The following is a 288,358-nucleotide window of genomic DNA, read 5'->3' as shown; positions in this document are numbered from 1 at the left end:
GGTCGGGAGCGAGGTCCCAGTGGAGGACTTTCTGGGGAAAACAAGGAGACGTTCGTGAGTTGTTTGGTTGGTCGTGGTGCAGAGCAGGGATTGGATGGAGTGGAGGGCATCCGGGAGGACTTCCTGCCAGCGGGAGACTGGGAGATTTCTGGACCGTAGGGCCAGTAGGACGGTCTTCCAGACCGTTCCGTTCTCCCTCTCTACCTGTCCATTACCCCGGGGGTTGTAACTGGTCGTCCTGCTCGAGGCAATGCCCCTGTTGAGCAGGAATTGATGCAGTTCGTCGCTCACAAAGGAGGCCCCCTATCACTATGTATGTAAGCAGGGAGCCCGAACAGTGTAAAGATGCTATGGAGGGCTTTGATGACAGTGGTTGCGGTCATGTCAGGGCAGGGGATGGCGAATGGGAATCGGGAGCACTCGTCAATCATGTTCAGGAAGTACGTGTTGCGGCCGGTGGAGGGGAGGGGACCTTTGAAGTTCATGCTGAGGCGTTCAAAGGGACGGGAAGCCTTTATCAGGTGCGCTTTCTCTGGCCGGTAGAAGTGCGGCTTGCACTCCGCGCAGATTTGCCAATTCCTGGTGGCTGTCCAGACCTCCTCGATGGAGTAGGGCAGGTTGCTGGTCTTGACAAAATGGAAGAAGCGAGTGACCCCCAGGTGGCAGAGGTCCTCGTGGAGGGCTCGGAGGCGATCCACTTGTGCGTTGGCACATGTGCCGTGGGACAGGGCATCAAGCGGCTCATTTAGCTTCCCGGGACGATACAAGATCTCGTAGTTATAGGTGGAGAGTTCGATTCTCCACCGCAAGATCTTAGCCCCGCTGTGCATTATCGAACATGAAGGCGACCGACCGTTGGTCAGTGAGGAGAGTGAATCTCCTGCCAGCCAGGTAATTCTTCCAATGTCACACAGCTTCTACTATGGCCTGGGCCTCCTTTTCGACTGAGGAGTGGCGGATTTCGGAAGCATGGAGTGTACGTGAGAAGAAGGTCATGGGTCTGTCCGCTTGGTGGAGGGTGTCCGCCAGAGCTACGTCGGATGCGCGCTCTCGACTTGGAAGGGGAGGGACTCCTCGATGGCGTGTATCGTGGCCTTTGCAGTATCTGCTTTGATGCGGCTGAAGGCCTGCTGGGCCTCTATCGACAGGGGAAAGACTGTGGATTGGATCAGAGGACGGGTCTTGTCTGCATAGTTGGGGACCCACTGGGCGTAGTAAGAAAAAAAACCTAGGCAGCGCTTCAGGGCCTTGGAGCAGTGAGGGAGGGGGAATTCCATAAGGGGGTGCATGCGTTCAGGGTCGGGGCCTATAACCATTTCGCACTACGCAGCTGCGGATGGCTAGGCGGTCGGTGCTAAACACGCATTTATCCTTGTTATACATAAGGTTAAGGATTTTCACGGTCTGAAGGAATTTTCGGAGGTTGGTGTTATGGTCCTGCTGGTCGTGGCCGCAGATGGTGACATTATCGAGATACGGGAATGTTGCCCGTAAACCGTATCGGTCAACCATTCGGTCCATCTCTCGCTGGAAGACCAAGACCCCGTTAGTGACATTGAAGGGAACCCTTAAAAAGTGGTAGAGCCGCCCATCTGCCTCAAACGCGGTGTACTTGCGATCACCCGTGCGGATGGGGAGCTGGTGGTAGGCGGACTTAAGGTCCATCGTGGAGAAGACCTTGTATTGCGCGATCCTGTTTACCAGGTCGGATATGCGGGGGAGAGGGTACGCGTCCAGCTGCGTAAACCTGTTGATGGTCTGACTGTAATCGATGACCATCCTGTGCTTCTCCCCGGTCTTTACCACCACAACTTGAGCTCTCCAGGGACTGTTGCTAGCTTCAATGACTCCTTCCCTCAGTAGCCCTTGGACCTCTGACCTAATAAAGATCCGGTCCTGGACACTGTACCGTCTAGTCCTGGTGGCGACGGGTTTGCAATCCGGGGTGAGGTTCGCAAACAGGGAAGGCGGATCGACTTTGAGGGATGTGAGGCTGCAGACAGTGAGAGGTGGTATAGGGCCGCCGAATTTGAAAGTTAGACTTTGGAGGTTGCACTGGAAGTCTAACCCTAGGAGTGTGGCTGCGCAGAGGTGGGGAAGGACGTAAAGGCGGTAATTTTTGAATTCCCTTCCCTGGACCGTGAGATTTGCTCCATAGAACCCCTTTATCTCTACTGAGTGGGAACCGGAGGCCAGGGAGATATTTTGATTAACAGGGTGGACGGGGAGAGAACAGCGCCTTACCGTGTCAGGGTGTATGAAGCTCTCCGTGCTCCCAGAGTCGATTAAGCAGGATGTCTCGTGTCCGTTAATTAGCACTGTTGTAGTAGCAGTTGAGAGGGTTCGAGGCCGAGACTGGTCCAGGGTCACCGAGGCTAATCATGGCAGCAGCTGGGTGTTCTCGTCGGGCGGTGTGTGGTCATCTGCACTGAGATCCTGGGAGTCCAACCAAGATGGCAGCGCCCACTGGTCACACATGGCTGTGGGTGCACAAAATGGCGGCACCCATCTATCGCACGCAGCGTCCGCGAAACAAGATGGCGGCGCCCAGAGGCCGCACATGGCCCTGGAGGAGGATGGCAGCGTTCGCTGGTCGCACAGGGCCCGTGGAGAGGGTTGTAGTGGCGGTCCGCATTCGCTTCCGGAGACCGCAGCGACGCCCGGGCCTGGCATACCGCCACAAAATGGCCCTTTTTACCGCACCCTTTACAGGTGAACGAACGGGCTGGGCAGCGCTGTCGGGGGTGTTTGGCCTGCCCGCAAAAATAGCAGCGGATACTCCCGGGGTTGCTGGGCTGTCTTGCGGCACAAGCTTGTGGGGGTATGTGGGGCATTGCCTAGGAGTCGGCTGCAGAGGGATTCCACGCTGCCCAGGGGGCTGCCGCGCAGTCGGGGGCATAGGCGCGGTCGTTTCGGGAGGCCATATCCAGGGAGCCGGCAAGGGCCCGTGCCTCCTTGAGGCCTAGAGTTTCTTTCTCCAGCAAACGCTGGCGGATTTGAGAGGACAGCATACCCGCAACGAAAGCGTCCCGAATCAACAGTTCAGTGTGGTCGTTTGCTGAAACTTGCGAGCAGCTGCAGGTTCTCCCCAACACTAGGAGCGCACGGTAGAATTCTTCCAGTGACTCACCAGGAATTTGTCGCCTCGTTGCTAGTAGATACCAGGCGTAGACCTGATTTACAGGGCGAATGTAATGTCCTTTCAACAACTCCATCGCGGCATCGAAGTCGTCCGCGTCCTCGATGAGGGTGTAGACTTCTGGGCTCACCCTCGAGTGCAGGATATGCAGTTTCTGTTCTCTTGTGGGTGTGTTTACTGCCATTCCGGGGTAGCCGTTGAAGCACGCTAGCCAGTGCTTGAAAGTCGCCGCCGAGTTTACTGCGTGGGGGCTGAGTTGCAGACACTCCGGCTTGATTCAGAGCTCCATTCTTTAAATCTAGCTTATTAAATTGATGCACGATCAATGACTACTAAAGCGAGGTTGTAGTACAACTGAAGGCTTTAATAAGCTAGATGTTTCCCCCAGCAGCTCAGGTACAGAAAGGAAGCTGCTGGGGCGGCATGGGCTCTTATACCCCGCCTTGCAGGGCGGAGCTACCATACAGACTCGACCAATAGAAAACATCCATTATCTACCAATGGTGTTCCAGCATTACTAGGTACCGTAATACCTCTACACAGCCTACCACAGTCCAGAAAACATATGTCAGTGAATCCTGCACCTTCTCAGCCCATTGTCTTCATCTCCAACAAATGTAACACAGGCTGCCATGCCAGGGTGGGGCTCCTGCGCAAAGATAGGGTGATGTTTAACAGTCAACCACGAAGATATAAACCATCATCTCATTACGTGGAAGCTTCATGTTTCAAAGTACCACTTAGGAGGAATGTGAGGTAGTGAGAGGGAGAGGTTCAGGGAGGAAATTCCAGTGCCAAGGTGCTTGGCAGCTGAACACATGGTTGCCGGCAGCGGAGAAATTTAAATTGGGGCCGCTCAAGGGCCAGATTTGGAAAAGCGCAAAGATGGACAGTTGTGGGGCTGGAGGAGAAAGATAGAAGAAAGAGAGTGAGAGAAGAGAGGGAAGAGAGGAGAGTGTGTATTTGGAAACAGGGAAGAGAATTTTAAAATCAAAATGTTGCTTAACTGGGAGCCAGTGAAGATCAGAAGATGAAGGGGTGATGGATGAATGGAAGTTGGTGAGAGGTAGGTGTCATGCCCAATAAATGATGGAGGGAGTGAATGTTTGTTGAAGCTGTACCGATCAAGCAGGTTGCTTTGTCCTGGATAGTGTCAGGCTTCTTGAATGTTGTTGGAGCTGCTCTCATCCAGGCAAATGGACAGTATTCCATAACACTCCTGACTTGTGCATTGTAGATGGAGGACAGACTTTGGGGAGTCAGGTGGTGAATTACAAGACACAGGATTCCTAGCCTCTGACCTGCTTTTAACCCACAATATTAATTTGGCTGGACCAGTTTAGTTTCTGGGCATTGGTAACCCCAGGTTGTTGATATCATATTCCTTTTTGTCTTTAATATCTAGAAATCGATAGGTTTCTGTCTTGAACATACTCAGTGACTGAGCCTCCACAGCCCTCAGATTCAGCACCTTCTGAGTGAAGAAAGTCCTCCTGATCCTAATCATAAATGGCCGCCCATTTATTCTGAGACTGTGTCCCTTGGTTCTGGACCACCCGCCAGGGGAAACATCCTCCCTGCATCTACCCTGGTGAGCCCTGTAAGAATTTAATTTGTTTAATTGAGATCATCTCTCATTATTCAAAACTCCAAAGGTACTGCCTCCTCATAGGACAAGCCTGCCATCCCAGGAGTCAGTCAGGTGAACCTTTGTTGCAATCCCTCTCTGGCAAGTATGTCGTTTCTTGGGTAAGGAGACTGAGATTGTACACTTATACTCCAATTGGGCAGCACAGTGGGTAGCACTGTTGCTTCACAGCTCCAGGGTCCTAGGTTCGATTCCTGGCTTGGGTCACTGTCTGTGTGGAGTCTGCATGTTCTCCCTGTGTCTGCGTGGGTTTCCTCCGCTTTCCTCCCACAAGTCCTGAAAGGTGTGCTATCAGGTGAAGTGGACATTCTGAATTCTCCCTCTGTGTACCCGAACAGGTGCCGGAACGTGGCGACTAGGGGCTTTTCAAGTAACTTCATTGCAGTGTAAATGTAAGCCTACATGTGACAATAAAGATTATTATTATTAAGTGCGGTCCCACCAAGGGTCTACACAATTTCACTAAGACATCTTCACTACAATAATCAAATCCTCTTGCAATAAAAGGCAACATACCATTTGCCTTCCTAATTGCTTGCTCCACCAGCATGTTAGCTTCCAGTGTCTTATGAAGTAGGACACCTGGGTCTATTCCCACTCTCACCAGTTAACAAATACAGTTTTTTCTACCAAAGTGGATAACCTCACATTTGTTCCCCCTTTGGACGACACGGTGGTTAGCACTGCTGCCTCATCACTCCAAGGTCCCAGATTCAATTCCAGCCTCGGGTGAATCATCATAGAATTTACAGTGCAGAAGGAGGCCATTCGGCCCATTGAGTCTGCACTGGCTCTTGAAAACAGCACTACCCAAGCCCACACCTCCACCCTATCCCCATAAGCCAGTAACCCCACCCATCACTAAGGTCAATTTTGGTCACTAAGGGCAATTTAGCATGGCCAATCCACCTAACTTGCACATCTTTGGGCTGTGGGTGGAAACCGGAGCACCTGGAGGAAACTCACGCACACTCGGGGAGAACATGCAGACTCCGCACAGGCAGTGACCCAAGCCGGGACTTGATCCTGGGACTCTGGAGCTGTGAAGCAATTGTGCTAACCACCATGCAGCCCAGAATGCGTGTGTGAAGTTTGCACTTTCTCGCCCGGCACTCCCGCGATTCTCCCACCAGGCGTGGGGGTCGGAGAATCGCGCCCCAAGAGCTGCATTTTCATTTATATTGCATTTCAAGGAATTCGCTGTTGGGGTTGGTTGGGGGGGGGGGGGGGGGGGGGGGGCAGAGAAGTAGAGTTAATAATGTGGGGGGGGGGGGGGGTGGGGGGCTTGGTTACTAAATTATTTTCTTTGTTTAGATTACTGTGGTTGTTTGGATGTTTTGTACTTTTCGGTATAAAATGACAAAAGCTTAATAAAAGTATATTTTTTAAAAAGCAAAGACAGCGACATATGTGCCTTAAAAACACAGACTCAACATCACAAGACCTTCAAGCCTGTTCATTTTCATGACCTCCAGTGCAGAAAACCTACCACTTAGTAATAAGACTACAAGCAAATAACTTGGTGAATGGCTGAAAATCCACCTCCTCGAAAGAACCCTATAACTTTGATTTACAGCATCGGTTACTGAATTCATCTAACTACACTTCAAGAGTGGAAAACAACCTCCAGGTCTGCACTGAGACAAGCCAATCACATGGCTTAAGGAACCATTCCTTCGTCTGTAGCAGTGCACGATGCTCTTTAACTGTATTTTCCTCAAGTTTGTGTGCGTGAGTGTGGTGAATGACATAACATTAAATTATCAGGGTGAACATGAATGAATAGCCCTCTTCAATTAACCCAAGAAGGCTTGACGCAGGTACACAAACTGACCATACGTTTAGCTCTTTTCTCTCCCTACAGATGCTGCCACACGTGCTGAGATTTTCTTTTTCGTTTCAAAATTCCAGCATCCGCAGTAATTTGCTTTTATCTTTAAGTGGAGCTGGGCTGCCACTCTGCGCTGGGGCCAGGAGGGGCCCAGACTGCCGCTCCGCGCTGGGGCCAGGGGGGTGCCCCAGAGTGTCACTCCGCGCTGGGGCCAGGAGAGACCCTGTCTGCCGCTCCGCGCTGGGGCCAGGAGAGACCCTGTCTGCCGCTCCACGCTGGGGCCAGGAGGGGCCCCCAGAGTGCCGCTCCGCGCTAGGGCCAGGAGGAGGCCCCAGAGTGCCGCTCCGCGCTAGGGCCAGGAGGAGGCCCCAGAGTGCCGCTCCGCGCTAGGGCAAGGAGGAGGCCCCAGAGTGCCGCTCCGCGCTGGGGCCAGGAGAGACCCTGTCTGCCGCTCCGCGCTGGGGCCAGGATATCGCTCTATGAATTAAACCTGTTAGAATTCCTCAGCAGCATCTGTGGAGAGAGAAAGATATTTAATGTTTCGATTCCAACATAAATTTACTTCAGAAAAGTCCACGCTCCCTCACAACATGTTACAGGAAGTGAGGCTGGTTGTGCCCCAGCTCTTTGGGTCCGGGGTATTCCGTATCCGGAAGTGTTTGGGGGACTGAGGGTTGTCTTGAACCCCGTTGTCCTGAACGGAGCTCCCGGCCTCTGGTACTTGGCCATGGCAGCTCTCCGTGTGCTCCGTGGCCCTTTGCTGACACTCAGTCGGCGGCAGGCCGAGCTCCGAGCCCTCTGCCCCGGTCACAGGCTCCAGAGCAGCCTACATTCCGTCGATGATGTGATTAACGGGCTGACCGAGGAGCAGAGACAGGTAACCAGCTGCTAACCAGAAAGGTCACCAGAGTCGGGTACCTGGCTGCTAACCAGAAAGGTAACCAGCTGCTAACCAGAAAGGTCACCAGAGTCGGGTACCTGGCTGCTAACCAGAAAGGTAACCAGCTGCTAACCAGAAAGGTCACCAGAGTCGGGTACCTGGCTGCTAACCAGAAAGGTAACCAGCTGCTACTGGAAAGGTAGCCAGAGTCAGGTAACTAGCTGCTAACTGGAAAGGTAGCCAGAGTCAGGTAACTAGCTGCTAACTGGAAAGATAGCCAGAGTCAGGTAACTAGCTGCTAACCGGAAAGGTAGCCAGAGTCAGGTAACTAGCTGCTAACCGGAAAAGGGTGAGCCAGAGTCAGGTATTCAGCTGCTAGAGTCAGATAACCGGGAACTAACTTGAGTTAAATAATCAGCTGCTAACCTGAGGCAGGTTATTGACAGCTGAGCAGAGGCTTGGAAGTAACCAAACTTGGGTAAATGGGTGATACTAGATAACAAAATAGAAAATGTTGGAAGTTGCCAGCAAAACAGACATAATCTCAGGAGGGAGAATGAAGTTAATGCTTCAGTCGATGATCCTTCATCAGGACTAGAGAAAGTTAGAAATATAATACTGTAGGTTTTCAGCAAGTACAGAGGTGGGGGAAGAGAAAAATAACAAAAGGGAAGGAAGGTCTGATAGTTTGGAAGGATGAGCAAGAAAGATGAACTGGCAAAAGGAATTTAAAAACATTTGTTGAAGGAATATGGCATTGCTGGTTAGGCTAACATTTATTACCCATCCAATTGCCCTTGAGAAGGTGGTGGTGAGCCACTTTCTTGAACCACTGCAGTTCATGTTGTGTAGGTATATTCACAGTACTGTTAGGAGACAATGTTAACAGGACAAATAAAGAAATAAATGGATCCAGGAGAGGTGTAAATAGGGAGAACATATCACAGTTCCCACTGAATAAATGGGAGCAGGGGTTATGATCAGAAATAGCTGAACCTGTGTTGAGCCAGAAGGTTGTAAAGTGTCTATAGTAAAGTGAGGTGATGTTCCTTGAGCTTCATTGGAACAATGTAGGAGGTCAAGGACAGAGCGGTCAGAGTGGGAATGGGAGGAAGAATTAATATGATCAGCAATCTCATGGATATGCTTGCGGACTGAATGGAGGTGTTCTGCAAAGGGATCTCAAATCTGTGTATGGTCTCCTATGTACAGGAGACTACATTGTGACCAGCAAACTCAGTACACTAAGTTCAAAGAAGTATTAGCAAATGGTTGTCACAGCTGGAAACATCTTGGCCATGACGCCCATTCAGAGCCAAATTGCTTTTTACCTAGTCTCTTAAGTGATAAATATTTATTTGATTGAGTTACTCCGCAGTGGTGCCTGGAAAGCTGTACTCAGCAAGGAGACCCTACCTTCCCAATGGGGCACCATCGAGCTTTACAGATTTGGTATTTATGTGGTTTTTAACTGGCGCAGGTGCGATGGGCCAAAGGGCCTTTTCTGTGCTGTAGATCTCTATGACACGGGAAAATAGCAAATAGCCAGGAGGAACCAAATGCAGCTCAGGCAGATGGGGCCTGATATTCAGGATATATTTTTTAAAAATGACTTATAATTGAGTGTTGCTAGTAAGGTTTTTGCATGGGAAACACAAGCCTTCCTAGAATACACAGTAACCGTGATCTTGCCAAATCAAGACTTGGGTTATGTGGAGTTCAACCCTCCAACTTACTGTAACACCTTTATGACATTATATATTTTTAAGCAGGATGAAAATTGGGGCAAGGTCAAATAAATACATTAAAAATTGTATAAACATAAGGTGGCACGGTGGTGCAGTGGTCAGCAGGGTTGCCTCATAATAAAATAATAATCTTTATTGTCACCAGTATGCTTACATTAACATTGCAATGAAGTTACTGTGAAAAGCCCCTAGTCGACACATTCTGGCGCCTGTTAGGATACACAGTGGGAGAATTCCAAATATCCAATTGACCTAACGCCATGTCTTTCAGAATTTGTGGGAGGAAACCGGAGCACCCGGAGGAAACCCACGCAGACACAGGGAGAATGTGCAGACTCCACACAGACTGTGACCCAAGCCGGGAATCGAACCTGGGACCATGGTGCCGAGGACCCAGGTTCGATTCCGACCCCGGGCCACTATCCGTGTGGGAGTTTGCACATTCTCCCCGTGTTTGCGTGGGTCTCACTCACACAACCCAAAGATGTGCAGGGTGGGTGGCATGGCCATGGTAATTGCCCCTTAATTGGAACAAAAAGAATTGGGTAGTCTAAATTTATTTTCAAAATAGTATAAAGGGCAGCACGGTGGCACAGCGGTTAGCACTGCAGCCTCACGGCGTCGAGGTCCCAGGTTCGATCCAGGCTCTGGGTCACTGTCCGTGTGGAACAGTACAGCACAGAACAGGCCCTTCGGCCCTCAATGTTGTGCCGAGCTTTGTCCGAAATCAAGCTAACCCACTCCCTGTCATGCGTTTGCACATTCTCCCCGTGTTTGTGTGGGTTTCGCCCCCACAACCCAAAATGTGCAAGGTAGGTGGATTGGGCACGCTAAATTGCCCGTTAATTGGAAAAATGAATTGGGTACTCTAAATTTATTTTTAAAAAATAGTATAAACATAGATGTATCATTTTTGGATTGTGATTTTTAGGTAGTTGATTAGAGAACTGGGTTATGACCTTGACTGAATAGTCAGGAGTGTTGAGGTAAGTGAAGGGTTTTTTTCAAATCATTCTGCAGCCTGCAGAATATTTTCATTGGTTGTAGGGCGGCTCTTGTTTGAAGTTTGTCATTGGCTGCTGTGGCAACTGACCCCTGAACTTTCTTGAATGTCAGAATGCCCTCTATGCTTGGTTTACTAAGGGTTGCTCATAACAGCTCCTTTGAGACCCACTTTTATATATTAATCACTTTGTTGCAGGTTGAAAATTCAAAATGTTTGTTCAGAGGGCCACAATATAAAACTTTAAAAACATTTGTGAAGCCTGTTCTCTATGATTCAATTATTTCCCTCATCCACAGGTTCTGTGATTACCTGCTGGCGCCGCTGCCCCCCACCCGCCTCCACCCCACCACCCACATCCTCTCCCCCCCATACTCGCCTCCTTTCCCCCACCCCGTCTCCTCTCCCCCCCCCCACCCGCCTCCTCCCCACCACCTGCACCCCCCCCCACCCGCCTCCTCCCCACCACCCACATCCTCTCCCCCCCCTTCTCGCCTCCTCCCCCCCGTTCCTCTCCCCCCAGCCCCGTCTCCTCCCCCCCCCGGCCCCTGCCCCACGCCGTCCTCCCCGCACCCGTCTCCTCCCCCGCCCCGTCTCCTCCCCCCCCCGCCCCGTCTCCTCCCCCCCGCCCCGTCTCCTCCCCCCGCCCCGTCTCCTCCCCCCGCCCCTTCTCCTCCCCCCCGCCCCGTACTCCCTCCCCCCCGCCCCGTCTCCCTCCCCCCGCCCCGTCTCCTCCCCCCGCCCCGTCTCCTCCCCCCCCGCCCCGTCTCCTCCCCCCGCCCCGTCTCCTCCCCCCGCCCCGTCTCCTCCCCCGCCCCCGTCTCCTCCCCCCCCCGTCTCCTCCCCCCGCCCCGTCTCCTCCCCCCGCCCCGTCTCCTCCCCCCGCCCCGTCTCCTCCCCCCCCCCTCTCCTCCCCCCGCCCCGTCTCCTCCCCCGCCCCGTCTCCTCCCCCCCGCCCCGTCTCCTCCCCCCGCCCCGTCTCCTCCCCCCCACCCCCTCCTGCCCCCCACCCCGTCTCCTGCCCCCCACCCCGTCTCCTGCCCCCCACCCCGTCTCCTGCCCCCCCCCCGTCTCCTGCCCCCCACCCCCTCTCCTGCCCCCACCCCGTCTCCTGCCCCCCACCCCGTCTCCTGCCCCCCACCCCGTCTCCTGCCCCCCACCCCGTCTCCTGCCCCCCACCCCGCTCCTGCCCCCCACCCCGTCTCCTGCCCCCCCCCCCGTCTCCTCCCCCCACCCCTCTCCTGCCCCCCACCCCGTCTCCTGCCCCCCACCCCGTCTCCTGCCCCCCACCCCGTCTCCTGCCCCCCACCCCGTCTCCTGCCCCCCACCCCGTCTCCTGCCCCCCACCCCGTCTCCTGCCCCCCACCCCGTCTCCTGCCCCCCCCCCGTCTCCCTGCCCCCACCCCGTCTCCTGCCCCCCACCCGTCTCCTGCCCCCCCCCCCGTCTCCTCCCCCTCCCCCCCCCGTCTCCTGCCCCCCACCCCGTCTCCTGCCCCCCCCACCCCCGTCTCCTGCCCCCCACCCCGTCTCCTGCCCCCCACCCCGTCTCCTGCCCCCCACCCGTCCCTGCCCCCACCCCCCGTCTCCTGCCCCCCACCCCGTCTCCTGCCCCCCACCCCGTCTCCTGCCCCCCACCCCGCCCCGTCTCCTGCCCCCCACCCCGTCTCCTGCCCCCACCCCGTCTCCTGCCCCCCCCGTCTCCTGCCCCCCACCCCGTCTCCTGCCCCCCACCCCCCGTCTCCTGCCCCCCCCCCCCCCCCACCCCCGTCCCTGCCCCCCACCCCCGTCTCCTGCCCCCACCCCCGTCTCCTGCCCCCCACCCGTCTCCTGCCCCCCCCCCGTCTCCTGCCCCCCACCGCCCTCTCCTGCCCCCCACCCCGTCTCCTGCCCCCCACCCCGTCTCCTGCCCCCACCCCGTCTCTCCCCCACCCCCGTCTCCTGCCCCCCCCCCGTCTCCTCTCTCCCCCCCCCCCCGTCTCCTCCCCCCGCCCCGTCTCCTCCCCCCCCCGCCTCCTCCCCCTCCCCCCGCCCCGCCCCCTCCTCCTCCCCCGCCCCGCCTCCTCCCCCCGCCCCGCCCCCTCCCCCCGCCCCCTCCCCCCGTCCCGCCCCCTCCCCCCGTCCCGCCCCCTCCCCCCGCCCCGCCTCCTCCCCCCGCCCCCACCAAACCGCCGCCTCCCCACCTTGCCTCCTGCCTCTCCTTGATGCTATCCTGCACCAGTAATGCTCCGAATGGTTACATAGCAGAGGCAGTTCAGCCCATGTGCCTTCACTGTGTTCCATCTTCCTTTTAATTTATAAAACTGGAATATCATGAGTAATCTTTAGGGGGCAGGGATGCTGTAGGTAGAGAGTTCCAGGATGAGTAATTTTAGGGAGATGCTTGATTGAGCGAGATGATTGATAAACCTAGACTTCCATTCAATGCAGTGTGATTTGCCCAGTCGGTTCTTCCCCTCTCACTCCGCATAGACGTTAAAGATAAAACTCTGAGTTTTTTAAACAACCATTAAACTTCAGTATTGGTACTATTGCTTTGCCTTTTCCTTTTTTGCTCATTAGCTTCGTCAAATGGTTGAGAAATTCTGTCAGGAGCACCTTGCTCCAAAAGCCCAGGAGATTGACGAGAAGAATTACTTCCCAAATTTGAAGGTACGTCCACACTGTGTAGCTCATGCCCCGTGTATGAATCATTCCTTACAGCTGAAAGTTTAAAACTAGACATGGTTAAAATCGAATATATCAAAGTTCCCATTGATTAAGAAGAACCAAAGTTACAACTTTTAGTGATTTGTGGACTTACACTTCCAAATCCCTTTGTTCCTCTATCCTATTTGGTTTTCTGTTTTCAAGTAATATATTATTTCTTTTTTTCACATAGCTCTGCAGATTCTCCCTTTTCAGATAATGATGCAATTCCCTCCTGATTGCCTCAATTGACCCTGCCTCCACCACACTCGGGCAGCACCCTCCAGATTCTAGCCGCTCACTGCATGAGTAAATCCTTCTTCATGTTGATGTTGTTTCTCTTGCAAATTCCTTTAAATCTATTCTCTCTGGTTCTCCACCAATGGGTACAGTTTTTGCCTACCTACTCTGTCTAGACCCCTCGTGATTTGAGGAAATTCCAGGATTTTGACCCAGCGACAGTGAAGGATTGATATATTTCTAAGTCAGGATGCTGAGTGATCTGAAAGGGAACATTCAAATGGTGGAGTTCCCAGGTATCTGCTGCTCTTCTCCTTTTAGATGGTAGTGGTCGTAGGGTTGGAAGTTGCTGCTTAAGGAACCCTGGTGAGTTCCTGCAGTGCTTGCAGTAGATGGTAAACACTATTGCCACAGTTCGTTAGTGGAGGAGGGTTTGAATGTATGTGGAAGGGGGAACAATCCAGTGGGCTGCTTTGTCCCAGATGGTGTCGATCTTCTTGAGTGATGTTTGAGCTGCACTCATCCAGGCAAGTGGAGGGTAGTCCATCACACTCCTGTATTTATATGGCTAGTCCAGTTCAGTTTGTGGTCGGGTAACCCTCTAGATGTTGATAGTGAGGATTCAGCAACGGTAATGGTAGGGCAGCACGGTAGCACACATGGCTAGCACTGTGGCCTCTCAGCGCCAGGGTCCCAGGTTCGATTCCCCGCTGGGTCACTGTCTGTGCGGAGTCTGCACGTTCTCCCCGTGTCTGCGTGGGTTTCCTCCGGGTGCTCCGATTTCCTCTCGCAGTCCAAAGACGTGCAGGTTAAGTGGATTGGCCGTGATAAATTTGTGCCCTTCGTGTCCAAAAAGGGTAGGAGGGGTTATTGGGTTATGAGGATAGGGTGGAAATGAGGGCTTAAGTGGGTCGGTGCAGACTCGGGCCGAATGGCCTCCTTCTGCACTGTATGTTCTATGTATCTATGAATGTGAAGGGGTGATATTTAAATCATCTCTTGTTGAAGATGGTCATTGCCTGGCACTGTATGGGACAAATATTACTTGCCACTTGTCAGCCCAAGCCTGGATATTGACCAGGTCTTACTGCATCTGGTCAAGACTGCTTTTTACGGAGTGGCGCTGGACATTGTGTAATCAACAGCGAAAATCCTCACTTCTGACCTTCTGGTGGAAGGAAGATTATTGGTCTAGAGGCTGGTTTTGCTCCGTGGGCTAACCAATTGGCTTGTGATGCAGAACAAGGCCAGCAGCGCGGGTTCAATTCCCGTACTGGCCTCCCCGAGCAGGCGCCGGAATGTGGCGGCTAGGGGCTTTTCACACTAACTTAATCAATGCCTACTTATGACAATAAGCGATTATTATAATGAAGCAGCTGAAAGTGGTAGGGCACTACCCTAAGGAAGTCCTGCAGTGATGTCCTGGCGCCGTGATGATTAACCTCCAAGTCTAAATTCTGACTGCATGACCATATCCCCCTTCCTAACTATGTTATTGGTACCAATGTGGACCACAAATGCTGACTGTTCATTCTCCCACCTCCGGGTGATCTGCAACTGTTCAATGACACCCTTGACCCTGGAAAAGCACATCCTCCTTGATTCACATCTGTGGCCACAGAATCATCGGTTTGTTTCTGCATTGATTCTAGAACTCAAAAACTACTGTTCACTTTCAAATTGTCAATCATTTTAAAACTTCTGGCCCACTCAGTGATTCCTGGTGTGGTTTTGCCCTGGTCTTTACACTTGTAATACTCCTGTTGAACTGTCTCTTGAATACTTTTGTGAATTAGCTGTCATTACCTTTAATAGTTCGAGAACTTTTAACAGCTTTTGTAACAAGCTCTTCTAAACAAGTCACCGTACAGCTTAAGGTCATTGCAATCAAGGTTCCTGTCTATATGCTGTAATTGAAAATTGCTGTAATGAAAAGCTTATCCTCTGACTCTCTTTCCATTAATTAAGTGGTTCTTCAGGGATCTGTGTTCTCCCCCTCTGTTCCTTCCTATCATTAACGGTCTGCTCTCATCTTCCAAATCTATCCACGTTTTTGCTGATGATTGCATTATACATTCAACAGCTTCCTTCAGATTATACAGGCCCTTAGCACTCAAAATCCTCCGTGCTGGCAGTGCATCAACTGAATCTCTGTATCTTGATCTCTTCTATATCCTTCACAGTATCTTTGTATTGTTTCCAAGTGTAATGAACTGCTACCAGTTCTTATCCTTGGCTCAACCCTTTTCCGTATCTTTATACCCTAACCTCACTGTCATCTCTATTCTCAAACCAAACGCACATTTACATTCTTGCTAAAGTGGATTCCCAGGAAACCTGGGGCACGATTTCGGGTTGTCCTAGAGACCAGAATTAGGTGAAGGCAGGTATCTCGGAGGGTTGTGGAGCTGGAGGAAATTACAGAGATAGAGAGGAGACAAGACCACGGAGGGATTAGAAAAACAAAAATGAGAATTTTAAAATTGGGGTTTGCGTGGTCAGAAGCCAATATAGGTCAGTGAGAGCAGGAATGATAAGTGAAGAGGGCTTGGTGCGAATAAGGGCGTAAGCAGCAGAGTTTTGGCCCTCAAGTTGAGATAGGATAGAATGTGGGATGCTGACCAGGACAGTATTGGAATAGCTAGGTCTAGAGGTAACAAGACATGCATGACCATAAGATGAGCTGAGACAGCAGTAGTATGTTAATCTTGTAAACTTTACCTGGCAATGTTCTACAGGCAAGTTCCTACACAAATTTCAACCTTGTGTTTTCCCTTTCAGATATTGGCCTACTTGTGTATTTTAGTCACTTCCTGTTTCATAGAATCCCAGAACAGTGAGGCACAAAAGGAAGCCAATTCTGTGCCAGTTCTCATGAAGAGCAATCCAATTAGTCCCACCCACCCCTACTCTTTCTACATATCCCAGCAGTTTTATCTCCTTCAGGTATTTTGTTATAACCTGCCTGTTTACCACTGGCTGGGGACTAATAGCAATCCCACAATACTTGGGGAATATGAGCTTCCCCAATGAGGGGGGACGGAGAAATCATTAGCAGAGTCCCTCCATAAATAGAACTGGCCAGTATGGAACCAGCTAGAGAGGAGTGAGCAGCAAGGGAGTACTGCTGCTGTTGTATATATATGTTATTGTAAATAAAGTTAATTCTTTCTATTCTACAAACTCATGCTGCATTGAGAAAGTGGGACCAATCAGCTTTTATTTCCAAACTGGATTTACTTATAGTGGAGTCGGACACTTTAGGAACATTCAAATGGTTATTGGATAGGCATATGGAGCACACCAGAATGACAGGGAGTGGGATAGCTTGATCTTTGTTTCGGACAAAGCTCGGCACAACATCGAGGGCCGAAGGGCCTGTTCTGTGCTCTACTGTTCTATGTTCTATGTTCATCCAAATGGGAACAAAGTTCCATAGCGAGTGTGTTCAGCCATGTGTTTCCTGGCACTCGCAGTGCTGAGAAACACATGGCTATTCAGTGCATCTCATGTTGTACAAGGGGCCTCAATGGGGAATGCGCAGCCTCAGCCGTGCATAGCCTCATTTTGTCCAGTGGGAGGTTCTGCTCGCTAGAACTCCCCAGTATAGTGAGAGATTGGAACATCATCTCAGAGGCCCCCGAAACGCTCCCCGACCTCCAAACGCACTACAGGAGAGCCCCCGGCCCCAACACCCACATGGGGCTTCCCCCGGCAGTGCCCATGCCAGCTGGCAATGCCACCTGGGCAGCTTGGATTGCCAAGCTGGCACCCGTGCTGGGGCACCACCCTGCCCAAAGGATATGCAGCTGGGGGCTTCCCATCCCCTGGGAGATCCCCACGAGTACCGTTCCGTCTGGTCTCCATTTGTGGGGGCAGCACGGTAGCACAGTGGTCAGCACAGTTGCTTCACAGCTCCAGAGTCCCAAGTTCGACTCCCGGCTTGGTTCACTGTCTGTGCAGAGTCTGCACGTTCTCCCCTTTTCAGCGTGGGTTTCCTCCAGGTGCTCCGGTTTCCTCCCACAGTCCAAAGATGTGCAGGTTAGGTGGATTGGCCTTGCTAAATTGCTCTTAGTGCCCAAAATGGTTGGGTGGTGTTACTGGGTTACGGGGATAGGGTGGAGGTGTGGGCTTGGGTAGGGTGCTCTTTCCAAGGGTCAGTGCGGACTCAATGGGCCGAATGACCTCCTGCATTGTAAATTCAATGATTCTATGAAGGTCTCTGAGGTGATGGGGATGAATCCCAAAGCCTCGGATATCGCGGGAATCTGAATATAAGAGTGAGACTGTCTCGCTCTAATATGCAGATTTGCCAACAAGTGAACCCACAATGGGCAGGATTTACATTGCAACATCTCGCTAGATTCCGTTGGATCTTGCAAGGTATTGCGAGCTGGGTATTTCCCAGGAGCAGGGTCGATCGTCTTTTATTGGCCATGCTATGCCGCAGTGAGCTGCTTTTCCGGCGCAGAGTGGCTTTTGAATCGTGCCCTTGATTTCCTCCTTTGTGCCAAACATAGGTTTTCCCCTCAAAAGCTCTTAAACCTCGCAAAATGCTCCTATATCTGGTTAGAATTTTCTCTTACTCCTCGACAGGATAGTTGAAAAGATCTCTCATAGAACATAAAACTTACAGTACAGAAGGAGGCCATTTGGCCCATCGAGTCTGCACTGACCCACTTAAGCCCTCACTCCCACCCCATCCCCGGAACCCAATAACCCCTCCTAACCTTTTTAGACACAAAAAGGGCAATTGATCATGGCCAATCCACCTAACCTGCATGTCTTTGGACTGTGGGAGGAAACCCACGCACTCACGAGGAGAATGTGCAGACTCCACACAGACGGTGACCAAGTGGGGGAATCGAAGTTGGGACCCCAGCGCTGTGAAGCCACAGTGCTATCCACTTGTGCTGCTGTGCTGCCCATCTCTCATTGTATAGCCATTCTGATCTCTCTTCTATGATCTTGTCTTTCTCTATTTAACTTGTACATTAGTATGGCCACTGGTCCTGTGAGCTTCCTTCTCATGCCCAACCACATCACCCAATATGTTCTTCCCTCCTATCAGTACCCTCACTGTATTTAAATACATGGATGCAATCTTCACTCCCTCTTGCCTATTTGATGGAGGCACTTCACCCTCTTTCCCTCCTGCGTGCTCTGTTTTTAAAAAATATTTTTATTGACAGATTTTAATTATAAACAAAATAATATAAAACAGTTCATTCAAGTTTCAATGCAAAAATATTACAATCAAGGACCCCAGTTAACTTAACCCTCCAACATTAACTAAACCCCTTAGGAACTGACGGTGAATAACTCTTTAAAAAAGGAAATCGATGGGTGCCATATAGGTAGAACCTTTCGACCAACCCCCTAATGATGTACTTGACCTTCTCCACCCAAGCAGAATGCATCTTTGGGCTATTAATGAGGAGAAGGCAAGGACACCAGCTTCACCCCAATCTGCAGCACTGCGAGTATCATACCCTGAAAATGGCCACCAACGTACACGGCCCCAGATCAACATTAAGTCTCCCTGACATGGTGCTAAAGAAGGAGACCCAGAAACTTACCAACTTGGGGCACGACCAGAACATGTGTGGGTACACCCCCCCCCCCCCCCCCCCCCCCCCCCCCCGGCCTCTGCTCTGTTTGATGGGAGCCGCTTTCATTCCTCAGGCTCCACTTCATTGTGGTAATCTCTTCTCCTCCATCCCTGGTTTTATCAAAGTATTCTTCTCTCATTTGCTCCATGTTTATGGAGACACCAATCTCTTTATCCTGTTTTACAGAGGGAGTGTTGCTCTTGCATCAGTTCAAGGATTTTATTGTTTGCAGTTGCCTCTTTTTCCTGGAAGTGCTTTTCGCTCTTTTCGCATTTATCCCCCTCACCCCACACACACAGCAACAAATAGCTTTTCTCGAACTATCCCGTCTCATTTTTGTTCTCAACTACTTCATTAAACTGCATTCTGTAACTCACTCTGAACCATCTGTTATTCTGAACATACACTATCTGAACCCCTCAGTAAATGCCCATAACTCCTACTGTACAAATATCCTTTACGTCAACTGTTTAATTACTTAATATTAAACTGCAACTTGTTCCTTAATGTTCAACAATGTGTTGAAGAATATTGTGTGCAAATCCCACATGTCTGCATCCCCTACAAGAGTGGTTTATGCATCAGTGTATGGCACAGTTTAGATTTGTTAGCAAACTCTTCTCATAATTTACCACTATGTTGCTTCTTTGGTGTTTAGGAGTTCTGGAAGCAGCTTGGTGAGCTTGGAGTTCTAGGGATCACTGCACCTGGTGAGTTTTGATAGCGTCAGCTTCCGTCAGTTTTGCTTTGCATAGCAGTAATTTTAACTATTCCAGGGGATATGGGGATGGTGTGCGAAGGTGGGGTTGAAGTAGAAGATCGGCCATGATCTTGTTGAGCAGGGTCATAGAGCCAAATGGTCTACTCGCTTTCTAGGTTTGCACATAATGTTATGCCAACTTTGTATTATTTTGTGGGATATGAGCATCGCTGGCAAGGCCAGCGTTTGTTGCCCATCCATAATTAACCTTGAGAAGCCGGCGGTGGGTCTCTGCCTTGAAGCACTGAAGTCCACCTGGTGTAGGTACAGCGCAGTGTGGTTTGGACGAGAGTTCCATGACTTTAATCCAGCTGCAGTGATGGAATGGTGATATGGTTCTCGGTGCCCAGTTACACAATTTTGATTGAGACTTCAGTCCAGCACTTGGGGAGTGCCACATTGTCAAGAGGAGTCCCTTGAACGAGTTGTCACACCAAGGGTCGCTCTCTTCTGACCGTCTCATGGACAGTAAAGATCTATGAATTGCTGTTCTGACCAGATTTAATATCTCCACAGATAAATAATCGTCAGTGGAACAGATTAATTGTAATTTGCCTGGGACAAGGTAATTAACTTGTGCCAAAATGAATCAGTCATGTGAAGTGCTCTTAGAGGTTTTAATATAAGGCACGGTGGTTAGCACTGCTGCCTCACAGCCCTAGGGACCCAGGTTCAATTCCGACCTCGGGTGACTGTCTGTGTGGAGTTTGCATATTCTTCCCGTGTCTGTGTGAGTTTCCTCCGGGTGCTCCGGTTTCCTCCCACCGTCCAAAGATGTGTGGGTTAGGTGGAGTGGCTGTGCTAAATTGCCCCTTGGTGGGGTTACGGGGATAGGTTGGGGGATTGAGGTGCCGGGGTGCTCTTTCAGAGGGTCGGTTCAGACTCGATAGGCCAAATGGCCGCCTTCTGCACTGTAAGCATTCTAGATTCCGTGGGCATCCGCCTGTAATATATTGAACAATTGTCAATTGAACATGCCAAATTAAAATTGTTACCTTTTGCTCTGAAAAAACGTTTAAAAAACTTGGTGCATCCAAATATCTGGATGCAAATGCATTGCCCAGTGTAGTACTCAGTCATAGAGATCAGGGAGAAGACGAAAATAAGTTTTTTATTCAGAAAGTTGTTGTGTTTTGGAATACACTTCCCAAAAAGGGTTGCAAATTCAATAGTAAGTGCTAAAAGAGCACTGGAGATATACGTGAAAAAGAAATAACAAAGCTATGGGTTAAAAGCAGAGGAGTGGGACTAACTGGATATCTCTTTCAGGCAGCCAGCATAGACAGGATGGACTGAGTGGCCGCCTTTTGTGCTGTATCATTCTCTACATATATTTATACTTAGCAGATGATTCAGGCTAAATAGCCACCCAATATTCATTGTCTTTGCATAAAGAAGGACTACTTGAATGAAGTACTGGAAGACAGCCAGCAACTGTGCAACTTTACCCCAACGTTTAAACAAATATTAGTTCTTAGGATGTGAGTGTTGCAGGCAAGGCCGACATTTATTGTCCTTCCCTACTTGCGTGGGATGGTGATATTGAGCCACCTTCTTTAACCACTCGCAGTTTGATACAGTTGAGTGGCTTGTTGGAGTACTTCAGGGGGCAATTAGAAGTCAGCACAGTGGTGTCATATGTATTGAAGACTGGGTAAGGACGTTCGTATTTGTTCCCTAAAGGAAATTCATTCATGAGTTTTTGCCATAATCCTATAACTTCATGTTACAGCTTTAACTCTGGAATTTTTCAAACCAAACTTAAATGCTCCTGCTGCCATTTTGGAATGGCATTATGACTACTAGAGTGCCACGCATGAATTCATATCTTCAAAACAAGGAGAAAAAATATCTTACTGTTAAAATGGGTGACATCACAGTAGTGTGCAGTACAGACTGGGAAAGCAAAGACCTGCCTGTGATGTCCCTCCCAAATCCCCGATCAACCTCTTGGACTATGTTGCAAATCATAGGGTGTGACTGACTTTGTACTACTTGTGGAACTTCATGCAGGAAAATAATGTGGAACTCTAGAATTAGTATGTACATTGGGCTGGTGCGGTGAAGATATTTAGCCAATGTGGTTTTGTGTTTGCTTTTTAGATTAAGACGTTGTAGTGGTGTCTATTTTGCATGTTACTGCTCTTATTTTTAAGAAAATAGAATGAATTTGCAGTGCTATAACATCATGCGGACGTCTGGTGACGTCATGTGAAAGCCTAGTCACCCTGGCTCCTGGCAGGGTCTTTGTTTTTGATCCCTTCACATGTTGTTTCAGTGGATTTTAGCGTCCAAACCCAGTTAGTTGATTCAGAGAATTTTTTTCCTAATGGCAACATGTCGAAAACATCACCAGATGAGCCCAATATGAAGAAAGCCTAGGAGGGTAGCCTGTCGATAAAGCCTGAGGGATTGAAGATGGCTGCTGTTACGTTAGGCCCGCTGGCTGTGGTGATGCGCAGGAGCTGGAAAATGTGGCAGTTCGAGCGGCAGGACAAGGAGATAAAGCCACTGGCGAGGAGGCACTGGGTCCCATTCGCGAGCAGCTAGGAAATAACTCTTAAGGTGCTCCAGGGTAAGACTGTGAAGGGTATGGAGGAGGCCTTGTTGCAGCATGAGGGGCGGTTTGCCTCATTGGAAGTGGAGTTGCTGCTCGTGGCGGAGAGCAAAAAGGGCCTGAGGTTAAAAGTGGAGAATCTTGAGAACAGGTCTAGGCGGTTGTACCTCAGGATGGTGGGGCTGCCAGTGGGAGTGGAGGACTCTAAGTCGACTGAGTACTTCTCGGAAATGTTTTCTCGGCTGGTGGGAGGGGATGAGTTGTTCTCTCTTCTGGAGTTGGATAGTGCTCATCGGCACTCTGACAGAATCCAAGGTCCATGAGCCACTGCGGGCGGTTATTCGCTTTTCAGCTACAAGAGGAAGGAGAGGGTCTTGGAGTGGGTGAAAAATAACTGTAATATTGATTGGGATGGGCACATGGTACAGATATATCAGGACATTGGAACTGAACTGGTGAAGAGGCGTGCGGCCTTCAACAAGGTGAAGGTGGTGTTTTATAGCAAAGGGATGCAATTTGGGATGGTGTACCCGGTGCGATTGCGGGTCACAGTAGATTTGAAAGATTATTTCTTTGACACTCCACAACTGCGGAAGCCTTCATCAGAGAGAAGTTGGGACCGGACTGAGGAGATCTGTTGGGGACTTGTGCAAAAGAGATGTTTGCACAGTATATTTATGCCTCTTTCTGTTACGTTTTTGTTTTCTTGGAAGTTGGGGCTGTCAGAAAGGGGGGGGGGGGGGGGGGGGGGGGGATTGGCATGTTGCTTGGAAGGAAGGGACGCTTGCTAATGACGTTGGAGTTTGGGTACTTTGGTGTGGGGAGTGGGTCAGGAGGGATAGGGTGGTTGTTGTTTTTAGGGGGGTTATTGGGCCCTGGGTGGAGGCCACATCACTAGCGGGAAGGAGAAGGGGTGGCTAGTGATCTGGAGTAGGGGGAGATGCTGCGACCCGTTGGATTGGGTTGACGTTTAGTTTGTTTGTTTGGTGGGGGGATGGGCTTTGTTGAGGTGGCAAGTAGCCTCCGAGCTTGGAGGGGGAGGGAGGAGACAATGGGTAGGGGAGGCGGTGGGGGAAGGGAGAACTAACAATGGCTAGGGAATTCTCTTTGACCCTAGAGGTGGGGCTGGAAGTCATCTTGGGTGGGACTGCGGTATTGCGCCATGGTAGGGATGGCTGACTCGAGGGCTGGGTGAGAGACCCCCCAACAACGTTAGTCACTTGGAATGTGCGGGGCCTGTGGGGGCCTGTGAAGACAGCAAGAGTTTTTTTCCCCACTTATAGGGGTTTGGGGGACAATAGGGACTGGTTTAGCTCACCAGGCTAAATCGCAGGCTTTTAAAGCAGACCAAGCAGGCCAGCAGCACGGTTCGATTCCCGTACCAGCCTCCCCGGACAGGTGCCAGAATGTGGCGACTAGGGGCTTTTCACAGTAACTTCATTGAAGCCTACTCGTGACAATAAGCGATTTTCATTTCATTTTTCATTTCATGTGGTGCTCCTACAAGAAACTCATTTGTGGGTATGGGACCAGACCATGTTGCGGAAGGCCTGGGTGATCCAGGTTTTCCAGTCTTATTTGATAGTGGAGTCCGGGGTGTGGCAATTCTGGCCAGCAAAAGGGTCCGTTTCCAGGCGGGGATGGTTCTGGTTAATCCAATGTCGTTACGTAATGGTTACAGGTACGCTGGAGGGGAGGGCCGTGGTGTCAGTGAACGTGTATGCCCCAAATTGGGATGCTGTCAAGTTTGTGGGACAATTGCTGGCCACAATACAGAAGTTAGACATACACCGATTGATTTTAGTGGGGGGGATTTTAATTGTGTGTTGGATCCGAAACAGGACTGCTACAGGCCAAGATCGCTGGCCCCTTTGGTGATGGCGAGGGTGTTAGCCGCATTCATGGAGGAGACTGGAGGTGGGGTGGAATTACTGGCGGTTTATGCATCTGGGGGGGGGGTCAGGACTTTTCCTTTTTCTGTCCCGGTACACAAGGTGTACTCGAGGATTTACTATTTTGGGTAGGACCCTGCCCTGTGGGGTGCAAAACGTGGAGAAATCGGCGGTGGTTATTTTTGGCCGCAAGCTGCACTTGGTGGACTTGATATTGGAGGCTGGTGGGTGCAGCGCACGGGATGGAGGCTGACTGTTGGACTGTTGTCTGATATTGGGTTTTGTGGGAAGATATCCAGAGTCATAAAGAAGTGCAGGGAATTGAATGAGAATGGGATGGTCTCACCCTCTACTTTCTGGGAGGCATTAAAGGCAGTGATTGGGGGGGGGGGGGGGGGGTCGTCGTGTACAAAAAAAACTCGTCCCCTCATCCCTCCACTCCCTCTAACCCCTTCGCGCCAATGCCAGTGGCTCAATCGCCGGGGCAAAGAACAGCGAAATGAGTGGACACCCCTGCCTTGTCCCCCGGTGTAACTCAAAATAATCCGAACTGACCTTTTTCGTCTGAACACTCGCCTTCGGCGCCTTATACAGCAGCCGAGCCCAATCCATAAACCCCTGCCCAAACCGCCCCAACACCTTGAACAAATAAGCTCATTCGACCCGTCTCCGTGTCCATTGCCACAACCACTTCCACTTCTTGGCCCTCCAAGGGCAACATTATAACATTAAGCAACCTCCATACGTTAGCCGACAACTGCCGTCCCATCACCAAACCTTTCTGGTCCTTGCCTATCACCCCACCCGGCACACAATCCTCTATCCGCGTCACCAGCACCTTTGCCAACAACTTCACATCTACATACAACAGTGAAATTTGGTGGTACAATCCACACTGCTCCGGGTCCTTGTCCTTCTTTAGAATAAGCGATATTGAAGCCTGAGACAGTGTGGGGAGACGTTTTCCCCCTCATTATCGACTCACATCTCCACTACTAGGGGCCCCAGTTCCAACCCAAACTTCTTCTCAAACTTGACTGGGAACCCATCTGGACCTGGGGCCTTCCCTGCCTGCATCTACCCCACGCAATCCGTTACGTCCCTCAGCCCAATCGAGGACCCCTGACCCTGCATGTGCACCTCCTCAACCCTCGGGAACTCCAACCTGTCCAAAAACCGCCTCATCCAAACATCCCCTACCGGAAGCTCTGAATCATACAATATCCAGTAAAATGCCTCAAAAACCTTGTCCACCCCACTCGGTCCTAACCATAGCTTTGACTGATAACTTTTAAATGGTATTTTTATGCTTATAAATACAATGCATTTAGTGTATCTTTGGCTGTGCCTTGTGTGTGCAAATTCATGATTGCGTGTGTTTTACTAGTGTGTATATTGATGCAACAATGTTCTCTTGTCATGTTAGTGTGTTTTTTAGGAGTGTGTGAGTGGGTGTATTCAGCTGGACTGTAGTATGTCGGAGCGACTTTGCACTTTGCAGTTGATTGAATATGTTTACTAAATGGCTGGAATCTCTGTGTTTAATTTGGCGTGTATGATGTGTGCAGAGGAGCATATAGTGTTTTTAGCATGGGCGTTGCAGAAAATTCTTGAATATCTGATGATTACAGGTGTACTTTTCTGGTTACATCGAATTTACAGCACACGAACAGAGCTGACAGTCTAATTGGTCTATGCTGTTTGTGCTCCTCGTGAGCCTCTGCCCACCTTTTCTCACCTTGTCCTATCTATCCTTTCTTGTCCTTTTTCCCTCCTGTACTTAACAAGCTTCCCCTTTATGCTATTTACCTCAACCTCTTCCATGCAGTAGCACGTTTCACATTCTCACCAGTAGTGTGTGTAATTACAGTGTTTGGCTCGTGTGGCTGATGCAAGGTGTTCAGGATTTTGTTCCTGTTGCGGTGAGTGTAATGATCTTGCTCAGCTGCCTTTGTGATGCCTTACAGAGGAATATGGAGGGGCAGGAGGTGGATACCTGGATCATGTCCTTGTTATGGAGGAAATAAGCCGTGCGTCTGCTGCCATCGGCCTCAGTTATGGAGCTCATTCCAACCTGTGCATCAATCAGCTGGTGAGGAATGGGAACGAAAAACAGAAGAAGAAATACTTGCCAAAGGTATAGCACCAAGTAACGCAAAGCTCCGGTCATGCTTAAGTTGAATTAGTGGTTCATGCTTTGTATTTCTTGCTCTCAGATTATCCTTTATTAGATAAAGGACATTTCAGAGAGGTATCCAAGACATAATCTCCAGTGCCTTCTAATCCCAAACTCTGAGTCCAGTTATAGTATAGATACCAAACTCAGGCAAGTACCGATATAAGTCCCTATATAGTGGCAATAGCAGCTAGCAGATCTGAATTTCATTGCCAGATCTACAGTGTGTCCTGTCTAATGATAAAACAGTTCCGCTTGGCTTCAGCATATCATAACACGGCTGGAGGTTTAGGAGCATAAAACTGCCTCCAAACTGTGGGCTCCTGCCTTCATATTGCCTCCATCACCTGACTTGAGCTCCTGCTTATGCATCAGTGTGCACTGTATAATGTGCACTTTTAAAAATCCCATCTTTAAAGTTACAAAGGCAATTGCAGAATGGATGGGGGAAACCCTTAATCAATCTCATTGCTTGCTCCAAAAACCAATTCAAAATCAAATTGAAGCCAATTCGTGGTCTCCAAGAGAGAGAGACAAACCAGATCCAAGATGACAAGAAAAGGCTCAACTTGGGCTTGACTAATGCTTGATCTTAGCCAAAAGGCCAAGAAGCGATGTCCTACTTTTATTTAAAGTTCAACTGATGTCTCACATATCCAGCTCATTGCAATCATTCGACAACTCCTGCATTTATTTCTGGAATAATGTGATTCCCAAGGAATGATGTGTTCTGGGTGTTACATTCCAAGATTTAAATATAATAAATGAAAGCAACAAATGATCAGTCTTATTCGGCTGGTAAAACATGCCTAACCAGACACCAGCCATTATTAACAACACTGCAGAGATGGTGCACATCTGACATTGTAACCAAAGTACCATAAAGGTTGTTTCCCAAAATCCCTAGTTGCTGTAACTTTTCAGAAAGAAAGGTATCAGGGGCAGCCTGGTTCAAAGCAGGAACATGACAAGGTAGCAGGGTTCTAAATAAAAAATGTAAGGATTAAAAGAAAGTGTGTCCTTGCAAGTGGCATCTTCAAACATAACACAATATCGATTGGTGAGCTATTTCGAAACAAGAGACTCGGGGTTTAAAATCTGGAACAGATTGTAAGTGAAGAGAAATCTTTCAACCATCACTTGTGCAACTACATTACAACTAGAAGGGAATCTATTGATTGTGTTATATTCCGGAGTTGGTTCTTGGAGCAGCCTCCGAATGTGCTTGTCACTACACTGCAGTTGGACCATGACGTGAGTTTCCTTCTATTTAATTGGCTTTCTCTCCTTTCAGTTAATCAGTGGTGACCATTTTGGGGCTCTGGCCATGAGTGAAACGAATGCAGGGTCAGATGTTGTCTCGATGAAGTTGAAGGCGGATAAGAAAGGTTTGTGGAATTAATGACACAATGAACATAACACTGGCTTAGGTCTCTGGTTCCCTTTGCGATCTAAACTTGAATCCATCCCAGACCGATGGAATCAAAGTTGCTGCTATTTGGTGGAGAGAGTCCTTTTTGAAACACGTTTGGCGACTTGTCACTGGCTTGCTCGCGAGCCCAAGTTCATGACATGAAATTACCCATATTTTTGCGCGAAATTGCTTAATGTTACAGATTGGATTCTGCTGTAAGTATCTCCTCTGATTCCATCATACCATTATCCCTGTAGGCGACTTGAATGTTTTTATATGGGAGTGTAAGGAACACTTCTGATCTGAACAGGAACTCCACGCACTCGTACGTCTTCAATCTCTCCGAAGGTGGACCAGTTCAACTCTAGACCAGGGAAAACTTTGATTCCATTGCTTTATTCCAGAAAGTATATGTTAACAGGTGTGATCAGAGTTGCCTAGTCCTCTCCCTCCACCTACACACAATCCCCAAAATTATCCCGTTAAGCTTCCTGATAAAGTACTTGGGAACAAAGATGGGGAGAACCTGGGCAGCACCGTTATTTTCACTGTCTGCACACGCCCAGCCACTGATAGCGGCAACCCATCCCACCTCTTGAAAACCACCTTCATTCCCTCTACCAATTGGGCCAAGTTCAATCCACGCCACTTGGATTCCTAAATACCTAAAACCTTCAACGTTACTCCCCCAGCCTCCTCTCCTGCCCTCTAACATTAATCGGGAACACTTCGCTCTTTGCCACGTTCAACTTGTACCCTGAAAAGCAGCCTACTTCCCCCAAACTCCCTCCAATGCTGCCCACTGCCCGGTCCAAGATATATAACATCAGATCATCCACACATAGCAAAACCCTATGCTCGGCAACCCCCTAGCCCCTGCTCAATCCCTTTTCCTTTCCATTACCTTGCCTCCCTAAGCACCATTGCCAACGGCTCTATCACCAAGGCGAAAAGCAACTGGGAGAGCGGGCATCTCGTTCAGCGATGTAACCCAAAGTACCCCAAACCCATCCGGTTCGTCAGGGCATTCACAACCGGCACCCTGTACAATAGCCAAACCCAATTCACAAACCCCTTTTCAAACCCGAACCGCCCAGCACCTCCAGCAAATATGCCCACTCTACCCGATTAAAAGCCTTCTCCGTATCCATTGTCACCACTGCTTCTATCTTCTGCCCCTCTGAGGGCATCAGAATAACATTACGTATACAAATTAGCCTCTGCAAATTTGCTGATAACTACCTTACCTTCACAAATCCAGTCTGGTCCTCACCTTTCACCTCCGGCACAGAGTCCACAATTCCCGATGTTAGCACCTTCGCCAACAACTTTGCCTCAAAGTTCAGCAGCAATATCGGGCACTACGACCCACACTGCTCCGGTTCCTTATCTTTCTTTAAGATCAGGAAAATGGATGCCTGCAAAAAAGAGTGGGGAGCAGCCCCCATTCTCGCCTCATTGTATGGCCCCGGGGCCTGTTCTGCCTGCATCGCACTCATGCCACCTGGCACATCCCTTAACCCAATCGTGGCCCCAGCCCCTGCACCCTCTCTTCCTCCACCTTAGGAAACTCCAACCCATCCAGGAACCACCGCATCCCCATCTCCCGAGATGAGGGCTCCGACTCATGCAGCCTCCTATAGAAGGCCTCAAATACCCTATTCACCATTTCTGGAGCCGGCACTCCCTTATCCATTTCATCCCTCACCCTACCAATCTCTCTCGCCGCTGCCTGCTTCCTCAAATGGCGGGACAGCATCTGGCTTGCCTTTTCCCCGTACTCATACAATGGCCCTCTGACCCTCTGCAACTGTCCCACTGCCTTCCCCGTGGACACTAACCCAAGCTCCATCTGGAGCCTCTGCCTCTCCCTTAACAACCCCTTCTCCGGTGCCACTGAGTACCCCTGCATCACCCTCAGAATCCCTTCCATCAGCCTCATCCTCTCCTCATGCTCCACCCTCTCTCTATGCGCTCGGATCAAAATAAACTCCCCTTGACTGCTGCCTTAAGTGCCTCCCACAGAGTGGCAGCTGTGATCTTCCTCGTGTCGTTCAGCTCCACATAGCCATAAATGGCAGTCCTCACCCACTCATATGCCGCCTCATCCAATAGCCCCACATCTAACCTCCATTGCCGCCGTTGGGCCTTCCGCTGCACCACCTACAAACTCACCCAGAGTGGCGTGTGGTCAGAAACCACAATTGCCAAGTACCTTGAGTTGGCCACCCCCACCAGCAGTGCCTTGTCCATGACAAAATAATGTGATCTGGGAGTACACCCGGTGCACATGGGAAAAGCATGAAAACTCCTTCATCCTTGGCCTCCCAAACCACCACAGTTCACCTGCCCCCCCCACCCCCATGTATGTATCTATGTGCTCTATGAACCCCTCAACTCTCGCGCCACCGCTGACACTCTTGACGACTTAGGACTCCACCGGTCCAAACCCGGATCTAGGATCTTGTTGAAATCGCGCAGATGCGTGTCCAGGTCCCTAACACCCACCTCATTAAGTCCACATCATCCCAATTCGGGGCATAAACATTCACCAGGACCACCAGCATCCACTCCAACTTCCTACAGACCATCACATACCTACCCCTCCTGTTTGGCTACAATCCCTACCTCAAAAGTCACTCTCTTCATTAACCAACATCACCACATCCCTCGTCTTCATTTTCAGCCCCAAGTGGAGCAACTACCCCACCCATCCCTCCCTCAGTCTCATCTGAACCCCCAACTTCAGGTTCGTCTCCTGCAAAAGCACAACGTCCACTTTCAGACTACTCAGACGCGTGAAAACACGCTACCATTTAACTGGCCCATTCAGCCCTCTCACATTCCACGTGACCAGCCTCTTCTGGCTGCTCAGCACCATCCCCATCTCGGTCTCCAGCGAGGTCAACCGATCCTCATGCTTCCCCACCGACTCCTCCACCTTCTGGATCACCAAGCCCTGAGCTTCCTTCCTCTGCTCCACTCGCTCAATTGCCACCTTAAGTGGCTCCATCACCGTGGCCAAATCTTCCAAGGCCTCTTTCCTCTGCCGCTGGAATTTATTTAAAAACTCCACCAGCTGCTCCGTCGACCACTGGTGGGGGCAGCGCTGCCCCCTTGCCCTCCACCATCTTCATCTGTGTCGCACCGCAGAAACTTTCTGCTCCCAACTGCTCTCTCTTTCTCGTGGTTCTTCTCGTCTGCTGATCTATATGCCGATCTCCCCAGAGGAGTATTTCCTTCCCTGGGAACTCGTACACCGTTTGCCCTCAAATAACACACCATTTGGATGGGAAAGGACCGAAAAAACCCACCTTGAACGGGAACCACCAAATGTGTGATCACTCACTCCATGGCCGCCACCGGGAATCCGCAGACACACTTTTCATCTGTTTTCATAGTTTTTCTGGGGATAAGTCATTTATAGCTTGAGGGGTGCCACTCTGCATCAAGCATGGCTGCCCAGGAGTCCCTCCTGCTCTTATACCAGCCATTGGCATGTGTTGGATTTTGCATGTTGTTATGAACACACCTTCCTTCGCTATTGAGTCCTGGGGTGGGATTCGAGCCTGGAGTTCTGGTGTTGGGGCGGTGTCATGTTCCCGGTCCAGACCCGAACATTTGTTAGAGTACCGTACAAGAGCGCCAAACATTTTTTAATTTGTAAAACTGCAAGGAAAGGATACTTTGCTCCAGGAGTGATTCCACTGATAATTAGGGATATGTTATATTAGAACAAAATGATCATTAACACAGGATTAAACACATTAACATCACAGAAAATAGCTTTTCTATTAACAGTCAAACAATTTTAAAATAAAAGGGAACAGTTTAAGTACTAGCTTATCTGTCTCCAATTTAGCAAAACCCATTACAGGTCAAGGTTAACATACGTAGGGATACTTGCTGTCTTCTGTGTAGAGAGTTGCTTTCAGCAAAGGAGATACCCTTTCAGACACAAGCTGCAAGTCCTTCTGTCTTTGGCAGATTAAAAGCTAAAATCCTTGCTACTGATGCTCCTCCCATTAAATACATCATCTCAATCCCACGAACTGTTTTATGACCATCATATTGAGGCTAAACACAGCCCCTCAATAATCTAAACCCCAGGGAATCTTCTTTCTATATACAAAATTCCTTTAGCCATGTTTAGGTAAACAATTAAATGGTTAGAATCAATGATTATCTGACTTTTATGGCATCGTAATTGCACCTTTTTGCAGATAGAGTCTGCATGTATATTAAACCAGGATTTTTAAACAACATTACTGCAACGGAAAAATGTATACCGTAACCCAGGCTTTCAATAACATTACTGCAACTGATATATACAATACAATCTATAAAACAAATTCTTACATTCATTATAGCAGGGAGGCTACCCACTGCGCCAGAAGAACTCCCGCCCCTTGTAGATGCTGACTACTAAATGTGGAAAATATTCCATACTTTGTTCACCCAAACAGAAACATGAAAACTTGAAGCACCATTGTCGAGAAGAAAATTATTCGGTGATTGTCAAAATAGACACAGTGCAGAATCCCAAGATGTAAAGGAGGTGCTTGCTTGATTGTTCTTTTCTGATCAATTGAATACCGAAAAGCAGTGTGCTTTACTGACTGAGACTTGTTTGTATTTTCCATAAGGTGATTACTACATCCTCAATGGCACCAAATTCTGGATTACCAATGGGCCTGATGCTGACGTTCTCATTGTCTACGGCAAAACAGACATTAATGCCAAGCCTGCATCGCGTGGTATTACAACATTCATTGTAGAGAAGGTAATGTATTACTTTGATTCACATCGGGACCTTTTAGCATCTCTTTGGGGAGATTTTTGGGCATCAGGCATTTGTAAATGGCCGTTAGTTTTCTTTTTACGTTGCAATAGTTATGAGCTTGGGCTCAAGAATACATCTTCAGCCTGGTCTGCTTTATATCCCAAATTTTCACCTGAGCTTCAAGAGTAAATTCTGGCCAGTCGCTGTCCCTGTCAGGTGATCAGGCAACAACCTATGGGGCTCAGGTGGGAATGGTGGAGAGCTACTCTTGTAGAGCCCATGACTGAGAAGCGATGATAATCGGTTGCTGTGTGGATCTCACCAGGGCAGTGATCAGGGCCTTCGTGTGGATCTCAACAGGGAGCAGTAATCGGGTCCCCATATGGAGCTCACCAGGGCACAGTGATCAGGGCCTTCGTGTGGATCTCATCAGGGAGCAGTGATCAGGGCCCCCGTGTGGAGCTCAGCAGGGAGCAGCGATCAGGGTCCCCATATGGAGCTCAGCAGGGAGCATCGATCAGGGTCCCAATATGGAGCTCAGCAGGGAGCAGTGACCGGGTCCCCGTGTGGAGCTCAGCAGGGAGCAGCGATCAGGGTCCCCATATGGAGCTCAGCAGGGAACAGTAACCGGGTCCCCTTGTGGAGCTCAGCAGGGAGCAGTGATCAGAATCCCCATATGGAGCTCAGCAGGGAGCAGTGACCGGGTCCCCGTGTGGAGCTCACCAGGGAACAGTGATCGGGTCCCCGTGTGGAGCTCAGCAGGGAGCAGTGACTGGGTCCCCATATGGAGCTCAGCAGGGAACAGTAACCGGGTCCCCTTGTGGAGCTCAGCAGGGAGCAGTGATCAGAATCCCCATATGGAGCTCAGCAGGGAGCAGTGACCGGGTCCCCGTGTGGAGCTCACCAGGGAACAGTGATCGGGTCCGCATGTGGAGCTCAGCAGTGATCAGGGTCCCCGTGTGGAGCTCACCAGGGAACAGTGATCGGGTCCGCATGTGGAGCTCAGCAGGGAGCAGTGACCAGGGCCCTGTGTGGAGCTCAGCAGGGAGCAGTAACCGGGTCCCCATGAGGGGCTCAGCAGGGAGCAGTGATCAGGGCCCCGTGTGGAGCTCAGCAGGGAGCAGTGACCGGGTCCCCTTGAGGAGCTCAGCAGGGAGCAGTGATCAGGGTCCCCGTGTGGAGCTCACCAGGGAACAGTGATCAGGGCCCCATGTGGAGCTCACCAGGGAGCAGTGATCAGGTCCCCATGTGGAGCTCACCAGGGAACAGTGATCAGGGCCCCCGTGTGGAGCTCAGCATGGAGCAGTGATCAGGGCCCCTGTGTGGATCTCACCAGGGACCAGTGATCAGGGCCCCTGTGTGGATCTCACCAGGGACCAGTGATCAGGGCCCCATGTGGAGCTCACCAGGGAGCAGTGATCAGGGCCCCTGTGTGGATCTCACAAGGGAGCAGTGATCAGGGCCCCATGTGGAGCTCACCAGGGAGCAGTGATCAGGGCCCCATGTGGAGCTCACCAGGGAGCAGTGATCAGGGCCCCATGTGGAGCTCACCAGGGAACAGTGATCAGGGCCCCCGTGTGGAGCTCAGCATGGAGCAGTGATCAGGGTCCCTGTGTGGAGCTCAGCATGGAGCAGTGACCGGGTCCCCGTGTGGATCTCACCAGGGAGCAGTGATCAGGGCCCCTGTGTGGATCTCACCAGGGAGCAGTGATCAGGGCGCCGTGTGGAGCTCAGGAGGGAGCAGTGATCGGGCCCACATGTCTGGAGCTCACGGCTGGAGTGGGAAGGATGGTTTTATAAAAAAGATATCACTGGGAATCACGTGATGGAAGTATGGGAATTGCTGTGTTTCTCTATGCACTGGCATTACTCATTCTTTGATCCTCTCCTTTACCACGCTTACACAGCCCATACTTACTAATCCGGCAGTGAATACTCCATATTGTGTCCCTGGAAGGTTTTTGGCTAAATGTTGGTGATAAAAGAAAGCAGTCAGAAGCAACTGGAGTGGAGTCAACTCCTCAACATGGAAACTTAATCCTCGAATTGGTTCTGGATCCGGCACTCTCGAAGACATTACATCTCTTACTGTTAATATTATTAAAGTCATTGTCATACTTGGCTTTTGGTGCAGAATATCAGTGCTCAGGCTATTGAACTTCAGAATGCTAGTAAGAGGCTCGAGGAAGCAGAGGAGAGAATCCTTCATGTTGAAAATGCTACTTTCTTAATTGAGGCCCGCTCGCAATCCTCGGAAAAGCAGGTATATGGTATGTCAGAATTCCTGGATGATCTGGACAACAGAGGCCGGAGGAAAAATGTCTAGATCATCGGTCTGCCAGGAATGGAGGGTGCGCTTCCTATTAAATTCTTTGAGAGCTGGCTGCCATGTTTTCTTAAGCTGAACACAGAAGCTGGGCGTATTATGTTAGAATGGGCACATCGCATCCGGTCTTTGAGGCCAGGGGACAATCAGCTTACCCAGACTGTAATTATGCATTTTCATAATCGCCAAAGAGCATTGGAAGCAACAAGGCATATTGGGCTTTACTCTATGAGGGAGTGAAAGTGTTTTTCTTCCAAGATTTCTCGGCAGCCAAGCAACAGAAGCTTAGAGGCTTCAATGACATTAGAAATCGTCTGAAGGCTATCAGTGTGCATTATGCCCTGCTTTATCCTACTACAGTGAGGGTGACATCTTGCCTCTTTTTTTGAGGGGAACGACTCCTTGGTGTCATGATAGAAAGTTAGTAGGATAGCTCTACGGGTTCGCACATGGTGAGGAACATTCCCTTGGTGTATTTGTTTTTATTTCGGTGTAAAAAAACGTATTTACTGGTTCCTGCAAGGATGCAGGCATGCTCAGAAAAATAATTTATAATGTGTCAATGGTGCTTCTTGTATGATTGGAGAAGGGGAAGGCATATGTGGTGCTTGCCCGAACAGGACATGAAAATCTCTGGCATGTAAGGCATATTCTCTTTGGCTAAATAAACAATGGCGGTCACCACTTTGAAACATTGCTTGTGGAATGTGTGGAGAGTACATCATTCTATTAAGAGAAAAAAGATTCCGTCGGCCCCCATGAATCAGGAAAAACAATTGAGCGGAGAGTGGAGTATGAGGTGAAAATCGTGGCCGGCATCGGGCGCCTGACAGAACGCCATGCTCCATTGCCTCGACAGCAGCGTCAGTGCATTCTACTCCGGACGTAGTGATCTTATTGGATACAGAGAAATCTTTTGAACTTTTGATTGGATGCAATGGAATTATTTATTTTTGATACTGTAGAAGTTCAGGTTGGGAGGAGAATTGTTAAGTGGATAAATGTGGACGGTATCTTAGGTGGCATAGTGGCACAGTGCTGAGTGAGCACTGCTGCCTCTCAGCACCAAGGATCCCTGTTCGATTCCCATCTTGGGTGACTGTGTGGTGTTTGCACGTTCTCCCCGTATTGCGTGGGTTCTGGTTAGATGGATTGGCCATGCGAATTGTCCCTTATTGTCCAAAGATGTGTAGTATAGGTTACGGCCTACAAGAACATAGAACATAGAACGATACAGCGCAGTACAGGCCCTTCGGCCCTCGATGTTGCACCGACATGGAAAAAATCTAAAGGCCATCTAACCTACACTATCCCATTATCATCCATATGCCTATCCAATAAATTTTTAAATGCCCTCAATGTTGGCGTGTTCACTACTGTTGCAGGTAGGGCATTCCACGGCCTCACCACTCTTTGCGTAAAAAACCCACCTCTGACCTCTGTCCTATATCTATTACCCCTCAATTTAAGGCTATGTCCCCTCGTGCTAGCCACCTCCATCCGCGGAAAAGGCTCTCGCTGTCCACCCTATCTAACCCTCTGATCATTTTGTATGCCTCTATTAAGTCACCTCTTAACCTTCTTCTCTCTAACGAAAACAACCTCAAGTCCATCAGCCTTTCCTCATAAGATTTTCCCTCCATACCAGGCAACATCCTGGTAAATCTCCTCTGCACCCGTTCCAAAGCTTCCACGTCCTTCCTATAATGAGGCGACCAGAACTGTAAGCAATACTCCAAATGCGGCCGTACTAGAGTTTTGTACAACTGCAACATGACCTCATGGCTCCGGAACTCAATCCCTCTACCAATAAAGGCCAACACACCATAGGCCTTCTTCACAACCCTATCAACCTGGGTGGCAACTTTCAGGGATCTATGTACATGGACACCGAGATCCCTCTGCTCATCCACACTACCAAGAATTTTACCATTAGCCAAATATTCCGCATTTCTGTTATTCTTTCCAAAGTGAATCACCTCACACTTCTCCACATTAAACTCCATTTGCCACCTCTCAGCCCAGCTCTGCAGCTTATCTATGTCCCTCTGTAACCTGCAACATCCTTCCGCACTGTCTACAACTCCACCGACTTTAGTGTCGTCTGCAAATTTACTCACCCATCCTTCTGCGCCCTCCTCTAGGTCATTTATAAAAATGACAAACAGCAACGGCCCCAGAACAGATCCTTGTGGTACGCCACTCGTAACTGAACTCCATTCTGAACATTTCCCATCAACTACCACTCTCTGTCTTCTTTCAACTAGCCAATTTCTGATCCACATCTCTAAATCACCCTCAATCCCCAGCCTCCGTATTTTCTGCAATAGCCGACCGTGGGGAACCTTATCAAACGCTTTACTGAAATCCATATACACTACATCAACTGCTCCTCCCTCGTCTACCTGTTCAGTCACCTTCTCAAAGAACTCGATAAGGTTTGTGAGGCATGACCTACTCTTCACAAAACCATGCTGACTGTCCCTAATCATATTATTCCTATCTAGATGATTATAAATCGTATCTTTTATAATCCTCTCCAAGACTTTACCCACCACAGACGTTAGGCTCACCGGCCTATAGTTACCGGGGTTATCTCTACTCCCCTTCTTGAACAAAGGGACCACATTTGCTATCCTCCAGTCCTCTGGCACTATTCCTGTAGCCAATGATGACCTAAAAATCAAAGCCAAAGGCTCAGCAATCTCTTCCCTGGCTTCCCAGGGAATCCTAGGATAAATCCCATCCGGCCCCGGGGACTTATCTATTTTCACCTTGTCCAGAATTGCCAACACTTCTTCCCTAAGCACCTCAATGCCATCTATTCTAATAGCCTGGGTCTCAGCATTCTCCTCCACAATATTATCTTTTTCTTGAGTGAATACTGACGAAAAGTATTCATTTAGTATCTCGCTTATCTCCTCAGCCTCCACACACAACTTCCCACCACTGTCCTTGACTGGCCCTACTCTTACCCTAGTCATTTTTTTATTCCTGACATACCTATAGAAAGCTTTTGGGTTTTCCTTGATCCTACCTGCCAAAGACTTCTCATGTCCCCTCCTTGCTCGTCTTAGCTCTCTCTTTAGATCCTTCCTCGCTTCCTTGTAACTATCAAGCACCCCAACTGAAACTTCACGCCTCATCTTCACATAGGCCTCCTTCTTCTTCTTAACAAGAGATTCCACTTCTTTGGTAAACCACGGTTCCCTCGCTCGACCCCTTCCTCCCTGCCTGACTGGTACGTACTTATCAAGAACATGCAATAGCTGTTCCTTGAACACGCTCCACATATCCAGTGTGCCCAACCCTTGCAGCCTACTTCTCCAACCAACACATCCTAAGTCATGTCTAATGGCATCATAATTGCCCTTCCCCCAGCTATAACTCTTGCCCTGCGGGGTATACTTATCCCTTTCCATCACTAACGTAAAGGTCACCGAATTGTGGTCACTGTTTCCAAAGTGCTCACCTACCTCCAGATCTAACACCTGGCCTGGTTCATTACCCAAAACCAAATCCAATGTGGCCTCGCCTCTTGTTGGCCTGTCAACATATTGTGTCAGGAAACCCTCCTGCACACATTGTACAAAGAATGACCCATCTAATGTACTTGAACTATATCTTTTCCAGTCAATATTTGGAAAGTTAAAGTCTCCCATAACAACTACCCTGTTACTTTCGCTCTTTTCTAGAATCATCTTCGCCATCCTTTCCTCTACATCCCTAGAACTATTAGGTGGCCTATAGAAAACTCCCAACAGGGTGACCTCTCCTTTCCTGTTTCTAACCTCAGCCCATACTACCTCAGAAGAAGAGTCCCCATCTAGCATCCTTTCCGCCACCATAATACTGTCCTTGACTAGCAGCGCCACACCTCCCCCTCTTTTGCCCCCTTCTCTGAGCTTACTAAAACACCTAAACCCCGGAACCTGCAACAACCATTCCTGCCCCTGCTCTCTCCATGTCTCTGAAATGGCCACAACATTGAAGTCCCAGGTACCAACCCATGCTGCCAGTTCCCCTACCTTATTTCGTATACTCCTGGCATTTAAGTAGACACACTTCAAACCACCAACCTGAACACTGGCACCCTCCTGCGAAGTCAAATCTGTGCTCCTGACCTCTATACTCTCAATCTCCTGTACCCCAAAACTACAATCCAGGTTCCCATGCCCCTGCTGAATTAGTTTAAACCCCCCCAAAGAGCACTAACAAATCTCCCCCCCAGGATATTGGTGCCCCTCAGGTTCAGATGTAGACCATCCTGTCTATAGAGGTCCCACCTTCCTCAGAAAGAGCCCCAGTTATCCAGAAATCTGACTCCCTCCCGCCTGCACCATCCCTGTAGCCACGTGTTTAATTGCTCTCTCTCCCTATTCCTCATCTCACTATCACGTGGCACGGGCAACAACCCAGAGACAACAACTCTGTTTGTTCTCGCTCTGAGCTTCCATCCTAGCTCCCTAAAGGCCTGCCTGACATCCTTGTCCCCTTTCCTACCTATGTCGTTAGTGCCAATGTGGACTACGACTTGGGGCTGCTCCCCCTCCCCCTTAAGGACCCGGAAAACACGATCCGAGACATCACGTACCCTTGCACCTGGGAGGCAACATACCAAACGTGAGTCTCTCTCGCTCCCACAAAATCTCCTATCTGTGCCCCTGACTATTGAGTCCCCAATTACTAATGTTCTACTCCTTTCCCCCCTTCCCTTCTGAGCAACAGGGACAGACTCCGTGCCAGAGGCCCGTACCCCATGGCTTACCCCTGGTAAGTCGTCCCCCCCACAAGTATCCAAAACGGTATACTTGTTACTCAGGGGAACGACCGCAGGGGGTCCCTGCACTGACTGCTTCTTCCCAGTCCCTCTTACAGTTACCCATCTATCTCCAGTCTTTGGTGTAACTACTTCCCTGAAGCTCCTTTCTATGACCCCCTCTGCCTCCCGAATGATCCGAAGTTCATCCAGCTCAAGCTCCAGGTCCCTAACACGATTTTTGAGGAGCTGGAGTTGGGTGCACTTCCCACAGATGAAATCAGCAGGGACACTGACGGCGTCCCTCACCTCAAACATTCTGCAGGAGGAGCATTGTACTGCCTTCCCTGACATCACCTCTAGATTTAAAAAAAACAAGAAAAAGAAAAAGAAAGGAAGAGCTTACCTGATATTACCTCAAACCCTGCTCCCGCTGAAAGGTAAGCAAATTTAAAGGCACTCACTCACCTTCACGACAGGCCCCTGCTCCCGCTTCCCAACCACCGTGGAGTGGGGGGGTTGGTTAGAGAAGGAGGTAGGGTGGGAAACACTCAAGAAGTGTTTCAGGTTTAAGTGTCACTTGCCAACAGCCTCTCCACAAACCACCTTCAACTTAGGCTGACCGCACTGCACGTATGCAAATTTCCCCAGAACAGCTGATCAGTAGCTCTGCTCTGCTGCCCTCTGCTGGATGATTGCCTTCACTCAAACTCCTTGGGTCTCCTTCGCAGATTCACCTTCAACTTAGGCTGACCGCACTGCACGTATGCAAATTTCCCCAGAACAGCTGATCAGTAGCTCTGCTCTGCTGCCCTCTGCTGGATGATTGCCTTCACTCAAACTCCTCGGGTCTCCTTCGCAGATTCACCTTCAACTTAGGCTGACCGCACTGCACGTATGCAAATTTCCCCAGAACAGCTGATCAGTAGCTCTGCTCTGCTGCCCTCTGCTGGATGATTGCCTTCACTCAAACTCCTCGGGTCTCCTTCGCAGATTCACCTTCACCTTAGGCGACCGCACTGCACGTATGCAAATTTCCCCAGAACAGCTGATCAGTAGCTCTGCTCTGCTGCCCTCTGCTGGATGATTGCCTTCACTCAAACTCCTCGGGTCTCCTTCGCAGATTCACCTTCAACTTAGGCTGACCGCACTGCACGTATGCAAATTTCCCCAGAACAGCTGATCAGTAGCTCTGCTCTGCTGCCCTCTGCTGGATCGCAGAGACGCACCTGAGGGAGAAGGACCGACTTCTGGTAAGGAAGGGCTGGGTGGGACAGACGTACAGACGCTACGGGACGAGGGCTGGGGGAGGGGTAGCAATATTAATTAGCAAATGGACGAGGTTTACGGGAACCAAGCCAGTTACGGACCCAGGGGGAAGGTACGCCATGGCCAGCGGTGTCCTGGAAGGGGCATCTGTCGTACTGGTAAATGTGTACGCCCCAACTGGGACGACTCAGAATTCATAAAGAAGACCATGGCGGAAATTCCCAACCTTGACACACACCGACTGATTATGGGGGGTGACTTTAACTGCGCACAGGACCCATTGACCGACCGATCAAATCCCAGAACAGGGAAAATATCTGGCATGGCTAGGGAGCTAGGGGCCTTCATGGAACAGATGGGGATGGTGGACCCATGGAGGTTCCTGCACCCGGGAGAAAAGGAGTTCTCGTTCTTTTCGCAGGTGCACAAGGTATACATCCATATCGACTTCTTTGCAGTGGGAAAATCGGTGCTTCCAGGGATCACGGGAATGGACTACTCCGGGATCGTTATATCCGACCACACTCCACACTATATGGATGTGAGGTTGGAGACAGGCTTGGCCCAGCGCCCCACATGGAGGCTGGACACGGACCTCCTGGCCGACCAGGTTTTCTGCCAAAAAATATCGCAGGCCATAGGCGAATACTTTAGTAACAACCAAAACGTTTTGGGAGGCACTGAAGGCTGTGATCAGAGAAGAGAGCATAGCCCACAAGGCAAGTAGAGATGGGGGAGAGAGGGTGGCCAGGCAACAGCTAGTGGACTCCATTCTGGAAGTCGATAGAAAGTACTCTGAGGCCCCGACCGTAGAGCTGCTGGCAGAGAGGAAAAAGCTGCAAATGGACTTTAACCTGCTATCCACTAGGGGGACCTTCTCCGAACACGGAGACAAGGCTGGCCGCCTATTGGCTCACCAGCTGAGAAAGCAGGCAGCCACGAGGGAAATAGCACAGGTTAAGGATAGCAAAGGCAGACTGGTAACAGAGTCAAAGGAGGTCAATCGGGCATTTGAGACCTTCTACCGGAGACTGTACACTTCCGAGCCCTCCGACGGGTAGGCGGGAATGAAACAGTTCCTAGACAGACTGGAACTACCAGTGGTGGGGGATGAGAGACAGCGGGAGCTGGAAGCACCAATAGACCAGGGAGAAATCATGGAGAGCATCAGCTCCATGCAGACGGGGAAAGCACCGGGACTCGACGGGTTCCCGGCGGACGTCTACAAAATGTTCGCACCAGTCCTGGCCCCACACCTAAGGGACATGTTCGCAGACTCACTGGCAGGGGGCACCCTGCCCCCCAATGCTAGTGCAGGCCACAATTTCACTGATACCCAAAAAAGATAAAGACCTGAAGGAATGTGAATCATACAGACCCATTTCACTGCTGAACGTGGATGCGAAAATACTTGCAAAGATCCTGGCCAAAAGATTGGAGGGCTGCGTACCAGAGGTGGTTACAGAGGACCAAATGGGCTTTGTCAAGGATGGGCAGCTGACAGCGAACATCAGGCGGCTGCTGAATGTGATAATGACCCCCCCACTGGGTGAGAACGGCAGAGGTGATCGTCTCCCTGGATGCAGAAAAGGCCTTTGACAGAGTCGAATGGAGCTACTTCCTCGAGGTACTGGAACGGTTTGGGCTAGGAGTGGGATTCACTGCCTGGGTGAGGCTCCTGTACAACGCTCTCAAAGCGAGTGTCCGAACGAACACCACCAGCTCTGAATACTTCCTGCTACAGAGAGGCACACGACCGGGCTGCCCCCTGTCCCCACTCTTGTTTGCGTTGGCGATCAAGCCCCTGGCGATATCCCTGCGGGATGCAAAAAGCTGGAAGGGAATCCGGAGTAGAGACAGAGAGCACAGAGTCTCACTCTATGTAGATGACCTGCTCCTCTAAGTCTTGATGACAGGAGGGACTGGAGGCAATACTGCAAATCCTGAAAGAGTTTGGAACCTTCTCGGGCTACAAACTTAACCTGGGCAAAAGTGAGGCATTCCGAATGAACCCAAATGGGGGAGGGGCAGAGCTGAAGGGGCTCCCGTTCAAAACGGTCCAGAACAGATTCCGTTACCTGGGGATCCAAATAGCGAGAGACTGGACACAGATCCACAAGTGGAACCTAACCAGCCTGGTGCAGGAAGTAAGAAAGGACCTTCAATGGTGGGGCTCACTCCCACTCTCCCTGGCGGGAAGAATGCAGGCGATCAAGATGAACGTACTGCCAAGGTTCCTCTTCTTGTTTCGATCCATCCTGATCTTCATCCCCAAGGCCTTTTTCCAAAACATAGACACGCTAATCATGTGTTTGTGTGGGGGGGGGGACAAGAACCCGAGAATTCCCAAACTGACACTGCAAAGAGGGAAAGTCAGAGGAGGCCTGGCTGTACCGAATCTACAATACTACCACTGGGCAGCAACGGCAGAAAAAGTGAGGGGATGGGTACAAGAACCCAACACAGATTGGGTACAAATGGAGGAGGCATCCTGTAAAGAAACAACCCTCCGGGCCCTGGCCACAGCAGCACTCCCATCCTCCTCAACAAGGTACACAAAGAGCCCAGTGGTAGCGGCCATGCTGAGAACATGGACCCAGTTGAGACAACACTTCAGGATAACTAAAATGTCCCTTATGGCCCCCATCTGCGGCAATCACAGATTCCCCCCAGCCATGCTAGATACCACCTTCAAAAATGGAGGCGGGACGGGGCCACACTGATGGTCGGGGACTTCTATGTAGGGCGCAGACTGGCGACACTGGACGAACTGACGAGGAAGTGGAAACTAGAAATAGGATAGGAATTGAGACACCTCCAAATAAAGCACAGTAGGGTACCCCGGGGCTGCAGAAAGCACACTACCAGAGGACCTGATAGGCACAAGCAGCGAGAAGTGGAGCACAGAGCGCACCTGACCAAAACCCGAATGAGCAGGTTCTTCTCTGAGGTGGAGGAACGGTGCCAGAGGGGCCCGACCAACCACACCCACATGTTTTGGTCTTGCCCCAAGCTTGCTGGGTTCTGGACAGCCTTCTCCAAGGCAATGTCCAAAGTTGTGGGGGTGAGAGTGAAGCCATGTCCAATAGTGGCAATCTTCAGGGGTGGGGGGGAATGGGGAAACCACAAGGGAAGAGGAACGGTGTTGAAACCAATGCCGTGGTGGGGGGGGGGGGGGGGGGGGGGGGGGGAGGGGGGATATCATAGACCGATCCAGAGGGCAGCAACATGTACGTACAGTTAGTCAAATGAAGGACAAAACAAACCTCTCTAAAATAAAGCAAATTAGCGCGGGCAAGAAAAATGTAATGTATATCACTAACAACTCTTTATAAATATGAGAAAAGCCAATAAAAAGATTTGCAAAAAAAAAGTATAGGTTACGGGAATAGGATGGATAGTGGACATGGGTGGGGTACTCTTTCGGAGGGTTGGTGTGTCTTGGTGGGCTGAATGGCCGCCTTCTGCACTGGCGCGATTCTAAGTGCTTTAAAAAAAATCCACTGGCGGCAGTTCTTACTAATGGTTATAGATCTGATTTTTATGTCCAATGAGGGACTAGGCACAGCTCCCCGTTATCATTCGCAATAGCTATTGAGTTCCGACTGGAGGCAATTAGGATCCTTCAGTATTTGGGTTACTCAGTGGAGGAAAGCAACATAAGATTATGCTAAACCGGACATTTCTGTTCCCGCTATGACTGATTTTGCCTTTTTCCCAGTTTGTAAAATGAATTTAATGAAGTCTGAGGCTATGCCTTTGGGAGGGTTTTGAGGGAGACTCTCTCTCTCTCCCCCCCCCCCCCCCCCCCCCTTGCTAATTTCCAATTTAGGTGGTCCTCCTCCTGGTTTACTTATTTGGCTCTTTTTGTTCCCTCCTCATTCAGACATTTGTAAGGGGCAACCTCCCCACACCTCCATATCCTTACTTGCGTCTATCAAGTGGAACCTGCACCATTGATCATCCTCACCAATATTGTGACCGTGCAGGATAGCACTGATTAAAATGAATGTGCATCCTTTGCAGAAGCTGCCAATCTTGTTGTCTGCTGAGGTCCTACAGAAAATTAACAGGATGCTCAGTTCTTTTATATGGAACAAAAAGAAACCTTGCGTGAAATTACCCAAACTGCAGCTTCCTGGTTCAAAGGGGGAGTTAGGGTGTTGAATATTAAAATGCATCAGTTAGCTTCTCATCTTGGATTCATATGGGAATGGGGCAGAGAGGACCTTTTCTCCATTTGGCTCGATATTGAAGCTGGCCAGCCTATATAATCCTTACTGGCCCTGTTATTCTTCGAGATTTCAAGGCTGTGCCTGTTAAGTGCAAAAACCCTAAAATGATTAATACCCTGAGAGCATGGAGGATGGTCTGTTAGGAAGGGAAGTCAAAATTAACTTCCGCTCTCCTATTCAGGTCAACTCAGATTTCCCACCAGGCCTTATGGACCATAGATTTGATAGCTGGAGAGATAAAGGTCATTGTAGGCTGAGCGAAATGTTCAGTGGTGCTTCCTTGTTGTCTTTTGAGCAGCCGTTAAAATCCCAAGATGTTCCTTTTTTTTTATACCTGCAACTTGGAGTAGAGACTTTATCCTCAGTAAGATATCTCTGTGTCTTGATGATAATGTCTCCCAGGTGGAAAAAAATCCTGAAATCCAGCAATTAATCAGCAAATTTTATGACATTTTATGTTTAGATTCTGTGTGAATATACTAGAGACTGCGGTCTTGGGAAAAATACTTTGTATACTGGAAAATGGCGATAGAATCTCAGTCTGCAATAGAATGAAGAAGACTCGGTTTAAAATATTATACCATCTGCATATCACGCCAAGCTTAAGACAGGTTTGACCCTACCACATCCTTGTTGTGCCAAAAGTGTAGAGTAGTCGAGGGGACTATAAACATTGTGTTTGGTCCTGTGCCAAAATTAAATCCTACAGGTGTGGTGTATATCGCAGAACTTACGGTGCAGAAGGAAGCCATTCGGCCCATCGAGTCTGCACTGGTCCTTGGAAAGAGCACCCTATTTAAGCCCAGGCCTCCACCCTATCCCCGGAACCCAATAACCCAACCTAACCTTTTTGACACTAAGGGGTAATTTGGCATGGCCAATCCATCTAATCTGCACATTTTTGGTCTGTGGGAGGAAAATGGAGCACCCGGAGGAATCTCGCGCAAACACGGGGAGAAAGTGAAAACTCCACACAGATGGTCACCCGAGGCCGGAATTGAACCCGATTCCCTGGAGCTGTGAGGCAGCAGTGCCCACTGTGCCACCAAGACCTTGAGAAGATGTCAATTACAGCCTTAGAATTTTATCCTTCGTTCTTAATTTTGGGGCTCCCAGACAGAAAGATAATTGATGCTAATGAAAAAAGTCTTTAATATCCTAACATTTGCAGCACAGAGGAACTTCCTCTGCTCCCAGATTAGCGATAAATCAGTTCAGAATTGGCATAAAATTATCAAGGAATATATACCAATGGAATTCCAAACCTGACCAAAATCGGATGCATTCCAAAATGTATGGACCCCATCCCAAATATATAGGTTCCGTAATGTCTGACTTGTTTCTACAAGGGTTTCCATAAGTTATGTACCACCATTTTGGCCGGTTGCATGACTTTATCCTCTCTCTCTCTCTCTCTCTCTCTCTCTCTCTCTCTCTCCCCCCCCCCCCCCCCCCCCACACATCCTCTCACTTGTCCTTTCAATTCTTTTTTTGTAGAAGCCAAAACGGCAGGCACAATGATTAAGCTGAACCAACTGCGTTGGTGTTCTGAAGCAAAAACAGAAAATACTGGACAATCTCAGCATCTGTGAAGAGAGAAGAGAGATAATGCTTCGAGTCTGGGTGACTCTTTGTTGAAGCTAAAGAGAATTGGATATGGGATCAGATTAAACTGTAGTGTGGTGGGGGGGTTGAAGTGGAGGGGCTGAATAGGGGGCCAGCGATAGCTGGAGATAGATAAAGATGTTGAGGACAGAAAGACAAAAGAAATGTAAATGGCAATGATTAAGGCTAAGAGGGGCGCCGACAATGGCACATAAACAGAATATACAGTGCAGAAGGAGGCCATTCGGCCCATAGAGTCTGCACCGACCCACATGAAGCCCTCACTTCTATCCTATCCCCGTAACCCAACAACCTCTCCCAACCTTTTTGGGCACTGAGGGCAATTTATCATGGCCAATCCACCTAACCTGCACGTCTTTGGACTGTGGGAGGAAACCGGAGTACCCGGAGGAAACGCACACAGACACGGAGAGAACGTACAGACTCCGCACAGACACTGACCCAGCGGGGAATCGAACCTGGGACCCTGGTGCTGTGAAGCCACAGTGCTAGCCGCTTGTGCTGCCCGAAAGATATTAGATTGTGTGAATGGCAGAACAAAGGTGAGCAGTGTGTCAAAGGGAAGCTAGGAAAAGATGGCCCAAGTGGAGTTGGGGGAGGAGGGTGGGGAGGAGAAGAGGGAGAACAATGATGAGGGAAAAATAGATCAATGGAAGAAATGAAAATAAAAGTAAATTGATAGAAATAAAAATGGAGTAAGAGTGGAGGAGAGAGTTCACTGTCTGAAGTTGTTGAATTCAAAAGTCCAGAAGGCTGTAATGTGCCAAATTGGAAGATGAGGTGCTTTTCCTCCAGTTTGCGTTGGGCTTCACTGGAAAATTGCAGCAGGCCATGGACAGACCACATGGTGCACAGTGTTAGTACAGTTGTTCACAGCTCCAGGGATCCGGGTTCAATTCCGGCCTCGGGTGACTGTCTGTTCGGAGTCCGTACGTTCTCCCGTGTCTGCGTGGGTTTCCTCCCGCAGTCCAAAGATATGCAGGTTAGGTGAATTGGCCATGATAAATTACTCTTGGTGTCCAAATAGGTTAGGTGGGGTTACTGAGTTATGCGGATAGGGTGGAAGCGTGTGCTGCAATAGGGTACTCTTTCCAAGAGCCGGTGCAGACTCGATGGGCCGAATGGTCTCCTACACTGTAAATCCTATGATCCCGCTTGCAGACCCAAATATTTTTATTAAGGCGTTTTTTTAATATACATCAAACACAACCAAAATTAAACAGAACAAACAGGAAATCTCAGTACAAATAAATAACAATTGATGTTCTCCAATCTCAGGAATTCCACCAGGTCGCTCACCCATACCCCCGGCATCAGCGACACCGGGTCCCTCCACTCCAACAAAATCTGTCTCCTGGCTACCAGGGAGGCAAAGGCCAAAACGTCGGCCACTCTCGCTCCCTGGACTCCAGGGTCTTCCGACACCTTGAATATCACCACTTCCGGACTCGGAACCACCTTCACCTTCAGCATCTCCCAAAACATGTGAACGTGGTTTGCAGCCCCCAGCCCCCCCCCCCCCCCCCCCCCCCCCCGGCGCACCACACACACCTGTCCTCAACCCCCTTAAAGAACCTACTCATCCTGGCCACCGTCATATGCGCCCGATGTACTACTTTGAATTGAATAAGACTAAGCCAAGCACACGAGACGATACATTCACATTCCTCAAAGCCTCCTCCCACAACCCAGCCTCCATTCCCCCCCCCCCCCCCCCCATCCCAACTCCTCCTCCCCCTTTGTTTAACTTCTCCTTTATGTGCTTCCTCCCAGCCCATCAATTCCTTGTAATTCTCAGACACCCTGTGCGCCCTGTCGACCTCCAGGGGCCGGTCGAAGGCCTACTCCCCGATCAGCTGCTCCAGCATTTTGGCTACATAAGATCCAGCATCCTCTCCCTTGATAACCTCTGGCAACCCCACAATTCTTAAATTTGGTCTCCGGGAGTGGTTCTGCAAGACTTCCACTTTCTCCTTGAGCCGCCTCTGAGTCTCCCTCAGCATCCCAATTTCAGCCACCAACGAGCTAAGCCGCTCCTTGTGCTTCCCCCATTGCCTCCTCCACCTTCTGGATTGCCTGTTCTGGGTCTCCAGCCTCAATTCCACCCGGTTGATCTCAGCTGTCAGCGGGTCTACCACCTTTGCCAGGTCCACCTGAGCCTCCCTCCTGTGCTGGCTGAAACGTTTTGTTCAGAAAGTCCACCAGCTGTTCCATCAAAAACTGGGCTGGTAGGGCCAACCCTTTACTCTCCGCCATCTTCCCCTGTGTCAACCAAAGAGTTTCTTGTTCTTGCAGCTCCTTCCTTCTAGACCCACCTCTGGTCCGTGAATCCATCCACCGACACCATCAGTGGCGTATAACTTTCCTCCACCACCTCTACACCTTTTTCCACCGAAACATCTGCTGGCAACCGGGGAAAAGGACGGAAAAAGCTGCCTCCAGCGTGAGCTGTCAAATGTGCTGCCAGTCACTAGATGGCCTCCACCAGATATTAGCAGGGCTGATTATAATCATCTTCGGTGGGGCAGCAAGGTGGTGCAGTGGTTAGCACTGCTGCCTCAAGATGCCAAGGACCAGGGTTCCATCCCAGCCCCGGGTCACCGCCTGTGTGGAATTTGCACATTCTCCCCTGCCTGCATGTGTCTCACCCCCACAACCCAAAGAAGATGTGCAGGGTGGGTGGATTGGCCACGCTAAATTGCCCCTTAATTGGAAAAAATAATTGGGTACTCTAAATTTAAAAAAAAGATTATAATCATCTTCCTGTTTTCTTCATTATATCTTTGCTGCTGTGTGGCTCAGATTATCTATCCACATAGCCAGGTTTCATACCATTTAGATTAAATTTAGATTTATTGTCACGTGTACTGAGGTACAGTGAAAAGTATTGTGCGTACAGTCCAAGCAGACTGCTCCGTTCATGAAAACGTAGGACATACATAAATACACAAATGTAAATACGTAGACATAGTCATTGGGTGAAGCATATGGAATATAGTGCTGCAGCTGTAGAGAAGAAGTGTGAAGAGAGTGGGCAGCATGGTAGCACAGTGGGTAGCGCAATTGCTTCACAGCTCCAGGATCCCAGGTTCGATTTCTGGCTTGGGTCACTGACTGTGTGGAGTCTGCACGTTCTCCCCGTGTGTGCGTGGATTTCCACCGGATGCTCCGGTTTCCTCCCACAGTCCAAAGATGTGCAGGTTAGATGGATTAGCCATTCTAAATTGCCCTTAGTGTCCAAAAAGGTTAGGTGGGGTTACTGGGTTACGGGATGAAGGGGATAGAGTGGAGGCATGGGGCTTAAGTAGGGTGCTCTTTCCAAGGGCCGGTGCAGACTCGATGGGATGAATGGCCTCCTACTGCACTGAAAATTCTACGAGATCAGTTCAGACCATAAGAGGGCCATTCAGGTGCCTGGTAACAGTGGGGAAGAAGCTGTTTTTAATCTATTGGTGCGTGTTCTCAAACGTTTGTATGTTCTGCCCAATGGAAGAGGTTGGAAGAGAGAATAACCTTGGTGGGAGGGGTCTTTGATTATCCTGCCCACTTTCCCAAGGTAGAGAGAGGTGTAGACAGAGTGGGTGGCGGTTTTGGTGATGGACTGGACTGTGTTCACGACTCTCTCTGGTTTCTTATGGTCTTGGGCTGAGCAGTTGCGACACTAGGCTGTGATGTGCAGCCAGATAGGATGCTTTCTATGGTACACCTCTAAAAGTTGGTAAGAGTCAACGTGGACATGCCGAATTTCCTTAATGTCCTGAGGATATAACGGCGCTGTTATGCTTTCTTGGTCGTAGTGTCGATGTGGGTGGACCAAGACAGATTGTTGGTGATGTTTCCATTTAGGAATTTGAAGCTGTCAACCATCTCCACCTCGGCACCATTGATACAGAATGGTGAAACTGAGTGCAACACAGGGGAGCCTGAAGGGCAGGGTAGACGACCAGGAGATCAGCTCGAGAAGGCAAAATATTAAGATAGTGGGCCTGCCAGAGGGGATAGAGGGTAGAAATCCCACAACATTCGTGGCTGCGATGCTGAGCTCCTTAGTGGGGCGGGAAACTTTTCCCACCCCACCGGAAATGGACAGAGCTCATCGGTCACTGCGCCCGAAGCCCAAGGAAGGGGAAAAACCGAGAGCAGTTATAGCCAGACTGCACCGGTACCGGGATAGGGAGACAATCCTGCGCTGGGCCAAGGAGAATAGAGCCTGCAATTGGGACGGGCACGCCATCCGAATCTACGAGGATTTTGGAGCGGACATAGCTAAGAGACGGGCGGAGTTCAACAGAGCGAAAGCAGCTCTCTATAAGAACAAAGTACGTTTTGGTATGCTGTACCCAGCAAAACTCTGGGTCACATACCAACACAAGGAATATTTCTTTACAGCCCCTGCCGAGGCGAATAGATTCGTCGAGGAGCACGGGCTGGAAAAACGCCATGGGAAGTAGGGACGAGGGGCCCATGGCAAGGAGATACGTCATGCCGACGGGGGGGTGGGGAGGGGCGAGGCAAAGCCAGCCCCCTCCCCCCTGGCAGGAACACCCAGAACGGAAAACAACCCAATGCCCAAGGGCCCGCTCCAGGTGGGAGGCCAGGCCCCGGCACGAGGGAACGGGAGTACTGGAGAGGGGAGAGGGGAAGCGGGACAGCAACCTCCGAGAGGGGAGCCACCGTGCTAGCAGGAAAGCTAGCGAAGGGGGCGCGCAACAGAGCAGGGCCGCAGCGCACCCCCAACAGGGGGGAAGGCGCCAGGCAGGGGAGGGGGGGGATCACCCATCAAAGGTGGGAGAGCAAATGGGGACAGGAATGGGGGAGAGAGGGGCAATGGAGGGGTATACAGGGGTATCCCCGAAAGGGATAGAGCGGGGGGGGGGGGGGGGGGGGGCACTCGGGGGGCGAGAGACCAGGGAGGGGAAATGCAGGGACGAAGGGACAAAAGAGGCCAGTAAGGGAATAGGGCCACAAAGTGCCACAGACAAGGGCTCGAAACAGGGAACTGCTGCAAGCACCCACCCAGTACGGTCTGTGGGTGAAGGGGCCCCCCGGAGTGCAGGGGACTACCCGCGTGGCGGACACACAGTGGACGGCCATGGCGGGTGTCCCCGGGACAAGGGGGAACCCCGGAGCGCAGGGACCCGACCGCATGGGGAGAGCAGTGATAGTGGACATCCTGGACGGCCCCCTAACAAAGGGAAACCCCAGAGGGCAGGGGCGCGTCCACCGGACAAATATGGTTAACCCCACAGGAGCAAGGGGGCAGAAGCCCCCCACCAGAATAGTCACCTGGAACGTAAGGGGACTTAACGGCCCAGTAAAGAGATCTAGAGTCCTCACCCACCTTAGAAACATGAGGGCCGACATAGTCTTCCTCCAAGAGACGCACTTGAGGGAGCAGGACCAACTGCGGGTAAGAAAGGGCTGGGTGGGACAAACCTATCATTCCTGTTATGGGGCAAGGGCCAGGGGAGTGGCGATCCTGATTGGCAAGAGGACAATGTTTAGGGCGACAAAGACGGTTACGGACCCAGGGGGACGGTATGTCATGGTCAGCGGGGCCCTGGATGGGGCGCCGGTAGTTCTAGTTAACGTGTACGCGCCCAACTGGGACGACACGAGCTTCATCCAAAAGACCATGGCAGAAATCCCGGACATAGCGACGCACCGACTAATCATGGGGGGGGACTTCAACTGTGTACAGGACCCAACGACGGACAGATCAAACCCCAGAACGGGGAAAACCTCAAACATGGCAAGGGAACTCAGCCACTATATGGAGCAGATGGGAGCAGTAGACCCCTGGAGATTCGCCCACCCGGGGGAGAAAGAATTCTCTTTCTTCTCCCCAGTACACAACGTGTACACCAGAATTGACTTCTTTGTGGTGGGGAAAACGGTGCTTCCAGAGATAGACAAGGTGGAATACTCCGCAATTGTGATATCAGACCACGCTCCACACTACATGGATGTGCGGCTAGAGACGGGAAGGGCCCAGCGCCCCAAATGGAGGTTGGACGGTGCCTTACTAGCTGACAAGGCCTTCAGCGAAAGGATAGCGCAGGCCATAGCGGAGTACACTGAGATCAACCAAAACGGGGAGGTCTCACCCTCCACGTTCTGGGAAGCGCTTAAGGCCGTACTAAGAGGGGAAATCATAGCCTACAAAGCGCAAAGAGATAGGGAGGAAAGGGTGGCTAGGCAGAAGCTGGTCGACTCCATACTGGAGGTAGACCATAAATACTCCGAGGCCCCGACTGTAGAACTCCTGGCGGAGAGAAAAGAATTACAAAGGAACTTTGACCTGCTCTCCACCAGGAAAGCAGTACACCAACTCCGCCAGGCACGCGGGGCCCTATACGAACACGGAGACAAAGCCAGCCGCCTGTTGGCCCACCAGCTGAGAAAGCAGGCAGCCAGCAGAGAAATTGCGCAAATCAGAGATACCAGAGGCACGTTGGAAACAGAACCAGAGAGGATTAACAAAACCTTCAAGGCCTTCTACCAAGAGCTGTACACCTCAGAGCCCCCAACGGGGAAGGCTGGGATGAACCGGTTTCTTGACGGACTGAACATACCAGTTGTGGGAGAGGGCAGAAAACGGGATCTGGAAGCACCACTAGCACTGGGAGAGATCATGGAGAGCATTAGCTCCATGCAGGCGGGGAAGGCGCCGGGACCGGACGGATTCCCGGCGGACTTCTACAAAAAATTTGCGACAGCGCTGGCCCCGCACCTGCGGGAGATGTTCACAGACTCGCTAGCTAGGGGCACGTTGCCACCCACGTTAGCACAGGCCTCAATCTCGCTGATACCTAAGAAAGACAAAGACCCAACGGAATGTGGGTCATACAGACCCATATCTCTGCTGAATGCAGACGCCAAAATACTGGCCAAAATCCTAGCCAAAAGGCTAGAAGACTGTGTACCTGAGGTGGTCACAGAGGACCAGACGGGCTTTGTCAAAGGTAGACAGCTGACCGCGAACATCAGGCGCCTGCTGAACGTGATAATGACCCCCTCCGGGGAGAGAACACAAGAGGTGATCGTCTCCCTGGACGCAGAAAAGGCCTTCGACAGAGTCGAGTGGAAATACCTCATAGAGGTACTGGAGCGGTTCGGGCTTGGAACAGGGTTCACCGCTTGGGTAAAGCTCCTGTACAACGCTCCCATGGCGAGTGTACAGACCAACAATACAAACTCCCAATACTTCCAGCTGCACAGGGGCACCAGACAAGGATGCCCACTGTCCCCGCTGCTGTTCGCACTAGCAATTGAACCGCTAGCAATCGCGCTCAGGGCAGCAAAAAATTGGAGGGGGATCCGAAGGGGAGGTAGAGAGCACAGAGTCTCACTCTATGCGGATGATCTGCTCCTCTATATCTCGGACCCACAAAGCAGCATGGACGGAATCATCGCGCTCCTGAAAGAGTTTGGAGCCTTCTCGGGCTACAAACTCAACATGAGCAAAAGTGAGATCTTCCCATTACACCCGCAAAGGGGGGGGGGGGGGGGGGGGGGGGGGCAGCACTAAAGGGGCTGCCGTTCAAACAAGCCCGACATAAATTCCGCTACCTGGGGATCCAAATAGCCCATGACTGGAAAGGGATCCACAAATGGAACCTCACCAGCCTGACGGAGGAAGTTAAAAAGGACCTGCAAAGATGGAACACACTCCCGCTCTCCCTCGCGGGGAGAGTTCAGACGATCAAAATGAACGTACTGCCCAGGTTCCTCTTCCTGTTTAGATCCATTCCGATCTACATCCCCAAGGCCTTTTTCAAAGCGCTGGACAAACTCATCATGGCGTTCGTATGGGGGGGTAAAAATGCTAGGATCCCAAAGAAGGTCTTACAAAAACAAAAACCAGGGGAGGGTTAGCCCTCCCGAATCTACAATTCTACCACTGGGCAGCAACAGCCGAGCGAGTAAGGGGATGGATCCAGGAGCCAGAAGCTGAGTGGGTGCGTGCGGAGGAGGCCTCCTGCATGGGAACCTCCCTCCGGGCCCTCGCCACGGCAGCACTCCCATCCCCACCCAAAAAACACTCCAGCAGCCCAGTGGTGACAGCCACCCTCCAATCCTGGAACCAACTGCGGCAGCAACTTGGCCTGACCAAAATGTCGAACAGGGCTCCCATCTGCAACAACCATAGGTTCAAACCAGCACTGACCGACGCCACCTTCAAAAGGTGGAGGCAGGACGGGGGGACACTGACAGTCAGGGACCTATACACGGACGACAGGATCGCAACGCTGGACGAACTGACAGAGAAATTTCAGCTAGCTGGGGGGAACGAGCTACGGTACCTGCAGCTCAAAAACTTCCTACGAAAGGAGACAAGGACGTACCCACAACCGCCACGACAGACACTATTGGAAGACCTACTGGACGCAAGTATCCTAGAGAAAGGGAACTGTAGTGACATGTATGACCGACTGGTAGACAGGGACGACACCGTACTGGACGCAACAAGAAGGAAATGGGAGGACGACCTGGGGATGGAGATAGGGTGGGGACTCTGGAGCGAAGCACTGCATAGGGTCAACTCCACCTCCACGTGCGCAAGGCTCAGCCTGACGCAACTAAAAGTGGTACATAGAGCCCACTTAACAAGAACCCGTATGAGTAGGTTCTTCCCGGAGGTGGAAGACAGATGTGAACGGTGCCAAAGAGGCCCGGCCAACCACGCCCACATGTTCTGGTCTTGCCCCAGACTCGTGGAGTACTGGACAGCCTTCTTCGAGGTTATGTCCAAAGTGGTGGGAGTGAGGGTGGAGCCATGCCCGATAGTGGCGGTCTTCGGGGTTTCAGAACAGCCAGATCTATTCCTGGGGAGGAGGGCGGACGCCCTTGCCTTTGCCTCCCTGATCGCCCGCCGTAGAATCCTGTTTGGCTGGTGGTCAGCAGCACCGCCCAGAGCTGCGGACTGGCTGTCCGACCTCTCGGAATCTCTCCAAATGGAGAAAATCAAATTTGCCATCCGAGGGTCGGACGACGGCTTCCACAGAACGTGGGAGCCATTCATGCAACTGTTCCGGGACCTATTTGTGGCCAATGTACAAGAGGAAGAATAGTCGGGGGAAGGTAGCGGGAGGGGGGGGGGCTACAGGTTCGTTACGGGGGTTCGATGGCTAGCTAAGGCCCAAAACCAAACTAAATAAACATGTTGAGGGGGGGGGGGGGGGGGGCGCAGTTACTACTACGAAGATGCTTACCTGTAAATATGTATGTTAATTTTTGCGTGTTTGTTTTTTTTTGTTTCTCTCTCCTAACAATTTGTAATTTGTTCAATATAAAATATGAAAACTGAATAAAAACATTTATAAAAAAAAAAGGATGTTGGGGCCCCTGGTGGGGCAGGAGATTTGTTGGTGCAATTTTGGAAGTACACTCTTGAAGTTGGCCTGGTTGAAGTCACCGGCCACGATGAACAAGGCCTCTGGGTATTCCGTTTCCAGGTTGTTTATAGCCAAGTACTAGGTTTTGGCGTTTTGATATGAGCTTGGCTGGGATTATGGTGTTGGAGGCGGAGCTGTAGTCAATGAACAGGAGCCTGTGATGTACACGGAGTCAATGAACTGGTCCATATTCAAGAACTCAGCGTCCAACCTAGACAAGTAGCCACCACCATCATATAGGTGTACAATTCATCAAGCCCCTTCTTCACTTCTGCCTGGGGTGGGATGTAGACTGCTGTGATGAAGGCAAAATTGAACTCCCGTGTGAGGTAGTATGGGTGGCACTTCACAATCTGGTATTCCAGGTCCAGGGAACATTAATTCGCCAGGATCGCCACACCTGAGCACCAGGAGTTGTTGATGAGGAGGCAAATCGCTCCACCCTTCGCCTTGATCGAGGATGCAGTGAGGTTCATCGAGTGAATTGAGAAGCCCTCAGATTGTATGGCACAATCTGGTGAGGCAGGAGTGAGCCATGTCCCTGTGAAACAAAGAACACAGCAGTCTCTCACTTCCCTCTGACAGGCAAGTCTAGCGTTAAGCGTGTCCAGCTTGTTTTCAATCGTTTGGATGTTTGCCAGGAGTATGCTGGCGAGAGGAGAGGACGAATGAGGTCACGTCTTCCTTTCGCCGTGTTCAGACTGCTGCATGGGATCTTCACTGCTTTGGGGATGGTTAGGTGGTCTCTAGGTTGCTGGCAGGGTCTTCCTGGGTTGGACCTGGCCGGGTCACATGGTCTGATCCAACATCAGCGGTTGGGCGCTCCTAAGATTGGGTCTCGATCTAGGCCAGGTCAGGCCTCCTCGTCGATCTTCTTTTACCCGTTCAGGTGGGTCAGGACGCTGGCCAGGCTTCTCCGGGTCGGATCAAACCCGGTCTCATGGCTGGATGCCTGGGTCGGGTTCTTCGGATGCTGGGTCATGCTTCCGGCCAGTTCGGGCCTCCTCGCAGACCTCTTTTGTTTCCAGATTAAGGCCTGGTCGTCAGTCGAGTCCTGCCGGATCGGGTCGAGCCGGGACATTTGGTTGGTCCTCGGGAGTCGAAGAATCTCCAGACCTGTAAGTAAATGCAAAAGAATGTGTTAGTTATTTTATTAGTGTTGAATTAACATTCAAAAGGTTAGAACGGTTATAAAAGATGTAGGAAGAGGATGTGTGGGGGAGAGCTCGTAGAGAGCCTCCACGCTCTGGCACCATCTTGGAATGGTTGAATGTCCTTTTGTGCAGTTGCTCCTGTGATTTCTTTTTTTTTTGATGTCCCTCTGCATATTTTTGCTTGTTTTTAAGGGTATGCCTGGATTCAGTACTGCTCAAAAACTTAATAAATTGGGAATGAGAGGCTCCAACACATGTGAACTAATTTTTGAAGACTGCAAAGTTCCAGGTATTAAACTGTTCCAAATTTGAATCTAATTATTGTTTTGGTCAGTTAGAACGCACTGCTTGCAATGATGGTGGAAGCGGATTCAGTACTAACTTCTGAAAAAGAATTGATTATATTGTTGTAAAGGAAATATTGCTGTAGTGTGGGTAAGAAGCAGGGACGAATGGGATTAACTGGCTCACTCTTACAATGGTCCTGGGCAGGTATGATGGACTGAAAGGCCTTCTTCTATACTGAATGAGAATATGAATATATGAGTTAGACAGGTGGATCTTTCCAAGGCATTTTAAGGATTTGCTTCATTCATAAGAACATAAGAACTAGGAGCAGGAGTAGGCCATCTGGCCCCTCGAGCCTGCTCCGCCATTCAATGAGATCATGGCTGATCTTTTTTGACTCAGCTCCACTTTCTGGCCCGAACACAATAACCCTTAATCCCTTTATTCTTCAAAAAACTATCTTATCTTTATCTTAAAAACATTTAATAAAGGAGCCTCAACTGCTTCACTGGGCAAGGAATTCCATAGATTCACAACCCTTCGGGTGAAGAAGTTCCTCCTAAACCCAGTCGTAAATCTACTTCCCCTTATTTTGAGGCTATGCCCCCTAGTTCTGCTTTCACCAACCAGTGGAAACAACCTGCCCGCATCTATCCTATCTTTTCCCTTCATAATTTTATACGTTTCTATAAGATCCCCCCGCATCCTTCTAAATTCCAACGAGTACAGTCCCAGTCTACTCAACCTCTCCTCGTAATCCAACCCCTTCAGCTTTGGGATTAACCTCGTGAATCTCCTCTGCACACCCTCCAGTGCCAGTACGTCATTTCTCAGGTAAGGAGACCAAAACTGAACACACTACTCCAGGTGTGCCCTCACTAACACTTTATACAATTGCAGCATCACCTCCCTAGTCTTAAACTCCATCCCTCTAGCAATGAAGGACAAAATTCCATTTGCCGCCTTAATCACCTGTTGCACCTGTAAACCAACTTTTTGCGACTCATGCACGAGCACACCCAGGTCTCTCTGCACAGCGCCATGTTTTAATATTTTGTCATTTAAATAATAATCCCCTTTGCTATTATTCCTCCCAAAATGGATAACCTCACATTTGTCAACATTGTATTCCATCTGCCAGACCCTAGCCCATTCACTTAACCTATCCAAATCCCTCTGCAGACTTCCAGTATCCTCTGCACTTTTTGCTTTACCACTCATCTTAGTGTCGTCTGCAAACTTGGACACAACTCCAAATCATCTATGTAAATTGTGAACAATTGTGGGCCCAACACAGATCCCTGAGGGACACCACTAGCTACTGATTGCCAACCAGAGAAACATCCATTAATCCCCACTCTTTGCTCTCTATTAATTAACCAATCCTCTATTCATGCTACTACTTTACCCTTAATGCTATGCATCTTTATCTAATGCAGCAATCTTTTGTGTCGCACCTTGTCAAAAGCTTTCTGGAAATCCAGATATACCACATCCATTGGCTCCCCGTTATCTACCGCACTGGTAATGCCCTCAAAAAATTCCACTAAATTAATTAGGCACGACCTGCCCTTTATGAATCCATGCTGCGTCTGTCCAATGGGACAATTTCCATCCAGATGCCTTGCTATTTCTTCCTTGATGATAGATTCCAGCATCTTCCCTACTACCGAAGTTAAGCTAACTACCTGTACAATTACCCGCATTCTGTCTACCTCCTTTTTTAAACAGTGGCGTCACGTTTGCTAATTTCCAATCCACCGGGACCACCCCAGAGCCTAGTGAATTTTGGTAAATTATCACTAATGCATTTGCAATTTCTCTAGCCATCTCTTTTAGCACCCTGGGATGCATTCCATCAGGGCCAGGAGACTTGTCTACCTTTAGTCTCATTAGCTTGCCCATCACTACCTCCTTAGTGATAACAATACTCTCAAGGTCCTCACCTGTCATAGCCTCATTTCCATCAGTCACTGGCATGTTATTTGTGTCTTCCACTGTGAAGACTGACCCAAAAAACCTGTTCAGTTCCTCAGCCATTTCCTCATCTCCCATTATTAAATATCCATTCTCACCCTCTAAAGGCCCAATATTTACCTTAGCCACTTTTTTTTGTTTTATATATTTCTAGAAACTTTTTACTGTCTGTTTTTGTATTTTGAGCAAGTTTACTCTCATAATCTATCTTACTCTTCTTTCTTTATAGCTTTTTTAGTAGCTTTCTGTTGCCCCTTAAAGATTTCCCAGTCCTCTAGTCTCCCACTAATCTTTGCCATTTTGTATGCTTTTTCTTTCAATTTGATACTCTTCCTTATTTCCCATATTCGTGTATGTGTTGTGTAATTATGTGAGCATGTAACAAGCCCTGCCCTGCCTTTCCCCCATCTCTTTTCTATTGCAGAAAGGGTTGACCAAAAACTCAGTTATCAATTTAATCAGAATAAACAATGCAGATTTGTGTGAGTTGCTTGGCACAGAATATTTTGAATCCTACAATAGCACTCAGCCCAATCTGCAGGTAAATGCTTGTCATATGAGTACCAGGGCAAATCAACTTGACGGGGGTCCTATGAAATCCAGCACATCTATGCAGAGGAAAGTGGTCAGGTACACGACTCTAACAATGCTTAGATCCAGTGAGCATAAAGATTTGCCAGGAAAGAAAATATCATCAGGGGATGTAATATTTGCAGGGGAAGGTGAAGCTCTGTCTGTTGCTCTGTGGAAAGTACCTGTCACACAGTGTATACAGCTGCAACACCAACTCTTTTATTAAGATTTGATGTTCATATCTACATAATATCTATGATTTAATGGTTTCAGCCAGTAATATCTTGGGAGAAGTGAACAAAGGAGTATATGTGCTGATGAGTGGCCTGGACTTGGAGCGATTGGTGCTGTCTGCTGGTCCTCTCGGGTAAGGATTTATCTTCTGTTCCTTCCTGCGGATCATCGGTTTCAACCTCTTAACAAGGGCTTGATGTTCCGATGTGAAAGGCACTGTTTAAATATAGATAAATACTTTTCATTCAGTAGTGTTTGAGATCTGAATTTTCTACCGTGCCTTCTGCTCCAAAACCCAGTGGGAGCTTCTCATTCTCTGAGTCTCATGATATTGTGTACCCATGTCGCCATTTGAGTTCAGAGAACGTCGGTGCAAAAGCACGGCACAGATTTATAAATAGTGCAAGTCCAGCACCAAGTGGAGCAAGACAATATGAGGTAAGTCAGCAAAGTCTATTCTTCTCCGTGCATTTGGCATTTCTCGTCCCTGAGTCAGACAGTTAGAGCTTCAAGTCCCACAGCAGAGAATTGAGTCTGCTTGGATTATGTGGCTAGATCTCTGTAATAGGAATTTGTTTTGAAACTCGCTGGCACAGAGGCGAGAATGCCAATACTGAACAAAGCCTTTATCTTTATACTTTTGCTTTCTTCCTTCACGGGGTGTGGCTGTCACTGGCGAGGCCAGCATTTGTAGGCTTGAACTGAGTGGCATACTTGACCATTTCAGAGAGCAGTGAGGAGTAAACCACATTGCCGTGGAGTCTGCTAAGGATGGCAGATTTCTTTCCCGAAAGGATATTAGATGGGTTTTGACAACAATCAATGTTAGTTTCACGGTCATTATTACCAAGACTAGCCTTTAACTCCAGATTTATTTGTTGAATTTAAATTCCACCAGCTGTCTTTGGGATTTGAACCCATGTCTGCAGAGCATGAACGTGGACCTCTGGATTACTCGTCCAGTGATAGTACTACTGCACCACCATCTCCTCCAAAAGCCTGACACACCAACGACATGGCCTTGTTGTTAAATCCGTTGGCTTGAAATCATTCAACCTCTTTTTATTGAGGAACTTAGATGAAAGATTGAGGACCATAATGTAGACTGCCTTGAGAATGAGAAGGATAACAAACAGGGGAAATGAAGAATTGGGAGGTAAAGTCTAGTTTGGATTTTAAATGGCAGTGGATTGTTGAAACAAGGAAAGACTTGAGAGGTAGGAGTTCTACCTTACTGAGTTCTGAGAAAGAATGAGGTTCTGTAAGCGACATCTGAACTCAGCTTTCTAGATTTGCCCAATATCTTCACCTTACTGAGAGGAACAAATTTCTTCCCATTTATTTGCAGCATCATGCAGGCTGTCCTGGACAATGCTCTCCCTTACTTGCATGTCCGAGAGGCTTTTGGCCAGAGGATTGGAGAGTTTCAGGTAAGATGCCACAAAGACTCTGACTACAAGGCTGTGAGGTATTCAATTAAAAAAACTTACTCTATTTGGAACTTGCGTTATTCCTGGTTAGAAAGGCAGTCAAATAACATGTTTGGGACCGCTGTTGCTTTGTGAACAAAGCACTTTGAACAATCAACTGCTTTTGAGAGGCCAATTAGTTCCGGTGATGGATTAAGTAACTCCCATCCGGGGAGTGAGGGAGGGGGTTTGATGTTTAAGCATTCAAATCCTGATCAGGGAGTATTTACTCCCAAGTGATAAATCAACGGGCTGCCATTTGAGGGGAATGATGGTACCAGTGATGGAGGATTGGGTTCTTGTTTAAGGAGGGATGGTCGAACTAGGGAGAGACTGTTGGGTTTCTATTCAGAGGGAATGATAACCCGAGGGAAAGAGAATTGGGCGCCCATTAGGAAGGAATGTTGTGTTGGAGATTTGGGATTTCTAAACCTCTCCGTGTCCCCTTAAAGCTTAACTTGTGATCCTGATTTTTGGGCACCTGCTTTGTTGTCTCCTTAGGTTTGGCGTCAACCTTTGTCTTATAACCCTCTTGTGGAGCACCTCAGCATGGAAGAGCATTAACAAAATTCAAGTGGATAGTATCTAGAGATGGTAACGCTAGATATGATTAAATGGGCTCTAAGTTTGGAGATTACAATTACCTTAACATTAGAACCCTAAGCCGCATTTTGGACACGAGAGACCGAGCAGTGGAGTGTTGCTTCCCATTTAGAGATTTGAGTCATACTCTGATATACATGGGCCCACTCTTGGCTGGACTGAAAAGCCTTTTTCCAATGGTGGTTTTTAGTAAACGCTGTATGTGTGCATGTGCTTCGTTCTTCCTCCCAAGTCTGTGATACAGTTAAGTGATCATGACCATGTTCAGGTTTTGTCCTTATTTTATCTTATGCAGATTTGGACTGAGATAGCTAACTGGAGTGTCTTCTTGATGTATTTAATTTTGCTCTATTTCACTCCTCCAGCTTTTACAAGGCAAGATGGCTGACATGTATACCCGTCTGAGTGCGTGTAGACAGTACGTATACAACGTGGCAAGAGCCTGTGACGAGGGCCACATGAGCTCAAAGGTGAGGGTAAAGGGAACTGCAATCCTTATGGACTGCTGTATAAGCAACCTCATTGTCAATAAATGCTTGGTAAATAATCGCTCCAAATGGTTTGCATACATTCTTGACTGTAGCCATGGACTTGTGTTTACAGTGGATGCATGTGTGATCCGAGCTTTAATTCAGCATAGACTCTGTTAGTTGCATGGGTTTGAGTAGTGTCAATTCAGTTTCAGGTGAGTATTCCACAGCACTGATTCCAGTTATATTGGAAATCTCACCCACACGGTGGCGATGTGAGAAAAAGGTAAATTATCATATTTCTGTAATGGCCGAAATTGTCTACGCTTGAAGCTGAGATATGTTATTGGGGAAGGTTTTGGCATGTAACTATGATGCAACATGCTAGAGGATGCTTTAGTATTGACAGGGTGTTGATAATGTACTGACATAACCATTTGAGCATCTTTATTTGCTGTATGTTCAGTGAGTGCTCAGTAGCTTCCTGGAGTGGGAAATCCTCCAAATCAATGTCTGCTCTTTGTTTCAAAAGTTGGGGCCATCATAATTCATTGTTGTTCAATAAACCCACATCAAAAAATATACTGCCTCTTAGCACTGGGACTGCAGCGCTGAGGACCTAGGTTTGAATCTCGGCCCTGGGTCACTGTCCGTGTGGAGTTTGCACATTCTCCCCATGTCTGCATGAGCTTCACCCCCACAATCCAAAGAGGTGCAGGGTAGGTGGATTGGCCATGATAAATTGCCCCTTAATTGGAAACAAATAATAATAATTGGGTACTCTAAATTAAAAATATATATATATATCCTGCCCCATGATTTAAACTCTGCTTCACTGAGGACATGAGGGATGGTGTAGTAAATATAAATATCACAGTAGTGCAGGAGAGATGTGCGATTAAGGCACATTTGGGAACATTTAAGGAAGAGCAGAAACTAAAACGATTCAAAGGTGCATCGAGAAACCTGGGGAAGACTTCCTAGCGGAACACTTGCTTATAATTATCTGCTTGAGGGCTGCTTAGGCAGAAACCTGGCAGCAGGTGGCTTACTTATGCTGTCATAAGAACACAAGTGATAGGAATAGGAGTACATCACACAGCCCATCTAACCTGCTCTGCCATTCAATCCAATCATGGTGATCGCTGCCTTCAACTCCCCATATTCCTTTATTCCCTGAGAGACTAAAATGTTTATCCTGGCCTTAAATCTATTGAACGATGGAGAATCCCCGACCCTCTGGGGTAGAGAATTCCAAAGATTCACAACCCTTTTGAGTGAAGATGTTTCGCCTCACCTCAGTCCTATATGATCGGCCTCTTATCCTAAGACTGTGCTCTGCTCTCCCCCCCAACTCTGTCTCAGGTAAAATATCCCGTAGTGTTATTCAAAGCAGAGAGGGTTTCCACATAGTCCTAGATAATATTTATCCATTAACTAACACCAGTAAAACGGATGATCTGGTCATTATCAATCACATTTCTGTTTTTGGGAGCTTGCTGTTCCTACATTGGCTGCTGTGTTTCCTACATTACAACAGTGACTACGTTTCAAAGGTACGTCATTGGTATAAAGTGCCTCAGACCATCCTGAGGCCATGAAAAGTTGTGTACTGTATATATAAGTATAGATTTGGCCTTTATGTTAGGAAAGTGTAAGACGAGGAAGGGATATTGAGATCCATCAGATTGGTTCATGATATATTGACTAGCTTAGGGTATTAATCGACATTGCATGCTTTGGGTCCTGGTTCCTAACTGCAACTAACTACCCAAAGTATCTCCAGGTTTAGGACCTCATTTACATATCCATTCTTTTCCAGGATTGCGCAGGTGTGATTCTTTATGCTGCAGAGGCAGCTACTAAAGTCGCCTTGGATGGAATTCAGTGTCTGGGTGAGTGTTCACTGCTTTAAATGATAAATCCAGGTAAGTACATAATAAGGGGGTGCAACATTAAAAGTAGAGTGAGACCAACTGTCCGGAATCACTTCCTCACACACACAGGGTAGTGGAAACCTGGAATTTCTTCCCCCAAAAAGTGATCGAGATTCGGCCAATTAATTAATTCAAAGCTGATATTGATAAATTGTTATTATATTAATAATCTTTATTAGTGTCACAAGTAAGCTTACATTTACACTGGAATTAAGTTTCTGTGAAAATCCCTTAGTCGCCACACTCCGGCGCCTGTTTGGGTACACAGGAGAATTCAGAATGTCCAAATTACCTAACGGCACGTCTTTCGGGACTTGTGGGAGGAAACCGGAGCACCCGGAGGAAACCCACGCAGACAGGGGGAGAACGTGCAGACTCCACACAGACAGTGACCCAAGCTGGGAATTGAACCCGGGTCCCTGGTGCTGTGAAGCAACAGTGCTAACCTCTGTGCCACCATGCCGCCCTAGGTAAGCCTATTAAAGGATATTGATCCAAGCTGGGTAAATGGGTTTTTAAATACAGATCCGTCATGATCTAATTGGATGTTGGAACAAGATTGGCCCCATGTACTTGGGAAGCTGGTGAAGAATATAAATACTCAGGCGCACTTGCCAGATTCAAGTAGGCATACATACGATTTGGGAGCAGGAGTAGGCCACGGCCCCAGAAGCCTGATCCACTATTCAATAAGATCATGGCTGATCTGGTTGTAACCTCAAGCCCATGCTCTCCTGATAACCTTTCACCCCCTTGTTAATTGTGAATCTATCTAGCTCAGCCGTAAAAATATTCAAAGACTGCTTCCACTGCCTTTTGATGAGGAGATTCCAGTGACATGACATTTGGAATGAAGAAGTTTTATAGGCTGAATGTGAAATTTGGATCACCTTTAAATGACCAATCTTTCTGTCCCAGAGGAGATGTAAATATGAGCCTCTTGAAATGAAGCAAAATTCATGTCTGGGTTGGACTTGGACATTGCAAAGAGCTAAAGGTGGGGGGGGGGGTCGTAACAAAAATGTTTGTCACAGAATGTTTCTTTTCTGCTTTTATTTTGAGTGACAGAGTAATTGGTCACCCGGTTACTGTGTGGAACTTAATGTCAACTTCATCTGAAGAGCACTAATTTCAGTTTTGGTTATGGATCATTGCGCAACTCTACTTTTGAGACCTCAGCAAAGGTGTTCTTCTGCAAGGAATTCTTGACATTAATCTCACTTTGCAGTTAAATGTGTACAGTCCACTCAACACAACCTGGATCAAGCATAAAATTCCCTGAGATGCAAACATTTCCCATTCCCTCCCATTGCACAAGAATTCAAATGAAGCAACTCCAGTTCTACTGATTCAAGTTTTAAACATTTTTTCCAGATTCTTATTAACTGAATTCAAATTCTGAAACTGTCATGGCAGGATTTAAACCTGTGTTTTGTCGATAATTAGCCGAGCTCTAGATTACCATAAACCACTATAATTAGATATTATAATAGGTCCTTCATGCTACAGAGTTCAAGATCAGTTTTCGGTCCTGTGCTTTCTAACTTGCCTAATTTGGGAAGTGGAATTCTCCAAGAAAAAAAGGCATGGTACTCTCAAAACGTATGTACATGCAATTTTTTGTTTTAATTTAAGAGTACCCAATATTTTTTTTTCCCCATTTAAGGGCAATTTGAAATGAAAATCGCTTATTGTCACGAGTAGGCTTCAATGAAGTTACTGTGAAAAGCCCCTAGTTGCCACATTCCGGCGCCTGTCCGGGGAGACTGGTATGGGAATCGAACCGTGCTGCTGGCCTGCTTGGTCTGCTTTAAAAGCCAGCGATTTAGCCCAGTGAGCTAAACCAGCCCCAATTTAACACGGCCAATCCACTAACCTGCACATCTTTGGGTTGTGGGCTGAGACCCACGCAGACACAGGGACAATGTGCAGACTCCACTCGGTCAGTGACCTGGGGCCGGGGTCGCACCCGGATTCTCGGCACCGTGAGGTAGCAATGTACATGCGATATGGCCTTTGCTAATCGACTCTTGTACTGTGGTGAATCTGTGCAATGTTTATTCTAATGTGTTTGTGATTGCAGGTGGAAATGGCTACATCAATGATTACCCAATGGGCCGCTTCCTGCGGGATGCTAAACTGTATGAAATAGGGGCTGGAACCAGTGAAGTCAGGAGACTCATCATTGGTAGAGCATTTAACGCCATTTACAAATAGCGCATTCCCAAAGGTGTGACCTGGCTCATCTCCTAATTCCACACAACACTGACTGCATTGTATCAATATCTCATTAACTTTTAAAGGTTTGTTTTTACTGTATTTTGAAGTGCCTTGGATCCTATCAGGACATTAATCATTCAAAAAACTATCAGCTGCAAGGTCGGGATCGTGGCAAAAATCATGAATGTTGACTTTCATTGAATATGAAATACTCAGTTAAATGGGAAGGAGAACATGCTGTAGGTTAGCAGAGCAACAGGATACAATCCAATACGGAAATTGACTCTGCATCATCATTCGGGTTTGTTGGTTAATGCGCCATGTGGTGTTTTACTGACTTTCAGAAAAGAAATGAGATGCAAATGGAACAAAACTAGCCCTGCACACTACTTCAGATTTAAATGGCAGGATTATGCAGTGCTGCTGTTACATTTGCACGTAATCTACACATACCCCTTTTCCTCCACTGTTGGATCACATTGTATTTGTCATTGTTGCAAAATCTATAATGGAAGTTTTTGCGGATGGTTGACTTTCTAAAGCAACGACAAAGATGCAAGCTGTCCAAATCGGGCATCCTTTCAATCAAGATAATAAATACAAGCATATCTACCTGGTATTACTCATGATACATCCGAAGTATGCTCTGATATCAGGTTACTGGGTTATGGGGATCGAATAGAAGTGTGGGCTTGGGTAGGGTACTCTTTCCAAGGGCTGGTGCAGACTCGATGTGCCAAATGGCCTCCTGCACTGTAAATTCTATGCTGGGAGACACTTTGTACTACAAATTGAATTATTCTCCTTAGGTGGAGCTTTGTAGACAATGAAGATCAAAAAGTCTTTGCACAAGCTGAGATCACTCTGAGTTTAACCACTTCTCAGTGAGGGAAATGGAAAATCATAGAATTTGCAGTGCAGAAGGAGGCCATTCGTCCCATCGAGTCTGCACCAGCTCTTGGAAAGAGCACCCCGCTTAAGGCCACACCTGCACCCTATCCCCATAACCCAGTAACCCCACCTAACCTTTTTGGGCACAAAGGGCAATTTGGCATGGCCAATCCACCTAACCTGCACATCTTTGGACTGTGGGAAGAAACCGGAGCACCCGGAGGAAACCCACGCAGACACGGGGAGAATGTGCAGACTCTGCACAGACAGTGACCCAACCCGGAAATCGAACCTGGGACTCTGTAGCTTGCAAGTACTTGCAAATTTCTGACTCATTGCAAAGAAAACTGCAAATAGCATATATAATATTTCAACGTGGAATATTCTACTCATGGCTTGTTCTGAAAAGTAGGTAAGCTTGTCAAAAACACGAACCTGCCTCATACAAGAGTGCAGAGCAATGAACAGGAATATAAAGGGGTGAACTGAAAGGAAAGAATAGAGGGAGTTGGAGCAGAGTTGATGGTGATTTCACCAAGTTATAAACTATATGATCTGGATAATGAAAATGAAAACCGCTTATTGTCACGAGTAGGCTTCAATGAAGTTACTGTGAAAAGCCCCTAGTCGCCACATTCCGGCGCCTGTCCGGGGAGGCTGGTACGGGAAATCGAACCGTGCTCCTGGCCTGCTTGGTCTGCTTTAAAAGCCAGCGATTTAGCCGAGTGAGCTAAACCAGCCCCTGTGCACTGTTATTCTAAGTCACCAAGTAGAACAAGGAAGCCATGTATAAATAAGTGAACAATCTGTTGCCCAGCAGGGTGGGCTAAATATTCTTTTTGTTCCAATCTTCTTGTGTAACAGTTGGCAGAAATCCAGTTACAATTTCAGAAAATACTCCTAAATTGCTAAAAACTAGAATCTGCTCGATTACACACTGACCCACTTGTACTGGTGAATCCATTCCTTGTGATACACATGTCCTGAGTATAGAAGAAGGGTCTGTAGTGTAGGGAAGTGTACTCTAGTCAGGTGTGGTTCTAAACGTTGCCCAACACATCTATCCTGATGGGGCTCCTCCCAGACTAACCCTAGTCTGCAACGAATGTTCAGCGATCATATACATTTGATCAAATAGTCTTGAGGATGGGTTGCAAAATTTCTCTACCAGTTAATTATATTGCTACTGTTCACTCATTCTCAAGGTTCTCTGTTTGATGGTGCTTGATTTATTCTGAGTCATAACTACTCCATGGGTATTACAGAACATTTTCCAATAATCTTCCAATAATCTCTGGAAGAATAATCTTCCAAACATTAGCTGTTCCAGGCCCATGATGGAATTATATCAGAAGAAAGGTGAAGAATGGTGAACGGGTGATGTCTTCATATGGTTATGGTATCTGGTAAACTATACATTTAGGTCACAAAAGCCGTAACACATCAGCATTCAAGCTTTTTTTCTCCATCAATTAATACATATGTTCAACAAACATATTGATTTTAGCATCATAAAACGCCCCAAGTCGCTTACAGGAATGTTGTCAAACAAAATGTAATAATTCACATAAGAGGATACGAGGACAAACAATCAAACGTTTGGTCAACAAGGTAGGGTTTGGAGGAATGTCTTAAAGGAGGCAAGGGAAGCTGAGAGCTGTAGGGAAGGAATTCCAGAGCGTGGAGCTTTTTACTTGGCAGAAAGTGACAAATGCATATTCATTGCTCAAATGACTGCAGGTTACCTATTTAAATTGTGTCTGTGCAAATAATATAGCTGCAGCCTTGGATACAGCCTTGTTGCTTGTAGCTGCATTCGCTCCAAATAACTGCAATTTCCTATCAGGGAAGCATACTTTTATTCAATTAATGATTCTGCAGAAAGGGCGGCACGCGGCACAGTGGTTAGCATTGCTGCCTACGGCGCTGAGGACCCGGGTTCGAATCCCGGCCCTGGGTCACTGTCCGTGTGGAGTTTGCACATTCTCCCCGTGTCTGCGTGGGTTTCACCCCCACAACCCAAAGATGTGCAGGTTAGGTGAATTGGCCACACTAAATTGCCCCTTAATTGGAAAAATAATAATTGGGTACTCTAAATTTTAAAAAAAAGAAAAAATGATTCTGCAGAAGATATGTGACTCAACTTTAAATGTGGCTGTGAAGCTGTTTCAATGTATTTTAATAAAATCTTTGCGGAGCGCATGCTGGTGTCCTGTTGTTGATGAACTGTGTGGGAAGAGCAGCTCATAGAGGTATTTGACTGTTTACTGCATCTGTAAAGGAACTTTTCAAGCAGATGGACCAGAAAGGGCAGTGGACATGTTTAAGCTATCCTATGAAGCAAGTAGGATTAGTACTCTGGTTGAAAGGGATCCAATGGGCCCAGGGCCCTGTGGTTGATAGAGCTGCTCTGCTACAGGTCTGCACACCTACATACTCTGAGCTATTATATCTAGTGATGCTTGGCTGCACCACTAACAGAATAATTGAGGAGGAATGCCCTGAGGCAAATAGGATTAAAGAGAAGGTATGCAGCACACTTATGGAATTTAACTTGCAGGAGAACAGGGACAAGTATTGCATGCAGTCGAGGGAGGTAAAAAACAGCCATAAGCAGTTCACCAAGAGATTTCTGGTAAAATAGGTGAGGTGCATTTGTGGCTCTAATTACAAAAGCTTTTTCAGATATGCAAAAGGAAATTAAGGATTGTATACAGTCACTAAAGGATATTGTAGGGTGGATTCACATTGATCCTCAAGTTACAAAAGAGTTTCTAAATTTTGCTCCAGTCCATATTACTGAAGTTAATGCTTCTATTCCAGACTGGTGCTTGCTCTGTATTGAATACCATTGCTGACATTAAAACAGACAGCAATATCCTCCTGGATGCTTCTGTAAATTGACAGGTCTTTAGGTCAGGTAATATCCATCCAAAGGTGACTAAAGAAATGGGACCCATACTCTGAGCTCCTTCCCAATATCTGATAGTGTCAGGGAGCGTTTTCTTGGTCCGAAAGTTACCTCACATGAAAAGGGGTCACATCAAAAGTCAGAGAACTGCAGGTCTAGCAACCTGATACCCCTCGATAGGAAGATTCCGAGACAGGATTGTAAACAATGCTTTTTTTCTTGGCCTTTTTGGTTAAGATCAAGCGTTAGATCAAGCCCAGCAGGAGGTGTTAAATCTACAGGCTTGTTCTTGTCCGCTTGGATCCAGTATGTCCCTTATGTGGGGACAATGAATTGGATTCAATTTGAATTGTTTTTGGAGCAAGCAAGGAGATAGATTAAGGGAGTAGGAATATTTTTTTAAAGGCAATAATCACTGGAAATGGGAGGAGATATTAGAAATATACTACAAAGCTTGTAAAATCAAATTTGAAATGAAGCATTGGGAATTGCCTCCAATCCTGCAGCCAAAAAGTTGGAGTTCACGGCCTGGCGACTAGTGTCCCCAAGATTGGTTCTAGCAATGTTCCCCCTAAGCTATGTTTGTGCAAGTACCATATAGGCCTTGCTCTGTGAAAAATAACATGTATATGGCTATGGGAGAAAATGTAAATGGAGTGCTAACCAATAGATTTTGACTGAAACATTAATTTGAAGTCCACTGCCCTTGATTATTTGGATTGGATTTGTTTATTGTCATGTGTCCCAAGGTACAGTGAAAAATATTTTTCTGCGTGCAGCTCAACAGATCATTAAGTACATGAAAAGAAAAGGAAATAAAGGCAAATACATAATAGGGCAATACAAGGTACACTATGTAACTAGATGACACTGGCATATGGTGAAGCATACAGGGGTGTAGTGTTAATGAGGTCATAGAACATTACAGCACAGTACAGGCCCTTCGGCCCTCGATGTTGCGCCGGCCTGTAAAACCACTCTCAAGCCCATCTACACTATTCCCTTATCGTCCATATGCCTATCCAATGACCATTTGAATGCGTTTAGTGTTGGCGAGTCCACTACTGTTGCAAGCAGGGCATTCCACGCCCTTACTACTTGGAGTAAAGAATCTACCTCTGACATCTGTCCTATATCTATCTCCCCTCAATTTAAAGCTATGTCCCCTCGTGCTGGACCTCACCATCTGAGGAAAAAGGCTCTCAATGTCCACCCTATCTAATCCTCTGATCATCTTGTATGCCTCAATTAAGTCACCTCTTAATCTTCTTCTCTCTAACGAAAACAGCCTCAAGTCCTTCACCCTTTCCTCGTAAGATCTTCCCTCCATACCAGGCAACATCCTTGTAAATCTCCTCTGTACCCTTTCCAATGCTTCCACATCCTTCCTATAATGCGGCAACCAGAAATGCATGCAATACTCCAAATGTGGCCGCACCAGAGTTTTGTACAACTGGAACATGACCTCATGGCTCCGAAACTCAATTCCTCTACCAATAAAAGCTAACACACCGTACGCCTTCTTAACAACCCTCTTAACCTGGGTGGCAACTTTCAGGGATCTATGGACATGGACACCGAGATCTCTCTGCTCGTCCACACTACCAAGAATCTTACCATTAGCCCAGTACTCCCGTCTTCCTGTTATTCCTTCCAAAGTGAATCACCTCGCACTTTTCTGCATTAAACTCCATTTGCCACCTATCAGCCTAGCTCTGCAGCTTATCTATGTCCCTCTGTAACTTGTAACATCCTTCTGCACTGTCCACAACTCCACCGACTTTAGTGTCATCTGCAAATTTATTCACCCATCCTTCTACGCCCTCCTCCATGTAATTTATAAAAATGACAAACAGCATCGGCCCCAAAACAGATCCTTGTGGTAAAAGGTCAGTCCATAAGAGGATAATTTAGGAGTCTCGTAACAGCGGGGTAGAAGCTGCTTTGGAGTCTGTTTGTGCGTGTTCTCAGACTTTTGTATCTCCTGCCCAATGGGAGAAGTTGGAAGAGTGAGTAGGCCGGGTGGGAGGGTCTTTGATTATGCTGCCCGCTTTCCCCAGGCAGCGGGAGGTGTAGATGAAGTCAATGGATGGGAGGCGGGTTTGTGTGATGGACTGGGCTGTGTTCACGACTCTGAAGTTTCTTGTGGTCTTGGGCCGAGCAGTTGCCATACCAGGCTGTGATGCAGCCAGATAGGATGCTTTCTATGGTGCATCTGTAAAAGTTGCTAATAGTTAATGTGGACATGCCCAATTTCCTTAGTTTTCTGAGGAAGCATAGGTGTCGTTGTGCTTTCTTGGTGGTAGCGTCGACGTGGGTGGATCAGGACAGATTTTTGGTGATGTGTACCCCTAGGAATTTGAAACTGCTAATCATCTCCACCTCGGCCCTGTTGATGCTGACAGGGGTGTGTACAATACTTTGCTTTCTTAAGTCAATGACCAGCTCTTTAGTTTTGCTGGTATTGAGGGATAGATTGTTGTCATTGCACCACTCCACTAGGTTCTCTATCTTCCTCATGTATTCTGACTCGTTATTCGAGATCCGGCCCACTATGGTCGTTTCGTCAGCAAACTTGTAGATAGAGTTGGATGCAAATTTTGCCACGCAGTTGTGTGTGTACAGGGAGTAGAGTAGGGGGCTAAGTACGCAGCTTTGCGGGGACCCGGTATTGAGTACTATTGTGGAGGAGGTGTTGTTGTTTATTCTTACTGATTGTGTTCTGTGGGTTAGAAAGTCGAGGATCCAGTTGCAGAATGAGGAGCCAAGTCCTAGGTTTTGGAGCTTTGATATGAGCTTGGCTGGCATTATGGTGTTGAAGGCGGAGCTGTAGTCAATAAATAGGAGTCTGATGTAGGAGTCCTTGTTGTCGAGATGCTCTAGGGATGAGGATAGGGCCAGGGAAATGGCGTCTGATGTGGACTGGTTGCGGCGGTATGTGAATTGTCGTGGATCAAGGCGTTCTGGGAGTATGGAGGTGATGCGCTTCATGACCAACCTCTCAAAGCACTTAATTACGACTGAAGTCAGGGCCACTGGACGATAGTTATTGAGGCACGTTGCCTGGTTTTTATTTGGAACCAGTATGATGGTGGTCTTCTTGAAGCGTGTGGGGACCTCTGAGTGGGGGCAGGTTAAAGATGTCCATGAACGTATCTGCCAGCTGGTCCGCGCAGGCTCTTAGTGTATTTTGATTATTGGCCTGGACAGCAGCGATGTCACCGAGCTGTTATTAAACCCATCTGTTTATTATTGTGTTTTCAAACAAACTGGACCAATGCTCCTGTTTCTTTACTACAACCATGCTATCTTTGTTATTTGATCTCTCCTTCCCTCTACTCTATCCCAGACTTTTCCTTTTGTTCTTCCTCCCCCTTCCCAGCTCCCTTTCAATGGTATTAAACCTTTGAATACTTCTACCCCTCCTGAGTCCTGAAGAAGGATCATATTTGACTCAATAGCTCTTCTGTCCATAAACACTGCCAGACCTGCTGAGTATTTCCAGCACTTTTTGTGTTATCGCAGTGTTGGGGATATGGCCAGTAAGATTGCAGAAGACACCAAGACATGTGCACGGGTTAAGATTTCTAAAAGTTCTCATATTTGTACAACGCAACCGATTTCTCAGAAGCCATGTTGTGTTTTTGTATGGCCTATGTGAAGCCTCAGAACCAAGGAAGAGAAACTAACTAAAGCTAATAATTGGGTGTTTGTATTTTCAGTATAAATCAACAGACATCATTTTGACAGTTCCGGGTGCTGGTAACACCACATATGATCTGCTGTGCTCAATGTTGGGCGATCAGATGGTTGTGTGGTGTGATGATATAATCCCCATTGGAAATGGTGCAAAGAAGAATTACACAAGTGATCCCTGGCTTCAAGAGCTCGGATAGGTTTAAGCGCCTTGGTCGATTACTTTAGAACACCGTAGCCTGAGAGGCAAACTATTAGAGGTCTGTAAAGTAATTAAAGGACTGGATAGCATCCCATTGATGGGCAAACTTAACTGCCTGGTGGTAACACATATATGCAGTATTAAGGGAAGAAAATGACAGTAACTCAAAAGGAAAGAGAGTCTCACCGCTCCATTCCCCGCCTCCAGTTCATCTCACAGAAATCTTGTCAATTGACGATTTGAAATGATCTGTCTGCCTGACAAAGAAGTCAGTCATCCATTCAATGGAGAAGATTCCTCAGTCCTTTCAATGAAGAGGGAACAAGTGTACCATTCTGACAAGAGTCTGGTCTTACAAATAGCACTCTTCCCTCCGAGTCAGAATAGACTCAAGACCCACTCCAGCAATTTGAGGACGGAATTTAAGCTGACATCCCAGTGTAGTACCAAGGAAGTGCTGAACTATTGGTGGTGCCATCTATCAGATAACATGTTAAATTAACACTCTGTCCTCTCAGGTGGATGTAAGAGATTCCTTGGTGCTCATCAAAGTGGGGGGAGTTCTCCATGCGACTCTGTGGAGCTTGTACTTTCTCCCTGTGTCTGCATGGATTTCCTCCAGGTGCTCCAGCTTCCTTCCACAGTTCAAAGATGTGCAGATTTGGTGCTAAATGCCGCTAAATGTACAACGGTTAGGTGAGGTAGGGATAGGGCGGGGGATTTGGCCTATGTAGGTTTCTCTTTCGGAGGGTTAATGCTGACCCGATGGGCCGAATGACCTCCTTTGATCTCATTGTTGCTTTGTGGGAACTTTATGTACCAAATTGGATGCTGCATTTTGTGCCTAACGGCACAATTTCGAAAGGCATGCAAGAACCAAGAGATCTGAAGAATTACATATGCAAATATTTGAAAGTGTCAGGGCAAGTTGAGAAGGCTGTTAATAAATCACTGATCCTTGACTTTGAGTCAAAAAACAAGAAAGATATGCTAAAGATTGCGAAATCTCAGGTTGCAGCTGGTGTTCAATTCTGGGTAACATACTTCAGGAAGGAGATTAAAGAGAGGAGCAGAGGAGATTTACTCGAAGGGACTTCAGTTCTGTGGAGAGACGATAGGAGCTGAGATGGTTCTCTTTTTAGAGCAGAGAAGGTTAATGGGGGATTTATAAGCGGCATTCAAAATTTTGAAACTAAGGAAGATTCTGAAAAGGTAATAAAGAGAAAGTGTGCCCAGGGCAGGAGAGTCAGTAAACAGAAGACATAGATTTAAGGTGATTGGCAAAAGAAGATTTTTAAGCAGCAAGTTAAGGTGATGTGGAATGCGTTGCCTGAAAGTGTGGTTTGAAGAAAATTCTATAGTAGCTTTCAAAAGATAATTGGATATATACGTAAAGGGTAAAAATTTCAAGGCCTATGTGGGATAGCTGAAGAGTGGGACTTAACTCAGATTTCAAAGGACAGGCACAGACAAAAGGGCTGAATGGCCTCTGCTGTTTCATGTAACGATTACAACAGTGACTACACTTCAAAGTACTTCACTGGTTGTAAAGTGTTTTGACACATCCAGTGGTTGTGAAAGGCACTTTATTTCAGTCCCCTCCGAACAGGCAATGCTCACGAAAGTCTGGAGGCAGCAAACATTAGCTGTCTCTCTGCTATTTCAAATGCAGAGGAGTATGTCATTCAGATAAGTGAGCATCCCCTTTCCTGTATGGACAAATATCCCATAATGAGAATGTCTCCCAACTGGTTCCCACGTTGGCCGCACTGATTTAGGTCAGGACCCAAACTGCCTGTCCACCCAAGGTGGGGTTCAGCTTCAAAACTATTTTCGGGGAAATGGCCAGAGGAATTGGACAGCCAACAACCTGGCATGGATTACTGTTGCTCTCCATGAACCCCAAAGAAAAGAGAAACAACATGTACTCACACCACCCAAAATGCTCTCCAGAAGAAACTATTTCCTGCACCAACTGCAACTGATGTCATAATTGATGCTGGAACAAGGTCTATAATTATGTCCATCAGGTCCCATTTACACTCTCCCATTTTCATAACACTCCATCCCTGACATTGATACCTCAACCCTGTGACCTTTTGTGAACACAATTAATCTATTTTTATTTTATTTTTTAAAAATATTTTTATTCTCACCTTTTTCATATTCTCTCCCAAATGTACACCCAACAATAGTCAGTAACGAATGCAATGTCAATCCCCATATCAATAACAACGATCACATCCTCCCACCAAACTCCCAAATATTAGCCCACATGTCAACATAAACAAATGACAAACCATCTGAACCCTTGATTACATTCCAGTCTGTAACTCACTCCCAGGCATCCATTATTCTACAGATAAACCATCTGAACCCCTCGATTAGATTCCAGTCTGTAACTCACTCCCAGGTATCCATTATTCTATATATAAATCATCTGAACACATCGATTAAATTCTAGTCTGTGACTCACTCCCGGGTATCCATTATTCTATATATATAAATCATCTGAACCCCTCGATTAGACTCCACAAGAACTCACTTCTGGGCATCCATTATTCTGTACTTAAACCACCTGAACCCCTCGATCAGATTCCAGTCTGTAACTCACTCCCGGGTATCCATTATACATATAAATCATCTGAACCCATCGATTAAATTCTAGTCTGTGACTCACTCCTGGGTATCCATTATTCTATACATAGACCTTCTGAATCCCTCGATTAGACTCCACAAGTACACCCTCCTGAGATTCAATTATTCTGTATATAACACATCTGAATCTCTCGATTAGATTCCAGTCTGTAACTCTCCCGGGTATCCATTAATCCATAAATAAGCCATCTGATCCCCTCGATTAGTTTCCAGTCTGTAACTCAATCCCAGGTATCCATTATTCTATGTATAAACCATCTGAACACCACAATTAGATTCCAGTCTGTAACTCACTCCCGGGTGTGATTATTCCATATATAAACCTTCTGAACCCCTCGATTCGATTCCAGTCTGTAACATACTCCCGGGTATCAATTATTCAAGTAAGAAACCATCTGAACCCCTCGATTAAATTCCAGACTGTAACATATTCCTGGGTATCCATTATTCTATATATAAACCATCTGAACCCCACAATTAGATTCCAGTCTCTAACTCACTCTCCAAGTGTCCATTATTCTATATATAAACCATCTGAACCGCTCGATTAGACTCCACAAGAATTCCCTCCTGGGCATCCATTATTCGAGATATAAACTATCAGAACCCTTTGATTAGATTCCAGTCTGTACCTCACTCCTGGGTATCCATTATTCCGTATATAAACCATCTGAAGCCCTGGATTAGATTCCTGTCTGTAACTCACTCCTGGGTATCCATTGTTTGATATATTAACCATCTGAACCCCTCGATTAGATTTCAGTCTGTAACTCACTGCCGGGTATCCATTATTCGATATATAAACCATCTGAACCCCTCAATTAGGTTCCAATCTTTAACTCACTCCCGGTATCCATTATTCTATATATAAACCAACTGAATCCCTCGATTAGATTCCAGTCTGTAACTCACTCCCGGGTATCCCTTACTCGATATAAAAACCATCTGAACCCCTCGATTAGACTCCACAAGAACTCCCTCCTAAGCATCAATTATTCTGTATGTAAACCATCTGAATCTCTCGATTAGACTCCACAAGAACTCCCTCCTCGGCATCCATTATTCTCTATATAAACCATCTGAACCCCCTCGATTTCGATTCCAGTCGGTAACTCACTCCCGGTATCCATTATTCTATATATAAACCATCTGAACTCCTCGATTAGATTCCAGTCTGTAACTCACTCCCGGGTGTGATTATTCTATATATGAACCATCTGAACCCCTAGATTAGAGTCTGTAACTCACTCCGGGCTAGCCATTATTCTATATATAAACCATCTGAACCCCTCGATTAGATTCTGGTCTGTAACTCACTCCCGGGTATTCATTATTCTATATATAAACCATCTGAACCTCTCGATTAGATTCCAGTCTGTAACTCACTCCCGGGTATCCATTATTCTATATATAAACCATCTGAACCCCTCGATTAGATTCCAGTCTGTAACGCATTCCTGGATATCCATTATTCTGTACCTAAACCGTCTGAACCCTTCGATTAGACTCCACAAGATCTCCCTCCTGAGCATCAATTATTCTATATGTAAACCATCTGATCCCCTCAATTAGATTCCAGTCTGTAACTCACTCCCGGGTATCCATTGTTCTATATATAAACCATCTGATCCCCTCGATTAGATTCCAGTCTGTAACTCACTCCCGGGTATCCATTATTCTATATATAAACCATCTGAACCCCTCGATTAGATTCCAGTCTGTAACTCACTCCCGGGTATCCATTGATCTGTATATAAACCATCTGAACCCCTCGATTAGATTCCAGTCTGTAACTCACTCCCGGGTATCCATTATTCTATATATAAACCATCTGAACCCCTCGATTACATTCCTGTCTGTAACTCACTCCTGGGTATCCATTGTTTGATATATTAACCGTTTGAACCCCTCGATTAGATTTCAGTCTGTAACTCACTGCCGGGTATCCATTATTCTATATATAAACCAGCTGAACCCCTCAATTACATTCCAGTCTGTAACTCACTCTCCGAGTGTCCATTATTCCATGTATAAACCATCTGAACCCCTCGATTAGATTCCAGTCTGTGACACACTCCCAGATATCCATTATTCAATACATAAACCATCTGAACCCCTCGATTAGCTTCCAGTCTCTGACTCACTCCCAGGTATCCATTATTCTATATAGAAACCATCTGAATCGCTTGATTAGATTCCAGTCTGTAATTCACTCCCGGGTATCCATTATTCTATGTATAAACCATCTGAACCCCTCAATTAGATTCCAGCCTGTAACTCACTCTCCGAGTGTTCATTATTCAATATATAAACCAGATGAACCCCTTGATTAGATTCCAGTCTGTAACTCACTACCGGGTATCGATTATTCTATATATAAACCATCTGAATCTCTCGATTAGATGCCACAAGAACTCTCTCCTGGGCATTCATTATTCTGTCTATAAACCATCTGACCCCCTCGATTAGATTCCGGTCTCTGACTCACTCCCAGGTATCCTTTTTCAATAAAGAAACCATCTGAACCCCTTGATTAGATTCCAGTCTGTAACTCACTCCAGGGTATCCGTTATTCTATATATAAACCATCTCAACCCCTAGATTAGATTCCAGTCTGTAACTCTCTCCCAGGTATCCATTATTCTATATATGAACCACCTCAACCCCTTGATTAGGTTCCAGTCTGTTACTCTGATGCACGATCAATTGCACAAAGACTTAGACCATAAGACATAGGAGCGGAAGTAAGGCCATTCGGCCCATCGAGTCCACTCCACCATTCAATCATGGTTGATTTCTACTCCATTTACCCGCTCTCTCCCCATAGCCCTTAATTCCTCGAGAAATCAAGAATTTATCAATTTGTGTCTTAAAGACACTCAATGTCCCGGCCTCCACCGCCCTCTGTGGCAATGAATTCCACAGACCTACCACTCTCTGGCTGAAGAAATTTCTCCTCATCTCTGTTCTAAAGTGACTCCCTTTTATTCTAAGGCTGTGCCCCCGCGTCCTAGTCTCCCCTGCTAATGGAAACAACTTCCCTACGTCCATCCTATCCAAGCCATTCATTATCTTGTAAGTTTCTACTAGATCTCCCCTCAACCTCCTAAACTCCAATGAATATAATCCCACGATCCTCAGACGTTCATCGTATGTTAGGCTTACCATTCCTGGGATCATCCGTGTGAATCTCCGCTGGACCCGCTCCAGTGCCAGTATGTCCTTCCTGAGGTGTGGGGCCCAAAATTGCTCACAGTATTCTAAATGGGGCCTAACTAGTGCTTTATAAAGCCTCAGAAGTACATCCCTGCTTTTATATTCCAAGCCTCTTGAGATAAATGACAACATTACATTTGCTTTCTTAATTACGGACTCAACCTGCAAGTTTACCTTTAGAGAATCCTGGACTAGGACTCCCAAGTCCCTTTGCACTTTAGCATTATGAATTTTGTCACCGTTTAGAAAATAGTCCATGCCTCTATTCTTTTTTCCAAAGTGCAAGACCTCGCACTTGCCCACGTTGAATTTCATCAGCCACTTCTTGGACCATTCTCCTAAACTGTCTAAATCTTTCTGCAGCCTCCCCACCTCCTCAATACTACCTGCCCCTCCACCTATCTTTGTATCATCGGCAAACTTGGCCAGAATGCCCCCAGTCCCGTCATCTAGATCGTTAATATATAAAGAGAACAGCTGTGGCCCCAACACTGAACCCTGCGGGACACCACTTGTCACCGGTTGCCATTCCGAAAAAGAACCTTTTATCCCAACTCTCTGCCTTCTGTCTGACAGCCAATCGTCAATCCATGTTAGTACCTTGCCTCGAATACCATGGGCCCTTATTTTACTCAGGAGTCTCCCGTGAGGCACCTTGTCAAAGGCCTTTTGGAAGTCAAGATAGATAACATCCATTGGTTCTCCTTGGTCTAACCTATTTGTTATCTCTTCAAAGAACTCTAACAGGTTTGTCAGGCACGACCTCCCCTTACTAAATCCATGCTGACTTGTCCTAATCCGACCCTGCACTTCCAAGAATTTAGAAATCTCATCCTTAACGATGGATTCTAGAATTTTGCCAACAACCGAGGTTAGGCTAATTGGCCTATAATTTTCCATCTTTTTTCTTGTTCCCTTCTTGAACAGGGGGGTTACAACAGCGATTTTCCAATCCTCTGGGACTTTCCCTGATTCCAGTGACTTTTGAAAGATCATAACTAACGCCTCCACTATTTCTTCAGCTATCTCCTTTAGAACTCTAGGATGTAGCCCATCTGGGCCCGGAGATTTATCAATTTTCAGACCTTTTAGTTTCTCTAGCACCTTCTCCTTTGTGATGGCAACCATATTCAACTCTGCCCCCTGACTTTCCTGAATTGTTGGGATATTACTCATGTCTTCTACTGTGAAGACGGACGCAAAGTACTTATTAAGTTCCTCAGCTATTTCCTTGTCTCCCATCACTAGATTACCAGTGTCATTTTGGAGCGGCCCAATGTCTACTTTTGCCTCCCGTTTGTTTTTAATGTATTTAAAGAAACTTTTACTATCATTCCTAATGTTACTGGCTAGCCTACCTTCATATTTGATCCTCTCCTTCCTTATTTCTCTCTTTGTTATCCTCTGTTTGTTTTTGTAGCCTTCCCAATCTTCTGACTTCCCACTACTCTTTGCCACATTATAGGCTCTCTCTTTTGCCTTGATGCATTCCCTGACTTCCTTTGTCAGCCAACTTGTCCAACTTGAGTTGGATACAACTGAGACTTTATTGCTCTAAGATGTATGGCCTCTCACAGCAGCTGGCGAAATGGCTGCAGCATGGAGGACACAAATATTTATACTCCGCCTACTGGGTGGAGCCACGAGACAGGGTCTACCCACGTATCTGTAGTACAGGTCCTACCATACATCCTCTAATAGAGGTGCAACTGTGGTTTACCACATTCACCACCTGTTAAAATTGAGTCCGGCGGAGGTGGTGGAGAACTATATACAACAAATGGTTTTTACATTTACAATATACGATGGAGAGAAAAAAGAAGTGTCTTTTGAAGTGCAGTTTAACCGGTCTGGGGCCTCGATGTGCCGCTGGGAGTGACATAGTGATGGCGGTGATGCCGATGCTGGTCTGATGTCCGGTGACTCTGGGAGTGTGCCGGAATCCTCTTTATCTTTGGGCAGGGGGAGGACGGATGGCCCTGGTGGCATTGCTGCTGGGAGCGCCGGGGTAGGGGAGGGTAGCGCCGGGCCGGGGGGGGGGGGGGGGGGCAGGTGTGTGTGTGGGGAACCTGCTGGTGCCAGGTCCCTGAGGGAGACAGTATCCTGGCGGCCGTCGGGATACGCCACGTAGGCATACTGGGGGTTTGCATGGAGCAATTGCACCCTCCCCACCAACAGGTCCGCCTTGTGGAGTCAGACGTGCCTAGGGAGCAGGATGGGTCCTGGAGCTGCGAGCCAAATCGGGAGCGACACCCCGGATGTGGACTTCCTGGGAAAGGCAAATAGATGTTCATGGGGTGTATTGTTAGTGGCGGTGCACAGTAGTGACCGAATGCAGTGTAGTGCATCAGGGAGGACCTCCTGCCAGCGGGAGGTTCCCAGACCATAGGGCCAGTTGGGCGGCCCTCCATACCGTCCCGTTCTCCCTCTCTACCTGTCCGTTTCCCCGGGGGTTGCAGCTGGTCGTTCTGCTGGAGGCGATACCCCTGCTGAGCAGGAACTGATGCAGCTCATCATTCATGAAGGAGGAACCCCTGTCACTGTGTATGTAGGCGGAGAAAACGGACAGAGCGAAGATCGTGTTGAGGACTTTGAAGACGGTGGCAGACGTCATGTCGGGGCATGGGATGGCGAAGGGGAATCTGGAGTACTCATCGACCACACTGAGAAAATACGTGTTACAGTCGGTGGAGGGGAGGGACCCTTTGAAATCCAGGCTGAGGCGCACAAAGTGGCGGGAGGCCTTCACCAGGCGCGCACGGTCCAGCTGGTAGAAATGCGGCTTGCACTCCGCACAGACCTGGCAGTCCCTGGTGATTGTCTGTATTTCCTCGACGGAGTAGGGCAGATTGCGGGCTTTTATGAAATGGTACAACCGTGTGACACCCGGGTGACAAAGGTTGTCGTGCAGGATCGGGAGTCGGTCTACTTGTGCGCTGGCACATGTACCTCGGGATAGGGCGTCTGGGGCTCATTGAGCTTGCCGGGGCGATACAAAATTTCGTAATTGTAGGTGGAGAGATCGATCCTCCACCTCAAGATCTTATCATTCTTGATCTTGCCCCGCTGTGTGTTATTGAACATGAAGGCTACCGACCATTGGTCAGCGAGGAGAGTGAATCTCCTGCCGGCCAGGTAATGCCTCCAATGCCGCACAGCTTCAACGATAGCTTGGGCCTCTTTTTCGACGGATGAGTGCCGAATTTCTGAGGCATGAAGGGTGCGGGAAAAGAATGCCACGGGTCTGCCTGCCTGATTGAGCATGGCAGCTAGGGCGACATCGGATGCGTCGCTCCCTACTTGAAAGGGCAGTGTCTCGTCTACTGCGTGCATCCCGGCCTTGGCGATATCGGCTCTGATACGGGCGAAGGCCTGTTGTGCCTCGGCCGTTAGGGGAAAAGGGTTGACTGTATGAGTGGGCGGGCCTTATCTGCATAGTTTGGTAGTACGAAAAGAACCCCAGGCAGCGTTTGAGGGTCTTGGGGCAGTGGGGGAGGGGGAGCTCCATGAGGGGGCACATGCGGTCAGGATCGGGCCCCAGAACTCCGTTCTGGACCACATAGCCGAGGATGGCTTAGCGGGCCGTGCTCAACTCGCACTTCTCCTTGTTGTGGGTGAGGTTTAGGAGAGTGGCGGTGTGGAGAAATTTGGCAAGGTTGGCGTCGTGGTCCTGCTGATCATGGCCGCAGATGGTGACGTTGTCTTGGTACGGAAAGGTGGCCCGCAAACCGTACCGGTCGACCATTCGGTCCATCTCCCTTTGGAAGACCGAGACCCCGTTGGTGCCGCTGAAGGGAACCCTGAGGAAGTGATAGAGGCGACCGTCTGCCTCAAAGGCAGTGTAGGGACGGTCCGATTTACGAATTGGGAGCTGGTGGTAGGCAGATTTGAGGTCTACCGTTGAGAAGACCCGGTACTGTGCAATCTGATTGACCATATCAGATATGCGTGGGACGGGGTACGCGGCAAGCTGCGTGTACCAATTGATGGTCTGGCTGTAGTCCACGAACCATTCTGTGTTTCTCCCCAGTTTTAACTATGACCACTTGGGCTCTCCAGGGACTGTTGCTGGCCTCGATAATACCTTCCTAAAGCAGCCGCTGGACCTTGGACCTCATGAAGGTCCTGTCCTGGATGCTGTACCGTCTGCTCCTGGTGGCGATGGGTTTGCTATCTGAGGTTAGATTTGCAAAGAGGGAAGGCGAATCGATCTTCAGGGTCGCGAGACCGCACACAGTGAGGGGTGGTAGGGGCCCGCCAAATTTCAGGGTTAGGCTCTGGAGGTTGTACTGGAAGTCCAGGCCGAGTAGTAGGGCAGCGCAGAGGTTAGGGAGGACGCAGAGGCGGACGCCGCTGAATTCTACGCTCTGGACCGTGAGTGTGACCGTACAATACCCCCGGATCGCCACAGAATGGGATCCGGAGGCAAGGGAGATTTTTTGGTTGGCGGGGTGTACCACGAGGGAGCAGCGCCTTACCGTATTCGGGTGGATGTAGCTTTCGGTGCTCCCGGAGTCCAGCAGGCAAGATGTCAGGTGCCCGTTGATTTTAACGCTGGTCGGTGCGGTGGCCAGGTTGTGCGGACAAGACTGGTCGATGGTCACTGAGGCGAGTCCTGGTCGGTCGTCGATTGTGTCGGATGATGGAGAGCCCGGGGAGCACAGGTCCTGGAACGCTGGCGGTGCTCATGTGCTGTGGGGAAGACAAGATGGCGGCGTCTGAAGATCCTGAGGAGGACAAAACGGCGGTGCCCATGGGCTGCACGTGGCGGGGTTGAACAAGATGGCAGCGCCCATGGGCCGCACGTGCCGTTCGGAGGGGAAGATGGCGGCGCCCGCTGGCCGTGCTTGGTCTGAAGGGGGGAAGATGGTTGCACCCACTGGCCGCGTGGTCTGAGGGGGAGAAGGTGGCAGCGGCCACTGGCCACGCGTGATCCGGGGAGGTGAAGATGGCGGCGCCCATTGTCCATAAACGAGGGGGGTGGGGGCGATAGCGGCCACTGCGCAGGCCTGGCACACCGTGACGAAGTGCCCCTTCTTACCGCAAGCCTTACAAAGGGCAGCGCGGGCCGGGTAGCGTTGGCTGGGGTGTATCTGCTGGCCGCAAAAGTAACATCGGGGGCCCCCAGGGTTCGCTGGCTGGCGCGTGGCGCAGGGGTATTGGCTGGGTAAGGCTCCCGCTGGGGCGGACGATTGTGGGGTCCACAATGCGTAGGAGGGATGGGCCGTGCTGCTGGGGCTGTAGGCCTGAACGTTGCACGAGGCAACCATCATAGAGCGCGCTAGTTTATTTGTCTCTGCTCGGTCGAGTGTGGCCCCTTCTAACAGTCGCTGGCGTATGAGGTCCGACCCAATCCCCGTAACAAACGTGTCCCGCATGAGGAGGTTTGAATATTCAGTGGCCGTAACGGCCTGACAGTCACAGGCCCGGACGAGTGGGATTAGGACCCGCCAGAAGTCTTCTATGGACTCATCAGAGAGTTGAGAGCGAGTGGCGAGTACGTTCCTGGCGAAGAGCGTGTTCGTCTTCTGAGCGTAATTTTCTTTGAGAAGCGTCATGGCTTTGGCGTAGTTCAGCGCGTCCTGGATTAGCGGAAAGACGCTGGAGCTCAACCTTGAGTACAGGATCTGTACCTTCTGAGCCTCCGAGACAGGGTTGGGCGCCGAGTTGATGCATGCCTCAAAACAAGCTAGCCAGTGTTGAAAGTCCTTTTGGCATCGCTTGAATGCGGATCCAGCTGCTGGTGATCCGGTTTGATACGGAGGTCCATCTTTTGAAAATCTTAGAGCAATAAATTGAAACACGATCAATTGCACAAATTCTTGAGATGGATACAACTGAGGCTTTGTTGCTCTAAGATGTGTGACCTCCAACAGCAGCTGGTGAAATAGCTGCAGCATGGAGGACACACATATTTATACTCCGCCTACTGGGCGGAGCCAGCAGGCAGGGACTACCAACGTACCTGTAGTACAGGTCTTACCATACATCCTCTAATAGAGGTGCAACAGTGGTTTACCACAAACTCACTGCCCAGTATCCATTATTCTACATTTAAACCATCTGAACCCCTCGATTAGATTCCAGTCTGTGTCTCACTCCTGGGTATCCATTATTCCAGATATAAACCATCTGAACCCCTCGATTAGATTCCAGTCTGTGACTCACTCCCGGGTATCCATTATTCTATACATAAACCATCTGAACCTCTCGATTAGACTCCACAAGAACTCACTCCTGGGCATTCATTATTCTGTAAATAAACTACCTGAACCCTTCAATTAGATTCCAGTCTGTAACTCACTCCCGGGTATCCATTATTCCATACATAAACCATCTGAACCCTTCGATTAGATTCCAGCCAGTAACTCACTCCCGGGTATCCATTATTCTATATACAAACCATCTGAACCCCTCGATTAGATTCCAGTCTGTAACTCACTCCCGGGTATCCATTATTCTACATGTAAACCATCTGAACCCCTCAATTAGATTCCAGTCTGTAACTCACTCCCGGGTATCCATTATTCTATATGTAAACCATCTGAACCCCTCGATTAGATTCCAGTCTGTAACTCACTCCCGGGTATCCATTATTCTACATATAAACCACCTGAACCCCTCGATTAGATTCCAGTCTGTAACTCACTCCTGGGTATCCATTATTCTAAATATAGACCACCTGAGCCCCTCGATTAGATTCCAGTCTGTAACTCACTCCTGGGTATCCATTATTCTATACATAAACCATCTGAACCTCTCGATTAGACTCCACCAGAACTCACTCCTGGGCATCCATTATTCTGTATATAAACTATCTGAACCCTTCAATTAGATTCCAGTCTGTATCTCACTCCCGGGTATCCACTATTCTGTATATGAACCATCTGAACCCCTCAATTAGATTCCAGTCTGTAACTCACTCCTGGGTATCCATTATTTTATATATAAACCATCTGAACTCTTCGATTAGATTCCAGTCAGTAACTCACTCCCGGGTATCCATTCTTCTATATATAAACCACCTGAACCCCTCAATTAGATTCCAGTCTGTAACTCACTCCCAGGTATCCATTATTCTATATGTAAACCCTCTGAACCCCTCAATTAGATTCCAGTCTGTAACTCACTACCGGGTATCCATTATTCTATATGTAAACCAACTGAACCCCTCGATTAGATTCCAGTCTGTAACGCATTCCCGGGTATCCATTATTCTATATATAAACCATCTGAACCCCTCGATTAGATTCTAGTCTGTAACTCACTCCCGGGTATCCATTATTCTATATATAAACCATATGAACCCCTCGATTAGATTCCAGTCTGTAACTCACTCCCGGGTATCCATTATTCTGTATATAAACCATCTGAACCCCTCGATTAGATTCCAGTCTGTAACTCACTCCCGGGTATCCATTATTCTATATATAAACCATCTGAACCCCTCGATTAGATTCTAGTCTGTAACTCACTCCCGGGTATCCATTATTCTATATATAAACCATCTGAACCCCTCGATTATATTCCAGTCTGTAACTCACTCCCTGATACCCTTTATTCCATTTATAAATGATCTGAACCCCTTGATTAGATTCCACTCTGTAACTCACTCCTGGGTATCCATTATTCTATATATAAACCATCTGAACCCCTCGATTAGATTCCAGTCTGTAACTCACTCCCGGGTAGCCATTATTCTGTATATAAACCATCTGAGCCCCTCGATTAGATTCTAGTCTGTAACTCACTCCCAGGTATCCATTATTCTATATATAAACCATCTGAACCCCTCGATTAGATTCCAGCCTGTAACTCACTCCTGGGTATCCATTATTTATATATAAACCATCTGTACCCCTCAATTTGATTCCAGTCTGTAACTCACACCCGGGTATCGATTATTCAACAGATAAACCATTTTTCTATGTCATAGAATCTACAGTGCAGAAGGAGGTTATTCGGCCCATCGAGTCTGCACTGGCCCCTGGAAAGAGCACCATACCTTTTTTTTTCTTTTAAAAAAAAAAATTTAGATTAGCCAATTAGATTTTCCAATTAAGGGGCAATTTAGCGTGGCCAATCCACCTACTCTGCACATTTTTGGGTTGTGGGGGCGAAACCCACGCAGACACGGCTAGAACGTGCAAACTCCACACGGACAGTGACCCAGAGCTGGGATCGAACCTGGGACCTCAGCGCCGTGAGGCGGTTGTGCTAACCACTAGGCCACCGTGCTGCCCAGAGCACCATACCTAAGGTCAACACCTCCACCCTATCCCTATAACTCAGTAACCCCACCCAACACTGAGGGCAATTTTGAACACGAAGGGCAACTTAGCATGGCCAATCCCCCTTACCCGCACATGCTTGGACTGTGGGAGGAAACCGGAGTACCCGGAGGAACCCGACGCACACACGGGGATGATGTGCAGACTCCGCACAGACAGTGATCGAAGCCAGAATTGAAACTGGGACCCTGGAGCTGTGAAGCAATTGTGCTATCCACAATGCTACCATGCTTTCCTCGACCATAAACCATCTATTAGATTCGATTCTGTATATAAACCATATGAACCCCTCGATTAGATTCCAGTCTGTAACTCACTCCCGGGTAACCATTATTCTAGATATAAACCATCTGAACCCCTCGATTACATTCCAGCCTGTAACTCACTCCCGGGTACCCATTATTCTAGATATAAACCATCTGAACCCCTCGATTAGATTCCAGCCTGTAATTCACTCCCGGGTACCCATTATTCTAGATATAAACCATCTGAACCCCTCGACCAGATTCCAGTCTGTAACTCACTCCCGGGTATCCATTATTCTATATATGAACCATCTGAACCCACGATTAGATTCCAGTCTGTAACTCACTCCCGGGTATCCATTATTCTGTACATAAACCACCTGAACCCCTCAATTAGATTCCAGTCTGTAACTCACTCCCCGGTATCCATTATTCTATATGTAAACCGCCTGAACCCCTCGATTAGATTCCAGTCTGTAACATATTCCTGGGTATCCATTATTCTACATGTAAACCATCTGAACCCCTCAATTAGATTCCAGTCTGTAACTCGCTCCCCGATATCCATTATTCTGTATATAAACCATCTGAACCCCTCGATTAGATTCCAGTCTGTAACTCACTCCCGGGTATCCATTATTCTATATATAAACCATCTGAACCCCTCGATTAGATTCCAGTTTGTAACTCACTCCCGGGTATCCATTATTCTATATATAAACTATCTGAACCCCTCGATTAGATTCCAGTCTGTAACTCACTCCTGGGTATCCATTATTCTGTATATAAACCATCTGAACCCCTCGATTAGATTCCAGTCTGTAACTCACTCCCGGGAATCCATTACTCTATATATAAACCATCTGAACCCCTCGATTAGATTCCAGTCTGTAACATACTCCCGGGTATCCATTATTCTATATATAAACCATCTGAACCCCTCGATTAGATTCCAGTCTGTAACATACTCCCGGGTATCCATTATTCTGTATATAAACCATCTGAACCCCTCGATTAGATTCCAGTCTGTAACTCACTCCCGGGAATCCATTACTCTATATATAAACCATCTGAACCCCTCGATTAGATTCCAGTCTGTAACATACTCCCGGGTATCCATTATTCTATATATAAACCATCTGAACCCCTCGATTAGATTCCAGTCTGTAACATACTCCCGGGTATCCATTATTCTGTATATAAACCATCTGAACCCCTCGATTAGATTCCAGTCTGTAACTCACTCCCGGGAATCCATTACTCTATATATAAACCATCTGAACCCCTCGATTAGATTCCAACTGTAACTCACTCCCGGGTATCCATTATTCTATATATAAACCATCTGAACCCCTCGATCAGATTCCAGTCTGTAACTCACTCCCGGGTATCCATTATTCTATATATAAACCATCTGAATCCCTCGATTAGATTCCAGTCTGTAACTCACTCCCGGGTATCCATTATTCTATATATAAACCATCTGAACCCCTCGATTAGATTCCAGTCTGTAACTCACTCCCGGGTATCCATTATTCTATATATAAACCATCTGAACCCCTCGATTAGATTCCAGTCTGTAACTCACTCCTGGGTATCCATTATTCTGTATATAAACCATCTGAACCCCTCGATTAGATTCCAGTCTGTAACTCACTCCTGGGTATCCATTATTCTATATATAAACCATCTGAATCCCTCGATTAGATTCCAGTCTGTAACTCACTCCCGGGTATCCATTATTCTATATATAAACCATCTGAACCCCTCGATTAGATTCCAGTCTGTAACTCACTCCCGGGTATCCATTATTCTATATATAAACCATCTGAACCCCTCGATTAGATTCCAGTCTGTAACTCACTCCTGGGTATCCATTATTCTGTATATAAACCATCTGAACCCCTCGATTAGATTCCAGTCTGTAACTCACTCCCGGGAATCCATTACTCTATATATAAACCATCTGAACCCCTCGATTAGATTCCAGTCTGTAACATACTCCCGGGTATCCATTATTCTATATATAATCCATCTGAACCACTCGATTAGATTCCAGTCTGTAACTCACTCCCGGGAATCCATTACTCTATATATAAACCATCTGAACCCCTCGATTAGATTCCAACTGTAACTCGCTCCCGGGTATCCATTATTCTATATATAAACCATCTGAACCACTCGATTAGATTCCAGTCTGTAACTCACTCCCGGGTATCCATTATTCTATATATAAACCATCTGAACCCCTCGATCAGATTCCAACTGTAACTCGCTCCCGGGTATCCATTATTCTATATATAAACCATCTGAACCACTCGATTAGATTCCAGTCTGTAACTCACTCCCGGGTATCCATTATTCTATATATAAACCATCTGAACCACTCGATTAGATTCCAGTCTGTAACTCACTCCCGGGTATCCATTATTCTATAAATAAACCATCTGAACCCCTCGATTAGATTCCAGTATGTTACTCACTCCCGGGTATCCATTATTCTATATATAAACCATCTGAACCCCTCGATTAGATTCCAGTATGTTACTCACTCCCGGGTATCCATTATTCTATATATAAACCATCTGAACCCCTCGATTAGATTCCAGTCTGTAACATACTCCCGGTTATCCATTATTCTGTATATAAACCATCTGAACCCCTCGATTAGATTCCAGTCTGTAACTCACTCCCGGGCATCCATTATTCTATATATAAACCATCTGAACCCCTCGATTAGATTCCAGTCTGTAACTCAGTCCCCAGTATCCATTATATCCACTGTCCCAGCCCCTGGATATTGTCAATGGTGTTTGAAAGCGGTGGGGGTGCGGATGATTTCACGGCCTCGCTGAGCCAATGATGGGAGACGGTTTGGATGATGCTAGTGCTGGGCTCGGTGAGAAGATGAATTGATGTGAGGACAGCCCAGGAGCTGGAGGCTCTCAGGCTTCAGGCTGCACTCCGACGACGTGCCGGAGCGGAGCTCTGCTTCTGCCCAAGCTATAAACTCCTCCTCGTTTCCTGACTTGAGATCCAGAGCGAGAACCGATGGGAGGTCCCTGGATGCTCTCCTCCTCCTGCTCAGTTTGTGCTCGCAGCCACAGTGGAGGTGCAGGGTAGGAGCTGTGAGTTGGAGCGGGCTGGGGGTGGCCATGCAGAGCTGTCTGTACCGGGAGAGGGCTCACTCTGCGGTGTAGATTCACAGTCACAATTCACAACTCCACTGTCAGCAGTCACGACATTCCGGCCCCTCCTGAAGCTGGCTCTGTACATCTGGATGATTCCGGAATCGTGTGTGACCATCGCCCTCCTGCTCCGCCTCACCTGGGGTAAGTTGGATCAGAAGGAAGGGAAGGGGAGGAAAACAAAGTTTGGAGAGAGGTGACCAAAGTTTTGCAAACTTTCGGGGGTTATGGCTGGGGGTATTGTTGTTGTTTGTTTGTCATTTGGTGAAAGGAATATTTGAGTTTACTTTCCCAGAATTGTTGCCTGTGAAGCTGTGTGTTTGCCGGGATTGCGAGGCTGTCTGTGGAAGCTGCCCTGCTGCAGTTCCTTAGCAGCGAGGAAAGTTGGCATGGTGCTCTGGGCAGTGCGGGTGAGAGCGGCTGTCCTGGGCCACCCCTTCCCCATATTAAATCAAAGCTCTTCCTGTGCCGGGTGGAGAGGAGCAGGATTCATACAGGGAAAAGGACCGCCTTGAGGATTTTGTAACCTGCTTTAGTAAAAATATGTTTCTGAATGTATTCCATAAAACACGGAGAGTTAGTTACTCTGCACACAATTACATCACACCGCAGTGACATCACACCACACTGTAATGACATCACACCGTGGTGACACCACATTATAATGACATCACACCGCAGTGACATCACACCACACTAATGACAGCACACCGCAGTGGCATCACACCGCAGTGCCATCACACCGCAGTGTCATCACATCACAGTGGCATCACACCGCAGTGACATCATACCGCAGTGTCATCACGCCACACCGTAATGACATCACACTGCAGTGACATCACATCGCAGTGACATCACTGTGGCGACATCATGTCAGCGACATCACACCACAATGACATCACAGCGCATCGCAGTGACATCACAAAACAGTGATATTACACCACACTGTAGTGACATCACACCGCATTGCAGTGACATCACACCGCATTGCAGTGACATCATACCACAATGACATCAACAACAGTCATATCACATCACACCGCAGTGACATCACACCTCACCACAGTCACATCACATTACAGTGACACCACACCACAGGACATCACACCGCAGTGACATCACACTGTAGTGACATCAGTGGGCAGCACGGTAGCACAATGGTTGGCACAGTTGCTTCACAGCTCAAGGATCCCAGGTTCGATTCCTGGCTTGGGTCACTGTCTGTGTGGAGTCTGCACGTTTTCCCCATGTCTGCGTGGGTTTCCTCCGGGTGCTCCAGTTTCCTCCCACAGTCCAAAGATGTGCAGATTAGGAGAATTGGCCACGCTAAATTGCCCTTACCCTTGGTGGCCAAAAATATTGGGTGGCATTACTGGGTTACAGGGATGGTGTGGAGGTGTGGGCTTAAGTGGGGTGCTGTTTCCAGGGGCCGGTGCAGACTCAATGGGCTAAATGGCCTCCTTCTGCACTGTAAATTCTATAATTCTGTAATCACACTGCAGTGACATCACATCTTACTGCAGTGACAACACATTACACTGCAGTGACATCATACTACACCGCAGTGACACCACACTGCAGCTAGTAATATAAAAGAAGATAGCAAGAATTTTTTTCAATATATGAAAGGTAAAAGAGGCAAAAATAGACATTGGAATACTGGAAAATGAGGCTGGAGAAGTAGTAATAGGGAACAAAGAAATGGCAAAGGAACTGAATAGTTACTTTGTATCAGTCTTCACGGTGGAAGACGCCAGTGGGATATCAGAAGTTCAGGAGAGTCAGGGGGAAAGGTGAGTGGAGTGGCCATCACTAAGAGAATGTTCTGGGGAAACTGAAAGGTCTGAAGGGGGATAAATCATCTGGACCGGATGGATTATACCCCAGGGTTCTAAAGGAGATAACTGAGGAGATTGTGGAGGCATTGGTGGTCTTTCAGGAATCGCTGGATGTAGGGAGGGTCCTAGAGGACTGGCAAGTAGCTAATGTAACACCCCTGTTAAGAAGGGAGGAAGGCAGAAGACAGGAAATTATAGGCAGGGCAGCCTTAACTTCGGTCATTGGTAAGATTTTAGAGTCGATAATTAAAGATAAGATTATGGAGTACTTGGAAGTGCATGATAAAATAGGACTGAGTCAACACAGCATCATCAAGGGGAGGTCATGTCTGACAAATCTGTTTGAGTCCTTTGGGAATGTAACAAGGAAGTTAGACAAAGGAGAACCAGTGGACGTGATCTATTTAGATTTCCAGAGGGCCTTTGACAAGATGCCGTATAGGAGCCTGTCAAATAAATTAAGATTCTGTTAAGGCTAAGATACTGGCATGGATAGAGGATTGGCTCACTGGCAGAAAGAAAAGAGTGGGGATAAAGGGGTCTTTTTTGGGACGGCAGCCGGTGACTACTGGTGTGCCTCAGGGACCACATCATTTCACAATGTACATTAATGATCTGGAAGAAGGAACTGAGGGCACTTGCTAAGTTTGCAGATGATACAAAGATATGCAGAGGGACTGGTAGTGAGGAAGCAGGGGGGCTGCAAAAGGACTTGGACAAGCGAGGAGAGTGGGCAAAGAAGTGGCAGATGGAATACAATGTGGAAAAGTGTGATGTTATGCTCTGTGTTAGGAAAAATGGAGGCATTGACTGAAGGGCAATCCTTTAAAACTGAGATGATGAGGAATTTCTTCAGCCAGAGGGTGGTGAATCTGTGGAATCTTTGCCGCAGAAGGCTGTGGAGGCCAAATCATTGTGTGTCTGTAAGACAGAGATAGATAGGTTCTTGATTAATAAGGGAATCCGGGGTTATGGGGAGAAGGTAGGAGAATGGGGATGAGAAACATAAAGCCATGATTGAATGGCAGAGCAGACTTGATGGACCAAATGGGCTGATTCCCCTTCTATGTCTTATTGCGCAATGGACACCACACCAGTGACATCATGCCACACCACAGTTACATCATATTAAAGTGACATCACACTACAGTGACATCATGTCACAGTCACATCACATTACAGTGACATCACATCACAGTCGCATCACATTGTAGTGACATAATATTGCACTACATTGTTATATCCACGAGACTTGAGCCTGAGTTGTGGTACAATCGTACAAAACTTTATTCAGTCTTCAATGTTACATGCTGGTATCACTTCTGTCTCCACATGCTGATATCACTTCTTTCTCTTCAATGCCTCCAACTTTCAAAACTTTTATTACTCCTTTCAGAGACAGGGCTGTGAGAGTGTAAGTTCCTTACGCGTATCGGTTGTAATTGGCTGCAGTGGGACGTTACCCCCACTGATTGGGTTTATCCTCCAGTGATTGGGTTTATCTCTCACTGATTGGGTTTATCTCTCACTGATTGGGTTTATCCCTCACTGATTGGGTTTATCCCCCACTGATTGGGTTTATCTCTCACTGATTGGGTTTATCTCTCACTGATTGGGTTTATCCCCCACTGATTGGGTTTATCTCTCACTGATTGGGTTTATCTCTCACTGATTGGGTTTATCCCCCACTGATTGGGTGATTGGGTTTATCTCTCACTGATTGGGTTTATCTCTCACTGATTGGGTTTATCCACCACTAATTGGGTTTATCTTTTACTGATTGGGTTTATCCCCCACTAATTAAATTTATCTCTCACTAATTGGATTTATCTCTCACTGATTGGGTTTATCCCCCACTGATTGGGTTTATCTCACTGATTGGATTTATCTCTCACTGATTGGGTTTATCCCCCACTGATTGGGTTTATCTCTCACTGATTGGGTTTATCTCTCACTGATTGGGTTTATCTCTCACTGATTGGGTTTATCTCCCACTGATTGGGTTTATCTCCCACTGATTGGGTTTATCTCTCACTGATTGGGTTTATCTTTGACTGATTGGGTTTATCTCTGACTGATTGGGTTTATTTCTCACTGATTGGGTTTATCGCTCCCTGATTGGGTTTACCTCTCACTGATTGGGTTTATCCCCCACTGATTGGGTTTATCCCCCACTGATTGGGTTTATCCCCCACTGATTGGGTTTATCTCTCACTGATTGGGTTTATCTCTCACTGATTGGGTTTATCTCTCACCGATTGGGTTTACTTCCCACTGATTGGGTTTATCCCCCACTGATTGGGTTTATCTCTCACTGATTGGGTTTATCCCCCACTGATTGGGTTTATCTCTCACTGCTTGGGTTTATCCCCCAATGATTGGGTTTATCTCTCACTGATTGGGTTTATCTCTCACTAATTGGGTTTATCTCTCACTGATTGGGTTTATCCTCCACTGATTGGGTTTATCCCCCACTGATTGGGTTTATCTCTCACTGATTGGGTTTATCCTCCACTGACTGGGTTTATCCCCCACTGATTGGGTTTATCTCTCACTGATTGGATTTATCCCCCACTGATTGGGTTTATCTATCACTGATTGGGTTTATCTCTCACTGATTGGGTTTATCCCTCACTGATTGGGTTTATCTCTCACTGATTGGGTAGGGTAGGTAGGCTAGCCAGTAACATTAGGAATGATAGTAAAAGTTTCTTTAAATACATTAAAAACAAACGAGAGGCAAAAGTAGACATTGGGCCGCTCCAAAATGACGCTGGTAATCTAGTGATGGGAGACAAGGAAATAGCTGAGGAACTTAATAAGTACTTTGCGTCAGTCTTCACAGTAGAAGACATGAGTAATATCCCAACAATTCAGGAAAGTCAGGGGGCAGAGTTGAATATGGTTGCCATCACAAAGGAGAAGGTGCTAGAGAAACTAAAAGGTCTGAAAATTGATAAATCTCCGGGCCCAGATGGGCTACATCCTAGAGTTCTAAAGGAGATAGCTGAAGAAATAGTGGAGGCGTTAGTTATAATCTTTCAAAAGTCACTGGAATCAGGGAAAGTCCCAGAGGATTGGAAAATCGCTGTTGTAACCCCCCTGTTCAAGAAGGGAACAAGAAAAAAGATGGAAAATTATAGGCCAATTAGCCTAACCTCGGTTGTTGGCAAAATTCTAGAATCCATCGTTAAGGATGAGATTTCTAAAATCTTGGAAGTGCAGGGTCGGATTAGGACAAGTCAGCATGGATTTAGTAAGGGGAGGTCGTGCCTGACAAACCTGTTAGAGTTCTTTGAAGAGATAACAAATAGGTTAGACCAAGGAGAACCAATGGATGTTATCTATCTTGACTTCCAAAAGGCCTTTGACAAGGTGCCTCACGGGAGACTCCTGAGTAAAATAAGGGCCCATGGTATTCGAGGCAAGGTACTAACATGGATTGACGATTGGCTGTCAGACAGAAGGCAGAGAGTTGGGATAAAAGGTTCTTTTTCGGAATGGCAACCGGTGACAAGTGGTGTCCCGCAGGGTTCAGTGTTGGGGCCACAGCTGTTCTCTTTATATATTAACGATCTAGATGACGGGACTGGGGGCATTCTGGCCAAGTTTGCCGATGATACAAAGATAGGTGGAGGGGCAGGTAGTATTGAGGAGGTGGGGAGGCTGCAGAAAGATTTAGACAGTTTAGGAGAATGGTCCAAGAAGTGGCTGATGAAATTCAACGTGGGCAAGTGCGAGGTCTTGCACTTTGGAAAAAAGAATAGAGGCATGGACTATTTTCTAAACGGTGACAAAATTCATAATGCTAAAGTGCAAAGGGACTTGGGAGTCCTAGTCCAGGATTCTCTAAAGGTAAACTTGCAGGTTGAGTCCGTAATTAAGAAAGCAAATGTAATGTCATTTATCTCAAGAGGCTTGGAATATAAAAGCAGGGATGTACTTCTGAGGCTTTATAAAGCACTAGTTAGGCCCCATTTAGAATACTGTGAGCAATTTTGGGCCCCATACCTCAGGAAGGACATACTGGCACTGGAGCGGGTCCAGCGGAGATTCACACGGATGATCCCAGGAATGGTAGGCCTAACATACGATGAACGTCTGAGGATCGTGGGATTATACTCATTGGAGTTTAGGAGGTTGAGGGGAGATCTAATAGAAACGTACAAGATAATGAATGGCTTGGATAGGATGGACGTAGGGAAATTGTTTCCATTAGCAGGGGAGACTAGGACGCGGGGGCACAGCCTTAGAATAAAAGGGAGTCACTTTAGAACAGAGATGAGGAGAAATGTCTTCAGCCAGAGAGTGGTAGGTCTGTGGAATTCATTGCCACAGAGGGCGGTGGAGGCCGGGACATTGAGTGTCTTTAAGACAGAAATTGATAAATTCTTGATTTCTCGAGGAATTAAGGGCTATGGTGAGAGAGCGGGTAAATGGAGTTGAAATCAACCATGACTCGATGGGCCGAATGGCCTTACTTCCACTCCTATGTCTTATGGTCTTATGGTCTTATCTCTCACTGATTGGGTTTATCCTCCACTGATTGGGTTTAGAACATAGAACATAGAACATAGAACAGTACAGCACAGAACAGGCCCTTCGGCCCTCGATGTTGTGCCGAGCAATGATCACCCTACTCAAACTCACGTATCCACCCTATACCCGTAACCCAACAACTCCCCCTTAACCTTACTTTTTAGGACACTACGGGCAATTTAGCATGGCCAATCCACCTAACCCGCACATCTTTGGACAGTGGGAGGAAACCGGAGCACCCGGAGGAAACCCACGCACACACGGGGAGGACGTGCAGACTCTGCACAGACAGTGACCCATAGAACATAGAACATAGAACGATACAGCGCAGTACAGGCCCTTCGGCCCACGATGTTGCACCGACATGGGAAGTCAAAAACTAAAGGCCATCTAACCTACACTATGCCATTATCATCCATATGCTTATCCAATAAACTTTTAAATGCCCTCAATGTTAGCGAGTTCACTACTGTTGCAGGTAGGGCATTCCACGGCCTCACCACTCTTTGCGTAAAAAACCTACCTCTGATGTCTGTCCTATATCTATGACCCCTCAATTTAAGGCTATGTCCCCTCGTGCTAGCCACCTCCATCCGCGGGAGAAGGCTCTCACTGTCCACCCTATCTAACCCTCTGATCATTTTGTATGCCTCTATTAAGTCACCTCTTAACCTTCTTCTCTCTAACGAAAACAACCTCAAGTCCATCAGCCTTTCCTCATAAGATTTTCCCTCCATACCAGGCAACATCCTGGTAAATCTCCTCTGCACCCGTTCCAAAGCTTCCACGTCCTTCCTATAATGAGGCGACCAGAACTGTACGCAATACTCCAAATTCGGCCGTACCAGAGTTTTGTACAGCTGCAACATGACCTCATGGCTCCGGAACTCAATCCCTCTACCAATAAAGGCCAACACACCATAGGCCTTCTTCACAACCCTATCAACCTGGGTGGCAACTTTCAGGGATCTATGTACATGGACACCGAGATCCCTCTGCTCATCCACTCTGCCAAGAATTTTACCATTAGCCAAATATTACGCATTCCTGTTATTCTTTCCAAAGTGAATCACCTCACACTTCTCTACATTAAACTCCATTTGCCACCTCTCAGCCCAGCTCTGCAGCCCATCTATGTCCCTCTGTAACCTGCAACATCCTTCCACACTGTCTACAACTCCACTAACTTTAGTGTCGTCTGCAAATTTACTCACCCAACCTTCTGTGCTCTCCTCTAGGTCATTTATAAAAATGACAAACAGCAACGGCCCCAGAACAGATCCTTGTGGTACGCCACTCGTAACTGAACTCCATTCTGAACATTTGCCATCAACCACCACCCTCTGTCTTCTTTCAACTAGCCAATTTCTGATCCACATCTCTAAATCACCCTCAATCCCCAGCCTCCGTATTTTCTGCAATAGCCGACCGTGGGGAACCTTATCAAACGCTTTACTGAAATCCATATACACCACATCAACTGCTCTACCCTCGTCTACCTGTTCAGTCACCTTCTCAAAGAACTCAATAAGGTTTGTGAGGCATGACTTACCCTTCACAAAACCATGCTGACTATCCCTAATCATGTTATTCCTATCTAGATGATTATAAATCGTATCTCTTATAATCCTCTCCAAGACTTTACCCACAACAGACGTGAGGCTCACCGGCCTATAGTTACCGGGGTTATCTCTACTCCCCTTCTTGAACAAAGGGACCACATTTGCTATCCTCCAGTCCTCTGGCACTATTCCTGTAGCCAATGATGACATAAAAATCAAAGCCAAAGGCTCAGCAATCTCTTCCCTGGCTTCCCAGAGAATCCTAGGATAAATCCCATCAGGCCCCGGGGACTTATCTATTTTCACCTTGTCCAGAATTGCCAACACTTCTTCCCTACGCACCTCCATGCCATCTATTCTGATAGCCTGTGTCTCAGCATTCTCCTCCACAATATTATCTTTTTCCTGAGTGAATACTGACGAAAAGTATTCATTTAGTATCTCGCTTATCTCCTCAGCCTCCACACACAACTTCCCACCACTGTCCTTGACTGGCCCTACTCTTACCCTAGTCATTCTTTAATTCCTGACATACCTATAGAAAGCTTTTGGGTTTTCCTTGATCCTACCTGCCAAATACTTCTCATGTCCCCTCCTTGCTCGTCTTAGCTCTCTCTTTAGATCCTTCCTCGCTTCCTTGTAACTATCAAGCGCCCCAACTGAAACTTCACGCCTCATCTTCACATAGGCCTCCTTCTTCCTCTTAACAAGAGATTCCACTTCTTTGGTAAACCACGGTTCCCTCGCTCTACCCCTTCCTCCCTGCCTGACTGGTACGTACTTATCAAGAACACGCAATAGCTGTTCCTTGAACAAGCTCCACATATCCAGTGTGCCCAACCCTTGCAGCCTACTTCTCCAACCTACACATCCTAAGTCATGTCTAATGGCATCATAATTGCCCTTCCCCCAGCTATAACTCTTGCCCTGCGGGGTATACTTATCCCTTTCCATCACTAACGTAAAGGTCACCGAATTGTGGTCACTGTTTCCAAAGTGCTCACCTACCTCCAGATCTAACACCTGGCCTGGTTCATTACCCAAAACCAAATCCAATGTGGCCTTGCCTCTTGTTGGCCTGTCAACATATTGTGTCAGGAAACCCTCCTGCACACATTGTACAAAGAACGACCCATCTAATATACTCGAACTATATCTTTTCCAGTCAATATTTGGAAAGTTAAAGTCTCCCATAACAACTACCCTGTTACTTTCGCTCATTTCTAGAATCATCTTCGCCATCCTTTCCTCTACATCCCTAGAACTATTAGGTGGCCTATAGAAAACTCCCAAGAGGGTGACCTCTCCTTTCCTGTTTCTAACCTCAGCCCATACTTCCTCGGAAGAAGAGTCCCCATCTAGCATCCCCCACTGATTGGGTTTATCTCTCACTGATTGGGTTTATCTCTGACTGATTGGGTTTACCTCTCACTGATTGGGTTTATCCTCCACTGATTGGGTTTATCCCCCACTGATTGGGTTTATCTCTCACTAATTGGGTTTATCCCCCGCTGATTGGGTTTATCTCTCACTGATTGGGTTTATCTCTCACTGATTGGGTTTATCCCCCACTGATTGGGTTTATCCTCCACTGATTGGGTTTATCTCTCACTGCTTGGGTTTATCCCCCACTGATTGGGTTTATCCCCCACTGATTGGGTTTATCTCTCACTGCTTGGGTTTATCCCCCACTGATTGGGTTTATCCCCCACAGATTGGGTTTATCTCTCACTGATTGGGTTTATCTCTCACTGATTGGGTTTATCTCTCACTGATTGGGTTTATCTCTCACTGATTGGGTTTATCCTCCACTGATTGGGTTTATCCACCACTGATTGGGTTTATCTCGCACTGATTGGGTTTATCTCGCACTGATTGGGTTTATCGCTCACTGATTGGGTTTATCCCCCACTGATTGGGTATATCCTCCACTGATTGGGTTTATCTCTCACTGATTGGGTTTATCCCCCACTGATTGGGTTTATTTCCCACTGATTGGGTTCATCCCCCACTGATTGGGTATATCCCCCACTGATTGGGTTTATCTCTCACTGATTGGGTTTATCGCTCACTGATTGGGTTTATCCCCCACTGATTGGGTTTATCCCCCACTGATTGGGTATATCTCCCACTGATTGGGTTTATCTCTCACTGATTGGGTTTATCCCCCACTGATTGGGTTTATCTCCCACTGATCGGGTTTATCCCCCACTGATTGGGTTTATCTCTCACTGATTGGGTTTATCCCCCGCTGATTGGGTTTATCCCCCACTGATTGGGTTTATCTCTCACTGATTGGGTTTATCTCTCACTGATTGGGTTTATCTCTCACTGATTGGGTTTATCCCCCGCTGATTGGGTTTATCCCCCACTGATTGGGTTTATCTCTCACTGATTGGGTTTATCTCTCACTGATTGGGTTTATCTCTCACTGATTGGGTTTATCTCTCACTGATTGGGTTTATCCCCCACTGATTGGGTTTATCCCCCACTGATTGGGTATATCCTCCACTGATTGGGTTTATCTCTCACTGATTGGGTTTATCCCCCACTGATTAGGTTTATCTCTCACTGATTGGGTTTATCCCCCACTGATTGGGTTTATCCCCCACTGATTGGGTTTATCCCCCACTGGTTGGGTTTATCCCCCACTGATTGGGTTTATCTCTCACTGATTGGGTTTATCTCTCACTGATTGGGTTTACTTCCCACTGATTGGGTTTATCCCCCACTGATTGGGTTTATCTCTCACTGATTGGGTTTATCTCTCACTGATTGGGTTTACCTCTCACTGATTGGGTTTATTTCCCACTGATTGGGTTCATCCCCCACTGATTGGGTTTATCTCTCACTGATTGGGTTTATCTCTCACTGATTGGGTTTATCTCTCACTGATTGGGTTTATCCCCCACTGATTGGGTTTATCCCCCACTGATTGGGTTTATCTCTCACTGATTGGGTTTATCCCCCACTGATTGGGTTTATCCCCCACTGATTGGGTTTATCTCTCACTGATTGGGTTTATCCCCCACTGATTGGGTATATCCCCCACTGATTGGGTTTATCTCTAACTGATTGGGTTTATCGCTAACTGATTGGGTTTATCCCCCACTGGTTGGGTTTATCCCCCACTGATTGGGTTTATCTCTCACTGATTGGGTTTATCTCTCACTAATTGGGTTTATTTCCCACTTATTGGTTTATCCCCCACTGATTGGGTTTATCTCTCACTGATTGGGTTTATCTCTCACTGATTGGGTTTACTTCCCACTGATTGGGTTTATCCCCCACTGATTGGGTTTATCTCTCACTGATTGGGTTTATCTCTCACTGATTGGGTTTACCTCTCACTGATTGGGTTTATTTCCCACTGATTGGGTTCATCCCCCACTGATTGGGTTTATCTCTCACTGATTGGGTTTATCTCTCACTGATTGGGTTTATCTCTCACTGATTGGGTTTATCCCCCACTGATTGGGTTTATCCCCCACTGATTGGGTTTATCTCTCACTGATTGGGTTTATCCCCCACTGATTGGGTTTATCCCCCACTGATTGGGTTTATCTCTCACTGATTGGGTTTATCCCCCACTGATTGGGTATATCCCCCACTGATTGGGTTTATCTCTAACTGATTGGGTTTATCGCTAACTGATTGGGTTTATCCCCCACTGGTTGGGTTTATCCCCCACTGATTGGGTTTATCTCTCACTGATTGGGTTTATCTCTCACTAATTGGGTTTATTTCCCACTTATTGGTTTATCCCCCACTGATTGGGTTTATCTCTCACTGATTGGGTTTATCTCTCACTGATTGGGTTTATCTCTCACTGATTGGGTTTATCTCTCACTGATTGGGTTTATTTCCCACTTATTGGTTTATCCCCCACTGATTGGGTTTATCTCTCACTGATTGGGTTTATCCCCCACTGATTGGGTTTATCCCCCACTGATTGGGTTTATCTCTCACTGATTGGGTTTATCTCTCACTGATTGGGTTTATCCCCCACTGATTGGGTTTATCTCTCACTGATTGGGTTTATCCCCCACTGATTGGGTATATCCCCCACTGATTGGGTTTATCCCCCACTGATTGGGTTTATCCCCCACTGATTGGGTATATCCCCCACTGATTGGGTTTATCTCTCACTGATTGGGTTTATCCCCCACTGATTGGGTTTATCTCCCACTGATCGGGTTTATCCCCCACTGATTGGGTTTATCTCTTACTGACTGGGTTTATCCCCCGCTGATTGGGTTTATCCCCCACTGATTGGGTTTATCTCTCACTGATTGGGTTTATCTCTCACTGATTGGGTTTATCTCTCACTGATTGGGTTTATCTCTCACTGATTGGGTATATCCTCCACTGATTGGGTTTATCTCTCACTGATTGGGTTTATCCCCCACTGATTGTGTTTATCTCTCACTGATTAGGTTTATCCCCCACTGATTGGGTTTATCCCCCACTGATTGCTTTTATCCCCCACTGGTTGGGTTTATCCCCCACTGATTGGGTTTATCTCTCACTGATTGGGTTTATCTCTCACTGATTGGGTTTACTTCCCACTGATTGGGTTTATCCCCCACTGATTGGGTTTATCTCTCACTGATTGGGTTTATCTCTCACTGATTGGGTTTACCTCTCACTGATTGGGTTTATTTCCCACTGATTGGGTTCATCCCCCACTGATTGGGTTTATCTCTCACTGATTGGGTTTATCTCTCACTGATTGGGTTTATCTCTCACTGATTGGGTTTATCTCTCACTGATTGGGTTTATCCCCCACTGATTGGGTTTATCCCCCACTGATTGGGTTTATCTCTCACTGATTGGGTTTATCCCCCACTGATTGGGTTTATCCCCCACTGATTGGGTTTATCTCTCACTGATTGGGTTTATCCCCCACTGATTGGGTATATCCCCCACTGATTGGGTTTATCTCTAACTGATTGGGTTTATCTCTAACTGATTGGGTTTATCCCCCACTGGTTGGGTTTATCCCCCACTGATTGGGTTTATCTCTCACTAATTGGGTTTATTTCCCACTTATTGGTTTATCCCCCACTGATTGGGTTTATCTCTCACTGATTGGGTTTATCTCTCACTGATTGGGTTTATCTCTCACTGATTGGGTTTATCTCTCACTGATTGGGTTTATTTCCCACTTATTGGTTTATCCCCCACTGATTGGGTTTATCTCTCACTGATTGGGTTTATCCCCCACTGATTGGGTTTATTCCCCACTGATTGGGTTTATCTCTCACTGATTGGGTTTATCTCTCACTGATTGGGTTTATCCCCCACTGATTGGGTTTATCTCTCACTGATTGGGTTTATCCCCCACTGATTGGGTATATCCCCCACTGATTGGGTTTATCCCCCACTGATTGGGTTTATCTCTCACTGATTGGGTTTATCCCCCACTGATTGGGTTTATCTCTCACTGATTGGGTTTATCTCTCACTGATTGGGTTTATGCCCCACTGATTGGGTTTATCTCTCACTGATTGGGTTTATCCCCCACTGATTGGGTATTTCCCCCACTGATTGGGTTTATCTCTCACTGATTGGGTTTATTTCTCACTGATTGGGTTTACTTCCCACTGATTGGGTTTATCCCCCACTGATTGGGTTTATCTCTCACTGATTGGGTTTATCTCTCACTGATTGGGTTTATCTCTCACTGATTGGGTTTATCCCCCACTGATTGGGTTTATCTCTCACTGATTGGGTTTATCCCCCACTGATTGGGTTTATCTCTCACTGATTGGGTTTATCTCTCACTGATTGGGTTTATCTCTCACTGATTGGGTTTATCTCTCACTGATTGGGTTTACTTCCCACTGATTGGGTTTATCCCCCACTGATTGGGTTTATCTCTCACTGATTGGGTTTATCTCTCACTGATTGGGTTTACTTCCCACTGATTGGGTTTATCCTCAACTGATTTTGTTTATCCTCCACTGATTGGGTTTATCTCTCACTGATTGGGTTTATCTCTCACTGATTGGGTTTATCTCTCACTGATTGGGTTTATCCTGCTCTGATTGGGTTTATCCCCCACTGATTGGGTTTATCTCTCACTGATCGGGTTTATCCCCCACTGATTGCGTTTATCTCTCAGTGATTGAGTTTATCCCTCACTGATTGGGTTTCTCTCTCACTGATTGGGTTTATCCCCCACTGACTGGGTTTATCCCCCACTGATTGGGTTTATCCCCCACTGATTGGGTTTATCTCTGACTGATTTGGTTTATCTCTCACCGATTGGATTTATCTCTCACCGATTGGGTTTATCCCCCACTGATTGGGTTTATCCCCCACTGATTGGGTTTATCTCTCACTGATTTGGTTTATCTCTCACCGATTGTGTTTATCCTCCATTAATTGGTTCTATCTCCCACTGATTGGGTTTATGTTGTAATCACCAACAACCTATTGTGTTTTCGGTGAGGTTGATTACTGAGTAACTGAACTTGTGTTGTTGTTCATGTATACTTTAACTTAGTTCCACAACATTGGCTGCTGACCACAGCAATTGTTTATATTAATTCTACAACAGTAACCATCTACTCCTACAATATCATACCACAATGACATCACAAATGACATCACACTACAGCGACATCACAAGTAAGCAATGTCACTCTGCAATGACATCACATTGCAGTGAATCATATTATGTCACACCATGACATCATGCCGCAGTGACGTCGGGGGCGGGATTCTCTGACCCCCCCGGCGGGTCGGAGAACCGCCCCGGGCCGACGTCAATCCCACCCCCACTGTGTCCCGAATTCTCTGCCACCCGAGATTCGGCGGGTGCGGGAATCGCGCCGTGCCGGTCGGCGGCCCCCCGCAGTGATTCTCTGGCCCGTGATGGGCTGAAGTCCCGCCGCTGACAATCCTCTCCCGCCGGCGTTGATTAAACCACATCTCTTACCGGCGGGAGCAGGCGGCATGGGCGGGCGCCGGGGTCCTGGGGGGGTCGCGGGCCGATCTGACCCCGGGGGGTGCCCCCACGGTAGCCTGGCCCGTGATCGGGGCCCACCGATCGGCGGGCGGGCCTGTGCTGTGGGGGCACTCTTTTTCTTCCGCCTTCGCCATGGCCTTCACTTGCACATGTGCCGATATAATGTCAGCAGCCGCTGACACTCCGGCGCATGCGCGGACTTAAGCCATCCGGCGAAGTCCTTTTGGCCCCGGCTGGCATGGCGCCAAAGGCCGTTCACGCCAGCCGGTGGAGTGGGAACCACTCCAGCGCGGGCCTAGCCCCTCAATGTGAGGGCTTGGCCCCTAAAGGTGCGGAGACTTCCGGGGTGACCCAATGCCGGAGGGGTTAACGCCACCCCAACACGCCGGGACCCCCCGCCCCGCCGGGTAGGGGAAAATCCCGGCCCACATTGCATGCAAGTGACAACAAATCGGAATGATGTCACACAAGAGTAACATCACGTTGTAATATTATTTCACATGAGTGACTTTAGCTCACGCTCGAGTGACGTGTGTCACAGTGTTTGTCCCACATGAGTAACATCACACAGCAGTGTCAGCTTAAAGAGAGACAGGCAGGGGGGGTATAGTGAGGATGTTTCTGGGGTTAGGATTCCAGGCATGGGCGTCTATTGTGGGGCAGAGGAAGGGAGGAAGCACAAGATAACTGAGTCACCGGAATTGTTGAAGGTGGTGAAGCAAATTGAGAAATGGTTAAGAGACATATGAGATTTTGGGCTTTATAAATAAAGACGTAGAGCACAAGATTAATTAAGATATGATGAACCTTTATCAAAATATGAGTTCAGCTTCAGCTGGTGTATTGTGTTCAGTTCCAGGCACTGTATTTTATGAAGTTGTGAAGTTGAGAGGGTGTATAAAAGATTTCTGGGAATGGCAGTCAGGATGAGGGATATAAGTAATGTGGATAAGTTGGACAAGTTGGAATAGTACTTGAAGAGAGAATGTTGCACATGGGTTGGCGGAGGGTGCTATCTCTCTCTTTTTTTTTTCTCTTGTGTTTTTCTCTTCTTTCTTTTTCTTTGTTTTTGTTCTTTCCTTTTGTTTGAAGTTGCTCTCGAAGCTGGGGGGGGGGGGTACTGTTCATGGGGTGTTACCGCGGTTGTATGTTAATAGAGTTAAGATGTTTATATTTTGTAATTTGTAAAAATTTCAATAAAAATTATTTTAAAAAAAATAGAATGTTGAGAGGCCATTCGATAGAGACATTCAAATCATGAGGGGAACAGAATGGGTAGATAGAGACAAACTGATTATCTTGGTTAAAATCTCTTAAAGCAGAGAGAACAATTGGATTGGATTGGATTTGTTTTGTCACATGTACCGAGGTACAGTGAAAAGTATTTTTCTTGGATAACATCAAACATTAGTTGGGGGGGGGGATGGGTGGGAGGGTTGGGGGAGGGGTGTTGTGTATATTCAGGGTGGCTCTGGGTAATCCCTGATTCCTTTTTTGTCATTTGTTTATGTAAAAATGCGGGCTGATGTTTGGGGGTTGATGGGAGGATGGCATCGTTGTTATTGTTATGGGGATTGACATTTCTGTTGCTGATTATTGTTTTTTTTGTTGGTGGGTGCAAATTCGGGAGAAAATGTGAAAAAGGAGAAGAATAAAAATATTTAAAAAAAAGAAAAGTATTTTTCTGCGGGCAGCTCAACAGATCATTCAGTACATGGGAAGAAAAGGGAATAAAAGAAAATACATAATAGGGCAACACAAGGTATACAATGTAACACAAGGTATACAATGTAACACAAGGTATACAATATATACCTTTGACAATTTGAGGTAATTGACCAATACAATTTGAGGAAATTGGTCAAAGAACCGACAGGGAAGTGAGCACAACTTTTTTATGCAGAGTGGTTAGGATCTGGAATGCACTTCCCGAGAGTGTGGTGGAGGATGACTCAATCGTGGTTTTTCCAAGAGAATTAGACAACAATCTGAAGTGAAAACGTTTACAGGGATATGGGAAAAGGCGAATAGTGAGATTAGCTGAGTTCTTGCAGAGAGTGAGTGCACACACGTAATGGACGACAAGGCTTCGGTGCAATAATTCAGTCATTCTCGGAGTTTGCTCCCTGCAATAAACCTCCTTCTGCCCTGAAATCCCTCCGTGTCCCTAACCCCCTCCCTGCCCCTAAACCCCTCCCGGCCCCTAACCCCTACCTGGCCCCTAAATCCCTCCCTGTTCCTAACCCCCTCACTGCCCCAACCCCCTCACTGCCCCCTAACCCCCTCCCTGCCCCCTAACCCCCCTCCCTGCCCCTAACCCCCTCCCTGCCCCTAACCCCCCTCCCTGCCCCTAACCCCCTCCCTGCCCCTTAACCCCCTCCCCGCCCCCTAACCCCCTCCCTGCCCCCTAACCTCCCTCCCTGCCTCCTAACCCCCTCCCTGCCCCTAACCCCCCTCACTGCCCCTAACCCCCTACCTGGCCCCTAAATCCCTCCCTGTCCCGAAACCCCTCTGCCCCAAACCCCTGCCTTGCACTGAATGTTGTCACTGCCTTTAACCACTTCACTGCCCCTAACCCCCTATCTTGCGCAAATCCCCTCCCTGCCTCAAACCTCTCCCTGCCCCTAACCCCCTCACTGCCCCAACCCCCCTCCCTGCCCCCAACACACTCCCTGCCCCCTAACCCCCTCCCTGCCCTGAACCCCCTCCCTACCACAAACTCCCTCACTGCCCCTAACCCCTCCCTGCCCCTAACCCCCTCCCTGCCCCTAACCCCCTCCCTGCCCCTAACCCCCACCCTGCCCCTAACCCCCACCCTGCCCCCTAACCCCCTCCCTGCCCCCAACCCCCTCCCTGCCCCTAACCCCCTCCCAGCCCCTAACCCCCTCCCTGCCCCTAAGCCCCCTCCCAGCCCCTAACCCCCTACCTGCCTCTAACCCCCTCCCTGCCCCCTAACCCCCTCCCTGCCCCCTAACCCCCTCCCTGCCCCCTAATCCCCTCCCTGCCCCTAACCCCCTCACTGCCCCTAACCCCCTCCCAGCCCCTAACCCCCTCCCAGCCCCTAACCCCCTCCCTGCCCCTAAACCCCTCCCAGCCCCTAACCCCTTCCCTGCCCCTAACCCCCTCCCTGCCCCCTAACCCCCTCCCTGCCCCTAACCCCCTCCCTGCCCCCTAACCCTCTCCCTGCCCCCTAACCCCCTCCCTGCCCCCTAACCCCCTCCCTGCCCTCTAACCCCCTCCCAGCCCCTAAGTCCCTCCCTTCCCCTAACCCCCCTCCCTGCTCCCTAACCCCCCTCCCAGCCCGTAACCCCCTCCCTGCCCCCTAACCCCCTCCCTGCCCCTAACCCCCTCCTTGCTCCTAACCCCCTCCTTGCCCCTAACCCCCTCCCTGCCCCTAACCCCCCTCCCAGCCCCTAACCCCCTCCCTGCCCCCTAACCCCCTCCCTGCCCCTAACCCCCTCCTTGCCCCTAACCCCCTCCCTGCCCCTAACCCCCTCCCTGCCCCTAACCCCCCTCCCAGCCCCTAACCCCCTCCCTGCCCCCTAACCCCCTCCCTGCCCCCTAACCCACTCCCTGCCTCTAGCCCCCTCCCTGCCCCTAACCCCCTCCCAACCCCCTAACCCCCTCCCTGCCCCCTAACCCCCTTCCTGCCCCAAACACCCTAACTGCCCCTAACCCCCTCCCTTCCCCTAAACCCCTCCCTACCTCTAACCCCCTCACTGCCCCTAACCCCCTCCCTGCCCCTAACCCCCTCCCTGCCCCCTAACCCCCTCACTGCCCCCTAACCCCCTCACTGCCCCCTAACCCCCTTCCTGCCCCCTAACCCCCTCACTGCCCCTTATCGGCGCAGAGGTGAGGGAGGATGAAGAGTTTAAATCGGGTGTATTCAGCGCCTTGAGTTGTGAGCTCAGCGACACAATACCCCGTGATTTGTACCGAGTGGGACCCCGAAGCAAAGGCGATAGTTTGGAAGTCGGGGTGGGTGCGCAGGGAGCAGTGCCTTACCGTGTCTGGATGGATAAAGCTCTCCGTGCTCCCGGAGTCGAATAGGCAGGGAGTGTCGTGGGCGTTGACTTGAACCCGCATCATCGAGTTCTGCAGGTGCTTTGGCCGCGATTGATCGAGCGTGATCGCTCCTAGTTGCGGGCCATCAGAGTCGAACTCACAAAATGGCCGTCCGGAGTCACAAGATGGCCGCCGCCACCGCCGGTCGAACGTGTCGGGTTTTGAAGATGGCCGCCGCCAAGATGGCCGCTCCCATGACTCGCACGAGGTCGATGACGCGTTGGAAGTGGGCGTGCCCGGCCACAGCGCAGCCGCATTGCGGGGTCTATGAGACCGGGAGCTTGATTTCTGGGCCTGGTGAGGGTTTCGTTTGTGGCCTTTGGACCCAGCCAGGCAGACTTTAGCGAAGTGCCCTTTCTTCCTGCAATCGTTGCAGATTGCGGATCGGGCCGGGCAACGCTGATGTGGGTCCTGGCCTTGCCCACAGAAATAGCATGGGGAACCCCCGGAGTGAGCGGATCACCACGCGGCACAGGCCTGTAGCGTGGCCGAGTCTGGAGGGGACCGAGAGGGGTTCGCAGGGTCCGCGATGTACGTACGGCGGTTACGGTGGGCCGTTTCAAGAGAAGAGGCGAGCGTTACCGTGCCCTGGAGATCCTTTGCCCTGTCTTTGAGGAGCCGCTGCCGGATGTACGAGGACCTGATACCGGACACAAGGGTGTCGCGAATGTGCAAGTTCCTGTGGTCTTCTGCCGTCACTGCTTCGTGGTTGCAGTTCCTCGCGAGCGCAGTGAGTCTTTCCACGAACTCGTCCAGCGTTTCCCCGGAATGCTGGCTGCAGGTTGAGAGCAAATGTCTGGCGTGTACCTCGTTAGTAGGTTTTATGAAGCGTTTCTTCAGTATTTCGACCACCGCCTCATAGGTCGTAGCGGGTTCGATCACGGCGGAGAGTCGGTGGCCCACCCGGCCATGTAGTAAACGCAGCTTGCGAGTGCTGTCGACATCAGTTGTTGAGGAGTCCAGATGGTCCTCGAAACACCGGAGCCAATATTTAAACAATTCCGGGGCTTCCGGCGACCTGGCGTCCAGGTTGAGCTTCTCCGGGTTTAGAGCGCTGTCCATCTTGATGTGTCTGTACATTAAATTGAGGCACCCTCAATTACGACGCGAGAGCGAGGTCGGTAATCAAAAGGCTTTAATCTACAGAGAACTGAACAGCATCCGAGAGAAGTGTGCTCACCACATGGAGCCTTATCCTATATACCGTTTCCTGGGGGCGTAGCCAAAGGCGGAGTCCCCCAGGGTTCCAAGCCTCTTAAAGGGGCAAGGTATTAAAGGTCAGGTACCGTTTACGGCAGTTATTAATACCGTTCATCACAGCCTCCCTTCCCCTTCCCCCCTCCCTGCCACGAACCCTCTCCCTAGTCCAACCCCCTCCTTGCCCTGAACATCCTCACTGCCTTTAACCCGTTTCACTGCCCCTAACTCCCTTCCTGCCCCAAACCCGTCTGCCCCAACCCCCCTCCCTGCCCCCTAACTGCCATTCTGCCCCAAGTCCCTCCCTCCCTACTCACCCCACTCCCTCTCAGCTCACCACTCCCCCGCTGCACTGTCTAGAAGCAGCAGCTGATTGTCTATGCAGCGTTAATGCGCCTTTCTGATCATTCTAACACTCCCGGTGGTTTGTACTCTGCTCAGTAGCTGTGATATTGGAGCAGACTGGTTTCCCCTGTCTGTTCAATCTGTCACTCAGTATCCAAGGTAGCTAAACTATTTTTTTTAGTGGAAAGCAAGTCCAGGGGAATGTTATCCGTTGCAGGTATCTTTCTATTTTCACCTTCCCTGATACAATGAGTAAGTTTTCTCGAAGGTTGTAATGAGGCATTTATATCGGATTTGCTTCAGTCTTTGGTCTAAGTCTCCTACGTCTTGGAGGAGAGAATCCAAACAACCCACTGGGTATCCTCACTCCCGTACCGTATCGACTGTCACTCATACGGGTGCTTGGGGGTCAGGTGAGGATAAAAATTAGGCCACGTGTAGTGGAATAACCTACCCAGAGGAGCAAGGGTCGCTCGGAAGTGGTATAAATTTCTCTGAAGAAAGTAGAGAGTAGAAAGGGTGGGCTGGTGGGGGTGGGGGGGGGGGGGGGGGGGTTGTGAAGGATAAGGTGTTTAATAGACTTAAACACATTGTTTTGTCAAAAATATGACAGTCTTCACTGGGATTTTTAAAAAACCAGAAATGCCAAGGCTTATTGAGGTCAGTGGTGTTTTAATCACTGGGAGATCTCTTTCACCTTAACTAGCATTTGTGAAACATGACTCTATTCATTTGTTCCAGGAAGTTAAACATCTAACTTCCGGGGGTACAGTATTTCCATGTTTGATTAGTACTCAGGAGCCGAGCATGTATCTTGTACAATGAACATTTCTCAAGGTGCATTCCCTGCCTGATCTGGCTTTCATTTTATCCTCCCATCCAAACAGGATGAACAAGCTGCGCAAGTGGATGCGTTCCACTCTCTAGCATTGGCAGTTCTCCCCGGGCAGATTGCCAACAGCCTTTTGTCACCACATGGCTGTGTCGCTCATCTTTTGTAAATGTTGGGAGCAGACTGATGCGACCATCAATTCACTCAAGATATGAGTAGAAGTAAACCGTGGCTTTAATCAATTTAGAACAGTGCCTGCCTGCGACTGAACCAATGCGGTTCTTTATACCTCCCTTCAAGGGGAGGAACCATGGGCGGAGCCCATACATGCCCCAACATGTTCCCCTGTGGATAATGCCATACAATGGCCCAGAGGAGAAGCCCACAAGGTCAACAGCATAGCACAGATACAAATACAAGTGCAACAGCACAGATACAAATACAATGGTGGATTATTAGTATAATACGTTCAGCACATTCACCCCCTGTTAAAAAAAATGAAGTCCGGCAGGGGTGACGGGTTCATAGGTTCAGCCGGTCCGGCACACGGATTGTGCGCTGTGATCGCCGAAGGTCTGGCGTTGTTGCTGGCCCGGGTGTCAAACTCGTCCGTGCTGGCATCAGTAGTGAGGGCGCCGGTGGGGGTACAGACGTGGACTCCGGGAGCGTCTCTTCTGGAGCTTCATTCCTGTGGATCGGTGAAGGGGGATGGCGGGCGAGAGGGAGCGCGGGAGCCATATGGGGCGGGGACGCTGGTCGTGGTAGGTTGGGCGGGATATGGTGGAGGGGCGGTGGTGGTGGTGGTGGAACTGGCGGGCGCCAGATCCCGGAGGGAGACCGTATCCTGTCGGCCATCGGGGTGTTCGATATAAGCGTACTGGGGGTTGGAGTGTAGGAGCTGGACCCTCTCTACCAGAGGATCGGACTTATGGCTCCTGCCGTGCTTTCTGAGTAGGACCGGCCCCAGTGTCTTCAGCCAGGACGGAAGCGAGGCCCCTGAGGTGGGAAAACAAATAGACGGTCATGAGGGGTATCATTTGTGGCCATGCAAAGTAGGGACCTAATAGAGTGGAGTGCATCGGGGAGGACCTCCTGCCAGTGGGAAACTGGGAGGTTCCTGGACTGCAGGGTCAGTAGGATGGTCTTCCAGACCATCGCGTTCTCCCTCTCCACCTGCCCGTTTCCCCTGGGGTTATAACTGGTAGTCCTGCTCGAGGCGATGCCCTTACTGAGCAGGTAATGACGCAGTTCGTCGCTCATGAACGAGGAGCACCGGTCACTGTGGACACAATTGGGGAAACCAAACAGGGTGAAGACACTATGTCGGGCTTTAATGACGGTGGACGTGGTCATGTCGGGGCAAGGGATTGCAAAGGGGAAGTGGGAGAACTCATCAATAATATTGAGGAAATATGTATTGAGGTTATTGGAGGGGAGGGGCCCTTTGAAATCGATACTGAGGCATTCAAAGGGCCTTTACTAGATGGGCCTTATCTGATCGATAGAAGTGTGGTTTACACTCCACACAGATCTGGCAGTCCCTGGTCATGGCTCTGACCTCCTCGGTGGAGTAGGGCAGGTTGCGGGCCTTGATATAGTGGATAAGCTGGGTGACCCCCGGGTGGCAGAGGTCATCGTGGATAGCCCGTAGTCGGTCATCTTGCGCGCTGTCGCATGTGCCGCGGGACAGGGCATCTGGGGGCTTGTTGAGCTTCCCAGGACGATATACTATATCATAATTATAGGTGGAGAGTTCGATCCTCCACCTCAAGATCTTATCGTTCTTGATTTTTCCCCGCTGCGTATTGTCGAACATGAAGGCTACCGATCGTTGGTCGGTGACGAGGGTAAACCTACTACCAGCGAGGTAGTGCGTCCAGTGCCGTACGGCTTCCACGATGGCTTGGGCCTCCTTCTCGACTGAGGAGTGCCGAATTTCGGAGGTGTTGAGGGTGGGTGAAAAAAACTGCCTGCTTGATTGAGGGTAGCGGCGAGAGCGACCTCTGATGCGTCGCTCTCCACCTGGAAGGGGACGGACTCGTCCACCGCATACATTGCGGCTTTGGCGATGTCTGCCTTGATGCAGCTGAAGGCCTGGCGGGCCTCAGTTGCCAGTGGAAAGATGGTGGCCTTGATTAGTGGGTGGGCTTTGTCCGCATAGTTGGGGACCCACTGGGCATAATATGAAAAGAACCCAAGGCACCTCTTCAGGGCCTTGGGGTAGTGGGGGAGGGGGAGTTGCAGGAGGGGACGCATACGGTCAGGTCCTAGAACCCCGTTTTCCATGACGTAGCCGAGGATGGCTAGTCTGGTTGTGCGGAAAACGCATTTCTCCTTGTTGTACGTGAGGTTTAGGGTTTGGGCGGTTTGCAGAAATCTGTGGAGTTTGGCATCGTGGTCCTGCTGATCATGGCCGCAGATGGTGGCACTATCCAAGTACGGAAATGTGGCCCGCAGTCCGTACTGGTCTACCATTCAGCCCATTGCTCTTTGGAACACCGAAACCCCATTAGTGACGCCAAAGGGAACCCGAGGAAGTGGAAGAGATGGCCGTCTGCCTCAAAGGCCGTGTAGTGGCGGTCCTCCGGGTGGATTGGGAGCTGGTGGTATGCAGACTTCAGATCCACCGTGGAGAACACCCGGTAGTGTGCGATCTGGTTAACCATGTCCGCTATCCGGGGAAGGGGGGTACGCATCGAGGTGCGTGTACCGGTTAATGGTTTGGCTGTAGTCTCCAACCATCCGGTTCTTTTCCCCGGTCTTGACGACCACTACCTGAGCTCTCCAGGGGCTATTGCTGGCCTCGATAACCCCCTCCCGTAAGAGTCAGTGGGCCTCGGGCCTGATAAAAGTCCTGTCCTGTATGCTATACCGCCTGCTTCTGGTAGCGACTGGCTTGCAGTCAGCGGTGAGGTTTGCGAAGAGTGGGGGAGGGTTGACCTTTAGGGTCGCAAGGCTGCATATGGTGAGTGGGGGTAGGGGCCCCCCTGAACTTCAGGGTTAGGCTCCTGAGGTTGCATTGGCAATCTAGTCCCGATAGGAGAGGAGCGCAGTGGTCTGGGAGCACATATAATTTAAAATTGGCGTACTCAACGCCCTGTATTGCGAGGGTTGCGGTAGTGCACCCTTGGATTTGCAGTCGAAAAGGCAAGGTGACTCATGCCCGTTTACCCGGACGGTCATTATAGAGCTCCGGAGGTGCTTGGGTTGCGACTGGTCCAGGGTGGCCGCGCTGATTTGCGGGTAGTCAGCGTGGTCGGAGGTGCTGGGGGGGCTCCGCGATGGCTGCTCTTGTTGATCATACGCGTCGAGCGGCATAGCAGATGGCGGCCAAGATGGCGGCCCCCATTGGTCGAGCGTGGCGGGCCGCGTGGGGGAGGATGGCCAAGATGGCGGCCCCCGTGAGTCGCACGTGCTGTGAGGGCTGGAATATGGCTGCCCCCATGGACAGCACAAGGCTGATGACCCGTCTGCAGGGGGCGGAGTCGGCAGACACGCTGCCACACTGCGGGGTCTGCAGGCCTGTGAGTCTGAGGATCGGGCCTGTGAGTTAGAGTTCTTGGACCTGGCCAGGCAAACTTTGGCAAATATCCTTTTCTCCCGCAGCTGCTGCAGTTCGCGTTACGGGCCGGACAGTGCTGGCGCGGGTGTTGGGACTGGCCACAGAAATAGCAGGGTAGCCCCCCATGATGGGCGGGCGGCCGCGTGGCACAGGCCTGGGGTAGTTTTTGGTCGGGAGTCCACGGGAGGGTCGCGTGGTCAGCCGGGACCGCGTTAAGGCTCTGGAACGCTACTTCCAGTGAGGAGGCTAACTTTACCGTCTGATCCAAGTCCAGGGCCCTTTTCGAGTAGGTGCTGTCTCACATAGTTGGACCGAACCCCCACTACGTAGATGTCTCGGACGGCATGTTCCATATGTTGAGTGGTCGTAATGGCCTGGTAGTTGCAGTTGCGTGCGTGGACTTTGAGGTCGCGTAGGTAGTCGTCTAGCGATTCCCCGGGACGCTGGCAGCAAGTGGTGAAGATGTGTCGCACGTAGACCTCGTTCACGGGCCGTACATAGAGGCGTTCGAGCATCGCGAGGGCGTCTGCGTAGGAGGAGGCCCCATCGAGTTGAACAGAGAATCGATGGCCCACCTGTGCGTGGAGGAGGCTCAGCTTCTGTTCGTCGGTGACAGAAGGCGTGGAGAAGGCTGCAAGATAGGCCTTGAAGCAGCGGAGCCAATGCAAAAAAATTTATTTAGCCTCCGCGGCCTGCGGATCGAGTTCCAGTCGGTCAGGTTTGAGGGCCGATCCCACAGTTGCGTTTAAGTTAATTAAATTGATGCGACCATCAATTCACTCGAGACATGAGTAGAAGTAAACCGTGGCTTTAATCAACTTAGAACAGTGCCTGCCTGCAACTGAACCAATGCTGAGAACTGCCTACAGGTGGACTGCTCATTATACCTCCCTTCAAGGGGAGGTGCCATGGGCGGAGCCCATACATGCCCCAACATGTTCCCCTATGGATAATGCCATACAATGGCCCATAGGAGAAGCCCACAAGGGCTACAGCATAGCACAGATACAAATACAAGTGCAACAGCACAGGTACAAATACACTGGTGGATTATTAGTATAATACATTCACCACACAGACCCCAGCTCATTGTACAACCTGGCTCTTATAACTTCCTGGATGGAGCAATCAGTATCCCTGTGAGTCTCACTGAGTATGAGGTGCCTTGCTGAGGGGACGGGAAGCCCGAGGACATTTTGATTGTGTTATATATAAAGTCAGCCAGACATGGAACCGACAGAGAAGACCCAGCTGGATTCTGATGTATATTGTAAATATAATTGCTTTGCAATAAACTTAGTTTTCTTTCACCTACTCGAATCGGACTCGCCTGTGGCTTACTAAACTGGCGATGAGGATAAAAAAGGACACCTCTTGACGCTGCTACACCGTAAGCGAACAACCAGCTCCTTTCTACTGCTCGACTAAGGTTAGAGTAAAAAAAAAGTTTTGATCGCAAAAGTGCCTTTGTTCGGAAGGTAGGATGTGTTCAATGAGATTTATAGAGGATTGGACACAGTACGCAGAAGGTATGTGTTACTTTTTCGGGGCGAACACTATCACTGATGTGGATCGACAGGCAGTGATATTACTGACTGCCTGTGGAGCTCATACTTATGGAGTGATTTCATATCCCACAGCTCTGGACACAAAGACTTTTGAAGAATTGGTAATTATAGTAGCACAACAGTTCAAATCTAAATTGCCAATTATGTGCAGAGATACCGTTTTTACATGGCAGAGCGGACCCCAGGATAGTCCGTAATTGGGTTTCCGATGAGGCTATGAAAACTAGCTGAATTTTGTGAATACGGAAATTCTCTTTCTGAAAATGCTGCAAGATCGCTTGGTCTGCGGCGTCAATATAGCTATCCAAAATAAGCTACTAGCCGATCCGGCCCTTGACATCCAGCAAGCCGTGCAAATTTTGCTTTCCTGCAAAAGCACTGAGACAGGAGTGCAAGAAATCCAGGGGATGAAGGTAAACACCCTGGGACGCGTACCCTCCTGGCACGCGACCCCTCCCAAACTGACACCCCGGCCTGGACCAAGGATCGTAGACACCAGGTTCGTTGGTCTAGGACTGAAATGTCCCAACGTGATACCTCCACGGAGATGTGGGCATGTGGACGCAGGAGCCAGAGGGAGCGCAAGAGACAAGTCAGCTAACAATCCCGACGCCCCAGTAGAGGCAGGCGTCAAATGAAGGCTTGCACTTTACACCTGGACCAGCCAGAGGAAGAGGAAGAGGGCATTCAGTTGCATTGCAGTGTGGCGCCTTGAGTCACCCGCATCAAGATAATGGTCATCCATTAGACATAGATGGAACTTGACACGAGAGTTGCGGTTTCGATTATCAGAAAGCAAACCTTCAACGGATAAGGACAGGCTGCAACAGTTGGATCTGCGGGATACTGATGCAAGGTTAGTGATGTACGCCGGTGAACCTTTAGCTGTGTATCTGGAGGATTAGTCACAGGGGCAATTGAATAGGAATATCTAAGTAATTTAGAGTTGGACTTTTGCCAGCAGAGAGAAAAATGCATGTTTGAAGTGAGGGAAGTAGTGTACCTGGCTACCAGTGGACTGTGAGGGGAGAAAGTATGGGCAATTCAACAAGTTCCGACACCTGAAAACATGATGGAGTTGCGGTCTTTTTTGGGATCGGTGAACTAATACGGAAGGTTCATCCCAGGTCCAGCAACCATGTTGGCCCCCGCTAAACCTCCTCTTCAAAAAAGAATCAGGAATGGGCGTGGAAAAAGCAACAGGCAGAAGCATTTGCACAATTGAAAGAATAATTGACTTCCTCAGGATTGTTAACGCAAAACAGCTGATTGTCATGTGTGACGCGTCACTGTTCGGCATTGGCGCCATTTTGTCGCACTGCATGGAAGATGGCATAGAGAGGCCAATCATTTTTGCCTCCCGGACATTGACCGCAATTGAGTGCAATTATGTCAAATTGAGATAAATGGTCTGGCTGTTGTCTTCATCATGAAGAAATTCAACCAACATATGTATGGTCGATGGTTCACGATCATGGACTACAGGCTGGGTCTTTTCAAAGAAGACAAAGCAATTCCGCCCATCGCCTCTGCCAGGACAGCGTTGGTCCCTCCTGCTGGCTGCTTTGAGTACTCACTGGTATTGTCCTGGTACCCAGATTGCGAAAGTGGATGTGTTGAGTCAACTGCCTTTGCTGATGCAACCCCCTTCTCCTCCAGGGACTGATGAGGTTGTGGCCATGCTCAATTTTATGCACTTATTGCCTGTTACAGTGTTCCAAATCCGTGAATGGACACCAACCGACCGGTCCTTTTGAAAGTTTGACATATAGTCTTGTACGGGGGTCAGCGTAGAAGACTGCCCAACAAGTTACGGGCATCCTGGACAAAATTGTACGAGTTTAGCGTGAAAGAAGGCATCCTTTTGTGCGAACGCGTGTCGTTGTCCTGGGTAAGAGCCAAGACCTGATCTTGAGGGACCTGCATTCCGGAGTGTCCAAATTAAGAATGTTCACCCGCAGTTATGTTTGATGGCTGGTCTGGATGCAGATATAGAAAGGGTAACCCAGCAGTGCGTTGTTTGTCAGGATCAACAGAAGCTTCCGCCAGCCGTGCCTCTTCACTCATGGGAATGGCTGGGACGACCGTGAGTGCGCGTTACACACTGACTTTGCTGGTCCCTTTCAAGGTTCAATGTTCCTACTCCTGATAGATGCCACTCTAAATGGTTGGAAGTCCACAGAATGTCGCCCACCACCTCGAAGGCGACCATTCGGAAAGTGCACCTGTATTTCAGCATGCACGGTTTCCCAGAGATGTTGGTGACCATCAATGGAACACCCTTCACCAATGAAAAATCCACAAGGTTCATGAAGGCGAATGGGGTGCGCCACATCCATATCACCCGGCTTCCAACGGGCTGGCGGAAAGGGCGGTATAGACACTCAAACAAGGCCTGAAAAGGCAGACTTTGGAGTCAATTGACACAAGACTGGCGAGATTCTTGTTCTGCTATCAGACCACCCCGCATGCCATGACCGGGGTAGCACCGGCTGAAAGCTTTGAACCCGCCTTAGTCATGCTTTCCATGATATTGGTGGGAAAGTGCACCGCAGCCAGGAGCAGCAAGGGCATTGCCCAGACGGAGGAAAGCCAACCCCACTGTTTGTGCCAGGTGACGCATTCTATGTTCGAAACTTTGTAGACGGCCAGTGGATCTCAGGAACAGTCAGCCACCAGACAGGGCCGGTATCATATCAAGTTCAGGCATTGTGTCATGAAAAAAACACATAGTTCATAGAAGGACCAGGAGACCAGTCTTACGAAAAATTCCTCGGGAAAGAACAATTGCAGTTAAACCAAATCCGATGCCAGTCGAGACTAGAGCGCCACTCTAAGAGGGACAAGACACCAAAATCAGAGAGGTCACGAATATGGATTCTGACATGGAGACCCAGGCATCGGAACTCTCCCGGCAGGGAGAAAGCAGTGCAGCAACCTCAGACAGTACCTCCACCACAGCGTTCCGTATGGAGACGGCATTTGCCGTCCAGATATCCGCCACCTGATCCAATGCTGCTAGTGCAGGACCCACAGTGACAAGTGACGCAAGTCTGGCTCCCTCCCACTCCACAGCCGTCAGAAGTATCTTCGGACTTTGGGAGGGGAGGGATGTTATAACCTGCACGAGACCTACAGGGTTGGAGCAACTAGTCTCCCCATAAGTCTCGTTGATTACAAGTTCCCCCACTAAGTGGGCGGGGAGCCCGAGGAAATTCATGATGTTCTAAATAAAGTCAGCCAGGTATTGAACCACCAGAGCAGACCCGGCTGGGATCTGATGTATATTATAAATATAATTGTTTTGCAATAAACTTAGCTTTTTTTCGCCTACTTGATTCAGATTTGTCTGGTGGCCTACCTAGTTGGCCAAGACACAGGGTAAATCTACCTTGTGGCAACTGTGTCGTGCCTGATAACACTTTCAGGTAGCATTTGCCAACGCTGGTAATCACATGATCCCCGCCTCCGACCACCCCATCCACAATCTCCCACCCGTTGATCAGCTATTGGTCAACCAGCATGTCCAGCCCCATTGTGAAGCCACCAATCAGAAAGCAAGCAGACCCCACTGCCCCAATTGGATCATTCTTCACTGACAATTAAATATCTGAGACTATGAGGGTGCGGTTTCAGAACTGCCTGATGTTCGTGAGTTCCACCATGAACCTACGCTGCATATATAGCCTTGTAGGATAAGTATTAACTAGAACACCGGGGATGGGGGGGCCGGCGGGTGGTAGGACTTTCCTGCTCTTCTTCAGAATAGTGCCACCTGAGAAGACAGTCGACCAAAAGACGGCGCCTGGAATTTTCTGGACATTGAGAGTCTCTTTTCCCGCTGGCATTGTACCCCCATCCGTCGGTTACCCGGTGACGTAGTGCGGCTTCAATGAGAAATTCCGTGGTCAAGTGGCAGGAAGAGAGACCCTGCCGGCAGCAAACGGCATGCCACTGAGAAACACTGGACTGGGCTACCGGAGAATCCTGCCCAGCACCTCTGACAGTGCAGCACTCCCTCAATTTTGTGCCAGAGTGCAGGCCTGGATGTTGTGCTAAGTCTTTGGAGTGCTGCTTTGCCTGTCAGCATTCAAACACAGAGACTTCTACCCAATGAGCAGCACCAATTCGGTAGGAGGACGGAAAATTGTGAAGAGATAGACAGTCAATGGCCTGACAAAGAAACAAGTTTGATGACCACAAAATCTGACTTATTCCCTGCTTCCTTAGCTTACTTGTTGCAGATAAGAGACATGGAGATGGGTGCAGCTCTGATGAGTCATATGGGCACTTGCCTTATAGAGCTCAGAGTGGGCCTATAAAGACGGTGCTGTGCTTAGAGCCACTGAGGGAGTGGGGGAGGAGCGAGCCTCAGGTTTAGAGCATGTCACGCAACTACAGCTAGTCCTTGTTTGTGCCAATACCCCCCATTAAACAAAGTGGCTTTGACTTCCCTGCACTGGGCAGAACTAATTCTTCAGGAGTTAGTCTGACCGACTGGGAGAAACTGGATTCAACGTGGTACAGATGGGGAGGTCAAGGTTCAATGTTATCCCAGCCCTCACTCCACTGAGACCCTCACACCTGAGTCAAAAGCTTGGAGAAACCCCCTTCCTCTCATGAGATAGGATGAAGGTGGCGTGGTGGTAGGTTGGGAAGGATGCCAGCAGGAGTTCAGTTGTCCTAGAACGGACCAATAGCAGTACTTACTATTTAAACCCTAGCTGTATTTCGTGTGTGGAAAGGAGGAACAGGAAGTGGGGGTGGAATGGGGAGTGAAAGGTCAGGGAGTGTGGTCAGTAATCAAATAAAGGCAATTTATATCCTTGCACATGAGATCTCGTGAACCAGAGCAATTTTCAGCTCTGCGTGTGTTTTGCCTCAAGCTCTGATTCTATCTGTTCCATTGTGCACACTGATGAGGAACACCATTAGGCCCATCTGAGCCCATCCATCTAGAACGACAAGAACTCACCCCCACTCTCAAGCATCGCAACATCTAATTGGTTCTTAAATCAAACCTGAATTTTATCTCCACTTCTTTATCTAAGGGTCCATGCCATGGTTTGTCCATCTCGAGCCAATCAACTTGAAATGATTTCCTGAATTTACATATTCTTAACTGTTACATAAAATAATATACAATACAGACACAGAAACAACCCGAAAAGTCTGTGCTGGAGTTTACATTCTACATGAGTCTCTTCCGTTTTATCTACCCACCTCAACCCTTCAGAACATCTTTCACTTCCCTTTTTCTCACATAATCATTTAGTTCTTACAAATCAAAGGGGCAGCACAAAACTAGGGGCAGCACGGTAGCATGGTGGTTAGCATAAATGCTTCACAGCTCCAGGGTCCAAGGTTCAGTTCCCGGCTGGGTCACTGTCTGTGCGGAGTCTGCATGTCCTCCCCATGTGTGCGTGGGTTTCCTCCGGGTACTCCGGTTTCCTCCCACAGTCCAAAGATGTGCGGGTTAGGTGGATTGGCCATGCTAAATTGCCCTTAGTGTCCTAAAAAAATAAGGTTAATTGTGAGGGGGGGGGACGGGGGTGGTTACTGGTATAGGCTGGATACGTTGGCTTGAGTAGGGTGATCATTGCTCGGCACAACATCGAGGGCCGAAGGGCCTGTTCTGTGCTGTACTGTTCTATATCTATATCTAAGCTATTTGCCACAATTACTTCCTGCGGTAGTAAGTTCCTCATTCTAGCCACGCTCATTAGATAAATATATCCTTATTTCCCTTCATAAAAATACATTTAGAGTACCCAATTTGTTTTTTCCAATTAAGGGGCAATTTAGTGTGGCCAATCCACCTACCCTGCACATCTTTTGGGTTGTGGGGGTGAGACTCACCCAGACATGGGGAGACTTTCCCATTGGATTTATTCGTAACTATCTTGTATTTTTGTCTCATGGAATCATAGAATCCCTACAGTGCCGAAGGAGGCAATTCAGCCCACTGAGTCTGCACAGACCCTCTGAAAGAGCACACTACCTATGCCCAATCCCCATCCTATCCCCAAAACCCCATAACCTTTGGTCACTAAGGGGCAATTTAGCATGAACAATTCACCTAATGTGCACATCTTTGGACTGTGGGAGGAAACCTGAGCACCCGGAGGAAATCCACGCAGACACGGGGAAAAAGTGCAAACTCCTCACAGTCGCCCAAGTTCAGAATCGAATCCGGGTCCCTGGCGCTGTGAGGCAGCAATGCTAACCACTGTGTCACCGCGTTACCCCAGTTTTAGATTCTCCCAAAGTGGAAACGTTCTCATCACACCTACCCTGTCCAATCCTTTGATCATTTTAACGACCGAGATCAGGTCAACTCTTAACTCTTCTATTTTCTATAGCAAGCAGACCCAACTTGTTTATTCTTTATCGATAGCAGTAATCTTTTGGTTCTATTACCATCCTTATACCCCTTTGTAAAACTTTCTCCAATGCTTCCAGGTCCTTTTCATGATGTGGAGACCAGGGACGAAATTCTCCCCTACCCGGAAAGGCCTTTGCCGGTTCGCGCATGCGCCGGTGCGTCAGCTGCCGCTGACGTCACCACCGGCACATGCGCGCTGGGGGATTATCTTCCGCCTCCGCCATGGTGGAGGCGGCGGAAGAAAAAGAGTGCCCCAATGGCACTGGCCCGCCCGCCGATCGGTGGGCCCTGATCGCGGGCATGGCCACCGTGGGGGCACCCCCCGGGGTCCGATCGCCCCGCGCCCCTCCAGGGCCCTGGGGGCCCGCTCGCGCCTCCGATCCCGCCGCCACCAGAGGTGGTTCAAACCACGGCGGTGGGAGAGGCCTCCCAGCGGCGGGACTTCGGCCCATCGCGGGCCGGAGAATCGCCACAGGGGTCTCACCGCGGCGCGATTCCCGCCCCCGCCAATTCCCGGGTGGCGAAGAATTTCTGCCAGGGTGGGGGAGGGATTTCCGGTGGCCCCGGGCGATTCTCCGACCCTGCGGGGGGTCGGAGAATTTCGCTCCAGAACTGTGCATGGTCCTCCAAGTGCCGCTCGACAAGGGGCCTTTTCAAGTTTGATAAAGCATCACTACTTCTGAATTTTGCACACCTAGAAATAAATCTCCCTGCCTTGTTAGCATTTCCTGTTGCTTTCTTAGCTTTCAATGATTCATTCAGCTCTATCCCCATCGCCGAGGGGCGGCATGAATCCCGCCCCGGTGCCGACTGCTAGATTTTCCGGGGGCGGGAATTGCGTCGCGCCAGTCGGGGGCCGTTGGCAGTCGCCCCCCCCCCCCCCCCCCCCCCCCCGCCGCCCCCCGGCAATTCTCCGCTCCGTGATAGGCCGAGTGTCCGCACGTTTTCGGCCAGTCCCGCCGGCATAAATCAAACAAGGTCCTTACCGGCGGGACCTGGTTCTGCGGGCAGCCTGCGGAGTCCTTGGGGGGGGGGGGGGGGGGGGGCGCAGGGGGATCTGGCCCCAGGTCTGTCCCGTGATCGGTGCCCACCGATCTGCGGGCAGGCCTGTGCCGTGGGGGCACTCTTTCTCTCCACGCTGGCTGCTGTAAACGTCCGCCATGGCCAGCGCGGAGGAGAAACCCCCTGCGCATGCACTGAGATCACGTCAGACCACGTTGGCGGTCCCGCGCATGCACCAACTTGCGCTGGCCGGGGGAGGCCCTTCGGTGCCAGTTGGCGCGGCGCTGACCCCGCCGGCGCCGGCCTTCTGGGCGGCCCAACGCCGGAGTGGTTCACGCCATTCCTCGGCACTGGTACTGCCCACCCACCGGATACCGGAGAATCCCGGCCCTTGTCTTCAGCCAGCTGCTGTTTCTCTTGTTTTTTCCATTTATCAATGTTAAAGTTCATTTGTTATTGAACTGCCCAATGTGCAAGTTTTCTCATATCCTTTTATGGTACACCTTTCCTCAGTGTTTGCTCCAGTTTGGTGTCATCTTCAAATTTTGTTTTGAGGTCCAAGTTGTTCACATAAATTATGAATAACAGTGAACCCGGTACGGATCCTTGGAGAACAGCACTTTCAGCTTAAATAACTAATCTTTCCCCCTACTCTTAGCTTTCTACTTTTTAGCCAATTCACTACCCATTTGCTTTCCACACCCCAACCCGTGTCCTGAGCTGATTGTGCAGCATATCAAAGGCATTTTGAGAATTGAAGTGCAGGACATCTACCTGTTACCCTTGTCTTCTCTTTCCATTACCCCTTCAAATCATTATTCCAAGTTAATTAAGCATGACTTCAATATTTGGAATCCATGCTGGCTCTTTTTTAAAAAAAAATGATGTTCTCTATCTCCAGATCCTCTGATAGCACTTTTTTTTCCATTATGGATTCCAGCATTTTTCCTGCCGTTTATGCTCAGCTGACGGCCTATAGTTCCCAGGTTTTCGTTTATCTCCCCTTTTGTACATTGGAACAACATTAGCTGTTTACCAGTCCCCTGGCACAACGCAACTTTTATATATTTATAAATGAATAGCCTGCTACACCTTGCCTGGTTTCCATGAGTATATGTGGGCGTTTGCCATCTGGACCTGGGGGGTCTAATCCTATCGTAGCGTTGCTAGTTCTTCAGTTATTTCCTTCCATTAGTCTAAGAGTGCTAATATTTTTAAGCTCATCCTCTATCCTCTATTTGAGTGAAGTGTCTATTTTATTTTTCAAACCTTTTTCGTAAAAACGGAGATGACGTAGTTCTTCAAATACTGATATCATTACTGGTGAGTTTCTCTTGCTCCTTTATTGGCTCCATCTCGATGTCAATCTTTTTTTACTTATGATCGATATTTTAACCTCAGAAATGGACCGGGCTGGGAGACTAGAGCAAACACTCCCTCAGTGTTTGCTCTAGTCTCCCAGTTTGGTGGGATGTTTAAACCAATTTCAAACCTGCCTTTAACCTGTCAAGCTTAACTCTGGCTGGTTGTGACTACCAGACCTCAGGAAGCTCAGCAGCTGAAAGTAGGCGAGGCAAGAGTTTCTGGTGCAGGTAAGTGCTGTTGCCCAGCCCCCCAAACTCTCCATTCATGGCTCCCAATAGAACCTCCCCCGCCCTCTTCCCCTGCCCCCAACCAATCAGCAAATACCCCACCAGGTTTCAGATTGCTGCCTTTCTCCGTCTGCTGCAATCAGGGATCAGTACCTCAGAGGGTCAAGGATCAGATCCTCACCTGGAGCCATCCCTATGATCCCACTAGCAGCTGTAGGCCTCTTACTTGTAGCTGCATCCTGTTCCGGAGTGCTCCTGAGCCTGAGCACAAGTCAGGACTGTTAATCTGCCAGACATCTGGATGGGGAACCTACCAAAACTTCACAGACAAACTTCTCTTTGTCTTCCCAATGGTTTTGAAAAACCTCTCTCTGAAGTTTTTGTTCTTCTCTTTAGTTCTTTTCAATAAGCAGTTGTTATTGTTTTTTTTCTTTATATTCTAGTTCTTTATTCATTTACAGTACCTCCACAATTAAATTTCCTGGTTTTGACTTTTAGTGCTTTGTGTTTCTCTTGATCTCTGTTGACTACCCTTTAAAAGACACCCGCTGTTTTTCTCCCTTTTATGCCACTCTCACTCCTAATTATGAGCTTCACTACGTTGTGAATACTACTACTAAGATGCTCCCCTACTCTTACTTCTAACTATTCGGATTCATTACACACAACAAGTTCCAGCAGTAATTCCTACCTCCTTGGGCTGCTTAGATACTGAGTGAGAAAGGAGGCCTGTATACACTGTAAAAACTCAATTCCCTTTTCTTCTTTCGCTATTTCTGCCTGCCAGTTTAATATAGACTTAATTGAACTCCCTCATGATTATTATTCCTGCAATCCATTGGATTCTGTACCTATCTTATTGCTGGTTATATCAGTTTTCCTACTTCTGTTACATGACCTTTGACGAGTGAATCAGCTTCACCTTTGCCTACTCTCCTATTTGTGTTACATGCTGCAATGTTTTGTTACCAATGCTGATCTTTATCTAGTAAGAAGTCTTACAACACCAGGTTAAAGTCCAACAGGTTTGTTTCAAACACGAGCTTTCAGAGCGCAGCTCCTTCCTCAGGTGATTCACCTGAGGAAGGAGCTGCACTCCGAAAGCTTGTGTTTGAAACAAACCTGTTGGACTTTAACCTGGTGTTGTAAGACTTCTTACTGTGCTCTCCCCAGTCCAATGCCAGCATCTCCACATCATGATCTTTATCTAGACATGTTTTGGTCTTCCTTTCTTATTCCTCTCTCACTGTTTTTAGTTTTTCAAAATCTTTATTCTATATGACTTTTTCTGATTGCTGGCCATTTGTGTTCACCCCTCCCTACATTTTGCCTTTGCTCTCTTTTCCTGATTCTTTTGTTGTTAGATTTCTGTAAATTCAAGCCATTCCCTCCCTACCACATGTTATTATAGTCTTATTTATAGCTCTAGTTATCTTATTCTATCAGGACCTTGGACCCAGCTTGCTCCAGATATCATACAGCCAACATTGCATTAATTGAAAGCCCAGTTTCCCACACCACTCCTTTAACCAAGTGTTAACTCACCTAATCTGCGTGTTCCAGTTACAATTTGTACTTAGCTCAGGTAATGATCCTGAGTTTATTACTTCTGAAGTTTTGCTTCTCATTTTAGCACCTAACTCGTGATGCTGTCAAAACAGGAACTCTTTCCCCTCCTGCCCTACATTGCTGGTTTGAGCACGGACCCCAACAATTTGACCCATCCCTGCTCTTTCCAGATGTTTTGAGATGTCCCTTACCCTGCTAGCCAACATATCCTTCAGGATTCTTGATCCTGGCTGCAAAAAAATGCAGTCAATTCCCCAAATCGTTGAACCCTTTGTAATCACAGCCTTTCTACTCTTCACCTCGTTTACTCAGACAGCTTCCTATCAGACAGCCTCACCCCCCTCTATAAGATTATCTCATAGAGATCACCTTCCAAGGCTGGAAGTCCAAATCGTTCCTTATAACTCAGGCCTCCAAGACTTGACCACGTGGAACACGCACATCTCCTTTGTGTCTCAGTGACCAGAATGGAGTACAGGGCATGGTCTGACCATACAATTGGATTATGCCATCCTTTGACTTGTATTCTATTCAGGCTATACAGTTCAACATTGTGTTGACTAGAACTTAGGCAAAGCATTTATTTTATGGGATTCGGCAAAGTCAGCATTAGTTGCCCATCCTTAACTGATGCTGAGCCCCCTTTTAAACTGCTGCAGTCCATGTGGTATCGGTAGACCAACAGTGCTGTTAGGTAGGGAGTTCCAGGATTTTGACCCAGTAACATTGAAGGAACGGCGATATAGTTCCAATTCAGGATGGTGTGTGGATTGGAGGGGAACTTGCAGGTGGTGGTGTTCCCATGCGTCTGCTGCCTTTGGCCTTCTAGGTGTTAGAAGTTGTATGTTTGAAAGGTCCTGTTGAAGGATTCTTGGTGAATTAATGCAATGCATTTTGTATACAGTACACACTGCTGTCACTGTGCATGAGGGGGAGATGCCGGCGTTGGACTGGGGTGGGCATAGTAAAAGGTCTTACAACACCAGGTTAAAGTCCAACTGGTTTGTTTGGAATCACTAGCTTTTGGAGCGCAGCTCCTTCACCTGAGGAAGGAGCTGCGCTCCGAAAGCTAGTGATTCCAGAACAAACCTGTTGGACTTTAACCTGGTGTTGTAAGACCTCTTGGGCGCGATTCTCCCATCGGGAGACTAAGTCCCGACGCCGGAGTGAAAACCGGAGTGTTTCACTCCGGTGTCAGAAGCCGCTCCTCGCCCCCTATTCTCCCACCCCTGGGGGGCTAGGAGTGGCGCCGTGTCATTTACACGTGGCGGGCCTTGGTGCCGCGTAAATGACGTGGCCAGCGCCGCGTAAATGACGTCACCCGCGCATGCGCAGGCTGGCCGGCGCCAACCCGCGCATGCGCGATTGCCGTCCTCCCCGTGGCCACCCAGCAAGAAGATGTCGGATGGATTTTGCGGGGTGGCGGAGGAAAGGAAGTCCTCCTTCAGAGAGGCCGGCCCGCCGATTGGTGGGCACCGATCGCGGGCCAGACTCCTTTTGAGGCCCCCCCGGTGCAAGAACCCCCCCCCCCCCCCACAGGCTTCCCCCCCAGCGTTCCCGCGCTGTTGCTGCCGGCAGCGACCAGGTGTGGACGTCGCCGGCGGGAACCTGTCGTGTTGGGCAGGCCGCTCAGTCCATCCAGCGAGCGGCGATTCTCCCAGTGGCCAGGCGTGAATCTCGCCGCGCCGGTTTGGGGAGGGCGGTGGGAGAATCGCGTGCGGGTGCCGGGGCGGCGTGGCGGGACTCGCGCGGCTCCCCGGCGATTCTCCCACCCAGCGTGGGGGTGGGGGGGGGGGAGAATTCCGCCCCTTATGTGGCCACTGTGCACTGGTGGAGGTTGGGAATATTTAAATTGGTGGATGTGGTACTGATCAAGTGGGCTGATTTGTCCTGCACGGTGTTCTTGAGTGTCGTTGGAGCTGCACTCATCCAGGCAAATGGAGAATATTACATCACACTTCTGACTTGTGCCTTGTAGATGGTAGACAGGCTTTGGGTGAGAAGGTGAGATCACCGTAGAATTCCATGCCTTTAATCCGCATTTGTAACCAAGGTATTGACATACCTAGGGTGTGCTAGTGTATGAGTCACAGAAGGTTGATTTACAAGTGCAACAGGTGATTAAGAAGGCAAATGGAATTTTGTCCTTCATTGCTAGAGGTATGGAGTTTAAGACTAGGGAGGTTATGTTGCAATTGTATAAGGTGTTAGTGCGGCCACACCTGCAGTATTGTGTTCAGTTTTGGTCTCCTTACTTGAGAAAGGACGTACTGGCGCTGGAGGGTGTGCAGAGGAGATTCACTAGGTTAATCCCAGAGCTGAAGGGGTTGGATTATGAGGAGAGGTTGAGTAGACTGGGACTGTACTCGTTGGAATTTAGAAGGATGAGGGGGTATCTTATAGAAACATTTAAAATTATGAAGGGAATAGATAGGATAGATGCGGGCAGGTTGTTTCCACTGGCGGGTGACAGCAGAACTAGGGGGCATAGCCTCAAAATAAGGGGAAGTAGATTTAGGATTGAGTTTAGGAGGAACTTCTTCACCCAAAGGGTTGTGAATCTATGGAATTCCTTGCCCAGTGAAGCAGTTGAGGCTCCTTCATTACATGCTTTTAAGGTAAAGATAGATAGTTTTTTGAAGAATAAAGGGATTAAGGGTTATGGTGTTCGGGCCGGAAAGTGGAGCTGAGTCCACAAAAGATCAGCCATGATCTAATTGAATGGCGGAGCAGGCTCGAGGGGCCAGATGGCCTACTCCTGCTCCTAGTTCTTATGTTCTTATGTTCTTACACCAGATAAAGTTCAGGTTTTGGTCAATGTTAGCCCCCAGGATGTTGATAGTAGAGGATTAATTAATGATAATGCCATTGAATCCCAAGGGGCAATGGTTAGATTTTTGCTAGTTGAAGATAATCTTGCCTGACACTATTGTGACAAGAATGTTACGTGCCAGTCATCAGTCCAAACCGGAATTTTGTCCAGGTCTTGCTGCATTTGGACATGGACTGTTTTCGTATCTGAGGAGTCACGAATTGTGTTGAACATTGTGTAATAATCTGGAACATCCTCACTTCTGACCTTATGATGGAAGGGAGGTCATTGATGAAGCAGCTGAAGATGGTTGGACCTAGGACACTACCCTGAGGAACTCTGACAGTGATGTCCTGGAGCTGAGATGATTGGTTTCCAACAACCACAATCATCTTCCTTTGTGCCAGGTATGACTCCAACCAGCGGAGAGTTTGCCTTCCTGATACCCATTGACTCCAGTTTTGCAAGGGCTCCTTAATGCCGTACTCGGTCAAATGCTTCCTTGATGTTAAGGGTAGTCACTCTCAGCTCCCCTCCTGAGTTCATATCTTTTGTCCATGTTTGGACCAAGGCTATAATGAGGTCAAGAGATGAGTGGCCCTGCTGGAATCCAAACTGAGCGTCAGTGGGCAGGTTATTGCTGAGTAAGTACCGCTTTGATAGTAGTGTGGACTGCATCTTCCATCACTTTGCTGATGATGGACAGTACACCAAAAGGGTGGCAATTGGCTGGGTTGGGTTTGTCCTGACCTTTGTGGATAGGATGTACCTGGGCAATTTTCCACATCATAGGTCCATTTTGTAGGTGTAATGGAGCAGCCTGGATAGGGGTGCAGCTATTCGGTGGAGTTGTAGACAGTGCGGAAGGATGTTGCAGGTCACAGAGGGACATAGATAAGCTGCAGAGCTGGGCTGAGAGGTGGCAAATGGAGTTTAATGTGGAGAAGTGTGAGGTGATTCACTTTGGAAAGAATAACAGGAATGCGGAATATTTGGCTAATGGTAAAATTCTTGGTAGTGTGGATGAGCAGAGGGATCTCGGTGTCCATGTACATAGATCCCTGAAAGTTGCCACCCAGGTTGATAGGGTTGTGAAGAAGGCCTATGGTGTGTTGGCCTTTATTGGTAAAGGGATTGAGTTCCGGAGCCATGAGGTCATGTTGCAGTTGTACAAAACTCTAGTACGGCCGCATTTGGAGTATTGCGTACAGTTCTGGTCGCCTCATTATAGGAAGGACGTGGAAGCTTTGGAACGGGTGCAGAGGAGATTTACCAGGATGTTGCCTGGTATGGAGGGAAAATCTTATGAGGAAAGGCTGATGGACTTGAGGTTGTTTTCGTTAGAGAGAAGAAGGTTAAGAGGTGACTTAATAGAGGCATACAAAATGATCAGAGAGTTAGATAGGGTGGACAGCGAGAGCCTTCTCCCGCGGATGGAGGTGGCTAGCACGAGGGGACATAGCCTTAAATTGAGTGGTAATAGATATAGGACAGACGTCAGAGGTGGGTTTTTTACGCAAAGAGTGGTGAGGCCGTGGAATGCCCTACCTGCAACAGTAGTGAACTCGCCAACATTGAGGGCATTTAAAAGTTTATTGGATAAGCATATGGATGATAATGGCATAGTGTAGGTTAGATGGCCTTTAGTTTTTTTTTCTATGTCGGTGCAACATCGAGGGCCGAAGGGCCTGTACTGCGCTGTATCGTTCTATGTTCTATATTCTGGAGCACAAGTCTTTCAGTACTATTGCTGGGATCTTGTCAGGGCTCCTTAGCCTTCGCAGTATCCAGGGCCGTCAGCTGGACTGAATCGAATTGACTAAAGACTGGCAATGTGATGCTGGAACCTCTGGAGGAGGCTGCGATGGATCATCCGCCTGAATCTTCTGGCTGAAGATGGTTGCAAATGATTCCACCTTCATTGATATGCTGGCCTACTCCATCATTGTGGATGGGGATATTTGTGGAGCCTCCTCCTCCTGTTAGTTGTTTAATTGTCCATCACCATTCACGGCTGGATGTGGCAGGACTGCAGAGCTTAGATCTGATGCGTTTGTTGTGGAATCGCTTAACTCTGTCTATCACTTGCTGCTTATGTTGTTTGGCATGCAAATCGTCCTGTTGTAGCTTCACCAGGTTGACACCTCATTTTTCGGTCTGCCTGGTGCTTCTCTTGGCATGCTCTCTGCGCTCTTCTGTAAACCATGTTTTTAAAAATAAATTTAGACCAATTCATTTTCTTTTCAATTAAGAGGCAATTTAGCATGGCCAATCCACCTAGCCTGCACATCTTTGGGTTGTGGGGACGAAACCCACGTAAACACGGGGAGAACGTACAAACTCCACATGGATAGTGACTCAGAGCTGGGATCAAGCCTGGGACCTCGGCGCCATGAGTCTGCAGTGCTAACCCACTGCGCCACCGTGCCACCTGCCATTAAATCATGGTTGATCCCCTCGTTTGGGTGGTAATGGTAGAGTAAGAGATATACCGGGCCATGAAGTTCCAGATTATGGTTGAATAAAATTCTGCTGCTGATGGCCCACAGCGTCTCATGGATGCCCGGTTTTGAGCTGTTCTGAATCTATCTCATTTAGCACAGTAGCCATGCCACATAAGACGTTGGAGGGCATTTTCAGTGTGAAGATGGGACCTTGTCTTCACAAGGACTGTACAGTGTTCGCTTATATCCAAACTATCGTGGACAGATGCATCTGCAACAGGTAAATTGGCGAGGGCAAGGATAAATAGGTTTTTCCCTCTTGTTGGTTCCCCCACCACATTCTGTTGGCAAAATCTGGCAGTATGTTTTTTATGACATGGCCAGCTCAGTCGGTAGTAGTGCTACCGAGCCACTCTTGGTGATGGACATTGAAATCACCACCCACAGTATACTCTGTGCCTTTGCTACCCTCAGTGCTTCATCAAAGTGGTGTTCAATAGGGAGGAGTACTGATTCATCAGCTGAGGGAGGAAGCCTTGTTGCCTGTGTTTGACCTTCCTTGCAATGCAGGATACATGGCGAGCACTGGAATCCAATGCACAACTTCAGCATTATGAGAATGACACTCTAAGCTAACTGATTTATAAAATATTTTATTCAAGACATTTTCATATAAACAAACAAAAGCAAAAGAACAACTAAACAACATTATAAACAACTAACATCCACTCCCCCTGCGCTCCCCTAATACCGCACCCTTCTCCCATCCTGCCTTCCCCATTTTAATCCTTTACCCACCCCATTCACCCCCTTCGCTGACCCCTCAAACCTCCTTAAAGAAATCAATAAATGGCTTCCACCTCCGAGTAAATCCATCGACTGGCTCCCCTCAACTTGACCATCTGCAGCCTCAGGAATTCCGCCAGGTCACTCACCCACACCTCCTGCTTTCGGCGGCTCCGAGTCGTCTCCGGGCTATCAGGGAGGCAAAGGCCACGACATCCGTCTCTCTCGCCCCCTGGACTCCCAGGTCTTTTGACACCCCGAATATCGCCACGTCTGGATCCGGGGCCACCTCCACCCCCAGCACCTCAGATATTACGTCCACAAACCCCTGCCAGAACCCCTTTAGCTTCGGACATGCCTAAAACATATGTATGTGTTCCCAGACCTCCCCAGCACTGCCAACACCTGTCCTCCACTCCCTCAAAGAACCTACTCATCCTTGCGACCGTCATATGCACCCTATATATTCTGAGCGAACTGATTTTGTTGATTGTTGTATATTTTAAGATGCAAGTCTACCAATATTCCAAGAAAACTTTCATATATATCCTCAGCTATTTCAAAGCATTCTTGGAGTATGACGGCCATCCATTTTTTCCGACCACATAGTAGTTGCCTTATTATATCTGCCCTGCCATTGTTCTTGCTTATTTTTTCCAACCCATTGTGTAATTTCTGAGCTACCGCGTCCAATTCCGTTCCCCCTACCCCTGCTTTACTACCATCTGCAAATTTATGTAAATCGGAAATGGGATTGGTCCCAGCACCGAGCCCAAGAGCATCCCACTAGGTACTCCCACCCTGTTGTATTTCCTCAAACAAATACCTATTGTTTTCTACCTTTCATTGGACAATAGATTGATAAAGATTGAGAAACAATTGAGTACAAAAGCAAAGAAGTTATGCTCGATCTTTATAAGACAGCATAGGGTTATGGACAGTAAAGGGTTATGGGGAAGTGTTCGATCAGCCATGATCGTATTGGATGGGGGAACCAGGCTTGACGGGCTGAATGGCCTACTCCATTTCCAATGTTCCGAGAATATTATATTGCATTCTGGGTACCGCACATCAGGAAGGATGTCCAGGCATTGAAAGGGTGCCACAGAGATGTACTACAGTGGTACTGGGGATGCAAGATTTTCACGTGAAGAGAATCTGGAACTGTTCTCCTCAGAGCACGGAAGGTTAAGGGGGCATTTGAAGATGTTACTCAAATTCCTGAGGCATTTTGACGGAATAATTAATGAAAACTTGTATCCAGTGGCAGAGAAGTTGGTGACCAGAGGAAGCAGAATTACAGTCACTGGTATAAGAAGCAAAGGGATGTGGGGGGAGGGGGGGGGGGGGGGGGGGGGGGGGAGATAAACATTTAAAGCAACAAGTCATTATGAGCTGGAATGCACTGGCTGAAACGGTTTGGGAATTCATTAATAAAGGGGATTGGAGAAATGCTTGAAAAGAAGGAATTTGGAGATAGTGTGACTAATTGGATGATCCTATCAAAGAGGCGGCAGAGACATGTTGGATGGAAATTTTCACCCCTCCCCCCACGGCATGTTGTGAGGAGGTGGCTTGCCGTTGGCTGGTGTCAGGATCTTCTGGTCCCACCTGAGTAATCGGGTTTTCCCATTGTTCACACCCTCCGGGGTGAACAGCCAGCGGGAACGGCCAGAAAACTTCAGCCAATGAGTCAATGACCCCCTTCTGTCTTTATCCCTAATTCAACATGATATTCTCGGCACATTGGAAATGGAGTAGGCCATTCAGCCCGTCGAGCCTGGTTCCCCCATCCAATACGATCATGGCTGATCGAACACTTCCCCAAAACCCTTTACCTTATTGTTAATCAGAAATCTAACAGTCTGTACCATAAATATACTCAATGACTGAGCTACTACAGACCTCTTGGGCAGAGAATTCCAAAAACTTTGAGCTGAGAACGATATACCGTCTTATAAAGATCGAGCATAACTTTGCTTTTGTACTCAATTGTTTCTCTTTATAAAGCCCTTCTAACAGACTTGCCAACTGGTCCTGCCAGCCTGTGGTCTGCACACTGCCAGGTTTGCCTTTTCTGCACCCCTTTTAAAATAGTACCAATTAGTTTCTACTCTCTCCCCTCAATCTTCCATATGGAATGAATCACTTCACACTTCTTTGCGCTGAATTCCATCTGCTGCAGGTCTGCCAATACTATGTCTTCCTCATGACTTTTATTCTTCCTCTCACTGTCGACTACATTTCTGACTTCCAGTGCAAATTTTGAAATTAGGTCATTTGTGGCCAAGTCCAGGTCATATGTCAAAAAGTGCAGAGACATCAAGCAGTGATCTCACTAAACTGCGTGTATGCATGGTTACACAGCAACCTGGAGATTACAACGCAGGCCTCGTTCCGCGCCCGCTGGGGTCACACTTTAAAAGTACGGAACATGGCAAAAACTGGCTGTCCACAGCAACATTTTACAGGGAACATTGGTTCCAGTAACGATCCCTGGGGACACCATTGTACACTACCTTCCAGTCTGAAAAACATCCCTTCACCACTCTCTGCTTTCTTTTTTTTTTTAAATAATTTTTATTGAAAGAATTTTTTACATGAAAATATTTACCCCAACTAACTATAAAATATTACAAAATATTCCCTCTTAACAAATATCCCCCCCCCGCCCGAACTCGCGCGCGTTGTCCCTCCCCCCTCCCCCCTCCCCCAACAACAAACAAAGCAACAATCAACATCAGACATGAACTGCGAGCAAATTTGCCCGCGTTTCAACCGTAAATAACCCACCACAACTGTTGTTGCCACCCCCCCCCCCCCCCCCCCCCCCCCCCCCCCCCCCGGGTTGCTGCTGCTACGACCTCTGTACCCTATCTCTGAGCCAAAAAATCGAGGAACGGCTGCCACCGCCTGAAGAACCCTTGTACCGACCCTCTCAGGGCGAATTTGACCCTTTCCAACTGAATAAAGCTTGCCATGTCATTAATCCAAGTTTCCACGCTTGGAGGCCTCGCGTCCTTCCACTGTATTAGTATCCTTCTTCGAGCAACTAGGGACGCAAAGGCCAGTACTCCGGCCTCTCTCGCCTCCTGTACCCCCGGCTCCACCCCAACCCCAAAGATCGCAAGTCCCCATCCTGGTTTGACCCTGGATCCCACCACCCTCGACACCGTCCTTGCCACCCCCTTCCAGAACTCCTCCAGTGCCGGACATGCCCAAAACATATGGACATGGTTCGCTGGACTTCCTGAACACCTGACACATCTGTCCTCACCCCCAAAGAACCGACTCATCCTTGTCCCCGTCATATGGGCTCTATGTAGCACCTTGAATTGAATGAGGCTAAGCCTCGCACACGAGGAGGAAGAATTAACCCTCTCCAGGGCATCAGCCCATGTCCCATCCTCTATCTGTTCTCCCAGCTCCCCCTCCCACTTGGCTTTCAGCTCCTCTACTGATGCCTCCTCCGCCTCCTGCATTACTTTGTAGATGTCCGATATCCTCCCCCCTCCGACCCAGACCCCCGAGAGCACCCTATCACTCGCCCCCTACTGGGGAGCAAGGGAAACCCTTCCACCTGGCGTCTAGCAAATGTCTTCACCTGCAAATGTCTAAACATGTTTCCCGGGGGGAGCCCGAATTTCTCCTCCAGCTCTCTCAGGCTCGCAAACCTCCCATCTACAAACAGATCCTTCAGCTGCCTGATGCCCACCCTGTGCCAGCTCTGAAATCCCCCGTCCATGTTCCCCGGGATGAATCTATGGTTCCCTCTTAACGGTGCCTCCATCAGACCTCCCACTTCCCCCCTGTGTCGCCTCCACTGCCCCCAGATCTTGAGGGTGGCCGCCACCACCGGGCTCGTGGTGTACCTCGTGGGAGGGAGCGGCCATGGCGCCGTTACTAGGGCCCCCAGGCATATGTTGCCACAGGACGCCCTCTCCATTCGTTTCCAAGCTGCCCCCTCCCCTTCCATCATCCACTTGCGCACCATCGATACATTTGCCGCCCAGTAATACCCCGAAAGATTGGGTAATGCCAGCCCTCCACTATCCCTACTCCGCTCCAAGAAGACCCTCCTCACCCTTGGGGTGCCATGCGTCCACACGTAGCTCAGGATGCTACTCGTCACCTTTTTGAAGAAGGCCCTAGGGAGGAAAATGGGCAAGCACTGAAATAAAAACAAAAACCTCGGGAGGACCGTCATTTTAACGGACTGCACTCTGCCCGCCAGCGACAGCGGCACCATGTCCCACCTTTTAAATTCCTCCTCCATCTGTTCCACCAGCCTGGAGAAGTTCAGCTTGTGGAGAGTCCCCCAGTTCCTTGCCACCTGCACCCCTAAATATCTAAAACTCTTTCCTGCTCTCTTAAACGGGAGTCTCCCGATTCCCTCTTCCTGGTCCCCTGGGTGTATCACAAATACCTCACTCTTGCCCAAGTTTAGCTTGTACCCCGAAAAGTCCCCAAATTCTGCTAGCAGTTCCATCACCTCCGGCATTCCCCCTTCTGGGTCTGCCACGTATAGCAGCAGGTCGTCCGCGTATAACGATACCCGGTGCTCCTCCCCGCCCCTTGTCAGCCCTCTCCACCCCCCTGAGCCCCTCAGTGCCATCGCCAACGGTTCAATTGCCAGTGCGAAGAGCAGGGGGGACAAGGGGCACCCCTGTCTGGTCCCCCGGTGGAGCCCAAAATATTCCGACTTCCTACCATTCGTCACTACACTTGCCATCGGGGCCGAATAGAGCAGCTTCACCCATTTAATAAACCCCTCCCCAAATCCAAATCGTGCCAGCGTCTCCCACAGGTACTTCCACTCCACCCTATCAAATGCTTTCTCCGCGTCCAATGCCACCACTATCTCCGCCTCACCCTCCACTGCCGGCATCATGATGACGTTTAGCAGTCTCCGCACGTTCGTATTAAGCTGCCGCCCTTTCACAAAACCCGTCTGGTCCTCGTGTATCACCCCTGGCACACAATCCTCTATCCTGGTAGCCAGGATCTTTGCCAGCAACTTGGCGTCCACATTCAGGAGCGAGATAGGCCTATATGACCCACACTGCACGGGGTCCCTGTCCCGCTTCAAGATTAGAGAGATCAGTGCCTGCGACATTGTCGGGGGCAGAGCCCCCCCCTCCCATGCCTCGTTGAAGGCTCGTACCAGCACAGGGCCCACCAAATCCGCATATTTTTTGTAAAATTCCACCGGGAACCCGTCTGGCCCCGGCGCCTTCCCCGTCTGCATATGCCCAATCCCCTTGACTAGCTCCTCTAACCCTATCGGCGCCCCCAGCCCCTCTACCAGCTCCTCTTGGACCTTGGGGAACCTCAATTTGTTCAAGAAGCCCTCCATCCCCCCTCCCCTCGTCGGCGGCTCTGACCGATACAGCTCCTTGTAGAAGTCTCTGAAGACCCCATTTACTTCTGGCCCCTTCTGCACTACGTTCCCACCCCTCTCCCTCACTCCCCCAATTTCCCTAGCCGCCTCCCGCTTGCGGAGCTGATGCGCCAACATCCTACTCGCCTTCTCCCCATACTCATAAATCGCGCCCTGCGCCCTTCTCCACTGTGTCTCTGCCTTTCTGGTGGTCAACAGGTCGAACTTAGCCTGCAAACTGCGCCGTTCCCCCAACAGCCCCTCCTCTGGTGCCTCCGCATATCTCCTATCCACGTCCAAAAGCTCCCCCACCAGCCTCTCCCTCTCCTGTCTCTCCCTCCTTTCCCTATGTGCCCGTATGGAGATCAGCTCCCCCCGGATCACCGCCTTCAGGGCCTCCCAGACCATCCCCACCTGCACCTCCCCCGTGTCATTAGTGGCCAGATATCTTTCAATGCTCTTCCGGACCCTCTTACACACCTCCTCATCCGCCAGCAACCCCACATCCAGGCGCCACAGCGGACGCTGGTCTCGCGCCTCCCCCATTTCCAAATCTACCCAGTGTGGCGCATGGTCTGAGACCGCTATGGCCGAGTACTCCGCTTCCCGTACTTTCGGGATCAGTCCCCTGCTCAATACAAAAAAGTCAATTCTAGAATAGACTCTGTGGACATGGGAGAAAAAGGAATACTCCCTCGCCCTCGGCCTCCCAAACCTCCAGGGATCTACCCCTCCCATCTGCTCCATAAACCCCTTTAACACTACTGCCGCTGCCGGCCTCCTACTCGTCCTTGAACTCGATCTGTCCAGCACGGGGTCCAGCACTGTGTTGAAGTCCCCCCCCATGATCAGGCCCCCTGCCTCCAGGTCCGGAATGAGGCCCAGTAGGCGCCTCATGAAGCCAGCGTCGTCCCAATTCGGGGCATACACATTAACCATCACCACTTTCTCCCCCTGTAGCCTACCCTTCACCATGACATATCTACCCTCTTTATCCGCCACCACCTCCGCCGCCACGAACGACACCCACTTCCCTACCAGGATCGCCACCCCCCGGTTCTTTGCGTCCAGTCCTGAGTGGAACACCTGTCCCACCCACCCCCTCCTCAGGCGGACCTGGTCCGCCACCTTCAAATGGGTCTCTTGTAGCATTGCTACATCCGCCTTCAGTCCCTTCAAATGCGAGATTACTCTCGTTCTCTTGACCGGCCCATTCAGCCCCCTCACATTCCAAGTGATCAGCCGGGTCGAAGGGCAGCCCGCCCCTCTCCCCTGCCGACTAGCCATATCCTGTCACCTGCTCGCCCCGAGTCAGCCCTCCCCTTCTGACCCGCTCCCCATGGCGATGGCGCCCTCCCCCCACCCCTCCGGTCCTCAACTCCTCCTCCCTGGCCTTTTCAGCAGCAACCCGGTAGCCCCCCCCTTCCCCCCCCCCTTCCCCCCCCCCACCCCCCTCCCCCCCCAGGCTAGGACCCTTCCTAGCCGCGATGCACCCTCCATAGTACTTCCGTAAGTCAGCTGGTTTACGCTGACCCGGCTGCCCCTGCCACAATCCGACTCCTCCCGGCATGGGGGACATCCCCCCCCTTACCACCCCTCCTCGACTCCGCTCCAGCGCGGGAAAGGGAGCCATTGCTGACCCCGCCCCTTCCTCCCACCCTCCTCCCTCCTCTGCCCCGCGCGCGGGAAACCAGAGGAAAGCCCGCGCTTTCGCCCTGCCACTCCCCACCCCTCCATCTTCAGTTCCACCCCCGTCCCCGATCCCACCCCGATACAAAGAAAAACCCCACAAGAAACACATACCCCCGGCACTCCCCCCCCACCCCGCCCCCCCAACATAGCATTATAAATAACAGAAAAAAGAAAAAAAAAACCCCTGGTAGAGAGAAAAAAAAAAGGGTCCAAAAATACAGCCAAGTGAAAATCCAACCAAAAGAAAGCCACGTGTCCAGCTTAAAGTACCAGAGCGGCAACGACCGCCAAGTATCCCCTGGTTCTAGTTCGAGTCCAGCTTTTCTTCCTGGACAAAGGCCCACGCCTCCTCCGGGGACTGGTCCTTATAGGTCACCCACAAGCGCGCTGGCTGCAGCATCCCGAATCTAATTCTCTTGGCATGCAGCACCGCCTTCGTCCGGTTGAACCGGGCCCGCCGCTTTGCCACCTCCGCACTCCAGTCCTGGTAGATCCTCACCGTCGAGTTCTCCCATTTGCTGCTCCTCTCTCTCTTGGCCCACCTCAGCACCCTCTCTCGGTCACTGAATCGCTGGAACCGAACCAGCACCGCCCTCGGGGGTTCGTTTGCTCTTGGCTTCCTGGCCATTACTCTGTAGGCCTCCTCCAGTTCCAGGGGCGGAGGGACGGCCCCTGCCCCCATCAGTGAGCCCAGCATTTCTGCCACATACCTCGGGAGGTCCGACTCCTCCAGCCCTTCTGCCAGGCCCAGGATCCTCAGGTTTTTCCGCCTCATGCGGGTATCCATCTCCTCCAGTTGGTTTTGCCATTTCAGGTGGAGTGCCTCGTGCACCTCCACCTTTCCCACGAGGACCGTGGCCTCCTCCTCCCTCACAGCCATCTCCTGCTGCAGCTCCCGAATTGACGCCTCTTGGGTCGCCTGGGCTCCCATCAGCCTGGTGGTCGTCGCGTTCATCGACTCCAGCAGCTCCACTTTCAGCTCCGTGAAGAAGCGCAGGAGAACGGCCTGCTGCTCCTCCGCCCATTTCCTCCAGTCCTCGGGTGCGCCGCCGGCCGCCATTTTGGATTTCTTCCCCCGCTTTTTTCGGGGCGCTGCTGCCGCTTTTTTTTCCTGCCCCACTTCGGGTGATGACCATAAATTTCGCAGGGTTCTCCTCTGGGGACCTTCCCCCACCGGGAATCGTCGTTCCAGCGCCGTTAGGGGCCCTCCAATCGGCCCGAAAACACCTTCCTCGCAGGAGCAGCCAAACGTGCGACTTAGCTGGTCATAGCCGCAACCGGAAGTCCACTCTCTGCTTTCTGTTGCCAATTTTGTATCCACACTGATCCTGCCCCTTCAATCCTCCCCACTTCAATTTTGCTAACAGGTTCACAATGCGGTATTTTATCAAACCATTTTTGAAAATTCACATACACAGCATCAACTACACTCACATCCACTCCATCAAATAAATTAATCAAGTTAGTCAAACACAATTTGTAACAAATCCAAGCAAGGTTTCCTTTATTAACCCATGTTTTTCCAAGTGGCAGTTAACTTTATCCCAGATTAGTACCTCTGAGAGCTTCCCCACCACCAGCAACACTAGGCCATCAGGCCTGTAATTGCCGAGTTTATCCCTTTCTGAGCAGGATTGTAATATTTGCAGCCCTCCAATCCACTGGCACCCACTTTCCCAGTTTAGGCATATTGGAAGTTTGTGTCTGTAAGTTTGACTTTACTTTCCCTCAGTAACAGAGAATCAGCCAATGTGTAACAACTGGTCAGTCAGCAGGGTAGCATGGTGGTTAGCATAAATGCTTCACAGCTCCAGGGTCCCAGGTTCGATTCCCGGCTGGGTCACTGTCTGTGTGGAGTCTGCACGTCCTCCCCCTGTGTGCGTGGGTTTCCTCCGGGTGCTCCGGTTTCCTCCCACAGTCCAAAGATGTGCGGGTTAGGTGGATTGGCCATGCTAAATTGCCCGTAGTGTCCTAATAAAAGTAAGGTTAAGGGGGGGGGTTGTTGGGTTACGGGTATAGGGTGGATACGTGGGTTTGAGTAGGGTGATCATCGCTCGGCACAACATTGAGGGCCGAAGGGCCTGTGCTGTACTGTTCTATGTTCTATGTTCTAAAAACAATTATTCAACAATTTGCCAGAAGTGGCATTGGGCTTAAAGTTATTTTTCAATTGGTGTGAGCTATTAAAATAGACTTTATACTCTATCTCCTTCTCACTCAGCAGTGTATCATCTCTATTGTTCCAAAATTTGAACCCAATTTGTCTTTGAGCTTTCAAGAACATCATTCCTTTCTTGCACTGTGACAGTCGGCAGGGGTTTGGGTTTTGGAGTGGGGACCCTGATGTCAGGGCCCTAACCCCGGAATCCCGTGTTGTGTCTGGAGCAGTCACTCTGGCTGCCAGTGGTTTCCCTTCATTGGCCTGTCAGTGGGCAGAGGGTGTATTTGTCAGGCAATTCGGAGGCCCACCACAGAGAAGGAACTGCACCCTGTGGTGGCAGGTAAGGCAAAGAGAGGGTGGTTCTAACTGGAGGTGTCCTCTGATGAAAACCTAACAAAACTGTATTTAAAAAATGCCTGTGATGCGCAATAAATGGACACGGAAACGAAGGAGTAGTCCGAATCAAAGGCTTTAATCCACAAGAAGTGTGCCCAGCAGTAGGAGTAGAGAAATGACCTGGCTGCTGGGAGACACGGGTTCTTATACCCCGGCAGTGGGCAGGACTGGAAGATCCCGGCAGTGGGCAGGACTGGAAGATCCCGGCAGTGGGCAGGACTGGAAGATCCCGGCAGTGGGCAGGACTGGAAGATCCCGGCAGTGGGCAGGACTGGAAGATCCCGGCAGTGGGTAGGACTGGAAGATCCCGGCAGTGGGCAGGACTGGAAGATCCCGGCAGTGGGCAGGACTGGAAGATCCCGGCAGTGGGTAGGACTGGAAGATCCCGGCAGTGGGCAGGACTGGAAGATCCCGGCAGTGGGCAGGACTGGAAGATCCCGGCAGTGGGTAGGACTGGAAGATCCCGGCAGTGGGTAGGACTGGAAGATCCCGGCAGTGGGCAGGACTGGAAGATCCCGGCAGCGGGCAGGACTGGAAGATCCCGGCAGTGGGTAGGATTGGAAGATCCCGGCAGTGGGCAGGACTGGAAGATCCCGGCAGTGGGCAGGACTGGAAGATCCCGGCAGTGGGCAGGACTGGAAGATCCCGGCAGTGGGTAGGACTGGAAGATCCCGGCAGTGGGCAGGACTGGAAGATCCCGGCAATGGGCAGGACAGAAGATCCCGGCAGTGGGTAGGACTGGAAGATCCCGGCAGTGGGCAGGACTGGAAGATCCCGGCAGTGGGCAGGACTGGAAGATCCCGGCAGTGGGCAGGACTGGAAGATCCCGGCAGTGGGCAGGACTGGAAGATCCCGGCAGTGGGCAGGACTGGAAGATCCTGGCAGTGGGTAGGACTGGAAGATCCCGGCAGTGGGCAGGACTGGAAGATCCCGGCAGTGGGCAGGACTGGAAGATCCCGGCAGTGGGTAGGACTGGAAGATCCCGGCAGTGGGTAGGACTGGAAGATCCCGGCAGTGGGCAGGACTGGAAGATCCCGGCAGTGGGCAGGACTGGAAGATCCCGGCAGTGGGGAGGATTGGAAGATCCCGGCAGTGGGCAGGACTGGAAGATCCCGGCAGTGGGCAGGACTGGAAGATCCCGGCAGTGGGTAGGACTGGAAGATCCCGGCAGTGGGTAGGACTGGAAGATCCCGGCAGTGGGCAGGACTGGAAGATCCTGGCAGTGGGTAGGACTGGAAGATCCCGGCAGTGGGCAGGACTGGAAGATCCCGGCAGTGGGCAGGACAGAAGATCCCGGCAGTGGGTAGGACTGGAAGATCCCAGCAGTGGGCAGGACTGGAAGATCCCGGCAGTGGGCAGGACTGGAAGATCCCGGCAGTGGGCAGGACTGGAAGATCCCGGCAGTGGGCAGGACTGGAAGATCCCGGCAGTCGGCAGGACTGGAAGATCCCGGCAGTGGGCAGGACTGGAAGATCCCGGCAGTGGGCAGGACTGGAAGATCCCGGCAGTGGGTAGGACTGGAAGATCCCGGCAGTGGGTAGGACTGGAAGATCCCGGCAGTGGGCAGGACAGAAGATCCCGGCCAAGTTAACCTGCATTTACAAACATGCACTCTAAACCCATCTTCGACTGCCTCACATTTCCTCCCCACTGATTCCTCCCTAATTGTGACCTACTCTTTATTCTACTGCTATTTGTTGTTTCCAGTTGCTGCAAACCTTGACATTCTCTCTGATGCTTCATCCTAGTGCCCTTCCCCCAAACTCCGCAAACCTCTTAACTGTACCCAAGGCTTTCCCTGAATGCCACATTTGCTGAGTTTGCTTTGTGATTGTCACTCCTCCACAGGGAGGTTTTCGAAGTAAGGAATGATGTGGGGCGGGATTTTCGGAGTTGCCACGAGTGGTTTCTTCCGGCCCCATCGATGGAACCCCCTACAGCGAGTTACAGAATCACAGAAAGTTTATGTTGACGAAAGAGGCCACTCGGCCCATCGTATCTGCGCTGGCTAAATAAAGAGCCAGCCAGTCTAATCCCACTTACCAGATTTTGGTCCTGCAGGTTACGGCACATGAGGTACACACCCGGACACCTTTTGAATGAGTTGAGGGTTTCTGCCTGTATTCCCCTTCCAGGCATGAGTGAGCCATGCAAAACACCGCACACATCGACTGGACCCGAAGATCCCGCTGGAGACCCGCAAGCTCCCCCTGCCACTGGAAAACACTGAGCTAAAATCCTGTCCATGGATTTCTACAATGTCCCTTACACAACTCTGAGCATCCCAAAATAACGTAGAATCCCTACAGTGTAGAGGGAGGCCATTTGTTCCATCGAGTCTGCACCCACTCTGAAAGAGCACCCAACCAACCCCACCTAGCCTGCACATCGATGGACTGTGGGAGGAAACCGGAGCAAACCCATACAGACACAGGGAAAATGTACAAAGTCTATACAGACAGTGACCCAAGGTTGGAATTGAACTTAGATCCCTTGTGCTGTGAGACAGCAGCGCTACCCACTGTGCCACCCATAGTGAATGCAGTGCTTTTTGAGGTGTTACAATGTGGGAAACACATCCAATTGAGAACACAGCCAATTTGTGCACAGCAAGTTCCCACAAACAGCAATATGTTAATGACCAGGTTAGACCGGCGATCTATTTCAGAGGGATAAATATTGGACAAGACACCAAGGACAACACCCCCCTGCTCTTTGACTAGAGCCGCTGAATCTGTCCACTTGAGAGGGCAGGTAGAACTTTAGCTTAATACCCCATTCATTATCACCTTCAACAGTGCGGCACTTCCCTCAGCACGAGACTGGAGTGCCAGGCGGCTAACGTTCAAGAATCCCACAACACCCTGACCCAGAGACGTGAGTGCTACAACTGAGCCAGAGCTGACACTTAGCAGGAAAGAGCATAAAGTAGCATTCGGACCATAGGGCCTAGTAAGAAGACAAGGCCAGAGATCCAATTGAGAACCTCTTAATTCATGCTGTCTTTATCAGTTGATAAATCGCGTGTGGTTATTCTTCATGTGTTATTCTAGACAATTAACTTCAAGGTCTGGGGCAATAAAACACGTCCCTACAAAGCGTTGTTAGGTAAGAGTCAGGAAGGAGAATCCAGGCCAACTCCACTTGCCCCCCACTGCCATGCTCTCCCGAATCTGACACAGCCCAGGGATGCTGAGGCCAATTAAGAGCACCAAGTGGGCCTGTGGTCTGAGATAAGCTAACTCAGTATGGGGATTAAATCTGGCCTTTGGAACATAGGAATATAGGATTAGTAGTGGGCTGTTCAATCCCTCAAGCCTTTTCTATCATTGGACTTGATCATGCCTGATCTTCCGTAGAATCCCTACAGTGCAGAAAGAGGCCATTTGGCCCATCGAGTCCGCACCAACACTTTGAAAGATCACCCTACCTAGGCCCAATACCCTGCCCTGAAACCTCACATTAAGGGACAATTTATCATGGCCAATTCACCTATCAGCACATCTTTGGACTGTGGGAGGAAACCGGAGCTCCCAGAGGAAACCCACGCAGACAGTTACCTAAGGTCGGAATCAAACCCAGGTCCATGGTGCTATGAGGCAGTAGTGCTAACCACTATGCCAGTGTGCCGCCCACATCTTAATCTTATCTTAAGCTTTATCTTAACTCCATCTGTGCCGTACAACTTGAAGGCTTCTCAATTCGCCGGGCGGACCACACCGCGCCATCAGGTAAAGCGAAGGATGGAGGGGTTTGCCTCCTCATCAACTCCTCATGGTGCTTGGATGTGGCGACCCTGGCGACCTCCTGCTCCCTGGACCTGGAATACCTGACCGTGAAATGCCGTCCATACTATCTTCCACGTGAGTTCACTTCAGCCATTATCACAGCAGTCTACATCCCACCCCAGGCAGAAGTGAAGAAGGCGCTGGACGAACTGTACACAGTTATAAACAACTACAAAACAGAACACCCAGAGGCCTTGTTCATCATGGCTGGAGACCTCAACAAGGCCAACCTCAAGAGTGTACTGCCAAAATTACACCAGCACATCTCCTGTACCACTAGGGGCAACAATACTCTTGACCACTACTACTCAAAAATCAAGGGCGCCTACCGATCCATCCCCTGACCACACTTTGGGAAATCAGACCATAAGACTGTGCTCCTTCTCCCGGCATACTAGCAGAAACTCAAGCAGGAGAATCCAGCTAAGAAGGTTGTGCAGTGCTGGTCCGAGGAAACAGAAGAGCTCTTGCATGACTGCTCTGAGACGTGGGCTGGTCCATATTTAAGAACTCAGCGACCACTTTAAATGAGTATGCCACCACCGTCAGACTTCATCAGCAAATGTGTGGACGACTGTGTGCCAAAGAAAGCAGTACGTACGTTCCCCAACTGGAAACCATGGCTCAATCGCGAGATGGACTCCCTACTGAAGGACAGATCTGAGGCATTGAAGTCAGACGACCCTGACCTATACAAGAAATCCAAGTCCGACCTCCGCAAAGCCATCCGAGATGCCAAGAGAGAATACCAAACCGAGCTAGAGTCACAGACAGTCTCGGCGGTTGTGGCAAGGACTAAACAACATAACGGGCTACAAAGCGAAGTCGAGCAGTATCTCCAGCAGCAGCGCACCCCTCCCCGATGAACTTAATGCATTCTATGCTCGGTTCGAGCAGGTAACCAACAATCCTCTGTCGCGTGCCCCAGCAGCCCATAACTCACCCATACCCACCATCACAGCTTCCGAAGTCAGATCGGCCTTCCTGAAAGTGAACCCTTGGAAGGCGACGGGCCCGGACGGGATCCCTGGTCGTGCACTCAGAGCCTGCGTGGACCAGCTGGCAGAGGTGTTCGCGGACATCTTTAACCTGTCTCTACTCCGCTCTGAGGTCCCCACCTGCTTCAAGAAGACCACCATTATACCGGTACCAAATAAGAACCAGGCAACGTGCCTCAATGACTACCGTCCGGTGGCCCTGACTTCAGTCGTAATGAAGTGCTTCGAGAGGTTGGTCATGAAGCGCATCACCTCCATATTCCCAGAACGCCTTGATCCACTTCAATTCGCATACCGTCACAACCGGACACAGATGCCATTTCCCTGGCCCTACACTCATCCCTAGAGCATCTCGACAACACAGATTGTTACATCAGACTCCTATTCATTTGACTACAGCTCCGCCTTCAACACCATAATCCCAGCCAAACTCATCAATGCTCCAAAATTTAGGATTTGGCTCCTCACTCTGCAACTGGATCTCCGACTTTCTGACCCACAGATCACATTCAGTAAGAATAAACAACACCTCCTCCATGATAGTCGTCAATACCGGGGCCCCGCAAGGCTGCGTACTTAGCCCCCTACTCTACTCCCTGTACACACACGACTGCATGGCAAATTTGGTTCCAACTCTATCTACAAGTTTGCTGATGATACAACCATAGTGGGCTGGATCTCGCATAATGACGAGTCAGAATACAGGAGGGACATAGAGAACCTAGTGGAGTGGTGCAGCGACAACAATCTCTCCCTCAGTGCCAGCAAAACTAAAGAGCTGGTCATTAACATCAGAAAGCAAAATACTGTACACACCGCTGTCAGCATCAAAGGGGATGAGGTGGAGATGGTTAGTAGTTTCAAATACCTAGGGGTGCACATCTCAAAAAATCTGTCCTGGTCCACCCACGTCGACGCTATCACCAAGAAAGCACAACAGCGCCTATACTTCCTCAGGAAACTAGGGAAATTGGGCATGTCCACATGAACTCTTACTAACGTTTACAGATGCACCAGAGAAAGCATCCTATCGAGCTGCATCACAGCCTGGTATGGCAACTACTCGGCCCAGGACCGCAAGAACCTTCAGTGAGTCGTGAACACAGCCCAGTCCATCACATTGAATGGATGCCTCCCATCCATTGAATCTATCTACATCTCCCACTGCCTGGGGAAAGCGGGCAGCATAATCAAAGACACCTCCCACCCGGCTTACTCACTCTTCCAACTTCTTCCATCGGGCAGGAGATATAGAAGTCTGAGAACAAGCATGAACAGACTCAAAAACAGCTTCTTCCCCGCTGTTACCAGACTCCTAAATAACTCTCTTATGGACTGACCTCATTAACACTGCACCCCTGTATACTTCATCCGATGCCGGTGCTTATGTAGTTACATTGTATTCCTTGTGTTGCCCTATTATGTATTTGTTTTCATTCCCTTTTCTTCCCATGCACTTAATGATCTGTTGAGTAGCTCGCAGAAAAATAATTTTCACTGTACCTTGGTACACGTGACCAGTGGCGGACTGGGTCTAAAAATATTGGTTGCCAGGAGACAAAGGGGGCCCACCCACAACTACAATGCTATCATTTAATCATAATGAATAAATAAAATTTTCAAAAATTACATATGGAAAAAAGGGTACAATTAAAATTTTTGTGGAAAAAATGTGTATTTCTTAGTAATTACAGTGTACATGTACTGTACATATTACTGGCAGTAGATACCAAATGTAAATACAGTATGTTATAATTGAATTTTTAAATTTATTTTAAGTAATTGGTTGATATTTTTTAATAGTTTACTGCACAATTTACACATTAACAGATAGTTCAAAAGCACAATAGAGCATTGCATGCAGTCCACTATATTAAGAGCAATCGTTTGTGTTCGCTAGATGATTGTGCGAATCTGCCAATAATTGCTTCTGCATCCAATTCATCTAACAATTCCTTTTCAATGGATAGCAACATGTATGATCCAAATTCTCCTCAGACAGTGAATTTCTTAACCTTGTCTTTATGATCTTTAGCTTTGAAAATGTCCTCTCACATTGGACTTGAGTAACTGATAGTGTGCAGATGACTTTATAAAGTTCATAAAGGTTATCATATGCCTTGTCATGAAGTCTGTTGGATGCCAGAATTTCTAGTACTCACGATGGGCAAGTGCTGCAAATTTTACAATTGTTGCAACTGGAATCCATATTCTCACCATCATTAAGCAATAGCTTTAATACATCAAAGTTTGAAGCAAAAGAAAACAATTCCAATATTACTTGATCTTTGCTGATTTGTGGAAACAGCTTAATAATACCTTCCAATGCTTGATCTTCAAGGCCCTTCTCTGCAATAGTTTTAAACTTTGCTGGGTCCAAGCAGGACAAATCTTTATACAACTGTTTGTGTTGTACAAAGCGTGATTCTAGTGACTGGACAATGCGATCCATTATTAGGTTAAACACATTTACTCGAAAATCAGCTAGAGAATCTGAGGAATTTCTTTCATCATCAATAAGCTCATCTGCCATTCTTTTCTTCTTCCTCTGCCTCTTAACTGGCAATGCTGTTTCCAACGCATCAATTTCCAATGTTTGACTTTCATCCATATTCATCTGTGAAATCCTGTCATTACATTTATTTATAAATTCCAAAGCCTTGCTGTGAATGTTATCAAATATTCTTGTCTGTTCCTTCAACTTTGTTGTAGCTGAATTTACCAAACTCCATGCAGTAAACATATCTAAACCACTTGTCTGTAGATAACTTGATAACGGGGTTGTAGTTTCAAATATATACAAGTAAGTAAATGCTGTCAATATGGTTTCAAACTTTAGAAGACATTGAAGTAAAACATTTGCTTCATGTTTTGTTTTTGCATCAAACTTTTCTGAATCTTGTATCATTGATAAGCATGTCAATAGATTTACGAAAGTACTGGCAGCGGCATCATCAAAACGTCCAAATATAGTTGTTGCTGCATTGGATTTTCCTGACCATCTGGTCTCACCAATTAGCTTTAATCGTTTCATTTTTTTCTTGTCCTAGATGTTTTCCAACAACTTCTATCCACACAACCATTCTCTTGTATGATGCTTTCACAAAAGTTGCTATATTCTGGAGCAAATTGAAAAAAGAAACTGCAGGCACACAACATTTTGTTGTTTCAGTTATCACCAAATTTAAGACATGGGCATAGCACCATATATGAACATGTTGATCAGCCACATCAGCAATTTTACTTTGTAAACCATTATACTGGCCATGGTAGCTTGCAGCACCATCTGTGCTATCAGATAAACATTTTGGGGGGTCAATTTTAAGATGCTGTAATGTTTCAATCAATAGATCAAAAAGTCCCTGTCTTGTACAATCATTACTTGGCACAACTGAAAGTAGTCGCTCACAGATAATACCTTCAAGCACACACCGAATAATAATGCTAAACTGATCGATGGATGAATTATCTTGTGTTGAATCAACCTAAATAGAATAATATTTTGCTTGAGAAACTTCATGACTAATTCTTTCTTGTATCATATTCTTCATAATTTTGATTAACATGTTTATAGTTGTTTTACTCAGGTATGTAACAAGTCTACCACGGCCTTTACTTTGAGCCTTTCCTTGTTGCTCTAATCGTTTGATTCTTTGTTTAGACTTGTTTTGCACTGCAGAAACATGAGCTGCCATAATGGGGTCATATTTTGCCATCAACTGCACTGTAGCTAAAAAATTGCCATGATTCAGAACCTCATTATCTAGAGTGTAGGCCGATTCATTTCTGTGACCTCGAAAAGGAAGTGCTTGCTTGCCTAACATCTTTATGATGTCTGAAATCCTCATGACAATACTTCTCTGCTTCAATACTTCTTTCCTTTTAATTAGTGATGCTGCAAAAAATTTATCTAAGGTGCCGTCATTAACCACACTGATATATTGCTGAGCATTTCTGACATGTGTTGTTGTCGATTCATGTAAAGTCAAGCTCTGGCTAATACGCCTGTCGTCACTAAAGCCACGTACAAAGGGTGATGGATTACAAGTGTTGGGAAACTCAAAGGCTAAGCAGTATGAACAATATAAGCATCTATTTTCTTTGTTATATGTTAGCCATTTTCTTGGGACTGAGTCATTCATAATTTTCCTCTCATACAAACGAGCATCAAATGGCAGATCATCAAATGGCTGAAGTGGATGTTCAGCAAAAAACTGTTTTAGCTTTGCTCGTGATGGATATTGGAAGATTCCAGTAATTGATCTTTCATTTTCTTGCGTAGGTTCATTTACAGGATGTGCTTCAGAAACCAAGTCATTTATGCTTGAAGGAATATCTGATTCCCTGTCACTAGTTGAAGCTTTGTGTTCAGATGTTGCAACCACCGGAACAAGGAAGCCAGAATAAATATTGGGCCTGGGTTGATTAGTAATGGATGCACTTGTATTTGTCTCTACATTCAAAGTAGCTCTTCTCTGTTCTTGTAACTCGCATGTCATTGCATCATCGCCATGAGCATTGTTTCTTGCTTCTTGATTATTTGTTGCAGAACTGGATATTGATGTGGATTGTACTTGTGGTATTGTAAACTCTGTAATAGGCCTGCATCACTTGGCTGATTCCTTCCTTTCTGCTTCTTTTTGTTCTTTGCGTTTTAGTAACCCAGATTTATGCTTTTTCTTTTCCATGCTGGTAGGGGTAATATTCCTGAAATAAAAACTTAATTAAAAATAGCCCACATTGGGAAAAATGAATATTGATGATTGCAAGAATAACTTGAAGGAATGCCAGATAAACCCCTACTTGATAAAAAATATAAAATAACTTACTTACACTTCAATAGGCTATGTTCATTAGTCAATACTACTGTGGCCTATGCAGCTTCAGAAGAGGAGACAATCCACTGTCCAGTGTTCACACCAGCAAGCAACTGAGACAACTGTTGAAACTTAGAAGTTTGGTCCGACTATAGTAAGACATTAAGAATGGTCCCACGACCAAAGTTAACATATCCAGTTTGATACCAGTGTAGTGTTACAAGTCGCAACCCTTTGAGTTTACCGATCATGGCTTATCACTTCAATATCTTTGACCTCATGATCCACGGTCAAAGGTACCGCTTCTCCTTTTCGGTGACCTCACGACCCTATGTACTGCTTGATATCCTTTCAAGTTGCCGACCATCTCAAATCACGAACTGTAACTTTATCTTTAAATTCACACACTCTTGCTGAAAACGTGGATTTCCAACTATGTCCGACCCGGGTGAACCAGCACCCCCCCCCCCACTCCTTTACACACCCGGTTAACACTGCTTCATTCCTTCATACACTGAGTGATTATTTGTTTGTTTCTTTATTGCATTTTTATTTGGTATTGCTCTTTTTAAAAACAATTATATTTTATTAAGTTAGAATACAAATCTCAGGAAAGAAGTTGGAGATTTATTTATCTAATTAATTATAATTTTTAAGGGCCCTTCAGAGATTCACGGGCCCCTTCTTGGCTCTCCGGGCCCCGGACCGATGTATCGGCTGAACCAAGACTACTGCTTGATATCCTTTGAAGTTGCCGACCATCTCAAATCACGAATTGTAACTTTATCTTTAAATTCACACACTCTTGCTGAAAACATGGAATTTCCTTAATTATGCCCGACCCGGGCCCCCCTATTCCAAATCCTTCCACTACCTCCCCTGCTTCTTTCCTTTTCATGCACTGCTTATTTGTGTCCTGTTCTCTTTTTTTTCTTATTCCTTTTCATTACTAAAACAGTTGTCTGTGTTTGTTTCTTTATTGGATTTTTATTTGATATAGGGGGCCCACTTCATCAGGGGCCCACTTGCCATCAGGCCTGTCCGCCACTGCACGTGACAATAAACAAATCCAATCCAATCCAATCCATCTGCTTGATGTGATTCAGTATCCTTCAAACTCAACTATCAACCTTCTTTCTGAGATTTTCAACTGATCCTCCCCATTGCCACCCAACTAGCCTCAGCAGCCTTTTTGGGGACAGAGAGGTTTCCATACTCCTCTGTGTGAAGAAGTGCTTCCTGGCATCGCTCCTGAATGAGCTGTCTATATTTTGAAGGCTTTGTCCCCTTCCATAGACTCTGCCACAATAGGAAATAGTTTTTCTCTATCTCCCCTAGAATCTATTCATCTCAATTAGATCATCTGTTAATCTCCCATGTTGAAGGAAGTGTCAGCCATATTGCTCAATTTGTTCAGTGTAAGACTAATGTGCTCTTTTCTCACAAGACAGAAGACAGCCGTGAGGGGTATGGGGGTAAGCCATTGTAGTTGGCTTAAATCAGTTGATGTGCACGTTCAGTAGCATATGTGTCATGAGCAATTTCTTATTCATCTCCTTTTTTTTTGGCAGGGCTGGAGTTTGTGGTCGACCCCACCAATGTTACAGTCTCACTGGGTCTGAATACTCAGATGGGATGTCGATTAAAGGGGTTCTCGGGGATGCCCGCTGTCCACTGGCTGAAGGATGGCCACAGGCTGCAGGATGCAGAGTCCACCAGCCTGCACCTTAGCGAGGACGAATTGCTGAGCAGCATCAGGTAATCCTGCCAACCCCAACAGGAATTCCGTCACCTGAGTGGGTTCAAGTCTCACTCCATAGAGTAGCAGCTGAAGGATGGCGAGCGATCGGCGTTTGCCATGCTGAGTGTTGGCACCCGACGCACAGCCAGCAGCTCTCGAACTGCCACTGCCATTTCACAGCCAACTTTAGCATTAATTGGCTGTGGGTGGGACTTCCGTCCACCCTCGGTAGGAAGTCCCATCTGTGAGAACTGTTGGCCAGGCACACTACTGCAGCGCTCTGCCTGGGACTAAGTCCTGGGGCCTTTGAAAACGTAAGGCCTGGAGGTCCAGAGGGCAGGAAGATATGGGACGCCCAGGGATTTAGGGGCGGTGTTAGGAGTGGGTCCATCGCAACGTTGGGGGATGGGCCCTCCTCCTTCCAGATGCTGGTGGTTGTGGGTTTGGAAGGTGCTGTCTAAGGAGCTTACATCACAGGAGTAATAGGACTGTATTGGCTTTGAAGCACTTTCGGGTGTCTAAATGTTGTGAAAGGTGCTGTACAAATGCAGGTATTTAGTTTACTGTGGTGATCACCAGTCAGCTTTGATTACTTCTTGACTTGTAGCTAGGGTCATGTAAGGTTTTGGGATATTGGGAGATCGTTGTAAGTACTCCAGTCCGCTGGGCCATTCCATTCCCCAACTGAGGCTTACTGAGGTAAATGTTGTGTTGCTATCTCAGCATTGGCTGGGGCAACAGAAACCACGGAGGTAATGACTAAAATGGGCGCTGCACCATCAGAGTATGGCTCTGAATGTATGGCTGGGCCTTTGACTGCACGTTCCCAATCTGTCGGGAAATATGTTCATCCGTGGGTGTTTAAGGAGAGGAATGTTCAGTTTATTTTTTTCCCCGTTTCCCAATGAAGCAATGAGCTGGGATCTAGGGCGCGTTTCTCCGCCCCCCCACGCCAGGTGGGAGAATCGCGGGAGGGCCGGCCAAATCACGCCACGCCGCCCTGACACCCCCTGCGATTCTCCCACCCCCACAAAATGGCGTGTTTTGCGACAGGCCGCTCGGAGAATCGGCGCTCGCCGTTTCTAACGGCGACTGGCGATTCTCCGGGCCGGATGGGCCGGGCGTCCTGCCGAACCCGACCGGTTCACGCTGGTGCCAACCACACCTGGTCGCTGCCGGCGTGAACAGCGCGCGACCGCTGTGTGTGGGGCATGTGGGAGGCGGAGGGAGGATCGAGCACCACGGGCATCCTCAGGAGGTGTCTGGCCCGCGATCGGTGCCCACCGATCGTCGGGCCGGCGTCTCTAAAAGACGCACTCTTTTCCCTCCGCCGCCCCCCAAGATCAAGCCGCCATGTCTTGCGGGGCACGGAGGGGATGATGGCAACGGCGCATGCGCGGGTTGGCGCCGGCCAACCTGCGCATGCGCGGCTGACGTCACTTAGGCGCCGCCGGCCGCGTCATTCCCGGCATGCCGCTTTGACGCAAGCGTCAAGGCCTGGCGCTCGGAATTCACGCGCCGCCGCTCCTAGCCCACTGGGGGGGGGGCTCCAGGTTTCACTCCGGCGTCGGCTGTTTGTCTCCCTTTGGGAGAATTGCACCCCTAGTTCCCGTGGTTCGCCAATATTGTGAGGTGGTGCCAGCAGTGGGCTCCGTGGGCACCACGCTCCTCCCTGGGTCAGAAGGTCGTGGGTTCAATTTCCACTCCAGAGACCTGGGCACAGACATATATGCTGGCATTCCCAAGTGCAGCATGGATGCCTCATGTGCCCTCACGGATGGACGTAATAGATCCCACAGTATTCTTTTGAAGTAGAGTAGAGGAGTTATCCCTCAGCGTCTTGGCCAATTTACATCCTTCAACCAAAATGGTTAACTGGTCATAATCACATTGTGGGGCAGCATGGTGGTGCACTGGTTAGCACTGCTGCCTCATGAAATGAAATGAAATGAAAATCGCTTATTGTCACGAGTAGGCTTCAATGAAGTTACTGTGAAAAGCCCCTAGTCGCCACATTCCGATGCCTGTCCGGGGAGGCTGGTACGCCGAAGTCCCAGGTTCGATCCTGTCCCTGGGTCACTGTCCGTGTGGAGTTTACACATTCTCCCTGTGTTTGCGTGGGTTTCTCCCCCACAACCCAAGATGTGCAGGGTAGGTGGATTGGCCACACTAAATTGCCCCCTAATTGGAATAAAAATGAATTGGGCACTCTAAATTTATTAAAAAAACAGTCGCATTGCTCTTTGTGGGATCTTGCTGTGCCCAAACTGCCTGCCACATTTCCTACATTACAGCAGTGACCACACTTCAGTAGTACTCTGTTACTCTGTGATGCACTTTAGGAAACACTGATGTTGTGAAATGCAAAACCCAAGCAGCCTCCCTTGATGTGTGACCTCAGACATTATGCGGGTTTTTTAATGACCGTGGCAGCGAGTGGGAAACAGGTGAACCTGACACAGGCCTCACCTACTGTCTGCCGGTTGGCACTTTCCAATTGAATGGCCCATCAGAAGCCAGGATCCTCAACTTGGACAGGGGGCTTTATGGTCCAGTTGCAGTTTCGCCGCCACTGCCCTGGTTGAGATCAGGCAACTCGGTCCAGCCTGCAGATTGAATCTTGACCTTTCTTGGCCTTGTATGGCTTAGTTCCACAGCGTGTGACCCACCTCTCTACAGAAGTTACTGGTGAAGGAGGAAAATCACAAATCTGTTTGAATTAAATTAGTGATGTGACTTCAATACTTGAACGAAACTGACTTGTTTGTGCGAAGTTTCTTTTGATAAATCTCAGTTTCCATCTCTTTCTCAGATTGATAAACGTGCAGCAAACAGACATGGGCTGGTATTGGTGTTTGGTGAGTGTGGAAGGCATTCAGTTTAACTCGAAGAAGGCATTTTTAACTGTGGAAGGTAAGGAAGTAAATGTTGGCAAGGGAGAGTCAGCATTGCGCGTGGTTTACTGAAGTAAACATGGCAGTGGGAGATGGGGAAAGCACCTCAGAGTGAATGTCAAGGTTTTACCATGAGACAATTGGAGAGTCAGTATCTAGGTTCAGGGAAATTACAGAGTCAACAATGAGGATAAATCCAACAGGGTATGGAGCAACAGTGATTGGAGGACCTACATCAAGCATAATTGTGTGGAGCTCAGGACATTGGAAATTGCACGGTTTGTGGCTCAGCTAACTGTGTGGGGTTTAGGTTAATGTCATTCATTATCAATGAAGAGGGACAATTGGTAGACAAATGGTCAGTGTGTAGAGTCTAGAAAAATGGTCAGTGTGTAGCGTACAGACAAATGGTCAGTGTGTAGGGTACAGACAAATGGTCAGTGTGTAGGGTACAGACAAATGGTCAGTGTGTAGGGTACAGACAAATGGTCAGTGTGTAGGGTACAGACAAATGGTCAGTGTGTAGGGTTTAGAAAAATGGTCAGTGTGTAGGGTTTAGACAAATGGTCAGTGTGTAGGGTACAGACAAATGGTCAGTGTGTAGAGTACAGACAAATGGTCAGTGTGTAGGATTTAGACAAATGGTCAGTGTGTAGGGTTTAGACAAATGGTCAGTGTGTAGGGTTGGGACAAATGGTCAGTGTGTAGGATTTAGACAAATGGTCAGTGTGTAGGGTTTAGACAAATGGTCAGTGTGTAGGGTACAGACAAATGGTCAGTGTGTAGGGTTTAGACAAATGGTCAGTGTGTAGGGTTGGGACAAATGGTCAGTGTGTAGGGTTTAGACAAATGGTCAGTGTGTAGGGTTTAGACAAATGGTCAGTGTGTAGGGTTTAGACAAATGGTCAGTGTGTAGGGTTGGGACAAATGGTCAGTGTGTAGGGTTTAGACAAATGGTCAGTGTGTAGGGTTTAGACAAATGGTCAGTGTGTAGGGTTTAGACAAATGGTCAGTGTGTAGGGTTTAGACAAATGGTCAGTGTGTAGGGTACAGACAAATGGTCAGTGTGTAGGGTTTAGACAAATGGTCAGTGTGTAGGATACAGACAAATGGTCAGTGTGTAGCGTACAGACAAATGGTCAGTGTGTAGGATACAGACAAATGGTCAGTGTGTAGGGAACAGACAAATGGTCAGTGTGTAGGGTACAGACAAATGGTCAGTGTCTAGGGTTGGGACAAATGGTCAGTGTGTAGGGTACAGACAAATGGTCAGTGTGTAGGGTACAGACAAATGGTCAGTGTGTAGGGTTGGGGCAAATGGTCAGTGTGTAGGGTTGGGACAAATGGTCAGTGTGTAGGGTTTAGACAAATGGTCAGTGTGTAGGGTTTAGACAAATGGTCAGTGTGTAGGGTACAGACAAATGGTCAGTGTGTAGGGTACAGACAAATGGTCAGTGTGTAGGGTTTAGACAAATGGTCAGTGTGTAAGGTTTAGACAAATGGTCAGTGTGTAGGGTACAGACAAATGGTCAGTGTGTAGGGTACAGACAAATGGTCAGTGTGTAGGGTTTAGACAAATGGTCAGTGTGTAGGGTTTAAAGAAATGGTCAGTGTGCAGGGTTTAGACAAATGGTCAGTGTGTAGGGAACAGACAAATGGTCAGTGTGTAGGGTTGAGGCAAATGGTCAGTGTGTAGGGAACAGACAAATGGTCAGTGTGTAGGGTTTAGACAAATGGTCAGTGTGTAGGGTTTAGACAAATGGTCAGTGTGTAGGGTTTAGACAAATGGTCAGTGTGTAGGGTTTAGACAAATGGTCAGTGTGTAGGGTTTAGACAAATGGTCAGTGTGTAGGGTTTAGACAAATGGTCAGTGTGTAGGGTACAGACAAATGGTCAGTGTGTAGGGTTGAGACAAATGGTCAGTGTGTAGGGTTTAGACAAATGGTCAGTGTGTAGGGTTTAGACAAATGGTCAGTATGTAGGGTACAGACAAATGGTCAGTGTGTAGGGTTGAGACAAATGGTCAGTGTGTAGGGTTTAGACAAATGGTCAGTGTGTAGGGTACAGACAAATGGTCAGTGTGTAGGGTTTAGACAAATGGTCAGTGTGTAGGGTACAGACAAATGGTCAGTGTGTAGGGTACAGACAAATGGTCAGTGTGTAGGGTTTAGACAAATGGTCAGTGTGCAGGGTTTAGACAAATGGTCAGTGTGTAGGGTTTAGACAAATGGTCAGTGTGTAGGGTTTAGACAAATGGTCAGTGTGTAGGGTTTAGACAAATGGTCAGTGTGTAGGGTACAGACAAATGGTCAGTGTGTAGGGTTTAGACAAATGGTCAGTGTGTAGGGTTGGGACAAATGGTCAGTGTGTAGGATACAGACAAATGGTCAGTGTGTAGGGTTGGGGCAAATGGTCAGTGTGTAGGGTTGGGACAAATGGTCAGTGTGTAGGGTACAGACAAATGGTCAGTGTGTCGGGTTGGGACAAATGGTCAGTGTGTAGCGTACAGACAAATGGTCAGTGTGTAGGGTACAGACAAATGGTCAGTGTGTAGGGTTGGGACAAATGGTCAGTGTGTAGGATACAGACAAATGGTCAGTGTGTAGGGTACAGACAAATGGTCAGTGTGTAGGGTTGGGACAAATGGTCAGTGTGTAGAGTACAGACAAATGGTCAGTGTGCAGGGTACAGACAAATGGTCAGTGTGTAGGGTTTAGACAAATGGTCAGTGTGTAGGATACAGACAAATGGTCAGTGTGTAGGGTACAGACAAATGGTCAGTGTGTAGGGTACAGACAAATGGTCAGTGTGTAGGGTACAGACAAATGGTCAGTATGTAGGGTACAGACAAATGGTCAGTGTGTAGGGTTTAGACAAATGGTCAGTGTGTAGGCTTTAGACAAATGGTCAGTGTGTAGGGTTTAAAGAAATGGTCAGTGTGTAGGGAACAGACAAATGGTCAGTGTGTAGGGTTTAGACAAATGGTCAGTGTGTAGGGTTTAGACAAATGGTCAGTGTGTAGGGTTTAGACAAATGGTCAGTGTGTAGGGTTTAGACAAATGGTCAGTGTGTAGGGTTTAGACAAATGGTCAGTGTGTAGGGTACAGACAAATGGTCAGTGTGTAGGATACAGACAAATGGTCAGTGTGTAGGATACAGACAAATGGTCAGTGTATAGAGTACAGACAAATGGTCAGTGTGTAGGGTTTAGACAAATGGTCAGTGTGTAGGATACAGACAAATGGTCAGTGTGTAGGGTTTAGACAAATGGTCAGTGTGTAGGATACAGACAAATGGTCAGTGTGTAGGATACAGACAAATGGTCAGTGTGTAGGGTACAGACAAATGGTCAGTGTGTAGGGTTTAGACAAATGGTCAGTGTGTAGGCTTTAGACAAATGGACGACCGGCGTGCATACTTTATGAGCGACGAGCTGCGTCAGTACCTGCTCGACAAGGGCATCGCCTCGAGCAGGACTACCAGTTACAACCCCAGGGGGAACGGACAGGTGGAGAGGGAGAAAGCGTCGGTCTGGAAGACCGTCCTACTGACCCTCAGGTCCAGGAAGCTCCAAGTTTCCCAATGGCAGGAAGTCCTCCCTGACGCGCTCCACGCAATTAGATCCCTCCTGTGTACAGCTACCAACTAAACCCCCCACGAGCGACTCTTCATTTTTTCCAGGGGCACTACCACAGGGATCTCACTTCCGGCGTGGCTGAGGACACCAGGCCCGGTTCTCCTAAGGAAGCATGTCAGGGCGCACAAGACCGACCCCATTGTTGAAAAGGTGCGCCTGCTTCATTCCAACCGACAGTACGCATTTGTTGAGTTCCCGGACGGTCGCCAGGACACAGTATCCCTCCGGGACCTGGCACCCACTGGATCCAGGGCAGCACGGTAGCATTGTGGATAGCACACTGGCTTCACAGCTCCAGAGTCCCAGGTTCGATTCCGGCTTGGGTCACTATCTGTGCAGAGTCTGTACATCCTCCCCGTGTGTGCGTGGGTTTCCTCCGGGTGCTCCGGTTTCCTCCCACAGTCCAAAGACGTGCAGGTTAGGTGGGTTGGCTATGATAAATTGCCCTTAGTGTCCAAAATTGCCCGTAGTGTTGGGTGGGGTTACTGGGTTATTGGGATAGGGGGAGGTGTTGACCTTGGGTAGTGTGCTCTTTCCAAGAGCTGGTGCAGACTTGATGGGCCGAATGGCCTCCTTCTGCACTGTAAATTCTATGATCTACCCCCACTGAGGAACCCCTTTCCCCGTTCCCTATGCGGCCGCCCCCTTGCGCCCCCGATTCTGCGAGCTCATCCCACCAGTCCCGAGTGCCAGCACCACCGCGCCCCCGCGTCCCCAGTCTCCGTTCGACCAGGAGGTGTATGAGGCTCGGACAAGACTCGCCCTGGAGCCGGCAACCGTACCTCAGACCTCGACGCCCGCCCAGCTACCGCAAGAGGCTGCAACCCCGGTGCTCCGCAGATCAAAACGGACAATTCGTCCACCGGACAGACTGACTCTTTGAGCCATCACCCCGCCGGACTTGATTTTTTTAACAGGGGGTGAATGTGGTGAATGTGATTCACACTATATATAATTGCCAATATCACTCCATGTATATATATTCGCTATCTACCCGTTGTAAGATCAATGGTGTATATAGTTGCCAATATAACTCCGTGTATATATGTTCACTATCCACCATTGTAAGTGCAGTTGCACTATCCGACCACCAGGGGGAGTCGCTCTGGCAGTACACAAAAGTTTGTACTGGGCTCCTCCCTTGGCTCCGCCCAGGACTCCTCCCCCTGGGACCGATGTATAAAGATCAGTGCCTTAGAGCCAGCCTGCCAGTTCATCTGAAGTTCAACGACGAATAGGCTGGCTCTGTTGTAAGTGTATTAAAGACTCTGTTCAGATCCAACTACACGTGTTCGCTGAATTGATGGTTCCATCAGTCTGTGTGTAGGGTTTAGACAAAAAGTCATGTGAAGGCTTTAAATAATAGACGTTACAAGGTCAGCATTAATGTCCAGTGGGGATTCATGCGAACAATCTTTTGGGGTGTTGATTCTGTCTATTCTACAGTTGGGTAGTAAATGCAGGGTGGGTAATTGATGTCAAAAGTGTTGAATGGAATGCCAAATATCTGCCAGTATTATTAATAGGAAGGGTTGCTGTATTTAGGTTTCATGTGGTTGATATGTAACAACTTTCCTTATTTCCTGATTAGGTTTGCCATTCATCACAGTGCAGCCAAAGGACATCATTGTATTTAAAGATATACCTTTTAACCTGACCTGTGCTGCTGTTGGAAGGCCCAAACCTACAGTTATTCAATGGAGGATGGGAGGGGTCTTAGTCGAAGGAGCAGGACAAGAATCCCCTTCTGTACTTCCTATTAAAGGTATGGCTGATGTGAGCACCTGGTCGATAAATTCATAAAAAGTAATTAACTAGAGTTAACAAATCCTCAGACCAGGCATCCAAAGGCCTATTGCTGATGATCAAAGCCTGAAAATCAGCAACTGGAGATAGAGGACTTCACCCTGCAGGTAAAACAATGAATCTATCCAGGGATTACTATCAGAAACTCACACTGCGAGTCTGTCACTTTATTGACGCTGAACTCTCTTATTGGGATTCTGTCACTGTATCGGAACTGAACTCTCTCACTGGGAGTCTGTCACTGTATTGATATTGAACTCTCTCACTGGGAGTCTATCACTGCAATATTATTAAATTATCTCACTGGGAGTCTGTCACTGTATGGATATTGAATTCTCTCACTGGAAGTCTATCACTGCAATATTATTAAATTATCTCACTGGGAGTCTGTCACTATTGATATTGAATTCTCTCACTGGGAGTCTGTCACTGTATTGATATTGAACTCTATCACTGGGAGTCTGTCACTATTGATATTGAATTCTCTCACTGGGAGTCTGTCACTGTATTGATATTGAACTCTCTCACTGGGAGTCTATCACTGCATTATTATTAAATTCTCTCACTGGGAGTCTATCACTGCATTATTATTAAATCCCCTCGCTGGGAGTCTGTCACTGTATGGATATTGAATTCTCTCACTGGGAGTCTATCACTGCAATATTATTAAATTATCTCACTGGGAGTCTGTCACTATTGATATTGAACTCTATCACTGGGAGTCTGTCACTGTATTGATATTGAATTCTCTCACTGGGAGTCTGTCACTGTATTCATATTGAACTCTATCACTGGGAGTCTGTCACTGTATTGATATTGAATTCTCTCACTGGGAGTCTGTCACTGTATTGATATTGAATTCTCTCACTGGGAGTCTGTCACTGTATGGATATTGAATTCTCTCACTGGGAGTCTGCCACTGTATTGATATTGAATTCTCTCACTGGGAGTCCGCCACTGTATTGATATTGAACTCTCTCACTGGGAGTCTATCACTGCATTATTATTAAATTCTCTCACTGGGAGTCTATCACTGCATTATTATTAAATCCCCTCGCTGGGAGTCTGTCACTGTATGGATATTGAATTCTCTCACTGGGAGTCTATCACTGCAATATTATTAAATTATCTCACTGGGAGTCTGTCACTATTGATATTGAATTCTCTCACTGGGAGTCTGTCACTGTATTGATATTGAATTCTCTCACTGGGAGTCTGTCACTATTGATATTGAATTCTCTCACTGGGAGTCTGTCACTATTGATATTGAATTCTCTCACTGGGAGTCTATCACTGCATTATTATTAAATTATCTCACTGGGAGTCTGTCACTATTGATATTGAATTCTCTCACTGGGAGTCTGTCACTGTATTGATATTGAATTCTCTCACTGGGAGTCTGTCACTATTGATATTGAATTCTCTCACTGGGAGTCTGTCACTGTATTGATATTGAACTCTATCACTGGGAGTCTGTCACTGTATTGATATTGAACTCTATCACTGGGAGTCTGTCGCTATTGATATTGAATTCTCTCACTGGGAGTCTGCCACTGTATTGATATTAAACTCTCTCACTGGGAGTCTATCACTGCATTATTATTAAATTCTCTCACTGTGAGTCTGTCACTGTATTGATATTGAATTCTCTCACTGGGAGTCTATCACTGCATTATTATTGAATTCTCTCACTGGGAGTCTGTCACTGTATTGATATTGAATTCTCTCACTGGGAGTCTGTCACTGTATTGATATTGAACTCTATCGCTGGGAGTCTGTCACTGTATTGATATTGAATTCTCTCACTGGGAGTCTGTCACTGTTTTGATATTGAACTGTCACTGGGAGTCTCACTGTATTGATATTGAACTGTCACTGGGAGTCTCACTGTATTGATATTGAACTGTCACTGGGAGTCTCACTGTATTTATATTGAACTCTCTCAATGTGTGGCTGTCACTGTAATGATATTGAACTGTCACTGGGAGTCTATCACTGCATTGAACTCTGTCACTGGGAGTCTGTCACCATATTGATATTGAACTGTCACTGGGAGTCTCACTGTATTGATGTTGAACTCTCTCAATGGGTGGCTGTCACTGTTTTGATACTGAACTCGCTCTGTCTCGCAAGACGGTTCTGTTGTTATTCCACACTATTTAGAGGCCAAGGGTATTGGGTCCATATGTTGCCCTGGTGGCACTGAAGCTGTCCCGAGTGTCATGCTTGTCAGTGAGGAGTTGCAGCTCCATAGCTTTCTCAGTGAACCATTGGTTCTTGATTGCCCTAGTTCATCTTTGTACCTCCATCTTGGCGAACTGATGAGCTCTCCTTTTTGCCTTGTTGATTATGTTGCCTTGCCATAGCGCATAGAGCTTTCCTCTTCTTGTCAATGAGGTTATGGATGGTGTGGTCGATTGCATCCAACCAGTCTTGGTGTTTCCTGGTCTTGAAGCCGATGGTTTCTTCACAGCTGGAGATGATGGCTGTCTTCAGCTCTTTACAGCTTTCCTCAGTCCCATTAGAATGGACTCTGCAGGTTTTGGACATTGTTAGAAGGTCACTAGAATGCTTGGCTCTTGAAGCCGCTCAACGTTGATCTTTTCTCTGAGCTGTTTCTTCATATTCCATTGCTTCTGATGGAGTTTGATGGACATAGAGGAGTGAATGAGCCGGTGGTCTGCCCAGTAGACATCTGCACTGCTCGTCACTTTGGTGATGAGGGCATCCTTTTGATCTTGGATCGGATGACAAAGTCGATCACGTACCAGTACTTTGATCCTTGATGTCTCTAGAAGTTTCAAATTTGTCTTTTTGGTTGAACAATATGCACATTTGGTGATCAGGGGAACCACATTGAAGTTGTAATTCCCAACTCCTTCCTTTCCAATGGTTCCATTCCAGATTTGGGAGTCCCTTTGAACGCTGGCGTTGAAGTCTCCTTGGAGGATGATCTAATCTTCCTTAGGAATGTTGGAGAGTATGGTGCACAGGGTGGAGTAGAAACCTTCTTTGGACTCATCATTGACAACAAGGGTTAGGGTGTAAGCACTCACAACCATTGCCTGCTAGTTCTTGGCAAATTGAAGATGGAGGGTCATGATGCCCTTGTTGATGCTGATAGAGTTCTGAGAGTTGTTCGCTCCTGATGGAGAAACCTATTCCATGTGATTCTATGGTTGATCCTCTGGTTTTCCTGTCCCGAAGAAGGTATAACCACTGTCATTTTCCCTCAGCTGCCCTGCGCCTGCTCTTTACAGCACCTCTTGCAGGGCAGCAACATCAGTATTGAAGTGGCTGAGTTCACGGGCAACAAGGACAGTTCTCAATTCTGGTTGATTGTTTTGCTTATTATCCATGAGAGTATATTACTGCACATCTGAAATCACTTTTATACTCTGTGTGAATGGGATCCACTCCTGTATTTGTAAACATCCAGTCATAGAGACTCTTAATGTATGTCATTGGTGCCAGCTCTTGTCCTCGATACAGACGAGATTCCACACAACTGGGGAGGTCGAAAATAGAACATAGACATAGAACATAGAACAGTACAGCACAGAACAGGCCCTTCGGCCCTCAATGTTGTGCCGAGCCATGATCACCCTACTCAAACCCACGTATCCACCCTATACCCGTAACCCAACAACCCCCCCTTAACCTTACTTTAATTAGGACACTACGGGCAATTTAGCATGGCCAATCCACCTAACCCGCACATCTTTGGACTGTGGGAGGAAACCGGAGCACCCGGAGGAAACCCACGCACACACGGGGAGGACGTGCAGACTCCGCGCAGACAGTGACCCAGCCGGGAATCGAACCTGGGACCCTGGAGCTGTGAAGCATTTATGCTAACCACCATGCTACCCTGCTGCCCCTAAATGAAAATGATTTAACAATTGGCACAGTGCAAAATTCTCATGGGCTAGACTGCTTGACACGACAGGCAGTGCCCAGACAGAATGGCACAAGCCTGTGTAAGAATGCTGGCTCGATCAAAAGTCTTGGCATTGCGCAGACGACACTTACCAACCTCTTTGGCTTTCCAGTGCTGCTCGAGTAATGTGGCACCACTTGTATTTCACAATCGCTTCTCATTCCTGAAGCCACAGCAGGGACTCTTGTTCAAGTAATTGCTTTATTGAAAACCTATTAAATTAACATTTTCACAGAGATCTGGAAATTGAAATTAGCAGTCCCCTCCCTGTCAGGTTGAAACTTGCTTTCGCTGCTTGCATCTCAACAGTTTTTTGAATAAATCTGCTGATCCACATTTTCTTGGTACTCCAGCAGTTTTCAGCAGCTTCCTCCCCCAGCCTTCCTGCCTGCTGGCCAATATGCTGAGGTGGGAAATATTCGGATGAATTTCTCTTGGAACTGTACAGAACTGCCCTACTTGCAACAACCACATCAGCCAAGGTGCCTGGAGACCTGTTCCCCCACTGAGCAAAACTTAAGATAGCATTCAATACGCACGGATGCACCCCCATAGCAATTTAATTCAAACCAATGATTAATAGAAACACAGCGCAGAATGAAGTGATAGTCAGATGCAGAGTGGAAACTAATCGAGGGATTCAGATATTTTAGATATAGAATGGTGAATACCGGGGAGTGAATTACAGTCTGAAATCTAATTGAGGGATTCAGGCGGTTTATATATAGAATAATGTATACCAGGGAATGAGTGCGAGTGTGTGGCATGGTAGCACAGTGGTTAGCACTGTTGCTTCACATTGCCTGGGTCCCATGTTCGATTCCTGCTTGGGTCACTGTCTGCATATTCTCCATGTGTCTATGTGGGTTTTCTCCGGGTGCTCCGGTTTCCTCCCACAAGCCCCGAAAGATGTGCTTGTTCGGTAAATTGGACAATCTGAATTCTCCCTCAGTGTACCCGGACAGGCGCCGGAGTGTGGCGACTTGGGGCTTTTCACAGTAACTTCATCGCAGTGTTAATGGAAGCCTACTTGTGACACTAATAAAAATTATTATAAAAGATAATTATTATTGTAGGCTGTGACCTAATCAAGGGATTCAGATGGTTTATATATAGAATAATGGATACCCGGGAGTGAGTTACAGACTGGAATCTAATCGAGGGGTTCAGATGGTTTATATATAGAATAATGGATACCCGGGAGTATGTTACAGACTGGAATCTAATCGAGGGGTTCAGATGGTTTATATATAGAATAATGGATACCTGGGAGTGAGTTACAGACTGGAAACTAATCGAGGGGTTCAGATGGTTTATATATAGTATAATGGATAAGCGGGAGTGTGTTACAGACTGGAATCTCATTGAGGGGTTCAGATGGTTTATATACAGAATAATGGATACCCGGGAGTGTGTTACAGACTGGAATCTAATCGAGGGGTTCAGATGGTTTATATATAGAATAATGGAGACCCGGGAGTGAGTTACAGACTGGAATCTAATCGAGGGGTTCAGATGGTTTATATACAGAATAATGGATACCCGGGAGTGTGTTACAGACTGGAATCTAATTGAGGGGTTCAGATGGTTTATATATAGAATAACGAATACCCAGGAGTGAGTTACAGGCGAGTATATAATCAACGGGATGGGATATTTTCTGTATCTAAGAATTCATACTTGGGACTTCCGGTGGCGGCGATGCGGAGCTAAGCCGCATGTTCGGCAGCTCCCGCTTTTTCTGGATTTTCGGGCTCTTTTAAGAGCCCGCAACGCCGCTGTTTTGACTTTTCCCCGGGGGGGAAACACAGCCAGGGTGCCCAGCAGCCGGTGGATGGACTGGACTCGCAGCGGAGCGGTCCAAAAATCGGTTTTACCTCAAGAACGGCGACAGGCAGAAAAGGCAAGGTGGCGGTGGGCAGGGAAGCAGCAGCAGCGTGGCAGCAGTGGGCGCGGGAGCGGCAGGAGCTGCTTCAGCGCTCCTTCATGGAGCTCAAAGTCGAGATTCTGGAGCCGTTTAAGGCCTCACTGGACAAACTGGTGGCGACGCAGACGGCCCAGGCCGTGGAGATTCGGGAGCTGCAGCAAAAGGCTTCGGACAACGAGGATGAGCTTTTGGGCCTGGCAGTGAAAGTGGAGTCGCACGAGGCGCTGCACAAGAAATGGCTGGCGAGGATGGAGGAGATGGAGAACTGCTCACGCCGGAAGAATCTACGGATTTTGGGCATCTCGGAGGGGCTGGAAGGTTCGGATTTGGCTGCCTATGTGGTCCTAATGTTAAACTCGCTGATGGGTGCAGGGCCGTTTCGTGGTCCCCTGGAGCTGGAAAGCGCCAATCAAGTGCTGCAGCGGAAGCCCAGGCCGAACGAACCGCCCAGGGTGATGCTGGTCCATTTTCACCGCTTGGTTGACCGGGAGTGCATGTTGAGGTGGGCGAAGAAGGCGAGGAGCAGCAGGTGGGAGAGTACGGACGTTAGGATTTATCAGGACTGGAGCGCGGAGGTGGCGAGGAGAAGGGCTGGCTACAATCGAGCGAAGGGAGTGCTCCACAGGAAGGGGGTGAAGTTTGGCCTTCTACAGCTGGCTCGCCTCTGGGTCACGTACAAGGACCGCCAGCTCTACTTTGACTCTCCGGAGGAGGCCTGGGCTTTTGTCCAGGCTGAGAACTTGGATTCGGACTGAGGACTGGGGGGCTGGGGGGAAATGTACTTTGCTTGGAGGCTTTGTCCTCTTGGGTATCCTTTCGCCCATAGCGGCTGTGTTTGCTGATGGTTGTTTCCTGTTTGTTTTCGCCGTTTTTGCTATTTGAGTTATGGTTATTTGGGTTCTTTCGGGGTTTCTTTGGGGCTGTTGGTTATTTATTGTGGTGGTTTTTTTCTTGTTTTTTCCACTGGTGGGTTGGGGAGTAGTTTGGGGTCCCGATGGGTCATGTGTCCGTCTTTTTCCCGCGTGTTGGGTCGAGGGCCGGTGCTGGGAGGGAGGGATTGGCGGCGGTGTTGCATCCGGGTGGGGGGGTCGTGGTTATGGCGGGAGTAGCCGGGGTCAGCAGAAGTCAGCTGACTCACGGAAGTATAATGTTGGGGGTAACACAGCTGGGGGGCCCTAGCTTGGGGGGGGGTGGGGGGGGTTTGGGGGGGGAGGAGGAGGGGAGGGGTGCCGGGTTGTTGCTGCAGGGACTGTGAGGGAATGGATGGTGAAGGGGGGGTGGGGGGGAGGGGGGGGGGGTTGGGAGGGGGGGTTTGCCACCGTGTGGAGCGGGCTGGGGGGTTCCCCGGGCACGTGGTGGGTTGAGGAAGGGCTATGGCTGATCGGCGTAGGGGGAGGGGGATGGCCCCCCAGGTTTGGCTGGTCACATGGAACGTGAGGGGGCTGAATGGTCCGGTGAAGCGATCCCGGGTCTTGGCTCACTTGAGGGGGTTGGGAGCGGATGTGGCTATGCTCCAGGAGACGCACCTCAGGGTTACGGATCAGGTGAGGCTAAGAAAAAGTTGGGTGGGACAGGTGCTTCACTCGGGGCTTGATGCAAAGAACCGTGGGGTGGCAATTTTGGTCGGTAAGAGCCTGTCGTTCATTGCGTCCAAAGTGGTGGCGGATAGTGCAGGTCGACATGTGATGGTGAGTGGGAGACTTCAGGGGGAGTGGGTGGTCTTGGTTAATGTTTATGCTCCGAGCTGGGACGATACGGGCTTCATGCGGCGAATGCTGGGCCTGATCCCGGACCTGGAGACAGGGGGATTGATCCTGGGTGGGGACTTTAACATGGTGCTAGATCCGGCTCAGGATCGCTCGAAGTCTAGGACGGGCAGGAGGCCGGCAGCGGCCTCGGTGCTGAGGGGGTTCATGGATCAGATGGGGGAGGGGTGGACCCTTGGAGGTTTTTGAAGCCGGGGGGCAAGGAGTTCTTCTTCTTCTCCCATGTTCATAAGGCGTACTCCCGGATTGACTTTTACGTGCTTAGCAGGGCGCTGATGCCGAGAGTAGTGGGGGCGGAGTACTCGGCGATAGCCATTTCTGATCATGCCCCACATTTGGTGGACCTAGAGCTGGGGGAGGGGCAGGATCAGTGCCCGCTGTGGGGCTTTTGGCAGAGGAGGAAGTGTGCAGTTGGATCCGTAGGGGTATCGAGGGGTATCTGGAAACCAATGACAACGGGGAGGTGCAGGTTGGGATGGTTTGGGAAGCGCTAAAGGCAGTAGTTAGAGGGGAGCTGATCTCTATTCGGGCGCACAGGGAGAGGGGGGAGAGGGTCGAGAGGGAGAGGCTGGTGGAGGAGATGGTTAGGGTAGATAGGAGATATGCAGACACCCTGGAGGAGGGGCTTCTGAGGGAGCGGCGCTGTCTCCAAGCGGAGTTTGACATTTTAACCACCCGGAAGGCGGAGGTGCAGTGGAGGAGGGCGCAGGGGGCGGTGTATGAGTACGGGGAGATGGCAAGCCGGATGTTGGCTCACCAGCTCCGGAAGCGGGAGGCAGCTAGAGAAATTGGGGGAACCACGGATGCGGGTGGGAACTTACTGCAGGATGGAAAGGACATCAATGGGGTGTTCAGATCCTTTTATGAGGGGCTATATCGGGTGGTACCCCCCGGGGAAGCAGGTGGGATGGACCGCTTTTTGGATAAGCTGGAGTTCCCAAGAGTAAGGGACGAGTGGGTGGAGGGTTTGGGGGCCCCAATCGAGTTGGAGGGGTTGGTGGAGGCGTTGGGAAGTATGCAGACAGGGAAAGCGCCGGGGCCTGACGGGTTCCCGGTGGAATTTTATAAGAAATTTTCAGATTTGCTGGGCCCTCTGCTGGTGAGGACCCTGAATGAGGCCGGGGGGGGGGGGGGGGGGGGGGGCTTTGCCCCCAAAGATGTCCAGGGCAATTATCTCTTTGCTCCTGAAGCGGGACAAGGACCCCCTTCAGTGTGGGTCTTATAGGTCGATCTTGCTCCTTAACGTAGATGTAAAGTTGTTAGCAAAGGTGCTGTCCAGGAGGGTGGAGGATGTGGTCCCGATGGTGATTCATGAGGACCAAACAGGGTTTGTAAAGGGGAGACAATTGAATGCCAATGTGCGGAGGCTCCTGAATGTCATGATGATGGCGCCGGCAGCTGGGGCGTCAGAAATAGTGGCGTCCATGGATGCAGAGAAAGCTTTTGATAGGATGGAGTGGAGTTACCTGTGGGAGGTGTTGCGGAGGTTTGGGTTTGGTGAGGGGTTCGTTAGCTGGGTGAGGTTGCTGTACAGCTCCCCGGTGGCGGGTGTGGTGACGAATGGGAGGAGGTCAGAGGACTTTCGGCTTTCCAGAGCTCTTCGCGTTAGAAATTGAGCCCCTGGCCATGGCGCTGAGGGACTCGAAGGGTTGGAGGGGGATTGTGCAGGGGGGGGGGGGGGGGGGGGGGGGGGAGGAGGAGCACCGGTTGTCGCTGTACGCAGATGATCTGCTGCTGTATGTCGCGGACCCGGCTGAGGGGATGCCAGAGGTGCTGAGGATACTTGAGGAGATTGGGGACTTTTCGGGATATAAGCTAAATGTGGGGAAAAGCGAGCTGTTTGTCCTGCGCCCGGGGGGTCAGGAGAGGGAGATAGGGGAACTCCCGTTGAGAAGGGCTGAGGGGAGCTTTAGGTATCTTGGGGTCCACATGGCTAGGACCTGGGGGGTTATGCATAGGCTTAACTTTTTGAGGCTGGCTGGGCAATAGGAGGAGGAGTTCAGGAGGTGGGATGCACTGCCGCTCTCGTTGGCGGGCAGGGTCCAGTCGGTTAAAATGACGGTGCTCTCGAGGTTTTGGTTTCTTTTCCAGTGCCTCCCCATATTGATCCCGAAGGCTTTTTTTAGAAGGGTGAATAAGTCGATTCTGGGGTTTGTGTGGGTGCGGAAGGCCCCGAGAGTAAGGAGGGTATTTTTGGAGCGAAGAAGGGAGGTAGGGGGCCTGGCGCTGCCCAACCTGTGTGGATATTATTGGGCGGTGAACGTGGTGATGATTCGCAGGTGGGTGACGGAAGGGGAGGGTGACGCATGGAAGAGGCTGGAGGTGGCGTCCTGTGCGGTTACGAGTCTGGAGGCCTTGGTGACGGCCCCACTTCCACTCCCCCCGGCAAAGTACTCCACGAGTCCGGTGGTGGTTGCGTCCCTCAAAATCTGGGGACAGTGGAGGCGGCATAGGGGGGAAGTGAAGGCCTCAGTTTGGGCCCCGATACGGGGCAATCACCGTTTTGCTCCAGGGAGAACGGGTGGGGGATTTGGGAGCTGGCACAGGGCAGGCATCAGACAGTTTGGGGACCTCTTCCTGGATGGGAAGTTTGCGACTCTGGAGGAGCTGGTGGGGAAGTTGGACCTCCCCCCGGGAACGCTTTTAGGTATATGCAGGTCAGGGACTTTGTTAAGAGGCAGGTGGAGGCGTTTCCACGGCTGCCGCCAAGGGAGGTGCAGGACAGGGTGCTTTCGGGGGCATGGGTCGGGGAAGGGAAGATCTCGGCTATTTACCAGCTGATGCAGGAGGAGGCCTCAGTAGATGAGCTCAAAGCGAAATGGGAGGAAGAGCTAGGGGAAGAGATTGAGGATGGGACGTGGTTGGACGCCCTGGAGAGGGTGAATTCCTCCTCCTCTTGTGCACGGCTCAGCCTAATTCAGCTGAAGGCGCTGCACAGGGCTCACATGACGGGGGCAAGGATGAGCCGGTTTTTCGGAGGGGAAGACAGGTGCGGGAGGCCCGGCGAACCACACCCATATGTTTTGGGCAGTCCGTCCCTGGAGGGTTTTGGAAGGGGGTGGCGGGGATTTAGTCGAAAGTGGTTGGGTCTAGGGTCAGGCCGGGCTGGGGGCTCGCGATCTTTGGGGTAGCTTCGGAGCCGGGAGTGCAGGAGGCGAGAGAAGCCGGCATTCTGGCCTTTGCGTCTCTCGTAGCTCGGCGCAGGAGTCTGTTACAGTGGAGGGATACGCGGCCCCCGAGTCCGGAGGCCTGGATCAACGACATGGCTGGGTTCATCAAGTTGGAGAGGATGAAGTTTGCCCTGAGGGGGTCGGTACAGGGGTTCTTTCGGCGGTGGCAGCCCTTTCTCGATTTCCTGGCGAACGGGTAGAGAGTGGTCGGTCTCAGCAGCAACCGGGGGCGGGGGGGGGGGGGGGGGGGGGGGGGGGCAGGGTGGGTGGGTTTGGTGATGGTTGGGGGGGTGTATTTTTGCGGTGGTGGGTGTGTTATGTTATTTTCTTCTTTCTTGTATTGCTATTTGTTATTATTTATTTTGGGGAGAGAGTTCTTTTCTTGTTCTGATTTGGCGTGGAAACACGCCTTGTTTGTTTTAAATTGCGGGGAGAAAATTTGTTATTGTTATTAAAAAACTTGAATAAAAATTATTTTTTAAAAAAGAATTCGTACTTGGAGGTGAGCCCATGTACAAACCATAAGACAAAAGAAGAAGCACTTGAACTCGCAAGTGCAAAAAGAACTGAACAGTGACATCAAGAAAAAAAATGTCAGGACTTTGGTCGTTTAGCAGGGAGTGAGTTACAGGCTAGAATCTAATTGAGAGGTTCAGATGGTATATATATAGAATAATCATTGCCTCCTCAGCTCCATTACACTCTATTTGAAACTTACCATGTTAATTGTGCCACTGCTGCAGTCTCTGTAATAACTGTTGTAAGACGCAGTGTGTGGTTCACTAGGTCTCATGAGTCTTGTATAGTTTAACAACATGGGCGCGATTCTCTGGAAAGATTTCCAAGTGTGGTAGCGAGTGGGAAATGCCGCGTGCTTCCCGGCCCTCGGCTCAATGAGGCCAGCAATGATATCCAGCGTTAATTAGTCCGCTTATCGAGGACCCCCGGGCTACTTGCTTCAAATGAAGGCTTGCCTTTGCCGGCACTGCACTCGCCAGCCCCCCCACTAACAAGCTCGAGTAGCACTTAAGTTGCACTTGCTCAGCCAACCCCAGCCAGCGCACAACAATGTCGGCCAAGAGACCAGCCCCAAGATTCGGCGATGCAGATCTGGGGAGGCTGCTGGACGCAGTGGAGGCCAGGAAGGATGTTCCGTTCCCCCGATGTAATGTTCTCTGCACGCAGGGATGGCGAGGTCTTTGTAGTTGAAGTGCTCAGAGAAAATAATAATAACAACAACCTTTTATTGTTCTATTGTTCACTGTGAAAATCCCCTTGTCGCCACATTCCAGCACCTCTTCGGGTAATGAGCCGGTACGGGAATTGAACCCACGCTGCTGGCCTGCAATGCCAGCTCAACGGCTTGTAAATGAACAAAACTGTTTATTAATTAAGTAAATCATGAAAGGGTTTCTATGATGTAAGAGTGCAGTTGGATATTACGGCTAAATACAAATATCTATGGGTAACTCTTACTAATCACTGTCAACTCAGTAGCTGTTCGATTTGCGACTGTGCTAGTTGTCCAAATTCTTTGTCTGTGTGCTGTGAAGATTACCTCCTATCTCCATGAGGCCTGTCTTCTAGTGACCGACTCCTGTCACTATGCCACCTGTGGTCGGTGCTAGAATCTCAGTCTATGCATACGGTACCTATCCTAACTTTGACAGAAATCCTGGGATCCTCACTGTCTTCAGGTGATGTCCCGGAGGACAGGAGAATAGCCAATGTTGTTCCTTTATTTCAGAAGGGTAGCAAGGATAATCCAGGGAACTACAGGCCGGTGAGCCTTACGTCAGTGGTAGGGAAATTACTGGAGAGAATTCTTTGAGACAGGATCTACTCCCATTTGGAAGCAAATAGACGTATTAGCGAGAGGCAGCACAGTTTTGTGAAGTGGAGGTCGTGTCTCACTAACTTGATAGAGTTTTTCGAGGAGGTCACAAAGATGATTGATGCAGGTAGGGCAGTGGATGTTGTCTATATGGACTTCAGTAAGGCCTTTGACAAGGTCCCTCATGGCAGACTGGTACAAAAGGTGAAGTCACACGGGATCAGGAGATATAGGAGAGATGTCCGAGGTAGGTTCTTTACTCAGAGAGTGGTTAGGGTGTGGAATGGATTGCCTGCTGTGATAGTGGAGTTGGACACTTTAGGAACTTTCAAGCGGTTATTGGATAGGCACATGGAGTACACCAGAATGACAGGGTGTGGGATAGCTTGATCTTGGTTTCGGACAAGGTTTGGCACAACATCAAGGGCCGAAGGGCCTGTTCTGTGCTGTACGGTTCTATCAGGGGTGAGCTGGCAAGGTGGATACAGAACTGGCTAGGTCATAGAAGGCAGAGTAGCAATGGAAGGGTGCTTTTCTGATTGGAGGGCTGTGACTAGTGGTGTTCCGCAGGGATCAGTGCTGGGACCTTTGCTGTTCGTAGTATATATAAATGATTTGGAGGAAAGTATAACTGGTGTGATTAGTAAGTTTGCAGACGACACAAAGGTTGGTGGAATTGTGGATAGCGATGAGGACTGTCAGAGGATACAGCAGGATTTAGATCATTTGGAGACTTGGGCGAAGAGATGGCAGATGGAGTTTAATCCGGACAAATGTGAGGTAATGCATTTTGGAAGGTCTAATGCAGGTAGGGAATATACAGTGAATGGTATAACCCTCAAGAGTGTTGACAGTCAGAGAGATCTAGGTGTACAGGTCCACAGGTCACTGAAAGGGGCAACACAGGTGGAGAAGGTAGTCAAGAAGGCGTACGGCATGCTTGCCTTCATTGGCCAGGGCATTGAGTATAAGAATTGGAAAGTCATGTTGCAGCTGTATAGAACCTTAGTTAGACCACACTTGGAGTATAGTGTTCAATTCTGGGTCACCACACTACCAGAAGGATGTGGAGGCTTTAGAGAGGGTGCAGAAGAGATTTACCAGGATGTTGCCTGGTATGGAGGGCATTAGCTATGAGGAGAGGTTGAATAAACTCGGTTTGTCCTCACTGGAACGACGGAGGTTGAGGGGCGACCTGATAGAGGTCCACAAAATTATGAGGGGCATAGACAGAGTGGATAGTCAGAGGCTTTTTCCCAGGGTAGAGGGGTCAATTACTAGGGGGCATAGATCTAAGGTGCGAGGGGCAAAGTTTAGAGGAGATGTACGAGACAAGTTTTTTATACAGAGGGTAGTGGGTGCCTGGAACTCGCTGCTGGAGGAGATGGTGGAAGCAGGGACGATAGTGACGTTTCAGGGGCATGTTGACAATGCATGAATAGATTGGGAATAGAGGGATACGGACCCCGGAAGTGCAGAAAATTTTAGTTTAGACGGGCAGCATGGTCGGCACGGGCTTGGAGGGCCAAAGGGCCTGTTCTGGCACTGTACATTTCTTTGTTCTTTGTACAATTCGATTATAAATTCATAGACAAATGATATTCTACATCTCACTACACCCGAGGGTCCCGGAGGGTCAGCCATAGGGCAGTCAGTGCTCCAGGGCTGCCGGGGACGAGGCGGTGGCGGCTGTGAGCGCAGAGAGTGTGACCAGGAGGACTGGCCTCCACTGCCGGAGAAAGGTCAACGACCTACACTGGGCAGCGTGAGTGAGTAGACACCATCGCACCCCCCCCACCTCCCCCAGAGACCTTTCCGCCCCCGCGCGAGCATCCACCCCTAACTCTCCTTGCGAGCCCCAACCCTCCCTGTAATCCCCCCCTCTCCCTTCACGCCCCCCTCTCACCACTGTGAACCATGTGTGTGGCTAATAATGCTCACTTGGCGGAGTCCCAGAGGCTACTGGCGCAGGAGATGTGCCGGCAATGTGTGGTACCGAGGCCAAAACTGCTAGTGTAGCAACTGCAGTGGAGAGCCTGGTGCACGACGTCACCACCATTAACAAAGGTGTCCAAGGTCAGTGACGGCCATGGCTGAGGGTCTCGGCAGAATATTCGACTCGCTGGGGGACGTGACCCAGTACCAGGCTGACCTTGATTAGGTTCTGTGGGCCATGTCCCACTCTCAGATGGGAATGGCCGAGGCACTGCAGAGCATTTCAAAGTCACTAAGGGGCATCGCAGGTGGGGTCAACTTGATGGTGCGGACGATGGGGAACCGCCAGGGCTGACAGAGCCAGATGCTACAGGGGCAGCTGGGGCTCCAACCAGCTGCCCCTTCAGCCCAAGGTGAACTCCAGGGCCCTATGGGCACTGAGCAGAAGGAGGGGGCACTGGGCACCAACCCGGATCCGTCCCATGGAGTGGTGATGGTGGCCACCCGCCCCCCCTGGGTTCCATCCCTCTGATGCAGCCACATCTCACAGCCAGCCACTGGAACAGGGCGTCACGGCTGTGCATGTGCCGCCAGCACAGGGGTCCTCCAGCCCCAGAGCTCTCAGAGGTCGCCCGCCAGGGGCATCGAAGGCCATGGGACATGGTAAGCGGCTGGCTGCCTCCACCTCTGATGTGCATCCTGGGGACACACCTAGACATAGCGTTAGGAGGGCAAAGCACATTGTGGATCATTGAGGGCACTGGGGGAGGGGGGATGGGGTCGGGGGGTGTAGATAGGGGGTGAGGGGGTATGGAGGTTGTGGCACCATTGGGAGATTGGGGAATAGTTACACACAAACGCACCCTTGCGCACAACCGGTATGATTGTTCCGCAATGCGGGCCGACCTCCGAATCCTTGGTCCATCTCTCTAGGCTTCTCCCCCTCCCCGTAGCACTCGCCCACCCGCCAGCCATGAACATGTCCCCGGAGCTGTGTCCCATCCCTTCGGTGTTCGGACGTTGGCTGCTGCGTGTTGCCTCCCGCAGTGTTCAGGCACAGTGTCCATGCATCAAGGTGTGATAGGGATGTGTGGTGAATGTGATTCACACTGGATTATAATCTGTATATACATGTGTCTATATTGTAAGTGCAGTTGCACTACCTGTCCTCCAGGGGAGTAGCTCTGGGAATGCTCGAGTTGTATGGGGCTTCTCCCTTGGCTCTGCCCAGGACTCCTCCCCCGGAAGCTGCTGTATAAAGATCAGTGCCACATGGTCAGCCGGCCAGTTCACCGAAAGTTCAATGGCTAATAGGCTGGCTCTGTTGTGAGTATATTAAAACCACTATTCTAATCCTACAAGCACGTGTCCGTAGAATTGTTGGTTCCAACAGGATGCTAGGCAATGACTCCCACATGCTACATGGCCCACCCACCCATGGAAATCCACTTGGGTTGTGTGAAGTGCTCACTTAACCACTATTGCCACTTCCGTATTAGCAATAGCCTTCAGCTGCACAGCCAGAGGCCTCGTCAGTCAATGGGGGTTATGGGTGATCGGTGGGACAGACGGGCAAGGACAAGGGTTGCCCCCAGAATGGGTACACATGATCCAGGGGTTGGCATGGTGGGGCCACACCTGGTTGCCCCCCCCCCCCCCGCATCATCTCCCCCTACCCTTCCATGGGGGCTCACCCCCAGCCGAGGGACCCCAAGCACTGGGGTGGCAAGCCCAGTGCCCCGGGCTCTTTGCCTGTGAGAAAAGATGGCTACTCACCTCTTTGGCTCCCCACAGAAGCCCTTCCGACAGTTTCACGATTTTCAAAAGGAGCACTAATCAGCGCCAGCGTGACCACTTGCTGCGGAGGCTGCTGAATGATGGAAGGCCGGTGGATATGGGGTGGATGTCGATAATTGTATGGAAATAAGGCTTAAGTGGTGATAATTGTTTTTTTGCCACGCTACGACGAGATTCTGATTTCACCTCCGGGAGCGGGCCGATTGCATCGCAAACTATTTGCCGCCTGGCACGGTTCTCGTTTTAAGCCTCTCCTGCTATTCACCGGCCTTGAGCTAGAGTGCAATGAAGCCGGAGAATTGCGCCCCAAGCGATTACTATCTACCCGAAATGATATACATATATACAGTATAAATTATGAGTTGTCTCCATGCTTGCCTCTACACATGTCTCTGTCCAGTACATGCACTCTAGACTCGCGTCATGTGCTCCTTTGTATCACAGTACTGGACCTAGTTCCACATTAATAGCAACCTGCTGATTGCTGTACATAATCTGCTGTGGGTTGACACTCTATTAACCTAACTGATAACCTCCTACTGGCTTGACCAGACTAGCTCTCTATCACATGGTGATGATGTTCATTGGCCTGTGCACTGCGACTATCTCCCTAGCCGTGTCCTGTGAGAGAGGGAGAGCCTTAATGCCCTGTGGGCTTTATAGTGGTGGTGTCCTGTCTGGTGATTGGTTGTTCTGTGTCGTGTGTGTTCATTGGTTATCCTGTGTGTCAATCACTGCCTGTCTGCATCTCATGATATACATGAGTGGATATTATGACAACCCTGATGCACGATCAATTGCACGAAAGACTCAGATTGGTACAACTGTGGCTTTATTACAGTCAGATGCGTGGCCTGCTGCAGCTGGCGAAATGGCTGATCAGGAGGAGATCATGCATATTTATACGGCTCCTTGTGGGCGGAGCTAGCCGGCAGGGGCTACCGGCGAATCTGTAATGCAGATCCTACCTTACATCCCCTAATACAGGAGCACAGTGGATCACCACAAACCCCGAGTGAAAAACCTGCCCGATCTGCCCCTTCCTTAACCTTACCTGGTCCTTCACACGGCGGTGCGTCTCCTGCAGAAAGACCACCCCCGCTTTCAAACTCCTGAAGTGCGCAAACAGCTGCACCCTTTTTACCGGCCTATTCAGTCCCCGGACGTTCCACATTACCAACCTTACCGGAGGCTTATTCCTCCAATCCCCTCTACCGTCTGTCATCTTCCCCACTTAACTCCTGCCCCTTTAATTCCACCCTGTACCTAGCCCATCCCAGATGGCCCATGACCATGTCATCTCTCACCACCTGCCATGTCGCAACAACCTCCCCCGCCTTTCCCCCCTTTCCCCCCTCCCACCCCTCTTGACCTTTTCCCCCACCACCTCACTTCCGTTCACCAGCATAACCTGCTAGCGCAGCAGCCCCTGCCCAAAGACACTTCCCAATGACATCCAATTCCCCCCCAACCCCCGCGCCTCAGCTCAAAGAAGAAGGATCCCAGTTGAGCTTACTCTCCCCCACCCAAACAAAGACTTCTCCTGAACTCCAGGCAGCCTTCTCCAAAAGCAAACAAACACATGTTAAACACAAACAGTCCCATAAAACAGGAGGGGGAGACGGGAACATCCATCCCCACATCAACTTTCCATCCCTTACAATCCCAACAGTAAATAGCAAACCTCCCCTCCAAAAAAAAGATGAACATTCCTCAATCCCTACTGCCACTTCAAACCTGCTCCCGACCATTACGTAGTGCCAGCACCCCGGCTCCCAAGCATTGTCCACTCAGTTCTCCCCCAGTTAAGCTTCTCAATGAATTATTCGGCCGCTTCTGGGCTCTCGCAATAATACTCCCGGCCTCCGAACGTCACCCATAATTTCGCTGGGTCGAGCACCCCAAACCTGATCTGCCACGGTACAACACCACCTTGTCCTTGTTGAAGCTTGCCCATCGCTTTGCCAACTCGGCTCCAATGTCCTGATAAATTCGGACCCTGTTCCCTTTCCAGTCGCAGCTACGCTTCTCCCTGGCCCACCGTAGAATCTTTTCTTTCTCTTCAAATTTGTGGAGTCTCACAATCACTGCATGCGGGGGCTCCCCAGCTCTCGGCTTCTGCCTCAGGGACCTATGTGCTCGGTCCACTTCAGGTGCCTTATCTAGCACCCCTTCGGCCACCAGCTCCGCCAGCATCTTCGAGACGTACCTCGTGGCACTTACACCTTCCACTTCTTCAGGCAGGCCCACTAGTCGCAGGTTCTGCCTTCTCGAGGCATTCTCCTGCTCCTCCACCTTTGCCCTCAATGTTTTACACAGGCCCCCCAGGAGCCCCATCTCCGCCTCCAGAGCCACCACACGATCGTTATGGTCCGAGATCACTCCTTCAAACTCCCGAATCTGTGATCCTGCACCTCCAAACACCTCTCCATCCGTTCCAGAGAACTCTTCAGGGGTGCCACAGCTTCTGCAATGGCCTTTGTGCGATCTTCCCGCATTTGTTTCCTCTGCTACTGGAATTCAGCTTTAATAAAGGTCATCAAGTCAAGTTGAAGCCTTCCAGCCTTCCAGTCCTTCCCCGCCTGCATGTTTAAAGTGGCTTTTGCTGTTGCTGCAGCACAAGCCTTTTCCAACTTTCCAGCCAAATCTCTCACTGTTTTCTGCCGCGTCTGGTAGCCAGCAGACATATCACTCCCGGGGAAGGTACTCCTCCAACATTCACCTACGTCTTTTCATCAAAATTCCACTCAGTATTGGGTAAAAAGAGCTTTTTTCTGTGACTTTGAGCAGGAGCTGCCCTGTATGTGACCACTCACTCCATGGTCACACCCGGAAGTCCCGCCTAACTTCAGAAAGTGGGGGTGATCAGGGGCAGCGAACTGAATTCCGAGTTGAAAATTCCCTCCTCTCGAACTCCAGGACAGCAGCTCATTCGGGAACACAGTCCAGAAACATTCCCTCAAGTAAAAGTATCTGAGACGCTCCCACAAAGATTGTGAATGCTGAGACTCAATTGGAGCTTTCAAAACCGAGATTGGTCGATTTTTGTGTGACAAAGATATGGAACAGAGGGTTTGAATGGAGTTGAGGTCAGATAAGTGTCATGTGAGGGTCCCTTTAAGAAAAGTGTGTTTATCAAATGGCTGCAGTGATGCCATTGTGTGTAGAGCTATGCTGTGATTCTGTTCTTTACTTTTGTTTTGAGCTGGAAGCTGCTTTGTGGCTCTGAGTTTTTTTTGGTTTAGTTTTCAGTTGGGGAGCTGCATTCAAACAAATATGGTGTATTTTGGTCTCTTTGTCTGCCTGCTGAAGAATGTCTCCAGACCACTTGAAAACTTCAAAGTAATATCTGTTTTCTGTAAGGAATTCAAACCTACTGCTTTGTAGAGAAAGGGTGTTTGGCTTATGGATGTTGTTAAGAAAGTTATTAAGGGTTATCTATAGAGTATTGTATCTTTGCGGGGGGGTATTTGTGCTAGTAGTTGATAAGATGTTTACTGTGTGTTTATAAAATGTTAACTGGATTCATAGAATAAACATTGTTTTGTTTAAAAATATTTAAAATCTCTGTTGCATAACACCTGGGAAGTGGGCCCCTGTGCCACTTGTAACCAAAATCTATTAAAAGTTGTAGGTCAGGTGAACTCCATGATATAAAAGCAAATTACTGTGGATGCTGGAATCTGAAACAAAAGGGAAAATGCTGGAAAATCTCAGCAGGTCTGGCAGCATCAGTAGGGAGAGAAAAGAGCTAACGTTTCGAGTCTGGTGACTCTTTGTCAAAGCTCCATGATATACTTTGGTGTTCCCTAAACATTACATAAGCCCTGATCTAATGAAGTGGCAGAGCAGACTCCAGGGGTTGAATAGCATCCTTCAGGTTCCTCTCAAGCCAACTGCATTGTCCTATTTTAGCCTTAGCTGAAAGCAGCTAATTCAGAGGCCTTAACAATTCACTATGATGTCTCATTCTTCCACCCATACTAGACCAACCTGCATGAACTCCTTCTCCTCTTTGACTTTTCTGCCAGGATGGGGAACTGATTGCTTTAAATCTGTAGATTGTAACAAATGCCTTCTCTCTGCCATCCATGTCCTCAGGAATTAAAAGACTGACCACCTTCACTTGTGAAGCACACAACCCAAAGGGAGTGACTGTTTCCAGGACAGCGAGTGTTAATGTCAAAGGTAAGTTCACAACTTCAGTTCCTCCGATTCTCTTCTGTCTGTTGTTGGAACCCTTCTCCATGCTCTTATTTACTTGATTATTCCAATATCACCCTTGGCAACCACCCACTTTGCAACCTCCGTAGGATCGAGCTCATCATCAAAGAAGCTCGTGCTTTTTTTCATCCTTTCTCGCTTTCTGTTTCTCCTTGCCTACACTCATTCCCCATCCACTTCTCACCTTTTTTGATCTATTTACCATTCACCCTTTTCTCTTCCATTCTTTCCTTTGCTTCCTTCCCCTCCTTCCTTTCATGGACCGTTCTATTGACTATTTCCTTCACCCTTTGCTTTCTTTCCGATTTCCTTCCTTCGCATCTTTACTCCTCCTCACTCCTTCCTTCCCTCATTCTGCATTGCTTCTCTCTCATTTCTTCCCCTCCTTCCTTCGCCCCCTTCTCTTCTTCTTCATTTCCCTTTCATTGTCTTCTCACCTGCTCCTCATCCCTCCCCATTCACCTTTCCTATCTTTCTTTTCTTTCTTTCCTTCTCCTCTTTCTTTCCTTCCTCTCCTTTTCTGTGTCCCCCCTTCCTTTTTTCTCCTTTTTTCCTTCATCCATTCTGTGATGATATGCCTAAAGCAATTCTGTATATAATATTGTACGTGACCTCCAACCAGCAGGCAGCAGTGTGGCAGTGTAAATCTACCATGTGGCTCTATGCTTGGGGGAGTTGGGGGTAAGTCGTGTTGATGGATATTTTGCAGTAGCTCTGTAATAGTTAGTGTTAGTAGTTTGTTATTTATTTGTTCCAGTTATCTTTGCCACACAATTGTTTCATAATAAATTATTTAAACTAGATGTTCTGTAGTGCATCATTCATATCGGCCGGTCGACAGAACCTGACACCTTCCCCTTCTTCGCTGCCTTCCCTCCCTTGCTCCTCATTCTCCTCTCTCTTCCCCATTTAAGCTAAATAAATTTGTGCTGCTGTTTTGTAATTTATGGTAATTTAGTAACATGGTCTTAATTGGCTGCCAGCAATGAATATCCCTCTTCAAAGGAGAATTCTCCTGGTTGGGGAAGATTGTCTCTTTAAAAGCACCAAATTACTTACCTCATGCTTTTACATGCTGACTGTGGGTTCTTGGAACAGTTATGCTGGAGGGCGAGTTGTCACATGATTGAAAACACATGCTCTGCTGACTCACTTATTTTCTTGCTTTCAAACCGATAGTCAGCTGTAGCCTGGATGTAGAATATTAAACAGAACCTCTGTTCTCGAGACACTGTGACTGGGCTAAGTGGTGCCCACAGGATGTATTTACAGTGGAATGAAGGGAATTGCATTGTCAGCTCAAGCTGCAACTCTGCACTGGGGAAGCGATGAGTTCCTTGTCTGTGGCTTCCCGGTGCACCAGCTGTTGAGTAATTTTCTTCTTTAGTTTTACCAGCCAGGCCCACCAAGCTGAGAATCAACAGCCGGACTCCCAACAGTGTCAGCATCAGTTGGACTGCCGCCTTTGATGGCTTCTCGAAGCTTCAGGCCTGTACTGCTCAGGTAAGTGGAGCTGTCATCAGATTGAGCAGATTCTCTTTGTATGTATTGGGTGAGATTTTAACTCATTCGGACCTCACCCACGAGTGCAGGGGGCGGGATTCTGTGGCCTCGCTTTCCCGGCGACTGGTAATTTCCGCCTGAGGTCAATGGACCGTCACATGGTCAGCTCCCCACCCGTGGGCGGAGCGGAAGAATCCATTGTGGCAAAAACCAAGCCAATTCCTTCTTTAACATCGTTTGTACATGGAATGTAAAGATCAGCAACAGACCATTCAGCCCAGCTGTTTTGTGCTCCACATGTGGTACTTGCCACCTAACTTAATCTTAACTAATCAACATATACTTCTATTCCTTTCTCCCTTGTGTCTTTATTCAGCTTCCCCCAAAATACATCTATGCTAGTCACCTATTCGGCCCCGAGGTCCTAAATCCCTAGGAAGGCCCTAACCTGGGCATTTAAATCAGTCCGATCTTCCCCCATTGAAACAATGGGGTTGGACCCATGTTGGGAACATTAAATTCTGCTTATTGTCTTTCTGAACAGCCTCTCTCCCTGGTACCATCACATCATTGCTTGACACTTACGTACCGGCCATATCAGCAACAACAGTCTAAGGTGTGTGCAAATGAATTAGAGTTCCACTCCTTGCTATGATGTCTACATTTACATTTTAGAATCTTGTGATCCCCTAATCAAAAACCGGACTGCCAGTTGAAACTGGGTGGTGGCAGGTGGCCCAGTCAGGAAATAAAGAAGTTGCATTTCACAAACGCACCTTTCACTCCCAACCTCAGGGTGTTCCAAAGTGCATTACAAACATTTAAGCACCTTTAAAATGTCATCACGTTGGAAACACAGCAAGATTCCACAAACAGCAGTGCGATGACCAGCTTTAGCGACGATGGCTGAAGGATCAATATTGGCCATCAAACCAGGGAGAACTTCCCCATTCGTCTATGAAATCCTGCTGAGGGATCTTATTACATCCACTTGAGACAATAGACAGGGCCTCAGTTTAACATCTCATCTGTCGTTCCCTCAACACTGCACTGGAGTGTCAACCTAGGCCTCAGATTTATCAATGAGACGCGCTATCCTCAATTTACCGGAACAAGGATATACATTGGCTATCATTGCTTCATAACGTGTTGTATTCCTGGTGGTTTTTGCAGTCTCGAGTGTACTAGTATGTGTAACTCATAAAAGCAGGGCTATGAGCTAACTTGAAGTCACCGTGTACATGAACCTTTGTTCAAGTCCCAATTTTAATGACTTCCATTGAACCAGTTGTTCTTGGAGTTAAATTTTGAACAGCACAGTTTTGTTTTCTCGAGGCTCCTCAGATTGTAGTGGAATGGCTTGAGCTGTGGATGTTTGATCTGATTCCAAATTAGTGCCCCTCTATTTAAACTCTTGGTTCAGAGAGTTGCTAGGTTGCAATTAGTAAAGGCCCGTAGTCGCAGACAGAAGGCTTCTGTATTGAACAAGGTTACGGCTCAGGGGAGGAACCTTCTCGTATAAAGAGTTGCGGATGGATACACGGGCAGAGTCCATCAACTGCTGCAAATAGTTCTCATTCTCCCAAAGGTCCCATCTTTCTCCAAATCAAAATAGGATCACGGCTATAGTTCTCTGTTGTTGAAAATTCCGCATAAATTTTAATAATTTATCACTCGACATCGTTAGACAGAGAGGTTAGTTGGAAAATAGAATCTTCTTTTCGAGCCTGACCTAGATTTTTTAGGCCTATGTCCAACTGGAAGTGGAGCTCCATCAAGCCGAGGCATCCATGTGATAGGCTAATCAGAAAAGATCTGCACTTTATTTAATTTGCAATTCTCACTTATGCACCAGGTACATATTACTGGTAAACATACTCCCAGGTGCCTGTTTTAGAGTCTAGAAACTTTCATATGCTCTCCTCAAAACTGGGGTCTCTCTCCCTTAACTTTGGAATAATGGTGTGACCTCAATTCCTTCACAGAAAAGTGCTTTGCCAAAATTAGTAGTTCCCACCCCCTTGACCATTCCAGGCCATGTAAGCAAGTTATTGGCAGGGCTTCTCTGTAGCCTGTCATCAAGAAGCACGAGAGATACCAGTGCACCTTTTCTATTTTTCATGTTCCCACGCTCATTCTCCCGCTCTCTTTTTTTTAGCCTCTCACTCTCTTACTTTCCCTTGCTCTCTCTCTCACACACCCTCACTCATTCCCTCACTATCTCAGTTTCTGTTACTCACCCGTAAACACTCTCACACGTCCTCACACGCCCTCAATCTCGCACGCACCCTCTCACTCTCACATTCGCTCATCCATTCTCTATCAGAAACCCTCACAGCGCCTGGATCAACGATATGGCGGGGTTTATTAAATTGGAGATGGTGAAATTTGCCCTAAGGGGATCAGTGCAGGGGGTCTTCAGGAGGTGGGAGCCATTCCTAGACTTCCTGGCAGAACGGTAGAAAAAGGCCAGCAGCAGCAGCAGCAGCTGAAGGGGCGGGCATAGTTGTTCATTGTTAATGACGGGTGTTAAGTTATTTCTTCTTTTTTGTATATACGGGGGGGGGGGGGGGGGGGTTGTCCTTTCTTTTCGTAGTATATTTTGTTATTGATATTTTGTGAAAATTTGAATAAAAATTATTTTTTTAAAAAAGAAACCCTCACAACACTCTCACTCATTCTCCTGGACTCTGCCTGGTATCTTCCACTACAGTGGGCAGCTCGCCCTGGATGAAATGATGCATGTCAAAGAAGCATCTGTGCAAACAGATGTCAGCTACATCAATGCTCGGCCTTAAGCTCCAACCGCACTCTCTTATAATGTATATTAGAGACATAAAAACCTTTCAGGTATGGGGTGTGTGGGCGAGAGCACCCTGTTAAATCGATCCCGTCCCCTCAGTCTCTACCCTGTCAAACCCCCACAGAATGTTATATTTTCAAATTAGGGCCCCTCTCGTTATTCTAAACTCCAGTGAGTATTGGTCAACCCTCTTCAAGCTTTCCTCATAAAACAAATCCTCTCATCACAGGATGAAACCTAGTGAAGCTTCTTGGAGCTGCTTCCACTGCAAATATATCCCTCCTCAAATAGGAAGACTATAACTGTGCCCAATCTTCCAGCTGCTGTCTCGACATTGCCCTTACAACCTTAACAACTTTTATCCTCCATCCACCTTGCAATAAAGGGCAACATTTCATTTGTTTTCCTAATTACTTGCTGTGCCTACATGCTAACACCTTGTGATTCCGTATGAGGGCACCCAGATCCCTCTGCACTACAGCATCTCTCTCCAGTTAAATAATGGGCATGATTTAAAACCCAAAAGAGAGGCATCGAGAACGACCCCACTATCAAATGAGACTCTTTGTTTTTTTTGGCCTCAGGGCATGCACTTACCTCACTTCCTGCACTGAGCTCAGCTATTAAACTGAGCTCAGCTCGTCAGTGCAGGAAGAGGTCGGGGGCCAATTTTAAATGCAGCCCCAATCTCTCGATCCCTTTGGGCGCCACATCACGGCCTTTGGACCCCCTCATTGCCCCAACTTACCTCTTAGAGGGTCCTCTAGCTCCCCCCCAACCCCACCTCTTAAGGACAGGGCAACCCTGACATGAGCACCCGGACACCTGAAACTTTGGCACTGCCAGCATGGCACTGCCAGGGTGCCCAGTCGCTAGTGCCTGGCTGGCAGTGCAAAGGTGTCCAGGTGGCAGTGGGAGTGCCAGGGTAACACCCTTCCCAGAGCCTGGCCACCCGGGGTCATCGGATGGCCTGGGAGAACCCCCTAGTTACATTTGTGTGGACCAATGATAAATGGCACCATGACGAGGTCTCCCAGTCGCAGCCATTCGTTCCCAGGCCTCTGGGACAACATATATAAATGAGCCTAATGGCTGACTTAAATATGTTAATCTGGATCTCACCCAGTGAGGGTGAGACCCAGATCGTGACTTCTTGTTAGATCTTGCGAGGCGTTCCGAGCATCTCAAATCTTGTGAGAGGCGTCTCCAGAGATTCAATGGCCTTGTATCTTTGAGTTGGGTGTGACGAGGCCGCTCGATTGTGCCCAATATTCCGTTTTTCTATTCTTCCTGCCAAAGTAGACAACCACGCATTTTCCCACATTGTACTACATCTGCCAAATTTTTTGCTCACTCCTACATAACTTTGTATCATCAGAAAATTTGGCGACAATACACTCAGCCCCTTCATCCAAATCATTAATATCGTTTGCGAATAATTGCGGTTCTAGCGATAATTCCTGTGGCATTCCATTTGTTACAGCTTGCCAACCTGAACATTAACCTTAACGTTTCCTGTCAGTTCGCCATTCCTCTGTCCATGCTCATATTTTACTCCCAACACCAGAAGCACTTATCTTGTGTAATAATCTTTTATGTGGCACCTTATCAAAATGCCTTTTGGAAATCCAAATACACTACATCAACGCGTTCCCCTTTATTCGCTCTCCTCGCTACATCTTTGAAGAATATGAATCATTTCTCAAGCCACAATTTCCTTCTCATAAAAACATGTTGGCTCTGCTTTATTCCGCTGTGATTTTCTAAACGCCCCGCCACTATTTCCTTAATAATGGATGACAGCAAGTTCCCAATGACAGATGTTAGGCTCACTGGCCTAGAGCTTTCTACTTCTTTCTCCCTCCTTTCTTGAATAGGAATGTTAAATTTGTGGTTTTCCACCCTGCTGCATCCTCTCCAGAATCTGGGGTTGAATTTTTAGGAGGCGCTCTCCATCCTGAGAGATGCACTCCCGGAAGCTCACTGCCATTTCACGCTCAATTGAGCGTTGATTGGCAGTGGGCAAGACACTCAAGGAAGGAGGCCTTGCCTTGGAAAGCTGTCAGCCAATCGGATTGACAGACAGCTTACCCACCCTTGCAGGCACAGCGCTGCAGTGGCCGGAAGAGGTACTGCAGCCCTCTACCTGTACCTGTTCCCAAGGTAAGTCCCAGGGTGTTGGGGGGAGGGGAGGGGAGTGCAGGGGGATGGTTGGGGATGCCTTGGGATGGGTAGGCCAGGGGTTGGAGGGAGGGCCAGAGCTTCCAGGTTCTGGAAAGGAGGGTGCTCCAAATCTGAAAGGGCCTTTCTATGTCTTTTCTCTCAGTTTGATTGTTGATTCTCTTCCCACACCTACTGGTGCACAAGGCTTTCAACCATAGTGAGATTTTTCCTGGAACAGGTCACTAGCCTGTCACCAGATAGCAACTCTGCATCAAGTGTGGCTGACCAGGAGTCTCTCCAATTTCTTACCGCCTACCAGTGTTGTGTTGATACTCAACTTGTTTGGCTGTGTTATGGATGCACATTCTCTGACCATCAAGTCGTGGCGTGGGACTGGGACCCAGAGTTTCCAGCTCAGAGTCAGCGACCCTGTCCCCCTGCACCACAAGACCCCCTTCTCAGTTTGATAACTGCCACAGATTCCCATAATTAGCCACATATGTTTCATCCTTGTGGAGGTTTTCTTTCCTCGATAAACACTGCTGTTATTTTTGTGACCCCGACATTCGCTCACTGCCAAAACTGATCAACTTATTTCTGAATGAATGCAGCTTTGACGGTCTCCTTTGGAAAGTGCTGGTCAGCAATAGAGTTGGAGACAGTGGTATATGTGCCCAGCCAGCGCTGCATAATTATGCCTGGAATAGAATGGTTCTTTTGTTGGTGGGATCAAGGAAATATTATCTGTGGAAAGCGACAGTCCAGGGTGGATGAGGCTCAGTTTCTGTCATTATATTTCTGATTTTCTTCTTTAGTTAAAGCATGAAAAAGACTATTCACTACTGTGTCATTTTAATTAGTGTAAAGTTAACTTCCTCAGGAGATGACATTTGGGAACCAGTTCAATGAGGCCAAAGTGAATGTAACCATCGGATGTTTCTAGGTAGTTGGTGACGTTTGTTAATACGCTGATGGAGCACAATACACACTGAGTCAAAGATAACACTTATTCCATCTGCTACTGCATGGCCTGTGTGTTTATTTGCTTCAGTTCCTGTGCATGTGTGAGCTCAGGATGTTGTGTACCTTTCAACAATAGCAACAACGGCTTGCATGTAGACAGCTCCAACTTAGTGAAGTGCTACAAGGTGTTTTGCACGAGCTTTAGACTGTAACTGGAGTGTGAGACAGTGTTGGTGATATAGAGACTGGGACTGGAGTGTGAGACAGTGTTGGTGATGGAGGGACTGGGACTGGAGTGTGAGACAGTGTTGGTGATATAGAGACTGGGACTGGAGTGTGAGACAGTGTTGGTGATATAGAGACTGGGACTGGAGTGTGAGACAGTGTTGGTGATATAGAGACTGTAACTGGAGTGTGAGACAGTGTTGGTGATATAGAGACTGGGACTGGAGTGTGAGACAGTGTTGGTGATATAGAGACTGGGACTGGAGTGTGAGACAGTGTTGGTGATGGAGGGACTGGGACTGGAGTGTGAGACAGTGTTGGTGATATAGAGACTGGGACTGGAGTGTGAGACAGTGTTGGTGATATAGAGACTGGGACTGGAGTGTGAGACAGTGTTGGTGTTGGAGGGACTGGGACTGGAGTGTGAGACAATGTTGGTGATGGAGGGACTGGGACTGGAGTGTGAGACAGTGTTGGTGATATAGAGACTGGGACTGGAGTGTGAGACAGTGTTGGTGATGGAGGGACTGGGACTGGAGTGTGAGACAGTGTTGGTGATGGAGGGACTGGGACTGGAGTGTGAGACAGTGTTGGTGATATAGAGACTGGGACTGGAGTGTGAGACAGTGTTGGTGTTGGAGGGACTGGGACTGGAGTGTGAGACAATGTTGGTGATGGAGGGACTGGGACTGGAGTGTGAGACAGTGTTGGTGATATAGAGACTGGGACTGGAGTGTGAGACAGTGTTGGTGATATAGAGACTGGGACTGGAGTGTGAGACAATGTTGGTGATGGAGGGACTGGGACTGGAGTGTGAGACAGTGTTGGTGATATAGAGACTGTAACTGGAGTGTGAGACAGTGTTGGTGATATAGAGACTGGGACTGGAGTGTGAGACAGTGTTGGTGATGGAGGGACTGGGACTGGAGTGTGAGACAGTGTTGGTGATATAGAGACTGGGACTGGAGTGTGAGACAGTGTTGGTGATATAGAGACTGGGACTGGAGTGTGAGACAGTGTTGGTGATATAGAGACTGGGACTGGAGTGTGAGACAGTGTTGGTGATGGAGGGACTGGGACTGGAGTGTGAGACAGTGTTGGTGATATAGAGACTGGGACTGGAGTGTGAGACAGTGTTGGTGATATAGAGACTGGGACTGGAGTGTGAGACAGTGTTGGTGATATAGAGACTGGGACTGGAGTGTGAGACAGTGTTGGTGATATAGAGACTGGGACTGGAGTGTGAGACAGTGTTGGTGATATAGAGACTGGGACTGGAGTGTGAGACAATGTTGGTGATGGAGGGACTGGGACTGGAGTGTGAGACAGTGTTGGTGATATAGAGACTGGAACTGGAGTGTGAGACAGTGTTGGTGATATAGAGACTGGGACTGGAGTGTGAGACAGTGTTGGTGATGGAGGGACTGGGACTGGAGTGTGAGACAGTGTTGGTGATATAGAGACTGGGACTGGAGTGTGAGACAGTGTTGGTGATGGAGGGACTGGGACTGGAGTGTGAGACAGTGTTGGTGATGGAGGGACTGGGACTGGAGTGTGAGACAGTGTTGGTGATATAGAGACTGGGACTGGAGTGTGAGACAGTGTTGGTGATAGAGGGACTGGGACTGGAGTGTGAGACAGTGTTGGTGATGGAGGGACTGGGACTGGAGTGTGAGACAGTGTTGGTGATATAGAGACTGGGACTGGAGTGTGAGACAGTGTTGGTGATATAGAGACTGGGACTGGAGTGTGAGACAGTGTTGGTGATATAGAGACTGGGACTGGAGTGTGAGACAGTGTTGGTGATGGAGGGACTGGGACTGGAGTGTGAGACAGTGTTGGTGATGGAGGGACTGGGACTGGAGTGTGAGACAGTGTTGGTGATATAGAGACTGGGACTAGAGTGTGAGACAGTGTTGGTGATATAGAGACTGGGACTGGAGTGTGAGACAATGTTGGTGATGGAGGGACTGGGACTGGAGTGTGAGACAATGTTGGTGATGGAGGGACTGGGACTGGAGTGTGAGACAGTGTTGGTGATGGAGGGACTGGGACTGGAGTGTGAGACAGTGTTGGTGATGGAGAGACTGGGACTGGAGTGTGGGACAGTGTTGGTGATGGAGGGACTGGGACTGGAGTGTGAGACAGTGTCGGTGATATAGAAACTGGGACTGGAGTGTGAGACAGTGTTGGCGATGGAGGGACTGGGACTGGAGTGTGAGACAGTGTTGGTGATGGAGGGACTGGGACTGGAGTGTGAGACAGTGTTGGTGATGGAGGGACTGGGTCTGGAGTATGAGACAGTGTTGGTGATGGAGGGACTGGGACTGGAGTGTGAGACAGTGTTGGTGATAGAGAGACTGGGACTGGAGTGTGAGACAGTGTTGGTGATATAGAGACTGGGACTGGAGTGTGAGACAGTGTTGGTGATATAGAGACTGGGACTGGAGTGTGAGACAGTGTTGGTGATGGAGGGACTGGGACTGGAGTGTGAGACAGTGTTGGTGATATAGAGACTGGGACTGGAGTGTGAGACAGTGTTGGTGATATAGAGACTGGGACTGGAGTGTGAGACAGTGTTGGTGATATAGAGACTGGGACTGGAGTGTGAGACAGTGTTGGTGATATGGAGACTGGGACTGGAGTGTGAGACAGTGTTGGGTGATATAGAGACTGGGACTGGAGTGTGAGACAGTGTTGGTGATTGGAGGGACTGGGACTGGAGTGTGAGACAGTGTTGGTGATATAGAGACTGGGACTGGAGTGTGAGACAGTGTTGGTGATATAGAGACTGGGACTGGAGTGTGAGACAGTGTTGGTGATGAGGGACTGGGACTGGAGTGTGAGACAGTGTTGGTGATATAGAGACTTGGGACTGGAGTGTGAGACAGTGTTGGTGATATAGAGACTGGGACTGGAGTGTGAGACAGTGTTGGTGATGGAGGGACTGGGACTGGAGTGTGAGACAGTGTTGGTGATATAGAGACTGGGACTGGAGTGTGAGACAGTGTTGGTGATATAGAGACTGGGACTGGAGTGTGAGACAGTGTTGGTGATATAGAGACTGGGACTGGAGTGTGAGACAGTGTTGGCGATGGAGGGACTGGGACTGGAGTGTGAGACAGTGTTGGTGATGGAGGGACTGGGACTGGAGTGTGAGACAGTGTTGGTGATATAGAGGACTGGGACTGGAGTGTGAGACAGTGTTGGTGATAGAGACTGGGACTGGAGTGTGGGACAGTGTTGGTGATAGAGACTGGGACTGGAGTGTGGAGACAGTGTTGGTGATATAGAGACTGGGACTGGAGTGTGAGACAGTGTTGGTGATATAGAGACTGTACTGGAGTGTGAGACAGTGTTGGTGATATAGAGACTGGGACTGGAGTGTGAGACAGTGTTGGTGATAGGAGGACTGGGACTGGAGTGTGAGACAGTGTTGGTGATGGAGGGACTGGGACTGGAGTGTGAGACAGTGTTGGTGATGGAGGGACTGGGACTGGAGTGTGAGACAGTGTTGGTGATAGAGGACTGGGACTGGAGTGTGAGACAGTGTTGGTGATATAGAGACTGGGACTGGAGTGTGAGACAGTGTTGGTGATGAAGGGACTGGGACTGGAGTGTGAGACAGTGTTGGTGATATAGAGGACTGGGACTGGAGTGTGAGACAGTGTTGGTGATGGAGGGACTGGGACTGGAGTGTGAGACAGTGTTGGTGATATAGAGACTGGGACTGGAGTGTGAGACAGTGTTGGTGATATAGAGACTGGGACTGGAGTGTGAGACAGTGTTGGTGATATAGAGACTGGGACTGGAGTGTGAGACAGTGTTGGTGATATAGAGGACTGGGACTGGAGTGTGAGACAGTGTTGGTGATATAGAGACGGGGACTGGAGTGTGAGACAGTGTTGGTGATGGAGGGACTGGGACTGGAGTGTGAGACAGTGTTGGTGATGGAGGGACTGGGACTGGAGTGTGAGACAGTGTTGGTGATATAGAGACTGGGACTGGAGTGTGAGACAGTGTTGGTGATATAGAGACTGGGACTGGAGTGTGAGACAGTGTTGGTGATGGAGGGACTGGGACTGGAGGGTGAGACAGTGTTGGTGATATAGAGACTGGGACTGGAGTGTGAGACAGTGTTGGTGATATAGAGACTGGGACTGGAGTGTGAGACAGTGTTGGTGATATAGAGACGGGGACTGGAGTGTGAGACAGTGTTGGTGATATAGAGACTGGGACTGGAGTGTGAGACAGTGTTGGTGATGGAGGGACTGGGACTGGAGTGTGAGACAGTGTTGGTGATATAGAGACTGGGACTGGAGTGTGGGACAGTGTTGGTGATATAGAGACTGGGACTGGAGTGTGAGACAGTGTTGGTGATGGAGGGACTGGGACTGGAGTGTGAGACAGTGTTGGTGATGGAGGGACTGGGACTGGAGGGTGAGACAGTGTTGGTGATATAGAGACTGGGACTGGAGTGTGAGACAGTGTTGGTGATATAGAGACTGGGACTAGAGTGTGAGACAGTGTTGGTGATATAGAGACTGGGACTGGAGTGTGAGACAGTGTTGGTGATGGAGGGACTGGGACTGGAGTGTGAGACAGTGTTGGTGATATAGAGACTGGGACTGGAGTGTGAGACAGTGTTGGTGATATAGAGACTGGGACTGGAGTGTGAGACAGTGTTGGTGATATAAAGACTGGGACTGGAGTGTGAGACAGTGTTGGTGATGGAGGGACTGGGACTGGAGTGTGAGACAGTGTTGGTGATATAGAGACTGGGACTGGAGTGTGAGACAGTGTTGGCGATATAGAGACTAGGACTGGAGTGTGAGACAGTGTTGGTGATATAGAGACTGGGACTGGAGTGTGAGACAGTGTTGGTGATATAGAGACTGGGACTAGAGTGTGAGACAGTGTTGGCGATATAGAGACTAGGACTGGAGTGTGAGACAGTGTTGGTGATATAGAGACTGGGACTGGAGTATGAGACAGTGTTGGTGATATGGAGACTGGGACTGGAGTGTGAGACAGTGTTGGGTGATATAGAGACTGGGACTGGAGTGTGAGACAGTGTTGGTGATGGAGGGACTGGGACTGGAGTGTGAGACAGTGTTGGTGATATAGAGACTGGGACTGGAGTGTGAGACAGTGTCGGTGTTGGAGGGACTGGGACTGGAGTGTGAGACAGTGTTGGTGATATAGAGACTGGGACTGGAGTGTGAGACAGTGTTGGTGATATAGAGACTGGGACTGGAGTGTGAGACAGTGTTGGTGATGAAGGGACTGGGACTGGAGTGTGAGACAGTGTTGGTGTTGGAGGGACTGGGACTGGAGTGTGAGACAGTGTTGGTGATATAGAGACTGGGACTGGAGTGTGAGACAGTGTTGGTGATATAGAGTTTGGGACTGGAGTGTGAGACAGTGTTGGTGATATAGAGACTGGGACTGGAGTGTGAGACAGTGTTGGTGATGGAGGGACTGGGACTGGAGTGTGAGACAGTGTTGGTGATATAGAGACTGGGACTGGAGTGTGAGACAGTGTTGGTGATATAGAGACTGGGACTGGAGTGTGAGACAGTGTTGGTGATATAGAGACTGGGACTGGAGTGTGAGACAGTGTTGGCGATGGAGGGACTGGGACTGGAGTGTGAGACAGTGTTGGTGATGGAGGGACTGGGACTGGAGTGTGAGACAGTGTTGGTGATATAGAGACTGGGACTGGAGTGTGAGACAGTGTTGGTGATGAAGGGACTGGGACTGGAGTGTGAGACAGTGTTGGTGATATAGAGACTGGGACTGGAGTGTGAGACAGTGTTGGTGATGGAGGGACTGGGACTGGAGTGTGAGACAGTGTTGGTGATATAGAGACTGGGACTGGAGTGTGAGACAGTGTTGGTGATATAGAGACTGGGACTGGAGTGTGAGACAGTGTTGGTGATATAGAGACTGGGACTGGAGTGTGAGACAGTGTTGGTGATATAGAGACTGGGACTGGAGTGTGAGACAGTGTTGGTGATATAGAGACGGGGACTGGAGTGTGAGACAGTGTTGGTGATGGAGGGACTGGGACTGGAGTGTGAGACAGTGTTGGTGATGGAGGGACTGGGACTGGAGTGTGAGACAGTGTTGGTGATATAGAGACTGGGACTGGAGTGTGAGATAGTGTTGGTGATATAGAGACTGGGACTGGAGTGTGAGACAGTGTTGGTGATGGAGGGACTGGGACTGGAGGGTGAGACAGTGTTGGTGATATAGAGACTGGGACTGGAGTGTGAGACAGTGTTGGTGATATAGAGACTGGGACTGGAGTGTGAGACAGTGTTGGTGATATAGAGACGGGGACTGGAGTGTGAGACAGTGTTGGTGATATAGAGACTGGGACTGGAGTGTGAGACAGTGTTGGTGATGGAGGGACTGGGACTGGAGTGTGAGACAGTGTTGGTGATATAGAGACTGGGACTGGAGTGTGGGACAGTGTTGGTGATATAGAGACTGGGACTGGAGTGTGAGACAGTGTTGGTGATGGAGGGACTGGGACTGGAGTGTGAGACAGTGTTGGTGATGGAGGGACTGGGACTGGAGGGTGAGACAGTGTTGGTGATATAGAGACTGGGACTGGAGTGTGAGACAGTGTTGGTGATATAGAGACTGGGACTGGAGTGTGAGACAGTGTTGGTGATATAGAGACGGGGACTGGAGTGTGAGACAGTGTTGGTGATGAAGGGACTGGGACTGGAGTGTGAGACAGTGTTGGTGATATAGAGACTGGGACTGGAGTGTGAGACAGTGTTGGTGATATAGAGACTGGGACTGGAGTGTGAGACAGTGTTGGTGATGAAGGGACTGGGACTGGAGTGTGAGACAGTGTTGGTGATATAGAGACTGGGACTGGAGTGTGAGACAGTGTTGGTGATATAGAGACTGGGACTGGAGTGTGAGACAGTGTTGGTGATATAGAGACTGGGACTGGAGTGTTGGACAGTGTTGGTGATATCGAGAGTGGGACTGGAGTGTGAGACAGTGTTGGTGATATAGAGACTGGGACTGGAGTGTGAGACAGTGTTGGTGATATAGAGACTGGGACTGGAGTGTGAGACAGTGTTGGTGATATAGATACTGGGACTGGGGTGTGAGACAGTGTTGGTGATATAGAGACTGGGACTGGAGTGTGAGACAGTGTTGGTGATATAGAGACTGGGACTGGAGTGTGAGACAGTGTTGGTGATATAGAGACTGGGACTGGAGTGTGAGACAGTGTTGGTGATGGAGAGACTGGGACTGGAGTGTGAGACAGTGTTGGTGATATAGAGACTGGGACTGGTGTGTGAGACAGTGTTGGTGATATAGAGACGGGGACTGGAGTGTGAGACAGTGTTGGTGATATAGAGACTGGGACTGGAGTGTGAGACAGTGTTGGTGATCTAGAGACTGGGACTGGATTGTGAGACAGTGTTGGTGATGGAGGGACTGGGACTGGAGTGTGAGACAGTGTTGGTGATATAGAGACTGGGACTGGAGTGTGAGACAGTGTTGGTGATATAGAGACTGGGACTGGAGTGTGAGACAGTGTTGGTGATGGAGGGACTGGGACTGGAGTGTGAGACAGTGTTGGTGATATAGAGACTGGGAATGGAGTGTGAGACAGTGTCGGTGATATAGAGACTGGGACTGGAGTGTGAGACAGTGTCGGTGATGGAGGGACTGGGACTGAAGTGTGAGACAGTGTCGGTGTTGGAGGGACTGGGACTGGAGTGTGAGACAGTGTTGGTGATATAGAGACTGGGACTGGAGTGTGAGACAGTGTTGGTGATGGAGGGACTGGGACTGGAGTGTGAGACAGTGTTGGTGATGGAGGGACTGGGACTGGAGTGTGAGACAGTGTTGGTGATGGAGGGACTGGGACTGGAGTGTGAGACAGTGTTGGTGATGAAGGGACTGGGACTGGAGTGTGAGACAGTGTTGGTGATATAGAGATTGGGACTGGAGTGTGAGACAGTGTTGGTGATATAGAGACTGGGACTGGAGTGTGAGACAGTGTTGGTGATGGAGGGACTGGGACTGGAGTGTGAGACAGTGTTGGTGATATAGAGACTGGGACTGGAGTGTGAGACAGTGTTGGTGATGGAGGGACTGGGACTGGAGTGTGAAACAGTGTTGGTGATATAGAGACTGGGACTGGAGTGTGAGACAGTGTTGGTGATGGAGGGACTGGGACTGGAGTGTGAAACAGTGTTGGTGATATAGAGACTGGGACTGGAGTGTGAGACAGTGTTGGTGATATAGAGACTGGGACTGGAGTGTGAGACAGTGTTGGTGATATAGAGACTGGGACTGGAGTGTGAGACAGTGTTGGTGATGGAGGGACTGGGGCTGGAGTGTGAGACAGTGTTGGTGATGGAGGGACTGGGACTGGAGTGTGAGACAGTGTTGGTGATATAGAGACTGGGACTGGAGTGTGAGACAGTGTTGGTGATGGAGGGACTGGGGCTGGAGTGTGAGACAGTGTTGGTGATATAGAGACGGGGACTGGAGTGTGAGACAGTGTTGGTGATGGAGGGACTGGGACTGGAGTGTGAGACAGTGTTGGTGATATAGAGACTGTAACTGGAGTGTGAGACAGTGTTGGTGATATAGAGACTGGGACTGGAGTGTGAGACAGTGTTGGTGATGGAGGGACTGGGACTGGAGTGTGGGACAGTGTTGGTGATGGAGGGACTGGGACTGGAGTGTGAGACAATGTTGGTGATGGAGGGACTGGGACTGGAGTGTGAGACAGTGTTGGTGATATAGAGACTGGGACTGGAGTGTGAGACAGTGTTGGTGATGGAGGGACTGGGACTGGAGTGTGAGACAGTGTTGGTGATGGAGGGACTGGGACTGGAGTGTGAGACAGTGTTGGTGATATAGAGACTGGGACTGGAGTGTGAGACAGTGTTGGTGATATAGAGACGGGGACTGGAGTGTGAGACAGTGTTGGTGATGGAGGGACTGGGACTGGAGTGTGAGACAGTGTTGGTGATGGAGGGACTGGGACTGGAGTGTGAGACAGTGTTGGTGATATAGAGACTGGGACTGGAGTGTGAGACAGTGTTGGTGATATAGAGACTGGGACTGGAGTGTGAGACAGTGTTGGTGATATAGAGACTGGGACTGGAGTGTGAGACAGTGTTGGTGATATAGAGACTGGGACTGGAGTGTGAGACAGTGTTGGTGATATAGAGACTGGGACTGGAGTGTGAGACAGTGTTGGTGATATAGAGACTGGGACTGGAGTGTGAGACAGTGTTGGTGATATAGAGACTGGGACTGGAGTGTGAGACAGTGTTGGTGATGGAGGGACTGGGACTGGAGTGTGAGACAGTGTTGGTGATGGAGGGACTGGGACTGGAGTGTGAGACAGTGTTGGTGATATAGAGACTGGGACTGGAGTGTGAGACAGTGTTGGTGATATAGAGACTGGGACTGGAGTGTGAGACAGTGTTGGTGATATAGAGACTGGGACTGGAGTGTGAGACAGTGTTGGTGATATAGAGACTGGGACTGGAGTGTGAGACAGTGTTGGTGATGGAGGGACTGGGACTGGAGTGTGAGACAGTGTTGGTGATATAGAGACGGGGACTGGAGTGTGAGACAGTGTTGGTGATATAGAGACTGGGACTGGAGTGTGAGACAGTGTTGGTGATATAGAGACGGGGACTGGAGTGTGAGACAGTGTTGGTGATGGAGGGACTGGGACTGGAGTGTGAGACAGTGTTGGTGATATAGAGACTGGGACTGGAGTGTGAGACAGTGTTGGTGATATAGAGACTGGAACTGGAGTGTGAGACAGTGTTGGTGATATAGAGACTGGGACTGGAGTGTGAGACAGTGTTGGTGATGGAGGGACTGGGACTGGAGTGTGAGACAGTGTTGGTGATGGAGGGACTGGGACTGGAGTGTGAGACAGTGTTGGTGATGGAGGGACTGGGACTGGAGTGTGAGACAGTGTTGGTGATATAGAGACTGGGACTGGAGTGTGAGACAGTGTTGGTGATAGAGGGACTGGGACTGGAGTGTGAGACAGTGTTGGTGATGGAGGGACTGGGACTGGAGTGTGAGACAGTGTTGGTGATATAGAGACTGGGACTGGAGTGTGAGACAGTGTTGGTGATATAGAGACTGGGACTGGAGTGTGAGACAGTGTTGGTGATAGGAGGGACTGGGACTGGAGTGTGAGACAGTGTTGGTGATGGAGGGACTGGGACTGGAGTGTGAGACAGTGTTGGTGATATAGAGACTGGGACTGGAGTGTGAGACAGTGTTGGTGATATAGAGACTGGGACTGGAGTGTGAGACAGTGTTGGTGATATAGAGACTGGGACTGGAGTGTGAGACAGTGTTGGTGATATAGAGACTGGGACTGGAGTGTGAGACAGTGTTGGTGATATAGAGACTGGGACTGGAGTGTGAGACAGTGTTGGTGATATAGAGACTGGGACTGGAGTGTGAGACAGTGTTGGTGATATAGAGACTGGGACTGGAGTGTGAGACAGTGTTGGTGATGGAGGGACTGGGACTGGAGTGTGAGACAGTGTTGGTGATGGAGGGACTGGGACTGGAGTGTGAGACAGTGTTGGTGATATAGAGACTGGGACTGGAGTGTGAGACAGTGTTGGTGATATAGAGACTGGGACTGGAGTGTGAGACAGTGTTGGTGATATAGAGACTGGGACTGGAGTGTGAGACAGTGTTGGTGATATAGAGACTGGGACTGGAGTGTGAGACAGTGTTGGTGATGGAGGGACTGGGACTGGAGTGTGAGACAGTGTTGGTGATATAGAGACGGGGACTGGAGTGTGAGACAGTGTTGGTGATATAGAGACTGGGACTGGAGTGTGAGACAGTGTTGGTGATATAGAGACGGGGACTGGAGTGTGAGACAGTGTTGGTGATGGAGGGACTGGGACTGGAGTGTGAGACAGTGTTGGTGATATAGGGACGGGGACTGGAGTGTGAGACAGTGTTGGTGATGGAGGGACTGGGACTGGAGTGTGAGACAGTGTCGGTGATGGAGAGACTGGGACTGGATTGTGAGACAGTGTTGGTGATGGAGGGACTGGGACTGGAGTGTGAGACAGTGTTGGTGATGGAGGGACTGGGACTGGAATGTGAGACAGTGTTGGTGATATAGAGACTGGGACTGGAGTGTGAGACAGTGTTGGTGATATAGAGACTGGGACTGGAGTGTGAGACAGTGTCGGTGATGGAGGGACTGGGACTGGAGTGTGAGACAGTGTTGGTGATATAGAGACGGGGACTGGAGTGTGAGACAGTGTTGGTGATGGAGGGACTGGGACTGGAGTGTGAGACAGTGTTGGTGATGAAGGGACTGGGACTGGAGTGTGAGACAGTGTTGGTGATATAGAGATGGGACTGGAGTGTGAGACAGTGTTGGTGATATAGAGACTGGGACTGGAGTGTGAGACAGTGTTGGTGATGGAGGGACTGGGACTGGAGTGTGAGACAGTGTTGGTGATATAGAGACTGGGACTGGAGTGTGAGACAGTGTTGGTGATATAGAGACTGGGACTGGAGTGTGAGACAGTGTTGGTGATATAGAGACTGGGACTGGAGTGTGAGACAGTGTTGGTGATGGAGGGACTGGGACTGGAGTGTGAAACAGTGTTGGTGATATAGAGACTGGGACTGGAGTGTGAGACAGTGTTGGTGATATAGAGACTGGGACTGGAGTGTGAAACAGTGTTGGTGACATAGAGACTTGGACTGGAGTGTGAGACAGTGTTGGTGATGGAGGGACTGGGGCTGGAGTGTGAGACAGTGTTGGTGATGGAGGGACTGGGACTGGAGTGTGAGACAGTGTTGGTGATATAGAGACTGGGACTGGAGTGTGAGACAGTGTTGGTGATGGAGGGACTGGGGCTGGAGTGTGAGACAGTGTTGGTGATATAGAGACGGGGACTGGAGTGTGAGACAGTGTTGGTGATGGAGGGACTGGGACTGGAGTGTGAGACAGTGTTGGTGATATAGGGACTGGGACTGGGGGGTGGGACAGTGTTGGAGATATAGAGACGGGGACTGGAGTGTGAGACAGTGTTGGTGATGGAGGGACTGGGACTGGAGTGTGAGACAGTGTTGGTGATAGAGAGACTGGGACTGGAGTGTGAGACAGTGTTGGTGATATAGAGACTGGGACTGGAGTGTGAGACAGTGTCGGTGATGGAGGGACTGGGACTGGAGTGTGAGACAGTGTTGGTGATATAGAGACTGTAACTGGAGTGTGAGACAGTGTTGGTGATATAGAGACTGGGACTGGAGTGTGAGACAGTGTTGGTGATGGAGGGACTGGGACTGGAGTGTGGGACAGTGTTGGTGATGGAGGGACTGGGACTGGAGTGTGAGACAGTGTTGGTGATATAGAGACTGGGACTGGAGTGTGAGACAGTGTTGGTGATATAGAGACTGGGACTGGAGTGTGAGACAGTGTTGGTGATATAGAGACTGGGACTGGAGTGTGAGACAGTGTTGGTGATATAGAGACTGGGACTGGAGTGTGAGACAGTGTTGGTGATATAGAGACTGGGACTGGAGTGTGAGACAATGTTGGTGATGGAGGGACTGGGACTGGAGTGTGAGACAATGTTGGTGATGGAGGGACTGGGACTGGAGTGTGAGACAGTGTTGGTGATGGAGGGACTGGGACTGGAGTGTGAGACAGTGTTGGTGATGGAGGGACTGGGACTGGAGTGTGAGACAGTGTTGGTGATATAGAGACTGGGACTGGAGTGTGAGACAGTGTTGGTGATATAGAGACGGGGACTGGAGTGTGAGACAGTGTTGGTGATAGAGGGACTGGGACTGGAGTGTGAGACAGTGTTGGTGATGGAGGGACTGGGACTGGAGTGTGAGACAGTGTTGGTGATATAGAGACTGGGACTGGAGTGTGAGACAGTGTTGGTGATATAGAGACTGGGACTGGAGTGTGAGACAGTGTTGGTGATATAGAGACTGGGACTGGAGTGTGAGACAGTGTTGGTGATATAGAGACTGGGACTGGAGTGTGAGACAGTGTTGGTGATATAGAGACTGGGACTGGAGTGTGAGACAGTGTTGGTGATATAGAGACTGGGACTGGAGTGTGAGACAGTGTTGGTGATGGAGGGACTGGGACTGGAGTGTGAGACAGTGTTGGTGATATAGAGACTGGGACTGGAGTGTGAGACAGTGTTGGTGATATAGAGACGGGGACTGGAGTGTGAGACAGTGTTGGTGATGGAGGGACTGGGACTGGAGTGTGAGACAGTGTTGGTGATGGAGGGACTGTGACTGGAGGGTGAGACAGTGTTGGTGATATAGAGACGGGGACTGGAGTGTGAGACAGTGTTGGTGATGGAGGGACTGGGACTGGAGTGTGAGACAGTGTTGGCGATGGAGGGACTGGGACTGGAGTGTGAGACAGTGTCGGTGATGGAGAGACTGGGACTGGATTGTGAGACAGTGTTGGTGATGGAGGGACTGGGACTGGAGTGTGAGACAGTGTTGGTGATGGAGGGACTGGGACTGGAGTGTGAGACAGTGTTGGTGATATAGAGACTGGGACTGGAGTGTGAGACAGTGTTGGTGATATAGAGATTGGGACTGGAGTGTGAGACAGTGTCGGTGATGGAGGGACTGGGACTGGAGTGTGAGACAGTGTTGGTGATATAGAGACGGGGACTGGAGTGTGAGACAGTGTTGGTGATATAGAGACTGGGACTGGAGTGTGAGACAGTGTTGGTGATGGAGGGACTGGGACTGGAGTGTGAGACAGTGTTGGTGATATAGAGACTGTAACTGGAGTGTGAGACAGTGTTGGTGATATAGAGACGGGGACTGGAGTGTGAGACAGTGTTGGTGATGGAGGGACTGGGACTGGAGTGTGAGACAGTGTTGGTGATATAGAGACGGGGACTGGAGTGTGAGACAGTGTTGGTGATGGAGGGACTGGGACTGGAGTGTGAGACAGTGTTGGTGATATAGAGACTGGGACTGGAGTGTGAGACAGTGTTGGTGATATAGAGACTGGGACTGGAGTGTGAGACAGTGTTGGTGATGGAGGGACTGGGACTGGAGTGTGAGACAGTGTTGGTGATATAGAGACTGGGACTGGAGTGTGAGACAGTGTTGGTGATGGAGGGACTGGGACTGGAGTGTGAGACAGTGTTGGTCATTGGAGGGACTGGGACTGGAGTGTGAGACAGTGTTGGTGATAGAGAGACTGGGACTGGAGTGTGAGACAGTGTCGGTGATGGAGGGACTGGGACTGGAGTGTGAGACAGTGTTGGTGTTGGAGGGACTGGGACTGGAGTGTGAGACAGTGTTGGTGATATCGAGACTGGGACTGGAGTGTGAGACAGTGTTGGTGATGAAGGGACTGGGACTGGAGTGTGAGACAGTGTTGGTGATATAGAGACTGGGACTGGAGTGTGAGACAGTGTTGGTGATGGGGGGACAGGGACTGGAGTGTGAGACAGTGTTGGTGATGAAGGGACTGGGACTGGAGTGTGAGACAGTGTTGGTGATATAGAGACTGGGACTGGAGTGTGAGACAGTGTTGGTGATATAGAGACTGGGACTGGAGTGTGAGACAGTGTTGGTGATATAGAGACTGGGACTGGAGTGTGAGACAGTGTTGGTGATATAGAGACTGGGACTGGAGTGTGAGACAGTGTTGGTGATATAGAGATTGGGACTGGAGTGTGAGACAGTGTTGGTGATATAGAGACTGGGACTGGAGTGTGAGACAGTGTTGGTGATATAGAGACTGGGACTGGAGTGTGAGACAGTGTTGGTGATGGAGGGACTGGGACTGGAGTGTGAGACAGTGTTGGTGATATAGAGACTGGGACTGGAGTGTGAGACAGTGTTGGTGATGGAGGGACTGGGACTGGAGTGTGAGACAGTGTTGGTGATGAAGGGACTGGGACTGGAGTGTGAGACAGTGTTGGTGATATAGAGACTGGGACTGGAGTGTGAGACAGTGTTGGTGATATAGAGACTGGGACTGGAGTGTGAGACAGTGTTGGTGATGGAGGGACTGGGACTGGAGTGTGGGACAGTGTTGGTGATGGAGGGACTGGGACTGGAGTGTGAGACAATGTTGGTGATGGAGGGACTGGGACTGGAGTGTGAGACAGTGTTGGTGATATAGAGACTAGGACTGGAGTGTGAGACAGTGTTGGTGATATAGAGACGGGGACTGGAGTGTGAGACAGTGTTGGTGATGGAGGGACTGGGACTGGAGTGTGAGACAGTGTTGGTGATATAGAGACTGGGACTGGAGTGTGAGACAGTGTTGGTGATGGAGGGACTGGGACTGGAGTGTGAGACAGTGTTGGTGATATAGAGACTGGGACTGGTGTGTGAGACAGTGTTGGTGATATAGAGACTGGGACTGGAGTGTGAGATAGTGTTGGTGATATAGAGACTGGGACTGGAGTGTGAGACAGTGTTGGTGATGGAGGGACTGGGACTGGAGTGTGAGACAGTGTTGGTGATATAGAGACTGGGACTGGAGTGTGAGACAGTGTTGGTGATATAGAGACTGGGACTGGAGTGTGAGACAGTGTTGGTGATATAGAGACTGGGACTGGTGTGTGAGACAGTGTTGGTGATGGAGGGACTGGGACTGGGGGGTGGGACAGTGTTGGTGAGAGCCTACTGGAACTTGATCTTTTCCGCCCTCAGGAATTATGCCAGCTCGTTCACTCACACCCCCGCTTTGGGCTACTCTGAGTCCCAGAACCCAAGCAAAATTGGGTTATCACCGAGACAATGGCCTCTCTCACCCCTGGACTCCCGTGTCTCCCCACACCCCGAATGTCGCCACCTCTGGACTCGGAACCACCCCCGTACATCACATCTCAGAACCCCTGCCAGAACCCCCTGAGTTTTGGACACGCTCAGAAAATGTGGACGTGATTTGCTGCCCCCCACTACCGCCCACACCTATCCTCTTCTCCCGCAAAGAACCTACTCATCCTTGGCACCATCATATGAGCCCTATGCATCACCTTAAACTGGATGAGGCTCACGATGAGGACCTGCTCACCTTCCGCAAGGCCTCCGCCCACGTCCAGGCCCCCACCTCCCCTCCCAGCTCCTCCTCCCATTTATACTGATGTCCCCCACCAGGGCTCCCTCCCACTCCATCAATTCCTTGTAGATATTCTACACCTTCCCCTCCCCTATATCGTCCTTCGGCAGCAACTTATCCTGCAACCCCAGGGGCAGTAACCCTGGAAAGGACAGCACCTCTTTCCTCAGAGAGTCCCAAACCTGAAGGTAACTAAAGCCTTTCCCTCCGGGCAACTCATACTCTTCCTCCATGTCGTCCAGCCCTGTAAATCTGCCCCCTATAAACAAGTCCCTAAAGCACTCGATCCCCGCCTGCTGCAACCCCCTAAATCTCGCTTCCAGCCCCGCCGGAGCAATCCTATGATTATCGTAGAGTGGTGCCCACACTGAGACACCCTTCAGCCCCAAATGCTGCCGCCACTGCTCCTACACCCTGAGGGCCGACACCACCACTGGGCTCACGGAATATCTGGCCAGCGAGAACTGCCAAGGCGCCAACACCAAAGCCCTCAAACTCGTTCCCCTACACGATGCGGCCTCGACCCGTCCCCACATCAACCCCTCCCCCATGTCCCATTTCCTCACCATTACAATGTTCGCCGTCCTGTAATAATTTATCCTAATCGGCAGCGCCAGCCCCCTCCCCTCGTCCCTGTTCCATAAAAGCCCACCGCACCCTCTGGGTCTTCCCCACCCACTCAAACCTGGAGATCAGCCCATTGACCTTCCTAAAGAACGACCTAGGGATAAAGATCGAGAGGCTCTGAAACACAAACAGAAATCTAGGCAGCACCAAAATGTTCACAGTCTGCAGCCACCCTGCCAGCGACAGCGGCAGCACATCCACCTCTTAGAATCCACCTTCATCTGCTCCACCAGTCAAGCCAAGTTTATCCAGCTGCACCCAGCTCCGTGCCACCTGGATACCCAAATACCTGAATCTAACCCCACCACCCTAAATGGCAATTCCCTCAGTCTCCTTTCCAGCCCTCTGGCATTAATTGGAAACACCTCACTCATTCCTGTGTTCTATTTATATCCCGAAAACCAGCAGAATTCCCCCAAAATCTCCTAACTACCTCCAATGCTGTCCACCGGGTCTGAAATATACAATAACAGCACTTCCGGGTACGAGACCCTATACTCGGTACTTCCCACCCACTCAATCACTCTCCATTCCCTCAAGGTCCTAAGCATCATTGCCAATGGCTCTATCGCCATGGCAAAAAGCAATGGGGAAAGTGGCCATCCCTGCCTCATTCCCCGTTTAGACCTAAGTACCCCAAACTCAGTCACTTTGTCCGCACTTGGCGCCTTATATAACAGCCGGACCTAATTCACAAGCCCCTGCTCGAACCCGAATTGCCCCAGCACCTCCGACAAATACGCCCACTCCATCCGATCAAAAGCCTTCTCGTCACCCGCCGCCACCACTACTTCAACCTCCTGCCCCTCCGAGGGCATCATAATTACATTAAGCAGCCTCCGCACATTCGCCAACAACTGAAAATGAAAAATGAAATGAAATGAAAATCGCTTATTGTCACAAGTAGGCTTCAAATGAAGTTACTGTGAAAAGCCCCTAGCCGCCACATTCCGGCGCCTGTTTGGGGAGGCTGGTACGGGAAATGAACCGTGCTGCTGGCCTGCCTTGGTCTGCTTTAAAAGCCAGCTCTTTAGCCCTGTACTAAACCAGCCCAGCCTTCCCTTCACAAACCCTGTCTGATTCTCGCCTATCGCCCCCGGCACACAGCCTTCAATTCGCGATGCCAACACCTTCGCCAATAACTTGGCATCTGCATTCAGTAATGATTTTGGGCGATACGACCCACACTGCTCCAGGTCTTCATTTAAAATCAGGGAGGTGGAAGCCTGCGGCAATGTAGGGGAGAGTTCCCCCTCTCCCTCGCTTCATTATACGTCCTAACCATTCACCCTCTCCGGGTCCTTCATCACCCTTATTATCCCTAACTCGACCAATCACCCTCCCTGCCTCCTGCTTCCTCAACTCAGGGGCCAACATCCTACTCGCCTTTTCCCCGTACGCATACACAGCCCCTCTGGCCCTCCACAACTGTCTCATCGCCTTCCCCGTAGAGATTAGCCCAAACTCCATCTGGAGCCTCTGCCCCTCCTTCAACAACGCTACCTCTGGCCCCTCCGAATACCTCCTGTCCACACTCAAAACCTCATCCACCAGCCTTGTCCTCTCTTCCTGCTCCGCCTTCTCCTTGTGTGCCCGAATTGATATAAACTCCCCCCTGACTACCGCCTTGAGAGCCTCCCACAACGTGGCGGCTGTGACCTCCCCCTTGTCGTTCAACTCCACGTAGCTCTGAATGGCAGCCCTCACCCCTGCACGCACTCCTCATCCACCAGCAACCCCACATCGTTGGAAACCACAATCGCTGAATACTCCGATTCGGCGATCGCCGCTTGCAGCACCTTCTCCATCACAAGAAAGTTAATCCAGGAATACACCCAGTGTGCATGGGAGAAGTATGAAAACGTCTTCGCCCTCGGCCTCCCAACCTCCACGGGTCCAACCCCCATGCGCTCCATGAACCCCTTCACCTCCCTCGCCATTGCCGACACCCTTACCGACTTGTGACACCCTCGCCGACTTGCAACATGACAGGTCCAAGCTTGACCTATGACCATATTAAAATCGCCCCAACCCCATTATCAAACGATACGAGTTCAAGTCCGGAATCTTCCCCAATACCCGCCTCATGAAATGCACATCATCCCAATTCGGGGCATACACATTAACCAGGACAACCAGCATCCCCTCCAACTTCCCACTAACCACCACATACCTCCCCCCTGACCGACCACAATGCTCCCCACCTCGAATGCAACCCTATTATTGACTCTCGTCTGATCCCCCAACTTCAGGCGCGTCTCCTGCAAAAATGGCACGTCTGCCTTCAGACTCCTCAGACGGGCGAACACATGCGATTGTTTGACCGGCCCATTCAACCCCTCAGGTTCCACAAGACCACCCTGGTCGGGGGGGGGGGGGGGGGGGGGGTCCCCGCCCCTTCCCCTGCCATACGCATATTTGAGTCAGCCCCTGGCCTGTGTCACGTGCCCTTCCAGGCCTGCACTCGGATGTCTACTGCCATCGAGCACTTCTCAACTGTGTCACACCAACCAAACCCTTGTTAGAAACCCTCCCCCCCCCACCTTTAAACAAAAATCCAATCCCACCCTCCCCCTACACCTTCCTCCTGGCAACCCCCCACTTCATTCCTGTTAACTAGCCCGCCCCAGCTAGCATGGTGGCCCCCTCCCAAAGCCTCCAACTTCTCCTCTTCCCTCCAGTCCCCCCCCCCCCCCACCCCTGTTGCTCGTTATGCTTTCCCTTACTTTGCTCTGTTTTAATTACCTTTGCTCAAGAGTTGCCAGGTATCTTTCTGATACCACCACAAGGTTCAAACCGAATACTGATCAATGACTCGACACACCAGTTAGTAAGTTTGAAATCAATGCACATTTATTTACACACACAGTCAATTATTACTCCTGCATAAACTCTACTCGCTAAACTACAACTACTACTAAAAGCCTATACTTAGCTTCGAGTGGCCCACTCAGTCAGAGGAACAATGGCCGTTGTCCGGTTCTGATACTGCTGGCTTCGAACTGGTATGGAATAGTAGCGCCTATCTCGTAGCGTGCGTTGACCTTAGACTTACTTGGCTGGTGCTTGGCGGGCTCTCGTCGCTGAGAGCCAAAGGCCAAGGTGCAGATGGAGAGGAGTAAGAGTAAGAGAGCGAACTGACCTTGGGAACTCTGTGTTATAGCCCCCAGGGTTTCGCGCCCTTCTGGGCGGACCCTGGACTTGGTCCCAATTAATTGGACCATGTCCCAATTGTTTGTATCGGTTCTCTCCAATAACGGGGTCGTTCCCCGATCGCTGGGCAGGCCCTAGGTGACCATTGGCCTGCCTTTGTTTTAGTCTCCACTGGCGCTGGGGAGTCTGCCCTGGTACTGATTGTTTCAATGTTTCTTTTTGTCCCTGGAGATAGCTCATTACTATGCTAATGGCTTGTAGTTTCAGTTCTGTCTGGGTTCTGCAAGTTCCAATCCACAGGAAACCTTGCACCTGCTTGTTTTTCTAGTGCTGTCCATTTTTCCCTGTACTCTTTGCGAGTATCCATTTTGGAATCGGGTCGTGGCCACCCCAGGTGGCTACACCCCCGATCATCCCGACCCATCAACACCTAAAGAGTAACAAGCGGCACACTCACAATCACTGCTCCCCCGCCAAGACCTGTCCTGAATTACTCACCCTGAAACGCTTTAAAAAGCACACAAAACCCCACCAAAGTTCAATGTCCTCACACTCCTCCCAGTCCATTGTCCCTCATGAAGTCTGTTGCCTCCTCTGGCATGTCAAAATAATACTTTCACTCTGGAAAGTCACCCACAGGCGGGCCAGGTATAATACTCCAAACTTCACCCCTTCTCAAAGAGGGAAGCCTTGATCCGGTTGAACCCGGCCCTCCCCTTCGCCAACTCTGCACCCGGGTCTTGCTAGACCCTCAGCTCACTGTGGCTACATTTCTTGGTCTGCCTTGCCCAACGTAAGATCTTTACAGCAGCAGCACCATGGCCCTCGGCAGCTCCCCCAGGTGCAGCCTCCTCCTCAGCACCCTGTCCACCTCGAGAGGCAGATCAAAGGCCCCATCAGCTTCACCAGCACACTTACACAGCAACCACCGCACCTTCAATGCCTTCAGGCACCCAACAATCCTCACATTTTGCCTCCTGGAGCAGTTCTCCAGGTCCTCCACCTTCTCCCTCAGCCTCTTCTGGCTTTCCTGCATCACTGCCAACTCTGATGCCAAGGAGGCCATCTGCTCCTCGTGCTTCCCCACTGCTTTCTCCACTTCTGAATCGCCCAGTTCTGGGACTCCAGCCTCTACCCAACTCACTCAATCCCAGATCTCAGTAGCTCCACCACCTTGGCCTACTCTTCCTGGGCCTCTTTCTTTTCCTGTTGGAACTTGTTATTCAAGAACTCCACCAGCTGCTCCGTCGACCACTGGGCACGCAGTGCTGCTCCCTTGCCCTCCGCCATCTTTCCCTGTGGCACACCATGAAAACACTCCTGCTCCAACGGCTCTTTATTTCTCGTGGCGCTCCTCATCTGCAGATTCATGTCCCAGCCACACCAGAGGAGTATTGCCTTCCCTGGGCACTCCTGCACCTTTTACCCTCAAATACTACATCCCTAGGGCGGGGAAAGACTGTAAAAGCTGCTCTTTCACCGCCACCAGAAGTTCCTTTTGTCTATAGTTTAACATATTGTACGTGTTTCTCTCTCTTTCTCTCTCCCTCCAGGTTTCTGATCCCAACAAGATGAATGCTAGTTCAAATACCAACGTATCTGTTGAGGAGACTTTTCCTGTCCCACCATACAGGCACACGATCACAGGCCTGAGCGCATTCACATCCTGTGGTGTTCGACTAAGTTGTAGTAATGAAGTAGGACGTTCCGAGTTTACTGACTGGATATATTTCCAAACATCTGAAGCAGGTGAGGTGATCCACGGTCATCTACAGTGTTAGAACACAATGGACAAAATGAAGACAAAGGACGCGATTCAACTTAAAACATTTATTTTTTAATGTTTCCAATGAAGGGGCAATTTAGAGTGGCCAATCCACCTAACCAGCACATCTTTGGGTTGTGGGGGTGAGACCCACACAGACACGGGGAGAATGTGCAAACTCCACATGGACAACCTGGGGTTGAACCCGGGTCCTCGGAGCATGAGGCAGCAGTGCTAACCAGTGCACCACCGTGCCGCCCCAACCAAAACATTTCTTAAGTGTACTTTTGGCCGAATTTGGCGGGTGTTTCTTACTGGCTGGTAAAGGGTGCCCTGGGTCTCTCCAACCGTAATATTTTAATTCATTTACGATATTTGGGGCAGCAGGGTAGCATGGTGGTTAGCATAAATGCTTCACAGCTCCAGGGTCCCAGGTTCGATTCCCGGCTGGGTCACTGTCTGTGTGGAGTCTGCACGTCCTCCCCCTGTGTGCGTGGGTTTCCTCCGGGTGCTCCGGTTTCCTCCCACAGTCCAAAGATGTGCGGGTTAGGTGGATTGGCCATGCTAAATTGCCCGTAGTGTCCTAATAAATGTAAGGTTAAGGGGGGGGTTGTTGGGTTACGGGTATAGGGTGGATATGTGGGTTTGAGTAGGGTGATCATGGCTCGGCACAACATTGAGGGTCGAAGGGCCTGTTCTGTGCTGTACTGTTCTATATATGGGCATCACTGGCAAGGGTATCATTTATTGCCCATCCTGGGAGTTAGCCCTCTGAGTACAGCTGAGGGGCTTGCTGGGCCGTTTCCTGGGGCAGCTAAGAGTCAACCACATTGTTGTGGGTCTGGTGTCAGGTAAATGAATCAGATCATATTGAATGGCAGATTTCCTTCCCTTAAGGAACCAGTAGCATCATGCTTACCATTACTAATACTAGCTTTTAAAAAAAAATTCCAGATGTATTTAGTTTAGATTAAATTTCCCAGAAACTGTGATGGAATTTCAACTCGTAACTCTGAATCAGTATTTACCAGGCCTTTGGATTATGAGTCCAGTAACATAACCAGTATGCTACTATACTCTCTACCATACCCAAGGGTCCCTGAGGTTACTGTGGCTTCTGCTGCAGTAACTCCATAAGTTGTATTCAACCAGTCAGTAAATCCCGTGGGTGTTGTTAGGCAAGATCGTCCCACGGGTAACATTATTAAAGAAAAAGCACATTTAGATAAAGCCTTTCATGCCCTCAGGATGTGCCAAAGTGTTTTCCTGCCAATTAAATACTTGTGGACGTGTCAACACCGTTGCACCACAGAATCATCGAATGACCATAACACTGAAGGAGGCCATTTGTCCTGCTGGGCTTTTGCCAAGTCTTTGCAAGAGGAAGACAGCTCGTCCCATTTCCCAACAACATCCCTCTATCTGTACAAATCTTTTCTCTTGAGGTGCCTTTGCGAATTCTCTTTCGAAAGCCGCAGTTGATTCTGTCCCCACCACGCTCTCAGGTCGCCCATTCCAGACCCTAAACACTCACTGTGTAAAAGGTGTAGGAAACACAGCAGCCAATTGCTGCACAGCAAGATACCAAAAAGAGCGATATGATAATGATCAAATAATCTGCTTTAGCATGTTATTTGAGGAGTGCATATTCTATAATTATAATAATCGCTTATTGTCACAAGTAGGCTTCAATGAATATACTGTGAAAAGCCCCTATCGCCACATTTCGGTGCCTGTTCGGGGAGGCCGGTACGGGGATTGAACCCGCGCTGCTGGCATTGTACTGCATTACATATAGGACACCAGGGAAGTTTGGCTGCTCTTCTTCAAATAGTGCCATGGGGTCTTTTACATCCACCTGAGAGGGCAGGTGGGGCTTAATGTCTCATCTAAATGTAACATCTCTGACAGCGTGGACTCGCTCAGTTTTGCACTGCGAGTGTCAGCCGAAATGATGAGTCCACCTCTCTGGAGTGGATTTGGCTCCCATGCTCTCCTGATTCAAGGAGTGGGATTCTCCAGTAATGGGGCTATGTCCCCATGCCTGCAAAAATACGCGCGCGGATCACTCTGAACTTACCTGGAGAAAGTCCAGAGTGATTCTCCGATTTGCAGGGGGCTATCAGGGCCCCGGCGTAGTCCTTGCAGCTCTGGCTGCAGTTACAGTGCCCTGCACTTCTGGTCGCGGGTCCGTGCATGTGCGTCAGCAGCCCCACGCGACAATGCTGACCCACACCGCGTACCGGCACCGAAAACATAGAACGCCCTCCCAGATCGTACGCGCCCACGGATTGGTGGCCCCTTATTGGGAGCCTGGCCATCCTGGAGGCCCCCCCGTGAAATAGAACACCATGGTGGCCAAGGACTGAGTCCACAGCCGCCACACCATGTTTCCGTCGGATGGAATCATGAGAGAACCACACCGGCGGGAACTCGGCCAGCTGCACTCGGTGAATCGCCGCGGGGGCCTCTTTCAAAGGCCCCCGACCAGTGCCACGTCGACCGCACGCGCGATTGGCGGCGATTCTCAGAGGACCGGAGAATCGCGGGAGCGGCATCAGACCCGATCTCGGGTTTGACGTCCATTCTGCGCCCCCGCACCGGGGCGATTTCGACCGGAGGCTCAGAGAATCCCGCCGAGGGTGCGACTCACCGAGCCACAATGGACATGTATTTGTTAAAAGTATTGAGGCGGATTTTATTTTGTTCATGGGATGTTGGCGTCGCTGGCTAGACCAACATGTTTTTCCCATCTCTCATTGCCCTTGAAAAAGTGGTGGTGAGCTGCCTTCTTGAACCGCTGCAATCCATGCGTTATAAGAAGAGTGCTGTTAGGGAGAGAGTTCCGGGATTTTGACCCAGCGACAATGAAGACCTGCCAATGTATTTCCAAGTCAGGATGGTATGTTCTGTGCTGTACTGTTCTATGGTATGTGATTTGGAAGGGAACTTTCAGATGGTGGTGTTCCCATGCATCTACTGCCCTTGTCTTTGGCGATCGCGGGTTTGAAAGGTGCTGCCGAAGGAGTCTTGGTGAGTTGCTGCAGTGCATTTTTTATACGGTAAACATGGCAACCACTTTGTATCGGTTGTGAAGGGAGTGAATGCTGAAGGTGGTGGATGAGGTGCCAATCAAGCCGGCTGCTTTTCCATGGATGGTGTCGAGCTTATTGAATGTTGGGGCTGCACTCATCCAGGCAAGTGGAGAATATTCCACCGCACTCCTGACTTGGGGAGTCAGGGAATGAGTTGCTCTCTGCAGAATCCCCAGCCTCCGGCCTGCCTTGGTAGCTCCAGTATTAATGTGGCTAGTCCAGTTCAGTTTCTGGCCAATGGTAACACCCAGCATGTTGATTGTGGGGGATTCAGTGATAGTAATGCCATTGAATGTCATGGGCTGATGGTTAGATCCTCTCTTGTTGGAGATGGTTATTGCCTGGCACTTGTGTGTCATTAATTGTGCTTGTTTCTTATCAGCCCAAGCCTGAATATTATCCATGTCTTGCTGCATTTGGACATGGACTGCTTCAATATCTGAGGAGTCGCGAATGGTGCTGAAGATTATGCAGTCATCTGTGAACATCCCCACTTCTGCCATGATGATGGAGGGAAGGTCTTTAGTGAAGCAGCTGAAGATGTTTGGCCGAGGACACTACCCTGAGGAACTCCTGTAGTGATGTCCTCGAGCTGAGATGATTGACCTCCAACAACCACAACCATCTTCCTTGATGTCAAGGGCAGTCTTCCTCACCTCATCTCTTGAGTACAGCACTTTTGTCCCTGTTTAACCAAGGCTTTAATGTGATTGGGAGATGACTGGCCAAAGGGGAACATAACCTGAGAATCAATGTACAGGTTACTGCTGAGTAAGTGCCACTTGTTAGAACTGTCAATGACGGCTTTCATTACTTTGCTGATGATCGAGAGTAGACTGATAGGGCGGTAATTGGCTGGATTAGATTTGTCCTGCTTTTGCCACACCTGGGCAATTTCTTTTACATTGCTGGGTAGATGCCAATGTTGTAGCTGCACTGGAACGGCTTGGCTAGGATACGCAGCAAGTTCTGGAGCACTAGTCTTCAGTACTATTGCCAGATTATTATCAGGGCCCATAGCCTTTGCAACATCCGATGATATCATTTCTTGATATCAGATGGAGTGAATTGTATTGGCTGAAGACTGACATCTGTGATGCTGGGGACCTCCGGAGGAGATCGAGATGGATCATCCACTCGGCACCTCTGGCTGAAGATGTTGAGAATGCCTCAGTCTTGTCTTTTCTGCATATGTGCTGGGCTCCTCCACCATTGAGGATTGGGATATTTGTGGAGCCTCCTCCTCCAGTGAGTTGTTTAACTGTCCACCACCTTTCGCGACTGGATGTGGCAGGCTGCAGAGCTTACATCTGATGTTTCTTTGTGGAATTGCTTATCTCTGTTGTCATGTGAGAGTACCTTTAAAAAATGGGTGTTTATAAATGGGTGTATATATAAGTATCTGTAGTGAGAGTACCTTTATTACTGCAGTGATGTCAGAGAGTGGGTGGAGCTGGGCTGTGTCAGCTTTTTACTTTCCTTTTAGGCTGTTTGCTGCAGGGTGTGTTTTAGTTTTGTTTTCAGTGTTGGAGCTGAAGTCAGACAAAGCAGGTGTACTGCTGTTCTCTCTGCCATGAAAAGACTTATCTCTTGATCTTTTGGTGAATTCAGAATTATAAATGTTCTCAGTAGTGACTTTAACTTGATGTGCTTCTGTTAAAAGGTGATTCTTTTGTCTTCCGAATGTTGTTTGGGAAGTTATTAAGGATTACTTAGTGTTGTATTCTTTGGTGGTTGTATTTGAATTGATGGTTGCGAAGATGTTCACTGTATGTTGTAAAACGGTTAACTTTAGTTCATAGAATAAACATTATTTTGCTTTAAAACAACCTTTCCATTTCTGCTGTACCACACCCGCAGAGTGAGCTGTGTGCTCCCTATACCACAATCTATTAAAAGTTGTGGGTCAGGTGAACTCCATGATACACTTTGGGATTCTCTAAACCCTGGCCCATAACAAATTGGGGGCTCGTCCAGGATATCTATTGGATTGGCTTAGTGAACTTAAAGACAGTGAGGGATGAGCATATTGTGGTTACTTTTCAGGTGTGGTATTTCAGTTTAAGTAGGGAGTGTGTTGTGGACAATGGCTCTTTCAGAGGCTCTGAAGTTTTTGAGTGTGGAGACGGTCACACGCAGCACCTTACGGAAAGGGACTAAAAGCAGACTGTTAGATTTGGCAAAAGCATTGCAGTTAACATTACCTGACAAAATGCGAAAAGATGAGGTCATTATGGCGGTGGCTAAGCATTTAAAGTTGCCTGAGATACAGTTTGACTCATTGGAAATGGCAAAAATTCAGTTACAAATTAAACAAATGGAACATGAGAAAGAATTAAAGCAGCTTGAATACGAAAGTGAGCGAGAGGAAAAAGAAAGCGAGAGAGACGAAAAAGAAAGAGAGAAGGAGAGAGAGAGGAAAAAGAGAGAAGAAAGGAACACAGAAAGAATAGCCCTAGCAGAACAAAAAGAAAGAGAAAGGGAGATACAGATCATGGAAAAAGATAAAGGGAGAGAGTTTGAACTTCAGAAAATGGCCATGAAACATGACAGTCAGTTAAAATTGGCAGACGTAAAGGGAAACGTACAGTTGGTGGATAGTGATGAGGATAGTGAGAAAGAGCATCGTAGTCAAATGCTTGGTGGGAATCTATTTAAATATGTCCAAGCATTGCCAAGGTTTGACGAGAAGGAGATAGAAGTCTTTTTCATATAATTTGACAAGGTGACTAAACAAATGAAATGGCCACAGGACATGTGGGTATTACTGATTCAAACAAAGCTGGTAGGTAGGGCTAGTGAAGTGTTTGCATCACTACCGGAGGAGGTATCTGGGATGTATGAGGAGGTGAAAAAAATCCATCTTAGGTGCATATGAACTAGTGCCTGAAGCTTACAGACAAAGGTTTAGAAATTTAAGGAAAGAATTTGGTCAAACAGACATGGAGTTTGAAAAGATCAGAGTAATTTTGATAGGTGGATACGTACTTTGAAAATAGACAAAACGTATGAAGCTCTCAGAGAAATTATACTTTTGGAGAAGTTTAAAAATTCAATTCCTGATGTAGTGAGACTCATGTGGACGAGCAGAGGGTTAAATCTGCGAAATTAGCAGCAGAAATGGCAGATGATTATGAATTAGCTCATAAATCAAAGCTTGGTTTCTGACATCAGTTTTAGCCAGTGAGGGATAGAAACTGGGGGACATGAGAAATACTCAAGTGGTAAAGGTAAAGGTGATCTGATGGGAGATAATAAGGAGGGTGTACCTCAGATTAAAAAAGAAATCCAGGAGGGTGGAAAAGAATAGAAAAATTTCAAATGTTTTCACTGTAATAAACTAGGCCATGTAAAGTCACAGTGTTGGTGGTTGAAGAAAAGCACTGGGAAGGCTGATATGGTAAAACAGGATAAGACAGTGGGATTTGTTAAAGTGGTAAAGGAAAACCCAAGTGAAGCAAAGGAGGTGCAAAAGATCGTACAGCCTGATCAAGACATGATTGATAAGAAAGTGCCAGATTTCTTTAAAGAATTTACTTGTGTGGGTAAAGTTTACTCATGTGTATCAGGAGGAGCAGGTAAAGAAGTCTCAATGTTAAGAGATACGGAAGCTAGTCAATCTTTAATGGTAAGAGATGAGAAGTTATGTAGTCTGGGAAGAATGTTGCCCGAAAAGGTGGTAATATGTGGAATTCAGGGTGAGAGGAGTCATGTTCGATTATATAAGGTACGGTTGGGAAGTCCAGTGAAGAGTGGTGAAGTGGTAGTAGGAGTAATAGAGGAACTATCTTGTCCAGGAATACAGTTTATCTTGGGTAATGATATAGCTGGATCACAGGTGGGAGTGATGCCTACTGTGGTTGATAAGCCAGTGGAAAATCAGACAACTGAAGTGTTGAAGGACGAATATCCTGGGATTTTTCCGGATTGTGTAGTAACAAGGTCGCAAAGTCACAGGTTAAGCCAAGAGGAGAAATTAAAGAGTGAAGGTGAAGTTGAAGTGCAATTATCAGAAACGATTTTTGATCAGATGGTGAAAAAGAACAAGAACAGGTGGAGGAGGTGGCGGATATTTTTAGTTCAGGAAAATTGGCGGAGTTACAACAAAATGATGGAGAAATAAAACGGATGTATCAGAAAGCATACACGGAAGAGAAATCTGCGTGTATACCAGTGTTATTACCGTAAAAGTAATGTCTTGATGAGAAAATGGAATATGCAGGCGGATGAAAAGTGGGCAGAAGTTCATCAAGTAGTACTGCGGTAGGGTATAGAAAGGAGGTGTTGCGAGTTGCACATGAGGTACCAGTGGGAGGTCATTTGGGGATAAGGAAAACTCAAGCTAAAATCCAAAAACATTTTTATTGGGCCTGGACTAAATTAAGATGTAGTTAAATTTTGTCAATCATATCACACATGTCAAGTGATAGGGAAGCCTCAAGTAGTGATAAAACCAGCGCCTTTAATACCCATTCCAGCATTTAAGGAACCTTTTACAAGGGTCCTAATTGATTGTGTAGGACTGCTTCTTAAAACGAAAAATGGGAATCAATATCTTTTGACTATAATGGATATGTCTACTGGGTTTCCAGAGGCCATTCCAGTCCGTAATATTACAGCTAAAAAGATTGTGGAGGAGTTACTTAAATTCTTTACTAGATATGGACTACCCACAGAAATACAATCGGATCAAGGATCAGATTTTACTTCAAGGTTATTCAAAGAAGTTATGGATAGCTTCGGAATAAAACAATTTAAATCAACTGCATACCATCCAGAATCGCAGGGAGCGTTAGAAAGGTGGCATCAGACATCAAAGACAATGTTGAGGGCCTATTGTCAAGATTATCCAGAGGATTGGGATAAAGGAATTCCATTTGTACTGTTTGCAATTAGGGATGCACCAAATGAGTCAACCAAATTTAGTCCTTTTGAACTAAATTTTGGTCATGAGTTAAGAGGCCTACTTAAATTGATTAAGGAAAAATTGGTGAGTGAGAAATCGGAAATTACATTATTGGATTACGTGTCACATTTTAGGGAACGATTAAATAGAGCAGGTGAATTGACGAGACAACATTTCAAAGTTGCACAAAATGTGATGAAACAGATAGTGGACATGAAATCAAAGGTTCGTAGTTTTGCCAGTGGAGATAAAATGTTAGTATTGTTACCAGTGGTAGGTGAACCTTTAAAAGTTAGGTTTCATGGACCTGATCAGATTGAAAGGAAATTAAGTGAGGTGAATTATGTGGTAAAAACACCAGATAGAAGGAATACTCACCGAGTGTGTCATGTGAATATGCTTGAAAGGTACTTTGAAAGGAAAGGATGGAAAAAGGAGGTTTTAATGATTCTAACTCAAAGTAACGGACCAAATCCAGATGTCTGTGAATTTGACATACCTCAAATTAAATTGGAATATGAGATGTTCTTAAAAATTGGGATAAATTGTTGAGTTACCTTCCAGAGGAAAAACAAACTGACCTGAAAGAGTTATTGATATCACTTGGGCAAGTTTTTGGAGATAAATTGGGAAGTACTAAAATGGCTATACATGATGTAAATGTGGGAAATGCTGTTCCTATCAAACAACATCCATGCAGACTTAATTGGCACAGGTTAACAAAGAGATTGAGAGTATGCTTAAAAATGGCATAATTGAAGTGGGTTGCAGCCAATGGAGCTCACCCATAGTGATGGTACCAAAACCAGACGGTACCCAAGGTTGTGTGTGGACTACAGAAAGGTTAATTTACAAGAACGGACTCTTATCCTATCCCACATTCGGAGGATTGCATTGACAAATTGGGACAATCAGCTTTTATTTCCAAGCTGGATTTACTTAAAGATTACTGGCAGGTACCTTTATCCGAAAGGGCGAAGGAGATTTCAGCTTTTGTGACTCCAGATGGTATATACCAATTCAAAGTTATGCCATTTGGCGTGAAAAACGCACCAGCCACATTTCAACGGTTAACTAACAAAGTTGTTTCAGGATTACCCAATTGTGCGGTATACATCGAGTGGTAATTTTCAGTCAGACATGGAAAGCACTTTTAAACCATCTGATGGAATTATTCGATCAACTTCAGGAGGCGGGTTTGGTGATAAACCTTGCCAAAAGTGAATTTGGAAAAACCCAAGTCACTTTCCTTGGCCATACAATTGGACAGGGTCGAATGGTCACACGGGATGTGAAGACAACAGTTATTGAGGAGTTTCCAATACCCTCAAGACGAAGGGAAATAATGCGATTTCTTGGCATAAGTGGATTTGATCGAACATTTGTGCAAAGGTTTTGTAGCGTGGTTGCTCCACTGATGGACTTGCTGAAGAAACGTCGAAAATTTCAGTGGACAGCGGAGTTTCAACATGCATTTGACTGCCTGAAAGCTGTGATAACTAATGCTCCTGTGTTGGAGAATTACAAGGGACTCTGTGGGCAGATTGAACGAAAGTATCTGACTTTAAAGAGAAATGCTGAGGCGTAGAGGAATGGATGGATCGTGCAGAGACCTTCTTGTTCAAAGAGACTGTCAATCAAGAACAATTTCATTTGGAGGAAGAAGAATGAAAAAAATGGACTATATTATTATACCTGTTTGCGTGTGTTGTTTTTTTGAAATGAAAAAGTATATTTACTGTGTGCATTTCTTAAAGGATAGTGAAAAGATAAAAAATGAAACCATCTTGAAGTTGATGGTTTATTTTTTTTTCTTGTGGGGAAGTGTCATGTGAGAGTACCTTTAAGAAATGTGTGTTTATAAATGGATGTGTATATAAGTATCTGCAGTGAGAGTACCTTTAAGAAATGGGTGCTTATTACTGCAGTGATGTCAGAGAATGGTTGGAGCTGGTCTGTCTGTCAGCTTTTTACTTTCGTTTTAGGCTGTTTGCTGCAGGGCGTGTTTTAGTTTTGTTTTCAGTGTTGGACCTGAAGCCAGACAAAGCAGGTGTACTGTTGATCTCTCTGCCATGAAAAGACTATTTCTTGATGATTTGGTGAATTCTGAGTTATAAATGTTCTTAGTAGTGACTTTAACCTGATGTGCTTCTGTTAAAAGGTGTTTCTTTTGTCTTCTGGATATTGTTTGGGAAGTTATTAAGGATTACGTAGTGTTGTATTCTTTGGGGGTAGTATTTGAATTGATGGTTGCTGAGATGTTCACTGTCTGTTCTGAAAAGGTTAACATGAGTTCAGAGAATAAACATTATTTTGCTTTAAAAAATACGTTTCCATTTCTGCTGTACCACACCTGCAGAGTGGGCCGTGTGCTCCCCATACCACAATCTATTAAAAGTTGTGGGTCAGGTGAACTCCATGATACACTTTGGGGTTCTCTAAAACCTGGCCCATAACACTGTCTATTACTTGCTGTTTTTCTTGTTTGCGCAAGTACTTGCTTACACAAGTAGTTCTGTGTTGTTGCTTCACCAGGTTGACACCTAATTTTTTTGGTATGCCTCATGCTGCTCCTGGCATGCTCACCTGCACTATTCATTGAACAAGAGTAGATCTCACAGCTTGGTGGTAATGGTGCAGTGGGGAACATGCTGGTCCATGAGGCTACAGATTGTAATTATATAGAATTCTGCTGCTGCTGATGGCCCACAGCACCTCATGGATGCCCAGGTTTGAGTTGCTAGGTTTGTTCGACATTCTCATTTAGCACAATGGTAGTGCCATGCAACACGATAGAGGATATCCTCAATGTGAAGATGGGACTTTGTCTCCACAAGGATTGTGCGGTGGTCACTCCTAACGATACTGTCATGGATAGATGCATCTACTGCAAGTAGATTGGTGAGGATGAGGGTCTAGTAGGTTTTTCCTTCTTGTTGATTCCCTCACTGCCTGCTGAAGACCTATTTTAGCAGCTATGCCCTTTGGGACTCGGCCAGCTCAGATAGTAATGGTTCTGCTGAGCCACTTTTGGTAATGGACATTGAAGTCTCCCACCCAGGATACATTGGCCTAGAAAACTGGTCTCAGTTCAGGGACAATTAGGGATGAGCAACAAATGCTGGCCGTGACAGCGACGTCCACATCCCATCAAAGAATTTTTAAAAAACGGCTCAGATTGCAAAGATTTGCCTCTAAGACATCTTAAAAGGAGAATTGATACACAGGTTGAAAATAAATGCAATAAATAATGGGATCCTGTTTCCAATGGCTATAACCAGAAGGTACAGGTTTAATGTGACTGATAAAAAGTTAGGTGACATGAGGTAAACCTATTTTACGTTAGAAATTGTTTGGATTTGAATGCCTGTTGAGCTCGAGGATAAAAAATCAATTCAAGTCTTCAGAAGGAAATTGGATAAATATTTGAAGGGGAAAAACATTTCAGGGAACAGCCAATGTCGAGATGGATTTCTCTTGGAAAGATCCAGCACAAATTCAATGGGGTGAATGGCCTTCTTCTGTAATATTCTGTACTTTTTTTCTATGATTCTAACTGTGCAAGTTATCAGGAGATAACTTTCAGGAAACAATAGACCTCCAGCCCGGGAAAAGTTGTGGGATGAAAGCTGTGGAGCCCACACATTTGTCTATGGCAATGGGCAGGGCTGGACACCACGGAATTTCCATTCTGAAATTTGGAATGGATGGTGAGCTGAACCAATAGAGTGTGAATCCCATGGAGGGGGGGGGGGGGGGGGGGGGGAGATATGTTGGTGATTTCTTTTTTTTAAATAATATTTTATTTGAACATTTTTATAACAGTAACATGAACAATAACATCAACATGCCAATCCCTCCCCCACTACCCACTTCCTAATCATGGCTATATTAGCTGCCCAGTGGTAGTTGCAGAAGTTCGGCAGCATCAACCCACCTCCCTCCGACTGCACTCCAGCAACTTTCTTCACTCGCAGGGTTTTACTCGCCCACACAAAGCCCAAAATAATCTTATTCACCCATTTGAAAACGGCCTAGAGATGAAGATGGGGAGGCACTGAAAGGCAAACAGAAATCTGGGGAGGAGCGTCATTTTCACGGTCTGTACCCTCCCCGCCAGTGATAGCGGGAGCATGTCCCATCTCTTAAAGTCCCCTTCCAAATGGTGCGCAAGTGGATAATGGAGGGGGAGGGGGCAGCATGGAAACGGATGGAGAGGGCGTCCTGTGGAGATACAAGCCTGGGGGCCCTGGTAACGGCGCCGTGGCCGCTCCCTCCTACGAGGTATACCACGAGTCCGGTGGTGGCGGCTACCCTCAAGATTTGGGGGCAGTGGAGGCGACATGGGGAGAAGTGGGGGGCTCGATGGAGGCTCCGTTAAGGGGGAACCATAGGTTCGTCCCGGGGAACATTGATGGGGGATTTCAGAGTTGGCACAGAGCGGGCATCAGACAGCTGAGGGACCTGTTTATTGATGGGAGGTTTGCGAGCCTGGGGGAGTTGGAGGAGAAATTTGGGCTCCCCCCGGGGAACATGTTCAGGTATCTGCAGGTAAAGGCATTTGCTAGGCGGCAGGTGGAGGGATTCCCTTCGCTTCCCGCGAGGGGGGCGAGCGACAGGGTGCTTTCGGGGGTCTGGGTCGGAGAGGGGAAGATATCTGATATCTACAAGCTTATGCAGGAGGCGGAGGAGGCGTCAGTAGAGGAGCTGAAAGCTAAGTGGGAGGGGGAACTGGGGGAACAGATCGAAGACGGGACATGGGCTGATGCCCTGGAGAGGGTTAATTCTTCCTCCTCGTGTGCGCGGCTTAGCCTCATCCAATTCAAGGTGCTGCACCGGGCCCACATGACTGGGATGAGGATGAGTAGGTTCTTTGGGGGTGAAGACAGGTGTGTCAGGTGCTCGGGGAGTCCAGCGAACCATGCCCATATGTTCTGGGCATGCCCGGCACTGGAGGAGTTCTGGAAGGGGGTGGCGAGGACGGTGTCGAGGGTGGTGGGATCCAGGGTCAAGCCAGGATGGGGACTCGCGAGTTTTGGGGTTGGGGTGGAGCCGGGAGTGCAGGAGGCGAAAGAGGCCGGTATGCTGGCCTTTGCATCCCTAGTAGCCCGGCGAAGGATGCGAGGCCCCCAAGCGTGGAGACCTGGATCAATGACATGGCGGGTTTCATTAAGCTAGAGAAGGTCAAATTCGCCCTGAGAGGGTCGGTACAAGGGTTCTTTAGGCGGTGGCAACCTTTTCTCGACTTTCTGGCTCAACGATAGGGTACGGGGGCAGTAGCAGCAGCAACCCGGGGGGGGGGAGGAGGGGAAGGGGGAGGGAAAAGGGGGGGCCGGACAATTACTATGTTTGTTTATTTAATTTTAATTTATTTTTAAGTTCTTTTGTTGTTCATTGGGGTTGGGGGGGTGGGGGGATGTGATACATACGGTCTGGGGGTGTTACAGTTATTATGGGTTATTTTGTTGCATTTCATTGTTTGTCGTTATGTTTTATATTTTCTGTAAAAAATTCCAATAAAAATTATATTTAAAAAAAAAAGTCCCCTTCCATTTGTTCTACCAACTGGGATAGGTTTAACTTGTGCAGTACGTCCCATTTCTGGGCCACCTGGATTCCCAGATATCGAAAGCTCTTCCCTATCATTCTAAGTGGCAGCTCTCCCAGTCTCTTCTCCTGCCCTCTTGCCTGGATTGCAAACATCTCACTTTTCCCCATGTTCAATTTATACCCCGTAAAATTGCCAAATTCCCCCAAGATCCGCATTACTTCCCCTATCCCCTCCAGTGGGTCTGAAATGTACAAGAGCAGGTCATCTGCGCAGAGCGAGACCCGGTGCTCGACACCCCCCCCCCCCCCCTACCGAACTAGCCCTTTCCAGTTCCTAGAGGTTCTTAACGCCATGGTCAATGGCTCTATGGCCAGAGCAAACAGTAACAGGGAGACGGGGCACCCTTGCCTCTTCCCTGGGTGTAGTTTAAAATACCCCAACATCAGCCGGTTCGTACGCACACTCGCTACTGGTGCCTGATAGAGCAACCGCACCCAGTCAATAAAGCCCTTACCTAACCCAAACCTTCCCAGCGCCTCCCACAGGTAATTCCACTCCACCTGATCAAAAGCCTTCTCCGCATCCATCGCTGCCATCACCTCCGCCTCCTCTCCTTCAGAGGGCATCATAATAACATTTAGAAGCCTTCGAACATTGGCCTTGAGTTGCCTGCCCTTGACAAATCTCGTCTGGTCTTCTCCTATCAACCCCGGGACACAGTCCTCTATCTTTGTGGCCAGTATCTTAGCCAGCAGTCTGGCATCCACATTCAGTAGAGAAATCGGCCTGTATGACTTGCATTACTCCGGATCCTTCTCCCGTTTCAGGATCAATGAAATCGAGGCCTGCGACATATTTGGGGGGAGAACTCCCTTCTTTCTTGCTTCATTAAATGTCCTCACCAGCAGAGGGCTCAATATCTCTGAAAACTTCTTATAGAATTCCACCGGGTAGCCTTCAAGCCCCGGGGCCTTGCCCGACTGCATGCCCTCCAGCCCCTTGATTATTTCCTCAATCTCAACTGGGGCTTCCAGCCCCTCCATCAGGTCCTTCTCCACCCTCGGGAACCTCAACTGATCCAGAAATTGCCTCATCCCCTCCACCCGAGCCGGGTGTTCCGACTCATATAATTTACTATAAAAGTCCTTAAGTACCTCGTTCACCCCCGCTGGGTCCAGGATAATATTGCCGTCTCTACTCTTTACTTTACCTATCTCCCTGGCTGCCTCTCTTTTCCTGAGCTGGTGCGCCAACATTCTGCTTGCCTTTTCCCCGTACTTATAGATCGTCCCCCCTTGCCTTCCTCAACTTATCCACTGCTTTCCCTGTGGTCAACAGCCCAAACTCCACCTGTAACCTCCGCCGCTCCCTCAGTAGCCCCGTGTCCGGGGCCTCCGAGTATCTCCTGTCCACCTGGAGTATCTCCTCAACTAACCTGTCCCTCTCAGCCCGTTCCACCTTTTCTCTGTGGGCCCATATCGAGATTAATTCCCCTCTGACTACTGCCTTCAACGCTTCCCAGAACGTTGCTGCCGAGACCTCCCCCATATCATTTGTTTCCAGGTAGTTCCGGATGGACTTGTTAACCCGCCCACAGATCGCTTTGTCTGCTAACAACCCCACATTCATTCTGCAAAGCGGGCATTGTCCTCTCTCCACACTAACCCGTAGATCCACCCAATGTCGGGCATGATCCGACACTGCGATTGCCGAGTACTCAGTATCCACCATCCCCGGTATTAGAGCCCTGCTCAGAACAAAAAGTCGATGCGAGAGTATACCTTGTGGACATGGGAGAAAAAGGAAAACTCCGTCGTCCTCGGCTGTGCAAACCTACATGGGTCTACTCCCACCATCTGTTCCATAAACCCCTTCAATTCCTTTGCCGCAGTCGGCCTCCTCCCTGTCCTGGATTTTGACCGGTCCAATTCCGGATCAATGGCTGTGTTAAAATCTCCTCCCATAATCAGGTTATGTGACTCTAAGTCTGGGATCTTACCTAAAACCCGCCTCATAAATTCCACGTCATCCCAATTCGGAGCATATATGTTCACAAGTACCACTCGCACCCATCCAGCTTCACCCTTTTAAGGCCAGCCTTGAGCTCACGCCCTCCGCTTCCTCGAATCTCCACTCGGGTAGTCGCCGTTCCCGACCTCCCATTTGTCCATTAGTAACATTTCCTCCCCTGTCGGCAAAGCAGCCCCCCCCCCCCCCGGCAGCAACAACACTAGAAACCCAATCCCCCAAGTCAAGCTCCAGCTTAACACCTGTGTTAAAAACAGTGAAAAAACAGTCACCCAAAAAGCAGAACCAACTTCAAAGCCCATCCCCCTCTCTAACCAGCTCCCTGCAAGACAAAGCAACTTTTTACCATCCACACAGCCCCTTATTTCACATTGCGCTACCTAAATTTAAACAACAAATCGCCGCCACAGTACTTCTCCAAGGCTTCAGTGTCTTGTAATTCGCCTCCAGTTTCATTTCTTTAATGAAGGTCCATACTTTGTCTGGCATTTCAAAGTAGAAGTCCCATTCCTCATGTGTGACCCACAGACGGGCTGGGTACAGCATCCCGAACTTCACCCCCTTCTTAAAGAGGGTCGTTTTTGCCCGATTGAACTCAGCTCGCCTCTTGGCCAAATCTGCTCCCAGATCCTGATAGATGCGCAACTCACAGTTCTCCCACTTGCTGCTCCGCTCTTTCTTGGCCCACCGCAAAACGTGTTCCTTGTCCATGAAACGGTGAAAACCTACCACCATGGCCCTCGGCATCTCACTCGCTCGGGGCTCCCTCACAAGGGTTCTGTGCGCTCTGTCCAATCCAGGGGCTGAGGGAACCACCCAGCCCCCATCAACCTCTCCAACATGTCCCTCACATAAGCCCTCGCATACGATCCCTCACTGCCTTCAGGGAGGCCTTCTTCTTCTTCTGCCTTCTGGACTCCCGCTGTTCCATGTGCCGCAGCCTGCTCCTCAGCACCTTCGCTGCCGCCTTCCTTCGCCCAGCTCCTTAAATTTTACCTTCTGGGCATCTGAAGTGGGTCCAAGCTGTCCCTCTTCAGCGACTCCAAAGCGAACACCCGCGCCCTCTTAACCGGCCCATTCAGTCCCTTGACGATCCAGGTGATCAGCCTGGTCGGGGGGCACATCCCACCCCCCCCCCCCACCCCGTCGGTCAGCCATAGCCTTTCTCGGGCCGGCCCCTGGCCCGTGCGTCGCGCCATTCCTGGCCCGCCCTTTGGCTGCCTCCACCCTCGACCTCCTTTCCAGTGCCTATTTCAAGTCCCTATCCCATCAGCAGAACAACCCCCCCCCCTCCCCTAACCCCATCCCCCGATACCCCCACCCCTGCCATCTACTGGCTGTAACTTCCCCCCCCATCTGACTCCCTTGACTAGCTGCTAGCCCGGTGACTCAACACTCCGGCGCCTTCCTGTCTCATTCCCATTGTTTCCCCGTCCTCCTCCCCACTCCCCGGCGCCCCATCCCCCTCTCCCACCCACTGGGGCAAGCCGGCTCCAGTGTCTTCCGCGAGCTGCACAAAAAGCACAAACCAGCCCAAACAGGAAAAAAAACCACAGAAAAAAGAGAAAAAGCACAAAAATATATACCCAAACCCCCCCCCATAAGAAACAAGAGAGACCACAAAAAAAACAAAAAAAAAGGGGGGGGGGAAGGGAGGGGTTAACCCCCCAAACCAATGTCCATGAACAAAGGAAAGAGTCCCAAATGTTCCGCTTGGCCCCTTTGGCCCAGCAAACCGTTGAGCAGCAGTCCAGGCACATTCGGCGTTCCTTCCCACAGAAATCCTCGGGCCCTAATTCGCGTCCTTGGGGCCTCCTTTCGGGACCAGCCCCAGGTCCCTCACAAAATCCATCGCTTCTTCAGGCTCGGAGAAGTAGTGGTGTTGACCCTGGTGGGTGACCCATAGCCGAGCTGGGAACAGCAGACCAAACTTCACGTGCTTCTTGAACAGCACCTCCTTGACATTCCTAAAGGCTGCTCGCCGCCGAGCCACCTCCTGGCTTAGGTCCTGATAAATGCGGAGAACACTGTTCCACGTGCTGCTCCTGGCGCTCTTTGCCCACTGCAGCACCCGCTCCTTGTCCACGAACCTGTGGAACCTAATCACCATCGGGCGGGGGGGGTCCGCTCGGCCGCCCCTGCCTTGCTTGCACTCTGTGTGCCCCCTCCAGCTCCGGCGGTCGCGGAAAGGCTTCGGCCCCCATCAGCTGCTTCAGCAGGTCTGCTACAAACGCTGCAGCATCAGCTCCCTCCGCCCCCTCCGGGAGGCCGACCATCCTCAGATTGTTCCTGCGGACTCTATTCTCCAGCTCCTCCACTCTGTCCAGCAGTCTTCTCTGCCGCTCTTTCAGGCCGTCCACTTCTAGCGCTGCAACCGTTTGTGCATCCGCCTGCTCCTCCACCGCCTCTCCCAGCTCCTTAACTTTAACATCCTGGGCGTCCAGCCTCTGGTTCAGCTGATCCACCGCTTTCTGGATTGGGTCCAAGCTGTCCCGCTTCAGCGCTTCAAAACTGGACTTCATTACCTGGAGCATGTTATCCAGCGCCTGCTGGATTGCTGAGTCCGGGGTCCGTGTGTCCGCCATCTTAGGTCCCATGGTAATTTTCTTCCGGTCCTTGTCTCTGTCCCTTTTTCTCCTTCTTCTTCTGCCTTCTGGAATTCCGCTGTTCCATGTGCCGCAGCCTGCTCCTCAGCACCTTCGCTGCCGCCTTCCTTCGCCCAGCTCCTTAAATTTTACCTTCTGGGCATCTGAAGTGGGTCCAAGCTGTCCCTCTTCAGCGACTCCAAACTTTTTTTTCTTGTCCTGGAGGAAGGAAGGTCCGTGGGTCCGCCATCTTACCCTGCAGGTCAGCTTCCTCCTTGCCTCCGTCTCTCTCTCTTTCTTCCTCTACCTGCTGGCCTCCCACAATTCCATCCGCTGCAGCCCGCTCTCCTCTTCTTTCACGGCAGCCTTTTTGCCGCCCCCGTGGTCCCGCGTATTGCGGGGAATCAGCTGCTAAGCCCCGCCGGAGTGAGAGCCCACCGAATGTGCGGCTCACTCAGGCATTGCCGCCACCGGAAGTCCTCCTGCATTCTTTTCTGTCGGTCATTCGTCATCCCCACCTTGCTTTCCAGCACGGTTTTCTACTCCTCGTGCTCGGACAACTTTTGTTCCACCTCCTGGATCGCTCTCCCATGGGTTTCCTGATTCTGAACCACTTGATCAATCGAAGCCTTAATCAGATCCAGCGTGTCCTTCTTCAGCTTGGCGAAGGAATCCTCGAAAAACTTCACCAGCTGCTCCGTCGACCATTGTGTCGTCTCCCCACGGCCCTGCTGCCCCGTGTTACCAGCTCTGCTTGTGTAACCCTTATAGGACTTTGTCATCTCACACGGCCACTCCTGGTCCAATTCTCCATACACCGGACGGGGATTTCTCCTTATTGTCTCACTCTTCACCGATTTATCCCATAAAATCCGGAAGAAACTGGGGGAAAAATGTCCAAAAGTACTTTACAGGCGGGAGCTATCAAATAGAACATAGAACATAGAACAGTACAGCACAGAACAGGCCCTTCGGCCCTCGATGTTGTGCCGAGCAATGATCACCCTACTCAAACCCACGTATCCACCCTATACCAGTAACCCAACAACCCCCCCCCCTTAACCTTACTTTTTAGGACACTACGGGCAATTTAGCCTGGCCAATCCACCTAACCCGCACATCTTTGGACTGTGGGAGGAAACCGGAGCACCCGGAGGAAACCCACGCACACACGGGGAGGACGTGTAGACTCCACATAGACAGTGACCCAGCCGGGAATCGAACCTGGGACCCTGGAGCTGTGAAGCATTTGTGCTAACCACCATGCTACCGTGCTGCCCCTAAATGTGGGACCTACTCCTCCATGGCTGCCACCGAAAGTCTCCATGTTGGTGATTTCTATGCAAAGTGTTGACCAAGTGTCAGTGTTGGGGTATGTCAGTATGGGTGTATCAGTGCCAGTATCCGAGCTATGGTTTCAGAACTATGCCATTTGTGTATTGTGGCACCATATAGGCCTATGTGTTTACCTTATAGATCTGGAGCCATGTCTGTAGCAGGGACCTTAAGGGGGCATACCAACCACGCCCTTGGGTCAATACCTAGTACTGCTGTGCATTAGTTTGACTGGTGTACGGGGGAGGTGGGTAGCGTTGCACATCAGTCCTGGTATCGGGGTTAGTGGATTTACGGGGTGCCACCTTTTCTGATCTGGTGTCTAATCACAGCAGAGAAAGTAGTGTGGTGTCAGATATCAAACTAACTGGCTAATGGTGAATGTCGTATGCTGCTACAAAGTCTTGTTGAGGTTGCATCTTACTCTCGCTTTCTGCCATAGCACCAAGTGCGCCACCAAGGAATGTGAGTTACTTCTACAATGGATCGTCCTTGATAATATGGTGGTACGAGGTGGCAGCGTGGGATGTACATGGTATTCTACTCGGATACGTCGTGGAGTGGAGCAGGCAGGATAAAAAAAAGGTGGTGATTTATATATGAAAAGTATTGTGACTGTGTCCATTTCGGTCATCTTCCTATGTCGCATTCCTGAACAATGGTTTATTCAATAAGTGACATTTGCTTCTCACAATAGGCAGCAGTGTAGAGCCAAGTCATTGTGAAATGGTTTCCCAACTTTTTTTCCAATTCCATTGCCTCAGATGATCTAAGCCCAACAGCAATTATTTCCAGGGACATAGTCGTTTTTTTCCCCCTCTCCCGTATCCCCCACTGCTACTTTTGTGAAGACCCCAGATGTTTTCCAAGGCTTGTTGCCTTACTGTTTTTATCACTGTTTCTTTCTCTCTACCGACTCTGCTTTCCCACCATCCTTTTATTCCCAATCATATTCTTCTCCCTGAACCCAGTTACACCATAGCTAGGATTCTCCGATCCCAGTGCCTCCTGCTACCGCTGCTAGGAGGAAAGGGGAATTTGGCACTCAACCAAAACTCCCAATTAATGCAGCAGGACCAGCAAATCCCGTCGTTGTGAAAGGACATGGAATTCCGGCCCATAGAACATAGAACAGTACAGCACAGAACAGGCCCTTCGGCCCTCAATGTTGTGCCGAGCCATGATCACCCCACTCAAACCCACATATCCGCCCTATACCCGTAACCCAACAACCCCCCCCCCCCCCCCCCAACCTTACTAATTAGGACACTACGGGCAATTTAGCATGGCCAATCCACCTAACCCGCACATCTTTGGACTGTGGGAGGAAACCGGAGCACCCGGAGGAAACCCACGCACACACGGGGAGGACGTGCAGGCTCCTCACAGACAGTGACCCAGCCGGGAACCGAACCTGGGACCCTGGAGCTGTGAAGCATTTATGCTAACCACCATGCTACCGTGCTGCCCCACAGGCTGCCCCACGATTGTTCTGTGTGTGTTTTTAATAATTGCCCTTTTTTGCTTCCCCAGTTAATTAAAAAATTCTCATCCTTGTTTTTAAGTCCCTCCATGGCCCTACTTCTTTAATCTCCTCCAGCTCCACAAACCCACTGAGATATTCGTGCTCCTCTAATTTTAACCTCTCAGGCATCCTCAATTTTAACCGCATGGCCGCACCTTCAGTTGCCTAGGCCCTAAACAATAAACAAATAAGATGTCGGAAGCTTTTCCATGCACAGACTGATCAATAATATATGAGAAGATCTCCCTTCCTTCCCTTTGTACCATTGCCTCTCATAAAAAAACAAACCAACACATTGGAACCAGATGGACTCGAAACGTTCACTCTGTTTCTCTCTCCACAGATGCTGCCAGACTTGCTAAGTTTTCCCAGCATTTTCTGTTTTTATTTCCGATTTCCCGCATCTGCAGCATTTTGCTTTTATTGCATTGGAACCACTAATAGTCAAAGTTTCTGGTGCTCCTGTTTTTTTTACTTATCCATGGCATGTGTGCATCACCACCAAGGCCAGCATTTGTTGCCCATCCTTAATTGCCCTTGAGGAGACCTGGTGAACCAACTTCTTGAATGCAGCCGAGTGGCTTGTGAGGCCATTCAATGGGGAGTTAAGAACAAACCATAGCAGCACGGTAGCACAGGTGGATAGCACAGTTGCTTCACAGCACCAGTGTCCCAGGTTTGATTCCCCTCTGGGTCACTGTCTGTGTGGAGTCTGCACACATTTTCCCATGTCTGCGTGGGTTTCCTCCGGGTGCTCCGGTTTCCTCCCACAGTCCAAAGACGTGCAGGTTAGGTGGATTGGCCATGATAAATTGCCCTTAGTGACCAAAAAAGGTTAGGAGGGGTTATTGGGTTACGGGGATTGGGTGGAAGTGAGGGCTTAAGGGGGTCGGTGCAGACTCGATGGGCTGAATGGCCTCCTTCTGTACTGTATGTTCTATGTTCATATTGCTGCGGGTCTGGTATCACATGTAGGCCAGTCCGGGTAAGGACGGCAGACTTCCATTCCTGAAAGTTATCAGTGAACCAAATGCCTTTTTACAACAAACTGATAATTACACGGTGACCACTACTGAGACTCGTTTTTTTCTTCCATACTTATTTACTTAAAATTTAAATTCCACAGTTGCAGAATTCATGGGCTGGATTCTCCACTGGCGGGATGCTCCGTTTTGCCGGCACCCTGGGGGTTTCCCGACGGCGTGTGGCTGCTCCACAATGGGAAACCCCATTGACCGGCTGGCGTAACGGAGCATCCCACGAGTGGGATGAAGCAGAAATGTGGCGGGGCGGAGAATCGAGCCCCATGTCTCTGAGTCATTCACCCAGGCCTCTGGATGACTTGTTCATTAACATAACACTATGCTATCGTACCCTACAAATATGCTGCTGTACTCTCTATATCCTAATCCGTGAGATAAAGAACTATTCATTAGATCTGTCCATTCTGAGGTGATGACCCTCTGTGCTGGCTAGTGTGACTGACTCTGAAATCGTTTCCATTGAGCTACATGTACAATTGGGTAAGCAACACAAAATTGTCCATAATTTGGCATTGATTAATGTTAAATTGCTAGTTCCCTGAGACAGATAATTATTTTGACAGTAAAGTCTCTCATTTATTTAGTTGAAGCGCTTCTCTGCGATTGGGTGGAGTGGCAGTGTTTAGAGAAATTAAAGGGCCATATTCTAAATGGACAAGGAGTGATCAGAGGAGATGGGTTAGACCAGTGGTGGACATGCTGCAGCCTCGGAGCCACATGTGGCCCACCTGGCTTCTGAGTGCGGCCCATGAGACGTTTTATTGAATGTTACCGCCATGCAGGGTCGCCACATTCCGCTGATTTCCATCTGCATAATCTTTTCCCGTGCCAATATGACTGAAGTGATACGTATAAAACAAGGGCAGGTGAAGTGAGGTGCGTGCTGATTGCTCACAATATTGACTGTGAGAACTCTGTGCTCCCTCTGTGACCAAAGCGTAAATAATTATTTTTACAATTTGAAGTTCATGACAGTTCTAATAATATATAAATAGTTAAGCATTTTCTATAACTTATTGTGAAATATTCAATGTGTGATAAATGTACTTAATCTTATTCAGGGGTCATCATAGAATCACAGAATTTACAGTGCAGAAGGAGGCTATTCGGCCCATCGAGTCTGCACCGGCCCTTGGAAAGAGCACCCTACCTAAGCCCACAACTCCACCCTATCCCCGTAACCCAGTAACCCCACACAACCTTTTTGGACACTAAGGGCAAATTAGCATGTCTAATCCACCTGAGCAGCACATCTTTGGACTGTGGGAGGAAACCGGTGCACCGGGAGGAAACCCACGCAGACACAGGAGAACATGCAGACTCCGCACAGACAGTGACCCAAGCCGGGAATCGAACCTTAGTGTACAAGCTCGATTTCAATCTTGTGGCCAACTGAGATGAAGGAGGGCCACTCATGCAACCCACTCATCAGGTTAGGTTGTCCATCACTGGTACTGGACTAGTGAGTGCTTCACTCTGCTTTTATTCTGTACTGACCATGACCTAGATGCGCTGGAGGGAAAGGACTTAAAGGTGGTGCAATCTGTGCTATGCCTGACCAGTGCTCTGAATTGGGAACAACCAGACTTAGATTTGGAGTAATGCTCCTTCTGAAAATCATACAAAAACCAACATTGGAATATTTGACTGAACATGAGATTATCCAAATTGTTCCATTTTGCACTATTATGTACAAACACACAAATTAAGAGCAGGAGTAGGCCACTCGGCCCCTCGAGCCTGCTCCACCATTTAATAAAATTATGGATTATCTGATTGTAGACTCCTTGCCTACCCCTAATAAGGTTACACCCCCTTGTTTATCAAGATTCTATCTTGCTCTGCCTCAGAAATATTCAAAAGCTCTGTTTACAATGCTTCTTGAGGAAGAGAGTTCCAAAGACACATGAGCCTCTGAGAGAAAAACATTCTCCTCAACTCCTGTCTTAAATAGGTGACCCCTCGTATTTAAACAGTGACCCTATCTAATTCTAGATTCTCCCACAAGAGGAAACATCCACTCCACATCCACCCTGTCAATACCCCTCAGCATCTTAGTGCTTTCGATCAAGTCACCTTTTACTCTTCTACACTCCAGCATCCAACCTTTCCTCATAAGGCAGCCTTCTCTGAACTGCTTCTAACACATTTATACCCTTCCTCAAATAAGGTGAACAACACTGTACAAACTCTTCAGATGTGGTCTCACCAGTGTCTTGTACATCTGAAGCATGACCTCCATATTTTTATATTCAATTCCCCTCAAAATAAATGGGAACATTCTATTAGCCTTCCTAATTACCTACTGTACCTGTATTTTAGCTTTTTGTGATTCATGCACTGGGGCCACCAGATCCCTCTGCACCTCAGAGCCCTGTAATCTCTCACCATTTAGAAAAAAATGCTCCTTTTTCATTCTCCCTGCCAAAATGGACAATTTCACATTTGCCCACATTATGGCTGGAATTTTCCACCCCTCCCCTCACCCTCCTGCCAGCCAGTGGTGGGTTTTCCCTCGGTAGAGGCGGTGAGCTATTGGCCCTCGCCGCAATCTTTTAGTCCAGCTGAAGTCAATGGCAATTTGTATGGCTCACTGGCCTCTCCGTGGCGGGTCACAGAATCACAGTGCAGAAGAGGCCCCTCAGTCCATCGAGCTGCACCGACACATGAAAGGCCCTGGCCTGCCCACCTAATCCCACTTGTCAGCACTTGGCTATAGCCTTGAATGTTATGGCGTGTCAAGAACTCATCCAGTTATTTTTTTAAAGGATGTGAGGCAATCCGCCTCTAACACCCTCCCAGGCAGTGCATTTCAGACCGTCACCACTCTGGATAAAAAAAGTTTTCTTCAAATCCCCCTAAATCTCCCACCCCTCACTTTGAACTTGTATCCCCTCATAACTGACCCTTCAAGTAAGGGGAACAGTGTTCCCTATCCAGCCTGTCCTTGCCCCTCATAATCAATCAGGTCACCCCTTGGTCTTCTCTGCTCCAGAGAAAACAACCCAAGCCTACGCAATCTCTCTTCATAGCTTAAATGTTCCATCCCAGGCAACATTCTGGTGAATCTTCTCTGCATCCCCTCCAGTGCAGTCATATCCTTCCTATAGTGTGGTGACCAGAATTGCACACAGTATTCCAGCTGTGACCTCGCCAAAATTCTATACAACTCCAACATGACCTCCCTGCTTTTGTAATCTTTTTGGTGGAACTAGGAGATCCCACCAGTGGGAGGGGCTGGGAAATTCAGTCCTATACTTTATTTGCCAGCTTCTTGACCACTCACCTAATATATCTATGTCCCTTTGCAGCCTCCTTAAGTCCTCTTCACAACTTACTTTCCAACCTATCTTTATGTCATCAGCAAATTTAGCAAGCATTCCTTCGGTCCTTTCATCCAAGTCAGTTCTATAAATTGTAAAAAGTGAAGGTCCCAGCACTCACTCTTGTGGCATGTGCACCACTCCCACAAGTGCCATCTTATCATTCTCATCTGGGGCTGTTTAGCACAGGGCTAAATCACTGGCTTTTAAAGCAGACCAAGGCAGGCCAGCAGCATGGTTCAATTCCCGTACCAGCCTCCCCGAACAGGCGCCGGAATGTGGCGACTAGGGGTGTTTCACAGTAACTTCATTTGAAGCCTACTTGTGACAATAAGCGATTTTCATTTTTCATTTCATTTAATCCCAAACTGCTTCTACTGCTTTCCTGAACTTAGGTCACCCCTCTCTATTGGGGTAATACCATCATTAACTAACAGAGCTAACCCGCCACCTTTTCTTAGCTTCCTGTCCTTCCTAAATGTGACATATCCTTCAACATTCAAGTCCCATTTTATGTTATCCTCTAGCCATGTCTCTGCAATGGCTATCGAATCATACCTATTTCTAGTTCAGCTGTTTTGTTTCGAATGCTACATACATTCAGATACAGAGCCTTTAGTTTTATACTTTTATTATCTTTGTAACCTCTAGCCTTATCTGCTGATTTACTCTTAGATTTGTACTTTCTGCTCCTGCCTGTCATGGGCTATTTACTATTTGCCATATTAGTACCTTTCTCTTTTGCCTTGTCTCTCATCTTTGGTTTACCACATCTTCCCAAATTTGATCCCTTGCCCCACTATTTAGCTTAAAACCCTTTCTACTTCCCTAGTTATGCAGTTCACTAGAACACCAGCCCCTGCACAGTCCAGGTGTAGACCATCCCGATGGTACAGCTGCCACTTACCCCAGTACTGGTGCCAGTGCCCCATGAGCTGGAATCCACTTCACCCACACCAGTCTTTGAGCCAGGCGTTCATTCCTCTAATCTTATTTGTTCTATGCCAATTTGCACATGGCTCAGTTATCTTTGAGGTTCTGCTTTGTAATTTGGGGCCTAATTCCTCATACTCTCTGTGCAGAACCTCTTTGCTAGTTCTACCTATGTCATCGGTGCCTACATGGACCACAACATGATTCTCATCCTCTCACTTCAGTCAAAACCACCTGTCCCTGACCAAACCAGAAGACCCTACCCTAAAGGATCTCACCGCCTCCTGGTATAAAGCACCCAGACACATCTCCCCACCCCTGGTATTTCATAATGTCTGTAGCTTGGCCTCCAACTCAATGACTCTAAGCCGAGCTCCTCAAGCCTCAGAAACCTACTAGCATCCAGGAGCATTCACATGCTGCAGCCATGATACACCGCCTGTCCTGCCAGCCTTAATGTGTTTTAATTAACTACTTAATTATTAGAATGTCCCTGCTTGCTCCCTGGGTAATATTTATACTTTAAACAGTACTTTCAGTTAAATGTTAAATACAAACAATGTTAGATTTTTAGAAAGAGATTTAAGATTCCCTCAGCTCACCAAATTCCAGCATTCCGTTCAAGGTTGCACTCCAGTATTACAGATTGGAAATACTCTGTACCATTTCCAATCAAGTCCACATTTCCATCTTTTATCTCCATTCTGACCCAGTCCACATTTAACACCATCATCCCTTCACTAATCTCTGTGTTGAACACACATCCTTCTAGCCCCAAATCGCCACTTTAATCCATTCCACATTTTATGCCCATCCTTCTATCTGCCATCTCCATTATTTGGGGAACAATGTGTTTGAGATTAAGATCACAATCTACCTAGGCTCGAAATCTGCAGGCAATCTGTAAGATCGCAGGCCCAGTTTGAAAGATGCAAATTTCATTTTGCTTTGTTGTGATTGAAGATCCCATTCTGAACATTAACTTAACATCCCTCTCACACGCCCTGGACAGAAATGCGGCATATGTGGCACACCTACCTCTAATACTGATCCTTGATTAACCGGCTGGCCTGTGCAGGTAGAACACAATGAGAAGCTGAATTAATTTCAGGGTAGGACAGGAATAAGGGAGCCTTTGAGAACTGGAAAGGCCGCAAGGCTTTGTGAGTAATACCAATATGGTCTCCAAGGTGACTGAAATAATATGAGGTGGGCAGTTTGTGAGGCACTGTGATGAGATGAAATCCGTGTATAATGACCAAACACTGTAACAGGACATTGTGTTCACATGGTACTTCATTTTATTTTCAGTGTTGCTTACTGAGCTTTTTATGACCCGTTTTTGAAGGGTGTGACTGCACCCAGAATAATGAGGGGCTTTGTGTTTTGCAGGAGATCAGAGTCGATGTGGGAACCCAGGCAGTCCTACACCCTTTCGATCCCTCTGAGAAGCATTCATTGCGGGTGTGTGCGCTGACTGCTGCTGGCCGGGGCCCATGGAGTACACCTCTGCTTTTGTTATCCCAGGATCTAGGTGAATGAGGCTTCTTCTTTTTAATACGTTTAGAGTACCCAATTATTATTTTTTTTCCAATTAAGGGGCAATTTAGCATGGCCAATCCACTTAACCTGCACATCTTTGGGTTGTGGGGGTGAAACCCACGCAAACACATAGAGAATGTGCAAACATAGACAGTGACCCAGGGCTGGGCTCAAACCCGGCACCTCGGCGCGCGTGAGGCAGCAGTACTAACCATGTCGCCAGAGAATGAGGCTTCTCTCGTAGCGTTGGTTGAAGCTGCAGGCGCGGGCTGAATTCTCCGGTCCCCCAGCCGTGTGTTTCCCGGTGCTGCGCCGTTTGCTGGTGGCGGGATTCTCTCTTCCCGCCTCTTGTCAATGGGATTTCCCATTGAAGCCATCCCACACTGCCGGGAAACGGTCAACAATTCTGGCCCTAATATGTAAATCACACGACAGCTTCTTACGGTTTAAGATATTCACATGGACCAGTTAGGACTTGTCACTAGGGACTTCATGTTTAGCTTCTTCCTACCCCTGCTCCAAGGGCAGAAGGGGGCTGTTCAGCTCATCGTGCACGTACTAGCTCTTTGGGAGAGAAATCCAAATAGTTGAACTCCGCCTACTCTTTTGCAAAAGCCTGTAAATCGTTCCTTTTCAAAAAAAACCTAAAAATGTTAAAAATACTCAGTAGATCAAGCAGCATCTGTGGAGAGAAACAGAATTAATCCTTTCAACAGAACAAATCTGATGAGTCATGAATGGAAACAACTCTGTTTCTCCTCACGGACACTTCCAGATCTGCAGAGTATTTTCAACATTTTCTGTCTTTATTTCAGACTTCTAGCACCTGTGATATTTTGCTTTCGTGATCGCATTTTTTTTCAAGCTTAAGGGCCCTACGTTCCTGCCCAGTTCAATTTTTAGTCTTGCGGGCGCCGGATTGGATCAGGGTGTCCAATTGAAAAAGTCCACCCTTGGTCTCGGATGCCTCAATCTGAAGACCCCTTCAGCTTTGGGGCACCTGGAGCTCCACCCCTTCCTCACCCCCACCAGCCTACACTAAGATCATCCCCAGGACATCTCCTACCCTCCCGCCCCTGGTACGCACCCCCATATTTACTGAAGTGCGGTCGTGGGACTAAGGCTCAGGCATGGTGCTGCACTACTGACCACTGCAGTGCTGTGTCTGGAGGAGCTGGAGAGCTGTCGACCATTCAGATTGGACGACAGTTCTCCAAGGCGGGGCTTCTGTCCAAAGGCAGACGGAAGTCCCACCTGCTGCCAATCAATGATCAATGGAACGTAAAGTGGCAGCGGAGGCCATGGTTTATATCTACAATAATGGTTATGTCTGTTATATCCATAATAATGGACTGGTCAGGTGGACAGAAAAGTGATAAATAGAATTCAACCTAGAGGTGATGCATTTTGGGTCGTCAAACAAGCAAACAATTACACAGTAAATGAGAGATGTTGAGGCCGACCTCGGTCCGAATATCCACAGATCTCTGAATGTAGCAGGACAGGTTGATAAGGTGGTTAAGAAGGAATGTTTAAGCCATTCATATAACCGAGGCATATAAGAGCAGGGAGGTTATTCTGGAACTATATAAAATATTATTTAGGCCGCAACTTGAGTACTGTTTACAGTTCTGGTCACCTCATTACAGAGAGGATAGAGAAGATTTACTAGGATGTTGCCGGGATTGGAAAATTGCAGCAATGAGGAAAGATTGGAGAGGCTGGCGTTGTTCTCCTTGGAACAGAGAAGGCTGAGGGAGATTTGACTGAGGTGTACAAAATTGTGAGGGGCCTGGATAGAGTGGACGGGAAAGGCCTATTTACTTTAGCAGATAGGTCAGTGACTAGGGGGGCACCGATTTAAAGTGATTGGTAAAAGGTTTAGAGGGGAGAAGAGGACAAATGTTTTCACCCAGAGGGTTGGGGAGTCTGGAACTTACTGTCTGAAAAGGGAGTGGAGGCAAAAACCCTCAACTCATTTAAAAGGTGTCTGGATGTGCTCCTCAAGTGCCGTTATCTATAGAAGCTAAGGGCCAAATTCTGTAAAGTGAGATTAGGCTGGGTGGCTCGTTTTTCAGCTGGCGCACACGCGATGGGCCGAATGGCCTCTCCCTGTGCTGTAAACTTTCTATGATTCTAATGGATATCTCAGAGTGAGTTACAAGCTGGATGCTAATTAAGTCCAACCAACAGTATGGAACTCTCCTCTACTATTCTTCATGAGGATTCTATATGAAATAGATCTGGCTTAATTTTAGCCCAGTTCACAGTAGACACAGGTCAACAGGGGGAAACGGGTCCACCATTTGGCACTAACGTCCAATCCTGCTGACACCAGCCACTGAAGGAATGGAAATGCTGCCTTCCTGCAGGAGCTTTATCCCTTGGGACTGATTTGTTTTGTTGATCTGAAGACAATGGGAGCTTTGCCTTATGGAAATCTTCAACATCAATACGATGCGGATTTTATGAAGGGAGTGCAGTTCCATCCTTCGCTCTGACTTTCGGTTAATGAGTGTACAATTCCAGAGGTTGGAAACAACACTTTTCAAAAGTTTTTTGGGGAGGGCATGATGTTATTGAGGTGTTAGGTGGATACACATCAGACACTCAACCTGAACCTTTCTTTTACTCTGTAGCCGATGGAACTGGAGCAGCCTTTCACCGAGGTGGGAATAGACATTTTTCAGCTTCTCACCTGCATGTGGTTTGAAGTCACTCACTGGTCACCTGAAATAGAACTGGGAGTTTGAGACATTTATGCAGCTGTATTTTGCACATACAGCGTGACGATACAATTGATGCTCATTACCACATACCTTTAGTCTACTATTCACCATGAATTTCACAGGCAATCTGTCTTTCCCTTTCCCACTCCAGTTCCTTCCCATGTGTATATTCCATGTTGTTTCTCTTTAACCTTCCTGTTCTGTGTTTATTTCTCTCTTCCCCTTTGTGTGCATTTTTCTCATTATTTCCTTTCTGTCTGTATTTTTCTCTCTCTCAGGTCTGTGTGTCTTTCTCTCCTCCATCCTTTCTGAGTGTAATTCTTTCCTTTCTTATTTCTTTCCTTTCTCCCTTTGTCTCCCTCTCCCTAACTGTTTATTCTCTCTCTCCCCCTCTCTCCAATCATCTATTTTGTTCCACCGCACTCTCAGCATCGCCTTCAATGCCCTCTTTTCATTAGAACCATTCCTCTCTCTCACCCTGGCCATTTCCCCTACTGTGGCCCTTGCTTTGGCTCCCAAAGGGAATCAGACTGCAACAAATATGGCTGACATCTTGGGAGCGATTCTCCCAAAGGGGAACAAAGTCCCTGAGCGAGCGCGTTTTTCTGGCACTCGCACTGCCGCGAAACACATGGCTCTTCAACGCTACTCGGATTTTTAAATGGTCTCCTAATCTCCAAGGCCCCGGAAACAATCCCCAACCTCCCCCCAGCCTGAGGGCACTATGGGAGGGCCCCCAGCCCCCCAAAACTGGGCAACCCCAGCCTGATCGGACACACAGAAAATGCTGAACTGGCACCCTGGCAGTGCCTATGCCAGCTGGTAGTGCCACCTGGGCATCTTGGCAGTACCAGGCTGGCACCCAGGTGGCACTGCCACAGTACCCAGGTGGAGGCAGCACTGCCAGGGCACCACCCTGCCCAAAGGGCATGCAGACTTGGGGCCTCCAATCCCCTGGGAGACCCCCCCCCCCCCCCCATTCCACCTGGTCCCCATTTGTGGGGACCAGTGCTGATCGGCACTCACCTGAGGTCTCTGAATCCACCTTCTGGTCTGCCTCGCCAATTGCAGAATCTTCTTGTCCAAGAAGCGGTGCAACCGCACCACCGTCGCCCTCGGGGACTCCCCCACCAGTGGCCTACTCCTGAGTGCCCTGTGCGCCCGATCCACATTGCGGGGCCAATCCAAGATTGGCCCCACGATGCCCCACCCCCATCAACTGCTTCAACATCCTTGCCACACAATTGGCACCTTCCACTCCCTCGCTACTCTCAGGCATGCCGACTATCCTTAAATTCTGTCGCCTGGAGCGATTCTTCAGGTCCTCCAATTACTCTCCCAACATCTTCTGGCTGTCCACAACAGTCCCCATTTCCGCCTCCAGCGAGGCAGTACGTTCCTCAGGCTCCCCCCTGCCTCCCCCACCTTCTATATTGCCGGGGCCTGGGCCTCCAGCCTCAGCCCCATTTCTCAATTGGCGTCCAGAGCGGCACCACCGCCTTTGCCAGTTCCTCCGAGGCCTCCATCATCTGCTGCTGGAACTTATTATTTATAACCTCCACCAGTTGCTCCGTCGACCATTGGGCGGGCAATGCTGGCCCCTTTCCCTCTGCCATCTTGACTTGCGGCACACCACAAGAACGGCCCTGCTCCAACTGCTGTCTTTCTGGTAGCACTTCTCATCCTCCGATCCATGCACCAAACTCACCAGAGGAGCATTATCTTCCCTGGGCACTCACACATCATTTGCCCTCAAAAAGACCCCCCTACAGGTGGGGAAGGACCAACAAAATCCACCTTGAGCAGGAGCCACCAAATGTGCGACCACTCACTCCATGGCCGCCACTGGAAGTCTCAAGTTGAGAGTCTGATGGCATATTTGCGTGATCACAAGACCACCTCTGTAATGTTTCCTGACTCCGCCCCTGCCTCAGCTCACTGCTGTTGAAACCCTCATTACTTCTTGGCTATTCCAATGTACTCCTAGCTGTCCTCCCATTTTCTACCCTCATACATCGAGCACATTCAAAACTGTGTCTGAACTTGTGCCAAATCTCCTTCACCCAGCACCCCTGAGCTCACTGACCTACATGGCACTCCTGGTTAAAGCAATATCTTGATTTGAAAATTCTCATCTTTATTTTCAAATCCTTACATGGCTTCGCCCCTCCCTGTCTCTGTAACCTCCTCCAGTCCCAAAACCCTCCAAGGTATCTGCACTGCTCCAACATTGGCTTTTTCAACATCCCCAATTATAATTATTCTGCCATTGGAGGCAGTGCTTTCAGTATGGTGAGGACCGAAGGTCTGGAATTCCCTCTCCACCTTTCTTTTCTTCTTCAACACATGAAAACCTAGCACTTTGACCAAGCTTTCAGCCATTTACCCTAACATCTCCTTATGTAGCTCAGGGTCAAATTTTGTTTGATAGTTCTCCTGTGAAGCACCTTGGATGTTTTACTGCATTGAATACGATATAAACACAATTTGTTGTTCTGTGTGTGTATCCCACTCTCTTTCTGTGTGTACAGATTTCTCACTTGCTACTTTGCAGTCCCTTTGACTGTCTTAAAGTTAGTCTTTATTAGTTAGTTGTGCCCTCTGGACCATCTATCTATTTAGCTGCTCTCGCATGTGGTAGTAATTTTTGACTTTGCTACTTGGCTGGTCTCCCTTCTGGATCCCAACCGATGATGGTTGTTTTGCCTTAAATGGTTGTTTCTCCACAAAATGGGCAACCTGTCCAGACAGTCGAGTGGCAAAAGATTCCCTCTGTATGTCAGTCACTCTGTCTCTGTCTGAATAGACAGAGTCTATTCTGAAGGGTGAAAGAGTCTGAATATTTTGTGCAAATTCTTAAGATCATAAGAAGGAGTCATTTGGCCCATCAAGCCTTCTCCACCATTCAATAAGATCATGGGTGTGGGCTCACCTCCTGCCTGTCTCCCATCATCTCCTTTGTCGATCAAAAATCTGTCTAATGTATCATTTATCCTTTCACTTCCTCTCTGAGATGTTGACTCTAACCGCCTGTCCTTGTCCATCACCAACATCCTCTTCGTGGAAATGTGTGTCATATGGTCCTGCTCCAAACTCTTTGTGATTCGTGCTGTATTTTATTAATGGAAGCCAAATATCTCTCTGAATTCTCATTGTCAGGTGACTGGCCATTTTAATGGCCGATTCGCAGTCTGTGTGTGTTACTGTTGTGTTATGTGGCTGATTTGTGTCAGTGTGTACAAATCCCATCACTTTGTGTGTTGTGAACCCCACTTGCACGCAAGTCACCAAATCACTCATTGTTGCATGAGAACTGTCTGTTGGCGCTTCAATATTGAACGAACCACAATGATGCCTCTTCCTGACTGCTGCAGAACCACTTAAAAATTGTAGTCGTCAGGATTAGCCATCTTAAGCTGTAGTTGTTGTTTGAACTTCTCCTTATGGCTTCTGTGTTCCCGGGGAGTTTTCAGCAGTGGTACCAGTGGGAGTCCTGTCACTAGACAGACTTGGGCTTTTTCAACTAGGAATCTACTACAAGAGGGAATCCACGGCTAGATAGAATCTACTGCAATAGAGAATCTACTAGTTTAGGGAATCTACTGCAAGTGGGAATCCACCAGCAGAGGGGATCTCCTGCAACAGCGAATATACTGCAAGACAGAATCCACTACAAGAGGGAATCTTGTGGATGGGATCTGCTAAAAGAAAGAATATACCAATAGAGAGAAGCTACTGTTGGCTGGAGTCCACTGTGAGAGGGGATGTACGACAAGATGGGCCGGAATTCGCCGGCCGTTCATTGGCGGAGGGATTCTCTGGTCACGCTGGCAGTGCACCCCCACCCGCAGGTTTCCCGGCGGCACGGGGTTGTTTCAATGGGAGTTTGTGTTGCCTGTGGCAGGAGCAGGGCGTCTCAGCGCCAGCGGAGGGCAAGCTGCCTCCTGCTGCCGGGAAACATGCAGCTGGGAAGCCGGAGAATTCCGCCCAGAATCTACTGCAAGAGGGAATCTTGTTGAGGGGGGTATCTTTCAACTGAGAATCAATGCTAGAGGGAACCTGGTGCAAGAGGAATATTCCAATGGGATTGGATTTGAAAAGAAAGAATGCACAGGACTACACTCGCAGAGGCAGGAGAGTGGTTAATGTGAACTGCTCCTTCAGTGAATCAGTATGGACAAAATGGGCCGAATGGTTCCGTTCAAAGCTGTTACCATTCTGTTATTCAGTGAGCTAGAGGGGAATGGCTGCCAGAGGAAATCCAGTGCAATGGAAGATCTACATCCAGAGGGAAATATAATGTAAAAGGGAATCTATAGGTCAGGGAATCAACGGTTTGAGGGAATCTAGTGCATGAGGAAATCTAGTACAATGGTGATTATTCTGAAATGGGTAATCTACAGCGAGAGAAAATCTACTTCCAGGGGGAAGTATACAAAATTATATACAAAATGATGAGGGGCATAGACAGAGTGGATAGTCAGGGGCTTTTCCCCAGGGTAGAGGGGTCAGTTTAGAAGACTTTAGTTTAGACGGGCAGCATGGTCAGCACAGGCTTGGAGGGCTGAAGGGCCTTTTCCTGTGCTGTACTTTTCTTTGTTCTTTGTTCTTGGAAGCTTGTATAAGAGGAAATCTACTGCAAAAGTGGATCTATAGTGAAGGAATCTATTGCTGAAGTGAATCTCATGAAAGAGGAAATCTTCTGGTAAAGGGGATTTATTTTTAGAATATAGTGCAAGAGAGGATCTACTGCTAATGAGAAATAACCACGAAAGGGGATCTATAGGCAAAGGAAATTGCTGCTGGGGGTGATGCACTATTTGAAAGAACCAACTATCTTAGATGATCTACTTCAAGAAGGAACCTTCTGTGAGAGTGAAGCTTTAGGGATTGGCAGATGGAAGGGTTCTACTGGTAGAGGGAAACTACTATGATCAGGGATCTTCTGCTAGAAGGGATCTGCTACTGAAGAGAAACTAGCGCAAAGAAGGAATCTATTGCAAGAGGGAATTTATTGCTAAAATCCTGTGATCTCTGTAAACTCCTCTAGCCCCACAACACTCCGAGATATCTGCGTTCCTCTAATTCTGGAGACTTGAGCATCCAGTCACCCCACCATTGGTGGCCGTACTTTCAGTTGTCTGAGCCCCAAGTTCAGGAATTCCCTCCCCTAAACCCCTCCACCTCTCAATCTCACTTTTTCTCATTTAAAATGCTCCTTCAGACCTACCAAGCTGTCGATCATTTGACCTAATATCTCCTTACGTGGCAGGGTGTTATGTTTTATTTTGTAACACCTTGTTTCATTAAAGGCACCCAGCAAATATAATGTTGTTCATTACAGATGTAAATTTAAAAAGAAAATAGAGGGGATATAGTGGTAGAGGTTTCCATACCAGGCTTCCTCCTGAGTCTGGTACTGCACAGTGATCCTGATTCCTACACCCACTGCTGGGGACACTAGTGTCCTGACAGAGCCCTGAACTGTTGTGTGCCCTTAGTGTTAATATCCTGTCACAATAATGGCTGAGCCCTCTCTCCAACTCAGACTCGGGTAATGTTAATAGCTGAAGATTAATTCAACCAGCCGTGACATCCTCGACCCTACGCTCATCATCGTTATTACTGCTGCTATTAATTCTTGTTTCAGAGATTTAGACTTTACATATTACCTGTTTTACATGGTACTATTCTTTTCTCCCCCTGACATTCACTGGGTCACATTTCCAGTTTAACCTGTCCGCCAGCACCAGCCTGATCCTTGCTGACAGGAGAACAAGAGTGGAAAGGGCTGAATGATCTACTTCTCTCACACCTTCTCTGCCCCGGCAGCTTGGTATAGGTTAGGCACCTCACCAGGTGAGGGAGTATTGGCGCAGATGGCGCAGACCCCTTTGCGCCACCCAGTGAGACACGGCGCCCACAGGGGCCTCTCTTTTTGATGATTGGCTGTTTTATTTTTCTGTCGCGAGATTGGCTGTGAGATGCTGATGAAGGAGTTTGGCCGTGGTTTGCCCTCTAACTCATGGAATATTTCTCTTAGGGTCAGTGAAACCAGAGCGAAGGACCTCGTGGGCACCTGTGATCATTGGAATTCTTTGTGCAGCTTTAACTCTAATTAGCGTGCTGCTCGTTGTGTACCACATCCGGCAAAAGGAAATGCAGTTCGGGTGAGTTTATTACTCAGTGCCACCACTCTGCCATTGGCAACCCTACCCTCAGCTGCCTCAGTCCTAAACTCTGGAATTTCCTCCCTCAGCCACTTTGCCCTCAGCTCTTCTCCTCCGTCGATAATGCTCCTTAAAACCTGCAGTCGTCTCTGCTCCAAGGATAACAACTCCAGCCTATCCAGTCTCTCTTGATAGGTGCAACACTCCAGCTGAGGCGGTGTAAACTGTTGCTGCTGAAAGGTCAAAGTGCAACCCCCTGACTACAAATCCTCTCCCTAACACACCAATGTGACCGGGCTGTCATTATGCATGCAGGGGTACATGACAAAATATGTTCTTGATTCACTTTCCATGGGTTAAAACTGTCAATGGAGACGTGACGGTGAAAGCTAACTATTCGGATCGCACAACCTGACAAATGACTGGACATTAGATTGAAGTGTTTGAATGAATGGATAAAGTGATGTTTACTTTTCCTTTCCCACCTCTGAGACTGATCTGTGCACAGATATAACCTCAGGGAAGGAGACAGAGAGTCACTAATCTGCACTGCTGTTCCCCAAGGGGCGAGGACAGAGGCATCGGTCAATGGATAAACAGCTTCATGAGGGAAGGGATGATCTTTGTAACGTGCAGAATGTTTTTGCGATTTGCTAGTGCGAGGATTACAAACCCAGCTGCTGATTTCTCTCCACAGAGAAGCCTTTACCCCTATTTCTGATGGAGTGGGTCAGATGGTCCAATACAGGGCAGGAAGAGTCTACAACCGGAGAGGAGCGGAGCGCATCGAGGCGACATGTATGTGAAGCCATTGCTTATTTGATTATTCACATGTATACATAGATTTGATGTTGCTCGTAGCCAGTTTTGACAATGAAGCATCTAAGCTAGTGTTCCAGTCCAAATGTAGATATCCCATGCCTTGTGATTGTGAATAAGCATCATTATAAACCATTTATAAAATAGCAACAGGATTCAGCCATTCACCCCCTCTAGCCTGATGTCCCATTCTATGTTGTTCAAACACTCATTCATACCTTTGATACTTGACCTTTCCAACACCGTTTTGTCTGGTCTTCACATTATAAACTTGAGGTCATCCAAAATTCTGCAATCTGTGCCTTAACTGGCAACAAATCCCATTCCCCTAGCGCTACCATGCTTACTGACCTACATTGTCTCCCAGTCAAGCAATGTCTTCATGTTAAAATTCTCATCCTTAATTTCAACTCTTTTCAATGCCCCTATCTGTGCCCACAACCCTCCTAGACATCTTTGCTCCTCTAATTCTGGCCTTTTGTGCATTCCCAATTAGAATTGCTCCATCATTGTGGCTGTGCCTTCAGGTGCCTCGGCCTCAAGCTCTGGAATGTTCTCCCAACACCGCTCCGTCTCTCCAACTCACTTCCCAGCTTTAAAACCTTCCTCTTTGACCAAACTTTTAGTCATCTGACCAAATGTGTGATTTGGTGTCATCTTTTCTTTACAATGCTCCTGTGATGCAACTTGGGTCGTTTCATAGCTTTAAAGGAGCTATATCAAGATAAGGGGTGGGATTACCAGGCCTCGTTACGCTCTTGCTCAATCGAAACGAGGCCGGTGAATAGTGGGAGAGGCTAAAAATGAGAATCTCGCCATGCGACAAACAGTTTGCGATGCAATCGGTCCGCTCCCATAGACGAAATCGTGATCTCGCCATAGCGAGGCGAGAAACCAATTCACGGGAGCAACTCCATATCCAACGGCCTCCCATCATTCAGTGGCCTTCCCAGCAAGTGGTCACGTTGGCACTGATTAGTACTCTTTTTGAAAAACGTGAACCTGGTGGAAGGGCTTCTGTGGGGAGCCGAGGAGGTGAGTAGCCATCTTTGCTCTCAGGCAAAGAGCTTGGGGCACTGGGCTTGCCGTGCCAGTACTCGGTGGGGTTTGGTGCCCCTTAGCTGGGTGGGGTGGGGCACCCTCCGAAGGGGTGGGCCACCATGGGAAGGGTAGGGGAGGCTCTGGGAGAGGGGGGAGGTGCTGGGAGGGCCATCAAGCATGACATCAGCATGCCAGCCTTGGATCTTCTGTACCCATTCCAGGGGCAACCCTAGACCTTGCCCCTCTGCCCCACCGATCACCCATAACCCCCATCGACTGCCGAGGCCTCTGGTGGTGCAGCTGAAGGCTATTGCTAATAGGGAAGTGGCAGTCTTGGTAAAGTGAACACTTCACACAACCCAAGTGGATTCCTGTGGGTGGGTGGGCCATGTAGCATGTGGGAGTTATTGCCCAGCATCCCAATCACACCTTGATGTAGGAACACTGGGCGAAATTCTCCCAAAACGGGAGAAATCGTCAAACTGCCGTAAAACCCGGGCGGGTTTTACGGCATCGCGCCCCTTCCCGACGGGGGACCGATTCTGGTCCCCCGTCGGGGCTAGCAGCCCGACGTCGGAGGCCCCGACAAGTCGGGCTTAACGAAAATCGTTAAGCCCGCTTGTCGGACTTAGCGCCGGCTGACGCGTCATATGACGTCAGCCGCGCATGCGCAGGTGGGAAGACTCCACCCGCGCATGCGCGGGTGACGTCATCGCGTTTTTGCGCGAAACCCGCGCATGCGCGGTCCGGGTTGTCCCTCAGCCGCCCCGCGTATTGATACTGCGGGGCGGCGGAAGGACAAATAGTGCGCGGGCATCGGGCCCGCTGCCCGCGATCGGTGGGCACCGATCGCGGGCCCATGGCACCCTTGGCACGGCCGTGGTACTGCCGTGCCAATCGGTGCCATGGTTATTTTTTTCCAGGTGGTCACGACGTTTTTACGAATGGCAGGACCAGGTGTGTTTGCCATTCGTAAAAAGGTCGTAAAGGGCTGGGACTTCGGCCCTTCTAACAGCTGTGAATCGCTGCCGGCCGTAAAAAAACGGCGGCAGCGATTCGTGTCGGGATTTCGGCGGGGGGGTGGGGGAATAGCGGGAGGGCTTCAAAAAAGTCGGGAAGGCCCTCCCGCTATTCTCCCACCCGTCGTGGGGGGGGGAGAATTTCGCCCACTGCGCTTGAACACTGCGGGAGATAACACCACACACGCAGCAGCCAATACCCAAGCACCCAGGGCATGGGACACAGCAAGGTTCAGAGGTCAGCTCGCATAGCGGCAGAAAGTCACATAGGCATAATACTGATTGTGTTCCATGGTTTTTAATGTGTCACAGGTGTCATACAATTCCTCACTCCCGATGGTGCTGCCCCACTTTCCACACCATCCCCTCACCACCACCCCCTCACCCCCTACCTATTCCCGCCACCCTCTCCCCAGTGCCGCGAGTGATCCTCAATGTGCTCCACCTTCCTAGCTCTACCACTACATCTAGGTGTGTCCCCAGGATGCACATCTGAGGTGGAGGTAGCCAGCTGCTACCTCGTCCTGTGGTCTTCGATGCCCCTGGCAGGCACCATCTGGGGTCTCTGGGGCCATCCTAGCAGTGTTGGCCTCAGTGTTGGCCCCATGACATCGCCTGTGCCCTCTGAGATTCCTCCAATTGGCTATGGGCCTGCTGGAGTGTTGCTGACATCTCTCTCTGAATGTCCCGGCTGCACCCTATTGACTCCATCAGCTCTGGGTAACCTTGTACCAGAGGCACAGCATCAGGCTGGGACCCAGCTGGGTTCTGGGATCTAGCAGACCTCTGACCGCTGTCTCGCCTGGGGGTTCCTGCCTCCACCAGATGAACATCAGCAGCTGTGTGGTGCTCACCAGATTGTGCCCCAGAAGCCTGTATCTGTACTGGTGGAGGGTGGAGATGACAACTGTGATGCATTGATCGTGTCTTCCTCGGAGCTCTCCTGCGAGGTATTCTCCAGGGAGGCTGGAGAGCGGGTCACCGGGATGGGTCGGAGCCATCAGCTGGAGGACCTGTGGGAGAATGGACATGTAGTCAGTGGGAGGGATGGGTCAGTCAGTAAAGCAATAACAACTCAGGTTTGACAGGTCTTCTGGGTTGGGCCCGACGGATCCCCACCTCTGTGGATTCCGCCAACCTCCGCGTTGGTGACTGCTCTGTCCTCGGCCACCCCCATCATCTCCAGGGCCTGTACCTCGAAGGAGGTGAGGGTTCTGAAGTCTGGCTTGCATCCACCAGTCTGGGCCCTCTCCCGGCGATTGTGCGAGAGCTTCTCCTGTGGAGACACAGAGAGGGCATCGTTAACCACAAGTGTGGTTCACATGGGAGGGGCGATGTGAAGGAAGGGTTATGGGGGTTGAAGGGAGAGGGAGGGTGAAGCGAGGGTTGGGGGCCACATGGAGAGTTTGAGGGGGGTGGATACCAGTGCAGGTCATTGACCATTTTACAGCACTGTAGGCCACACTCCCGGATCTTATAGCTGCTGCCAACTTGATCGAGGCAGCACTGGCTCCCCCTGGTAGATCAGTCACCACTATGACTTCAAGTATGAAGGAATATTCTTCAGCACACCTGATGCATTGGTTGTCAAACCTCAGATTTGCCTTGTCCATCTTGTTTCATCTCACTTCACCCTCTCTGTTCTCTTATCACTCCAAGATATTTTTGGGCGTGACAAGGGTACCACAGATCACAGACAGAATTATCATAGAATTTACAGTGCAGAAGGAGGACATTCGGCCCATCGAGTCTGCACCGGCTCTTGGAAAGAGCAGCCTACCCAAGGTCAACACCTCCACCCTATCCCCATAACCCAGTAACCCCACCCAACACTAAGGGCAATTTTGGCCACTAAGGGCAATTTATCATGGCCAATCTACCTAACCTGCACATCTTTGGACATCACTGCATCAACTTCAAACTCCTTTGATTTTCCTACCCACTTCTCCCATCTGCACTCATTACACTCCATGAAGAGTTTGTGATAGCTTTGTATAGAAACTGAAGCTTGGGCAGCACGGTAGCACAAGTGGATAACACTGTGGCTTCACAGCGTCAGGGTCCCAGGTTCAATTCCCCGCTGGGTCACTGTCTGTGTGGAGTCTGCACGTTCTCCCCGTGTCTGCGTGGGTTTCCTCCGGGTGCTCCGGTTTCCTCCCACAGTCCAAAGACGTGCAGGTTAGGTGGATTGGCCATGATAAATTGCCCTTAGTGACCAAAAAGGTTAGGAGGAGTTATTGGGTTACAGGGATAGGGTGGAAGTGAGAGCTTATGTGGATTGGTGCGAACTTGATGGGCCAAATGGCCTCCTTCTGCACTGTATGTTCTATGTTTCTATGTATCCTTGTGGACAATGCTGCTTTCTACTGTGCAGCGACCCTTCTGCCTTGGATATCTCCCAGTCCTCCATTTTTGCTCAATTCCACACACACCGCCCCCCCCCCCCCCCCCCCCAACTCCAGTTAAGCCCAGCTCTTCATCTGAAAACCTCTTCATCGGCCCTATTGCCTCATCACTAATTTTGTTTCTCAGGTTACTACCCAACTCCATCTGTCTTTCCAAAGAGGAACAAAAAAAATCTTCCTTTTAAATCCTTTGACTTTGGGTTTTATCCCAAGCATAGCATCAATACCTCTTTGGTCAAGATCGGTGATGATTCTGATGTGAGTGTGACCGTGAAATGCTGGTCCTGTTTTTTCCCCTTTGACCTATCTGTGCCATTGTGAATCACCTCCCTGTCTCCTCCACTGCCCTTTTCCTGTGGTCAACCTCATGGCATCATATTTTCCTTCTGCTCAAGTATCTGTGGTGAAATCTTCAGGTAACATACTCCTGTACTCTGAAGTTCCCTTTCAACATTACTAATATCTTCTTTCAAAAGCCTTCTCAGAGCAATACCAACAACCTGCAGTTTATTAAGCAGCTCTGACACATAAGGAGATATTAGGGCTGGTGGCCAAAGACTTGGGCAAAGTCATAGGTTTTATGGGACGTCGTAAATGATCAGAAAGAGGTAGAAAACTTCAGGAAGCAAAGTCCAAGATTGGGCTTAGGCAATTGAGGTGCGACCAACAATGGTGAAATGATGCAAATTGGGGTCGCCAAAGAATCCGGAAGTGGAGGAATGCAGATACCTTGGTGTGTTGTGAGGGTGAAGAGGTTTTGTTAGAACACCGGACCAGAACCCAAACAATTTTTCAAATCATAAAACTGTGATGCTTCACCCTAGGAGTGATGACTCAGACCAAAAAGATTCCTTATGCTAATACAAACTTTAATTTAAGCCCAGTATTAAACACATTAACATCAAAGAAATAGCTTTACAATTAACCGTCAAGCAGCTCTAAATAAAAGGAAAAATCTTGAACTTACTATCTACACCTGCCACTAATTCCAATTAAGCAACCCAATACTGTTCAAATGCCACCTATAAATACAGTTAACAAAACAGGTTACATGCTTATCTGTGAACACCTTTGGAGAAAGAGACCCTTTCAAAAGCAGATCCAGTACACTTCTGTCTTGTCAGACCCTTCTGCTCAACCTAACAGCATTTGACAAAACTGCAAACTACAGACAGGCCTGGCTCCTCCCATTAATTACATAATCTGTATCCCACTAAGACGTCCCATCACCTGCTTAGCTCGAACTAAATAAAATCCCTCATAAATCATCTACCAACCAGCGACTCTCCAGCAAAATAAACAAATTCCTATCAGTCATCTCTGTGTAAACAAATAAATGGTTAAAATCAATCATGACCTCACCTTTTATGGCTCCTTAACTACAGCTTTAGCAGACGCACTGCCTGTATGTATTTTAAACCAGGGTTTTTAATAACATTACCGCAACAGAACATAAAACATAATGTACAACAATTTCTCCATTCATCACAGTTTAAAGAGTTAGGGAGGTGCAAGGCCATGAAGTGATTGAAGAACAAGGATGAAAATATTAAAATCAATGCTTTTCTGGAGTCAATCTAGGTCAGCGAGCACAGGAATGGTGCGGGAATACATGTCTTTGACGATACCATCAGTCTGCTCCCCTGGACCCTTCTCCCATTCCCTATTAGGTGTCTTGAGGTACCCAGTAAAATGCCATGGGGCAAATTGGGTGACTCTCCACCACCTTCCAGTACAATCTAAGTAGGATGTACTGCTTATGTATCACAACTGAGATGGGAGGATACACACAGGCCTTGGGCGAGATCTTTCACCGATGTGAAAATGATTAGGGCGCAGACTAAGCGAAGGTTGGATGAAAGGAAAGAAAGATGGCAGACGATGGATGGGATTTTTCGGCCCATCACGGTGGGAGCGCCGCAGGGGATGCAGTGGCCCAAACACAACTCTGTTGACTTTCAGTGGTGGGCGGGTACAGAGAATCCCACCCAATAACAGATAGGCTGCAGAGTTTAAAGAGGGACATAAAACAGGGTTTTGACAGAGAAGAAGGGGAGAAACTGTTTCAAGTGGGAGAGAGCTCCGTAGCCAAAGAACATTCATTTAAAGTGATGGGCAGAAGACGAGGCTGGGATTACGGAGTTATATACATGATCTGGAATGCACAACCTGAAAGAGGCAGACACTTTCAATAATGACTTTCAAAGGGGGGTTGGGTAAATACATGAAGGGGAGTAAATTGCAGGGCTTTGAGAAAAGAGCGGCGAGAGTGAGACTAATTAGACAGCTCTTTTAAAGAGACTCCTGTGCTATAATATTCTATGATTATTAGACTTGAACTGTGAATAGAAAGCTAGAGGACACAAAGACCCACACGAATCCAAGAAGCCTGAAAATATTCAGATGGATAGATGTATAAAACCGACCCCTAACTATTTCAGCTGGTTAGCTCGAACTCGTTATTTTAATACCTGTGTGAAAAGGTGGTGTTGGCGTGTAAAGCTCTCGTACACACATTCTGCAGCTTTCAATTTGACCCTTTTCTTAAACGCCTTAGTCGCTTATTTTCTCCAAAAGAAATGCCACCCCTGTCTCGAATTTGCTAATACGATCCGCCTCCACTCTCTCTGTGTGCTGTCTGTTCCACACATTTGCCTCCCTGTGCATAAAATACTGAACTCAAAACCATCTGTTCATCTACCTTTGCATTAATCACATTGTTAAAATAGCACACACAGGAACTGCCATGAGCTTCCATTGTGCTCAATGCAGTAAGAAGGAATTTTAGCCCACATAAAAACCATTTGTTCTTGTGCAGTTGGGGCCAAGGAAAAGCAATCTGTGAAATGTGATTAATCAGGGTTCAATAATACAGTTCGTAATGTTCGACTAATGCAGATTATAATGATCCTCTGGTGGATCATTTGATATAGGTGGATTGGTGCATTCATTTAGGGCAGATTGTAACATTAGATTGAGGTGGACAGTAACGTTTTAGAAAAAACATAAATATGGGTGATGTTTGCATTTACGGTCAATAAAATCAATACTTGCAGAAGCAATCAAAAGCTCAAAATTCACTATGGGAAGAATTTTACACCCCCCACCCCTCTCCAAGGCAGATTCTGAGGCAGTGGAGGGAGACGTAATATTGAATGGATGGGATGTCCCCCGGGAACCCGCCCGCTCAAACCCAGACACAATTTCATGCTTGGGCAGGCAGGGCCTCGGTTGAGAAACCCATTCACCTATTTAGGCTCTTAAGTGGCACTGAATGGCCCTGACCCACCCAGCCTCAATTTTTAGGCAGGTGGGAGGGGGTGTGAGGAAGGTGGAATGTGACATTTAAACTTTTCCCCATTTTGGCTGGGAAAGGGAGGTTGGCGCCTCAGTCCGAAGGTCCCCTCAGAGTTTGCGGCACCCTCCCTGGACATTGGTGCACTGGGCCCCCTACTCTCCGGCCTACCCTCGACACCACGATTGCCCTCCCTTGCCCCCTTCCCCCCCCCCCCCCCCCCCCAACACCCAACGCTCCAGGCGACCCCTACCCTTCAAACCCTGGGAAACCCGGTACTTACCTTTCCAGAGGTCCTGGAACTGAGGGCGGAATTCTCCGCTCCCCATATGGCGTGGGAGAATCGTGGGAGGGCCTCCCGGCATTTTTTACGCCCCCCCTGGCGCCCCCGCGATTCTCCCCCCCCCCCCCCCCCCCCATCTCGGAAAAATCGCCACTCGCCGTTTTTCACGGCGAACGGCAATTCTCCGAGCCCGATGGGCCGAGCGGCCGGCCCTTCACGCCCGTTTCACCACGGCAACCACCACACCTGGTCGCTGCATTCGTGAAACGGGCGCCGAATGCCCGTTTGTGGCATCCAGGGGCCAGATTGGGACGGGAGGACCGCGACTGTGCTCCGGAGGGGACAGGCCCGCGATCGGTGCCCACCGATCGTCAGGCCTGCGTCCAAAACGGACGCATTCTTTCCACTCCGCCGCCCGGCAAGATCAAGCCGCCACATCTTGCCGGGCGGCGGTGGAGAAAGACGGCACAGCGGGTTCGTCGTCTGCGCGCTGATGTCATCCGCGCATGTGCGGATGACATCCGTGAAGCGCCGTTCGGGCGTCATTTCCGGCGGCCGAGGTCGCGGCCGGGAACGACGGGGGCCCGCTCCTAGCCCCCCGGGTGGGGGTGAATTAAGTGCGGGGAGCGGGCCCCGAGGCCATCGTGAACCTCGGCCGAGTTCACAACGGCCTCCACGATTTTGGCCACCAGCGGAGAATTCCGCCCTTAGTCCCAGGCACATTACTGCAGTACCGCATCTGGCCACTGCCGTGCTGTGTCTGGCTAAGTTGAAGAGCTGTCAATCAGTCTGAATGGCTGCCAGTTCTTACAGGTATGACTTCCTTCCAAGGCTGGATGGGTGAAGTTCCATCCACTGTAAACCAACGCACAATTGAGCTTGAAATGGCAGTCCAACTGTGAGCGTTTCCGGCTGCACATTAGGCGGCAACACCCTGAGTGGCGAGGACTGAATGTTTGCCATCCTCAAAATTCTACCGTATATAGTAACTCATTCTAAGCAATTAATGACAACTTCCTGTATTCATTCAAATGTCTTCTCCAACTTCTTGCATCTCTCTCTGCTTTTCCATATGTGCTGCACAATCTTACAGTCATTCTGTGACACCCTCTGTCTGTTGTTCTCCATGATGTGCACACGCTTGCAGTAATTATGATTCTCTGTCTGCTGTTCTCCTTGCTGTCTACCCTCTCCCAGTCATTCTGTCTGCTGTTCTCCTTGCTGTCTACCCTCTCCCAGTCATTCTGTCTGCTGTTCTCCTTGCTGTCTACCCTCTCCCAGTCATTCTGTCTGCCGTTCTCCTTGCTGTCTACCCTCTCCCAGTCATTCTGTCTGCTGTTCTCCTTGCTGTCTACTCTCTCCCAGTCATTGTGTGTCTCTGTCTGCTATTCCCCTTGCTGTGCACACTCTCAGTAATTCTGTGACTCTGTCTGCTTTTCTCCTTGCTGCATATACTCTCTCCATTAGTTTGTGTCTCTCTGGCTACTATTCTCCTTGCTGTGCGCACTCTCCCAGTAATTCTGTGCCTCTGTGAGGCGACCATCAATTCACATGAAACAGAGAGTAGATGTAAACTGTGGCTTTAATTGACTAGAACAGTGCCTGCCTGCGACTGCTCTGCTACTGAGAGCCGCCTACACGGCTACTGCTCTTTATACCTACCCTCAAGGGGCGGAGCCAGGGGCAGAGCCCACAAAGGCACCGACATGATACATTCCATGTAATATCATACAATGGTCCATAGGTGGAGCCCACATGGGCAACAGCGTGATACAGTGTGATACATGGTGAATGGTTACTGCAATACATTCACCACACTCTGTCTGCTGTTCTCCTTGCTGTGTACACCCTCAGTGTATCTCTCTGTCTGCTGTTCTCTGTGCTGTGCATACTCTCTCAGTCATTCTGTGTCTATCTGTCTGCTATTCTCAATGCTGCCTGCACTCTCTGATTAATTCCGTGTCTCTCTGTCTGCTGTTCTCCTTGCAGTGTACACTCTCTCATTAATTCCGTGTCTGTCTGCTGTTCTCCGTGCTGGGTACACTCTCTCAGTAATTCTGTGTCTCTGTGTCTGCTGCTCTCCAGCTGTGTACACTTCTCAGTAATTCTGTGTCTCTGTCTGCTGTTCTCTGTGCTGTGTACACTCTCTCAATAATTCGTTGCTGTCTGCTGTTCTCCGTGATGTGTACACTCTCTCATTAATTCTGTGTCTCTCTGTCTGCTGTTCTCCTTGCTGTGTACACTCTCCCAGTCATTAGGTGTCTCTCTGTCTGCTGTTCTCCTTGCTGTCTACACTCTCCCAGTCATCCAGTGTCTGTCTGCTGTTCTCATTGCTGTGTACACTCTCCCAGTCATTCAGTGTCTCTCTGTCTGCTATTCTCCTTGCTGTCTGCACTCTCTCAGTCATTCAGTGTCTCTCTGCTGTTCTCATTGCTGTGTACACTCTCTCAGTCATTCAGTGTCTCTCTGTCTGCTATTCTCCTTGCTGTCTGCACTCTCTCAGTCATTCAGTGTCTCTCTGCTGTTCTCATTACTGTGTACACTCTCCCAGTCATTCTGTGCCTCTCTGCTGTTCTCCTTGCTGTGTACACTCTTCCAGTCATTCAGTGTCTCTCTGTCTGCTGTTCTCCTTGCTGTCTACACTCTCTCAGTCATTCTGTGTTTCTTGGTGGGCTGTTCTCCATGCTGTACACTCTCGCCCAGTAATTTGTGTCTCTCGGTCTGCTGTTCCCCATGCTTTGCAGACTCTTTCAGACATTCTGTGTGTGTGTGTCGCTCTCTCTTTGTCTATGAAGGTTGATGTGCTGCTCACCATCCTAGTAACTGTTATTTTGTCTTAATACAGTCGACACTTTGGGAATCAGCAATGCTTTGAAGCAGAAGCTGGAAGATATTTTCATCCATGAGAGACAGATTGAACTGGGACGAACACTAGGCAGAGGTCAGTCTTTCTGTGGTTCATGAACATTTCACCCATCCTGTCCTGAAGGTACTCACACATGCTACCCACCTGGACTTACCTGCTTCTTTGTGTTGCCTAGCTGACTTCAAAGAGCCATTCCACCACAGGGGATTTTGCATCTGAAGATGCTGACAGTTGTGTCAGTTGTGCCTCAGTGGTAGTATTCCCATTCTCTGATTCCAAATATTTTATGTTGAAAGCCCACTGACGCCCATAAGCTAGTTTAGCTTTTTCAAACCTTTTCTTTGGGAGGACTGAAATTCCAACCTCACACATGTAGGTCGTTGTGAAGGGCAGTGGCAACAAAATGCTTGTTTTACTCAGCACATAATACTCCTTGGAGACGCTACTCCAGAATGCCTCATGGACTTGTGGTGTGTTTTTAATGTGCTGTCACAGGTGAGGTGCAGCAGTTCAGTTTCTTCATTTGGAGCCAGCTGTAAGTTAATAATTGACTCTCCAATCTCAAACTCAAAAGGATTTTCACCCACCTCTTCTCTTTCAAAATCTGAAACTTCTATGGAAAGTAACAACATAAATTGTTGATCAGCGCAGCCCGATGTGACTGAATAGGGCTTGCCAGTCTATTGATTGTTCCCTTACTAACACTGTTTTACTGGATGTGTCATAGCAGCATGGGGAACATGTATGGTGGGATTCTCCGCCCCGCCAAGCCACATTTCTGCCCCGACCGGCTGGCAGGATTCTCCGTTATGCCAGCCGGTCAATGGGGTTTCCCATTGTTGGGCAGCCCCACGCTGTCGGGAAATCTCCGGGCGCCGGCATAACAGAGAATCAAGGTGGCGAAGAATCCTGGCCGTAGTAGTTTTGGCTTTGTACTTACACTTACCAAATTTTCGATTACTTTTGGAAAGCATCTATTTCGCCACAGTGCTGAAAGCAATCATCATCCTGCTCTTGTAATTTGAGGTTTAGTTCGTTTAGAATTGAAACAATGTCTGGCAGGTAACATATAGTTCGCATCCAACTCTCATTTGCCAGTACTTCCCTGCATATAACACACATGGGCTTTGTATTCTGATTTGTATTGGCACAATTAACAAAGGCATACCTCCAGAATTCATCTTTATTGTCACCGATTTTAATTTCTTCGTAATAGGAAGTTCACCACAGGCCCTGGAGCCCTGGATCCAGCTCACACCTGCTTTGTTCCTGCCATGGACTCTCCTGAGCAGCTCTCTCCATCAGATTCAGTTGTGCAATGCTAGCCTGTTTGTGTCTCTGGCCCTGTTTTCCTTATTACAAAATGATCCATTTTCAGCTCTTCACACAGTCCTGTTACTTGCATTCCGGCAGTTACAAAATGGAGGAATCTCTCCTCCGTGATTTTGCGCCCAAAGCATGGGACGTCAGTGTCTGTGCCGGGCACGTGACCTGCTCTCTGCCGCCGCTTCTGGTGGGATGACTCCAGCGTTTGCATTTAAAGACTGGTTGCGGCCGGCAGTCTGAAAAGCCGGTTGCAGCCGAATGGCACTTCTCCCGCGATTGGTAACACTGCGACTAATCACATTGCAACCCTCCCGGCACCCACCCGTGACCCACACGCGGGTCGCTCCCCCAGTTTGAAAACCCTGATCTAGTTGATGCCCTAGTGCAGCCCTGAGGGAGTGAGGCACTGTCTGCTCTCGCTGGCAAATGTACAAAATCCCACATCAGCATTCAAAGAAGAGCAGGGGAACTTTCTCCACTGTCGTGGCCGTTGCTTATCCCTCAACATTAAAACAGATTATCATTGATTCTCACAGCGCTGCTAGTGGGAGCTTGCTGTGCACAAATCACTGCCACATTCCCGACATTACAAAAGACGACATTCCATGCTGTGGAATGTCTAAGATTGTGAAAACTGCTATATAAATGCAAGTCTTTATTTACTGGAGTTTGAGTTTGCATCTATATTAAGTGTTACAAGTCGCTGGATGAATGTCACAAACTCACTGAGTCCGAGGAGAAATCCCATTGGACCCTATTATTTCTCATTATCAATTACATTCTTATCTGATTTACCAACATTTGCTTTGTTTTTAATTTCCAGGAGAGTTTGGTTCGGTCAAGGAGGCTTATTTAAAGATGGAAGATGGGTCCTGCCAAAAGTTGGCTGTGAAAATGCTAAAAAGTAAGTGAAAATTGCCCACCTTGAAGTTGCAGTGCGATAGAAGTAGGAAAATGTTGCATTAGTGTTGGGCCTTGAAGAGGTCGCGCCTGGAGTATTGTTACGGTCTCCTTACTTAAGAAAGGCTATAACTGCATTATAAACACTTCACGGAAGGTTCACTCGACTGATTCCTGGGCAGAGGGGCTTATCGTGTGAGGAAAGGTTGAGCAGGTTGAGCCGATTCCCATGGAGCTCAGAAGAATGAGTGAGTGGTGGTCTTATTGAAGCATATAAGACCCTGAGGGGTTTTGACAGAATGGCTGCTGAGAGGATGTTTCTCCTGTGGGGGAGCCCAGAATGATGGCACACAGTTTAAAAATCAGGCGTCTCCCATGTAAGACTGAGATGAGGAGAAAGGGGGAATAGCGGGAGAGCCCCAATTCGGGTTCGGCGTCGGGCTGATTCCAGGTCTCCTGACTCGCTCCGCCTGGTGCAATCTGGATCTCGCCCTTGCTGGGCGACATCCAGATCTGGATATTTAAATGAGCCTAATGACTCATTTAAATACCCAGATGCCGGATTTGCCCAGTGCCCGATACTGAATTGCCGGGCCTAGGAGAGCTCACCAGGGTGTCGTTTACACAACACAAATGTGGACAAGCCTGGCACTGGTAGGGGTCGGGCCCAGGGGGGGGGAGGGGGGGGGGGGGTCTTGCCACTTAGAGGGTATGAGGGGGGGTTCCCAAGGGTCTCCCCAAAGTTGAGGGGGGATCAATAAGGCCGGTGGGCCTGAGAGGGGGAAAGATCTGGAGCAGGATTCTCCATCCTGCCACCCTTTATCCAGTGGCCGGCCAATGGGGTTTCCCATTGTGGCCACCCCACGCTATCGGGAAACCCACGGGTGTGGGTGCACTGCCGGCGACGTGGAGAATCCCACAGTGGGGCTGCCGATCAAAATGGCGGCCCGATCTGTGAACAGACTAAGCTCACCAGCAGAAAATCACTCCAAGTGCAACCTTGGCGGAGAGAGGCCCAAAAAACGGCAAAATAGCAACTGCCGAAAACACCCCGCTAAACACGCCCGACAGCGGCCTTAGTTTGAATTGGGCCCTCTGTCTCTCAGAGGGTCGTTAGTCTGGAGAACACTGGAGGCTGGGTCATTGAATATATTCAAAGCTAATTTAAACAGATTTTTGATCGACAAGGTAGTCTAAGGTTATTTGGGGCAGACAGCAAAGTGGAGTTGTGGCCAAAATCTTATTGAAAGGCAGAACAGGCTCGAGGGGCTGAATGGCCTAGTTCTGTTCCTTTCTTGTCCTTCATGTGTTCTTGTGGTTGGACTCTAGCAGGTGCATTGAGTTTGGCTTTCTGGCCTTCATACGATTGACTCAGCTATACAGACACAATTGGGCTCCATTGAAGTGATAGCACTCTCCCACCACCCTCCCTCTCCTGATTCATCCTTGGCTCAGGAGAACCAAAGGCGAGAAGCAGCCATTTAACCCATTGGGGCTGTTTTGTCCTCTCCCACTGCAGCCACTGGGGTCAATCTTCATCTGTGGGTAGCATTCTGTACGATCTGATCAGGGCTGTTTAGCACACTGGGCTAAATCACTGGCTTTAAAAGCAGACCAAGGCAGGCCATTCCCGTAACACGGTTCGATTCCCGTAACAGCCTTCCCGTACAGGTGCCGGAATGTGGCACCTAGGGGCTTTTCACAGTAACTTCATTGAGCCTACTCGTGACAATAAGCAATTTTCATTTCATTTTTCCTTTCACCCCAAGGTTTAAGCACATCCAGGCTGACACTCCAGTACAGTACTGGGGTGTGCAGTGCTGTCAGAGCTGCAGTCTTTTGGATGAAATGTTAAACTGGCTAATGCCTTCTCCAGTGGACGTGAGCGGCATGGTGGCACAGTGGTTAGCACTGCTGCCTTACAGCGCCAAGAACCCTGGTTCAATTCCGTCCTCGGGTGACTGTGTGGAGTCTGCACATTCTCTCTATGTCTGCCTGAGTTTCCTCCGGGTGTTCTGGCTGTTGTGTTATGTAATTTGGAATAACACTAGCTGCCACTTCATGCAGTTTTGAGTAAAAGATGCTCCAGACTTTTAAGTGAGTTCAATGTGTTTTATTGAACTATTAGCACAGTTCTCAATGAGTTCGACTCTCTGCTAATCTAACTGTAGTAACTCAGTCTAACTGAACCAGCCTTGCTCTAAGCCACGTGCTGGGGTGTGATGCTGAGGATACACCCTGTCTCACTCTGTAGATGTTGGTCTGTGGAAAGAGGAGGGGTGTGGGTGCCTCATCCCTTTTATAGTGAGATACCACCCCTGAGTGTCCTGACTGCTCATTGGTCGTGTCCTATTCTATGTGTTCATTAGCTGCATGTTTGCATATCATGACACTGGCTTCCTCCCACAGTCCAAATATATGTGGGTTAGGTGGATTGGCCGTGCTAAATAGCCCCTGAGTGTCCAAAAGGTTAGGTGGGGTTACAGGGCTAGGGTGGGGGCCTAACCCGAGGTAGGGTACTCTTTTGGAGTGTAGGTACAGACTCGATGGGCCAAATGGCCTCCTTCTGCACTGTCGACATTCTATGAGAGATCTCACGATATTATTCTGAAGAACAGTGGGAGAGCTCTCCTCATGATACTGATTCATATTTATTCCTGGGCCAGCATCACTAAAATAGATAATCTACTCATTATCACGTTGCTGTTTGTGGGATCTTGCTGAGCACAAATTGGCTGCTGTGTTTCTTACATTACAGCCCTGACAATATTTTAAAAATACTTCACTGACTGCCAGATTCTTTATGATGCCCTGAGGTTGTGAAAGGTGCTGTGCTCTTAACCAAAATATTATTTGCACATACTTCACTATGCCAGTCATTTTGAAACATTTGTGGTCTCATTCTTTGAGGACATGAATTCTAATTAAGATATTTTAAACTAGATGTAAAACAAGGCTTCCATTTTCCCAGACATAATTTGAGGTGGCATCCTGACTTTGTTTTTCTTTTTGCCGCCATTTCGTATTTGACATCGGCTTAAGATCATTTTAACCCTTTGTTTTCGACCATCCCAAATCTCAATTGTATTATTTCCCGCCACACGGGAGGCCATGAAGGTCGGGCACATGAGACACAGGGCAACTGCACATTCCGGATAAATGGGACTGGAAGATAATCAACTCCTAACTGTGGCTACTGAGGCTGAGAAATGGTCATCAGCAAGACTGGGAACCATGGCAACCCGAGGGCCGTGCTGGCAGTTGCTGAAGCTGCTTAGAGGAGTTTCAGATTGATGTCCGTTCCACTTTCCATTCCTCTTTCCGTTCCTCCTCGTATTTGACGAAGCAATACCAGAGCTAAATGGGTCAAATTATGACAGCAGGTCACTTCGGCTGGGCTTCTATTCCCTCAAGTGTCGTATAGGAGATTTCGGGGTGATTTAATTGGATTGTTTAGGATGATTAGGGTAGATAGTGAGACGCAATTTCCTCATGTGGGGGAATCCAGATGAGGACGTAAGCTTAAAATAGATAGGTTGTTCAGGAATGGTATCAGAGAGCACTTCCTCACAGATAGGTAAGTGGAAATGCAGAACTCTTCCCCCGCCCCTCAAAAACAGCTGCTGAAACAGTGGAAAATTTCAAAACTGACATTGATAGGTATAAAAGCTCAGGAGGACCGAGAAGGTAAGTTCAAATGAAATTTGATTCAAGCACAGAAGCAAGGACTCATTACTGCTTGCAGACCAAAGGTCCAAACCGGGACTACTGGTCACACTGATCCCAGTCTGGAATGGCTTTATGAGCCCGAGTTGGGTGGGCCGCCCACTAACGGGGGAGCTCATGTTCCACTAGAACAGTGGTTCTCAACCGGGGTCCACATGGACCCTGGGGGTCCATGTAACATTACTGGGGGTCCACACAAAGAAAATACCGAATTGGGGGTCCACGGTGATATTTTAGTGGTCCATAGAGCAATTCTACTTCAGAACAATTGTTATTACTGAGAATTAAATTTTTACAGTAATCTACGCCATATTAAAATACTAAAAGTAGAAATATTCATGTAGCTATGAATTTTTTATGGCAATCAAGTAGAAGAAAAAAACATTTGACAGTGTCGTAAATTTAAAGTTACCTAGAACAAACGGAGGTGAAAATCACCCATCTTTTCTCAGGTAGCAGGCAGCGACCTTAGATGTTTGTTTTCATGATGAATATTCACCTTTCTCTCTCTCTCTCGCACTGACAAAGGTCAAAGAGAGATTATAATCGGCAGCACGGTGGCGCAGTGGGTTAGCACTGTGGCCTCACGGCGCCGAGGTCCCAGGTTCGATCCCGGCTCTGGAACACTGACCGTGTGGAGTTTGCACATTCTCCCCGTGTTTACGTGGGTTTCGCCCCCACAGCCCAAAGATGTGCAGGGTAGGTGGATTAGCCATGCTAAATTGCCTCTTAATTGGAAAAATTGAATTGGGTATTCTAAATTTATTTTTTTTTAAAAAGAGAGATTATAATCTATCTAATTTACCTTGAGGGATGAAGGGGCTCAGAACCCAGTAATCACTAGAAACTGTGTATATTTGATATGAATTGGTTATTTTTAGAGTAATTTAATTCAACTTAGTCAGTAAAAAGTTTTTTTCATTACTTTTCATATTAGAATAAGTTTGGCAACGTACGAAAATACCGCTAATCCGTTTCCAACCCTCACGGTAAGGTAGATAGACTTTAGTCATCGGACAAAATATAAGGATTAGTTTACCACGCATATAAGAAGCTTTTTTTTCTGTGGAATGGCTATGGGGGTCCACAAAAAAAATTAAGAGGAAAAGGAGTCCATGGGTTAAAAAAGGTTGAGAACTCCTGCACTAGAAGATCAATTGGGGTGTCCCCATGGGTCTCGTGAGGGTTATTACAATGCATTTGTGCTTGGTAAGGGTATTAATGGAGATGGAACAAAAGCAGGTAGATGGAGTTAAAAGGTGCGCCAAGATCTAGTTCAATTACAGAACAGGTTTGCAGATTGGATTGTCTGCTCCCATCCTCTGTTCCCAAGTCACTATCTCTCTCCCATGCAGCTGAAATCAACGCATCTGGAGATATCGAGGAGTTTCTGCGAGAGGCAGCCTGCATGAAAGAATTCAACCATCACAACGTCATCAAGGTGATTGGTGAGTGTTGCAGGAACTAGGTCAGAATTTAACGCTACTCAGGCGGGCGTGTGTAAAATCAGGCCCATGCTGTCTCGCGATATTTCGGTAGGCAGGTGCGCGCACTCGTCGGAAGCTCGCCAGCTGACAATCAAGAAGCTAATTTAAATGAATAAAACAGCCATTGAATGGGATTTTACGTGGCCTGTCTGCTTTCACGGTTAGGGGGTGGGCCGATTAGCCGGGCAGCCTTTATGTTTTAGCTACAATCTCGATCCAGGGTGGGATTAAAGTCAGGGCTCATTTCACATTTTTCTTTATTATGGGGCAATTTAGCATGACCAATCCACCTAACCTGCACATCTTTGGTCTGTGGGAGGATAGCGGAGAACCCGGAGGAAACCCACACAGACACGGGGAGAACGTGCAGACTCCGCACTGACAGTGACCCAAGCTGGGAATCGAATCTGGAACCCTGGTGCTGTGAGGCAGCATTGCTAACCACTGTGCCACCATGCCGCCCCTCAATTCAAATGAACAAGTGTGTCTGGGGACTGATTGTGCATTCCGTGGTAGTTTTTCCACAGATATTTGTTTTTTTCACAGTGGCTGTTCCCCCCCCCCCCCCCCCTCTCCCCCATGGGGGCACAATGGAGGCTCCAGCTCGCACCCTCCCGTTTCTCAGCTCCCGCCCACCCCCCGTCCTCCCCAACACTGCTCAATCTTTCACGGAGCTGTTTCACACAGGAATAGTGGTCCGTTAACAATGCGATGTCTGGCAGGAGCGGGTTTCACATCCGCTCCCACCCGCGCCAGCCTCCAGTGAACCCCGAATGTAAAATCTGGGTCCTCGTGTGTGTAGAGGAGACTGGCCTCGAAGACCAGTTGGAGAATAGCACCATCTGGTGTTCAGTTACTCAACCCACAAATCCAGCGTATTGAGTTGCCAACCCAGGTTGGACCTACTCTGGGAGGTTGCGTCACATGACCCCCATCTCTGACCAGCCCCTGCTCTCCACTGTCCCACCATTGATCACCCGAGGCGTTCGTCCTCAGGGCACACCACATTCCCATGCCACTTAGAAAGCAAACCGGCTCTGTGTTATCCAATTGTATGACTGACTGTCAGTCAAATAGCCAATGGCAACCAAGAAGGCCCCATTTCATGGTGAGCTGAAGCACTTGTGCCCCATCTCATGGCTTTGCCCTTTGACCCTCGAGATCATGTCAAATCTTGGCTGAATCTGCAGTAATATTCCTTGGCAATGGAGCTCAGTAGATGCGTTTAGCTTGTTGGCTTTTTAGTGTTTCCAGTACCTTTTTAATAGTGTTGTTTCTCTCAGACTATTTTCTACTACTCTGAAATTGTGATGAACATCCTTCTGAAAATAAAATCTGGGTCGACCAAGTAGATTTTATTTTCTGTCCCCAAAAGTAAGCAATGTAGCTAGGGCACAGCAGGGAGTTTGACAGCACCATTTTCAGATAAGCACTGAATGAGCAGAGTGGCGCAGCGGAAGCATGCTGGGCCCATAACCCAGAGGACGATGGATCAAAACCATTCTCTGCTAGTTACTTTTGCAGGGGCTGGTTTAGCTCACTGGGCTAAATCGCTGGCTTTTAAAGCAGACCAAGCAGGCCAGCAGCACGGTTCGATTCCCGTACCAGCCGCGCCGGAATGTGGCGACTAGGGGCTTTTCACAGTAACTTCATTGAAGCCTACTCGTGACAATAAGCGATTTTCATTTTATTCATTTCATTTCAATGGCCTCTTTCTGTGCTATTACAGTTGCCCCTGAGCACAAGGGTCAATGTCTCATTGCCAAATAGCAGCTAATGTGTTGATGGCAGTGGCTCAGTTTGTAGGCCTCTTGGCTTGTGTCATGCCCCATGAACCCATGTTGTGTGTTCTCAGTGCTGCTCATTGTTGGAGGTGCCATCTTTCAGGTGAGACGTCGAACCTCTCATGTGGATGAAAACTCCACCTTCCTGAGGAGTACAGCTCCAACACACTCAAGACAGGCTCAACACTATCCAAGATAAAGCAGCCTGCTGAATAGCACCCCATCCATCCACCATCTTCAACATTCACCCCCTCCACCACCGACACACAGTGGCAGCAGTGTGTACCATTGACATGATGCATTGCTGCACCTCACTAAGGTTCCTTCGGTAGCACCTTTCAATTCGAGACCTCTACCACCGAGAAAGACAAAGGCAGCGAATGCATGGCAACACTACAACTTGTAAATTCCTCTTTCAGTCACACACTATCCAGACTTTGAAATATATCGCTGTCCTTCACTGTCACAGGGTCAAAATCCTGGAACTCCCTCCCTAACAGCACTATGGGTGTACCTACACCACATGGATATCAGTGATTGAATGAGGCAGCTCGCCACCAGTCTGAAGGGCAGTTAGGAATGGGCGATGAATGCTGGCCGAGCCAGCAAAACCCACATCTCATGAAAGAATAAAAGAAGAGCAGGGGAATTTGCCCAGTGTCGGGGTCAATTTGTATCCTTCAACCAATATCACTAAAATAAAAGATCTGGGGAGAGATTCTCCAACCCCCCCTCCCCCCCACCGGGCCGGAGAATTGCCAGGGGGGCGGCGTGAATCCCGTCCCGCCGCCCCAATGCCGACTGCCGGATTTTCCGGCGACAGTTTTTCGGCGGGCGGGAATCGCGCGCTCTGATCGGGGGCCGTTGTCATTAGCGTTCGGAGCACAGCCTTCACCTGAGGAAGGAGCTGCGCTCCGAAAGCTAGTGATTCAAAACAAACCTGTTGGACTTTAACCTGGTGTTCTAAGATTTCTTACTCTATTAATCAAAACCAGGGTACCATATGCTTTTTTATCAACTTTTTCAACTGGTGCTCCTTACATAGCATCTTCATGTGCTGAAGTCAAATCATTGTTTACTTGTTTATTTTTTTCCCTGCTCTATCCAGGAGTGAGTCTCCAGAGTCGAGCCCATCGCCGGCTCCCAGTTCCCATGGTCCTGCTGCCTTTCATGAAACATGGAGATCTTCGCACCTACCTTGTACTCTCCAGGCTTGGAGACCAGCCAATTGTAAGTCAGTGATCTACCTCATACCCCAGATGCTAACTCAATGACCTGCTCTCCTATTCCTTTAATTTCTACACGGGAGAATGTAGCATTAAAGAGGAGCTAATCTACAGTCTAAGCAGTGACAGCACTCTGGTCCAATCCCCATTTGGATGACCTCAGGAAGAGAAAGAGCTGTCCTGTGACCCCTGTCCCCATACCTCTCTCTCTGCTGGTGAAATATAGAGAGGACAGCTCTGGGCCCCAATGCGATGCCTCCCACAGGGGAATAGTGCGCTTCCATCCACAGTCTAGGTGCATACATGAAGATTGGCCACTTACAGTGTGGGCGTGGAGGAGCAGCAATGCTGGCTGGAAATTCCCTCAGCGAATGCTGGAAATCCAGCAAAAAAGATAAAAAGGAAAGAATTGATCCAAAAAGTAGAGAAAAATGCAAAATTCCCTTGTTTAAGAGTAATTGCATATTCCAATGGTATCCCTCACACACAGCTCTCTTGCTCAAATGACTGAATTGTGGGTGAATGGCGGTGTGGGTCTCACCCAAAAAACCGGGGGCAAACACCCCGCCAAACACGCCCAAAATGACACTTCAAAATATTTTGGTTGAAAAGCACCCATGTTCTGGGTGGGATGACATCACCAAGAACAACTGTGCTCCAGGGTGACATCAAACTGAGATTCCTTAAAGAGGCACTACCCTCACGGGTAAACAATGATGGAAACAAAACCCAATAATTAAACATGCCTTGTGCAATGTGCCACAGTGATGAATATGACAATGAGGCTCATCTCATTTCTCAAAGAAAGTAAACCTTCCAAACATAATTCTCGTGAAGATAATTTGTTGGCAGAATTGGGTTGAGCGGGGGGGGGGGGGGGGGGGGGGGGGGGGGGGCTAATAGCTATCAGTGAATTGGCAGCCCATGGCTGAGGGAATCAGCTAAAACAGATTGGCTGTGGGTCCATTTTGTGCTGCTCGTGAAGATGATTTTCCCCCTGTACCAGTGGATTTAAGGGCCTCAAATGGCTCTGGGGAAAAATGGCTGTCCATGATCCTTCCCACTCCAGACTTAACCGGGACATAGACAGGAAGGCAGATATGGCACCCTTCCCACTTCCAAACTTCTCTCAGGGGAGGGTATTGAATCCCACCCATTATCCTTTTTTTAATTTATAAATTTAGAGTACCCAATTACTTTTTTCTCCAATTAAGGGGAAATTTAGCATGGCCAATCCACCTAACCTGCACATCTTTGGGTTGTGGGGGTGAAACCCACGGGGATTGAACACGGGTCCTCAGCGCCTTGAGGCAGCACCACCCATTATCCCTGAGAGCTATGTTAAACTCTTGTTCTTTTCTCCAACATGGCTTCCTCAAACCCCTCTGCCCTGGTCCATCTATCCTCAGCTCCAGCAATAAGTATAAGGAGCTTGTGAGCTTCCTTTTTGCCTATCATCTGTTCTCCTGCTTTTCCTGTCCTCTTTGTCTCTAACCCAGCTTTCACCCATGCTTCCATATGCCTCAATGCAGATCACTTAGTTTCTGTCTCGCCTTCTCCTTGTCTATCCATCTCATCTCTGTAAATCCTGCCTTAGCTCATTCGCTGCTGAAACTCTGGTCCATGGCTTTGTGAGACCTGGCCTCAATTATTCCAATGTTCTTTTAGCTGGCCTTCCACTTTTATCTCAGGTAAACTTCAGCTCATCCAAAACTCTCCTTCCGTTTTCCCTAAGCAGCACCAACATCCGATTTCACTGAACAACGCTGTTCCTGGTCTTCCCGCACAGTTATAAATCCTCCTCATTTTAATTCAACCCCTTGACCTTGATGTTGCTCCTTCCTATCTGTTTTGTAGCCCTCACTCCCAAGCTCCCTGTTTCTTTGATGAATGGGCCTACCATTGCCTCTTCATTGGCAGCTCTGACTTCAGCCAACTAGGCCCAATTCTCTGGAATTGCCTCGGTCTCTGTGCATTCCTCTCTTCCAATAAGACCCTGATCAAAACTCTACAACCATGCTTTTAGTCACCCGTTGCAATATCTTATTAATTGGCTTCATGTTTAGCTTTTCCTCCAGGACTTGAGCTCAAAAGACACTCCAGTGAGGGCAGCACGGTGGCCTAGTGGTTAGCACAACCGCCTCACGGCGCTGAGGTCCCAGGTTCGATCCCGGTTCTGGGTCACTGTCCGTGTGGAGTTTGCACATTCTCCCCGTGTCTGCGTGGGTTTCGCCCCCACAACCCAAAAATGTGCAGAGTAGGTGGATTGGCCACGCTAAATTGCCCCTTAATTGAAAAAAATAATTGGGTAGTCTAAATTTAAAAAAAAAGACACTCCAGTGCAGTACTGAGGCGTGCTGCACAGTTGGAGGTTCCATCTTTCAGATGAGACGTTAAGCCACCCACTCACTTGGGTGGATATAAATAATCCCATGCATTATTTTGAAGAAGAGCAGGGGAGTTCTCCCCGGTGACCTGGCCATATTTATCCCTCAGTCAACATCACAAAAACAGACTATCTGGTCAGTATCACATCACTGTTTGTGGGAGCTTGCAGTGCTGTGTAAATTGGCTGCTGTGTTTCCTACATCACAACACTCAAAGTCATGAGTTGTAAATTGCTTTGGAATAGTGGTCCTGAAGGGACAATTTAGCGTGGCCAGTCCATTTAATTTATAAATTTAGAGTACCCAATTATTTTTTTCTCCAATTAAGGGGCAATTTAGCGTGGCCAATCCACCTACCCTGCACATCTTTGGGTTGTGGGGGCGAAACCCACGCAGACACGGGGAGAATGTGCAAACTCCACACGGACAGTGACCCAGAGCCGGGATCGAACCTGGGAGCTAGGCGGCATGAGGCAGCAATGCTAACCACTGCACCACCGTGCTGCCCTGTGGTCCTGAATTTCTAATTACTCCTGTCTGAAACACCTTGGGATGTTTGGCTATACTTGTTCCTCCATAGCCTGGTTGGATGGTTTATGTTGCATCTCTCTTTCCCCCAGTTGATGATAATCTCTCTTTCTTTCAGGACATTCCAGTACAGACCCTATTGAGCTTTATGATTGACATTGTCAAAGGGATGGAGTACTTGAGCAGCAAGAACTTTGTCCACAGGGATCTGGCAACGCGTAACTGCATGTAAGTGAGCACACGTGGGGTATACACTGCATATTATTCATTCATAGGAAGTGGGCTTCGCTGGCCAAGCCAGCATTTATTGCCCATCCCTAATTGCCCTTGAGAAGGTGGTGATGAGCTACCTTGTTGAACCGCTGCAGTCCCTGTGGTGTAGGTACACCCACAGTGCTGTTAGGGAGTTCCAGGATTTTAACCCAGCGACAGTGAAGGAACAGCAATGTATTTCCGAGTAAGGATGTTGAGTGGGTTGGAGGGGATTTTGCAGGTGACGATGCTCCCATGTGTCAGCTGCCCTTATCCTTCTAGATAGTAGAGGTCAGGGGTTTGAAAAGTATGGTTGAAAGAGCCTTGGCAAGTTACTGCAGTGCATCTTGCGGTTGGTATTCATTACTGTCACTGTGTGTGTTGGTGGAGGGAGCGAATGTTGAAGGTGGTGGAGGAAGTGTTAATCAAGCAAGCTGTTTTGTTCTCAATGGTGTTGAGCTTCTTGAATATTGTTGGTGCTGCACTCATCCAAGAAGCAGGGAGTATTCCACCACAATTTTGACTTGTGCCTTGTAGATGGCAGACAGGCTTTGGGGAGTCAGGAGGTGAGTTACTTGCTGCAGGATTCCTAGTCCCTGACCTGCTTTTGTAGCTACAGTATTTATTTAGCTAGTCCGGTTCAGTTTCTGGTCAATGATAATCCCCAGGAAGTTGATGGTGGGGACATTCGCCGATGGTAATGCCATTGGATGTTGAGGGGAGACAGAGGGCGGGATTCTCCTTTGCCCGATGCCGATATCGTAATCGCCGATCAGACGGAGAATGGGCTCTGATGCCCAAATCGGGGCTGGCACTGGTTTGACGCCCGTCAGCCATGCTCTGCCCACTCCAAAATGATGTCACCGCGTTGTGCGTGTTGCAACGGCATTGGCGCGTCATCGGCAGTCCCTCCCGTGATGCTCCGCCCCCGATAGGCCGGTGGGAACCCGGCGTGGTGGCTACGAACTGTGTCCAGCTCTGTCACACTTGGCCGGTATCCGTGCCACTGGCCGGGTGGGGCTTCCGCGACGGCTGGGGGAGACTGTGGGGGGTGGCAAGGAGCTGGCCATGGTGTGGCCTGTGGGGTTGCGGATGGAGGGTCGAATCTGCGCAATGGGACATGGCCATTCTCCGCCCATTTCTGCTGCGGGAATTTTACCTGGTGCTGCTGCTAGCCCCTCACTGGTTCAGCGACGATTATCCTGGTTCACCTGCAGTAACATACCCAAGTCACCACTGTCCATTTTGGCTATTTTCCAAATAATTCTCAACGATGAAAGCAAATTACTGCGGATGCTGGAATCTGGAACAAAATCAGAAAATACTGGACAATCTGAGCAGGTCTGACAGCATCTGTGGAAAGAGGAAGGAGCTAACATTTCGAGTCTGGATGACTCATTGTCAAAGCTGGACAATCAAGCCTCATGGAGTTCAAAGTGGTGCACAGAGCACGCTTGACCAGAACCCAAATGAGCAGGTTCTTCCCGGAGGTGGAGGATAAATGTGAACCGTGTCAAGAGGGGCCCGGCCAACCACACCCACATGCACTGGGCTTGTCCCAAACATGTTGGGTTCTGGACAGCCTTCTTCTAGGCAATGTCCAAGGTGACACATGGGGAAGAGGGCTAACGCCCTTGCTTTCTATTACCTAATCGTACGCCGGAGAATCCTGCTCAACTGGCGATCGGCAACACCACCCACAGCTGCAGGCTGGCTCGCAGACTTAACGGAATTTCTCTGCCTGGAGAAGATCAAATACGCCATCCGAGGTTTGGAGAAAGGCTTCCTTACTTCATGGGGGCAATTTGTCGGCCTGTTCCAAAACCTGTTTGAGGTCAGCAACAGCTAGTAGAGGGGGAAACTGTAAAGCTGGGAAAGGGAAAAGAGAGAAAGGCAAGGAGGAACACCAGGGGCACACTACCCAGGGGGGAGGGGGCGGGGGGAAGAAGGCAGAGAGCCTGAGAGGGATAAAAAAAACACCTTGGGGGGAGGGGCAAAACCCCCTTATCCACAAGATGGATACGGCCGAAGCTCATGGAGGGAGAAAAGAAAGGGGGAGGGAAAGGGGAGGAATGAGGAGAAGGGGGAACACCCCCCAGATCAATCAGGGAGGGCATCGTGGGGGGTGGGGGGGAGGGGGGGGGGGGGTTGGTGGTTAGGGAGAGGGAAGGCGGGGTGTGATAATACGCTGAGTCAGAAGGCGACAGTTAGTAAATAGAGAAACTTAAGAAAAAGCCCTTTTGTATTGTACAATAAATGAAAACGAACGGCAATGTACATAACGTTGAAAATGCCAATATAAAGATTTTTTAAAAAAAATTATGTCATGCAAATCTGCTTGCTTCCTCCAGGCTGGACCAAGATATGCAGGTGTGTGTGGCGGACTTTGGCTTATCTCGGAAGCTGTACAGTGGTGATTACTATAGGCAGGGCAGCGCGAGCAAGCTGCCCGTCAAATGGATTGCATTGGAGAGTTTGGCAGATAATGTGTACACAGTTCATAGTGATGTGGTATGTACAAAATCTATGCGTGTGTGTTATGTGCACAGTTATCTCCTGTGGCATTGCTCACATACAGTCGGAGATCAGAAACTTGGCTGTGACATTCAGCTGTTCTTGCCCCTTTTAAGATCATTGCTCATGGGAATGGCCCGTCTGGTCAATAAGGGACTAATTTTGCTGTTGCTGGGAGCTTGGTAACAGCTTTGCTCTAGGCCCTGGGTGGGGAAACCATTCAAATCATGGTCAAGGTCATCACAGGGGAGCAATGAACCCACTCCTGGGAACAGTTCATAGAGAACAGACAATATTAATGAACCATCATCTAAGCGACAGTCACTGCCTAGAACATGCTAACCATGACACAGAGCAGATCAGACTCACGACCAATGGAACAAACTTGCAATGAGGCAGCGCCATTCATAACCTCAGGGAATGTTGAAGTGTTTTTCAGCCAGTGTTGTAACATATGAAGTGCACCAACCAATTTGTATGCAGCAAGGCCCCACAAACTGCAAGGTGATAATGGCCAGATAATCAGGTTATGTGATGTTGGTTGAGTGATAAATATTGGCCAGGACAATGGGGTGAACTGTCCTGTTCTTTGAATATTGCCACTGGAGCTTTTACATTTCATTCAGGAGGGTGCATTTCTGACAATGCAGAACTCCCTCAGCACTGTACTGGCGTATCAGACTGGACGGTGTGTTTTGGAGTGGGACTTAAACCCACGAGCTTCCATTATCCACTGAACTACAAGATAGGGAGTGTTTACTTTGGAGTCTCTAATGCCTAACAATGCTACAGGTGGAGAAGATGTCTGTCTCCAGTCAATTTAAAAATGGCCGAGAAGCCATTGTATTTTCCTAAAATCCCAACTGATTCACTGTTCTTTAGTGAAGGAAACGTACCATCCTTAACTGGTCTGATCTACATGTGAGTCCAGACTCTTGTCCTTTGTCTGAATAGCTTAGCAAGCCCCTTCAGTTGTTTTTGACAACAATAAGAACGTAAGAAATACCAGTAGGCCATTTGGTCCTACAAGAAGATCATGGCTGAGTTTGTACCCTTACTCCATCTTCCTTCACTATCCCCCTTATCCCTTAACCCGCTTGGTATCCCAAAAATCTATTGACCTCTGACCTGAATATACTGAACAATTTAGCATCCACAACACTCTGGGGTGGAGAAGTCAAAGGGTTTGATGAAGACATCTATCCTCATCTCAGTCCTAAATGACCACAGTTGCATAAGAAGACCCTCCATCACCTTCTTAAGGCACAAGGGATGGACAATAATGCCTGGCCTTGATGCCATTGTGAGAATGAATTCAAATAAACATGAGTGATCAGAGGAAGAAGCAGTCTGTGCTAGAGGGTAAAGAACACCTTGTATGTCATTGGGTCGGTTGAGGAGAGCCTTTACAGGGTGAAGACTCAGTGCCTCTTGAGGCCAAACCAAAAAAACTTGCTGAAGCTCCAGTTAGTCCTGACTTCACCTGGGGGAAATCTGGTTTTGGGTGGTGTGAGGGGAGCGGTGATCTGTTAAAATCAAGCCTGTCACACCATCAGATCAGCTACCTTCCTGCCTTAATTGTTCCCATCTTAACCTGCTCATTCCTGGGCTGCTGCCCTCCAAGTCTCAGCCCTCATTGACTACTGTGATGGTCCCAGGGCAGCCTTGTGGCTGACATCCACCCAGGCTGTCAAACTGGCCAGGTCTCAGGTGGGCCAGTGTTAATGTTTACTCAAATGTCCATGTCCAAATGCAGCAAGACCTGGACAATATCCAGTCTTGGGCTGACAAGTGGTATGTTACATTTGTGCCACACAAGTGCCAGGCAATGACCATCTCCTACAGGAAAGGATCTAACCACTGACCCTTCAATGGCATTACCTTCGTTGAATTCTCCACAGTCTTCATCCTGGGGTTACTATTGATCATAAACTGAACTGGACTGGCCACATTAATACTGTGGCTACCAGGGCATGTCAAAGATTAGGAATCCTACAGTGAGTAACTCATCTCCTGACCCCACAAAGGCTGTTCACAATCTACAAGGCACAAGTCAGGAGTGTAATGGAATATTCTCCACTTGCCTGGATGAGTGCAGCTTCAACAACACTCAAAAAACTCAACACCATCCAGGACAAAGCAGCCCACTCAATTGTTCCCCCTTCCACAAACATTCAAACCCTCCACCACTGACGAACAGTGGCAACATAGAACATAGATAGAACAGTACAGCACAGAACAGGCCCTTCGGCCCTCGATGTTGTGCCGAACAATGATCACCCTCCTTTAAACCCACGTAACCCGTATACCCGTAACCCAACAATCCCCCCATTAACCTTACACTACGGGCAATTTAGCATGGCCAATCCACCTAACCCGCACATCTTTGGACTGTGGGAGGAAACCGGAGCACCCGGAGGAAACCCACGCACACACAGGGAGGACGTGCAGACTCCACACAGACTGTGACCCAGCCGGGAATCGAACCTGGGACCCTGGAGCTGTGAAGCATTGATGCTAACCACCATGCTACCGTGAGGCCCCATACACAGTGTGTATCATCTACAAGATGCACTGCAGTAACTCACCAAGGTTCCTTAGACAACACCTTCCAAACCCATGACCACTACCATCTAGAAGGACAAGAGCAGCAGATACCTGGGAACCCCACCACCTGGAGGTTCTCCTCCAAGTCACTCACTGTCCTGACTTGGAAATATATTGCCGTTCCTTCACTGTCACTGGGGCAACAGCATGAAACTCCCTCCCTACCACTGGGTGTAACCTACCCTTCAAGAACTGCAATGGTTCAAGACGGCAAATCACCACCATCTTCTGGAGGGCAACTAGGGATGGGCAATAAACCAGCGATGCCCACAGACCAGAAATTATTTTTTTTTAAATTAGGCCGGCCCTGCCATTAGGGTTAGCAGGATCACAATGTCGCCCGAACCTGTCGTGTGCAACACGCGCTACTGGGCTCCCCCGCACCCTCCTGGCCCTCCCATAAATATCGAGGCTCGAGTCCAGTTGCGAAGTGTGCTGAGAGGAGTGAACGTGAGGTACTAAGGGCAGGGGTAGAGTGGAGGCAGGATATGTGGGGGGAGAGGGGTGGAGGTGAGTGGAGGGTGCCATAAAATGCTTTTAATTTGCAGCCATTGCGGGGCCCCCAGCAGGCATCGTGAGCATAACAGGTAAATGTGAATGTACCAGTGTGTTTATCATACATCATTTCTATTTGTAACCGTGTGTTCACTGTCTGATTCTAGTGGTCATTTGGAGTCACAATGTGGGAAATAGCAACGAGAGGTCAGACCCCGTATCCAGGGGTTGAGAATGCGGAGATGTATGATTACCTCATACGTGGGCACAGGTTGAAGCAGCCCCCAGACTGCTTTGATGAAGTGTAAGTAATTCTGTGGAGGAGCTGGGGTTGGGGGGGGTTGGGTCAGTGTGGTGAAAGCACCAAAATTAACTTTCAGAAGTAAAAGGTTCCTTGGTTGGTTATTTTGCCTAACATTCACCGAACAACTCCTCGCTGGCCTACTTTGGCTCCTCGTCAAGCAAAATATCGAGGTTAAAATCCTCGTCTTTGCTTTCCAATCCCTCTGTGCCTCGATCCTTCCGACCTCCGTAATCTCCTCCAGCCCCAGAACCCTCTGGGATATCTGCACTCCCCAATTGTGCATCTCCAGTTTTAACCGCTCCACCGTTGGTGGCATGCTTTCAGCTGCCGAGTCCCAATCTCTCTGGAGGTGCCCCTTGAAACTTAGCTCTAACCAGGTTTTTGGATACATCTTTATGTAGCATCTTGCCAAATCCCATTTGCTGCTCATTCCTGCGAAGCGCCCTGGAACGTTTTACTACATTAAAGGTGCTACATCAATGCAGATTGTTAATCGGGTTAGGGGTTAACACTGCTGCTTACGGTCGGGTTAAGGGCCGGAGATGAATTTGGTTAGTGCTGAATTTATTTCACGAGGATGGGGTGGGGGGCCTGGGGGAAACAAATCACTTTTCTGTTAAATGGGAGACTATTTCTTGTGACAAAGGAGACCTGCAGTAGATGAATTTGCTGTCTCGGGGGCTGAGGCAGATACATCTTGTGGAAGCAGCAATGGTGATTCACGGGGTGTGCTGTCGCCATGCTCTGCTTCACCACCAGCTTCGCAGGCCTAAGGGGCCTGCTCCTGTTCCTATGTTCCTCCCAAAGTAAAATTGAAGATGTTTTAATGGAGACATGCTGTGGAATCGTCTTCCTACATTTGAATGACTTTCTTATTAAGAGCTTTGAACGTTTTTTATGTTGTTACAGGTACAAGCTCATGTACAGGTGTTGGCACACTGACCCCAAGCTCAGGCCCTCCTTCCAGTCTTTGAGGGCATCGCTGGAAGCCCTCTTGCAGCGTCTCTCTCCAATCACGGGGACAGAGCCAAATGTCTACATGAACTTGCAGGAAGGGGCTTCTGGGTCTGATCAGGGCCGCAGCACGGCCTGCTGGGAAGCAGACGGTCAGAGTATAGACAGCATGGTGGTCTCGACTATTTCAGGCACTGCTGACTATCGTTATGTGATGGCACCTCTGAGTTTGATGGAAGAGAGAAGAGGGGGGACCCCAGCAAATGGTTCCGTGGAGGTCACACATGATGGACAACTGGAAGGCGAAGTCACGATAAACCTTTAGCAGCAGGAAGCTTGGGGTTAACTATTGAGCAGTGCAATAATGAAATGGAGGGTGATCCTCTCAGCTGTGCCTTGGTATCACACACGGGTCAAACACTTGTAGGTCCATCTACCTTCAACACGACACAGATCCAAAAAGACCTTCGCAATTTCCGTTGTCAATTAAAACTGGAACAACCAATTTATTTATATCTGTCAAACGATCAAATGTCATTCACTGGACACTTTTTGACATTTAAACAAACGTTTTTTTTAAATGATTCTCTTTGGGTGGCTGACTTGATTAAAAAGTGCAATAATTATAGGTGTCGGTTTGATTCTCCACCTGCACTTTCTCAACGGGTCGAGGCTTTTTGTCGGATTCTAGGGAGCAAGGCAGCTCTGGATGAAGGGATTGAATGGCGGATCAGATCATATCGTCAGTGGACATGCTTATGTGTTAGTACGAACAGTTCCTGCAATCAGTCGGCATGAATATCAAGAAAAAAAAGACTTCCATTTATATCGCACTATTCACGACCATCAGATGTCTCAGAGGGCTTTGCTTTTGAAGTGTAGTCACTGTTGTAACCTAGGAAATTCTGCAACCGATTTGTGCACAGCAAGTTCCCACAAACAGCAATAATCTGTCTTTTGTGATGTTTATTTGGCCTTGATACAAGGTAACTCCCCAGCTCAGCTTTAAATAGAGTCATAGGGTCATTTACATCTACCCCAGCAAGCAAATAGAATCATCGAATCCCGACAGTGCAGAAGGAGGACATACGGCCCATCGAGTCTGCACCAACCCTCTGAAAGAGCACCATATCTAGGCCCGTTCCCCCATCCTATCCCCGTAATCCCATCTCCCCTGCACATCTTTGGACACAAAGGGCCAATCCACCTATCGTGCACATCTTTGGGCTGTGGACGGAAACCGAGCCCCCGGATGAAATCATAGAATTTATCACAGAATTTACAGTGCAGGAGGCCATTCAGCCCATTGAGTCTGCACTGACCCTTGGAAAAGTGCCCTACTCAAGCCCACGCCTCCACCCTATCCCAGTAACCCCACCTAACCTTTTTGAACACTAAAGGCAATTTATCATTTTTTTTTTTAATTTAGAGTACCCAATTTATTTTTTCCAATTAAAGGGCAATTTAGCATGGTCAATCCACCTACCCTGCTCATTTTTGGGTTGTGTGGGCGAAACCCACGCAAACACGAGGAGAATGTGCAAACTCCATGCAGACAATGACCCAGAGCCGGTGCAACCTACTACGCCACCGTGCTGCCCGAAGGGCAATTTATCATGGCTGATCCACCTAACCCGCACATCTGTGGGGAGGAAACCCACGCAGACACTGGGAGAATGTGCAGACTCCATAGAGACAGTGACCCAAGCCGGGAATTGAACCTGGGATCCTGGAGCTGTGAAGCAACTGTGCTAACCATTGTGCTAGCGTGCGGCCCCACACAGACACGTGGAGAACATGCAAACTCCACAGAGATACCCAAGGCCGGAATTGAACCCGGGTCCCTGCCGCTGTGAGGCAGCAGTGCTAACCACTGTGCCGCCCAGGGTCTGAGTTTAATGTCTCATCTGACATTATCTGACACAACGGTGTGATGCTTCCTGAGTGCTGCCCTGGCTAATCAACCTTGAGTTTTGCAATCAAGCCCTGGAGTGGAAGTAGAAACCTTGTGATGCAGAGGTGAGTGTGCTGCCAACTAAGCCCCAGGGAACACTAGGGAAAGGACTTGCTTTTATTTTGGCCTTTTAGAGCTCACAGCCAATGGAATCCTTATGAAATGTACTTTAGCATTGTCCAAGGTCTCACAAGAGGCAGTGTGACCACGGCCAGATTATCTGTCTTGTCGGTTCGGGAATAAATGTTGGCCAGGACCCTTTTGAATAATGCCGGGAGATCTCCGACGCCCACCTGAAAGGGCCTCAGTTTAACATCTCATTCACAAGATAGCACCTCCAACAGTGCAGCATTCACTCACCACTGCGCTGGAGTGTCAGCCTAGATTTTGTGTTCTTGAACCCTGACCGTATTTCTCACTCAGAAGCCCACATGCTGTATAACCTTTGCCTTCACACTGAACCCAGGGCCTGTAGACCTCCTCAAACACCCGGTAGCTTTGCTCTATTCAGAGAATATTTTTCTTCACACAGAAAGGTCAGATTCTACATTCCTGAGACTAAGTGTTGACGCCGGGGCAGGATTCGTGGAGTTCCACGACAGCAAAACCAGTGCCGCACCTGGAGCGATTCAGCGACTGTTAAAGAGCCAGCACCGACGGCACGTGGAACACAATCGATTCCAATGAGAAACGGTGCCGGATTCGCTGGGTCCGTGATTGACACTCGGGAGATTGACATGTTGCAGCCGCACATACACATTACAATCCCCACACACACTCATCCCAGACAACAAGATGGCAATGGTTGTGCTGGAGCACACCCATCCCACTGCACGGCGTTTACTGTAGGTGTGTTCTGGAATGCATCGACGCCACTGTCGAGGCACCGGAGAATTGCAATTTGGTGTGAAAGCGGCACCCGCACGATTTCGGTGTCAAAACTGATTGTCTACCCAATCACGTTTACTGAATCCGGCGTTAGCCGACGGAGAATTCCGACCAAGATCTGAACAAAGTATTCAGGTGATCCTTTGCAAGTGATTTGAGACCCTTTCGAGAGTCTTACTTCTGTTGCCCAGTAACTTGTCCATTACAGTCTTGTCACTATAAAATGCTCCGATATTATCAACAGTCCACTCTGGGTAGCTCAGCATTCGAAGGGTTTTTTTTAAAGCACTTTTCTTGCAAATATCCTTCTTCCTTCCCCTTCTCCTCCCAGCCTTAATGTGGATTTGAATTATCCGAGAGAATTCTAATATCTTGTGCCCTACCCTTTGATCCATAGAACGTAGAAACCTCATGCCCGCTTCTGCCCCTAACTACACATTATTAATGATTAACCATTGTGCTGACTGACTCAGACAGTAACATACCCTCCCGTCCCTAGCCTCAGCGGCCAGTGCACACTGGCTGATGTGCATGTGGCAATGCACTAAAGCATCATATAGCCCGTGCTTCAATTCTCACTAATTGCTAACCGCATATCATGCCACTTCATAGCTGCCAAGCATCTCCTATGGCATTGTGCCAAGGCACTCAACAAATCTTGCTCTTTCCATTGTTAGTTCCCAGTTATCAATTGGCTGCTCATTAAATGGTTTTAATGCCCCCATAACTCATATGTATTTATGGAAACTCCAGGGGCATGTTCGTTACCTGGCATTGTTAGTGCTGCCAGCTGTGAATGCATCTTGAGGTGGCTTGTGCCAGTTCATGACTAAAATCAATGAGCAGAAGAATCAGGGGCTGAGTGCCAGGCTGCATCCCCTGCGAATGCTGCTCTCTGCTTGGAGCAGAAGTGCCAAATTTCCCCCGAGATATTCAAAGATGTAATGTCGCAGGGTTCAGCATGGAGTGATGGCCTTCCCTTGCCTGGTTCGTGACGCCTTTCAATGCTTTTCGCATCCTCAGCAGCAATGCAGGGGATTCGCAAATGACCTGCCCCTGTCTCCCACAGTTATAGCTGGGGGTTTCGGTGGCAATGTCAGAGAGGTAGGTGATTGATTGAACTGCTAGATTTGGATGGGAGGTAATTGGAGCTGTATTTTATCTATAATTATGCAGGGGTACACACAGCATAAAGGAGTTCCTTTTTACTACAATCTAAGGAAGTTTCCAACCAAAACCAACAGATTGAAATGAGCATTGTCTTCTTAAGTCAATGGTCAGCAAACCTTTTACTTGTTTTTTTGAACATACAATGCCATGATGTAAGCACAATATTGTATCTCCCCTGACCATCAACTGAAAATGATACTGTCCAGTACAGAACTAGACCATGTGTTTGCAAGCTCAATTTCCAGTCTGTGCCGAGATAACTGGTCACCGACAAGGCCGCAGTTCGGGTCATTCTCTTGGTGTCAGTATTCCCTGGGCTGGGGAGGTGGAAGAACGCCGCCAGCAATCGCTCCCTTGAACAGGACCAAGGAAGCGACTGCCAGAGCATGCAAGGGTGTGCAAGTCACACATTGCAAGCAGATTTTCAACACGTTGCTATGGGCAGGATTTGTTGCAATGTCCGCACGTGACCCTGGCTTCCCCCGCTCCACCGTTGCATAGTCTATTGCCCCTCACTGTGCAACTTCCTACACAAAGAATGGCCATTTGGACAAATTACTGGAGGGCTACTAGAGCCTGTGGAAAAACAGGAAAACACCCATTCATTCCCCCACTCTCACCAAAAGACCCACATCACTGAACTCTTCACTTGATAGTATCGTGACGTAGATCAGAGATAGATCTTCTGACCTTTTCCTCATGTTCTCAACATTTTTTTCTTTAATGAAGAGCATTGAAAGGAACGGCAGGGAATCATTAAAGCTCCTCAAATCTTTCATTATCTGGGAAGCTTTGTCATTTCATGTTGACTTACAGTCTGGATATAAGCCGAACTTTAGACAGTG

The 288,358-nt window shown here is 48.8% G+C and overlaps 2 protein-coding genes across 5 annotated transcripts; both read left to right on the top strand.

Annotated features, from left to right (window-relative positions):
* The first annotated feature begins 7,258 nt into the window (after positions 1 to 7,258).
* On the top strand, positions 7,259 to 67,518 carry ivd (isovaleryl-CoA dehydrogenase). Of its 3 annotated transcripts, XM_038783895.1 has the most exons (13): positions 7,456 to 7,495; positions 7,556 to 7,675; positions 12,809 to 12,898; positions 19,445 to 19,496; positions 25,963 to 26,132; positions 27,466 to 27,559; positions 32,232 to 32,368; positions 57,328 to 57,424; positions 60,247 to 60,340; positions 61,556 to 61,637; positions 62,645 to 62,749; positions 64,572 to 64,644; positions 66,770 to 67,518. In XM_038783895.1, the coding sequence occupies exons 3-13, from the start codon at positions 12,818 to 12,820 to the stop codon at positions 66,901 to 66,903; spliced, it is 1,119 nt and encodes a 372-aa protein (XP_038639823.1). In that variant the 5' UTR covers positions 7,456 to 7,495; positions 7,556 to 7,675; positions 12,809 to 12,817; the 3' UTR covers positions 66,904 to 67,518. The 3 variants fall into 3 exon arrangements, with proteins under 3 accessions (XP_038639815.1, XP_038639831.1, XP_038639823.1); XM_038783887.1 differs by lacking the exon at positions 7,556 to 7,675 and having other exon boundaries at positions 7,259 to 7,495; XM_038783903.1 differs by lacking the exon at positions 7,556 to 7,675 and having other exon boundaries at positions 7,307 to 7,555.
* Positions 67,519 to 91,765: 24,247 nt separating this feature from the next.
* On the top strand, positions 91,766 to 284,127 carry tyro3 (TYRO3 protein tyrosine kinase). Of its 2 annotated transcripts, XM_038783864.1 has the most exons (20): positions 91,766 to 92,348; positions 156,082 to 156,268; positions 159,064 to 159,164; positions 164,374 to 164,547; positions 185,059 to 185,145; positions 186,569 to 186,684; positions 214,307 to 214,502; positions 234,461 to 234,603; positions 242,235 to 242,376; positions 245,024 to 245,053; positions 251,157 to 251,283; positions 251,981 to 252,081; positions 262,991 to 263,086; positions 265,161 to 265,241; positions 270,319 to 270,411; positions 273,343 to 273,464; positions 276,494 to 276,603; positions 278,979 to 279,138; positions 282,411 to 282,547; positions 283,457 to 284,127. In XM_038783864.1, exons 1-20 carry the CDS (start codon positions 92,297 to 92,299, stop codon positions 283,824 to 283,826), a joined length of 2,625 nt encoding a protein of 874 aa, XP_038639792.1. In that variant the 5' UTR covers positions 91,766 to 92,296; the 3' UTR covers positions 283,827 to 284,127. The 2 variants fall into 2 exon arrangements, with proteins under 2 accessions (XP_038639792.1, XP_038639801.1); XM_038783873.1 differs by lacking the exon at positions 245,024 to 245,053 and having other exon boundaries at positions 91,768 to 92,348.
* Positions 284,128 to 288,358: the final 4,231 nt, after the last annotated feature.

The sequence above is a fragment of the Scyliorhinus canicula genome, chromosome 2, assembly GCF_902713615.1.
Source record: "Scyliorhinus canicula chromosome 2, sScyCan1.1, whole genome shotgun sequence".
NCBI classification, from domain to species: Eukaryota; Metazoa; Chordata; class Chondrichthyes; order Carcharhiniformes; family Scyliorhinidae; genus Scyliorhinus; species Scyliorhinus canicula.
This window is presented reverse-complemented; position numbering and strand designations above follow the sequence as displayed.

Excerpts from the sequence above, each read along its gene's own strand:
- ivd (XM_038783887.1), top strand. The coding sequence starts at position 7,346 with ATGGCAGCTCTCCGTGTGCTCCGTGGCCCTTTGCTGACACTCAGTCGG. Across the intron at positions 19,497-25,962 it reads TCTAGGGATCACTGCACCTG|AGGAATATGGAGGGGCAGGA; the intron begins GTGAGTTTTGAT and ends GATGCCTTACAG. Across the intron at positions 27,560-32,231 it reads GTTGAAGGCGGATAAGAAAG|GTGATTACTACATCCTCAAT; the intron begins GTTTGTGGAATT and ends ATTTTCCATAAG.
- tyro3 (XM_038783864.1), top strand. The coding sequence starts at position 92,297 with ATGATTCCGGAATCGTGTGTGACCATCGCCCTCCTGCTCCGCCTCACC. Across the intron at positions 159,165-164,373 it reads GGCATTTTTAACTGTGGAAG|GTTTGCCATTCATCACAGTG; the intron begins GTAAGGAAGTAA and ends TTTCCTGATTAG. Across the intron at positions 242,377-245,023 it reads TTTGTTATCCCAGGATCTAG|CCGATGGAACTGGAGCAGCC; the intron begins GTGAATGAGGCT and ends TTTACTCTGTAG.